This window comes from Chrysemys picta, chromosome 2 (assembly GCF_011386835.1).
Source record: "Chrysemys picta bellii isolate R12L10 chromosome 2, ASM1138683v2, whole genome shotgun sequence".
Lineage (NCBI taxonomy): Eukaryota > Metazoa > Chordata > Testudines > Emydidae > Chrysemys > Chrysemys picta.
The window spans coordinates 84,769,161-85,050,319 of NC_088792.1; the positions used below are offsets into that span (position 1 = coordinate 84,769,161).

Below are 281,159 nucleotides of genomic sequence, written 5' to 3' on the forward strand. Positions count from 1 at the left end.
AACTTGAAGAAAACTAACTTGTTTAAGTAATTCTTAACTTGTTATTTCCCTATTTTAGCTTCAGATCTTGTCCCATTTACACCGATGTTCACTATGTTAGTTGTCTGATCACTGCTAACTTTTTTTGGTAAAAATAGAAACAAAAAAGGCATTTAACACATTGTCTTTCCCTCTTCATTGAGTAATAGGCCTACGCTGCTTGGTCTTCCTCTTGCTTCTAGTGTATTTGTAAAATGTTTTCTTGTTGCCCATCAGTGAAATCCTTGCTGATCTTAAACGCAAAAAAGAAGCTTACAAGAAATGGAAGATTGGACAAATGACCAGGGAGGAGTATAAAAATATTGCTCAGGCATGCAGGAGTGAAATCAGGAAGGCCAAATCACACTTGGAGTTGCAGCTAGCAAGAGATGTTAAGAGTAACAAGAAGGGTTTCTTCAGGTATGTTAGCAACGAGAAGAAAATAAAGGGAAGTGTGGGCCCCATACTGAATGAGGGAGGCAACCTAGTGACAGAGGATGTGGAAAAAACTAATGTACTCAATGCTTTTTTTGCCTCTGTCTTCACAAACAAGGTCAGCTCCCAGACTGCTACACTGGCCAGCACAGTACTGGGAGGAGGTGACCAGCCCTCTGTGGAGAAAGAAGTGGTTCTGGACTATTTAGAAAAACTGGATGAGCACAAGTCTATGGGACCGGATGCACTGCATCTGAGGGTGCTAAAGGAGTTGGCGGATGTGATTGCAGAGCCATTGGTCATTATCTCTGAAAACTCATGGCGATCGAGGGAGGTCCCGGATGACTGGAAAAGGGCTAATGTAGTGCCCATCTTTAAAAAAGGGAAGAAGGAGGATCCAGGGAACTACAGGCCAGTCAGCCTCACCTCAATCCCTGGAAAAATCATGGAGCAGGTCCTCAAGGAATCAATTCTGAAGCACTTAGAGGAGAGGACAGTGATCAGGAACAGTCAGCATGGATTCACCAAGGGCAAGTTATGCCTGACTAACCTAATTGCCTTCTATGATGAGATAACTGGCTCTGTGGATGAGGGGAAAGCAGTGGATGTGTTATTCCTTGACTTTAGCAAAGCTTTTGATACCATCTCCCACAGTATTCTTGCCAGCAAGTTAAAGAAGTATGAGCTGGATGAATGGACTATAAGGTGGATAGAAAGGTGGCTAGATCATCGGGCTCAACGGGTAGTGATCAATGGCTCCGTGTCTAGTTGGCAGCCGGTTTCAAGCAGAGTGCCCCAAGGATTGGTCCTGGAGCCGGTTTTGTTCACTATCTTCATTAATGATCTGGAGGATGGCGTGGACTGCACTCTCAGCAAGTTTGCAGATGACACTAAACTGGGAGGAGTGGTAGATATGCTGGAGGGTAGGGATAGGATACAGAGGGACCTAGACAAATTAGAGGATTGGGCCAAAAGAAACCTGATGAGGTTCAACAAGGACAAGTGCAGAGTCCTGCACTTAGGATGGAAGAATCCCATTCACTGTTACAGACTAGGGACCGAATGGCTAGGAAGCAGTTCTGCAGAAAATGATCTAGAGGTTACAGTGGACGAGAAGCTGGATATGAGTCGACAGTGTGCCCTTGTTGCCAAGAAAGCTAACGGCATTTTGGGCTGTATAAGTAGTGGCGTTACCAGCAGATCGAGGGACGTGATCATTCCCCTCTATTCGACATTGGTGAGGCCTCATCTGGAGTACTGTGTCCAGTTTTGGGCCCCAAACTACAAGAAGGATGTGGAAAAATTGGAAAGAGTCCAGCGAAGGGCAACAAAAATGATTAGGGGGCTGGAGCACATGACTTTTGAAGAGAGGCTGAAGGAACTGGGATTGTTTAGTCTGCAGAAGAGAAGAATGAGGGGGGATTTGATAGCTGCTTTCAACTACCTGAAAGGGGGTTCCAAAGAGGATGGATCTAGACTGTTCTCAGTGGTACCAGATGACAGAACAAAGAGTAATGGTCTCAAGTTGCAGTGGGGGAGGTTTAGGTTGGATATTAGGAAAAACTTTTTCACTAGGAGAGTGGTGAAGCACTGGAATGGGTTAGCTAGGGAGGTGGTGGAATCTACCTTCCTTAGAGGTTTTTAAGGTCAGGCTTGACAAAGCCCTGGCTGGGATGATTTAGTTGGGAATTGGTCCTGCTTTGAGCAGGAGGTTGGACTAGATGACCTCCTGAGTTCCCTTCCAACCCTGATATTCTATGATCATGTCCCTAGCTAGTTTAATCTCATTTTGTGCCTTGGCCTTTCTAATTTTGTCCCTATATGCTTATCCCGCTATTGATCCTTTGTAATTTGATCTAGTTTCCACTTTTTGTATGACTCTCTTTTGAGTTTCGGGTCATTGAGGGTCTCTTGGTTAAGCCAGGAGATCTCTTGCCATACTTCCTAGCATCAAAGAAAGTGGAATGCCAAGCATTCTTTATGGCTCAGTGCTCTTTGCATTGTATAGCACTGTTATGCTGCTGCCTGACCGAAGAGAACCATTTTCTAGCTTGTACATTGGTAATGACTTTCCTCTGTTTGTTTCTTAAATAATTGCTAATCCAGGGCCCAACCTTACACCTACTGAAGTCAACTGGAGTTTTTGACAGTGACGTCAAAGGCAGCAGGATTAGGCCTATGCATTTCACGGACCAAAAAGACAGATCAGTGTTGTAAACTGCAGCCTCCTAGTGCCCTTCACTGGATCCTCACAATTGTCTAGCTTCTGTACTCCAGACCAGATATTGATCCCAAGCTACAGGTTGGCCCTTTTACTTTGCCCAGGCATTATAGCATTGGTACCTGTTTTTCAAGTGATAAAAGGGGGAAAAAGTCACACAAATACTTCTTCTGTGTAAGGAAAAACAACTTCCCTGGGTGATGAGGGCAGAAGGCTCATGGGATTGGCTATGGGATAGTGAGCCTTTTGTTTCTAGGTTTTAGTCCTAATCCAGCCCATATTGTTTAGTGTCGGAAAATCCAATGGCTGTTTGGTCTGTTTCCAGCTACAGTATAGGTCATACGCAGGTGATCTGTGGAGTAGCTGTCACTCTACAGCCAATTGTAGCCTAGGTCAGGCCTCCTAAGATGTCAGAAGGTTTTCTTGACCAATTAAAACTGAAACAAAAGTGCCTTTCAGCATTTGGTGTGGCTGCTTTGGGTCTTTTTGGGTCAGGTATTTCATTGTGAGCCCTTAACATTAAACAGGAGAGACGCACACACAGAGGACAGAACCTACCTGCAAAGTGGCTAGCAGACTGGAGCAATTGCAGCTGCAGAGAATGAGAAAATTAGCTGCTAATAAATATAAACCCTATGGGTATGTCTATACTATGAAATTAGGTCGATTTTATTGAAGTTGATCTTTAGAAAGCAATTTTATACTGTCGATTGTGTATGTTCCCACTAAGCACATTAAGTCGGCGGAGTGCGTCCTCAATACCATGGCTAGCATTGACTCACGGAGCGGTGCACTGTGGGTAGCTATCCCATAGTCCCCGCAGTCTCTGCCACCCATTGGAATTCTGGGTTAAGCTCCCAATGCCTGATGGGGCAAAAACATTGTTGCGGGTGGTTTTGGGTACATGTTGTCAGTCTCCCCTCTCTCCCTCCCTCAGTGAAAGCAACAGCAGACAATCATTTCGCACCTTTTTTCCTGGGTTACCTGTGCAGATGCCATAGCACGGCAAGCCTGGAGCCCGCTCAGCTCACCGCTGCTGTCGTGAGCATAGTAAACACTTTGCACATTATCCTGCAGTATGTGCAGAGCCTGGCTAGGAGCTGCCAGCATGAAGATGATTGTGAGGAGGACATGGACACAGATGTCCCTGAAAGCACGGGATGTGGCAATTGGGACATCATGGTGGCAGTGGGGCAGGTTGATACAGTGGAACACCGATTCTGGGTCCAGAAAACAAGCACAGACTGGTGGGACCACATAGTGTTGCAGGTATGGGCTGATTCCCAGTGGCTGCGAAACTTTCGCATGCGTAAGGCCACTTTCCTGGAACTTTGTGAGTTGCTTTCCCCTGCCCTGAAGCACAGGAATACCAAGATGAGAGCTGCCCTGACAGTTGAGAAGCAAGTGGCGATAACCCTGTGGAAGCTTGCAATGCCTGACTGCTACCGGTCAGTCAGGAATCAATTTGGAGTGGGCAAATCTACTGTGGGGGCTGCTGTGATCCAAGTAGCCAAGGCAATCACTAACCTTCTGCTAGCAAGGGTAGTGACTCTGGGAAATGTGCAGGTCATAGTGGATGGCTTTGCTGCAATGGGATTCCCTAACTGTGGTGGGGCGATAGACGGAACACATATCCCTATCGTGGCACCGGACCACTTGCCAACCAGTACATAAACCGCAAGAGGTACTTCTCAAAGGTGCTGCAAGCACTCGTGGATCACAAGGGACGTTTCACCGACATCAATGTGGGATGGCCGGGAAAGGTGCATGATGCTCACATCTTTAGGAACTCCGGGCTGTTTGAACAGCTGCAAGAAGGGACCTACTTCCCAGACCAGAAAATTACTGTTGGGGATGTTGAAATGCCAATAGTTATCCTTGGAGACCCAACCTACCCCTTGCTCCCATGGCTCATGAAGCCATACACAGGCACCCTGGACAGTAGTAAGGAGCAGTTCAACCATAGGCTGAGCAAGTGCAGAATGGTGGTAGAATGTGCCTTTGGGCATTTAAAAGCTCGCTGGCGCTGTTTGCTGACTAGGTTAGACCACAGCGCAACCAATATTCCCATTGTTATTGCTGCTTGCTGTGTGCTCCATAATATCTGTGAGAGTAAGGGGGAGATGTTTATGGCGGGGTGGGAGGTTGAGGCAAATCGCCTGGCGGTGATTTTGAGCAGCCAGACACCAGGGCGATTAGAAGAGCACAGCTAGGCATGCTGCACATCAGAGAGGCTTTGAAAACCAGTTTCGTGACTGGCCAGGCTACCTTGTGAGAATTGTGTGTGTTTCTCCTTGATGCAAACCCGCTCCCTTTGTTGATTTTAATTCCCTGTAAGCCAACCTCCCTCCCCCCTTTATTACAGCTGGCAAAGGAAATAAAGTCACTATTGTTTTGAAGCCATGCATTCCTTCTTTATTAATTTAAAAAAAAGAGATAACTGACAAGGTAGCCCGGGTGAGGTGGGGGAGGAGGGACGGACAAGGCCACAGTGCTTATTGTAGCCACACTACAAATCAAAACTGTTTGAATGACAGCCTTCTGTTGCTTGGGCCATCCTCTGGAGTGGAGTGGCTGAGTGCACGGAGCCTCCCGACCCTGCATTCTTGGGCGTCTGGGTGAGGAGGATATGGAACTTGGGAAGCAAGTTATACAGTGGATGCAGCAGCAATGTATGCTCTTGTTGCCTTTCCTGCAGCTCCACCAGATGCCTGAGCATGTCTGTTTGCTCCCCCCTTAAGCCTCAACATCGCCTCCTGTCTCTTCTCATCGCGCTCACTGTATGCTTTCCTGGCCTCTGTCACTGTATGCCTCCATGCATTCAGCTGTGCCCTATCAGTGTGGGAGGACTGCATGAGCTCAGAAAACATGTCATTGTGAGTGCGTTTTTTTCGCCTTCTAATCTGTGATAACCTCTGGGACGGAGATGATGGGGGGAGCGTAGAAACATTTGCACCTGCGTGGGGATAAAAAGGGAGAGTAGAATTTAAGAAGATACATTTCTGAGAACAAAAGGGAGACTCTTTCACAGTGAATCAAGCAATTCACAGCAGACAGCACATGTGCTTTAGGTACAAGGTCGCATTTTGCCTTTTATATTGAGCACCTGCCAATATGGTGACACATCACACATGGCTGGGCAACAGAATTCGATTTCCAGGCAGCCATGGTAAGCCAAAGGGTATGTGGGGTTGGCTTCTTCCACCTTCATAACATGTGGGAATGTTTTCAAACTGCAGCACCCTCCTTTCCCATAGCAAGCAATGCCAGTTGGGTTTGCCATTTAAAAGGAGGGGCTGCTGTTTTCAGGTGGATGTGCAGCACACCCCTCCCCCCACCCCACCGCGTGGCTATTCTCTGGGATGATCCCTTTTAGCCAAGCACAAACAGCCCAGCATGAACGGGATCCTTTTACTGTTCCCTTACAAAAATTCCCCTATTTCAACCAGCTGAATGATATCACTCTCCTGAGGCTAACACAGAAAGATATAGACCGAATGTTGCTTGAATGCGACCAAAACCCAGGACCATTCGCTGCCATGCTTTGTGCTGCAATGATTCCAGACTACTTGCTACTGGCTTAGCATGGTAAAGTGTCCTACCGTGGAGGACGAAATAAGGCAGCCCTCCCCAGAAACCTTCTGCAAAGGCTTTCAGAGTGCCTCCAGGAGAGCTTCATGGAGATGTCCCTGGAGGATTCCCGCTCCATCCCCAGACACGTTAACAGACTTTTCCAGTAGCTGTACTGGCCGCGAATGCATCCCAAGTCTTCAGGGTAAATCAAATATTAAACACTATTGCTTTTAAACCCTGTAGTGTAGTTACAAATGTGCACTCACCAGAGGTGTCTTCTTTGGCTTCAGGGTCCAGGAACCCGCCTTGGGAGGGTATTGACTCCAGGGTGATGAAAATGTCCTGGCTGCCAGGGAGAACGGATTCTCCACTTGCATGCTGCGCATTCTCCTCCTCCTCCTCCTTCTCATCCACAACATTTTCCTCTCTGTTGCGTCAGACACTCCCCTTATAGGTGTCCACGGACAGTGATGGGGTAGTGGTAGGGTCCCCCCCGTAGAATGCCATGCAGCTGATCATAGAAGTGGCATGTATGGGGCTCTGACCCGGAGCGACTGTTTGCCTCCTTTGTCTTTTGGTAGGCTTGCCTGACCTCCTTAACTTTCACATGGCACTGTTGTGTGTCCCTGTTGTAGCTTCTCTCCACCATGCCCTGTGCGATTTTGGCATATATATTAGCATTTCTTCTTTTTGATTGGCGTTCGGCCTACACAGATTCTTCTCCCCATACAGCAATCAGATCCAGTGTCTCCTGTTCGCTCCATGCTGGAGCTCATTTGCGATTCTGGGGGGACTGCATGGTCACCTGTGCTGCTGAGCTCGCCACGCTGATCAAACAGGAAATGAAATTCAAAATTTCCCGGGGCTTTTCCTGTGTACCTGGCTAGTGCATCAGAGTTGAAAGTGCTGTCCAGGGCGGTCACATTGGAGCATTCTGGGATAGCTCCCGGAGGCCAATACCGTCGAATTGCATCTGCACTACCCCAAATTCAACCCAGCAAGGTTGATTTTAGCGCTACTCCCCTCGCTGGGGAGGAGTACAGCTGTCGATCTTAAGAGCCCTTTAGGTCAAAGGAACGGGGTTGGTTGTGTAGACGCATTGCTTATAAAATCGACCTAACGCGGCTAAATTCGACCTAACCTTGTAGTGTAGACCAGGGCTTAGAGGAAGGAACAGACTATCAACAGCACACATTCAAAGTGGAGGAATGTAATCTCCCAGGCAAAGCTTTGTGGAAAAGGTGAGCTTGTTTTGGACTTGTCTCTTTAATAATGTTTCCACAGGTGCTGGCAGGAAAGGTGTAGCAGCAGGAAGGAAAGTGGTCTAGAAATAGCTCTATTTACGAAGTAGCCCACAGTAAATAAAATGTTTGAGACCCTCAGGCCTGTGAGCAAGAGTCTCAGCACAGTTCTTAGTGGACAAGTGCTCAAATTGCCCAAAACCAATGTTATGATTAGCACTGGTGGTGGTTAGTCTTGTCTCTGCTGAGCCTGACTACTTACGGGGTGATTTTTCTAAGGCAGGCTTGAGGCATCTTTGTAGGGCAGCGTGGGTGGAGCTTTCGCTGGTGCTGCTAATGCTGTTCCCTTTCTGTGCACAGATGACATCAGTCTTCAAGGCTGTCAGTCTGACACCTGCCACAGGAACAAGACTTTTTCTGTATAGACTCAAAGGCTCAACTCTCCCAATGCCTCTAGACTATATGGTACCTGTCAATGTCCCAGACAGACTTACAATGTCTTACAAGTATCACAGGGATCTGAATCGTGTGAGCCCTTGTGATTATATTGTACCTCTGATGATCACAGAGCCTTTTACAAAATTAATGTTACCCCCATCTTATGGAAACTAAGGTACAGAAAGAGAGAAAAGGATTCTAGCTAGACTGAAAATTATAACCAGGGTATGGCTTTTGATGAGAATTTTACAAGGAACCCTACAGTTTCCTTTCAATACTTTTTTTTTCTGATAACTTTTAGCTGGCTTTAAAGCATTCATAAAGAGCTAACAGGCATTGGAAATGTATTAACATTTGTATTTGTCTTAATTCCTTATGCTGATTCCTTGGTCCAAGCTATTTTGACTGCTGGCTGCATTTAGTGAAGAAATTAAATCAATCATGAAAGAAGCCACCTGTCCAAAATCCATCACAGCTCAATGATTCAATCAAGCTCTCAGGCAAAACCAGGACATACAGTCATCTCTATTCAGCTTTGAACAGGCCCAGGTCCCACACCAGCAGGAATTGTTTATTTGAAATGTAATTTGCTTCTGCACATTTGCAGATCTGCTGCTCTGTTCCACAGGATCAGAAATCAAACAATAGCTCTGCATTCTATAATTAACACTGAAAGTTATTCACTGAAATACAACATTCAGTGCAGGAAACTGGAGAGAACAACTGATTAACCCTTTCCATTGCCTTGGGTTGAGGCTAGAAATGTTGCACTCTGGCTCACGCTGCCCAAAAGCAGGAAGTAAAAAAATCTTGCCTTCATCTCCTGTATCTATGTCTTGACCTAAGAAGTGATTAGAGAAGTAGCCAGTAGGCCATAAAGAACCACACTGCTAAACAAAACCAAAATTAAATGTTTTATGAAAACCCATGTTTGTCTCCTTAACACTCTTCTGACCATTGTATGTTGCCTTGGCCTATATGTTACTACATCAGTGGCAAGAACATCCAAGACAAAGTCTAACGATGAAAAAAGCCTAGAAAATGTTCCTCTCTCTCTCTCTCTCTAAGAGGATGCTGTTATATCTCCATTCCACATATATTAAATTCCCAGAATGGCACTGAAACTGCTTTCCTCCCGAGGATAGTGTTGTTCATGACAATAATAAGCATATCTCTTAAAATCAGCAAATAGAACAGTTTGTTTGGTTTACACACAGGTGAATCCATACCATGGTGTGCATAGCTATGAAAGTGATGTGCTTGTTTTTTGTGTACTGCAGCTTTCAGCTTTGAAGGGCTCAGCTGGTCTGCAGACTGCACCCATCTTATTCTTAGAGATGCTGCAGCCTGTTACAGCAGAGAGAGGTGCATGAGCTGTGCTCTCTGATGAAGCCTTACATTTTGGTTTTGGTTTTCTCATTCTATAATAAAAGTCGCTTTAGACTGAACATTTAGGGGTGCTCTCTGTGTCTAGCAAAACACTGCACATAAGGGCTAAAAGACTTCAAAAGGGCTTCATGGCCAGATTTTTAAAGGTGCTTTTGAAAATCCACTAGGTATCTATATGCAACTTTGTACTAGGGTGACCAGATATCCTGATTTTATAGGGACAGTCCCGATTTTTGGGTCTTTTTCTTATATAGACTCCTATTACTCCCCACCCCCGTCCTGATTTTTCACATTTGCTGTCTGGTCACCCTACTTTGTACAAACAAATGGAACAAAGACAGTGCCTGCCTCACAGAGCTCACAATCTAGGTTCCTCACAAAACATCATAGGTCACAATTCAATTTTAATAATATATAGACCAATGACGTCTTATGGGATTAGCTGATTCTTTGGCCCAGACATAATGTCAGTGAGATCATTATGATCCACACTTTAATAGGTGAGCCCTTTCCAGAGACATAGTGCCAAGTCTGCTGGTCAAATACACGGTGACCAACAACAGAGGAGAAAGTGTAGTCTGAGATGAAAGATGGAATTAAGTGAAAAATAAAATGTCTGTGTAGAAAGTGTTCCAGGGCAGGATGAAACGAATAAAGCAATTGGGAGAGAGTGTGTGTGGGTGAGAAAGGACTCAGTAAATAGACCAGGATGCTGAATGTGGAGGGATAGCAAGATAATGACTGGAATAAGATGTATGAAAGGAGGTTAAAGAGTTCTGGTGATGGTAGACACCAGTGATTTCATGCCCAGCCAGGTCAGGAAATGGGCAGTGAGATCAGAGGCTATTTTGAGCTTAGTCCTAGGAAATGAGCAGGTATAGAATGCCTCTGGCTGAAAAGCAGTAAGGTGAACTAGATGAGTCCAAGATTGGTAACCAGGTATGGAGTTAATTAGCACAGTTGCTGGTGCTCTGAACCAAAACGGAAAGAACTGAATGGCTATGGAGACTAGGGGAAGGAGAGAGAGACAGTCCTTTCGGTGCAGGGCTAAGGCACAGAGCTGGGCCAGCATGAAGAAGCTTGCACTTCAAATCTGCTCTGTGGATAAACAGGATTTCTGTCTCAACAGCACAACATTGCTGTCAAAGGAGAGAGAAGTAGCAGTAGACACTCCAAACCAGACAGTGAAGAAATAGGTTAGTGGAAAATCACGGGAATCGACCATTGTCTGAGCTAAGCTAATGCTGTTGTGTTCCATTGATTGCAATCAATGGAACTCCTGATTTATACTGCTGCAAGTAAGTTCAAGCCCAAAGATAGAGGATTGGAAAATAGGGCAGCTGGCTAGATTATACAGATGTAGAATTTAAAGCAAGGGGTGGAGGGAGGAATAAATTTGAAGAAGAGTTGAACTCGTAAATGCTACCCCAATGAGAGAAGACATCTTTAAAAGAAGTATGAATGCAACAATGTTAAGGTAAATGGATGGTCTCTGTGAATGACGGTGGAAGATCTGAAGTTCCGGTACTTAGTCCAAAACTCTATCCCCAGTCTGAAGGATCTGCCTTGGTGCGGGGGAGCTCTGCAAGGGGAAAGGAATCCTTCTCTACAAATCCTGGAGCAACCAGTGAAGCCATTCTGGGGCTTCTATTCCAGCTAATGGTTGGAGCAGTTTCTGTAGCCTACCTACCTCCATTCTCAAACAGGCAAAAGTCAGAAGGATCTGGGGCAAAGGGGAAACCTCAGTTTCTAAACTGGACCCACCCATACACTACCCAGAGGGATCCTACTTAGAGCTGAAATCTGCAAAGCGCAAGAGCTCTGCAGCCTCTCAATTCTCCTTGCTTCCAAAGGAGCTGAGCTGATGGAATCCCCCCATTCCTGTGGTGAGGAAGCAAGTTTGTTCTTTCTGCATTGTCCTTCCCCTCTCTTGTACGCCGGCTCACCATGTCCTAAAGCCAACAGAAAGCTGCAGTCAGATTTTTGAGTCCAACTCTAAAACCCTGGGGAAGCTTGTAGGTTTGAGGCACCACTGGAACAGTTAGCCAGGACTACAACAAAATTCTGTCTCAACAACAGCACAGCCAAGTCATTATCTAAACAAAAATTGACACCTGAAGCAAAGAAGTGGACCACACCATCACCAACTTGCCATCTGAGTATGAGTTTCTCAATACTTGTGAGTCTCTGCTTAAAGCCCCAGCTGTTGGACTCAAAAGATGGCAGGAGAAGCCCAGCTTTCAGTTAAAAATAAAAGTAAGTTTCCAGCCCTTGTGATTGCAAGGTAAAGCTTGAAATGTGACCAAGTTCCCCCCTCATAGGCTCAGAAACCAGAAGAAAAACAAACTTAAAACCCCTCACAAAAATGTAGTTAAAAAAGCTCACAATTTTGGAGCTAAAGGAGGCTGAATCCCAATTTAGTTTTGAACTGTTGGGCTTGGCAATGCTGGGACTATCAAACAAAACATTCTCCAAAATTTAGAGATAGACACTTTATTTTAACAGGATCTGATGTTCATGGGATGTACCTTACACCCACGCAGAACTAGCCTGATGAAAGAACAGTCACTACCTTTTGATCAAATAGAGACCCAGCAAAAGGGGTCTCTATTTGACATCAGCAAAAAGCTAAGATTTTTTTGTTTTGTTTTCAAGCTGTGGCATTTGAAGCTTTTCTAATAAAACTTGTTGTGCCTCAGGCAAGAACATCAAAACCTAGCTAGAATCAATTTATTTGCACAAATGCAAATATGACATGAAATCTTCTGGATGTCCATATGGTCCATCTCATCTCTTTTTGAAGCAGGATTATGGGAGCTGTCAATTAGAGGTGTGCATAGAGCTCAGAAGATAACCCTGTACTTATTAAAATGTTCCAGTGGATGGAACTGTGGTTGAAAAATGTCATTTGGGAATCATTAACAGCCGGATAGTTGAGCGTTGGCATCTTTTTGCAAGGACAGCAAGGATTTCCTTGTTACTCAATATCCAGAAGCACTGTTGACTAACAAAAATAGACGGAGCCTACATTTCCAAAGGTTCAGATCTGGGTACCTAGATGAAAGTGGTCTCCCTAGCAAATCCCCTTGAAATCAATAGGATCTGCCGATATGGGTATTTCTGAAAACCAGTTACCTAAATATGGAATCAGGAACCTAACTTTAGACTCTGCAGCCTGAAAATGGTCCCCATTTTACCAGCCCTGGAACATTAATTCCTATTTTTTTAAATGGGATCAGTTAGCTAATGACCTCATTCTCTGAGGTAACCAAATGAGCCCCTTACTGTGGGTGTGGTGCCCCTAAGAGGGAAAGTGTGTGGTGTGATTTAATAGGTGCAGTAGGACTCAGTGACATCTTAAGAAAATTGCAGCCTAGGCTCCAGATTTCCTTTGACATTAGGACCACACTAATCAGCATTGTTGCTTCAGTGAATAAGGGACTTTGCTAGTGGGTCTGGACCAGCCCTTCAATGTTTACAATTCTGCCTTGAAGATAAGTGCCAGTAAGTAGTTACAGACAATTGTGGTCTGTCACTGGGGGATTTGAACTCGATCTAGCTTAACTCCCATGTTGTTTAGCATAGGTGACAGGCCTCCTGGTGACTTGACTTTAGTTTAACGAGAGTTGTGGGTGCACTGTGTCTTTCATTAGGCCATAAAGACCTAGACCCATGTCTAGTTCCTCCATTTGGCTTCAGTTACCCAAGTGATGATTCTCTGCAGAATACAGATTTAATCCTGATTTTGTTTTCAGAGACAGGTAGCGCTACCAGCGTAGCTACTAGCTAGCAATAAGAACTGTGTGCATGCACTAGCTGATCTGGTGTCCCCGTCTGCAGGCTACCTGTGACAGGATTCCCGGAGTGCAGCTTGGGACTGTGGGACCGCTGTAGCCCCTTAACTGTCTCCAACCTGGGCTGTCTCTCACAATGCCTTGCTAGTGACAAGCAGCAAACCCCTCCAGGTGCCATTATCACTCAGCACAACTGTATGTGGAGCCCCACACCCAGTGGATTGCATGAATGCTCCCAGAGCCACTCATGGATCACACACGGAAAGGCACCAACCAAATCCCCCCAGCTCCCAGCACTACCTCAGGAATATACCATCTTGCACTGCTCATCTTGAGCAGTGCAAATTTATGAATTGGTTCGCCACTTCGTCAATGGAAAGTGGATATACAGCAGCCTTTGCAAACCTGAGCAGATTCGCCCCACGCTTCATACGAACTCACAGGCAAAGATAAACAGTTAAACAAATTTGTTGACTACAAAAATAGATTTTAAGTGATAGGCAAAAAGTCAGAGTTAGTTACCAAAATAAAATAAAATATAAGTGCACAGTCTAACCTCTCAACCCTATTAGCCCAGGCAACATCTAGATTATGCAGTTTTTCTCACCCCACTGGATATTGCAGTTCTTAGTACACAAATTTCACCCTTGAAACCTGGGCCAGTCTCCTCTGTTGGAGTCTTCAGTCTTCTCCGTGTCCTTGTTTCTTGCAGCGTAGATGGTGGCAGGAGAAAGGCCAAGCATGTGGCCACTGTGTCTGTTTTATACCCTCAGCCCCATGCGCTTGGGGAACATTGCTGAGTCTCCAGGTAAGGTTGAGCAATTCCCCTAGGCCGTGGCTACACTCAAAACTTCAAAGCGCTGCCACGGGAGCGCTCCCGCGGCAGCGCTTTGAAGTGCGAGTGTGGTCGCGCGCCAGCGCTGGGAGAGAGCTCTCCCAGTGCTGCAGGTACTCCACCTCCACGAGGGGATTAATTTACAGCTGGGGCACTGTTTACACTGGCACTTTACAGCACTGTAACTTGCTGCTCTCAGGGGGGTGTTTTTTCACACCCCTGAGCAAGAAAGTTGCAGGGCTGTAAAGCGCCAGTGTAGCCAAGCCCCTAATGTGGCCTCATGCAAGTGAGTCATTGCATTGTAGCTCCCTTGCTGGACAATGGCTGTTGACAGGTTGTTTGACACCCCACCCGGGCATTGGTTACTTTTCTTGCTGTTGTCTCTGGGGAGCTAATATCTTGCTGATTCCCCAACTTACAGCATGTTTTAGTGACAACCATACAACACAATTCTCATAACTTCACATGCATTAATGATACACATATATGGATAGAAAAATGATTTTCAGCAGATCATAACCTTTCCCCGATACCTCACATGGCCTGCTTTATATGCAAGATCACAATTATATATAAATGAGGAATATGGGGGTCATAGGGCGCTCCCCCAAGGCATAGCAAGTCACAGTACCCATGGTCTCCAAGGGTAGGAGGCTCATTATCCACAGCTCTGATTGTTTAACAGTAGATCCAGATAGATCATCAATGTTAATAAAAAGACACATGGGAAAACAAATTTTCCTGTCCCTATAGGCTATATTTCTCCATAAGGGTGACAAAAAATGTATACTATGGCATATCTATATCCATGATTTAATATGCAGTCTGCCTAGCTATTTGAGGAGTTACATGGAGTAACACCTACCTATCTATGGATTTTTCTGGCGCCGTTATTCTGAAGTTAGTATCACAGAAACCCTGATGGTGTTTAAACCACATGCCTAACTTCAAGCACATGGAATGCCGTTAATGTCAATGGGACTATCTGTAGGCTTAAAGTTAGGCATGTGAATAAGCACTGTGCTGAATCAGGGTCAGAGTTCTTGGTGTTCCAGTTCCTGAGCTCCCACCACAGTTTTCTCTCCTAGAGTTCTTAACTATGTGGTGCTTTAAGTGGTGTCAGGTAGTGGGTGAGGACAGCATCTGGTTAAAAGAACTGGTGAAGTAGTCTATTAAGGCCCAGATCCTCAAAGGTATTTAGGCATCTAACTCTCACAAACTTCAATGGGAATTCGGTACCTGAATACCTTTGAGGATCTGGGCCTAAAATACTCTCAGAGCTTGGAAAACTTCTGCAGGCAAAACTCCTGTTAATGTTAATGCAGAAGGATTTCAGGATGAAGCCCTAAAGTAACCCATGCCACGTAGGTGCTGTCTCTGTAGACTGTGGTGCTGTCTCTGTCTATTTTGTAATAAATTAAGGGTTTAGAGACCCTAACCAAGTTTAGGGCCCTATTGTGCTAGGGACTATAGAAACAGCTTTTAACAAAACCTAACTCTGTCATGAACCACCACAAAAAAGGTCCATGACCCTGGAGCTGCTACTCTAGCTGAAAAGGTAAGGAAAGTAAAGATTTCTGTGCTAGGTGAGTCTGCTATATAAGTACTTTATATCTGTGTATGCACAGATATAGAAGCCTGGAAATATCAAACCAATCCCTGTTCCACCAAGCCAAAACAAAAAACACCTTCCACAGCATTATTGACCTACATTAGGCCCCTCTTCTCTGCTTCAAAGGGATGGTCCAATGGCCTGAAAATCCACACACGAGGGGTGTGATTTCTAAAGCATACCAACATGCTGGATGCTAACCGGCACATGTAGGGCTTGTTGGCATGCACTAAAAGTCCCTACTGCAAATAGCACTATGTTAACGAGCACTAGGGAATTTTTAGTGTGCACCAGCAGGGTCCACACTGGCCAGCTGGTGTCCAGCACATAGACATGCTTTAGAAATGATACCTCTCTAGTGTGCAGTAGTATTAGGGTTGCCAACCCTCCAGGATTGGCCTGGAATTAAAGATTAATCTTTAACTATGTCATGTGATGAAACCTCCAGGACTACATCCAAACAAACCTGGCAACCCTAAATGGTATGCTATGTAGACAAGCCCCAGCACTGTGCTTGGAGATGGACACTAGGTTGGAATACACAGCAGCAGAAAAATAAAGGTAAGCTATTTACGAGGGGAGAGATCGTTTTGTTTTTATTTTACTCATTTATTTTTGGCCCAACCTATCAGGTGCTGTTAGAATCCTCCGTTCTAATATGCAGCTTATGGACCATCTGCACTTTGAGCAAAGGCAATTAAAACTTTCTGGGACAAACACTAAACTCGCCTGCTCCACAGATGGTTCCTTTTAGTTCTACTGGATTCCTGTCAATGAAAACGTGGCAATATCTGCACAGTGACACATGGAACTTTCCATCAACCCAAATGGCAACAGGAATTTGTATGAAGAAAATGAGTGCTAGTTGGGTTAGGGCGGTGTTTTGTTTTTGTTGTTAAATACATGCCTCAAAAACAGAAGTTGGTAGGAGAGCCAAATCTCTGCAGGGTGTGTGAGAACAACAGAGCCATAAAGATCTGCTGGAAGAAGTTGCATCCATTGGAGTGACATAGGCTAAATATGTCCTTCTGACTCTCCCCAGTAAGTAAGAGATCTGATGGTCCATTTGGGAATATGACTTCGCATCAGCAAATCTTCAAGGGCAGCAAGGACAACTGACAGCTGTTTGTAATGCTTTTTGCTATAGTCACTTCTACCCCTTATTTTTGTAGGTAAGGATGTGTCGCTGATGCACTGCCTCAAATGAATGTGAATTAACAATTCTTCTGTGTGGGGTGTGATTGGATCAGTGCCTTATTCACAAAAGCAAATCCTTTCTCATCGTAGCACCTCAAAACACTATGTTGGCCTTTATTTTTAATACAATTTCAAACTTGGGCACCAACATTTGGGAGGGTGTGGGATTTTTTGTTGTTTGTTTGTTTAAAAAGGTACCTGAATAAGTGGCCTGATGGTCAAAAGTGCTGAGTTCCTGTCATTCCCATTGAAGTAAACATGGATTTAGGTATCTAACTTTTAGCCAAAATTTTTCCATGGGTGGATGCCTAAAGTTTCTATTGCTAAGATTCTGAACAGTACTATGTATGGAAACTTTATTCTCTTCTCCAGTGCATACTGCTCGAAGATGCAAGGAACTGACAATTGTGGATCCTTGTACACAGGTGACCTGCTGCATTGATCCATTAGTGCCTGTAAAGCATGTGGAGATGCTATAGAACTGCAGACTATCACCACCAGATTACAAAATTCACTCTGAAAATACCCGTGGGCAACTTTTGGTACCTCACTATTAATCGATAGCCTAATGGGCCAGTTAGACCAATTACTGCTGTCATGCTGGTGGCTCCATGGCTTGAAAGGTTTGCAGCTAGATTTAGATGCTTGCTGTCATGTGTGTAGCATGTTTTTTGTTTTTGAAACCTATTATGAAATACAAACACGAGCTCATTGGTTTCCCCCCCGCCACACTCATCCTACCCTGCAGCTTGCAGGCTAAGGAATACACTATAGCTCAGGGGTGGCCAACATGAGCCTGAGAAGGAGCCAGAATTTACCAATGTACATTGCCAAAGAGCCACTGTAATACGTCAGCAGCCCCCCCACCACTCCCAGTGCCTCCCACCCTTCCCAGCCCTGCCAATCAGCGCCTCCCTCTCCCTCCCCGCACCTCCCAATCAGCTGTTTTGTGGTGTGCAGGAGGCTCTGAGGGGGAGGAGCGAGTGCACGGCAGGTTCAGGGGAGGGGGCAGGAAGGGGTGGAGTGTGGGGCAGGGCCTGTGGCAGAGCCAGAGGTTGAGCAGTGAGCAACCCCTGGCCCACTGGAAAGTTGGCGCCTGTAGCTCCAGTCCTGGAGTCGGTGCCTATACAAGGAGCCGCATATTAACTTCTGAAGAGCCGCATGTGGCTCCGGAGCCACAGGTTGCCCACCCCTGCTCTAGCTGCTAGTCACTTCAAATAAATCTTTGCACAAAATAAACCTGCAACTGAATTGTTCTATGTCAACGACTTCATTAATCATGTGTCATAATTTTGTAGTATAAGGCAGAGCAATGAGACAAAACATTGTTCTTGTGTTGTCAGAAGTCACTTTTCTTATCATAATCTTCTGCTATCAGGTACTGAAAGCCTGAATGTTATACTGAACCTGTGTTCTTCAGCCCATTGGGTGGCCTCAATTTTTACCTTCCCAGAACTTCTCTTACAGTGGACCAAAGAGGCCACATGGGTGATAGGACTGCATTTATATTTATTTTAATACGAACTCTTATCCAAGAAGGGGGGGGGGGGAGAGGGAGGGAAAACACAGATGTCCTGTAAAGGATTCATGGAGATTTGAAAGTACATTTTTTCTAATCATTTAGATAACATGGATATGATTTCTAATTTAACCCAAAATACGGTGGTCTGCAAAAGAACCTACAGCCTACCCCCACTGAAAGAAACCTCTATTTCAGATCTTAATTCTGAGTTGTGAGATGTCAAACTAAAAATGTTAGGAAACTTAAATAATGGAAACTGGAAAAAAAACAACTTGGATTACATGCTCCAAAGCATGTTAATTGCTTTCTGGAGGACAGCAGTGGCTTTGCCTCAATGTTTATGCAAAAGGATCATTCCAAACATCTGTATGCTTTTGGCTGAAAGAATCAGCTTCTTCAAACTATTTATTTAAACTTCTCCCTCCAGCCTTCTCTTCCTCCTCTCTGTTGAATGCAGCACATCTCATTCTTTTAGCTATGTGTAAGGGGACTGTTGCCCCCTTACTAACACTCAGTGGGGGTGTTTTGGTTGGCTACCTCCCAGCACTAAAAGGGGAAGGGTCGATGGCAAATCAGGAGCCTGAGACTGACAGTCCCCAGTTACAATGGGGAGAGGCCAATGCTCCAGATCAGCCTGATTGACAGGGCGGGCAGGCTAATCAGGGAGTCGGGAGGCCAGAGGGGGTCCCGTCTGAACTGGAATGGCCTGAGTCAGAGTGGGGCCGAGCTAAGGAGAGAGCAGGGGCCCGAGCTGAGCTGCTGGAAGCAGAGCTGCAGCCCCAAAGCCAGAGCACAGCCCAGAGAGAGCAGCCCTGCCCTGGGAACAGAGCTGTAGCAACCAGAGCCAGAGGGGCCAGACAAGCAGCCAGGAAGCAGGTCAGAGCTGGGAGCAGAGTCACAGAAGCAGCCGGCAGAGCAGAGCTGTGCTGGGGGCAGAGCTGCAGCCGCAGAGCCAGAGAGGCCAGAGAAGCAGCCCAGGGAGAGCAGATCCTGTGCTGGGAGCAGAGCTGCGGCCACAGAGCTAGAGACGCAGCCCAGGGAGAGCAGATCCTGTGCTAGGAGCAGAGCTGCAGCCACAGAGCCAGAGAAGCAGCCCAGGGAGAGCAGATCCTGTGCTGGGAGCAGAGGTGCAGTCACAGAGCCAGAGACGCAGCCTGGGGAGAGCAGATCCTGTGCTGGGAGCAGAGGTGCAGTCACAGAGCCAGAGACGCAGCCCGGGGAGAGCAGATCCTGTGCTGGGAGCAGAGCTGCAGCCACAGAACCAGAGACGCAGCCCGGGGAGAGCAGATCCTGTGCTGGGAGCAGAGCTGCAGCCACAGAGCCAGGTGTGGTGAGCAAGTGGGGCCAGCCAAGGGGGAACCTGGGCAAAGGGCCCAGCACAGAAAGACACCCCCGGACAAGGGCCCTTGCAGGCCAGACCAGGAGGGGGACCTTAACCCTACGGGGGGCTGACGCTGGGAAGAAGAGTCCCACCACTCAAAGCCCGGAGGTGTGTGGCCACCACCATTGCAAGTGTCCAACCCACAGCGTCTCTGCAGCACGGCCAGGGCCTGAGAAGGAGGCCTGGGACCTACAAGAAGCAGACTGTGACCTGCCCTGACATTCCAGAGACATTGTTTGTGATGTTCCCTGCCACAGAGCGGGGTGATGTGTTTTCCTTTAACCTTTCCCATTTTTCCTTGTTCTTTTCTTTAGATTAATTGTTAATTAAACAACTTGTATTTGCTTTAAATTGTATGGAATAATCAGTGGGTCAGGGAGGTGCCCAGTGCAGAGAGAGTACCCCGGAGTGGGGACACCCTAGCCCCTGTCCTAGGTGACCACAGCAGGGTTGGGGGTCGAGCCCCCCAGGAATCCTGGGCCCAGCCTTGTTGGGGTTACAAGGACTCAGCCAGACAGGAGAGTGGAAGGGGAGCCCTCAAGGGCAGGGAGGCCTCTGGGTAAAGGAACTGGGAGCGGGGACTCCGATCCTTTCGCTAGCCCACCTCACCGGGGTAGTGCAGAAGTCAGGAAATTTCCCCACAATAGCGGGACCATTCCCCCGCTTACATATGTCTGCCAACAGAAGCTGCACATACATTGTCCAAACTACTGTGACTTAAAGGGTTATGTTGTACTATACCACTCTCCTATATGCATCTGAGTTTTGAGAACTTCAGCTAAGGAGTGAAATCAAAACTTATTAACTGATGTCTTAACTTCCTGCAAAACCTACTTTGGAGCAGATTCTGCTTTATGAGGTCATCATGTAGGGGCAAGGAATGTTAGATGTCAAGTGAAGAGTAAAATGCAATGTTTTTGCACTATACAAAGTTATTCAAGATAAGCAGACTGCAACAAGTTAAAGTGATCTCACAAAACTGGGTGAGAATGGGCAACAAAATGGCAGATGAAATTGAACATTATGTGATAAGTAATGCACACTGGAAAAAAAATAAGCCCAGCTATACATATACAGTGAGGGGTTCTAAATTAGCTTTTACCATCCAAAAACAATCTTGGCCTCATGTTCAATAGTTCTCTGAAATCTTCTGCTCAAGGTGCAGTAGCAGTCAAAAAGGTTAACACTAGGTTAGGAACAGGATTGAAAAATATCTTGTCACATATAAATCCATGGTGCACCCACACCTTGAATATTGTGTCCAGCTCTGGTTACCTCATCTCAACAAGATACCTGTATAGTGGAACTGGAAAAGGTTCACAGAAGGGAAACAACAATGATCAAGGGTCTGGAAATAGTTCCATACAAGGAGAGACTAGCATTGCTTCTTCAGGAGTTATACCGTTGCATCAACTGTACAGAGGTGACAACTGATGGGTCCAAGAAAAAGTTAATGCTGCCTGGTGCAGTGTTAACTCAGACTGGAGGTCTGACCAGCTATTCAGAGGAGAGCAGCAGTTAAACTCCCATTTCTCACCTCAATTTCACATTTGGAGCTTTGGATGGGGGTGCAGAAAGGAGAAAAGCTAGTCACAGCTGGAAGCTAAATTTGACACTTCTCTTCTGTTCACTTTAGAAGAGGGGGAAAAGGACTCTAAAGGTTAAACTAACTTTGGTCTTAAATGCAAATTAGGAATTTACTTTTCAGCTATTGTTCATAAACACAGAGCTAGATGTCCAGTTCAAACTAACTGATGAAATCAAATGTTCTTTGATTAGATAATCCCCTATTACTTCAATTTGTTTTATCTGCATAGTGAATAAAGCAACTTCTACAGCCAAATGCAGACGTCCAGTGTGCAACTGCTCTTGTGTTTTGTAGCGATGGAAAATATTTTTTTGCCACACAAACTAATTTAGAAGTGTCATGCAAGGTAGCTGTATTGATGGTTAGATTGGTGCAATTCCTGGGTACAGAGCAGAAGGCAGTATGAAGCATTTCAAATTAATTTATTTTCATTTAAGACTTAGTTAAGTTTCCTTCTGCTTTGCTAACTGCATTTAAAAAGTATCTTAAACATGGTTAGGACACAATATTAAAACCAAAAATATCCTTTATTTCACATACAAACTGACAAGATCATGCTTTGAAAAATAACTTGAAAATGTACATCTGCATTGATAAAACAACTCAGCCTAGGAATCCAACCTTCTGTCGTGTTGTCCCCAGACTCTCTTCTTTGTCTAAGATCTTCTGTAGGGAAGTGTGCAACATTTTGCCTACCCGTTTTCCTGTCTGTAATGCAAAGAAGGCAAGACAAAGCTGAGGCATCCTACTAACAGGAAGAGAATTTATGTGAAACACTTCCCCTTCTGTCAACTGTTTTTTCCCCTTAATGATTAATATACACCAGCTGTTGTAAATGGCATATTTGAACTAAGACAAATTGCATGTGGGGGACTCTTAACTTGATCAAAAGTTTTGGAAAGAACCCCTCCAAAGCAAAATTGTTCAAACCAGGGGCAAGTGCTCCAATTCATCAAAACCTCAGTAGGCCAGAATCCCTAGTATGAGCTTGCCTCTCTGTGCCAGGCAGGAGCCTCAGAGAAGCTTGATTTGGTCTGTAAATGGCCAGCAGAAAATGTCTTTTGTAGCAGGGAACTCTCCAATGGCATAAACACAGTAGAAGCAACTCCTGCACCAGCTTCCTCCCCCATGTCTCAGTATAGGGACATGCTGAAAGAGAAAACACATCGGAGGAGAGCCTGCACTGACCCTCTACTGGGAAACATCTCTTGGGTATCTTACGGCAGTGGCGTAGATCAGAACTTTCCCTGGGTCTGGCTGGCATAGGATCATGGAACCATAAGATTCCCTGAGCAGAGAGGAACCTTGCTCACTGTCCTTAAAAGGTCAATGGGCAGTTTAAGCTGTGGGTATTGAATAGAAACTATGGCCAAGTTGTCTGAAGGAAGCTGCTCCTCGATTTTATAACTAGAGACCCATAAAATGACCTACCATTTAATTGGGGGCAAGTCCAAGCTCTACATGGAGGCATGAAACCATAAAATGAAGCAGATGCTCTGATCAAGGAGCCAGGCAATTGAGAAGGATACAACTCCTCCCCCAGCCCCTCCTCATGCAGTACTGTTCTGTAGCCTCAAGAAGAGCATTTGGGACAAGCTTGGGAGAGATGGGGTGGTATATGACTATATGGATCCACTGGCCAAAACTCCCCATGTAGGGAAGGTGCAGAAGTTGTTACAATCAATGGACTGGGGTAACTTTTCAGCCCCAGGGGGTATCATGAAGTATTCTGCTCCACTCCCACACCAGATATCTAGTCCAGCTATCTCCAACACAAGACTCGTTTACCCTTGCTTGGTGCATGGGTCCTGTATTTTGCCCACTGGCATCTCAGTTATTTCTGCCTGACTCCCTTATGATAACTTTAATCCAGTAAGAGGTGTAGCTATGGCACCTTTCCAAAGCTGAACCATTATGCTGCTTTCCTAAAAGCGATGTACTGGCTGGAATGTTTGTTCACCCCCAGGCTGATAATCCTGAACATTTTCTGGGCTGGAGTCAATCCACTGGAGGATATAAAAGTGTCAAGCAAGGGTTATGAAACTGTTCCATTTCACAGACCCTGTGCTTTTGGCTTTGTTTGTTCCATCTGTTCCCCAAACAGGCTGCTGTGTTGGGAACAAGACCAGTCAGACCCCCAGCCAAAGAGAGAATTCTTTGCTTCCCCCAAAAGCCTTTTCTTGTTTATTTCAGTGAATAACATCACCGCTTAAGGAGGAGAGATTTCTTTAAAATAGGTAAGGGGCAACATAACATACTGGGCTACTGAGTTAAGTTTTAACTCTTAGGTTGTCACAGGAGTCAATACTTGTTTGTACAGTACCATTTAGGAGTGAAATGACTTTCCTCAGAGCAAACAGGAGCTCAGTGGTAGATTAACACCCAGGCTTTAAATTACATCAAGAGAAAGTGAAGTGTCATGCATGCTTAGCATGTCATTTCCACTTTAACCAGTTGTTTTCAAACCTGGCTCCAATTTCTGCATTCCTCACTACAGCTGGTCAGGAATTTGACCAAAAAAACAAAAAACAAAAAACATTGTTTTGCTGGAAAATGCCTATTTGTCAAAATAAATGTTTTGCAGGAACATACTAGTTTTGACAATAGTTTCAGGTCCAGCATGGAACTGGGAGAGAGAACCCCTAGAGTAGTTAAAAGCCTTGTGGTTAAAGCACACGCCTAGATGTGGAAAACCCAGGTTCAAGGCTCTGCTCTACTTGACTTAGAGCACAGACTTAAACCCGAGTCTCTTACATCCCAGCCGTGTGCCCTAGCCACCACGCTATTAATTCTGGAGCTGGCATCTTTGCTTTCTCATCAGTGCTTCAAAAAAGGTACATTTCATCCCAATGCAAAAGGGGAAAGATCTTTGAAATCTCAAATTTTCACAGGATGGGGAAGCCATTTCCCACCTAGCTCTATTTCTCACAAGGGCCATGTTTATGCCAAATGTGAAGGTTTTCAGAAACAAAGCCAATTCTGAATTAAAGTGCAAATGAAATACAAAGCTTGTGTACAAAACTCATTTGTATATACTTTAAGGCCAAGTCTGGGCATGAGAAATTTCACACCAAAAGGGAAGCTTCAGAGAGAGGCCTAAAGAAGGATTTAAAGTGAAATTCCCAAGTCAACTTGAACTGCTGCCAGCTACCACAGCATTTTATAAATATTTTTATAGAAAGGGAAGAGGATCACATCAGTAAAAAGGACAGATACAAAGATACACCTCTACCTCCTCGGGAGCCAAAAAAAATCTTACCGCATTATAGGTGAAACCGCGTTATATCGAACTTGCTTTAATCCGCCGGAGCGCACAGCCCCGCCCCCCCGGAGCACTGCTTTACCGCGTTATATCCGAATTCGTGTTATACCGGGGTAGAGGTGTATTACAACAAAATGTGAAAAGTAAAGTACTAGGATTGTAACGATTACTAGCTAAATAAGTTAATTACATGAAAAACAAAGTTATACAAATTAAAGATTATGTACTGTAAAGTACCAGTTCACAAGTTCCAGTTCTGTTGTGTGGTAACTGATGTATGTTAAAGAAGTTTTGTTTTGAGTTTCAAAGGGAAATTATCAGGCTTGAAACTTGTTCTTTATGAAGTAAATATAGGATCTGTAAATAATGTTAGTAACCTTAACTTAAGTTTTGCTAGTATGACACTACTATATAGAAGAAAACCCAGATTATCGCAGTGTCAGAGGGGACATCCCAAACTGTTTGCATAAATGAAATTCATTCCCATAGGAATTTCAGATTCCTTGGAAGCTGCCTGGGACCTTCCACAAGTCACTTTTTGCCCTCAAGTAAGTTTTCAGTATCCCTTTAATTATGCCCACACTGCAATTTTTCATATGCTCAAGATCCACTTTTCCATTATGTGAGCTGAAGTTGCTCGTCAGCACTTCTTACCTCCATCATCTCAAAAATACTCTCTGGATCAAGACTACCGTTCCCCAATTTCTTCATACACGTAAGGGTACCTCTGCTGGTCACAGAAAGCAGCAGGCTGGCCAAAGAGCAAGCTTCTTCCTGAAGGGTGGCATCAACTACATGCCTACAACCAATCTGCAGAACCAAGGACATATTTTACTTTTGGATTTTTTAAAATTGTTTTGTGTCCAGATAATTATGAACTTACTGGGTGATGGAATTAGAGCATTGGAGGTAACTCCACCAAACCATTAACCGGTCAGTTTATCTGTATGCTACAATCCTAAGAAATATAAATACTGTCTGATCATTGGTTTTGCTCATGTGCTAAATCACTGCAGCTGTGTCAGTCGTTAAATATAGCACCTCGATATAGGACATTGTATCTGCTGACAGTGCAACGTTATTGTGTGTGCATGCTTATAAACATATTACGTACATAGGATAAACACGCACCTTTGGCCACTTGACCTACATCCTGACTCTTAATTCATCCGCATGGAATTTAGTTTAACATTCCAAACATCTGGCAATAGTGGGAAGCTCCTTTAAAATTTTATACGTATATTTTTAAAAAAGGATCAACTTTTCACTCAAAGGCTTCTTTTTCTTCAACTGTGGAATTTTATCCACAAAAGTTACACATGCCTGAGGCTCAGGAGAGGTGAGATTCAGTCTCTGCCTCAGTGACAGCTTTTATTAATTATTATTTATGTAACACGTAGAAAACAGAATAATTTGCATGACAGCATGCAAGCTGTCTCATGACCAAGCCAAGAAGGACAGTTGATATTATGGCAATTGCTGTGTGGCTGGAAAGGTTGGAGAAATGGGCAGATAGAAAACAAAGTGATGCAACAGTGAATTAAGTGGGATATCACACACACCCCCCAATTTACTGTATAGAGAATTTAAGCAAACAGTGGTACTGAGAGGGAGAGTAGACCTAAGAGCTATGAACAAGTTCTGCTTCCGGCTCCAAGTCCCTGCTGTATGTAGGTCACTTAGCTTCTCTGTGCCTTAGTCCCTCTATTTGAAAAATGATGGCAATAATTAGGGCCCTACCAAATTCACGGCCATGAAAAATGCCTCCCAGACCATGAAATCTGGTCTCCCACCAGGAAATCTGGTCTTGTGTGCTTTTACCCTATACTATACAGAGTTCACAGGGGAGACCAGCGTTTCTCAAATTGGGAGTCCTGACCCAAAAGGGAGTTGCAAGGTTATTTTAGGGGGATCGTGGTATTGCCACCCTTACTTCTCTGCTGCCTTCAGAGCTGGGTGGCCAGAGAATGGTGGCTGTTGGCCAGGTGCCCAGTTCTGAAGGCAGCACTGCCACCACCAGCAGCACAGAAGGAAGGGTGGCAATACCAGACCAAGTCCACCCTTAATTCCACTCCGCTGCCTTCAGAGCTGGGTGGCTGGAGAGTGGTGGCTACTGATTGAGGGCCCTGCTCTGCCTTCAAAGCTGGGCTCCCGGCCAGAAGCTGCTGCTCTCCAGCTCTGAAGGCCACGCTGCAACCTACAGCAGCACAGAAGTAAGGGTAGTAGTACCACAACCCCCCCTACAATAACCTTGCGATCTCCCACAACTCCTTTTTGGGTCAGGACCGCTATAGGCACAACACTGAAATTTCAGATTTAAATAGCTGAAATCATGAAATTTATGCTTTTTAAAATCCTATGAGTGTGAAATTGACCAAAATGGACCACAAATTTGGTAGGGCCCTAGCAATAACGCTTACCTATCTTGCAGGGTGTTGGTAGGCATGAGGTTAGCTCCATCAACAAAGTTTCTGTTTCTTCAGTGGCTCACCAAATAGGTTTCCAACATTTTAAATGGCTAATGGATATTATGTTAGCATATTAGAGAAGCCAATACTAGTGTTCACTTCACTATCAGCAAGCAGCTGATGGATGGATAGTTAATTGTTTCAGTCCAAGAATACAGCAGGATTAGCTATTGCAGATTCCCACTCCATCAAGACATACAACTTGAGAGGGAGATGGAACACTCTCTCCACAAAGATTTCCTTTCCTACCTCCCAAGTCAAAAAATAAACCCAAGGATGGAAGCCAAGAACTTATTTTTAGTATGGGGGTATCTCATGGCTCTGGTCATCAAAGAAAAGATGGTTTCTCCCAACCCATAATGGCAGGTCAATTCTTGTAGCCAAAATCTATAGAAGAGTCACAAGCTAAAAGAAATAATGTACAAACTTCTACAGGCTTACTTTGCTTAATGTGATGATACAGGGTACATTCTCCACATTAAGTCGAATACAGTCATAAGGGTCATCAGAGAGCTCAATCTCTTTTGATCCTTCTTCATCCTCCAAAACACGCACTTTGGGTATCCTAATGAAACAGAAGCATATGCAAAACTTACTGGATATTACTTCACCACTCTCTAATCTGTTATGTAGGCCTGCCCCATTCCTAGAGAAAATAAAGCTGTTAAGATTTCTAAAGATAACTTTTCCATGCTTCTTTTTAAAGAAAGGGAATGCAGATGAAAGACTACTAAAAACCACCAAAACCAAACACGCCGGTTTTAGTACTGTAGGATTTTAGTCTTAATTCTAAAGAATGCTTCTGATCTCCAGTCACATCAGTTAATGTTAAAATGCGTATTTTGTTTAAACATACCACCAAGTAAGTGATCAGCTATACATGGTCAGGGCTTGGGGGAGAAACCAATGCCCACATGGCAAGCACGAGTGCTTACAAAAATCCATTTCTTCAGCATTTAGATTAATTTAAATACTAAGCTTCTTGCTGTTACACAGCTACACTATGAAGCAACTGTAAAGTGATGCAATGTTGTCACCTAGGGTCTGCAGATGGCAACTTCTCTGGTTCTGCTGCTGCTAGCTTAACTCTGTTCCTGCTTGGTTAAACTAACAAGGCTCTGATCTTGTTTCAATGCTACTATCCATAATCCTGTGGGTGACAGTGAAACTCATGCCAATTTTGTGTTGCTGCTAATGCTTGGAAAAGCTATGACTAGAAGCAGACATAAGCACTAATGTTATTCAAGGGGGAAGGAGACTAACTACTGGGGGGGAAGGCTAGAGTAGCAGAATGCTTTCCTCACCAGTTGAGAGATTCTCCCCCCCTCCCCTTCTATAGTACAGCCTCCTGCTTGCTAATAGAGGTAGATATGAAAAATAGAGCTATCAAGCAGGGTCCCAAGAGAAGCTTCAGTAGAAATCCCAGCATCCTCCATAAAAGCTGGGATGTCAGGGGCCTGGACCTCTCCCAAAGGTGCTGATTTAGCTGGTTTGGCTCTCAACCTTCAAATTTCATGTCTACCTCTGGCTAGTAGATTTAGGCCTTCAACTAGTGCCAAGAAGTTGAAGGTTAATTTTTCAGTCCCAGTGCCAGACATCTGCCAAATAGAAATTACCCCCTCACCTTCCTGATCAATTCCATTATTCCTATCCACCACAGCAATGAAAATCAAGAGGCACATGTCTGGAGAAGTATATAGGATGGGATAACCTTGTATAGGTGAATGTTTTAGGACACATTCCTCCACTTCGGAGGAGTCTAATCAAGAGAAAAATGAATTCTTCAGACATCTTCATCCAGAACAGATTTTACACTTTAATAAAGAGGGATTATATATACTTTCCCCAAATCCTTTGTTCAACAGACGAAGTAATGCCCGAGATGTTCAATTTCACATATTACTTAAAATGTGAATGTGAAGGTTAAGTCTCCATATTTTGAAATTTGTCAGATTTATAGGACATAGTTGGCCATATTATATGCACAGTATGTATAAATTCCATGGAAGTTTTACAAAAAGCTGAACATAACATTCTTATGGTAATGAATAAAAGGTCAGTTGGAAGTTTCTAAGTAATCACTTGCTTTACTTTTCCTGCCCATAATGTGAAGGCCATGTTTGGCCCTGGTGCAATTCTGATGGAGTCCATTGGTGTAAGAAGGCTGCTTCCCCTCAGGGATGATTATAGCATGAAAGCTCTTACTTTGCAGGCCAATAAAAAGAAAACAGATCTCCCATTTCTATGCACTTTCCTTGAAGATATAACACACCTCAGTGCATCTCTGAAAAATTAGCTTTGGTAACTGGATGACATCTAACAGAAATGTTGGTTTATATTAATAGTTTTACAGCACAGTGTCATGTGTGTTACAAATTAAACTCGAGAGACTTCTTTTATGCATTCTGTAACATCTTTTAAAGTAAAATATCTGGATAGATTTAATGAACATTTTTTCCTTACAGGAGCAAAGTGTTTTTTGTTTTGTTTTTTAATGCCTGGAAAGTATTTTACACCTCTACCCCAATATAACACGACCCAATATAACACAAATTCGAATATAACGCGGTAAAGCAGTGCTCCGGTGGAAGGGGTGGGGCGGCGCACTCCGGCGGATCAAAGCAAGTTCAATATAACGCGGTTGCACCTATAACGCGGTAAAATTTTTTGGCTCCTGAAGACCGCATTATATCGGGGTAGAGGTGTAGTTGCAGTTCATATTGAGTCCTAATGACAAGTGCTTCATAACAACTTAGACATCTGTAGAGAGAAGAGGCATATTCCCTGCATAATACTGACCAACCAAAACAAAAATCTTTTAAAATACGCAGAATGCAACTATTTTGTATAGTCTTACATAACTGCATCTAAAGCATTGTAGAGTTATAATACGATCAACGAGACAAGATGTTTTCTGCTGAAAATTATTAACACTTTATTTACAACTGAGAGGGCAAGACAGTTAGCTGGTTACACATAGGCTGATACAAGAGGACTGTTATAAAGGCGAAGGCTCTTGAGCCAACAGTGACAAGGTTGTTTGGAGGGATAGAATGAGAGCAGTGTGCTAGACAGGCTAGAAGAAGGTTAAAATCAAGTCCATAGAGAGCAATTTTTAACCCCTATTCTGAATTGCATAGCAAGTGGAAAGCAATGTTTAAAGATGACAATGACAGAGCCATTATTTCCTTGTACACAGAAGGCGGCAAGTAGTGATGCATCTCCATATGCTGCAGTTTCAAGAGCTAGTATTTGGAAAGTCCCTAGAGGAAGGAGTTGCAGTACTCAAGGCAAGAGGAGATGAAGTTATAGACAAGACCAAACATCTACTAAGGCAAGAGGACAGCATGAGCTGGGCAGACAGAGAAGAATATTAGTAGCATGGAAGAAGTGGGGAAGTGATTACCGCCACCTTGGTAAATAAGCAAGAAGCAGAAATAGATTTTTGCAGGATCAAGGGCATTCCTGGAAAGCATCAGATTCCCCCCCTTCCCTTGTGAAAAGCCTTCGCTCCAGAATCCAGACTAAGCAAATTGAAAATCTAATCATTTTATTTTTGTGCACTATACTTATTTGTTGAGTTCCCACAATAGTGTTAAAACCTGCAGAAGGTTCATCAGTGCAGCAACTGCAAAGCCAGCACAGCAGTACTCAGTGGCACACCAGCAATGCTCTCAGTTCAGTGCAGGAGATCTATAACTGCAGCTTGACATCTGCAAGTGGTCTCTACTGCCCCCCGCCCAATTCCATCACTACCCTGTTGTTGGATAAGGGGCAGAGTGACATCTACTGTTGAAATAATGACTATTTTCAGTTACAAGTGCCTAAAGTCACAATCTATCTAGCTTTTGCCAGTGTTAAAGTAATATGGGATATGCATCATTGTAATATGCTAAACCACAGCCCTGTGAGTGTTTGCACATTTATACAATAACCTGAGGAATCTTGTTCCAGGCCCCAGCATACAGAGGTTTGTGTTCCAAAACATAACAGTGGAAATACAGTGGGGCAAATTCAGCCATGGTGTATGTACAGCTCCACTAAAATACAGATTTCTACTACAGCGGAATATGGCCCTAAGTGCCTTTAGATACCTACTTAGTACTAGAACTGAAGGAATACTATTCAATTAGTAGTTGGTGAGTCATTTAAAGCTGTCTGAACAATGCAAACATTTAGATTAATGAATATGCCACCATATTGGGTCACCATCCTGGATTCCTTGAAGCCTAAAGAAAGTAGTCCCCATAGCTATGAAGGAAGCTATACAAGCTTGGTTTTTAAGGATAAAATTATTGCTCTACAAGGCTCAGATAGGCATTTGAGAACTAAATGCTTCAAAAACAATGGCAGCCAGAACACACTAATCTGGATTCCAGGTTTCAAGCAAGAGCTGGTCTTTTTAAAGCTGATATATACACCTTTGAAAACAGGTTTATAATGGAAACTTGGTCACAAAATTACTATGAAGGAAAAATAGTATAGCTGTAAGAGACAAGTTCAGGACAGTTCGATTTGAATTGTCTGGCATTGATAAAAATAGTTTTTAAATAGATTAACATGATTGAAGTGATATTTTTCTGGTGGGCTAGTAGTAACTGTTGTAGGAAACTTCAAAGTAGTCTGTGAAGTAGTAAATATCTGGAACTAAGAGAAGGGGAAGGAAAGAATGACTAGATTCCATAGTGGATTAGTGCCTTTCACTGCTCAAGGACAGAGCTCAAATTCTTAGGCCAGGTCTACACTAACCCCCTAATTCGAACTAAGGTACGGAACTTCAGCTACATGAATAACGTAGCTGAAGTTCGAAGTACCTTAGTTCGAACTTACCTTGGTCCACACTCGGCAGGCAGGCTCCCCCGTCGACTCCGCGGTACTCCTCTTGCCGAGCTGGAGTACCGCAGTCGACGGCGAGCACTTCCGGGTTCGACTTATCGCGTCTAGTCTGGATGCGATAAGTCGAACCCAGAAGTTCGATTGCCAGCCACCGAACTAGCGGGTAAGTGTAGCCAAGGCCTTAGTTCACAAATAAAAGCGAGTTTGGTGGTTTCTTCATGTTCCCCACAACAATAGCTCTTCCCAGTTCATACTTAAGCAAAGAATGCCAGTTGTGCTAAAGTGAAATAAGCAAGACCAGAGGTCGGCAAACTATGGCCCACGGGCCATGTCCGGCCCATGGGACCGTCCTGCCTGGCCCTTGAGCTCCCGGCTGGGGAGGCTAGACCCCGACCCTTCCCCTGATGTCTCCCCTCCCCTGCAGCCTCAGCTCGCTGTGCCGCCAGTGCTCTGGGCAGCGCGGCTGCAACCTCCTTCTGGGCAGCACGGTGGCATGGCTGGCTCCGGCCAGGTGGCGCAGCTGCCAGTCCTGGTGCTCTGAGTGGCATGGTAAGGGGGCGGGGAGTGTGTGTGTGTGTGTGTGTGGGGGGGGATTGGATAAGGGGCAGGGGGCTCCGGGGAGCAGCCAGGGGACAGGGAGCGGTTAGATAGGCGTGGGAGTCCTGGGGGGCCTGTCAGGGGACGGGGGTGCGGATAGGGGTCGGGGCAGTAAGGGGACAGGAAGCAAGGGGGTTGGATAGGGGGTGGGGTCAGGGAACAAGGAGCAGGGGGGTTGGATGGGTTGGGAGTTCTGAGGGGGACAGTCAGGGGGCAGGAAGTGGGAGGGGGCGGAGGCCAGGTTGTTTGGGGAGGCACAGCCTTCCCTACCCAGCCCTCCACACAGTTTTGGAACCCCGATGTGGCCCTCAGGCCAAAAAGTTTGCCCACCTCTGAGCAAGACTCTTGTAGGTCAAAACTGAAAAAAAGTACTGGCAGTGGCTTTGGAGAAGCTTAGACAGTGTTTGCCCACACTATTCCAAACTCAAGCCATTAGTCTCTCACTTTCGTAAGTGCGATGAAGTTATCTATTTTAAAAGGCACTGTTTTTGAAAGAACTATTAAAGCAAGCACTGCATGAATAATGTCCTCCAGTGTTAGCTTGCAATACGTTTTTCCTAATCCAATGCTGTTCTGTTTTAGTTTTTGTATTTTCTTTATATACAGTATCCTTCAAAATAGGACTTCTGTTTAAACTACATTTCAAGAAGCCCAGATATCTTGTACATAAAGCACAAACAAGGGATCTTAAAAAAAAAAAAAAAAAAAACACACCATGAAACAGCAGCTGTTACAAACTAAACTTAGAATTTAGACTAACAGCATCCAGGCAGCTTTCCCATAAAATCGTTTTGCAACGTTTTTTCACCCTTAGCAAGTTCACAAGTCTTTGGCAGCTTCCCAATGTGTGAGAATATAACTTTTAATGGATTCCACATTACAGGAACTCTTTACTCCTTTAAAAAAGCCACTGTGGAGATGATTAAAGCAGGAGACTGTTCAGTAAAATACCAACAGGAATGAAGTGTAGCAGAGTTATTGTCTCAATCTCTCTCCCCCACTACTTCTGGAGGGGTGTTAACACGTCACCTAACACATTTCAAGGGACCAATCAAGGCAACTACTTATGCTAAACAATCTGTTCCACCTTGTATTTAGCTGTGACACTCTGAATATGTTCCCCAGACCTAAAGAAGAGCTCTGTGTAAGCTTGTCTCTCTCACCAACAGAAATTGGCCCAATAAAAGATATTACCTCACCAATCTCATCTCTCAATCTCAAGAGACTTTCTTCATGTCTGAACAAACAGATTTTAACAACCTGATATACCTCTTCAGAACCATGCTTTTTTCCTTGTATGCTGCTTTCCAGCAATAGAGCTGCAATCGGATTTCACTCTTGCGTAACTCAGGAGTAACTCTACGGAAGCTAATGGAGTTTCAATACACTGCTGTAGAACACCTTCATACCTCTTGCGCCTGCAACATAAACTTTAACTTTTGGAAAGCTATTCTGGAGTCTCACTATGCAACATTTGACAACTTTTGTTCACAAGATCACTCATCACACTCTTGATGGAAAGAATTTCTGAAAAGGTTTATTGACAAACTAGAAATGTAACATTTGCCTATTGGGGAGTTTCTTCATCTGGTTATACGTAGAACCTACCTATTCAGCTGAAGTATTGGCTAATTTACTCCTGTAAGTTCAAATCTATGTTGCTAAATTTAGCTATCGCTAGCAGGCAGATCAAGAAATGGCAAGCAAAGTGCCTCTGCTCCAGACTCCCTGCCTTCCAGCATGCGCCACTCCATGTGCGGAGAAGGTAGCAAAGCACAATTGATGGTTTTGTTAACGATATCGCACTTGCGCAAAAGTTTGTGAGCTCTGGCACCTAGTGACACTTTCCTTCTCTCAGGGTACGTCTTCACTTACCGGAGGGTCCGGCGGCAGGCAATCGATGTTCTGGGATCGATTTATCGCGTCTGGTTAAGACGCGATAAATCGATCCCGGAAGTGCTCGCCGTCGACGCCGGTACTCCAGCTCGCCGAGAGGAGTACGCGGCATCGACGGGGGAGCCTCCCTGCCGCGTCTGGACCGCGGTAAGTTTGGACTAAGGTACTTCGAATTCAGCTACGTTATTAACGTAGCTGAATTTGCATACCTTAGTCCGAAGTGGGGGCTTAGTGGGGACCAGGCCTCAGTCAATAGTTCCGTGAAGAAACTATGAACCATGATTCATGTTGTTTAATGCAAAAGAAAAAACTCAATTTTTTTTAATACAGGAATTTAGAGCTGGTGACAGTCTGACAGCCCTACAGACAGAGGAAGTGATTTTCAGAGGTGCCAAGCACCTGCAGCGTCCATGGACTTCAGCCCGTCTGGAAATTAGGGCATGAAGGTCTTTATAATTATACACCGCTGCCAAAATAAGCTTTTTCTGAAGTTGGCCATGTTTAAAGGGGTGACAAGGTAACAGTTACCATGATCATTCAATCTTTCAACTCTTTGCCAATACACATCCTTGTCATGAAGGAGGACACCTGCCCAACAGAAACTGGACTGAAATCACTAATTCATTTCAGCTGGATGCAAATGATCAGTTTTGTATCTGGATGTAAGTTGACCTAGACATCCAATCCCTTAATCTTTGTTTTAATGTTTAAGCTTTAACAGTGCTCAGAAAGTATTTATCCTCCCAAGAAAATTAAGAACTGTGCCTTACCTCGTATTAAAGAGAGCTGCCTTCACTGCAATAGAGATTGCATCGAAGAGGTTGCCACCACATTCCAATAACTGAGATAAAAAACACAAAAACCATAAACTATGATAAGAACATCAAAATATTCCCTAAATAGTTGTGACACTGAAACACTAAAAAACTTTCTATATTTAATTATACTCAACATTACCTATGAAGTCACAGCCAACTATACAATATCAGTTTCTTTCCAAAATTGCACTGTAAAGTGAATGCTTTAAAATGCAATTTTAAAACCATCAAATATACACAGCACAGTGCACAGCATAGTTATTACAAAAACAGCATTCATTACCACTACAGCTACATGAAAAACTCAAACTTTCAATGAAAATTGAAGGGGGATAGTTGTTGAAAATATTTTTTTGTCAAATGTGAAATTCAGGAAGTTTCAGCCAGCTGTAGTTATGGCAATATTTAAAAATAAACTCAGAATAAGAGAGTTATGGCATTCATTCTTAATCCAGATAATTCTTCTTCTTTTAAAAACCTACCCAATGAAAGCACTTGCCCCTATCTTAACAGGAGATGCGTGAATGCACCAATCTACTCGGTTCATGTGAATATAGTGGATTAAGTTTCAAAGTGTACAATTCTGAAGTATGGTCAACGTAATCAACATAGAAAACTAAAAAGCCTACGAGGAAATGAACTCTAAATTAAGTAAGGGTTATATTTCAGACTGATTACTTGTACCAAGACAGACTGATGACTGAAAGGTCAAACTGACAAAAGGTGAAAGCAAAAGCTAAGACACAGAGGGTGACCAAATTACTGCTATGCAACAATTGCTTGATACACAGAAATTAGCCCACCATTTTCAGTAGTTATTGGATTTTACTGGATAAATGCAATAAAACCACTATCTTTATTTAAAGACAGGATGTGTCTGTACTGTAGTTAAGGTTATGTTCAGACCTCCAGTATAAACTATTATTTGTATTACAGTAGCTCCTACAGGCCAGGGTACAACAACATGCTACCATGGTACAACAACTTTTTCAAAACAATATCTTTTAGACTAACATTCCTACAAGGTGAATGTTTGTTTGTTCAATCTGTTCAGCTGTTTGAGTTGTGGGAAGAAAAAAAAAAAAGCTACCCCTTCCTCTGCAAATCACAATAAACTCAAGAGTGGTTAAATAAAATTCTAAGCCTGGCCTTAGTCCTCCTTGAGGAAAAGTCTCCAAGTCAGTAGTGACAAAAAAAAAAAAAAACCACACCTTATGGACGCTCAACAGGAAACGGCTAAGATTTTACTAGAGCCTAATGTAGCCTTCCTATGTGTATACTGTGCTGTAAGGAGGTGGAAAAACCACACACTTATTCTCTCCATCCAGTATGACAGACTGCTGGGGCAATTTGTGTGAAGATGACTATAAATGTGTCAATCATGACAAAAGCCTCCTAAAAGCCTGTCTTTAACATCAGCAACAAAAGGAAACTGTAGGTGTGAAAATATTGCAGATCCCTGGTTTATGGTGTTTCTGTACTCACTGTGCTGCTCTAGGGATAATGGAATTTTTTATATTTAAAAAAATAGAATGACCATTTCTTTTGAGACCACTATTATACAACCAGAGCATTAACCAAGAGCCCCTGGGTAGCTTCTGCTTGCAAATTTGTAGTCTAACTCCTTTTGGTTCAGTCTACTGAGCATTAACAGTGTGACTGTGCAACCAACTAAGACAAGTCTCAACTATACTGGAGATAAAAATATAGACCACTAACAAAGAAAAAGTATCTTTCTTTTTAGAGGAGTGACTTTGCATCAACACCATCTGTTAAAGAAATCTCGTCTCCCTTTTCTCCTGAAGTTGCATATACTGGTCAAACCTTACCCTCAAATAAGAGCTGAAACTCAGATACTTCTGTGGAATTGTGGCTGGTTATATGGATGGCAATAAGAAATGGAGCAAGAGTCCATCGAAATCAGATATCTTTCAGAACAAGCTATTTTAGTAACAAATATATTCTATGCACTCTATTGCATATCCAAGAATGCAGTATTTTTTTTAAACTTCTGACAGAAACTTAATGAGGTTTATTCTCCCCTCAATTTACTGTGCAAATCCCACTAACATGAAAAGGAGCTATTCTTATGCATCTAGAGGGAAATGCAGTAAAAAGTGTTCTCATTAATCTGCTCATCATTACACTTTCAAAAATAGAAAAGTCCACTTGATATTAGTGTGGACACTACAGATAATTCCACTGTAATGAGCCACTAGTATAACGTTAAAATGTAGTACAGTGAGCACTCACACAGCGAGTGTGGCAGAAATACCTATAAATACTGGTCTCTTACTGCATTGTAACATCGTTCCTCTACCTTATGGTATTCCCTCTAGTTATAATAGAAAATAGCACAAATATCTTGGTAAATTTAAATACTGAGATTTGAGAAGATCCATACATTAATGATCCATTTGTAGCAATACAAGTAGTCACTCCTGAGGGTATTCTGCACCAAAGAAAATAAAAATTCTGTGCACAATATTTTAAAATTCTGCAAATTTGGTCAATAAATAAATGTGGAGGCTCTAGCATGGCAGTGGGGAGCACAGTGCACTGGCTGCACAGAGGTGGGAGATCACCCTGCAGCCCCTACCAAGACAGACTCAGCGCTGAGGCTGCACCCGACCCTGACACAGTGCAAGCCCCAGAAACATGAGGGGGCCCTGCCCCTCCATGCAGGTACACCAGGTGTGGGCAGGCAGGCTCAGCCTGGCAGGATCCAAGTGTGAAGGGGCTTAGTGTGGGGGGGAATCCAGGTGCAGGGTGAGAGGGTTCTGTGTGGGGCAATCTGGGTGTGGGTGGCTCAGTGGGAGGAGGGGGGAAGAATCTGGATGCACAGGGACTCGTTGGGGGTTCCGTGTGCAGGGGCAATGGGACTCTGTAGGGGGGTCCAGATGCAGCTGGCTGGGGCTCAGTGGGATGGGGGGCTGGGTGAAGGGGTGGTCCAAGTGTAGGGGAGTGTGACTAGTTGGGGTGGAGGTTTGGTTGCGTGGGGCTCAGCTGGGGGGTGGGGGCGGGTCCGGAAACAGAGGGGTTGTGGTTAGGGTGTGGGAGGCTCCAGGTGCAGGAGGTGAGGCTTAGTGAGGTGGGGGGATCAGGTTGGGGGGCTTGGGGTGGGAGGCTCTGGGTACAGGGCGGGTGAGGGTATGGTGGGGAGGGGAGCCTGGATGCATAGGGGGTTGAGCAGACAGGGTAGCAGCTCCACATACAGTGACCCCTCCTACATGGCTGAGGAGTGATGAGGACAGGAAGTGTGAGGGGGTGGAGAGGAGTGATTTACTGACTTTATGCAAATATGCATATCATCTAATAATCTGTAGCTTTGTTCACGTTTACCAAATAATTTAAATTCCCCAGTGCTACTCTTCAAAAACAGCACTTCATTTTCAATTAAATTATTTTAGGTTCTGCTAAGATGGCTGCTGAGATTGTAACAAACTGCATCAGTACACATCTGATCGTTCTGTACTACTGTTAGTCACAGTAGGCACATCCCTATATAATTAGACTAATGCCTTTTTTAAAAAAAACATAATGAATTTGTATTTTCATACATAATTTATTTAGGGGTGTCTGCATTCTGAATGTTCTTGTTTATCAACACAGACCTACATTTGGCTTTGACAACTGTATTTATCACTGAGCTTTATATCTTCAAAGCACTTTACAAACATGAACTAATGCATCTGTTGGAGGAAGTTACCAGTTATTACCCATTTTACAAAATAGGGAAATACTGATTTGTTCAAGTCAGTGTCAGAGTTGGGAACAGAGCTCATGAGTTCCTGGCTCCCAGACCTGTATTCAAGTCTTGCTGTCTCTCTCTCTCTCTCTCTCTCTTTCAGAACTTTAAGCACATTGTTGTGATTTAGCTACTCATTAGGTTAACTTTAGAACGCGGACAAAATTTAGTTTCCATTCTAGAAAGAGATCAAGTATTCACTCTCCACACACCCACACCCACACTTCAATAATAAAATCTAAACCTTCTGGGGGGGGGGGGGAGGGGAAGCCCCATCACTTTTATATAAAGCTTTTGTTCTGCTCCAAGGATCCACCAGCAATAATACAGTGTCAAGAGATAGATGGTGTGGGTAGTTATGTTAGCCACCCCTCTTTCCTCTCCTCCCCTACCCCCCACAGCATTACAGTGAGGCATGGATATGCAATGATATAAACTGTGTAAATATTTTAAAAATATTACTTAATTATTTTTTTTATGCTCTGTAGTTCAGTACCTTGAAGACTCCCTGGAACTTAAATTACCTCTTCTTTGCTTCACTTACCAAAACATCAACATAGAGAACCCAGCAGTGCTCTCTGGGATTAATACAAAGGGATTTCACGTCTATGGTGCTCTCATTGCTAAATATTCTGTAGAGCGTATTTACTATCTCTGTGGCAAGCTCTTCTCCTCCCCGGCCTTCAAATTCAGGAGTGGCATTTGCTGAACTGGATGGGGGTAAAAGAAAATAGATACTTTTCATTTCTAAAGCAGCCTTTATCCAAGGAACTCTCAGCTTTTCATAAACAGTAAGCCCATAACATCACCACAAAGGAGGTATTATTCCCACTTTACAAGGGTAGAAAAGAAGCACAGAAAAGTGAAACAAATTACTTGAGGTAACACACAAAATTAGCATCAGAGCTGGCAAAAGAGTACAGAAGTCCAGTATCTGTTTTAGTCACCAGACCACACTGTACAGTTCCTTGACATTCTGCAGAAATGTTTAAGACTAATATTTAATTATCTCTGCACCTTCATGATAAAAAAAGAAAATTACAGTAAGTTCCAAATGGTTAACAATACAGCCTGTTAAAGATGAATGGGACAAAAGACAACAGTGAGAAGAGGGGTGAAAAAAAGACAAACAAGAGACTTTTTAGACTGGCATGACTGCATGACCTGAATTATTAATGTCTTTACTGGATACTCTGTTATGGGGTTGCTTGCAAACAGCGTCTCATTATCTAAGCAAGCGCAGTTTATGTATGGTGAGTACCAACTAAAGAGTATCTATTTTTAAAAAAAGATCAGAGAATAGCACGAGCCTTCACTTTCCTAATTCCAAAACAAAGGTCAGTTTATGGGCATCCATGCAAGAAGATCCCTAGCTGCCTTGGGCCTTACACACAGCTAAAAACAAAAAGGTTTTAGCTAACAAAGGCAGCATGCCTATAAAAAAAAATCCCCACACCAACAAACATTCTGAAACTTGTTCTGATTCTACTCTAGTATATATAGAAGGCAAAAACATGGGCGTGCTGTAATAACTGGGCCTATAAATTTATCCTAATTGTGAACTCAATTGTGGGAAAGTTTACAAAATGTTTCAATCACATAATGATAAACGTTGATGGGAAAAGGTGCAAAAGGGAGGCAGACTGAATTAGCCTAAATAAGGCAGCCTAGAACTGTGTTAAGATCATGCCTGGTAAACAAGAGAAGCATGGGGCCAGAAGTTATAGAATCATAGGACTAGAAGGGACCTCGAGAGGTCATCAAGTCCAGTCCCGCACTGATGGCAGGACTAAGTATGATCTAGACCATTCCTGACAGGTGTTTGGAGATTAAGAACAGGTTAGGAAACGATGGAGATTCCACAACTCCCATGGCAATTTATTCCAGTGCTTAACTACCCTGACAGTTAAGAAGTTTTTCCCAATGTCCAAGCTAAACGTCCCTTTCTTCAATTTAAGACCAGTGCGTCTTGTCCTAGCCTCAGAGGTTAAGGAGAAAAAATTTTCACCCTCCTCCTTGTAACAACAGTTTTCAAGTACATAAAAGGTTATGTCACCTCTCAGTCTTTTCTCAGACTAAACAAACCCATTGTTTTCAATCTTTCCTCATAGGTCATGTTCTCTAGACCTTTAATCATTTTTGTTGCTCTTCTCTGGACTGTCTCCAATTTGTCCACATTTTTCCTGAAATGTGGCACCCAGAACTGGACACAATACTCCAGTTGAGCCCTAATCAGTGAAGAGTAAAGCAGAAGTATTACTTCTCATGTCTTGCTTACAACACTCCTGGTAATACATCCCAGAATGTTTGCTTTTTTTGCAACAGTGCTACACTATTGACTCATATTTAGCTTGTGATCCACTATGACCCCCCAGATCCCTTTCCGCAGTACTCCCTCCTAGGCAGTCATTTCCCATTTTGTATGTGTGCAACTGATTGTTCCTTCCTAAGTGAAGTACTTTGCATTTGTCCTTATTGAATTTCATCCTATTTACTTCAGATAATTTCTCCAGTCTGTCCAGACAATTTTGAATTTTAATCCTATTGTCCAGAGCACTTGTAACCCCCTCCCAACTTGGTATCATGCACAAACTTTATAATTCTACTCTCTATGTAAATCTCTAATTCATTGATGAAGATATTGAACAGAACTGAAGCCAGAACTGATCCCTATGGGAACACACTTGATATGCTCTTCCAGCTTGACTGTGAACCACTGATGACAACTCTCTGGGAATGGTTTTCCAACCAGTTATGCACCCACCTTATAATATCTCTATCTAGCTTGTATTTCCCTAGTTCATTTATGAGAAGGTTGCGTGAGACAATATCAAGATCTTTACTAAAGTCAAGATATATCACATCTACCACTTCCTCCCTATCCACTAGTCTTGTTCCCCTGTCAAAGAAAGATATTAGGTTGGTTTGACTCTATTTGTTCTTGACAAATCCATGCTGACTGTTACTTTTTATTAACACCTTACTATCTTCTAGGTCAGGGGAGGGCAAACTACGGCCTGCGGGATTGCCAGCCCCATGGCGCAGTGGGGCTAAAGCAGGCTCCTTGCCTGCCCTGGTCCCACGCCGCTCCCAGAAGCGGCCGGCGCCACGTTCCTATGGCCTCTGGGGGCTGAGGGCTCTGTGCACTGCCCTCGCCTGCAGGCATCGCCCCCCGCAGCTCCTATTGGCCAGGAATGGGGAACCGCGGCCAATGGGAGCTTCGGGGGTGGTACCCACAGGTAAGGGCAGCATGCAGCAGAGACACCTGCCCCACCCCACCCCCAGGAGCCATTGCCAGACATGCTGGCCACTTCCGGGAGTGGCGCGGGGCCAAGGCAGGCAGGGAGGGAGCCTGCCTTAGCCCCGCTGCCATCCCGGAGCAGCTCGAGGTAAGCGGCGCCAAGCAGGAGCCCACACCCTCAACCCCTCCTGCACCCCGCACCCCAACCCCTTGCCTGAGCCCTCTCCCGCACCCCAACCCCTTGCCCTGAGCGCCTTCCTGCACACTGCACCCCCTCTCACACCCCACCCCCCTGCCCCAGCCCTACATTCATGGCCCTGCATACCATTTCTCCACCAGACATGGCCCTCAGGCCAAAAAGTTTGCCTACCCCTGTTCTACGTGTTTGCAAAGACATTGCTTAATTATTTGCTCCATTATCTTTTTGGGTACTGAAGTTAAGAAATCTGGTCTATAATAAAGTCAATGAACTAAAGTTGCTGTGTCGAAAATTAGGCCTAATTGCTGGACAATATAATGAGAGAACGGGCTATTCTGCCAATCATCCCCTTTGGGGTCCTCAGAAAGAGACTTTGGGGATGGGGGAGAAGCTGCTATCGCAATGCTGGCTGATTAAAAGAATGGGAATGAGCAAGCTTCCCCATCATGGCTGCCATTCCCAGTCTCCTGGGATCCCAAAATCTGACATGACACCATTTTCCCTTCATCATAATGAAGAGAGACGTCTTGAGGGACCCAGATGATATTGCTACCTCCACCATCATTGGTTACATCTTGAATACCACCTGGGATGTAAGACTTTGTCACAGACACACTTGTCCATCATGTGTCCTCCTCTTTCTCTACCTTATTTCTTCTTTTTCCTCTCTCTCTTCCTTTGCCTTCTGTTTAGTAAGAGTCTGGCTTAACCGGCTAAGACTGTGTATTTTGCAACATTACTCTGAGCCTGTGACCAGAAAAAGGTAGTTAAAAGCAATGCATCGAACAGTGCAACGTTGTACAACTTTGCCAGATCTCAAGAGTGATGGATAAGACTGTGCTGGGCCTGTGTTTTTCCAGCAGTGAGTTTGCAAGTACATGTCAACATGAGAGACAGAAGCTGCATTTTCTATCTTTGCTGTTCTCTTCTCTCCACTATTATGTGTGTGTGTGTGTGTGTGTCTTGTTTTGTCTTCTAGGAAATAGGATCAGACTTCAACAAGAACAGCTCCAGCCAATGTCAACTAACTTCTCTTTTTCCACCTAAAAGACAATTACGCTGTGGAATTCCTTTTAAAAATCTCTCTCCAGAGTGAGAGAAAGAGAGAGAGAGAGAGAGAGAAAGGAAATAAGGGATGCTGTTAAAAACGAAAGCCTTACTTAATACTTTAAATTTCAAATGCTTTAACTGTTTTTGCTTCCCCCCCTCACCCCCATCCTTAATAAAAGGCAGGATGTTATTTCCAGATGTATAAATGCCACATTGTAATAAGATTACACAATTAATGATGAGCCAAAATTATAATCCCACGCAGAAGAACTATAATCAAATTTAAAAAGAGCCTTATCACCAGAATTATTAAATTACATAACAATGAAGAGCTCAATTCAGCAAATGTATCTCCCATTTAAGTCAGTGAAACCATTCATCTCTGAACATGACTGCAAAATTGAACCCCGTTAAAATTTTGCAGGTCTTATAGTACATCAGATATAAAAGCTATTTTTTGAAAACTTTGGTTTTTACTTGCATTAACTAGAAGTCAAAATGCTGAATTTTTTACTTGGACAACTGTAAGAAATGATAGACTTGGAATATGTCTACACTATAGCCACTACAACAATACAGCTGTGCTGCTGTAACGCTATAGCATACACACTCCCCTACACTGGCAGAAAAATCCCTTCTGTCAAGGTAGCTAATCCACCTTGCAAGAGGCAGTAGCTAGGTCGACAGAAAAATTCTTCATTAACCTAGCTGCACCTACCCTGGGGGTTCGGTCAACCTAACCACAATGCTCATGGCAAGAAATTGTTCACAGCCTTGAGCAACATATTTAGGTAGTTTTTAAAGTGTAAACCAGGCCTTAGAGTATTTGATCTGGATAACTGTCACTGAATTTTATCATAACCTTAATCATCTTATTAATTGCAAGGGACTAAGTCTTGATCTACACCTAGCCACATCACTTCCAAATACATGGTAAATACTGCCACCCTAAGGCCACTGGCTATCACAATAGTGTAGTAGCAGAGATGTTTACATTCACTCATTTGAAATACTTTGCCCACTGTACAAATCTCAGAAGTAGAGTTCAGAAAAACGTATTTGTGGAAGACACATAGATCTAGCAGGGGACAAAGGGAGTGTGCCATTCTTATTCCCGAATAATACTTAAAATAAAATCTCCAAAGTTAAGAAACAGCTCTCAGCCACATTCTATGAGAATCAAGACTTTCTAGAGCAGGGGTCTCAAACTCAAATGACCAAGAGGGCCACATGAGGACTAGTGCATTGGCCCGAGGGCCGCATCACTGACACCCCCCCACACTGACCCCGGCCCCGCCCCCACTCCACCCGCCCCGCCTCTTCTCCACCTCCTCCCCTGAACGCGTGGCTACCTGCTCCTCCCTCCTGGAAAGTGCCAATCGCCACCAACAGCAATGCACCTCACTCAAAGGACAAAACACGCACTTAGTTAGATTTACTTCTGTTAAAGCCCCCCCACTGCACTGGGCTGCACCACCACTCCACCCCTGCTCTGCCTCTTCCAGGGGCGGCAGGTTTGTAGAAATTTTGGTGGTGCCCAGAACCTGCCCCCCCCCCCCAACTCCACCCCCACCTGCCTAAGGCTCTGGGATGGAGTTTGGGGATAGGAGGGGGTTCAGGGGTGAGGGCTGTGGATGAGGGGTGTGGGGCATTGGAGAGGCTCAGAACTAGGGCAGCAGGGGAAGGGCAGCCTGCCCTGGACACAGTGGAGGGGGGCAGCAGGACCCTGCGGCAGCAGGTGATGCCGGAAGCCGGCAGAGCGGAGTGGAGTCAGCATGAGCTGCAGGCTCCGGGGCAGTGAAGGGGCAGCAAGTGAGCCCGGGGGTGGCAGGCGGGCCGGGGGAGAGACCCGGCCCCAAACATTGGGGAGCAGGGAGCTTAGCTGCCACATAAAATAAGTCGGGGGGGGTAGGGGCGGGGACCTTGGTGGGCCGCGTGTTTGAGACCCCCGTTCTAGAGAATCCAGTGTAAGGAAGCCTCCATCACAGACTAGGTCATGTCAGCACCCCTGAGGTTATCAGTCCAGCTGTTTCCTCTTGAATAGTTTAGTTTATTTTATCTCTGACTGACTTCTATCCACCTCCATGTTTTAGGCCTCAGGTAGTTAATAAAAACATTAAGTTTTCATTATATGATTAACTAGGAACATAGGAAGCCTCTAAGGACAATTTGCATACAGAGATATATTAATGAGTACATCATTTATTTGCACTGTACAATTTAGTCTTAAATTAAAAGCAAACTGGGTTTATAAATTTTGGTGGAGTTTAACAGCTAATTACATGGACATCAAAATAAACCTACATTCCCAATGCATTAAGGTTGAGATTTTAGTTGTGTGGAAGTCAAGAAATTCAGAGCTGGGGTTCCCACTGCAACCTCAAATCTGCTTCACTGAACTTTTGTATTACAATGGAGCCTCATTAAATGATCTCACTAGATTATGTACTTTCTGTAGTAAGAAGTACAGTTTTACAAAATAAAGTACCTTAAGTAAATGGTCTAGATAGGCACCTGCTTTCAGCTTCTCTCCTCACATCCACAGGCTGGTAGAATTGGTTAGAACATCTTGCCCTCCTTTAAGGAGGCATTCTCATTATTTCCATCAGCAGTGAGCCCCAGATCTCCTCATAACTCGAAAGTGCAGACAGCCCCCAGAAGTGCTCTCAGCACATTTAGAACTTTGATGAGCAAAACTGACTGAAACTGCCAGACGTGGCATTTGTCTCTGCCAGACTGATGTAGTGAATCCCTCCAAATGAAAGCACTTCTATTCACAAAGATTTTTCTTAAAAAAAAAAAAAAAAACCCAAAACCTAAATGTGACTTCCACAGGTTAAAAACCGTCATCTAGTTATCTATCCCACCCCTCCTCTCCCCTTCCTTCCTCCTGCTATGACTAGTTCCATGACATCAGGGGTTCTCAACATTTTTAAAAATACATCCCTCCAACCTCTTCTCTCCCACCCCTTTTCTTGGAGTGCCCACCCTTTACAAAATGGGAATTTCCAATGTAATTTAGATGGAACTGGGGCCATTAATATAATGATTCCAATAAATGGGATTCTGCTTTCAGTAAATCAGTCCTCTGATCCTGTTATCTAACTGTGCATAGGCCAGGAACCTTTTAAAAACACATACATTGATATCCACAACGTTTTATGGCCAGTATGTCTCAGTTTCAGCATCAAAGCGTGCTAGTGGGGATAATGACTGCACAAGCCTGATTGCAATGCCATTCACTGAAATTTGGCTCAGCCACCCCACCATCATGATGGAGGAGTGGCCAGGCCAAATTTGAACGAGTGACATTGCAGCTCAGGTGACAAAGCGCACCATACCCTCTAGAAAGTTTGACATGTCCCTCAGGTTGAGAACTGCAGTTTATCTACCAAGCTTCATAGACTTTATAAAGAGAAAAAATAAGTTCTCTTCATCTTCATACAAATCACAGCACACGATTCAAGCATTGAGATGTCCCAACTGATTGACTTGGGAACACGAGTGCTACGAGAACTTTAGCCACCACTCCTTGTGTTTCATTTATCATGAGTTATCTGTATAGTATACGAGATATGAAAATAACGTTTAAGAGCTTTACTGATGGCTGAACAACAAATGATGATGATATTGCATGAGGACTCAACAGAACAGTCCACCAGCTATAGGATGTTCTACCTAAGAAACACCTGAAATGGATGTGGTCCCTACATTTCCGTGCATGTACTAGAGAAATAGGTCCACCAGGAGCTAAGGTGAGTCTTCCCTTCAACCTGGAGGAGCAAATGGCCAGACCTGAGGACAAAGGTATAACTCTCACCTCCCTCGTTGTTAATTTCATTCTAAACCTAATATCCAGCAGGTACTCTGAAAGCGTCATTGCATACAGATTCAACTGTCATACGGGCTTTTTTTGGTTACTATTTTATACCACAAAAAATGACAGATTATTATAGTCACAAAACTAACAAGTCAATATTTTACAAAGTTATAAACAAGAAAAACATCACTTTTTTTAAATGCAGCTATTCTGCTGATGCAGCAGCATTCCAGTGTGTAACAGAGATCTAGGACTCCCACTCCCACCATTGCAGGATGCACAGGCAACTCCATTGCTTTTGGGGAAAACAGAACAAGTTCCAACATCATCAGTGCACCCAAATTGTCCATTCCAAGGAGTGGCACTGTGCATAGTTTCAAGAGGAATAAATGTTCCTCTCCCAGTTCAGGAGAAGATAGAAACAGAATAAGGGGATAGAAAAAAAGGGTGGTGGTGGTGGAAGGAAATGGTATTTTCTGAGCGGAAAATGATCATCACATATGTCTGGATGGCTAAATCAGCTCTAGCAAACTAGTAGATTTTAAAATCTACAAGAAGCCAAGAAAGAATATCAGATAGTAAGCATTATAAGGACGGCACAATCAGCACTGAGGAAAAAAAATCTTAATTTGAAAAAATAAAAACCAAAGCACCATATAAGAGACTTCTACAATAACAGAGACCCAGTTGTAAAATTATGCACAATTAGCACCATCTAGTGGCAGCCTGAAAAAGTGTCATACATTACAACTACACATAAAAGAGTGCTGGTATCACCACATTTGGATATACCACACTTTACAGAAAAAAAGGCTTCTGCCAAAAGCTCCGAATTTTATTTTAAAAATCTTTCTGGCACCTAGACATGTATGTCCTCTGATGACTTGGGCATTTTGGAACTCACTATTCAGGTTTCCAGAGCCAGGCTCTTACCCTCATATTGTTACCTTGAGGGAAAACCACTTTACATACAGGAGGTCAACTAGGACTGTCAGTTCAGTACATGCGTTCAGTAAATGCGTCTGATGAAGTGGGCATTCACCCATGGAAAGTTATGCTTCAATATGTCTGTTAGTCTATAAGGTGCCACAGGACTCTGTCGCTTTTTACAGATCTAGACTAACACGGCTATCCCTCTGATACAGTTCAGGGAGAGGTTCTCCAATCATCCTGGCCCTCACATCTGCCTCTCTCTCTTTGGCAATTATAAAATAGAATCTAAAACTAAACTAATTTAGGAAACATTTGAGGATTTGTAATACTAGCCGTAGATGAAAACAATGCTACAATGAATTTCTGTGGTCCTTTAGGGCACTCGTTACCGGGCATCTCTCCAAACTAACTGATGAACAGCACCGGACATTTGTTAACACACACACACAAAACACTCTCACGGGCAGTTGGTTTCATTCAACTTTACTGAGTGAAAAAGCTCCCTGCCAGACACTCCTTTACCAGCAACTGCAGGGGGAAAATGAACTCATATGTTGATGTTCCCCTCCAAAAACAGGGCTCTGATCCTAACTTAGATCTTGCAAGTTGGCGAGCCAAAGGCTCTGTGTCATGCGAGATATGTGAACATTATGTGAATGTAGTACTCCCGCAGTGGTCAAGGTTTTGCGTGTGGTGCAATAAATTAAGTTTTTCTTTTTTTAAAACAGAAAAATATGGAATCGCATGAGACTCATGTGATGGAGAGAAGGCGTAAGTGACCAAATCCTGGTGAGGATCATCGGGGCCAAGAACTGAGCAAAATTCAAAGAGGGATTGGCCATTTATATGGATAGCAAAATCCAGAGTTTTAATAGTAAATACTCAAAAACATAATTTGGAAGTGATAAAACCTAATTCTTCAGGGCAAAACCCAATATTGAATTATTAAAGGTAAGAAAGACTTCCCTAGGTCAGAGGTGGGCAGAAATTACCCATATCTGCCTACTGAAAAGTTTTGTGCTCCTCCTCTGAAGCAGCTGGGTGCTGGCCACTACCAGAGAAAAGATATGGGACTAGATATATCTTTGTATCTCACCCAGTCTGTTAGTTTCTATATTCTTATGAGGAGAGTGGAATGGAGTAGAATGGAGATTGAAAATAATTGGAATTCCCCAGCCCAGGCAATTCTTGCACTTCCTCTGTGTACTAAAATCTAAACTATAGACCACCAGCAAGGAGCCCTATACTTTGGGGAGAACAGTGGTGCTTCCAGTTTGGAGTTAAGAAGTTTATCAAATGTTTACAAATCTATCAAGGCAACCCACTAACACTTCTTTTATTTATACTACAAACAGATTACCAAGCAGTTAACTCAAGCAGCATCAGTACTTCTATTATCAATGCGGTCTTGGGATGCATTAGGTGAGGTATTTCCAGTAGAGATAAGGAGGTGTTAGTACTGTTATACAAGGCACTGGTGAGACCTCATCTGGAATACTGTGTGCAGTTCTGGTCTCCGATGCTTAAGACGGATGAATTCAAACTGGAACAGCTACGGAGAAGGGCTACTAGGATGATCCGAGGAATGGAAAACTTGTCTTATGAAAGGAGACTCAAAGAGCTCGGCTTGTTTAGCCTAACCAAAAGAAGGTTGAGGGGAGATACGATTGCTCTCTATAAATATATCAGAGGGATAAATACCACGGAGGGAGAGGAATTATTTAAGCTCGGTACCAATGTGGACATAAGAACAAATAGATATAAACTGGCCATCAGGAAGTTTAAACTTGAAATTAGATGAAGGTTTCTAACCATCAGAAGAGTGAAGTTCTGGAACAGCCTTCAAGGGGAGCAAAAGACACATCTGGCTTCAAGACTAAGCTTGATAAGTTTATGGAGGGGATGGTATGATGGGATAGCCTAATTTTGGCAATTAATTAATCTTTGACTATTAGCGGTAAGTATGCCCAATGGCCTCTGATGGGATGTTAGATGGGGTGGGATCTGAGTTACTACAGAGAATTCTTTCCTGGGTGTCTGTCTAGTGATTCTTGCCCACATGCTCAGGGTTTAGCTGATCGCCATATTTGGGGTCGGGAAGGAATTTTCCACCAGGGCAGATTGGCAGAGGCCCTGGAGGCTTTTCGCCTTCCTCTGCAGCATGGGGCATGGGTCACTTGCTGGAGGATTCTCTGAGCCTTGAAATTTTTAAGCCATGATTTGAGGACTTCAATGGATCAGACACAAGTTAGGGGTTTGTTGCGGGAGTGGGTGGGTGAGATTCTGCCGCCTGCGTTGTGCAGGAGATCAGACTAGACAATCATATTGGTCCCTTCTGACCTTAAAGTCTATGACTATCAAACCTCTAAAGCAGGGGTTCTCAGGACAAATTACATCTCTACCCAGATATAACGCTGTCCTCAGGAGCCAAAAAATCTTACTGCATTATAGGTGAAAGCGCATTATATCGATCTTGCTTTGATCCGCCAGAGCGCACAGCCCCGCCCCCCCCGGAGCACTGCTTTACCGCGTTATATCCGAATTCATGTTATATTGGGGTAGAGGTGTATTTGGTGGCCTCAGAGTGCAGCCACCAACTCTTGCTCGTGGCTACTCACACTTTTTCCTAAAATACTTAATTAGCTTTAGGAAAAATAAATATGCACATCGAAAGCGCTGTAATTTATTTATTACTAGCTACTAAGTCTATGAAAAGTGATATTAACATACATACAAGTATCACTTTTCACAGCAGACTTACTCAGCCCCGCAAGTCTGGGGACAAATTAAGCCCTGGATGGAGGATCAGGGGAGGCAGTGGGAGGGCTGGAACCTGAAGCCCCATAGGGGATGGAATCCAAAGACACATGGCTGGAATCTGCCTCCCCAGTACCCCCAGGCTGAAGCCCAAAGCTGGAGCCCCACCACTTCTGGAGAGGTGTAGCACTCACCAGCTGCCTACTCCTTCAGCATTGTGCCCCAAGTGTCTCCAGAGGGGGTTAGGGCCCAACCCCTGCTGGAAGCCCCAGAAACCAACACCAAGGCAGTGCACCCAGGAGCACCAGGAAGGGGAAGGGGCCGCTGCTTCCCCCAGTCCCCCAATCACAGCCCAGGAGGCCACAAAAACAACGAGGAGTCCGGTGGCACCTTAAAGACTAACACATTTATTTGGGCATAAACTTACGTGGGAAAAAAAACCATTTGTATCTGTTCCGTAATTGAAGTAGAGCTTAGAAAGTCCACCTAACATGCCCCGTGCTCCCACCTACAGCATGTGTAACCCTTAATTACACTAGGTGGTGACTGTGACAACTCTTAAAGCAACTCGCAAGCTGGGGCTCCTGGACTGTCTCGAGCTCCTTCCATAATCCTGCTCACTGGAAAGCTGTCAACAGTAATGCCTTATTTACGGTCAAGAAAGTCAGAAACATGCTTAAACATGAACCTGATTTCTAGCTCATGGAGGAAATAGTGCTTTACTGAAAAATGCCATTCTGAATGTTATTTTCTAGGCAGTTAACTGTAGTATCTCGAAGTCACAGGGTTATTGTGTTCAAATAAAAAAAAAGGACAACTTCTAATTACCATACACTTGTGTGATACATTGGGGGGGATGAGTGGGGAGTAACTCCCTTTGATGGACACCCAGTCAGTCAGTTAGCTGTAAAATCCCTCTTGGTCTATTCTCTGTTTGCTTTACCTGTAAAGGGTTAACAAGCCCACAGGTAAAAGAGAAGGAGTGGGCATCAGACCAAAAGAGCCAATGAACTTTTTAAAACTGGGAAAGAAACTTCCGTTTGTCTTTTGCTCTCTGGGCTGAAGAGACGGGGCAGCAGGAAATGCTGTATAAAGTTTGAACCAGATACGAAAATCATCAGATCATATCTAGAACTACTTTTAACAACCCAAAAGGTGTAAGTAGATCAGAATGTTTAGCTAAACACGATCAGGTTTATTTCTGTTTATTTTTTAAGGCTTGTAGATCTCCTCTGTGCTAACCCCAGATGCTTTTGTTTGCTTGTAACCTTTAAGATGAACCCCCAAGAAAGCTATTTTGGGTGCTTAATTTTTGGAACTGCTCTTTTTAAAATCTAGCAAAAGCCTAGGTTCCAAATGTATTTGTTCCTTTTTGTTTTTAATAAAATTTACCTTTTTTAAAAACAGGATTGGATTATTGATGTCCTAAGAGATTTGTGCATGTTGTTTGATTAGCTGGTAGCCACAGCTAATTTCCTTTGTTTCTTTCTCAGATGTGTCTGTGTGAGAAAGGGCTTGAGGTTACCCCAGAGGGAGGAATTGCAAGTGCTCCTTCCCGGGTTAAAAGGGTTTTTTTGCATTTGGGTGGTAGCAGTGTTTACCAAGCCACGGTCAAAGAGAAGCTATAACCTTGGGAGTGTAATTCAAGCCTGGAGTGGCAAATATTAATTTTTAAAATCCTTGCGGGCCCCCCTCTTCCTACACTCGAAGTGACAACTTGAAATCTAGGCAATTCAATAAAAGAAAAAATAGTTTCAGGTAGCATACCTATCTCTGAGTACCTACCATTTTTTTTAAATGGATATTCTCTCTCTCTCTCTCATTTTCTTTTTGTCCAAGTCCCAGAAAGAACAGGGGGAAATAAACTCTATACAAAGTTCTGTCAAATGCACAAAGAGTAAACAAACTGAATTTTTTTCCCCTTTTATCTTTTCCAATTATAATAATCTTGTAATTTCTAGAACCAAGCAAAACAGCGATTCTGAAGGAGTAGCAGAGCATTTTCCCAATTTTACCATCCACTAACGCAACAAAATAGCTTATTTCTATTATGTAGACCACTACAGCAGGCCAACGGAATTAAGGAATATACTTTAGATCAATAGCTTTTCTAAACGCATTATTTACTCAAAGTATTGGGCTTTTGATACTCTTCCTTATTGTACCTACCAGTCAACAAAGAATTCAAGGTAGCCTTCATTTGGATTCTCCAACTTCGGTGTTCCCATTTCAGCTTTGACTCCTACCAGGATGTCCGTATGTCCCTGTTAAAATACCAGCGTCACTCAACCAGAAAAATATTCCACGCCATAGCTTGTACAATTTATCCACATAGGGGTCAAGCTGTTATTAATGTTTATCTTTATGTTATCTACACAAACTATTCTGCCAAATAGCATTTCGAGCATGAACCAGTATTTTATTTTAATAAATCAAAGCTTTCGAAGATACAATGTTAAGTTTGAGCACGTTTCCTCAAATAAACTCTATGTATGTACAAAATTTCTCTATGCTAATAGGACATTCTAAATTCTAAATTCATAAATTCAGTCCTGGAATAAATACATATGCAAAACTATTCTAATACCCTGAGCGTAGCCACTGTCTGTACATACAACACCCACTAAAGCAGCAGTTTTAATTTGTTGTGATATGAATACTGTGAAGAATTATTTCTCTATTTATTAGTCATACTACTGACTTTACTTTCACAGGTTTAAATGGTGAATTATTTCAGCTTCCTCTGGCCTCAATGTACTTTGCCAATAGATCTCGCTCACAGCAAGGGCTTGTCTACACTTACAGCACTGCCGAGGCGAAGCTAAAGACATTACCTACATCAACAGGAGAGTTTCTCCTGTCGGTGTAGGTACTCCACCTCTCTAAGAGGCGGTAGCTATGTCGACAGGAGAAGCCCTCCCGTTGACAAAGTGCTCTCTACACTGGGACTTAGGTCGGTATGATGCGTTGCTCAGTGGTGTGGATTTTCAACAGCCCTGAGAGATGAAGTTATACTGACATAAGGTTGTAGAGTAGACCAGGACTAAGTAACCATTCTTTATGGACCGTGACACAGTTTCAGGCTCACTCCACCTGTATTCCCCCGCAATACACAGTCCCTTGAGGGCACCCACTTAAAAGTTTTTGGCTCCCAGCCAACATCTCTCATGAGCAGAGAACTATGTTGCACTCTCTCCTGACCAGAGTTTTAAGGCTGCACAGCTCCCCAAATTACACTATACTATCCCCAACAAGGCAGATGGCCTAACCAGGCCAGTGCCTGGCTTTCTTTCCAAAGGCTATGACCAGTATATTGCCAGCACACAGCTCCTTCTAAGCAAGCATATTTATTCTTAAGGTAAAAACATTACAAAGAAAACACTTCAAAAACAATGAGTCCCGATATGCATGCTAAAAGCTAAGCAGAGGTTACCTATTAGTCTTATGGGGCCCTTGTAGGGCAAGTCCTTCCAACCCTACTGCAAGGCATGCTTCCCCCAACTCCCCACCCTTCAGGACAGAAGGTCCTGTCCATTTGCTGGATCAGAAATAAGGCCTCAAGTCAGGCTCTTTGTCCAAAAGTCCCTTCTTTGTCTGCTGGTCTCTGGAGAGTCCAGTTTGAACCAGTATACGTGAGTGTCCCCCAGCACATTGTATTTCTCTCAGGGCTTACAACCTGGCTGATTTCCCTTAATCACCCCTTTGGTTTTTAGTTGCTGGAGGAGCAGTGGTAGCCCACCCCCATGAAGCAGAACACAATTATACATAAACCATTAATGAATCCCAAAGACACTGCACAGGGTTGCAATATCTGTCACAGATTGTTAGGAGGTGGTGAAAGGGAACAAACAGGAGCTTCAGTTTGTGCCACATATCATTAAAGTCAAGTTTCTGTTAATACTGTGGTGTATATTTCAGATAGTAATTTTACATTAAGAATATTCACTTTGTGTGTGTATTTTTACATTTGTATTAAAAAGCAAAAATAAATAAATAAATAAAAACTTAATACAAATAGTCAAGTGATAAAGTCTGGACTTTACCTACAGCCTCAAAGTCATGAGCTTCCACTAGCAATATACAAAAACTCCTTGTATCTGTACTTACAAGCTTCACTCTTGCAGATCCACTTGTGTTTGATACTACATCTGTTTCCACTTCAATACATCTATAGTCTTCACAGCCACGGCCATCTACCCGAAGATCCTCCTAAGCATAGCCACCACAGTTTTATTAAGTGATATAACTGATCCATATTATATTAATAAATCAAATACAAACTTAAAATAATCCCAGATAAAACATGCAAGTTAACAAAGCTAAATGGAGAAAAACAGATGGTCTTGTAGTTAAAGTGCTGGAGTATGACTTGAAAGATCTAGGTTTAATTCCCAGTTCAGTCACCGACTTCCTGCATGAACTGTAAAACGGAGAGAGAAGGTAATACTATACAATACAAACTAAGCGTAGAACGTGAGTATTTCAGTCTTCATCCTGCAACATGCTCCATGTGGGCAGACGTCTTTCAGCTTCAGTGCAGCTCCTTATGCACAGATGGAAACCTATGTCCACAGTTCATTCAGGATCAGGGCCTTAAATGGTAAGCTCTTTGAGGCAAGAGCTGTGTGTTTGTGTAGCACCTAGCATAACGGGGCTCTGATCTTGGTTGGGGCCTCCAGAGAATACATACATAAATTGATGAAGAAGAAAGAATTGGGTAGTTTGAATTGCCAGCCAAAGTTACTGATGCCTTTAAGCAAAATAATAATAAACTGTCCATATACCTTCTCTTCACCTAAGAGGTTTGTTAGTATAGGTCTACCGGTAAACCCTCCTAGTGTAGACATATTTTATACCAGCAAAAAAGTTATTTTGCGGATATACCTTCTTCCCGGAGATAAATAAGCTATAAGTCAAAAAGCCTTTTTTGCTGATATAAACTGTACCTACTCAGGCATTTTACCAGAATAAATATGTTGGCCAAAAACAAACAAACAAACAAAAAACACCCCACACAACTATGGGGGCAAAACTTTTAAGTGCAGACCAGGCCTAAGATAGCAATTCCAGTAAGAAAAAAAAGTTGGTATAAAATGAAAACATCCTGTAGCAGAAAGGATATATCTAGGATCTTTCTTGGCTTTGTGCTATCTGAGGTGTTTAGTGTAGACAGGAGATCAAATCTTAGTATTTGTTACATAGATATAAATCCCAAAGAACTCCACTGAAGTCGATGGAGCTGTATTCGCAAAAAACCCAAGATCAGAAACTTCCCTCACATGGAGCTGTTAAGTCTGTTTATTTAAGGCTGCTGTGTCTAAGCCAGTCAGAGGACAGGTATCTAGTTATGAACAATGGCAAAATAAAGAGAACATAATAACTGGCTCTCCTGCACCATTGGTTCTATCAAGTGCAAGCTACACACAGCGCAGGTTGCAAATCTTTCCTTGGCCAAAAGTGCACAGGTGAACAATGATGAAGAAATCCTGGAGGAGATAAACATTTTAGCCTTTAGAGGTTATTTCCGCCTGAAAACAACCGACTGTATTTCAATTTAAACAGCTGGCAATAGCCCCACCCCGTCGGCAGCAGCGACCCGGGACACGAAGCACTCAGCCGCGCCGTGCTCCGCATTACAGGCTCTGCAGGCCCCCGGCTACAAGCTGGAGTGGGAGAGGAGGGGAACGGCAGAGGCTGACCGCGCGGAGAGGCCGGATTGCTGCTGCAGCACCGCCCATTCCCCCTGCCCCGGAGCGTCTGCTCCCCTCGCTAACACCACCTGACCGCCCCCCCCGGCCGGGAACCCTGTCCGCTCCCAACTCACACACACACGCCGGGCCCCGCCCCGCCGCCCGTTACCTGGATACCGTGCACGATGTAGACCTTCTCCGCCTCGCTCAGCACCACGGACGCCATGCTGCGCGCCGGGTTCCAAACACTACTCCGGCCGCCGCCCGGTGATGCCGTCACCAAAACGCGACGAAGCTAACTCTCGCGACATTTCCTTTCCCTCCTCCATCCGCACATACTTACGTCATCCGCGTTGTGAGGTTCGACGGGCGCGCGAGCACCGCCTCCCCTGCCCCCCGCCCTGTGTGGGTGACTCTGAGTCACCGGCTGGTTGGTGCGCGTGTTACGGAGAGAGCGGCTGGGCAGCTCCCAGCTGTGACAGCCCGGGGAGGGAGGGGCTGGGAATAGGGTGACCAGATGTCCTGATTTTATAGGGACAGTCCTGTTTTTTGGGTCTTTTTCTTATATAGGCTCCTATTACCCCCCCACCTCCGTCCCGATTTTTCACACTTGCTGTCTGGTCACCCTAGCTGGGAAGAAATGTTCCCACGTGGGAATAGAGGTACAGACAGGAGCCCCGGATCCCTTGAGTGAACGCGCTACGTGTGTGCATGTGAGTCCTTGCCTGTGAGCCTGCAGGAGTGCTGCGCTGTGCGTGTCTTGGGCATCGTTTGCATGCATTGGGCCTGGATGTGCATTGTGCATCCTGCGGGCAAGGTGTCACCTCAAAGGCACTTCTCTGTGGAGTTCCAAATCCGTTCTGTGTTATAAAGACATGGAAATAGATGAAAACTCTCAAGAAAGGACTGAAATGTTAACTGACAAAACACTGAGTGGTGGACTGAGTTCTGTGGTATGTCTGTCCTTATTTTTTCCCATGGTTACACAGTGTCACGCAGTAAATTGCAAATCTTCAACAGACAGTGCATATAAAAACTATGTTAAATTGCACAGTCAGGCTGTCAAAAGTTAGGAAATGTCAGAGCTAAGGTTATCTGTGCAACTAGGGTTGCCAGCCCTCCAGGATTGTTCTAGAGTCTCCAGGAATTAAAGATTAATCTTTAATTAAAGATTATGTCATGTGATGAAACTTCCAGGAAAACAACCAAAATTGGCAACCCTATGTGCAATGTTAATTTGCCCTCTCTTGTGTGTCTGCATTATGACAGTCTTTAATTACACAACATACTATTTTCCCCAAAGGATGGAAAGTCCTCAATGAGTGTTTTAATATTTTTTTTCCTTATAATTCAGTGTGTGGCCCCATGCCTTATTTAATGCATGCCAGTCAATTTTATGTCCCTGCTCCAAAACAAGGGGGTACCTGAGCTGAGCTTCTCAAATAACAGGTTGCCAGAATTTTTTAAGATGGGCAAAGCAACATATATTTCTTTAACTTTGTTTCTCTGGCATGTAAAATTCTGCCCAAACAGTTAAAGTTTGACAAAGTTACAAGCAACTGAAAACAGGGTCAAATAATAGAAAGTGTCTGGCAGCCTTAATAATGGGCTGTGCTACCTGCCCAAACAATAAGGAGTGAGTCAATGAAAGTGATTATATTTCCAGCTATATTCTGTCATGTTTTACTAGAGCACTTTGGACACTCACAAGCCACTTGGCCTGGCCTAAGCTGTAAACACAAAAGTGCTGAGCACCTGCAACTCTCGTTGCATTCTCACCTATATATGTAGTGACTAGTGTGTACCTATATACACACTCATCTCCAGTATGTGAATACACAAGGTGGATGTAGCACACATCTTTATGTGCATGTTATGAAAAATGTGTGTGTAACATATAGACCAGGTGAGGTAATATCTTTTATTGGACCAACTTCTGTTGGTGAAAGAGAGAAGCTTTTGAGCTTACATACACATATGCTATTCTTTTTGTTATTGTTTTCCAGTATCACTGAAAGACCCCAAATCTGGGATCAGATCCCCACTGTGATCTGCACCAAAGAAACATCATAGGCCCTGTCCCAAACATTTTGCAGTTTAAATAAACAAAACAGAAGAAGATGGAAGAGGTTGTAACATATAAGCAGAACAATCCAGGTATTGGGTGGGAAATGTCAGGTTATATATATACCATAAATGTAATGTGTGCACATATAGACGCGTATGCATCCTGCACCAGTGAGGTCAGTGGCACCAGCAGCAAGCCCTGTGTGTGTGAATACAGCAGATGCTTAGCGAGTGAACAGAAACAGTTGTACGAAGGCAATGCATTGCAGTTCATTGCGTGCCAGGGCTTCCCTCAATAGCGGGACCACAGTACGTGCTTTGCTCAGTCAGTGTGGGAGGGACCAGGTCCCGAGGAGGAGATGACGCTGTGCCGAGGAAGTGAAGGGAGGGGGCGTGACACTTCTCCGCGCTGCTCACTTCCTGGTCTCTCTCCCTCCCAGTAGGACTAGGGGCAGCTCGGGTAGCCACTGACGCCTCCTGCTGCAGTAGCAGCCCCGGGGCGTCGCGCGCTTGGCGTCCCGGGCTCGCGAGGCGAATGGAACGTTGCGTTGGGCGACGGAACGTTGACCCGGGTGGCGGCGAGGTGCTGAGCTCGCGCTCGCTGAGCGGGGGTGGCGGCGGCAGCGGGCGGGCTGGACCAGCAGCAGCTGCGGGGACCGGCGGCGACGGCTTCTTATGCGGGTAGGTTGCTCCCCGCGGCTCGCGGTGGGTAGCCGGGCAGCGGGCGGACCTGCAGCGGCCGCACACACCTAGCCAGGGGCCGGCAGCAGCCGCACCCCCTCTGCAGGGAGATGCGGGCGGGCGAGCGACAGGCGGGTCAGGAAGCTCGAGGTGGAGCTTGGTATTGTCTCGTGCAAGGGTGAGCAGTGTGCTCCTGCAAGGTGAAGCCGCTGTCCCCAAGGGCAGGTGTGGCTCGTGCCGTGCAACGCCTGAGCTCCAGTGGGATCCCTGTCCGCTTGGCTTGGGAGATGTAGCTGCAAGGGGGTGGGGGGGCTGAAGAAGTGAGTCAATGCACAGGCTGCTGGGGAGAGACAAATCTTGGGGAGCATATGGCTAAGAAGGATGCAAAACAAACAAGGTCTCCCCCAAGTGCTCCATGCACATCGAGGGTCCCTTCTACCCATAATGATAGTCTTTTTGGCGTATGTTTAGGGCATATAAAGAACTCCCACAGGCGGCCAGGAGCCTATTTTCACACTCTTTGGGGTCCTCAAACGTCTACTGAAGTCCTTGGAAATGGGAAGTTGGGGTGTGTTCAAACAGCGCAGGATCAGGCCCCAACATATCATTTACTAGAGCTGTTTCTGCCAAGGGAACATGCATTTGGGTTCTGCACCAGTCTAATATTTTCACATTGGCACTGTTTAAAAGGTAAATCCCATGCAGCAGTCCTGGAAGATCTCTTTTTAAATAGACTTTTAACTATTTTTTAAAAGTTTATTTTACTTCATTTAGGCCTTCAGCATCCCAGCACTGTTTGTGTTACTGAACAATGCTGTTCAAAACATTATATAAACGCATCCTTTAATGAGGTGCCATTGGATTTAAATTCTGCAGCCTCGACAGTTGGACAGTGTCCTGGCAACCTAGAATTGAATTAAAATAAAGAAGTTTGAATGCTGGTGAGGTCTTTAACAAGTATTTGAACAGTTAAAAGTGCACTCATCTGAAAAGTGCTTGGTACATCATTTGATGTTTAATTGGAGCTTATAACAGCATACTACTGTATAAAAGCTATGATCTCTAGTTTTATGTATAAGCCATTCTAAAACTATGATGCTATAAGACACTGGCTCTCAACCTTTCCAGACTACTGTACCCCTTTTAGAGTGACTAGATGTCCCGATTTTATAGGGACAGTCCCAATTTTTTTTTTCTTATATAGGCTCCTATTACCTACCACCCCCATCCCGATTTTTCACATTTGCTGTCTGTTCACCCTAACCCCTTTCAGGAGTCTGATTTGTCTTGCATACCCTAAGTTTCACCTCACTTAAAAACTACTTGCTGACAAAATCAGATATAAAAATACAAAAGTGTCATAGCAGGCTATTACTGAAAAATTGCTTAATTTCTCATGTTTACAGTATAATTATAAAATAAATTAATTGGAATATAAATATTGTACTTATATTTCAGTGTAATGTATATAGATTAGTATAAATAAGCTATTGTATGAAATTTTAGTTTGTACTCACTTCACTAATGCTTTTTATGTAGCCTGTTGTAAAACTAGGTAAATATTTAGGTGAGTTGATGTACCCTTTGGAAGACCTCTGTGTAGCCCCAGGAGTATTTGTACCCCTGGTTGAGAGCCACTGCTATAAGGGGTCTGATAAATTAAAAAGGATAACAGATTTTTTTGTATGTTAATTAAAAGTAATTCCTATTTATTTATTTTTAATACTTTTAAATATTTCTAGCGCTCTTTCAACATAATGATAGAATAATTTTTCCATAAATATATAAATTCAGTATTTATTGTTCACTAGAACTCTTCAGTGTTTGAGAAAACCTAGGAATAGCAATCACAAATACTCATCTTTCACCTGCAGTTGCTTTGAATCTGTTCCCAGAGTGCAGATCAGAATTCTGTTAGATTTTTCTTGGCTCCCAATCCAAATAAGAGCAAGTATCTTTTCAGACACACAAATGAGACTACTGCGCTGGACTTTCAAGGTGATGAAGATGCAAATAAGCCTGGGAGTGAGAGGCTTTCACTCAAATTATGATGGCATATTGTTCCATTATGAGGGTAACATAGAAAGTGTGTTGATATTTTACAGCAAATGACTGCCGTCTACAACAGGGATGGGAGGGCCTGAGGGCCACATCAGGGTTGCGCAACTGTATGGAGGGCCGGGTAGGGAAGGCTGTGCTTCCCCAAACAGCCTGGCCCCCGCCCCCTCCCACTTCCCGCCCCTTGGCTGCCCCCCTCAGAATCTCCAACCCCCCTGTCCCCTGACTGTCCCAACCCCTATCCATATCCCCACCCCCTGACAGCCCCCTGGTACTCCCACCCCCTATCCAACCGCCCTCTGCTCCTCGTCACCTGACCACCCCCTCCCAGGATCCTCCGCCCCAACTGTCCCCTGGGATCCCACCCTCTTATCCAACCCCCCTGTTCCCTGTCCCCTGACTGCCATCTCGACCCCTATCCACACCCCCACCCTCTGACAGCCCCCCCGGGACTCCCACTCCCAACCCTCTCTGTTCCCCATCCCCTGACCGTCACCGTCCCCCAGAACCTCCGCCACATCCAACCGCCCTCTCCTCCCTGACTGCCCCCCAGGACCTCTGCTCCCTTACCCAATCCTCCCACCCCCCGCCCCCTTAGCAGCAGCAGGAGCTCACAGCCGTGACACTCAGCCAGAGCCAGTTGCGCTCCCCACGCTGCCCAGCGGGAGCAGTGGGCCAGAGTGCGGCCCACAGGGCAGTGTGGCTGTGGGGAAGGGGACTAGGCTCCCTGGCCGGGAGCTCAGGGGCCAGGGAGGACAGTCCCGCGGGCCGTAGTTTGCCCACGTCTGGTCTACAACAAGACAATCGGATCTTGAGGCAGTTTCAGTGAAAGTTATGTTTTTCAGTGTTTAATTAAAGCAACCAAAAAGGCTTATTTAAAATAAGATGATGACTGTCAAGGTTGAAACTTTTATGTATAAGTGAAGCTACATGTTTGTTTCTGTCATTGCCTTTAAAAGTGCATTAAAGAGCCAGTCATACAAACACTAGTGCTGTTTGACTGTAGAATGTACTACCATGAGTAGTTCTTATTTCATCTATGGGACTGATCTAATAAGAAGCATTGCATTTGGACAAAACGTTCACAGAAATGTAGAGACAAGGACCCCAGAAGTTTGATGCAATTGCAGACCTTTTTTGTCATAAAATAAACTTGATTTTTCTAAATAAATCAAAGGTTTTCAGCATATTAATTCTTACTAGAAATATTTTGCATCATTTTTCATAATAAAGGTTCTATTTCAATTCTTAGTTTTTATTTAAATGCTGCAGTTATAGATAAACTACACCTACCTATTTAAAAACTTGCTCAATAAGATAAGTCCCTCACAGAGAAGTTTTCATGACAATATCCGTTTTATTAATCCAGCTGTAGGAATAGGGTTTAAGAGGGCAAATGCTTTTCACCAGGCATAATAGTGCAGTGAATACAGAATTATTATGCTGCTCTCTCTTGGGTAGGAAGTTGTCAATTTCTCCCCTTTCCTATGGACTGTTCTCTTTACTCTGATTAGGTTAAGAGAAGAAACTGTGACTACAAATCTTAATAGGTTTCTGTACGAGAGATGTGGGAATTTGTCTTGTGATGACATTCTTGTTCCCTTGTTTGCATTTTTAATGACTAGTTTTTCTTATCTTAGGGCAGGTCTACACTTAAAACGTTGCATTGGTGTAGCTGTGCCGCTGTAGCGCTTAAGTGAAAACAGTCCTATGCCAATCAGCGTAGTTAATTCACCTCTCCGAGGGGCAATAGCTATGTCGATGGGAGAAGCTCTCCCGTTGACGTAGCACTGCCAACACAGGAGGTTAAGATCGGTATAACTACATGCTCATTGGGTTATACGACATAGTTATACCGACATAGGTCTGTAGTGTACACTTGGCCTTAGTGTAACAAGAATCTTAGTATAATATATCAGAATGCTACTTTCCTGCCCTTAATTGTGAAAGAGGTATAGTAATACTAGATCACATCTTACTTGAAAAATTTGCTCTACAAGCTGACCAGGTAAAGTAGTCCAGATGTGACTAACAGTATCTAGTGGATCCTCTTTGTTCTATGCTCTAGATCAGGCTAATCTCAAATTTAAGGTCATTTTAGAGAAGATTAGAAATTAAAACTATCCTAATTGTAGTTGAATATACTCCAGGGTGCATGAACTCAAGGAACAGAAGGTTGCTTGTAGTCTCATTGATATGGCAGTGCAGTAAGTTTTATCAGCGACCCTTTATATATCATCCACTAGGTCAGTGGTTCTCAACTAGGGGTATGCAGAGGTCTTCCAGGGGGTACTCAACTCATCTAGATATTTGCCTAGTTTACAACATGCTACATAAAAAGCACTAGCGAAGTCAGTACAAACTAAAATTTCATACCGACAATGACTTGTTTATACTGTTCTATATACTATACACTGAAATGTAAGTACAATATTTATATTCCAGTTGGTTTATTGTATAATTATATAGTAGAAATGAGAATAAGCAATTTTTCAGTACTACTGTGCTGTGTCACTTTTGTATTTTTGTCTGATTTTGTAAGTAAGTAGTTTTTAAGTGAGGTGAAAGTTGGGGCTACACAAGACAGATTGGACTCCTGAAAGGGGTGCAGTTGTCTGGAAAGGTTGAGAACCACTGCAGTAGATAACTAGTCAGAATACTTGCTACCACAGGCTTTGGGATAGCCGAAGTCTCTAGAAAATCCTTAGCATATAGCTGTTTTGAGGAGTAGACTAGAGACACAAAAGATTGTTTTCAGAGTAGCAGCCGTGTTAGTCTGTATCCGCAAAAAGAACAGGAGTACTTGTGGCACCTTAGAGACTAACAAATTTATTAGAGCATAAGCTTTCGTGGACTACAGCCCACTTCTTCAGATGCATACAGTGTTAATGCTCCATTCAGATGAATGGAGGAGTGCTGAATGGGGTGCTGTGGGGCACTTGTCAGTATTTTCATCAGTGACTGGGATGATGATGATATGCCGAGTATGATAGTCAGTCTTGCAGATAGTGCTAAGCTGAGGGGATGAGGTTTAAATGCAGTACAGTCTTCAGAAATAAAACAAATGGGCTGAAATCAGTACACTGAGATTCTGTAAAGGTAAGATAAAGAAGTGCACATAAAGAAGGGATATTCAAATGCGCAAATATAGAATGAAGAAATAATGGGAAGGTAGTAGTACAGTGCCAGAGAGAGGAAGATCAAGGTGTTATAATGTGTGATAAATCAAGAGAGCTAGCAATGTGACGCTTTTGCAAAAAAACCCCACCCCGGCTGTGATAGTCCTGTTGCTAAAGCGCAATATAACATGCAGAGTAACTACCCTGGTGTACTCCATATTGGTTAAACCTCAATTGGAGTACTGTGTTCACATTTGGGCACTATACTTTAAAGGATGATGTTCAGAGGATAGCAACAAAAATTATTAAGCTATACAAATATGTAAAGGAACATTAAAATTAGCACAGGGATTAATTATTTTGGGGAGTTAGTTTCAGCAAACAAATACTAGGCTTAAACTGCAGTAAAGAAATTCTAGGTTAGAGATGATGTTTTAAAATTAATTTGGGGGTTAATCTGTAGAATTTACCTTACAACTTCAAGGATATCAGATTTTTCTATGTTTTCTAGTGGGAAAGTAGAGTCTCACAGTCCAACTTGATATAATGAAACAGGCCCCCCTGCTGTGAAATAATAATTTTCACAGCAGCTTCATTCTTTGAATAGAAATGAAATAGTGAAAGGGTATTTCTAAAAACTGTTTAGAGATTATTTTTTTTAAATGTGCATGATGTATCTATTTTAGGTACTTATATGGCTCCCATGACTTTAGTATATGAGTGTCTTTAATATCTTTATCCTCACAACATCCCTGTGAGGTAAATTTTATTTCCGTTTTACAGACGGGGAAATTGAGGCTTGGAGACACTAAGTGACTTTTCCAACGTCACACAGGAAGTTTGTGGCAGACTAGGGAATTGAGCCCAGGTCTTCCAAGTCCCAGGTTAGAGCCCTAACTGCTGTATCATTTTCTCTCTGTTCCAGTCTTTTAACGCAGAATGCCCTTTCTGCCTTAACACACCTTGTCTTGGACACTATTGCAAATTATAGTTGTAAGTTCCAGCTTCTTATTTACGATCAACACTAAACATTTACTACTGTGGTTCTCTGGGTAACACGCTCCTTACAGCAGTATGTTTCCCAAAATGGAGACTGAAAACCTTATTCATCATATAAGCAGGCTTTTTCATGATGACTGTATCTTTGGCGGCTGCGGCAGAGTGGAGGGATATTGTGACTTACACTGGTGTGAGGTCTGGAATTTGCTAGTTTAAGACCTGGGCCAGCATCAAAATAGCAAAGCTGGTCTAAAAGACCAGTGATATTTATCCTGTCCAACATCTTGTAAAGCTTTATAGTTAGTAGCAGAAAGCATGATGTCTCCATTCACTGTTTTGGTCATCAGCTCCTTTGTGTTTATATTTCCAGGATTTCTACCTCTCTCTTTATGCAGCTTGAGTAGCTGATGTTTCTTTAGCCCTTTCTAAGCCCACAAGATCTTAAGAAACAAGAAAACTTCTGCCCTCCTTGTTCCGGTGGCAGTTAAAATGCGATGTGTGTAGGATTTCTTTTTCTTAAATGCTACTGAACATTCTGAAACTGCCGTAGATCTGTCCAGGTGCTTAATCAAATGCCTATTGTGGTCAATGAGCTTTGGATCAGGCCCTTAGGTTTTGTTTTTTTTTATGTCCAGTCTCCTGCTACTAGACATGGTTTACCCTGATCCAATGCATCCTTACATTAGAGAGGTAGCCCAGCACTGACTTCACCTTTCTTTGTTAGCTTCTTCCTGAACAAAGCAAGGTGGAAATGCCCTTAACAGATGGTGATGTGGTTAGTGCTTTAAACAATGCCAAATGCCATACATTGATTCTTTCTGCAAAATAACTTCTAATGCAAGGTAAACTCATGCAGAAATTATATAGATTTCAAACAAAAACTGTTACCATCTGCTCTGAGAAATAGTGTACCACAAACAAAGCTCTTTGTTACTTAGGACAGAAAATATTCATATCTCTATGTTTGAGAAACCATGGGCCTCATTCTCCTTTCACTTACACTGATGTAACTCCATTGTCTAGTGGAGTTACTGCTTATTTACACTGTGTAAATGAGAGGAGAATCGGGCTCTGTGTCTCTTAAACAACCGTATCTCCTCGTTGCCTTTTAGATACAGCCCTGTCTGCTGCTGTCAGAACAGAGTCTCCAGACCTGATTTTCAGCCTCACAGACAAACCAGGCCTGCCTTTGAAGCTGGCTGATTTCTACCTCCCCCTACTCCTCAGGGAAAAGTTCACTTTACATATTCATATCCTTGCTCAACTGCTTCCTTCAGAAATATACAACTCCAATTAAACCTCCACCCAAAACCAGATGCTTCAAATCAAAGAAATAAAACTCTGGCCTCTGATGTATTGGCTAAGAAGAGTTGATTTTTCATAAAGCTGTTAGCTATAGCTCCATATAAACTACAAAAATACCCACATGAACACAGTTTTGTGAACCATGGGTATGACCCAGTGATGTTATATTGACTCCAAGAGCTGTTGCAGCTGTAAGAAGAATATCATGTGACTCATGATAAAATCATGGGAGTTTGCAGCACGGTTGTTTGAACCTTGATAGGTACCGAAGCTAAATTAGTGTTCCTTAACGTGGTTATAATGTTTTTCTGCCCAGAAAAATTGTTTTTATGACAGACTTTTAAAGAAAACCTCAAACTGTTGTCCTACCATTGGTGCAGCTCTGCTAGTGCTAGCAATGATGGGAATGCTAGTGTAGCCAGAACAACTTTTTCTAGGGTGACCAGACAGCAAATGTGAAAAATTGGGCCAGGGGATGGGGGGTAATAGGAGCCTATATAAGAAAAAGACCCAAAAATCGGAACTGTCACTATAAAATCGGGACATCTGGTCACCCTAACTTTTTCCCATGTGTCATCTGATCTTGCTTCCAGCAAGTTGAAATCAAAGTGTTAAAAATACCTATGTCCAGTCTGTACTACTGCTTCCATGTTGCTGGCACTAGAGAAGCACCTAGGGGCTAGACCAAATGTGGCTGAACTGCTAAAAATTCTCAGTGTAAACTAGGGCAATGAGTTCCCCTCCTGTTGATCAACTAGAACACTTTAGTCTTAACAGAAGCAAACAGAAAACATTAAAGTTTTCTGTCTCTTTATAATTATCCCACAGATCCCTTGGTAGAATTCATTTGGGCAAATTTTGGCAGGCACATCTGAGATACGGAGAAGATTTATGTTGCATAAAACTGGTGCAGCAAGATCACCCTTTCACAGTTACAGGTACGCAAATAAACCTCCTTACCAGTTTCTATCACAGTAGAGACCCTTATTTGAAAAGATTCATTTAGTTTTCATAGGTATAATCACTGAAGCTTTCAGTTGAAATGGTAAATTAAGATTCCTAAATAGTTGTTGTTTCCAGTATATTTAAAAACATATATTTTTGCTCTTTTATGACATTTTTATTGAGACTGTCTAAGTTATTTAAAGCCGTATACTTCCTGTCTAGAACACCCTTAGCTGCTGGGGATGTGAGATAAATGATAATGCATTTAATCCCTTTGGTTACTGAAAAAGTATTACTTCAGTACCACATCTGGCAGTTCTTTAAATAGTGTCAATGAATTGGTATAGCTTCTATGAAACTCGCACAACCACAGTGTCTCTTAAATATTTTTAATTAAAAAAAACTGAAGTGAAAGGAAATGATACAATTATACCTGAGATCATGTTTATATTTTTAAGTATAACCTAGATTTGCAAATCTTTCAAGAAGTCAGATTCTTTTTCTGTCTCTGTCTCTCTCTGGGTTATGTTATGCATGAGGTCAGATTAGGTGACCATAAATTCCAAGGCAAGATGGGAACGTTCTGATTCTCTAATTTCAGAAAGTGTATATGTACTTCAGAAAGTTAAATGTTGGCAGATTTCAAGTAGTGACAGTGGTAATATTATCTAGCAATTAAGGCCCTGACCTTGAAGAATTTACTCACGTGCTTAACGTTATTACCATGAGTAGTCCCACTGAAATCAATGGGATTAGTACTTGGTAGTAAAATTAAGCATGGACCTATTTTGCAGAATCAGGGTCTAAGGGAGTTCACAGCTATTCATAGGATCAGACCAAGTCAATGAGGACCCTTTCAGTTAAAATGCACATCCTGTGTAATGCAGGTTGATATTGGGATCCAGCCTTGAGTTTTCAGATCAGCAGATGCATTAATTTCTCACCTAGACAATAAATGAAGTTTCTTTGACAACATGATTTGTTAAGTCCTAAATATTTCTGTATTTCTGACTACTTTTTCTTTAACACCCATCTCGAGTATCTGAGATGCTGGACAGGTTTTAACAATTAAACTGAAAACTAGGCACAACATACATTCTGTCTCTAGAAACTCAGCAATTTGACTTTTGATAAACACACAGTCCCTCTCTCCTCTGTATGAGGATGGAAAAATGCACTCTTCCATTAATTTTTTTTTTCAGTACCTTCCAAATAGACGAGTAATCCTAATATTTAGAAGTAGATGCAGAAAGTTAACCACTTGTAGAGGACTATTAAATGCAAGGTGGAAGGGACTGTTAAAATCTCTTTGCTGAAAGGTGAATTTTTATATTGAAGGATGGCAATGGCTCTTTAGGAGCACTTATGGTTTGTGTACATATGTATTTTGGCATCATGTAAAAATTTTTTGACTTGTCTCTGGATTTAAAAACACACCTGACATGTTAGACTTTGAAAAGCGGCTACTGTACACATGCAATAACTTTTTGAAAATATTAAGTCATTAAACCAAATTGATTGCTCTCTTGCCAAGATTGTCTTATCTCAATTTTTATCTAATATTAAAAAAAAACTTGAGTCAATAAAACTATTCTCTTATTTTTTTAAAAAATCACTGACGTTAAAATCTTAAAATTAGAGCTGTCAAGCAATTAAAAAAATTAATCACAATTAATCGCACTGTTAACCAGTAATAGAATACCATTTATTTAAATATTTATGGATGTTTTCTACATTTTCAAATATATTGATTTCAATTACAATACAGAACATAAAGTGTACAGTGCTCACTTTATATTTATTTTTGATTACAACTATTTGCACTGTAAAAAAACACACACAAAAGAAATAGTATTTTTCAGTTCATCTAATACAAGTACACCTCTACCCCGATATAGCGCTGTCCTTGGGAGCCAAAAAATCTTACCACGTTATAGGTGAAACCGCGTTATAACGAACTTGCTTTGATCCGCCAGAACGCGCAGCCCCGCTCCCCCAGAGCGCTGCTTTACTGCGTTATATCCGAATTCGTGTTATATCGGGTCGTATTGTATTGGGGTAGAGGTGTACTGTAGTGTAATCTCTTTATCATGAAAGTTGAATTTACAAATGTAGGATTATGTACAAAAACTGCATTAAAAAATAAAACAATGTAAAATTTTAGAGTCTGCAAGTGCACCCAGTTCTACTTCTTGTTCAGCCAATTGCTCAGACAAACAAGTTTGTTTACATATGCAGGAGATAATGCTGCCTGCTTCTTGTTTACAATGTCACCTGAAAGTGAGAACAGGCATTCTCATGGCACTATTGTAGCCGACGTCACAAGATATTTAAGTGCTAGATGTGCTAAAGATTCATATATCCCTTCATGCTTCAACCACCTTTCCAGGGGACGTGTGTCCAAGCTGATGACTGGTTCTGCTCGATAACAATTCACAGCAGTGCAGACCGATACATGTTCATTTTCATTATCTGAGTCAGATGCCACCAGCAGAAGGTTGATTTTCTTTTTTGGTGGTGCGGGTTCTGCAGTTTCTGCATCGGAGTGTTGCTCTTTTAAGACTTTTGAAAGCATGCTCCACACCTCATACCTCTCAGATTTTGGAAGGCACTTCAGATTCTTAAGCTTTGAGTCCAGTCCTGTGGCTATCTTTAGAAATCTCACATTGGTACCTTCTTTGCGTTTTGTGAAATCTGCAGTGTGTGGGTTTTTAAAATGAACATGTGCGGGGTCATCATCCGAGACGGCTATAACATGAAATATATGGCAGAATGTGGGTAAAACAGAGCAGGGGACATACAATTTTCCCCTGAGGAGTTCAGTCAAAAATTTAATTAATGCATTATTTTTTTAACGAGCGTCATCAGCATGAAAGCATGTCCTCTGGAGTGGTGGCCGAAGCATGAAGGGGCATATGAATGTTTAGCATATCTAGCACATAAATACCTTACAAATCCAGCTACAAAAATGCCATGCAAAAATGCCTGTTCTCACTTTCTGGTGACATTGAAATAAGAAGTGGGCAGCATTATCTCCTGTAAATGTAAACAAACTTGTTTGTCTTAGCAGTTGGCTAAACAACAAGTACGACTGGGTGAACTTGTAGGCTCTGAAGTTTTACATTGTTTTGGTTTTGAGTACAGTTATGGAACAAAAAAATCCACATTTGTAAATTGCACTGTCCCACAAAGAGATTGCACTACAGTACTTGTATGAGGTGAATTGAAAGATCCTATTTCTATTGTTTATCATTTTTACAGTGCAAATATTTGTAATAAAAAAGAATATACACTGATTTAAATTACAACACAGAATACAATGTATATGAAAATGTAGAAGAGCATCCAAAATATTTAATACATTTCAATTGGTGTTCTATTGTTTAACAGTGCAATTAAAACTGTGATTAATCGTAATTAATTTTTTTTTAACTGCGATTAATCGACAACCCTACTTAAAATATATATTTCCAGACTAAGATACAGTTTCCCATTAAAAGTCAGTAATATAGATCCTTTTTAAAAGGGCGATAAAATCCTAGAATTAGTGGTTTATAATGGAAGCCAGATAAACGTGCTGTAGTTCAGAATCTACCAGATACCTTAGCAGTTGTTTTGATATTGTTTTATCTGCACTAGAATACACGTTCTTTATGGGGAAAAAAGGACTCCATTCTATTGAGGAATTTATTCCTACTCAAGGGTTTGTTAGTGACAGTCATCCTCACCAGATGGTCAATGTTGTTAATATACACCAAATATAGCAATCATGTATACAACGGACCTCGCTAAATTTTGGCAAAAGTGACCGATTTCAACAAAGTGTGAGAAAAATCATTTTCTTCTGAATGTTAGAAATCTCCCAATGTAGCTTTCTGTAGGAAGATTTTTCCAGTTTGATATTGAAGAAGAAGGTATAAATACAGAAAAGAAAAGATTCGGAAATTGTAACAAATGGTCTAGGGAAAAAATTGCCTACCACATAGGATGTATTTTGTGTTGCTATGGCTGAATGTGTTTTGCTTGTTAATACGATGTGTTCAGTTACACATAATTTATAGGGCAACGTATATGATCATCAGTCTTTTGGATGAGATGTGAAACTGGGGAGCTGTTCTCTTGTGGTAATTAAAAATCTCATGCATTTTTATGTAAGTGTTGGTAAAGCTGTTAACATTGGAACATGGTCAGATTTCAGTTTGAGTAAAAAAGTTATACAGAGTTAAATTCCCCTGCTGTTTCAGTTGGATATGATCCTCACTTCCTATTTTATTATTATTAATCATGTTCATTATGGTAGTGCATAAAGACCAACTGCATTGGGCCCCATTGTGCTAGGTACTGTACAGACACAGAGTACTGTAGTAGACAGCCCCTGCTCTGAAGAGCTTACAATCTAAACAGACAAGACAAGCACCGCGTGAAGGAAATGGGTGTTAACATGAAAGCAAAGTGAACAATGTGATGGTAGCTAACATCTTTTGGGGAAATGTTTAAATTTTTTTTTGGTGGGTTTAGTTAGGAGGGAATAACATAAATGGAAAGGAAAAAGGGGAGAGGGGACATCAAGGGGGTGAAGGGGATAAGAGGGGCAGGTGGTGGAGTAAAGCTTAAGGTGAAGAGACAGTGAAGGAGAGGGCTGGAGCAAACAGCCAATCAGCACAGGGGAGAGAAAGTCCAGTCAGAACTACTATACAAAGTTCTCTGAATGCCCAAACATTTGGCTGCTGCTCCAGCTGGAGTCTCTGGCTGCTTTTTCTCTGCAGGTTTTCCCCAAGACCAGGTGTGGCGGGGAGGCACCACCTGGGCAGTAGTTTCCTCAGAGTGTGGCGGAATCTCACAGTTGTGCATCTGAGGGGATGCCAAGGGGAGGAGCAGCCCTGGCTGGGCCCATTTAACCCACTTCTCTCCCAGTGCTGCAGTCCCTGCTTCTGCAGCTGCTCCTACCAGCTCCTACCTAACTGCTGTGCTGTGTTTTGTTAAATAGTTGAAGCGTTTCTCCCCAGCAGTGGATGCATTGCAGTGGTGGGTTAAGGGATTCCTATGTATAATTTATAAGTCTTCTGATAAAGTTTGAAAAGTCTTGGGCTCCTTCTGGACAAGAAGTTCTCTATAAACGTTAGATTATCTCTAAAACGCAGTTTTATATTTATTGACTTTCTTTTTGGTTTTCAGCTCCCTTTCTGCAGCCTGGAATCTTCTACATGCTTCTCATACCGTTATGCAGAAGGAGCTTTCTGAGTTTCATTTGTAAAGCAGAAGACGACTATTTTTGATTCTTTTTCACATTCAAGTATGGACATTATAATCTATGATGATTACTCCAATCCACCGCTTCAGAGATATTGAGAGGAAACCTGAATACCTCCAGCCAGACAAGTGTGTTCCACCTCCTAGCCATAGTTCCTTGGGAACAATGTGGTTTATTCGAGATGGCTGTGGTATTGCATGTGCTGTTGTTACCTGGATGCTTGTCTTCTATGCAGACTTTGTAGTCCTTCTTGTTATGTTAGTTCCATCAAGAGACTATATTTATAGTGTGATCAATGGGATATTGTTCAACATGTTGGCTTTCCTGGCTTTGGCTTCACATTTTCGAGCTATGCTATCAGATCCAGTAAGTATACTGTTATGTTTTTCTTGCCTGCCAGATATAGGGTAACTTGGGCCCTTGGTGAATAGCAGGTTTAAATAACTTGTCTGTGTCATCGTGATCAGTAAGCTTGGTGTTGTGGTATGCTAATATATCATTCTGTTGTGTCAGATTAACTCACCAAATGTAAAGGACCGAATCTCAGATTCTCTTGAGCCTGGTATGAACAGCTTCCTAGTAGTGTGAAAAGGGAAAGAGAGAGAGAGACTACCACCCTTTTACTCACCAGTACTAGATATAATGTTTGTGGCTTGTCATGACCTGACAAGCCGGAAAGCTAGAAAAACTTGTTTCAATTGTCTATCTTATCAGATGTCACTACAGTGGAATGGGGTAGGGAAAAAATTACGATGACTTCTGTAATAAAAATGTTATGATTCTTTTTCACATTAATGATTTAGCTGAAATTATTGGATTATACCTAATAATTTGTTTGTCTGTTTTAGCATTAAATCCCCCTAATAATATCAGCCCATATCTCTGTGGCTTCAAAAATGTATCAGACTCTTCGTAACTGGAAGGCTAAACATTCTAAGGTTAGATTTGAAACACAAGATGGATAGTGCAGTATCCAGGGACTTTGCCCTGGTCAGAAACGCAGTTCTACCCTCCTTTCTCCTTGCATCTCTGAACTGTTGGGAAGGGGATTTTTATCAGAGTGCTATCCCTAAATCTTCTTTGATGGCCCTGTCTTTCATATCTGTCTAGTAGATTAAATTTAAAATTATTGTTCTTCTAGCTGACGGAAAGGAGAGTAAGTTTTGTCTCTTCTGCCTTCAGAGTCTAGTAGCTGGTGTTGGGAATGTTGAAAGGGTCTCTGCCTCTCTGATCCCTCCCCCAAGCTCCATTTTGTGGATAAAACCCCCCACCATGAAAACTCGAATGGCTGTATTTATTGCTTAGCTTGCATCTTATTTAGGAGCATCAGCAGGGAACTGACCTGTCACTGTTGCTTACTGTAAAGTTGAGTCTTGGTCACTTCATAATGCTGTTGCTTGGCAAAACTATGAGTGGGAGTGGAGGTGCTCAAGGTTTCTGTCGTCAGACTCAGGAATACAGCACTGCAGCAATTTACATACAGTTCATATTTTGAAGGATTTCTTTTTTTATTGTAAATTATTTGAAAGACAGTAGTGTCCCTAAGAACCAACAGGCAATGGGGTCCAATTGTGCTAGGCACTGTATAGACATAGAGTAAGAGACAGTTCTTGCCACAGAGAGTTTCCAATCTAAATAGAACAGGCAGACAAAGGGTAGGAGAAAAGGACATAATGCAGAAGTAGAGTGATAAGTAAATGTCATGTTAGTTCCACATTTATTTATATATGGTGGCTGGCAGAGGGGCTAATGGGTGTTGAGGTTTTTTTTGTCAATTCTTTGGTTGGGTTTTGTTATGAGCGCATCAGCTAAACAGAAAGACAAAAGAATGGGGGCATAGAAGGGATATGATGAGGACAGGATAGGTGCAGCAAGGCAGAGGTGAGGAAACTGTGAGGCAGGGGGGCTAGAGCAAAGAGCCAGTCACTACAGGGAAGAGCATGTCCAGTGTCAAAAATGTAGTTGAAAGCATTGTTGCTATAAAAACTCTTCCACCAAAAGTCAATTGTAATGTTACTTTCCTAACACAAGATTTATTTGAATGTAGGCTCCTGTTTATATATGTACCTCCACACTAGCAGTCATTCATGTGGTATTTTCAGGCTTTTTTTAATTAACATTTTTGCAGTGAAATTGTTAATATTAAGGTTAGAGATCTTTAGTTTCTTGTCTTTTGAGAGTTAAGGTTCCTTCAGCAACATTAACTCAGCAATATTAAAGATGCATATTTAAGGGGAGAATTCAAAAACTGCACCATCATAGTGAATGCAAGAATGTTACCTAGTCTTATTTTTTTTTCTGGGCCTTTTTTTTTAAAGTGGTATTTGTATACTTAACATCTCTCTAAAAGTTCTCATTTAAAAAACCCTAAACAAATTGGACGTTTATGAACACATGCAAAATATGTTTGTCTGCAACATTTAATGTAAGCAAAAACATTTCAGTTGTGTAACTTTTATGAGGACACATGCATATGTCCAGTTTGCTGTGACACAAGGTCAGATCATACGTCCAAGTAAACAGATAAGGATTACACCCTGCTTATTATTTATGTACTCTACTATGGCCTTACAATAGTGTCCTTTCTGTATCTTTCTCTTGGTCAGTCAAATTCTGAAATATTGTGGTTGATGTTAGGGAAACTTGCACCTCTCTTCCCTTCCAAGAACTTGAACTGGGTCTCTTGATGTTATTGGCGAACACTGTGGGTACTGAAATCTTTGTTTTCATTTCCAGGGTGCTGTGCCCAAAGGTAATGCCACAAAAGAATTCATTGAGAGCTTACAGCTGAAGCCAGGACAGGTTGTTTATAAGTGTCCAAAATGCTGTAGCATCAAACCAGACAGAGCACATCACTGCAGGTACAGTCACTTGTATGTTGTGATTTAATGATGTGATGCTGTGGTTCAGGATTAAAAGAAAGCACTTATGTGGTGGACCAGTGTACTGTTGTAGGATATAAAAAGCAACAAAGAGTCCTGTGGCACCTTAAAGACTAACAGATGTATTGGAGCATAAGCTTTTGTGGGTGAATACCCACTTCGTCAGACACATGTTGTAGGATGGGATTTCCAAGGGGGCTTAAAGGATTTATCCACCTAACTCCCATTGAACCCTAATGTGAGTTGGGTGCCTAACTCTCTTAAACTCCTCTGAAAATCTCAGTGCTCAACGAAGACCATAAAATGTAGCGTGTCCCAGAATGCTTTGATATTGTGCCTTGTGACATTATGATGCTTTCTGATTGTGAGGCACTTTGCTTGGGGTCAGCTCCTTGACCCTACTGGCAACACAAGCACTCCCCTCCAGGTCTTGTGCTCTTTTTACAGGTTAGCAATAGGGACACACCAATCCCTGAGTCCTGCGAGAATACCCTTTAGTGTCCAGCCCCTGTTTCATTGGACACTCACAGAATTACTAGGCCTGCTGTTCCCAAAGGAACAGCACACCACAGCTTACTAATTCTTACTAATACTTAGGACATAGTTCCACTTCATACACAGCCAGAGTCAGGGGTGGGCCACGAGGGCGACTGTCCAGAGTGCCGTGGTGGGAAGGGGAAGAGGGGTGCTGTGAGGCAGTGCAGAGGTGTGTGCTGGCAGGGGAACGTTGCAGACTCGCAGAGGTGACGCATGGGGGGGTGCCCAGATTTCTCCCAGCAGCGGAATGTGGGGCGGGGGTGTGAGCGGTGATGCACAGATACTACTCGTCCCCTCCTCCCAACATTCCTCCGCGCCCCCTTAGGAGGCTATGATTAGGGGAGTGAGGAGCAATGCCAGGACTCCCTGCATCCAGGTCACTTTCCCCACCTGGACTGTGCTGTGAGGCGAGCATCAGAAGCTGATACTTGGGCTGTGTAAGGGGAGGGCAGGAGAGTAAGTTCATAGAGGAGTTAGGTAAGTTCATGGAGGATAGGTCCATCAGTGGCTATTAGCTAAGATGGTCATGGATGCAACCCTATGCTCTGGGTGTCCCTAAAACTCTGGTGGCCAGAAGCTGGGACTGATGGTGGAATGGGTCCCTCGATAAATTGCCTTGTTCTGTTAACTTCTTCTGAAGCATCTAGCAACATCAGATTTTAAGCTGTCATAGGATAAGAGGAAAGCTCCTCTCATGGATCGGTAACTGGTTAAAAGATAGGAAACAAAGGATAGGAATAAACGGTCAGTTCTCAGAATGGAAAGAGGTAAATAGTGGTGCCTCCCCAGGGGTCTGTACTGGGACCAGTCGTATTCAACATATTCATAAATGATCTGGATAAAGGGGTAAACAGAGAGGTGGCAAAATTTGCAGATGATACAAAACTACTCAAGGTAGTTAAGTCCCAGGCAGACTGCGAAGAGCTACAAAAGGATCTCTCAAAACTGGGTGATTTGGCAACAAAATGGCAGATGAAATTCAGTGGTGTTAAATGCAAAATAATGCACATTGGAAAACATAATCCCAACTATACATATAAAAGGATGGGGTCTAAATTAGCTGTTACCACTCAAGCAAGAGATCTTGGAGTCATTTTGGATGGTTCTCTGAAAACATCCACTCAATGTGCAGCGACAGTCAAAAAAGCTAACAGAATGTTGGGATCATTAAGAAGGGATAGATAATAAGACAGAAAATATCATGTTGCCTCTGTATAAATCCATGGTATGCCCACATCTTGAAAACTGCATGCAGATGTGATCGCCCCATCTCAAAAAAGGTAGATTGGAATTGGAAAAGGTTCAGAAAAGGGCAACAAAAATTATTAGGGGTATGGAACGGCTTCCATATGAGGAAAGATTAATAAGACTGGGTCTTTTCAGCTTGGAAAAGAGACAACTAAGGGGGCATATGATAGAGGTCTATAAAATCATGACTGGTGTGGAGAAAGTAAATAAGGAAGTGTTATTTACTCCTTCTCATAACACAAGAACTAGGGGTCGCCAAATGAAATTAATAGGCAGCAGGTTTAAAACAAACAAAAGGAAGTATTTCTTCACACACGCACAGTCAACCTGTGGAAATCATTGCCAGGGGATTTTGTGAGGGCAAGAGGATCCCTCTAACCCTTATGTACCCCCATCTGGTACAAATTGATCTCTGGGTCACAGTCACATTTGAACCAGAATTATTCACCAGTGGTTAAAAGCGATTGAAAATGACATGTGAGTCATGCACATTACTTTCTTTGTCATTGTTTATTTGTGGACCAAATTTCTTCAAGCATGTCAGTCACTTGTCCATGACAAGTGTGAAATTTTAAAAGGCATAAGAATATCTTAATTATTTTCAAATCACTTTTTCACAGTTATGAAATATATTATTATTTAAAAGAAAGTATTTTTTCTGGGAGAGTGGTGTATAAATACAGGGAAGGCTGTTGCACACAGCTCAACGTGAGCACATTAAAGTTATAGTTGCAGTTATAAGCAGCAAGACTGCAGAAGGTTGATATAGCTCTGATTGTATTAAATCTTACTTTGCTAGTCTGTCACTGGGTCCTCTGTTGTCTAGATAATCAGTGATATACAGCATGGGTAAGTGGGAATGAAACAGGAAGAGAAATGGGTAAAAAAGTGAACTGAGAAAAGTCCATAAAAAGTGGCATGTCTCAAAATACTAGTGTCTTCATTCACAGACCTGATGGCATTTGTGACTTTGGCTTTAATTAGCCCTTTTTATTACTACTAAATTAATTTAAAACTTGCTTTAAATACAGGTAATTTAATTACAGATTTACAATCATTTCCATATTTTGATTTACAAAGGACAAACCAAAATTATGGAACCTAAATTATACCTGTGGTGGAGAGTTGGGGCTTCCCCCCCCCACACACACACACACTTTGTTTCAGTAAGTAGTTAAAGGATCTGTATGAGCTTCATCATTCCCCTTCCCCCCCAGTGTATTCCTAGAGGATTTCCATGAAAGGACTGCAGTTACTTTCACTCTGGGGGGTTATGCTGCCTTGTGCCGCCATCTGTCTCTTTAGATTTGGGGGAGCTATAGCTACCACCACCAACAACCCTTTTCTGCTAACTAGGGATGTAAAATGTTAACCAGGGGTTAACGGTTAAGGTGGGTTAACCGGTTAGACTAATGCTTACTGATTAACCGGTTAACATTTTACATCGCTAGTTCTCAGACCATCTCCAATGCCCATTGAAGTCCATGGGAATCTTTTAAAATAAATATTTCCCTGTTGTTCTGTGTGTGGGTGTCTCACAGCAGGATCATACGCATGCACAGCAGAGGGTGTTGGTTGCCATGTGCTTGAGAGTTCCTGCTGTTCACATGCTTGTATGAGGCAGTTGCACCCAACTAACTGCTCCTTCTCGTCATGAGCTTCTGGCCCTGCTCCTGGGAAGGAAGGAGGGTGATCCCTACTAATCTTTTGGCCCTGTCTTTGCCATCTAGCCTGAAGCGTCTGAGGGTGGAGGGTCTTTGCTGCTTTACCCTAGTCTCAGCTCTTGGAAGTTACTTCAGCCCCAGCTCTCACCCTGTCCCCCCATTGGCTCCTGCAGGTGATGTCATAGCTCCAGCCCCTTGCTGCCTCCCATCCCTACGCCTTAGGACTCCTGTGTGGGCTACTGTCTCTCTCCCATCTTGGCCTGGCTGCTCCACGTCATCCCTCCGGAGGGGACTCCTTCCCTCGCCTCTCAACCCAGTGTCTCATGGCTTCCCCCCGAGTGCTGCAGAGAGTAGGTGGTAGATACCTGCTTCCCAGCTAGTCATCTTGTCTATCTCCAAGATCTTGTGGAGCAGCCTGGGGAAAGGGCACCCGTTCCTCCTGTGGTATGCCCTCTGGCTCATAAATGGATCCAAGGGGTAATGAAGAGGACGACTTGCTCCCTCACTATGCCTCCCGATACTCCCTAGCTGTGTGAATGAGTGCAGGGAAAGAAAGAGGCTTCCTTTACTCTCCTTGTGCTCTCTTGCACCCACATGGGAGTTCATTGATGAAGGTACTGCTGGGCATGCCCTGCTCCCTACCTCTTTCTGATAGTGCTCTCTTGCCCTCTGTAGAGGTTTGGGGAGTAAAAAATAGTCTTCCTTGGGCCTATAGCCAGCGGTCCAGGGAAGAGGAGAGCCTCTCTAGCCCTGGACTTATACACAGAACAGGCTCTACTGCTGTGTTACTCTTGCAGAGATGGGAAGAATGTGCATGTGAGCTACCAGCAGAATAGTGCATGAGACAGGACATGAAACTGACAAACAATAAGACAGTAAAACTGATTATACCCAAAGGTGCACATGCACACATCTAATAAACAGACAAAATTAGTTTTTCCGTCAATCTTAGTCACCATAGGTGGTGGGTGTCATCAAAAGGACAATTTTAAAGCAACTAATTTTATTTTTAAGTTAGGGTGCCCTTTTAAATACACATATTTTTAAATCACAATAACTTTAAGCTACTTCCTGCAATACAAAGCTTCTTGTGTTAGTGATGACTAATCTGGGGGCAAATATTGACCTGAGTAACTTTGTCTGCTGGAGGAGAAAAAATCTTAGGGCCCAATCTTGCAAAGCCTGCTGGTCCTGAGCCTGCACAGTCTGACATCCAAGATCAAGATTTTAGTTGCTTATTTGCACCTTGAGAATTTTATTTCTTGCCTTTGTGGACTGCTTCCTTCCAAGATCTTATAAATAAAGTAATAAATACTTGACTATTTCAAAATAGGGATGTTAATATTTATTAACTTTTTTGTTGTTTTATTGTCCGTGCATTCTTGTAATTAGTTTTTTTAAGCGTTTGAGTTTTTTCTTTAAGGTCAAAACAGTTTAACTTTATCATAAGAAAAATATAATAAGCAGAACACTCCATTTCTCTGTTTAAATCCTGTGAGGGTGGTTGTGAAACCACATATTCCTGACTTTCAAATTCGCTTTTCATACTTTTTTGTGCATTTTAGCACCAGGAGACTGGTTTTCTTCACTGCTGTATCATAAGATAGAAGAGCAAAAAGGCTTTTATTATGTTAGTTGGAGATTTAAAATGCCAGTGAAGCAGCAGTGACTAGTAAACTAAGAGAAACTAACATTACAATGAATTAATCCTCTTTGATTGTTTGACTCCTAAGCACAGTATGCATTTGCAGCTTTTATTTTTTAGAATTTGTAATTAGAATTGTTACTTTAGAATTGTTCTGCCCACTTTTGCTGAGTGCTTAAAATCTAATTCTTTAATTGTGGTGATGTTGTCTCAGTGACTCCCACTGGTAAATTAATCCAGTGCCTGATTGACTTCATTGTCAGGTATTTTTCTGAAAAAATAATTAGAATTTTCCATTTTTTTAAATAAAGCTCCTGTCAGAGTAAATTTAATAAATAGGAACAATTTCAGTAATTTGTTACAAAGGTTATTCTGAGAAGTTTATCCATTGCTGTCTCCTATGATTTTATTTTTTATTCTACTACTTTGAAACTCTCACAGAGCCCGGAGGTCAAACCCAGACTAGATTAAATCAATTTCATTTCACTTGCTTAAGTTTAATGTTCAATCTCTGTATATTAGTGGAACCATTAATCATAATGTTACTTTGTTGTGATTTGCCATTTACTTTTGGCACGACTGCAATTAGGGACAATAGGATGGTTGACAATTTTGAACAGAAGTAGCCAAATTTGTGTGTGTTTTGTGTTTTTTCCAGGTGCCCAATATTTTCTTTGTACTCTTGCTGTATTTTCTGAAAACCACACACTATAAAGATTTTTGTTCTTTATTTCAGTGTTTGCAAGAGGTGTATTCGGAAAATGGATCATCACTGTCCATGGGTTAATAACTGTGTAGGAGAGAATAACCAGAAGTACTTTGTACTGTTTACAGTAAGTTGTTTTATTGAGTAAATTTTTCTGTCTAACCAGCGACAATGAAATTCCATGACTGTTAAACGGCTGTGAAGATATATATTTTAAGTAGAACCACAAATGGGAAATATATTACAAATTAGCAAAATTAAATAATTAAGGAGCAAATGTAATAAAAGAACAGGAATAAGTCATCACCAAAGGTACTTTGCCATTTATTTTGTCAATTGTGTAGCATTAGTTGGTATAATACATAGCATAACAGTAAATATACCTCACAAAATACTCCACAGTAATAATAGTGAAGTCTCAATCAGCTTTTTGGGGTAGGGGCTGATTTTTTGTTCTGTATTAATATTTTATTTATAGAGTACTTTGCACAATGGAGTTCAGGTCCATGACTAGGGTTCCAAGATGCTACAGTAATACAAATAATAATAAGATTGTGCCTCATTATTGCATCTGCTGTTACCTCTTTGCTGCCAGGGTGGAGAGAAACCTCATATTTTTGGCAGGGATTACAAGGGTTCTACTTGTAAGTAGCCAATGTTGGCACTCAAAAATCAGGCAGAAATGCTTCTGATTTTCTTACTGTGTACTGTATCTACTGTATATAGAGCAAAAGTATGGGAGTGCAAACTTAATTACCATGTAAACAGTGAAATCTGGGCTCCATTGAAGTCAATGACAAAAATCCCAGGATTTCACCCAAAAAATTAATGTCAAGAGAATATTACAGCTTGCACAATTGACTTTTAGTGTTGTTCCATTTTATCAGTAATCTTTTATGGTAAATCTCTAGGTAGAAGATGGTCTGTTATGATATTAGGAAATAGGTGCAAGTCTTCAGTCAGACTTGAAGTAAGAATTGAAAATAAATGTATGAACCCTTTAATTTGCTTTTCACTGTATGGTGTATTCTGCTATTGCCAGAGGCACAGCTAGTCAACTTTCTTTTTGAGGCACAATACCTAATTTAGTTGGGAAAACAGGAAAATATTTACACCAGGTACTTTTCCACCGGACTAGTCTCTCCTCCGTCTGATTAAACCTGTACTAGCTTTAGAGGGAGGAATGGGAAACATAAATATATCTCTCCTTTCAATATCCAGATTGGAATACAATTCCTAGCTGGTTCATCCCGAATGTGGGATGTTGGATTTCAGTTTCAGCTAAATTTGACAAGTCTCTCTTTCAAAATGGACTATATTAAACACCTAATCTGTCTGAGGAAAAGATGAAACAAGTTTTTCTATTAATCTTTTTAAGGGCTCAGGAGGAGAAAGGATGGTAGCATATAAAAGCATCAAAAGAAAAATATTTTTCCATTGTCTTTCACTTGCACCTCATTTGGAAGATATTATGTTCCCATATTTGTTAGTATTTGTTTCATTCTATATCACTACAATGAAAACCTTCCTACGTATATATGTGTATGTTGCAAGTGGTGGGGGTAGAAATGCCTATAGGTAACAATTTAAAATTTTCCATGCTAAGTGTCTGCCTCATGTTTAAATTTATTTATTTATTTATTTATTTATTTTTAAATTTCAGTGAAAATGGTTTAGCTATTTTTCAGAATGAGATCAAGGAAAAACACATTTTGCCAATAGTAAAAATAAAACCAAAAACTTACAACTGTTACACTGAAAAGCCCTAGCACCTCCATGCTTTGGAACAGCGACTTGAAATTTGACAGTATTGTCCTGGTATCAGGGATGTGCCGTTTGCTATCTCCCTGAAAATCCACCCAAATTTGGCCAAGCTATGAGCCTCTAAAAATCTCATTGTGCACATTATCAGTAAAAACTAGATTGTGCAGTAGAGACTACAAATAGTATATGAAAGGAAACATGGCCTTGTGGGTAGATAGCTGAACTGGAATTCAGGAAACCTGGGTTCTGTTCCCAGCTCTGCTCTTGTCCTGCTGGATGACCTTGGGCAAGTCACTGCATCTCTCTGCCTCAGTTTCCCTATCTGTGAAATAGGAATGATGATACTGACCTCCTTTGTATTACCATCCTTTCATTGATTAAAAGTGCTATATAAGGCTAGGTGTTATTATCATATAACAAGATTGTATCAGAATGCATACACACAAGGGGGCCAAATTAAGGCTGTCTACCTTAGTTTTGGCATTTCCTAATTTTTGAGTGCTCGACTTTGCAACCGTAACATTTTAAATGTAGTTTATTTGGACATATGTGTATAAGCAGCTTTTACAGCTATGCTTAAAAATATTTTAAATACATTGTGTTTCAGATGTATATAGCACTAATTTCCATGCATGCCCTAATCATGGTGGGATTTCACTTCCTGTATTGCTTTGAAGAAGACTGGACAAGTGAGTATTGACGAAGTATTCCTTTCAAATACCAAATTAACCTGTAGAGAAAGCATTGTGATATAGTTTAGAGGAAGGGCAGCTTTTTTTACTGCTAGTTGTCAGAGAATGCTGTTAATATTATGAGCTACTTTTTATTTTTGTGACCATTCCTGGAATTTTAAAATTCCACCTATCCTGTTAGGAATTTTCTGTCATGAAGGGTTAAGTCCTACTTAAACACACACCATACATAACCTGGAGAACAGGTAGACTCTTAAGGCTCCATGTCAGTACATAGTAAAAGATTAGTGTTTACATGAATTTGTCACTGATAATTCCTGCATGCTAAAGTGAGACGGGGAGAATGCATGTGCTCTTTTTAAATCAGGTAATGGAAACCATCCCTGCAAAACTGTTGAGAAAACTGATCAGCTCAGATGCAAAAATGTGTTCAAACAACTTCCCCTACCCTCCAAAAACAAAAAACACCTCATGCTGGAAAAGTCAATGAGTAGAATTTTACAAAGCTGCTTTAAACCATCAGGTTTAATCCACAGTACTTAGGTAGATTGATTTATTTTTAAAAAGAGCCAGGGCTTGAGAAATCCACTTGCCAATACCAAGTAGAAAAGTTTATCTTGGGGGGTGGGGGAGTGTGTGTGTGTGTGGGTGGGTGTGTTTTGCAGGATTTAAGCTTTCACTTCAAAATAATTACAATTTTAGTCATTAGAACTGTGAAGAAAATCTTACAAATGGGAACTAATGCATTGCAAGCCTGCAGTTCATAACTTTGCCAGGCAGGCACAGAGTTAAACTGATAAAATCTGGAGCTGCCCAGTGTGGGCAGAAGGAGGCTGTGAAAGTGGTAAAATAAAGGAGGGTTCCTTTCCCTCTCCAAAATAATCAGGCTCTAGAGAGCTCATAATGAGCGTGCTCCTTCTCTTCTTCAGGTATGGAATCCCTGAGCAGGATTCAGGGATCGGACCCTGGTAGAAAGCAGCTGGGAGGTGCACCTGAGCTTCTGTTGTTATTGCTGGTCCTGGACCCTATTGATGGGGTCCTCATCTTTTGTATTGGCCTCTGGGTATTATTGGATTTCACAGAACTTTGAGAATATATTAGAATGAATTCATAAGCTAGTAATTACATTTTGTTTGTTGTATCATTTTTCTTTTTTCCCCCTTACTTTCCTAGACTCATAGAAATGCAGGGCTGGATGAGACCTCAGGAGGTTATCAGGTCCAGCCCCCTGCACTGAGGAAGGACCACATAAATCTAGACCATCCCTGACAGGTGTTTGTCCAACCTGTTACAGAGCTTAATTACACTTATAATTAGAAGGTTTTTCCTAATATCTAATCTAAATCTCCTTTGCTGAAGATTAAACCCATTTCTTCTTGTTCTACCTTCAGTGGACATGGAGAACAATTGATCACATTCCTCTTTATAGTGGCCCTCGCATTTGAAGATTATCTGGTCTCCTCTTTGTCTTCTTTTCTCAAGACTAATAGATCAGGTTTTCTAAACCTTTTACCAATTTTGTTGCTTTTCTCTTGATTCTCTCCAGTTTATCAATATCTTTCCTACACTGTAATGCCCAGAATTGGATGCACTACTCCACCTGAGGGCTCACCAGTGCCAAGAAGAGCAGGACAATGCTATTAGTCTTTTTTGCAACTGTATCACATTATTGACTCATTCAGTTTGTGATCTACTGTCACACTCAGAGCCTTTTCAGCAGTGCTACCTCCTAGCCAGTTATTCCCCATTTTGTAATTGAGCATTTGATTTTTCCTCTTTAAGTTCTTTGCACTTATCTTTATTATATTTCATCTTGTTCAATTCAGAGCAATTCTCCAATTTGTGACGGTTGTTTTGAATTCTAATCCAGTCGTACAAAGTACTTGCAACCCCTCCCAGCGTGGTATCTTCTGCAAATGTTCTAAGCGTACATTCCTCCGTTATCAAAATACTGAATAATACCAGATCTGGGACTGACCCTGCGGGACCCCACTAGATATGTCTTCCCAGTTTGATATCAAAGCATTGATAACTATTCTTTGAGTACGGTGTCTCACCCATATTTATAGTAATTTAATCTAGACTGCATTTCCCTAGTTTGCTTATGAGAATGTCATGTGGGACTATGTCAAAGACGTACTAAAATCAGGATATCATGTCTATAACTTCCCCTCATCCATTAGGCTAGTAACCTGTCAAAGAAGGAAATTAGGTTAGTTTGGCATGACTTGTTCTTGACAAATCCATGCTGGCTATTCCTTATAACCGTGTTATCCTCCAGGTGTTCACAAATTGATTGTTTAATAATTTGTACCAGTATCTTTCCAGGTATCAAAGTTAGGATGACTGGTCTATAATTCCCCCCCTGGTCCTCATTGTTCCTGTTTTAAAGATAGGTGCTATGTTTGCCCTTCGCAGTTGTTTGGGACCTCCCCAACCTCCATGAGTTCTCAAAGATAATTCCAATAGTTCCAAGATTGCTTCAGCTAGTTCCTTAAGTATGCTAGGATTAATTTCACCAGGCCCTGCTGACTTGAATACAACCAACTTATCTAAATCTTCTTTAACCGTTTCTTTCCCTACTCGGCTTGCATTCCTTCCCGTTGTTGTTAGTATTACTTGTGTTCAGTATCTGCTCATCATTACCCCTTTTAGTGGAGACTGAAGCAAAATAGGCATTAAACTCCTCTGCCTTCTTGGTGTCATCAGTTATTAGCTCTCCTTCCCTACTAAATAGAGGACCTATATTTCCCTTCATTTTTTTTCTCTTGCTCCTAATGTATTTAAAGAACCTCCTCTTCTTTGCCTTTTATGTCCCTCACTACGGACTTATGCCTTAGACTTTCTGATTTTGTCCCTACATTCTTATGCTGTTCTTTTGTACTTCTCATTAGCAATTGGTTCATGTTTCCTCTTTTTGTAGGATTCCTTTTTGATTTTCAGGTCATTAAACAACTCCTGATGGAGCCATATTGGCCTCTTACTATTCTTCCTGTCTTTCCTTTGGATCAGGATAGTTTGCAGTTGCACCTTTAATAATGTCTCCTTGAGAAACTTCCAGCTCTCCTGAACCACTTTTTCCCCTTAGATTTTTTTTCCCCATGGGACCTTATATACCACTTCTCTGAGTTTGTTAAAGTCTGCTTTTTTGAAGTCCATTTTCCTTATTTTGCTCCTCTGACTCCTTCCTTTCCTTAGAATTATAAAACTTATCATTTCATGATCACTTTCACCCAAATTGCCTTCCACCTTCAGATTCGTTACCAATTCCTTCCTGTTAGTCAGAATTAATCTAAAATGGTTGTCCTCCCCCTGCCCCCCCCAACCCCCCTGGTTACTTCCTCCGCTATCTGAAACAAAAAGTTGTCCCCAGTACACTCCAAGAACTTTATAGGAAATTTTGTGTTTTGCTGTATTACTTTTCCAACAGGTGTCTGGGTAGTTAAAGTCCCCCATTACTACAAGGTCTTGTGTTTTGGATATTTCTGTTGTTTGTTCAGGAAATGCCTCATCGATATTTGTCTACCTGATTTGGAGGTCTATTAGACCCCTACTGTGACATCACTCCTACTTTTTTACCCCTTTTTTCTTTACCCAGAGACTTTCTGCCCCGCACCTCCTTGTGAACCTCAGAACAGGTTTATATATTCTTGATGTATAATGCAACACCACCTCCCTGTTTCTCTTGCCGGTTCTTCCTGAACAAGCTATATCCCTCTATACCAATATTCCAGTCATAAGACTTTCACAGCTACCCTTTTAAACCCTGCTTAACCTTGCAGGGACATTGCAGTATAGATAAACCTTATGGGGGAAAGGGGATGGGTTTGAGAGAACCAAGAATATATAACCCTTCTCAGTCTTCAAAAGTCAGTTATGAAAGGAACATGCTGTGCTTTTTATAATGGACAATTGGTGCTACAGAAGTAATCTTCTCTGGTTTCCTCTGTGTCCTCACCCATTAACTTGAGGTGCCTTTTCCTAATTGACTTCATCATAGAGAAAATTAGTAAAAACTCTACAGATAGAATGTGCAAGTGGTAGGGTCCAGGTGAGAGCACTGGAGGGGGGCTTAGTTGGAAAAGAAAATTGCCTGCCATACATATCACAGCACAAGTTTCTTTTTCTTCAAATTAACAGTACTAATTATCTCAGTATCCCACTTCCTTGGGAATCACATACCTTTTCTGTAGGCCTCTGATTATGGCGGTCATGTCAGTTTCTTATTTTGATAGAACTTTGTTTGAGGAACTGTTGAGAACTTGAGATAATCTGATACGTAATATCAATGGCAGAATTTACTGCTTAGTAACACGTTTGTAGTTTTACATGTGGGCTTTGTTCCCTAGTCCCTTATTTTTGAGTATTCATTGTTTTGTCATATGTTTTCACAGAATGCAGCTCCTTCTCTCCACCAACTACAGTGATCCTTCTTATCCTCTTGTGTTTTGAGGCTCTCTTGTTTCTCATCTTCACATCTGTAATGTTTGGGACCCAAGTACACTCCATCTGCACTGATGAAACGGTGAGTTCTCCGTGGTCTTGCGTTCCCCTGCTCACAGTTGTAAGATCTGTGAAATGTCATGTGGTTCTGCTTCACTGCCCTAGCATGCATGGAGCCTTTGAGGCTGATATAAAGCAGACTAAGCCTGCACAGTGGCTGAGGTCACTCCTGAATGGCTAGCATAAGAAGTTGGGTAGTGTGGGGATGTTGCAACTACCGCAACAGTGAGTGATATTTTTATCTTAACAAGCATAAGTAACTGGGATTACTCTGCAGAGAGTTTCACCCCAGTGGAATGGGGAATCTTAGACAACAGACTCCCTGTGGAGTGTTTGCTGCTAAGGAATCATTAAAGATTCCAGTGGGTAGTACCTAATGTTACTATTTACAGCTTCAAGTGTTGAAAAGCAAAGATGAGACCAGTGAGATGGAAAAAAGAATTTTGTTTTGTAAATTTCCAGTTTAAGCTTTTCTATAATTTACTTAATCGGGAGCTCTCTGCAGCTACACAGAAATTCAGCACCCTTGCTGTGCTCCACAGCCATGAAAGCTATCCAGGATGCTAAGGCAACAATGTGGAGCTTACACAGAAACACTGGAGTCCCTTGTTCAGCACTGCATCCTGACCTCTTCTTCAAAGGTGAAGTCCCTAACTGGTAATAGTACTTTTACCCCCGGGAGAATATCATCAGACTTCACCAATCATGCTCAGGGTATCTGTCATAGCTTAACAGAAGTCTAAGCCCTTCCCTGATTGGATAGGCTGGGGGAAGTGACAACCTTAAAGGGGCCACTGCTGAGTGTCTTAGTGCAGGGGTTTCCGAACTTTTTTCCCCTGAGGCCCACCTGGGCAGCTGCAGTGGGCACTGTGGCCCTCTGTTAACACGTATCTGTCAGAGAGAGGGGCACCACGGGGTCCCTCGCCTCAGCAGGGACCAGGGCCAGCAAGAGGCCAAAGGGGCCACTGCCAGCCCCTGCCAACGCCTTCTGCCTCAGCAGCCTGCTGAGTGCCTTGAGCTCATCACCTGGCAGCCCTGCCCCGTCACCCACCCAACACCCTGTCGTGCCTCACAGGCACTCCCTGCCGGGAACGAGGGAAGGGCTCAGGGGCCGCCTGTGTCGGGCAAAGGCAAGAGCTCAGGTTGGGCCCAGCCATTAACTGATGGTCCCGATCACAGCATTGTCCAAGTGGGAACAGAGCAGCACTGCTGAGCCCCAGTCCTGGGGGCAGAGGGGAGGGCGAAGGCCTGATTCTCCAGGGGGCCCGACAGTGACGGAGCCATCCAACTGCCCGGGGAGCCAGTCGCCTCTCAGAGCTGGCCCCTTCTCCTCACCCATCGCCTGGCGGCTCTGCTTCGCCCTCTGCCACCCGCCAGCGGCACTGGGCTCTTCCAGCCCTGGGCAGGGGCCATCACCAGCCACCACTCCACCAACATATACGGTTTGCAGGGCAATGCCCTCCCAAGCTCCGCCCATGGCAGACTGCCCGGGACTGTCGATGGGCTGCAGCCCACAGTATGGGAACCCCTGTGTTTAGTGGGCAAGTCTAAGGAGAGTTTAAACAAATTTAGAATCTGGCATTCAGGACCATGCAAGAACAGTCTGCTTCTCTCAGTTCTTCATTCCCCAGCTAGCTTCATGACACTTGCATTCAGGTCTACTTTGTTCCAGGGAAAGTTGCAGATATTTTCTGCTGAGTAGGGTCCAGGAGAGTGTATTGCTGAACAACTAGCTCCTACCAAGATTAAAATTTATCAGCTTATATAAATTAATGGTGGTGTCTGTGAAGTCATTACTGAATTTTCAACAAATACAGGCCAAAATTTTCAAACTTGGGTACCTAAAGCTAGGCACTTAAATAAGTGCCCGGATTTTCATACATGCTGGGCATCTTTAGAAATAGTCACATATATCATTTTTGTACATATGGATATAGGTTCCTGAATATAGAATCCTGAGTTTTTAAAGGTAGGGGCAGGGCTTTTATTCTTTTACAACTTTCTTCTATGCCACCCGTGTTACACATCATTGTCAATTTGTTAGCATCAAGGTTGCGTCTATCTGGCATGTGATTCTTATGTTGAGGAACACTTAGAAATGAAATGCTATTAAATGTGGTCTTTTTTTACTTCTTTTACCTTGCATCTTGTTGGGGTGGAGCAGGTTTCCTCCAATACAGACTCGAGCTCTGAGAATCTCCTCTCCTCACCCCACCCTTTCATATATACCCCACAGTGGTGATTCTCCTCTGCTAGAAAAGGACTAGATCAGTTTCTGACAGAACCTGAAATTTTGCTCCTTGTGTTACCTATGGAGATGGCATCACCTCTTTGGAGCTGCCCACACTCCTGCTTGCACGTAACTGGGAGTTCAAGACACACACTTGTTCTACAGTGCACTGAGCTGCAGTGCAGGGGATGCATGTATTGACAATACACGGGAAGAAGATGATTTTGCGAAAAGGCCCTAAATTAAAGACTGGAACGGTCTGCCCATTACAGATAGCCAGAATCAAGGATTGTCATTCTCTACTGAAAGCAAAACCAAACAATGCATTTATAGCAACAAGAGCTATATATTTAAGACCTAATTTATTTTATGGATTGCAAATATAATAAGGATTTTTTTACATGATTAAGAACTGTTTCAACTGATTGCTTGAAAGCCTATTTTTGCTCTCCCTCTAATCTTTACTAAACCAATATCCATTTTTTCTCTCCGTTCAGTATACTTATTTAACTCTTTCGCCCTGCTGTCTGCCCGTGCATGTTATGGCAGCAGTTTTAAGAGGCACTGGGTACGTTCAGCCATGCTGAACATAGGCCATTTCCTGAACTTGCATGATGAATCTGGGAACATTATAGGGATTATCTTGCTTTTTTTTTTTGTCTGCAAACATATAAATGGGTTCATATAAAACTTTCCCTTATCCAACTTAGGCATATGTAATGCTTTCATCCAATAAAAGTACATGTTGTATTTCTGTTTTAAAATTGACATATGTGACAATTGTAGGGTATTTTTTTAAAGGTTTGAGCATATTATTAAATGTGATTTTTAAAAATGGCAATAATTTTGTTTTCTAAGGAATATTTCCTATCCTTTTTTAAAGGAAAGGCTCTCAATAGGTAAATTTGTATTTTCTTACTCCATCCATGTGATTAGGGGTAATTGAGAGATCCTTTTCCTGAAAGCAGAACCACAGCAATTAAGTGCTTGACTGAAAGTGTAATATTTCTGTTTTCAGGGAATAGAACAATTGAAAAAGGAAGAGAGAAGATGGGCTAAAAAAACAAAATGGATGAACATGAAAGCAGTATTTGGCCATCCGTTCTCTATAGCATGGCTTAGCCCATTTGCTACTCCAGACCAAGGAAAGGCAGACCCATACCAGTATGTGGTCTGAAGAATTTCCACTAAAATAAAACCACATTTCAGCACTACTGTTATATAATTTTTATATGAATGTTTAAAACAAAACGTAAAACAGAAACTCTTTTTATGTCTATTAAAGGCTGTTCGTTGCAGAGAAAAAAAAAAAAAAAAAGCCCTGTATTCTGCAATTTTAGATAATACTATGTCTCTGGTGGCTGAAGTGTCTTCTTTTTTTCTGTTTGTTTTGTTTTGTTTAACTTGTTAACTTTACTGGCCTTTGTTTCTATCTGCTTCCTGTATGGCATAATTAATGTGAAGGAGACCCTCTTTCTCTGTTGTGCCTGTCTCTGCTAACCGAGTAGACTGTAATGCTGTCTCTAGACTGTGAGGGTATCTGTGTAAGTGCCAACAGTGCCATCTTCCTACACAGATATCTTTGGACTTCCTAATGGTGTGTACAGCTCTGACTGGGCAGTGAGTTTCTTTCATAAAAGAGGACGTTAGCTGAGAAATAGACACTTTGCTTACTGAACATTGAAAGGTGGAAGATGAGGGTGTGATGCTGTGCAAGAGCCAATTAATAATGTGGTCACATGCAGTTAAAGTATTTAAAACAAATGTTGCCAATACCACCTTTTTTGTTTCCAGAGACAAAACTGATTCCATCTTTCTGGCATTCTTTTGTCCGCTCCCTCCCTTGTAAGTAGGAAACGTTTCCCCTCTAGGGAAAATATGGCAACTTTGGTGGAACACTCTCTTAATTAAATGCCTTACACTTAGAGGAAAAAAGAAATTTCATTTTAAAACTCTTAGGATCATCTTGTTTGTGTATGTCTGTCTTTGATAAATAAGCTGTTAAAGTGATGCCTACTCAACAGTGTGAACGTGACAACTTGCCATAAAAGCGTAGCACTGATGGTTTGTGTAGGTCTACCTGAACAATTAATTTTCTGTTCTTAGGACCCTCCATCTTTATAACTTTGTAAATCTCTTATGTTTATACATATAAATATTTTAAATTGGGAAATGTCAGTGTTAAGGAGTATGCATGCCTACTGTCATGATTGTGTGGATAGTAAACTATGTGCAGTAAATGGTTGACTGAGGGAGGGACAGAGGGCATTCCATCAAAAACAAATTCAGGTAAAACTAAATCTTATGTGACTGAAACTAATTTTTTTTTGTATCTAGGCAGGAATTTTATTATATTCTGAATCATTTTGAAAAGGGGCCGTTAGCATAGTGCCAGTGGGACCCATCAATCAATCATAAACAAAGGAAAAATGTAAATAAGCTGTAGCCATGGATTCCGATGTAACCTTTTCATTTTTTAAAAACACTTTTATTTTGGAAAATGACCTATTAGGCTGAATCGAAGCCATGGGGGAGGGAAATACGGGGAGGAAAAGGCTAGTGGATCTGTCTCACTTTGAAAGTAATGTGAATGCTGCATCTTTTCAATTCTGTCAATGCTTCCATATGGAAAACAAATGCAATAAAACTTTTTCAAAAACTGTTTCTGCTCCTTTCTTACTCTAAATGTTTGCACAATTTGTAGTGCCTCTTTAAATTTTCATCTTCAGCCAAGCTGGGAGAAGCATGAAGGTTAAGTAACTTTGGTGCTCAGTTTTAAAGTTTAAAAATTAGTTAATCAGTAATGCACTGTTAGCTATTTAACTACTTTTAGGTGGTTAAATTGCTATCATTGACTGCATCCAGAGGGTAAACAGTCCCCATATTTTCCTCTTGCATGCTGAGGCGTAAATCCACAATAGTGTTCATATCATCTCAATTTGTTGCTATAGGAATGCACACAGGCTTATATGATCTCATTGTATGCTTCAATAGGAGACATTGGTGGAAGAAAGATGCCTTTAGCATGCACACAGTTCTTAAAAAAAGTCCTCTCTTTCTGCTCCTGCAACTGTCCCTTATTTTTCTTCTAGATCGATCTCTACTGGGAAAGCCATTGTCATGTGTGTGTCTGAAACCCCCAGAATATGTTTACTTCTTTAATTCTAATTTGTGGTATGACAGGGGATTTGATTAGTGCTGCTGTCTAGTTAAAAATCATGGGCCAGATCCTCAGAGGGTATAAATTGGCTTAGCCCGTGGGAGCGTGGAGGTTTGTTGATTTACACCTGCTGAGACTCTGGCCCTGTAACATTTTAAAAACACAATCCAGTATATTAATCCAGATTATGAAAACTGAAAATGAAAACACGTATTTTTGCTAAATTGGTTTACCTTTTACCATTTCTCTGACTGGCAAGTTCCAGTTCGAATTCATTTCTGCCTTTCTCATGCATTATAGAAATTATATTTACATGCCACCGCGTTGTTTACATGAGTAGCTAAAATGCCAGAACATTTCATTGGACTTAAATTTGGTAAACTTTTCTTATCCCAAATCCAAATGTTGTCAGACAATGGTTATTTTGAGGATAACGGTTGTAATTACATATAATTTAAATATTACATTGTATATTTTCTAATATAGTACACTTTTCTTTTAACTGAAATTTCAAAACACCTTTTAGAAATACCCATGGTTTTCTCTATTTCCAGAACTGTATATATATCTGACAGTGACCAATGGTCTGTCATTTTACTGGAAACCACTGCTTTAGACCATCCTGACAGCAGCACAGGTGACACCACATTAGACCAGGACACAGAGTTTTAATAGTCCAGTGATCTCCATGTCTTGAATACACATGTTAAATGGATTGCTGTGCACTGCACAATATGATTATCTGATTAACTGCACTCTAATTAGCACAACCTCTTGTTGACCTTGTGTACTGTATGACAGCCTAAATTACTAGATAATGCATGTATCAGAGGGGTAGCCGTGTTAGTCTGAATCTGTAAAAAGCAACAGAGGGTCCTGTGGCACCTTTGAGACTAACAGAAGTATTGGGAGCATAAGCTTTCGTGGGTAAGAACCTCACTTCTTCAGATGCAATAATGCATGGGATCTAAAATTTAAAAAAAAAAATGCTACCGAAAAGTTATAGGGCTGTTACTCCAGTTCACCATAGAAACTGTGAAAAAGGAATTAACACAATGGTGAATCAGGCCTATAGGCTCTTCTGTTTGGGAATCAGTTTAAGCAGTAGAAAAAGAGCTTGGTTTCCCATCTCTTCCCTTCCTCTTACACACACTTGCACTAGTTCTTAAAAATAAATGCCATAAACAGCAGTGAGGATAGTAAGGGTTTGGTTCTAACTCTGCAGATAGCTTCCGGGTTTGTTAGCAAACTACAGAGAACCTAAACTTGCTTCTGTGCTTTAAGCTGAAAAGTGCTTCAAGCTCACCACCCCAATAGCGCAATTGCAGGACTCCGAAGCACACTTGCTTAGTTTCTCACGGGGACATGAACAATAGTTTTAAATTGGGCTAGAAAGGCATTGCTTTTCTGTGTGAATATTGCCTGTCTCCAGTACAGCTTGACAGAAGAACAGAAGCTGAGCACCATACTCACCAAGCAGCAATAATAGTAATGATGCCTACGTCTGCAAGGGCTTCCTATTGGAATGTATAATATGTTGTCAAAGCTACACATTTCCTCATCCCTTCTGCAAGCTGTTTAGGCCACAGGCATTCTCAAAAGTCTTTTTTAAAATTCTGGCTTATGGACTTGTGTCAACAAATGGAAAACTTCTCTAAATAAACTCTGAAAAAGGTTCGAGTTTAATGCACAGAATTGCATGGTGGTCTTCCTCTCCTGCCTGCCTATACCAAATCTCTATTTTGAAACTACAACTGCCACTAGCTGAAAACCTATACAGTAACTCCTCACTTAACGTTGTAGTTATGTTCCTAAAAAATCCGACTTTAAGTGAAACAACGTTAAGAGAATCCAATTTCCCCATAAGAATGAATGTAAATGGGGGGGTTAGGTTCCAGGGAATTTTTTTTTTTTTGCCATACAGTACAGTACTATAATTGGGAGGTACCCCCGCCTTACCCCACACAGGCACAGCCCACTGGCACTGGAGACAATGAGGCAAGCAAGGAGGCTGAAGGTGCTGTAGGCTAGGAGAAGCACGTTGTGCAGCAGCAGGGGCAGCTTCCCCTACTCTACAAGCACCAAGGGCGGGGAGCTCAACCCTCAGCCTGCCCACACCACCCCTTCCCCCAAGCCCCCACCCTTAACTCACCTCTTCTCCCCCTCCTCCTCCCCCTTTACTCCACATGCCACATCCTCACTCCTCCCCCCTCCCTCCCCTGCCTCCTGCCCATGGCAATCAGCTGGCTTGCAGCGTTCAGGAGGCAGGAGCGAGGACTCGGCGCGCAGGCTCCCCCTCCCGAACGCCGCAAGCCAGCGGATTGCCGCAGGCAGGAGGGAGGTGCGCCGTGTCCTCGCTCCTTCCCCATCACTCCTGCCAGCGGCAATCCGCTGGCTTGCGACATTCAGGGGGCCGGAGAAACGAGGATGCGGTGCACCTCCTCCCTCCATCCCCTGCCTCCTGCTGGTGGCAATCAGCTGGTTTGCGGCATTTGGGAGGCAGGGGAGGGAGTGGGCGCCTGTGTGCCGAGTCCTCGCTCCTCCCCCCCGAACGCTGCAAGCCAGCTGATTGCCACAGGCAGGAGGAGGGGGCAGGCGCTGATCCACGGGGTCTGTCGGTGGGCGGGAGGCACTGTTGCGGGGGGGGGGGTGTAGGGGAGCTAATAGGAGGGCTGCCAGCTGTGGACAAAGCAGGCATCCAAATGACGTTATAGCGAAGCATTGCACAACTTTCAATGGAGCATATTCTGTAATTGAGCAGGGACGTAAGATCAAAACATTAAGCAAGAGGACGTTAAATGGGGAGTTACTGTATCACATTATTTATCAGGCCTACTACTTGTAAAGTGGTGGTTACACTCTGATGATATCAAAGTAAAGCCTGAGATGATTTTTCGGCCAAGTTCTCCTGAAAGAATCTATGGATAATTAGAGAACCAGTAGAATTATAACATCACAATAATGAGAAGAAAGTATTCTTAGTCAGACTCTGTTCCTATTTAGCTTTAGCAGAGTTCTGAGAGAAGATCTTTAATAAAGACCCAATATCTTTAATTAAGGATGGGGGAAGTTCTTACTCTAGATTTATTATTTGTTTCAGTAAATCTAGGCTGCCCATTTATGGACCAGAGCCCTGTTGTGATAGGCACTAAACAAACACACAACAAAAGGACAGTTTGTGGCCCAAAGAACTCACAATTTAAGGCTATGTCTACACTAGAGAGCTTACAGCGGTACAGCAGTACTGCTGCAGCTGTGCCACTGTAAAGTCTCCTGTGTAGCCGCTCCGTGCCGACGGAAGAGTGCTCAAACAATTAAGAATCTTTTACTGCAAGAATGGCATAGAAAATTGTTCTCCTCTGCAGATTTGTGTGTACATGCGCCAAACTTGGAAACTGAATTCAATCAGTAAAATATAAAACAAAACTTTTTGCCCTGCCTTAAATGGAGATTGCAACACTGTCAGTAGTATGGCTATAGATATTATGTATGCATATGCATGCGCCCCCCCCTATAGTAATGGTTGCTGATCATTGCCAGTAATAAATTATAAAAATATCTTCTTTTTTCGTCTACAGGGTATCGAGCGCCTTAAGAATCAGACGCCTACTTGGGAAAAAGTCAGAAGCTGGGAAGGGATGAAACTGGCTTTTGGTGGCGATTTCTCCCTGAGCTGGTTCAATCCTTTTTCAGGCCTGAGTTGCAAAAAGGCTCCACCCTCTGGGGTGGCAGCAGTTCCTCCACCTGAAATAGTGACTGAAGAGGCTCTTGAGCAATTCTTGGAACAAGCGGCTGCTGTCCAAGTGTTAAATGAATAAGCAAAATCCTCTCCAAAATGTCAACAAGCTCTCCGTTTTAATTAAATGTTTGCAGCCCAGATTTAGCTTTAAGGGGCCATGGTGCAGAAAACATCTGGACATATTTGTCCAGAAGTCAGGTGCAGTCCTAGTAGAAGTAATGCAAATCTCTATTGAATGCCCAACCAATGATGAAAGGTATAAGCTCTATTTCTACCATTGGAAAGGTTTTATTAAGCAAAGAGCAACTGCCCAGCTTTGCACAGTTCCCAATTGTTTGTTCAAGGAGTGACTCCTTTTTTGGCTCAACAGGCACGGATGCTGCCTTTGACTCATGAGGTTCCCAGTTCAGGTTTCAGCTGTCTTAAAGTTCAGGGCAGATACAACAGATGGGCAAATTCATCCTGGTGTAACTCTACTGACATCACTGGAATTGTGCTGGGGATAAATTTAGCCCCGTGTAACTCCAGCTACTGCCTGAGATTCTTCTATTTGAGGGCCTGATCCAATGCCCATTCAAGTCAATGGGGGCCATTCCACTGACTTCTATGGGCTTTGAATCAGGCCCTAAGTCTGCAACGGTGGCAGACACAATAGGTGAATCTGGTATATCGCTAATGTTTGGTAAATACAACAGATGAATATGTGAATCTTGGTAGCACAGTAAATCTGCCAGATCAAGTCTTCATCAGTGTGTCATGAAATTGTACTCTACTGTTAATAGCAGGATTGCTTTTAAGAAGGAAACCTGCTTAGTTACAATAGCTTCCATTAAAGAGTGTATCAGACATGCTGTAATATTGCCTTAAATGTCAATATCTTAAATATTCAGCTGTCAATTCTTGGTAGAAGTTGACTTTTTAAAGGTGACCACTATGGAATACTTTAGATACTTACACATTTGTAGTTAGTAAATGGTTACATGACAATACATGCTAGATATAAAAGTTTTATTACCAAGAGTTGAAATGGTTAAACAGCTCATGAGTGGCAAAGTCATAAATGAGTTGTATGAGCCATCCTAAAAGGAGGCCAATAAAATCTTTTATATCAAACTACATTGTCCTACACAGATTCTATATTGCAAATGAATATGAATGAAGAAAAGTTTATTTTAGGAATATTTTAGACTTTTTTTTTTTAAATGGTCTTTTTCTGTCATCTTTTCCTTGTAAAAACAGATACTTTAGTTACTGTCAATCTAATTCTATAGAACCTGGGGAAGCCATATTTTGGCCCTGCCACTGGCCTGTCAGGTGACCTTGAGCAAGTTGCTTCCCCTCTCAGTGCCTCAGTTTTTTTCTCTCTAAAACAGGAATAATGAAACATATCTCCTCTCTGAAGTGCATAGAAATCTATGGATGAAAGGCATTATGATATAAGAGGTAGGTGATATTTGTATTTATTAAAGAGATACCAGATGGAACCTGTACCAACCAACCTGATTTGAAAAATGTTCAGAATTTAAAATAAAACAAAACCCCACGGCCTTAGTGTGTTATGACTTGACACACTAAGGAGTACTGAAAAGAGACTGTCTTTGTTCCAGTCCTCTGCTGTGGGTGAGGGTCACAATAAGTTAATCCCCTTATTATCTGATGTGGGTTAGTATGCCCGGACTCTGGCAGCTGCTACAAGCAGTTTGTTGAAAAACAGGAAAACTTTTTGAGCAAATATTTCAGAAAAGTTGCCCCCCCCCCTTTTTTTTTTTAATTGAGAAAATCTGAAACTTTTCTAGGTGCTCTAGTCAACAGGAATTAAGAATCAGGTTTGTTCCTCAATCTACAGCTTAGTTTAAAAGAAAATCTGCTCTTCTGTATACTAAGCTGTTTTGTCATCAGAAACAAACAGAATGTCTCTTCTGTAAACTGATCAGAATATAGTTGTATCTGACTATAGTAAAGTGAGCAACTGTCACTCTTCTGCACCCAAAGTGCACTTGTATCTAGCAGTGCTTCAAAGCAAGAGAGCAAATAGGGACACTTAAGAAGCTACATGGGGAGTTAGCATGGGGGTGGGGAAGGGAATATTTAAGGAGGGAAAATAGGACTGGACCTTTTAACTCGTGTATTGTAGTTCTGGCTTGGTGTTTGGCCTTTCTGTCTTAGGCCATGTCCACACTTACAAGCTTACAGCGGCACAGCTGTACTGATACAGCTGTGCTGCTGTACGAGTGCTTGTGTAGCCGCTCTATGCTGATGGAAGAGAGCTCTCCTGTCAACATAATAAAACCAGTTCCATGAGCAGCGATAGCTATGTCAATGGGAGAGTGTCTCCCGCTGACATAGTGCTGTTCATACCAGCACTTATGCTGGCAACATTTATGTCACTTGGGGGTGTTTTTTTCACATTCTTGAGTGACAAAAGTTTTGCCGACATAAGTGCTAGTGTAGACATGGCCTTAGTTGCCCTAGCTGTAAAAAGGCGATGGCAACACTGGGTTATCTGAGGACTAATTAATGTTTGCAATGTAAATTACTTTGAAATGTTAAATCAGGGCTAATGAGGATTATTAGAATGGGAAATAGTATCTGTTTTGCTTGGGGAAAAATAGGAACAACTGGCACATGTGTGTTACGTATTTGCTGAAATAAAATGATTGCAGGGACTGTACATTAATTATTTGTTAAAATACATTTTTTTGGATAAGCCTCTGACTGTGCTGATACAAGCCATTCAGCTTTTTGAAGTCAGAGTGGTCATCATATAAAAACAGGCGTTAGTATGAGATTTCAGCTACTGTTTCTGACCTGCCTGAGAATACCAGGGGAAAGTAAAACATCCATTGACTTCAATGGTGCTAGGACTTCACCTTCTGAGACAGACTTATTTTTTCTTGGGTTTCGAAGGTGCTGCGGCTTCTTGGACATGAGCACAATCACAGCTTCTTTGGGAGTGGTGACCGTTTGAAGGGGATATATTTCTTCCCGCCCCCCTTTTTTTTTTTTAAACCTGTTCCTGCTCAATATGAATACAGGACTCTTGTATTTTACTAGGGCTGTCAAGCAATTAAAAAAATTAATCGCTATTAATTGCACAATTTAAAAAATTAATCACGATTAATCACACTGTTAATAATATAATACCATTTATTTAAATATTTTTGATGTTTTCTACATTTTCAAATATTTATTTCAATTACAGCACAGAATACAAAGTGTACAGTGTTCACTTTATATTTATTTTTATTACAAATATTTGCACTGTAAAAAATAAAAGAAATAGTATTTTTCAATTCACCTAATACAAGTACTGTAGTGCAATCTCTTTATCATGAAAGTTGAACTTACAAATGTAGAATTATGTACAAAAAAACCCAGCATTCAAAAATAAAACAGTGTAAAACTTTAGAACTTACAAGTCCAATCAGTCCTACTTCTTCTTCAGCCAATCGCTCAGACAAACAACTTTCTTTACATTTCATAGAATCATAGGGTTGGAAGGGACCTCAGGAGGTCATCTTGTCCAACCCCCTGCTCAAAGCAGGACCAATCCCCAGACAGATTTTTGTGCCAGATCCCTAAATGGCCCCCTCAAGGATTGAACTCACAACCCTGAGTTTAGCAGGCCAATGCTCAAGCCACTGAGCTATCACTCCCCGCCCCCAAACAATAGTAGAGCCAGGAATAGAACCAAGGTTTCCAAACTCCGGGTACAGTGCTTTAGCCACTAGACCATGCTGCATCAAGCAAAGGAGATAATGCTGCCAGCTTGTTATTTACAACGTCACCTGAAAGTGAGAACAGGTGTTCGCATGGCACTGTTTTAGCCAGTGTCGCAAGGCATTTGTGTGCCAGATGCGCTGAAGATTCATAAGTCCCTTCATGCTTCAACCACAATTCCAGGGGACATGTGTCCATGCTGATGATGGGTTCTGCTCGATAACAATCCAAAGCAGTGCGGACCACTGACACATGTTCATTTTCATTATCTGAGTCAGATACCACCAGCAAAAGGTTGATTTTCTTTTTTTGGTGGTTCGGGTTCTGCAGTTTCCCATCGGAGTGTTGCTCTTTTAAGACTTTTGAAAGCATGCTCCGCCACATCTCATCCCTCTCAGATCTTGGAAGGCACTTCAGATTCTTAAACCTTGATCCAGTGCTGTAGCTATCTTTAGAAATCTCACATCAGTACCCTCTTTGTGTTTTGTCAAATCTGCAGTGAAAGTGTTCTTCTTCGAGTGCTTGTTCATGTCGATTCCCATCAGGTGTGTGTGCGCGCACATGCACGATGGCTGGAAGATTCTTCCCCTAGCAGCATCCGTCGGGTCGGCCTGGGCGCCTCCTGGAGTTGCACCCTCATGGCGCCTAATATATAGCCCTGCCGACCCACCACCCCTTCAGTTCCTTCTTACAGCCAGTGACGGTGGCTGGAACTTCCCTTGGCTCTTGCTCAGCAAGTTTTCTATTCCGTGTATATAGTTAGTTAGTTCCTAGTAGTACTCCAGTTAATAGTTTGGTATAGTATAGTAGTTGGGGTATTTCCCCCACACACACACTCTGGCCCCGGCACCGTGGTATGCCACGGTTCCCGGGCTTTAAGAACGGCATGGCTTGTGCCAAGCGCATGCCAAAGAGTGACCCGCACTCGTCGTGTCTTTGGTGCCTGGGGGAAACCCATCAGAAAGATCATTGTAAGATCTGCCACAAGTTCCACCCAAGAACACTTAAAGAAAGGGAACAGCGGCTGAAGGTGTTCCTCATGGAGGCAGCCTTACGCATCCATTCCGACCCGGTCTCGAGAGATCTGACATCTACGGTGGCGTCCTCGACGCGGAGTGCCCTGGGGCTGAGGAAGGACTCCTCCAGGGACACTCGGCACCGCCATGGCTCCTCACAGGGCCCATCTGATAGTGGGCACCGCTCCCACTCGCCGGTGCCTCAAAAGAAGAAAAAGCCAGACGACTCAGTCTTATCCTGGACCTGAGCAACCTCAACAAGTTTATGAGGAAACTCAGGTTCCACATGGTCTCCCTGACCTCCATTATCCCTTCACTGGATCCAGCAAACTGGTATGCCGCCCTCAACTTGAAGGTCACGTATTTTCACATAGCAATCGCGCACAATCACAGAAAGTTCCTCAGGTTTGTGGTCAATGGTTCCCATTACCAATTTACTGTCCTCCCTTTTGGCCTTTCAGCAGCACCTCGAGTCTTCACCAAGTGCATGGCAGTCGTCGCCGCATTTCTGCAGAGACATCAGGTACAGGTGTTCCCATACCTCGACGACTGGCTGATCCAGGGCTCAGGTGGAAGCTCAGGTGGCATTCATCAGAGCCACCTTAGAGAATCTGGGCGTACTACTGAACGAGGCGAAATCGACTCTGTCCCCAGTCCAGAGGTTAGAGTTTATAGGGGCGGTTCTGGACTCAACCCAAGCCAGAGCATTCCTCCTGCAGGCTAAATTCCAGGCCCTCAACGCCATGATCCAGGTACTCAGGCAGTTCCCCACCACCACCGCGAGAAATTATCTCAAACTTCTCGGCCACATGGCGACTTGTACGTACGTGGTTTGGCATGCCAGACTCAGGCTTTGGCTGCTTCACTCATGGCTTGCATCAGTGTACAGACCTGCCAGGGACAGCTTGGACAGGATCGTGACCCTGTCTCGCCCTATCCTCAACTCGCTCCTGTGGTGGACGGACACTCAGCAGGTGTGCTCAGGAGTGCCCTTCGCTGCCCCACAGTCATCCCTGACGCTAGTGACAGATGAGTCAGACTTGGGGTGGGGAGTTCATCTGGGGGACCACAAGACGCAGGGCCTCTGGTCACAGACAGATCTCCCTCTTCATATCAATGTCAGGGAACTCAGGGCGGTACGCCTAGCGTGTCAGTCATTCCGCCCATATCTAGCAGGTCGCTGTGTATCAATCGTGACGGACAATACGACTGCGATGTTCTATATCAACAAACGGGGGTGCACGCTCCTCTCCTCTGTGCCAGGAAGCCCTCAAGTTATGGGACTTTTGTATAGAGCACTCAGTCGATCTACAGGCATCGTACCTTCCAGGGGTCCAGAATGAGCTGGCGGACTGCCTCAGCAGGTCTTTTCACAGCCACGAGTGGTCCTTTGCCCGGACGTCGCACCTCGCTCTTCCAGAGGTGGGGTTGTCCCCTGATCAACCTCTTCACCACACGATGCAACAGGAAGTGTCAGCACTTCTGCTCCTTCCAGAATCACAGTCTGGGCTCCACAGCGGACGTGTTCCTCCTCCATTGGGGGGGACCGCTTCTATATGCCTTTCCACCCATACCGCTCGTCTACAAGGCCGTGCTCAAGATCCACAGAGACCAGGCTCGGGTCATTCTCATAGCACCAGCCTGGCCCCGCCAGCATTGGTACACATCTCTCCTAGACATGTCAGTGGGAGCCCCAATTATCCTGCTGCTCTTCCGGGACCTTCTCACGCAGGATCACGGGCAGCTCCAGCACCCGAACCGGCAGTCACTGCATCTCACAGCCTGGAGGCTCCATGGCTGACTACATTCGAGCTTTCTTGTTCAGAACAAGTCAGACAGGTTCTCTTGGGCAGTAGGAAACCCTCCACTAGGGCCACATATCCGGCCAAGTGGAAGAGATTTTCAATCTGGTCAGCTCAGCGCGACTTTCCCCTGGTGCTAGCCTCAGTGCCCCAGATTTTGGATTATCTCTTCCACCTAAAGCAGGAAAGTCTCTCCCTGTCTTCTATAAAAGAGTACACCTGGCTGACATCTCGGCTTTCCATCCAGGGGTACAGGGCCGCTCGGTTTTCGCTAACCCCCTGGTCAGTCGCTTCCTGAAGGGCCTCGACAGGTTGTACCTGCACGTCTGCCAACCGGTTCCTGCTTGGGACCTTAACTTGGTCCTCTCTAGGCTCATGGGGCATCCCTTTGAGCCTCTAGCAACATACTCCCTGCTCTACCTCTCCTACAAGGTCGCGTTCCTGGTGGCAATAACTTCAGCCCAGAGGGTGTCTGAGCTCAGGGCTCTAATGTCCGAGCTGCCCTACACCGTGTTTTTTAAGGACAAGATTCAACTCAGGCCCCATCCGGCCTTCCTCCCGAAGGTGGTATCGCAGTTCCACATCAACCAGGACATTTTCCTCATGGTTTTCTACCCCAAGCCTCATGCGAGTAGCAGGGAGCAGAGGCTCCACACTCTCGACGTCCGCAGTGCGCTGGCCTTTTACATCGAAAGGATGAAACCGTTCAGGAAGTCGGTACAGCTCTTTGTCGCAATAGCGGACAGGATGAAGGGCCAGCCAGTTTCGACACAGCACATTTCATCATGAATTGTGGCCTGCATTACCGAGTGCTACAATCTAGCAGGAATCCCAGCGCCCCCGATAACGGTGCACTCTACAAAGGTGCAAACTTCATTAACAGCTTTCCTGGCTCAAGTCCCCACCCAGGAAATCTGCAGGGCAGCAACGTGGTCATCGATACACACTTTCGCCGCACACTATGCAATTACTAGGCAGGCCAGAGATGATGCGGCCTTTGGTAGAGCAGTACTCCAGTCAGTGGACAGCTCCCACCTCACCTCCTAATTTTGCTTGGGAGTCACCTGATTGGAATCGACATGAACAAGCACTCAAAGAAGAAAAAATGGTTACTCACCTTCTCATAACTGTTGTTCTTCGAGATGTGTTCAAGTCCACTTCAATACCCACCCTCCTACACCTCTGTCGGAGTAGCCGGCAAGAAGGCACTGAAGGGGTGGCGGGTCGGGCTATATATTAGGCGCCATAAAGGCGCAACTCCAGGGGTGCCCAGGCCCAGGTCGACCCGACGGATGCTGCTAAGGGAAAAATCTTCCAGCCATCACGCACACACCTGATTGGAATGGACATGAACAACACATCTCGAAGAACAACAGTTACGAGAAGGTGAGTAACTGTTTTTTCTTAAAACAAACAACATATGCTGGGTCATCATCCAAGACTGCTATTACATGAAATATATGGCAGAATGCAGGTAAAATCAAGCAGGAGACATACAGTTCTTCCCCAAGGAGTTTAGTCACAAATTTAATTAACGCATTTTTTTTTAATGAACATCATCAGCATGGAAGCATTTCCTCTGGAATGGTGGCTGAAGCATGAAGCATACGAATGTTTAGCATATCTGGCACATAAATATCTTGCAATACCAGCTACAAAAGTGCCATGCGAACGTCTGTTCTCACTTTCAGGTGACATTGTAAATAAGAAGTGGGCAGCATTACCTCCCAGTAAATGTAAACAAACTTGTTTGTCTTAGTCATTGGCTGAACAAAAAGTAGGACTGCGTGGGCTTGTAGGCGTTTTACATTGTTTTGTTTTTGAGTGCAGTTATGTAACAACAAAAAAATCTACATTTGTAAGTTGCACTTTCACGATAAAGAGATTGCACTACAGTACTTGTATGCAGTTAATTGAAAAATACTATTTCTTTTGTTTATCATTTTTACAGTGCAAATATTTGTAATAAAAATAATATAAAGTGAGCAGTGTACACTTTGTATTCTGTGTTGTAAGTGAAATCAATATATTTGAAAATGTAGAAAAACATCCAAAAATTCAATTGGAATTCTGTTGTTTAACAGTGCGATTAAAACTGCAATTAATTTTTTTAATCGCATTAAGTTTTTGAGTTAATCGCGTGAGTTAACTGCAATTAATCGACAGCCCTAATTTTTACTTCTGTTTCCTCCTCCCCTTATTATTTTTATGTGGTTGTGTCTGTTTCTGGGCCTACCTGAAACTAAGAAGCAAAACAAAGAGGTGCACGAAAGCAAATACAGTAACTCCTCTCTTAAAATCATCCCGGTTAACGTTGTTTCGTTGTTATGTTGCTGATCAATTAGGGAGCATGCTCATTTAAAGTTGCGCAATGCTCCCTTATAATGTTGTTTGGCAGCCGCCTGCATTGTCCACTGCTGGCAGGAAGAGCAGCCTGTTGGAGCTAGCTGGTGGGGGCTTGGAACCAGGATGGACCGGTAGCACCCTATCAGCTCACTGCTCCCCTAAGTTGCCTATGCAGCAGCCGCCCAGCAGGCTACCAATTGCCAGCAGTTCAGCTGTCCCTCCCCCCACTGCCGTGTGCTGCTCCTGCCCTCTGCCTTTGAGCTGCTCCCGGGAGCCTCCTGCTTGCTGTGCAGGGGAGGGAGGTAGTGGGGGGCTAATGTCAGGGTGTCTCCCTCCCCCGTCCTCCTGTCCCCCACTTACCCCTTCTCCATATAGAACAGAGTGGGGACATGACAGGGCTCAGGACAGAGAGAGCTTGCTGGCCGCAGCTGCTGTCTCAACTTCCTGATCTTTTTAAAGGCAATGTACTTAGAGTGGGGTCAGCGTACGTAAAGGGGCAATGCACATCTCTCTCTCTCTCTCTCCAACACACAGGGTGTGTGTCTCTCTCTGCCGTGCTGTCTCCCCTCCCTCCATTCGTGCTGCCTTGTAGAGTGTGAGGCTACATTAACAACAATGTGTTAACCTTTGAGGGCTCAGCCGAATGCTAGTTCATCATTTAGCAGTAAGGCATTCCCTTGAAAATATCCCACCCTCTAACTTCACCACCTCAACCAAGCTTCACAATCATCATTGCAGTGTACACTATTAAATTGTTTGTTAAAAACTTATACTGTGTGTGTGTATATATATATATATATATATAATATAGTTTTTTGTCTGGTGAAAAATATTTCCCTGGAACCTAACCCGCCTTATTTACATTAATTCTTATGGGGAAATTGGATTCACTGATATCGTTTCGCTTAAAGTCACATTTTTAGGAACATAACTACAACGTTAAGCGAGGAGTTACTGTAACCCAAATGGAAGGTGATGTAAGTGTTTTCAAAGCCAGCTGAGATTCTGTTGAAGAAGACAGCTAGTGATAGAATATCTTCACGGAATCAGTCTCCTACAATGAATAGGAAAGTCTTGTTTTGTCTCAGCCTGTACTTTCATTATTATCTGGCAATCTAGGACAATTTTTTGTTGTTGTTTTTACCAAATTGTCCAGACACACACACGGTTAACCAAAAAAACCACAGGCTCTTATCATTGTAACCCTTTTTTTCCTTCCCGTTCCAATGTGTATTACCATCCCTTGTCAAGTTGTGTCTTAACTTGGTGTCTGATCCTTCAAACCCTACTGAGCATATTGACTGCTACTGAGAGTAGTCCCCTTATAATCAACAGGTCTACTCTCCACAAGAAAGTACTATGTCCAGTGGTAAGCATGTGCAGGATCTGTCCCTTACATTGTCTTTGGAGTAGGGTTATTGTCTTTTTTCTGAAAAGCCCTACTATATGTTTACAGTGTTATAAAAATACTGTAAAAAGCAACAGAGGGTCCTGTGGCACCTTTAAGACTAACAGAAGTATTGGAGCATAAGCTTTCGTGGGTGAATGAAGTGGGCATTCACCCACGAAAGCTTATGCTCCAGTACTTCTGTTAGTCTTAAAGGTGCCACAGGACCCTCTGTTGCTTTTTTACAGATTCAGACTAACACGGCTACCCCTCTGATACATAAAAATACTGATTAGCCTATGGTAGTGATCTATTCCACCAACAATGTGTTTTTAAATAAATGAGTTATACAGCTTTCTGGGTACATGATACAGTGAAAAATGTTAGATCTTTCAGCACAAATGTTTACTATATCAGGGATAGGGATAAGACAGCTGGGTAAAGTACTCCTATATTTTATATACATCTGTGGGTCTTGTTAAGCAGCTGTTCTATGCAGTTAAGGAATTTAGGCATTTAAAAATGTTCTGTTTTGCTATTTGTAACTCGATTTTGTGCTTTCAATAGATGTTATACTTATTAAAGAATTAAATATTTCCATCCACCTCAGATTTGTGTTTTCAAATATTCTAAACCATTCAGATGCTGCCTAGATAACCTACCCGCTCTCTGTATCTGGGGAGGCTCCTCCTAGGCAATAGTTTGGATTGCAGAAGTAGGAAGTGATCTTTCATCTAGAGCTCTCAGTTCACAATACAGAACTGGTTTGCAAAAAAAAAAAAAAATTCTTTTCAAAATTGACAATTTTTTCCATGAAAACTACTCAGCATTTTTCACCCATTTCTATACACAAGTTAGATTTGGTGTATCATTCCTTCAGCAAAGCTGAACAGACAAACAGAGATGCCAACCTTGCTCTGAGACTTCTAGGGACAGGGGCGTGTGCGGGAATTTAAATTTTACCGCTTTTCAGCGGGCACATTAAACACACACATTTTATACACATTACACCCTGTCAACACATGCACATACATCATATGCCAATAAACAAACAGCAGTATATTCACCATTTCAATGAACTGTACCTTTAATGCACCTGGAATACAGGTTCCTTAACCTTATGGGGAGAACATATGCAAACCAAGTAGGCACATGTGCATCCATAACCTCATGTTATGGGGTTACATGTATGACCTCACTGAGTTTGCGCACTACATGTTAGGAGAAAAAAACATAGTAGAAAATGGGGGGGAGGGGGGAAAGAGAGCTCCTCCAGACATAGGGCCCAGGTGCGGAGCCCAGAACTCCTCCCACCCTGGGGCTGCAGCGGGGAGAGTGAGCTTGGCACCAGGGCCCAGTGGAGAATGCAGAAATTCTCCATCCCTGGGGTCCCAGGTAGGGGCGCAGAACTCCTCAGCCCCAGGGCTGCGGTGGGCAGAGCTCTCTCGCTCTCCCTGCCACAGCCCCGGGCAGGAGGAGTTCTGCATCCACTGCCGATTATTGGTGGGGCCGTGCCCCTGCTTGCCTTCCCCTTGCGCACACCCCCGTCTAGGGATGTTTATGAAGAAAATTAGGGAGGTTGCATGGCCCTTTCTCAACCCATTTCCCCTCCTGCTGGAGAAACGGGGACCTCTTGCTCCTCCCCTCCCCAACTATGGCCAAGGGGGGACCTACCCCCTCCTTACTGCACCCCTGATCCCTCTCACCCTCAAACAGGGACACTGGGATGAGCAGCCCTGGGAAAGCTGCCCTTCTATGCCACTGAGTGCCCTTAATTACCATGGGTTTCAGAGTAGCAGCCGTGTTAGTCTGTATCCGCAAAAAGAACAGGAGTACTTGTGGCACCTTAGAGACTACCAAATTTATTTCAGCATAAGCTTTCGTGGGCTACAGCCCACTTCTTCTTATGCATCCCAAGAAGTGGGCTGTAGCCCACAAAACCTTATGCTCAAATAAATTTGTTAGTCTCCAAGGTGCCACAAGTACTCCTTTTTTTAATTACCATGGCCGGGCCTGGGCCCTCCTTCCCGGGATGATCCATCTCTTCTCCCTCCTCTATTTCGTTCCCGCTCTTCGCCACCGCCGCTCCTCCTGCCCCTCCAGCTTCTTCTCCTCCTCCTCTGCAGTCTGTGCAGTGTGAGCTGAGCCAGAGGCAAACTGGTGAGTGTCAGCAGGGGTTGGGGCACTTGGTACCTACAGCGTGTTAACAAAGTCCAGCAGGGTCCACCTGGGGCAGTTAGAGCGCAACACACAGCCTGTGATTTGGGTGGTGAATCCAGCGGTGCCCCAACTCATTCAAGATTGCCATAGCTTGCCTCCTATCAGAGCCTCTCTGTGCATGTACCAGAGTGGCAGTGGAGAAAGCGGCCTCCTGTGGCACTATTTGCTGTTGTACCCAAGGGGTGACAATTGACACACATTTTCTTTATATATATTTTATGTATATAAAATGTGTGTGCCCTTGCAAAATTAATAGATCTGAGACTCAATTAGTAATTTCGTAACTACATGTAGAAACTGGGAGAATTATGGGACATTAGGGAGGGCTGGCATCTCTGTTACAGAATCTTCTCATGGAGGTTCCCCCAAACTATGGCTCCAACTCATTCTGGGGGTGGCAAGGTTTACCTACCTGTGCTCCTCAGCTGAATGAGTTGTGGTTCCACTGCAGAACTCAGCAGATCCTCTGGAGTCTGCAGGAGGTGAGGACCAGCTGGGTGAAGACCTTCTGCACCCATACGCATTCCAGCAGCTCCTGTCCTCCACTTCTTGGCAGTCCAGCCTCATTGGAGCTGCTCTACCAGAGCCACATCTGACTGTAGCTCTCCTTGGATCCCCCTTTAAAGGAAGTGTTCTGCAGTGCCCTCACAGAGCTGATGGGGGAACAATGCCCCTTCTCCCCTTTCAGCCTCAGAACAGAGAGCGGATAGCTGAGCTCCATTTCAAGGAAGAGCTGTTACATCTGCACACAGAGGGGAATTTCTGTTTTGAGAGCTGGGGAAATGAGCTGGGGCTACGTTTTTGTTTTAAGACCTCCATAGAATTGACTGTGGTTATTCTGGCCAGTAAACCTACCACCTCAGGTTGTGATCCTCTCATTTCGCAAGCTAAACAGAACAGGACCTTGACAGTAGCTCTCCAGGAAAAATTCAGTGCTGCAGGTAAGTAGGTAGGTGGTGCTCAATGCTCACCTTGTGCTGTTGAAGTTGTCACTTTTTGCATTAGCTGTTAAACCAATATCGTAATGACTTGTGGTCAGTAAAGACTTCCTTGTGCTTTTCATAAGGATATAATCTTACCTTCAGTGTCCTGGGATGGCCCAGGGAAGTAGATGGGTTAGATGAGCTGAATTGGTCTTTCCTATGTCTAATGTTGATGCATGGCTGAAAGGTCTCCATGTATATAAAAAGAAAAAAATGATAGCAACATGCAAACAAGCCACACACAAAAAAGCATTAGGGTGTATTAAACGTGGCCTATGAGTGAGTACTATTAGGCCATTACCACTGCCTTCCACTTCCAGGCATAACTTGATGCACTGGGAAACAATTCTGGAATATGTGTGATGGTCCTTATTTACAACAGCAACACTCTGTGTTCAACAGTGCCAATGGAAGCTCACAAAGGAAGCATGACCAAGACTGATCATTGGCCATCAGGCCACAGCAGCCACTGAACACAGATTTGTCACATTAGCAGAGTCTTCATAAAGCAAACTAGACTGGAAGTGGTCCAGAACCAGATTGTCTCATTATGAATCAAGTTGAAAAGCCACCAATACTTTTTCCTATAACCTTCCCTAGAAAGGTCCAGTCTAGAATTAGCGAGCAGTGTCAGACAAGGTAGGTTTCGTGAGCACATGGACTGCTCTTCTCAAGTGAGGTATTTATTTTCCTCATCAGTAGGGCTCTGTGACTTCTGCGGGGGCCAGTGTAGCTGACCCCAGAGCCGCCCTAGCAGCTGGCTCTGGGGCCAGCCACATCCACCGCTGCTGGAGTGGCTCTGCAGCTAGCCGCATCAGCTGCTGCTCGGGCAGTCCCTGGGACTAGCTGCCAGGAGCTGTCTGAGCAGCGGCCAGTGCGGCTGGCCCTGAGGACTGCCTGAGCAGCATCCCCGGGCCACTGGTGCAGCCCCCAGCAGCTGGTGCCATGGCTGGGCTCCCCCACAGCAGCCCCCCTGGATGTCCCCCCAGCAGTGGCCCCTGGATGCCCCCCCAGCAGCAACCCCCTTAAGATTTAGTCAGGGATATTTTTAGTAAAAGTCATGGACCGGTGCCAGCCCCTGAATTTTTGTGTATTGCCCATGACCTTTTACTAAAAATACCCTGACTAAAGCATAGCCTTACCATCAGTATGAGCAAGGACTGAAGACACATCTTTCAACAGCTGGGTCCCCCCAGAGTGCTATCCTACTTGATAAAAACTGGTTGGAACTGTCTCAGATCAAACACAGGTACGGACACTGCATCAGCAATAGGTGTCAAGCCCCGATGCCTCTGATATGATTAATCGTAGCCCCAAGTGTGGGGAAGTATGGCAGCAGCATACGCTTTCCCGCCCAGAGGAGCTCTTGCTAGAGAAGGGAAAAGCTCCCCCGTGCCTGGGAAGGCAGACAGGCAGGGACAGCAGCCTCCCACCCGAGCAGGGCTTTAGCGCGTGGGCCCCACAGGCAGCCCCGCGGGCGCTGAGCATTACAGGGGAGGGTGCAGGTGAAGCACAGGGCTCGGGGGGCGGGGGCTCTATGCGGCCAGATCCTCCCGCTAGCCCCGGCCTGGGGACGCATCAGCGCGGCGCTTCCGCCAGCACCGACCCCCGAGGGGAGCGAGCCGCCGGGGCGAGCCGTCACGTGAGCTCGCCAGAGATCCGGAAGAGCAGCCGGCGGCATCACCACGTGGCTTCGGCTCCTCCAGGCTGCGGGGCCGGCGGGCTCGGCTTGCTGCGATGCTGGCCGGCTGGGGCGCCGCGCACTCGGCCGTGGCCGGCCTGCTGGGGGCGCTGGCCGCCTGCTCCGCTAAACTGGCTCTGGGCGCCGATTACCTGCGGGACGCGTGTGCAGCTGCGGCCGGAGGGGAGGCGGCGGAGGCCGCCGGCGCCTGTGTCTGGGTAAGAGCCGGGCAGCTGCTCCTTGCCTTGGCCGGCCACTGAGCGCCGCTTCCCCCATCGGGGGCGGCGCGGGGAGGCAGAGAAACCAGCGCCTGTGTGATCTGCCCTGGAAGAGACGCACGGTCCGTGCCCGCGCCGGCCCCGGCCCCCTAGCCCGTCTCACCCCCAGGGCCCCAGCACAGCTGTAGTTGGCCCGCAGTCAGAGCCACTCGCCCTTCCTTGTGCCTCTGGGGAGCTCAGGCAAAGTTCCGATAAGACCTTTGGGTATTGCTTTGTCAGGAACTGATTAATATCCAAAGATCCTGGCTGGGCAGACCCCCCGGGAGTACGTACACTAAGGTGACCACATTTCTAAATACCTGTCCCCTCTCCTGTGTATGTGCTTAGGGGGAACGTTTTTTTCCATTATAAAGACAGGCCATATTTTGGATGAAGCTGTGAGCCAAAGAAGGACATTGCAAGGCCCTGTAGTGTGCGCCCTGTGTCCTGTATTGCTGCCCCTAGCAGTTCTATTGTGCATCCGTCTTCCCTGGTGAAAACGAAACTGACAAGAATTTAAGTCTTAAGACACACATCTCAGTGGCTGCTGTCCAGGGAGAGCAGGTAGTGGAGATCCAGGTCAAGACTTGGTGTTGACTGATGTGAAATAATCGTGTGCATTTTTAAAATGGCTATTTTAAAGAATTGGAAAAGAACAAACTGTTCCTGCATTAAGTCATCCTTCCACAGGTGTCAGTGGGAGACTGGACAGAGTATATATTGCATACTGTGTGATGCGCAGGGGAAGGCTTGGAAGAAATGATGGCTTAGCGTTACTTAGAGCATGTAACATACTTTCCAGAGGTGTATAAGGCATTTCACCAGGTGATGATTCTTAGTTCTTGTCACAGAGCCGCTGCATAGTACGTGTCCTGTTTTGTGAGAGCAGACAGTTAACAAAAAAGCACTGCCGTGGCTCCTCATTACCTCCTATGGCTGATTTGACACAACAGCTTACTAGCTCTGTACTGCATTGCATTAGTATTTATTATACTGTATCATAGTAGATTCATAGATTCCAAGACCAGAAGGGACACTGTGATCATCTAGTCTGACCTCCTGTATAACACAGGCCATAGAATTACCCCCAAAATAATTCCTAGAGCAGGTCTTTTAGAAAAACATCTGAGCTTGCTTTAAAAGTTACCAATTTACCCTGGTTAAATTATTCCAATGGTTAATTGTCCTCACTGTCAAAATGGTAGACCTCTCTACTAAAGCTTTGTATTACATTCAAATAGTTATAAGTTCACGCGGTTCCTTAATGTATCCACTCTGAAACCACTGGCTGTGGAGTTGTTCCTTCAGCTGTTATGGCTTTTCTTCTCATGGTTCATACCTTTGTGACAGAAAATAAATTGCTTATTTGATTCTTTGCAGCAAATATCTCCAATGGCTGGTGATGAGCCACTAGATAGGGAGGGCTCTGAGTTACAACAGAGAGTTCTTTCCCACGTGTCTGGCTGGTGAGTCTTGCCCACGTGCTCAGGATCTAACTGATTGCCATATTTGGGGTCAAGAAGGAATTTTCCCCTGGGTCTGATTGGCAGAGACCCGGAGCGGGTGGGGGGTTGGGGGTTCACCTTCCTTTGAAGCATGGGTCACTGGCAGCAGGGCCGGCACCAGCGAAGGAAGCAGGTGCCTGGAGCAGTCAATAGAAAGGGGCAGCACTCTGTCTGTTATTGGGGCGGCACGTTCGGGTCTCCAGCAGCAATTCGGTGGTGGGTCCTTCAGTCCCTCGCTTCCTGTTTGGTGGCAATTCAGCGGCGGGTCCTTCGGTGGCAGCTCAATCGGGCTTTTCTTTTCTTTCCTTTTTTTTTTTTTTTTTTTTCTTCGCCGTTTGGGGCAGCAAAAAAGCTGGAGCCGGCCCTGACTGGAAGGTCTAAATGGTGGATCCTCTGTAACTTGAAGTCTTGAAATCATGATTTGAGGACTTGAGTAACTCAGCCAGAGGTTAGGGGTCTATTACAGGAGTGGGTGGGTGAGGTTCTGTGGCCTGCGATGTGCAGGAGGTCAGACTAGATGATCGTGGTGGTCCCTTCTGACCTTAAAGTCTATGTAGCATCCTTGCACCATTTCCTCAGTAATGCAAGGTTTTCCTCTTAGATTAATGCCAAAATCATTCCTTAGCATGCTGTACTGTAACTCAGGAATTCATAGCGCAATATCGTTGTAGTTAACATGAGACTGACAAATGCACAGCAGTAACTGTGAATATAAAGCCAATAAATAGGATCAAAAGTTTCTGGTGCCATTTTGATAAAACTGCACAAGGGAAGATGCTAGCATGATATGGGAAATGGCTGCAGTCCAACCCAGAATGCCCTTATTTGTAGCCTTTTTCCATAATTCTTCATGTAATTGGTGGATATTATTGCACTTTAAAATAAACAGGAAATATTTGTTCTTGTTCCTTTCTCTTGCTAACAGCTTTCTCTTGTCCTTCCAGTTGTTTTTCTCCTTCCTTTTCCTTTCGTTAAAAGAAAAACTAGATGCAGTTATTGATTTCCATCATGCCTCACCTCAGATGCTGTGTTCAACTTTGTTCAGTGATCTTGGGAAGATCTTTGCTGCTTTGCATTTTGATTGTTTCTTTTTTAGTTACACACTTCTGTGTTTTTAAACATTGTGGTATCATTTCCTGTTTGGATTTGCATACACATACAGTAAAAGATTATTTCTGTTTTAAATCAAGAGGTGAGGCTGCAGGTGTACGCAATATGAAAAACCACATGGGGAGAATTGTTTAGTCATGTAGTAAATATTATTGACATATCCAAAATTGTACTTGTTGGATTACAAATGCCAAGAGACCACAATTATTTTGCATCACGTAAATAATAAATAATGAGCAACTATGTATTATGAGGTTAGTGAGGATTTTAAAGCACACATCGAAAAATATATCAGAGAGTCTAGACACTTGCACAGGATAGAACAATTTGAGGTCCAAAGGAAAAACCACAAAAAAATGGACTGGACATATCAGGCCCTAACTCAGGAAATGGGAAATTCACCCTTTCTAATTATTAGAGCTGGTTAATTTTCTTTTTTTTCCATATCCTCTCCCACCCTTTTTTATTTTAAAAAATATTCAAAATATGCCCCAAAAAATCTGTTAGTCTTTAAGGTGCCACGGGACTCCTTGTTAGTCTGTACCCACAAAACCAACACGGCTACCCCCCAATACAAAAAATGTTGATCCTCTCCATAATGACGGGGGGGAAATTAAAAATGTTGACTAGCTTTGCTAATTATTTGAAGCAGGACTGACCAACATGTCTGTTTTGTGCAGTGGATGCTAAACGCTAGTGCAGGGGCGGTCAACCTGTGGCTCTGGAGCCACATGTGGCTCTTCAGAAGTTAATATGCGGCTCCTTGTATAGGCACTGACTCCGGGGCTGGAGCTACAGGCGCCAACTTTCCAGTGTGCCGGGGGGTGCTCACTGCTCAACCTCTGGCTCTGCCACAGGCCCTGCCCCCACTCCACCCCTTCCTGCCCTGTCCCCTGAGCCTGCTGTGCCCTTGCTCCTCCCCCTCCCTCCCAGAGCCTCCTGCATGCAATGAAACAGCTGATCAGGAGGTGTGGGGAGGGAGGGGGAGGCGCAGATTCGCAGGGCTGCCGGTGGGCGGGAGGCGCTGGGAGTGGGAAGGGGTTGGGGGTGGAGCTGATGGGGGAGCTGCTGACATATTACTTTGGCAATGTACGTTGGTAAATTCTGGCTCCTTCTCAGGCTCAGGTTGGCCACCCCGCGCTACTGTACTGTTCAGCTGCTAGGTGCCACTCTGTAAAATACCTTATTTAAGCTAACCTGAGCCATACCTGGCAGAGCATTAAAGGCTCTTATGATGAACACATCCGGTGTGTATAAGCAAGCTCTGTAGCCAGTCCATATCTGGTACAGAAGTACAAGACAGTTTTTTCTTTTTTAAAAGCAAGTAGTTTCTCCCAATTGCCTGTTTCTAACTCCATCTTGAATAAGAATTCTGAACCCAATTCATCTTTTTAACTGTAACAATAACAAGTGGACCCATGAACTGTCTTGCTAGTGACTGGAATTGAGCAGTAGCACAGTTCTTAGCCTCAGGGCATAAGCGCCAACTCTGTGGGTGCTCCAGCCCCGGAGCACCCATGGGGAAAAATTAGTGGGTGCTCTGCACCCACCGGCAGCCAACCTCCCCCCCACCCCACTTCACTTCCTCCTCCCCCTGAGCGCGCCGTGTCTCCGCTCCTCCGCCTACCTCCCAGCAGCGGGGAAAGGTTCCAGCAGCTGGCTGAAGCCTTTCCCCACTGTCTCCTCCTTCTAGAGTTTTTGCCTGCGTACAGAGTCTGTCACTGCAGTGTGGACAGGCTCCGGCAGCGGTGAGGCCAGGAGACACTATACTGCTAAAAATAGCAGTGTAGACAGGGGAAGGCACTGCTTGGGCAAGTAGAGAGCCATATACATATTCACAGGGTTCAGGCGTGTCTTTACTCTACCCACCTAAGTAGTTCCTCGCCGTCTATGCTGCCATTTATACCCGTGCCGGAGGGCGTGCAGTGTACGGACTCTACATAGCACCATACGGAGTGTGCATTGTAGATGTACCCTTAGAATCAGTTTTAGTTCTGCATTCTCACCCCAAGAGCGTCTGTACCACAGCCATAGGCATGGGCGGCGGGTGGAGCCCCGCTCTGGGGAGCCTACACCCCAGCTCCGCCCCTTCCGCCTACACCCTCCCTATGGCTGGAGCTACAAGACCCCCTGCACTCCTTCCCTCCCCCTCAGCTAGAGGAGCCTCAGGCCAGCTGCAGCCCAGAGTGCCCCCGGTGCCTGGAGGAGCCCTGGCCAGAGCCTTGAGCCTCCCCCCATACACACCCAGAGGAGCTCCAGCCGGGCTGGCCAAAGCCCCAAGCCGAGCCTCCCCGGGGCTGGCTGCAGCTATGCCGTGCCGCCCCTCCGCAGACCCAACCCACCCAGTGCCCAGGGGAAAAGTGTCTGTAGAAGACGCTTTTTGATATGCCCCATGCAGGTTCTGGGGCCGCTGAGGTGGTATGTACGTCCGCCGCCGCCCCAGAACCTGCATGGGGCATAATAAAGCAAAAACTTTGCTGCCAAACCCCACAACCAGGGGCCCTCACCAGAGGCAGAGCCTCCCCTGGCCTATTATACTTATTGCACATGGCCATAGGCAAGTGGTCTGGTTCTTGCTGACTTCAGTGGGCTGTGTGACAAGAAAAATCTACAGGAACTGAGGATGAATGTTAAATGTCAACCATTACTTACAGTACCTGGAAAGTTGTACCTAATGCTAAACATAGATTAGTGCTTTTAAGGGGTTGTGGTTTGAATTTCATCTGAGGCAAGAGATTATAAATAGCCCCCCTACCCCATTTTCATTGTATTTTACCTCTGTTGGGACAGGAGAGAGATCATTTGAATTTACACTTTAAATATTCCAGGAAGTTCAGCTCTTAAAAACTTTCTATCCAGTAACTCTTGATTCATTAGGCTGAATATTCAAAACAGTTCTTAGAAACAAGATAAGATCGCTCAATTCTTAGAAACAAGGGAATGCCTCCAGAGCATAGTTCATTTGATTTCATTGGGCTGCCTGTGGGAATAACTCTCTACGGCATTGAGCCCCATGTTAGACAAAGGTTAGCAAGGGAAACTGGACAAGAAGGGCAAGCATGGGAGGCAAGTGTGGCTGGAAAAGGTAGATGATTTAAGACCAAAAAGGGACCATTATGATCACCTAGCCTGGTAATGAGAAGTACTTTTGTTACAGGCACATCTTGTTGGGCCCTTTTTAAATATAAAAATAATATGTTGAATTTAGTTAAAATGTAGAGGTTGGGTTTTTATTTCTAAATTCCCACATCCCCCCACCCAACAGTAACACTATACAGAAATGTAACACCGCCCTGAGAAAGCTGAGACTGTCCGATACAAAGGGGCAGAGGGCCAGGCTATGAAGAAGGGGCTAGCAAAAAGGGAAGCAAATTCGGCACCGTCAGGCCAACCCCAGCACTCACTGACCCAGGACCCAGCAGGAGAAACCCCAAGAGGCAGGTGGTGTCTGAGCACAATCCGCCCTTGTGACAAGGTTCACCAAAGAAGTGGTGAGTATGGAGTGGGAGGGCTCACCCCGTTAAGGACTTTAAGGGAGGGAATTTCAAAAGTGCTCAGCCTTAGCCTAACTCAGTTTCCGTTGAAGTCAAGGAAGCTTTACCACTAACTTCAGTGGGAACAGAGTTAGGCCAATGCTGAGTCTTTTCAAAATCTCACCCTAATTCCTACAGTCAGTCCACTGGAGGACAGTGTACACAACGGAGCAGAGGTGTAAACTGGCTCACTGGGGTTGAGTAGACGTGACCAATGTGCAGTTCCATTCCCAACAAGCTGCATGCAAAGACCTGCTGTAAAGTCAAATCAGGGCCCTAATAAGAAAAACTTATAGAATTAAGCCAATCTCTGAATTTACAATGTGGGCCATTGTCTTTAATCCTGACCACCAGGTATTGTGTGTGTCACAAAATCCAATTGCCTCCCTACGCTGGCAGTAAACAGTTTGTCCCTACCATGAACAAAGGCCTCCTTTGCTATGAAGGCACCTGAGGGTGAGGCAGAGCGCAGTTAATCCCCATGGAGAAGGCAACACCTTCAGGTGTGTTTGTTTAAAGGATCATGCACTGATATCAATTGAAGATTGAGTTCTTTTAGGTATTTAGTTGGATCTAGCATAAGGTATATACCATGAAGGCTTGGCCATTAATCTAACGCACAGAGAAAAAAATTGGTTTTTCCTGCCCTCAGGCACTCATGAGATGCTTGCAGGGCTTTTTTGCCGTTGCAGTTTCCTCCCTTACCTCTCCATATCCTTATTTCAAGGACATAACATAGAGCAGATCAGGGCATGAAACCCGGGTATATTAATGGAAGATTTGCAAATAATACAAGGTTCTTAAACAAAACAAAACTGCAGCCTTTTTCCAGACCGAGGCCCTGATCCTACAACAAGCTCTACACAGATAGAAGGGCCTGTCCACCCAGAGCTCATGGCAGGATCACACCCTGGGTTCTATTTCTAATCAGACCTGCAGGTTCATTTTGTCTTAGCAACTTGCTAGTGTTGGAAGGTGCTTGAATTCAGCAGCCGCCGGATTGCACTTGGCTGTTTGCCTTGCAGCGCAGAGCTCTCTCTGCAGCGGGTCTGCTCTCCCTGGAGTGTGCAGAACCATTTACAATAGAACTTAGTTCTCTCAAATGCCTCTCAGCAGAAACATGATTTGCCTCTGCTCTAACGTCTCCCTGCAAACGCTGTGTCAGAATAGCTAGCAGGAGGGTTGTAGGGAGCATTGGTTTCTATCTGATTTTCATATCATGCTTTGGACAGATTCTGGATCAAATTTAGCCTTTTCTTAAACGAGCACAACTCCAGGGTTCAATGCGCTCTCTTATGCCAGGACTGAATTTGGCCCATTGTGTGCCACAGGAAATAAGTGGTTTAGATGCATTGAAGCCTGACTCAGAGGGCTTTCTAGATTGTTTTGTTTTCCTTAGCAGTATAGGACCATTTCATGTATGTTTTCCATACAGTTTGTAGTCTGAAATAACCAGAGGGGCTTGATTTTATTGCATAATCTATCAGTGAGTCATTCTCCATCTGTGATTGTTACATCCACATTCTAGTTGCTTCCTTCTATGGTGGTGTTGGTTGTCCTCTGCGATTTAGTATGTCAGTTTAGTATGTTCTTTTACTTATTTGTTTAGTTTGAGACACACAATTTATATGCGGCTCATTTCCCTTTTCTATTTTAATGTAACATAAAGTGGGGAGTTATTGTAGTGGTCATGAAAAGTGTTGATTGACAGCCACAAAAGTAGAAGTCCTTGTGCAGTACAGTACTACAGGTAGCAGCAGTGTAAGCTCCCCTGCAACCACGCCTCCTCAGTATTGTTCTGCAGGATCCACTGCTAACAAGGCAAAAGTTCACTCTGCGGCACCATTCAATCCTTTTGGCCATTCTGCTGAGGATTCGGGTTATGGGGGAGATTTGGTGGAGCGGCCTTCTGTTCTCTAGGAATTGTGGAAGACCGGCTCATTTCAGATTGGTAACTGAGCAAATGGCCAGAAGGTAATAACTTATACTCACTATAGGCCTGAACTGAAATGATATCCCGAACAGCTGCTGAATACTGCTGATTCCCATGAACAATCCCCTATCTAGTCTCCTTAGAGCTCTCTCTTTCTTCTTTATCACTTGCTCGTTCTTTGCTGCTGATGCACATCTCCATATGCCAATATCCCACTGCCTCTACTCCAGTGATACCCCCCACACCCACATACAGCAGCAGCAGCAACTGGCAGATGGGCACAGGCACTCGGTTTCCTTTCTTCTCCTCACAGCCCAGAACAGTCAACCTGGGGACTGAGATTTTGCAGAACTTTGGCCTCTGGCTCCTCTTTGGTAGCCTAAAGCTCAAAGGCTGAGAGCAGATCTCTCAGATAATACATTTCTAAGGATGTTCCAGCAAGGATGGATCCATTTCTTAGGGAATTTTCTTCCATGAAGCAGTCTCCAGTTCCCCCCATCCCAGGAACTAGAGTCTGACCACAAGATAAAGAACATGTGGAGCTTGGATGCAGTTGGAGGGTAGGAGATTTTAATTCTCCAGGAATCTAGGCCAAGGAAATTGAGAAACTGACATTCTCTGAAGCCCCAAGTCTGCTCAGAAGCTCAACATCTACAGGGTTATGTGCTCCATCAAATGATTCTTAAGCTAATAGGAGTGGATGGCACTTGGTATCTTGTAGGATCAAGCACTTACTGAGGGATTCTCCTTCATTCAGTGGTAGGTGGTAAAGAGAAGGGCAACCGTTCTGTTTTCCCACGTGTGTCTTTTTTCCACTCTCCAGATTTCCGTTCTTTAATGGTGAGGGAAAAAACAGGGCATCGGATCCTCTAATGTATCATCCGTTTAAAATGTCAGAACAGTCTTCGTAATTTGCCTCCTTTTTATACGGTATATTAGTAAATATAGAAACACAAGAGTTGAGATTTCACAAAATAACGTTTGTAATTCAGGTCCAGGCCATTTCACAGCTTGTGACATTTTATTTTGCCTAACGTATTTGCAAAATAATTGGGAGAGTCAACTGTCAGTGAAAAAAATCTGTATTTCCACCATCCCCCTTCTGCAGTTACACGTGGTGCTCCGAGTAGGATGTGTTGGTCTGGTGTTTGCATGCAATGCTGTCATGTGGACCTTCTTTGCAAAAGCCCTCCACTACTCCTCTTCCTCAGCGACCGCCACGGTGACAACAACAGCCTCCAACTTCATCTCTTCGGTGAGTAGAACTGATGTCATAGATTTGAAGGCCAGAAGGGACCTCTGTGACGCTGGAATTGCCAGACTGGATCAGACCCCCGGGGGTCCATCTAGCCTAGTATTCTGTCTAACTGTGGCCAGCACCAGATACTCCAGAGGAAAATGTAAGAACTCCAGATTAGGCAGATGTGGGATAATCAAACCAATGATCATTTAGTCTGATCTCCTACATGACACAGGCCGTAGAATTTCTCCTAGTAATTGCTGTAGGGAAATTATTCTTCCCTACTACATAAGCGAATGCTATCTTGCTCAATGGCTTGTGGTTGGTTTAGTGTTTATCATAATTTTCTGATAGGTTGCGACAGACTGGCCTTGTCCTTGTGCATGCTTAAGAACTGGAGAGGAGAGGCACTGTCAGGGTTTCACTTTTACTTTGCATCACTCTTTAGCAAGCCCCAAGCCAAAACCATCATGCCTTTAGGAATATGGGGTGTTTTACACTTGCCCCTGCTTACCTGTAACTCTTCAACTGACATATTAATCTCTTTTTCCCCTACTTTAGATAACTCTTGTCCAGTTTTTAGCACTATGGGCTTGATCCAAAGTCCAGTGGTCTTTCTGTTGACTTCAGTGAACTTTAGATCAGTCCCCTTGTTTCCAGAAAGATATTGACCATAGAAGATATTCAGAGATGACCAGCAAAAAAGATCAGGGTCTGCAGCACTGATTTGCAAGGAAGGTTTAAAACCACTCATTTGGCCAAGAGATGACTTAAATACTAGAGGTGACATTCTGGGCCCACTGAACTCAGTGGGAATTTTGCCAAGGATAGAGAGGAATTTAGGGAGTATAAGTAAGAGTAATGGGATAAAATTAAGAAAGAGAAAATTAAAGTCAAATATGAAGAAGACATTCCCATCTTAATCTGCAGAATAGTGTTTCAGGGTAGTCCCATCATTTTGGACATTTAAGAGAAGGCTTGGAAGGATTCGATTTTTATCAGTAAATGTCAGTAAACCTGAATTTCGCCATACAAACACAAACCACTGAAATATATTTCCATCAAGGATCATTCAAATTTACAGCTAGGCAAAGTAAGAAGAATGCTGCTTGAGAACATATTGGAGTTTGATGTAAAGATATTTATTTTGTATATTTTGACATGTGATGTTGACAGTTGTGTGTTTTAATGATTATAAAGCTTTAGCTGTTTTAATGATAATAGATGTTGAGATTCAATAATTGTCTGACACTCCATAATTTCCCACAGCTGTGAATATGTAAATTGGGGGGGAAATGCTTAAGTCAACATTATCTGTCAAAATTATAAAAAAAAAACCAAAAATCAGCATCTGCCAAGTCTCTTTTACTGGGCTGGACAAAGCACCAGGGACCAATCCTGTGTTGGCTGTAAAATGGATTGGGTGACCTAGTAGGTCTTTTCCAACTTTAACTCCGGTGAATCTAAGCAGCAGCAGATGTTTCTGTTGGCGATGGTTGCAGTAGTTTTGTTAGGCAGGCTTTATACTAAGAATCACGGGTCAGATCATCTAGTGGTGTAATTCAGCGTAGCTCCACTGACTTCAATGGAGCTAGGCCATTGTACACACCAGCTGAGGATCTGCCCCAGGTTTTGTACTGGAGAAGATTTCTTTGCAACTCTGCCTTGTGAATGTATTTCTCTTTCCTTCCCTCAGGCCTTCCTGGGCAAGCTGCTCTTTGGAGAGACTCGTGCACTCTTGTGGTGGGTAGGAATCAGCGTGACACTTGGTGGACTCCTGCTGCTGCACACAGCTTCACCTCACACAGAACAGCAGCATTCTGAGAAGAAGGACAAATAGAAACTAAACCCACTGGGTTAGTTTCTGTCAACAATCTAATGACAAAATCAGCCTTCAGGCCTTTCTGCTGTAGGTGGATGATGCTCCTGCAGACTTGCTCCTTGGATGATTCTCCCCCGTATGTTGCTGTCATGGTTACAGGGTGAACTGTGCTTTGAATCTTTTTTTTTTTTTTTACTCCCTCCCCTTAAGTGACAGGCCTGACTTCCTGCTCCTCACTCCGGGCGGAACAATGCAGTCCAACCAGTCTGGCTGTGGGTGTCAGACTCCTTGTTTCTCAACCACGTGAACTGAGGCCCAGCTGAGTTAGGAATCCGTAAGCCTTTTCGCTCTGGGGACCTGCGACCAGCAAAGTGGTTAAAAGTGACTCAGAACAGTTTCTTCAAAATAATGCATTATATATTCATTCCCACAGAGCAAAGGGTACAGACATTAAAGGGCTACATGCAGATTTCCCTTAGCCTAAGCCTTAATCTTTCCTCGCCAGCTTTCATGTGTCTCAGCCAGCCCTGTTGTCTGTGTCTACATTGGGAGAAGCTGACTGCCCCTGCTTCAATTGCTGTGTCTCTGTGTCCCCTTGCCAGCCTGTCAGCTCTCACTGACACTCCCAGGGCAGCCTCTTGCCACTCCTGTAGCCCTCGCCCTTTTCTGGGCCTAGGGTCCTCTAATGTTTAGTATCCTCCTTTTGATCCTAGGCTTAGCCTTAGGAAGAGCAATCCACTCTAGCCTTCCTGGAGTCTAGCAGGGGTTATTCCCCCAATAAACAGCTTCTCCATTGCTTCCTCAGAACCCTCATCTATGTTATTGTGTTACCTTTCCTGCTTGGGTCCTCTAACAACCCTTTTGCTCTAACTCCATGGTAAGTGACCCATCATAAACACACACAGCCATGCACCATATTTATAGAAAATAGTACAGCTATTTCCTGGTTGCATTGTCTGTTTAGGACCTCAGGGCTGGATTAACGTGAACTAAAGCATTTGTACTGTACCATGAAGTAGAACAACACTGAAACTGTTTCATTTCTGTACGCTGTGAGGCACCTAGCACTATGTTCTTGGTAACTAATATGTGCCACAGTGTTGGCAGGTGAATATTCAAGGAGTCAGGTGGGAACTCTTGTCTCTCCAAGCCAATGGTACAATTCTTGGAGCAATTCCTGTTTTACATTTCACCAGGTGAAGGTATGATACTGTGTATCGAATCATAGGCCCGAACTCTGCTCCTGTTTATTCCTATGTGAATACTTTGACGTCACTAGGGTTGCGTGGATGTACTTGAAAGCAAGATTTGGCTAAGAGTCTGTAGAGGTGGAAGAGACCTGTTAATTCATCTGCTGTAGTCTGTTCACTGACCAGGGTGGGATTGTTCCCCTGTCTAGTTCTAAATGTCCCAAACAATGTGTCTTCCACCGCTTCCTTTAGAGGCTCATCACAGGATACCTCACTGCTAAGAAGTTTTTTCTATATCTTTAGCCTAAATATTACTTGCATCCTACGAGCCCCAGTCATATCTTGTCCTATTCAACACACTAAAAAAAAACTCCTGCCCCTCCTGAGTGTTTACATTCTTCACGTATTTATAGCCCGTTATTGTGTCTCCTCCATTTTGTCAATGCTTAACCAAGTTACATGCATTTAAATCTTTCTTTGTAAACCAATCCCACTAGACTCCACATCAGTTTTGTTGTTGAACTTCCTCAAATGTGTATCTGTACTCAGTGCTGTATCTGTCTCATAAGGTGCCCTGATCTGAGTACGATATTCCAGGCTTAGTGACATCAGAGCTTTATGGGCCATGACTGTTTTCCCTTTCCTCTGGCAATAGAGCGGTTTTGGGTTTTGGAAAGAATGTTAAATGGTAACAGTGGTGTCCAGGTCCATTTTCTATGGGTCGATAACAAATTTACTTTGCCACTGGAGTGGATTGCGTACAGGTCAGAAACAAAAACAAAAAAATGGAAAACAAAGGGATGAAATGAGGAAACTTGGACTCCTTAGTATTTCAGTAAATATTTATAGGTTTGTAAGAGTCTATGCTCCCTGTAAGGGCAGGCCATAATCGTTCAGAAAGGAAGGAGTCAATGGAAAGTCAGGAGTCACTGGAGTCAGGGGAAAGACTTTGCTTACAGGATATTAAATTGCCAAAGGGCAGATGCAGTATCATAGTCTCTGGACCAAAATTTTGTACTCAGTTATACCAGTGTAAATCTAAAGTAACTTCACTGACCTCCATAGTTAGTTTGGATTCATGCCCGTATTGCTGAGTATAGACTTTGGTCCTCTAGGTTTCTGAATGTGTATAGGTTCAGTACATCACATACTGCAGAAAGTGTAACTTTATAAGGTAGTGTGACAGACCCAGACCAGTGGGGTACAGGAGTCTGGTAGAGGGCAAATATACTGGTCACTGGATGAGTAGTTTTCTGTTCCCTGAGTGACCAGAGCAGGGGCTGCACTAGAGTAATCAGGAACCTGCTGGAACCAGTTAAGGCAGGCAGGCTAATTAGGACACTTGGAGCCAATTAAGAAGAAGCTTCTAGAATCAATTAAGGCAGGCTAATCAGGGCACCTGGGTTTTAAAAAGGAGCTCACTTCAGTTGTGGTGGGAGTGTGAGGAACTGGGAGCAAGAGGCACAAGGAGCTGAGAGTGAGAGGGTGTGCAGCTGGAGGACTGAGGAGCACAAGCATTATCAGACACCAGGAGGAAGGTCTTGTGGTGAGAATAAGGAAGGTGTTTGGAGGAGGCCATGGGGAAGTAGCCCAGGGAGTTGTAGCTGTCATGCATTATAGACAGCTGCAGTCCACAGGGGCCTAGGCTGGAACCCAGAGTAGAGGGCGGGCCTGGGTTCTCCCCAAACCTCCCAATTGACCTGGACTGTGGGTTCTCCCAGAGGGGAAGGTCTCTGGGCTGTTCCCCAACTCACATGGTGAATCTCTGAGGCAAGAAAATCCGCCAATAAGCGCAGGACCCACCAAGATAGAGGAGGAACTTTGTCACAGTAGGTAGATTCTTTCTTCACCACATCTTTTATGAAGGCAATTTTTAACAACAATCCTAATTCAGAGAAACAAAGGTACATAAGGATTTGCAACTCTGTGCTGGATATTTCACCATTTTGTTCTGAGATCACCAGTATCATCTTATAACTATGGGAACTGAGGCCTTTAGCCATAATTTTAGCATTCTGCATGTTCATAAGAGATGGGAGGCACCACTTTGGCCAAACATTAGGGTTACCAAGTTTATCAGTCTTCTAGATCTGCAAGTGATCATACTGACTCTAAACATATATTCTGCTGGTCTTGAGAGGCCCGTCTGTAACTAACGTTTAAAATGAGTTTGGTAGCTGTCCGCAAATTCAGAGAGCCAGTTCTCATCTAGGGCCCATCTGAGTCACCTGCATTATCAGAACCCAGGCCAGTGAGTATCCGTGGCTTGTCACCACTGGCAAATCTGCTCCGTATCTGCCAGACGTCTAAAGGTAACCTGCAAAGGATGGGTGCGGGTGGAAGTTACGCTTGCACCATTTTTCTCTTCTTGCTGGTGTATAAAATAGGCCTGATTTGTTTTTTGTTTTTTTGTTTTTAAATGGTTTTTGGGTGTGTGTGGTTTTTTTCAGTGGTTTTTTTCACATTGCAAATTCAAGTCTTTTGTGTAATCTGAAGACTCTCTTGATAACTGCAGAGGTAGCAGGATTCTGACGCACAGAGACCTAGACTGGCTGAGAGGGCAAATGATTCTTGTTTGCTTACACTGGTTAAAACCTATTGAATAGACTAGGTCCAACCTATTTAATTCAGACATGCGGACAACGTAGGAATTTCCGGGCTGGATCAGACCAATGCTGGCTCTAAAAAGGGCCAGCACCAGCTGCTTCAGAAGAAGTTGTAAGAACTGAGCAGTAGGCAGATGTAAAGAATGGGAAGATGGGAAAAGCTGCTCGTGAAAGTTTCGGCACTTCTGCCCTTTCAGCTGAAGGCTGAAAAAAGCTGCCTCTCCACATTTCTGAGCCAAACAAGAAATTCTCCAGCTAGAACCGGGAAGGCAAGACTTGGCATTCCTCATATTTCTAAGAAAATCACAATTGTGGAAAAAGCTTGTTTAAAGAAAACAAATTCTCTTGGGCCGTCATACATCATGAAGAAGTAAAATAAGAACACACCCAATTTATATCCCTTTGTGTGCCACCTTTACAGTCTTATGCATTCTCAGTCAGCTGTACGCTGTAGCCTCCTTATTAAGAAGTTCAGGAGAAGAACCAGAGTGTTAAAATTAGGGAGGTGTTTATCTTTACAAAGCCTTAACCATCAGGTTGCCAGAGCTGGCACCCTCTGTCCTATGGCATTCATGTGGCTGGCAGCCATCCCTTCATCTCAGGAGAACTATTCAGCATTGTTCTTTGGTTCCTTTAGCACCAAGTGTTCGTTTTGAATAAGAAACAGAAAGTTTCTTACATCCAGACAAAGAAATCGAAAGCCAAGTCTGACACTCTGGGCCAGATCCTCACGGAGCCACACTGATTTACACCGGTTGAGAATCTTAGCCTGCTCTCCTTAACTCACAACTGCCCTGCAGAAAGGAGAGGAATTATTGTTCACATTACAGTTTACGTTAAAATGATCCTTTTGTTTGTCAACTCACTGGTTGACAGAATTAGAAAACAAAAAGGAGAAATAACTGGACTATTATCAAGATGGAAGGAGGTTTAATATAACACTTACCCTTTTTAACCAGTGGTGCAGGTAAGCCGGTACGGTCAGGTACACCGTACCATTAAGACATTTATTGCCGATACGCTGTACCGGAAAGACACATTTTCAAGAATGAATTGTAGAGCCTTGCGCAGATACAAATTTATAGCCAGGGATGTGGATATCCGCAGATAGAAATCTGTATCTGCTGAACTGCAGGGCTCTCCCAGGAACCACAGCGGTCAAAGGAGCAGAACGTGGAGCCGCCGCTCCCAGGAGCCAGCACCCCACAGCAGCAGCTCTTCCAGCACGGCTGTACTGCCCAAGCCCTTCCACACAACTGCGTCTCCTAGCTGGAGTCTGTACAGCCCCGCTGGAAGACAGGGCTGGGGGCGATACAGGCACACTGGAGGAGCTGGCGGCATGGGGCGCTGGCTCCTGAAAACGGCGGCCCCACATTCTGCTCCTTTCGCCACTGCAGTTCCCGGGAGAGCTCTGCACTTCAGCAGATACTGATTTCTATCTGCGGATATCCGCATCCACAGGTATAAATTTGTATCCACGCGGGGCTCTAGTCATGGAATGTTTTGTGAGCAGGGTTGGGGGGGTCGGTACCATACCGTTAAGAGTTAAACTCTACTCGCATCACTGCCTTTAACATATTTATTAGTGCCTGGGAAAGAGAGTGAATGGTGATGTGCTAAAATTTGGGAATGATGCTGAATTTTTGAGGTTATTCAAGGCTAAAAGCAGGTATTAGGAGCTTCAGAAGGACCAAACAAAACTAAACAGCTGGGCAATGTGATGAGAAATGACATTCCATGGAGGTAAGTGCAAACTCAGGAGAAACACACGGTGTTCCTTCACGTTGTGATGGGTTCTAAATTAATTGTGACCACTCTGAAAAAAAGATTTGAGTCATTGTTTGTACAGAGCCTAGCACAATGGGGTCCTGGTCCAGGACGAGGGCTCCTAGGCATTATGATAATACAAAACATAAATGGTGATGATAATTGTGGGTAGGTCATCAACGCATCTACATAACTTCAGAACAAGCAAACAAAGGCCTGGTCTAAATTTAAAAGTTTTACCAATATAACTAGGATGGGATTTGTTTTAACAATAGTTATACCAGTAAAAGCCTGTGTGGACATAGATATACCAGTATAAAGGTGCCTTATACTGCTATAATTCTTCTCCTTCCCATGTGGGAATAGCTGTACCTGTATAAAGGACCTTTATACCAAGATAGCAGGATCTATACTGCTTGGGGTTGTACTGCTTTAACTAGACAGAGAGTTTTTAAAAGCGCAACTTTCTAGTGTGGACTAGCCCAAATTGTTCAGATGTTTTCTGCAAGACCTGAGGGTTGCAAAGCTTAGGCCCTTTATCTGTTGCTGTTTCACAGCTGACCCACAGCCACTGGGCTGCTCACCATTTGAGTCTAGCCTCCCTGGACTTGACTAGCCATAGTGTTGCTGTGAAGTGCAGCTGCTGGGAAGCAGGGAGGGGAGAGAGAGGTGGTACAGTATTTGAGAACACAACAGAACACTAATCTACCATGCTACTAATGCTTGGCATTTATAGAGTGCTTTCCCTTTGCTTTGCTGTGGTAGTCTATTATTTCGCTAAGAATTGAATCAATAATACAGTAATCAATTACTTTAGGATCCTGTAAAGGAATCTGTTCTGGTTTCCAAGTACATTTAATAATCCTGATTTTTTTTTTTTTTTTTTGTTTATTCTCAATGCACAATGATTAAAGAAGAGTGGTTGCTGAATAGTAATAATAGGTCAGACTTGACTCAGAAGCACTGAAAATATTGTATCATTTATACCAGGCATCAGAAGTCTTCCGGAATCTGCTTCTGAGTGATGAGTTGTTATTGGTATTGATATTGCATTAGCGCACAGAGGCCCCACTCTGGGATCAGTGAAGATGTCCTGGCCCCAATGAGCTTATGATTTAAGTACACCTCTACCCCGATATAACATAAATTCGGATATAATGCGGTAAAGCAGTGCTCCGGGCGGGTGGGGCTGTGCGCTCTGGCGGATCAAAGCAAGTTCAATATAACGCGTTTCACCTATAGCACGATAAGATTTTTTGGCTCCTGAGAACAGCGTGATATCTGGGTAGTGGTGTACTGTATGTGACACGGCACAGAAGGAAGTAACAAATGGGAAGGAGGACAAGGTAACAGTGAAACTATCATGATTGGTATGGTAAGCAGCAGTCACAGCGTGCCCACTGTCTAAACATTGTCACATTTTTCATTATAAATACTGCAAATCCATTAGTGCAATGTCTAGATTATTTTCATTAAAAGCAAACAAAGAATCATAGAATCATAGATTATAGGACTGGGAGGGACCTCGAGAGGTCATCGAGTCCAGTCCCCTGCCCGCATGGCAGGACCAAATACTGTCTAGACCATCCCTGATAGACATTTATCTAACCTACTCTTAAATATCTCCAGAGACGGAGATTCCACAACCTCCCTAGGCAATTTGCTGACTACTGAATCAGCCCCTATATTTCAACGTAGTACCCTGTTTTGTAGCTTCTGATGGCTAGTGGCCATGTGTTTCTCAATCTAGGAGCTAGGTTGGTTGAGTGACTTTTTTTTTTTTCTTTTTCACTACACTCCTACATCCAGAACTTGAGACCATCGATAGCTTTCCACTCTGAGTTACTGGGCCAGATTCTGATCTGTTACACCAACAGGACCCTGGGTGGATTTTTTCCAGATTTTCCACGTTACTGAAATCACAGTTTGCTGTACTGCCAGTAAGTGCAAAGACTAACGCCCCGAGACCCTGAGCCTGCAGAGATGTACGAATGTGTGTAATTTTACACTCATGAACAGTCCAGTCAAATTCAGCGGGACTATTCACCTACATAAAATCACACACGTGCTAGTTTCTAGGATCAGGGTCGAAGGGCCTGAACCTGCAATATCATGGGCACCTAAGTAACTTTATGCCGTGCTATGGGACTGCTCTCCTATCCAGAGATGCCCAGGCATGCACATTGTGCAGGATCAGCTTCTTGTTTGCTTCTAACTGTTAGTTTGAGTTTCAGTGCGAGTTGGCCGAGATGCAGTTTTGCTTAAACTCACCTATATCTTCTTTTCCTGTATTAACTTTGTTTAATCCAGATACCAAAGAACCCTAGCAAACATGAAAGACAATTGTTTTTACTGTAGAAAAAAAGAATGGAGGCCTGAAAAGGAAATATATTTTTCTAAAACACTAATTTGGAAATTCCTGCTTCTCATGCATGCGCACACATCTCTAGTCATTTGCTGAAGGTGGAGAGGTATTTGATCAACTATTTTCCTGGTCCTCCGCTGTTATGGTTTTTGCACATGGATAAGCCATTTTACCCCTGAATCAATACATGGTCTACTGATTTATTTAACTCTTATCAACTCCTTTTACAATTGTAAGAACATTATTGTTTGCTTTAGGTGTTGTCTGTGTTTTGAAAGAAATTTGTTGCTGCAAACTCTGAGGAGTTTTATGAAATGCAGAAATACATAATGTAAATATGTACATAGTGTAATATACTTTTCAATGTACCATATTATATCCAAATGCTTTATTCTGGTGCAGCAATAGTTGGGCCATAGTTAAGATTGACGCTGGCATTCCCCTGGAAGCATAATTTTTACTACCACACCTGAAAAGAAATTGATCTTCCTGAAATTTTGCATGTCACATTTCATTCCCGAGTAAAGCTCTTTTGGAAAGTTTGGTAGCAACCAGGAAAGAAGGTTTAAAGTTATGGCATATTGGAAATGTACTTGTCATTTACTTGTTTCAAATATATATATATATATATATATTTGCCTCATGAGATCTATGAGATGGCTTGGCCTGTAAATTCATTCATCTGTATTCATTGTAGGGCTTCTGTTTCAGTCCTTGTGCTGGCAAAATGCTGCCAGCACAAGGGCGGCAGAATTGGGGCCTGTATTTGGGACCTCTTATTTGTGTACCTAGAGATACAAATTAGGTGCTAAACTTCAGGTATCTTAGTTTGAAATTTTGTATCTACATTTTACATACATTTCATAGAATCATAGACATGTAGGGCTGGAGGGGACCTCAGGAGGCCATATCAGTCCCCTGTGCTGAGGCAGGACCAAGTCAACCTAGACCATCCCTGACTGGTATTGGTCTAACCTGTTCCTAAAAACCTCCCATTACATCTTGAATGAATAAAAAGTTATCACCAAGGGTCCAATCCTGACCCTGCTGGCCATTGGTATTTTTGGCACTGACTTCAAAAGGAGCAGGTTCTGTAGACATCACTGGGAGGCATTGACTACAGTGGGCCTGGGATTAGATCCATAGTGATGCATCTAATGAATAAAAATGTACATAGAAATGCAGATACATTTTTTTCAAACGTAGGTGCCTGAAGTTAGGCACCTAAATTCCTCTCGCTAGGTACATAAATAAATGGCTTCATTTGGGGCCTGATTCAGCACAGAATTTAAGCCCCTTCCTAAGACCCATTGAAGTCAATAGGAGTTAATTACATGATGAAAGTTAAGCAGGTACTTAAAAGTTTTTGCTGTATTTGGAGCCGTTTAGCTTCCAGTGGAGTCCAAATAATGGGCAGCCAGTTGGTACTTTGTGCAGTTAAATTACGCCACTATTAGGCTGAAAAAGGCTTCATTCCCATGCAGTCCTCTGATGGAAGAATGCGGTTTGTTACTGGTGGCCTTGTGGAGTGATACCAGTGGGCAAGGGAGGTCAGCGTTGCTTTGTGTGGCTGCAGAGCTTCTTTCCCAACAAAAAGACAAAAAACTGAAAAGGAAAATCCTTCCCCATTCATATAGAGAAAATCAGAGGGGTTTATTCTGTGACAGACTCAGCGTTCTCCAGATTTGGAATCTGTCCCACTAGCTTGAGAAGGGTTTACCAGCTATAACTAGCTTTACTCTAATAGGTGAAATTGACAATGTGTTTGCATAAGCTCTTGGATTTTAATTACTTTTTATATTTAAACTGAAGAAAAAAAGGCTCTTAAGAAGCGAAACCCAGACATTTTGGAACCATTGCAGGCTTGGCAAACCTACATGAAACACTGACATCTGGTTGCCCTTTGTGCTCAAGTTGGCTTGTAAGATCAAAGGAGACTTTGCCCGCCATACGCATGGAATGTGTCAGGATAATTTCTGATGCACTTCTGTCACAGCCCGTATTTAAAATATGCAAGTCAGAGTGTTTGTGAACCAGCGTATATTCATCTGAGATATAATATTCACAAGAGCATTCAGATTGTATTATTTGTTTAGAATTATTATTATTATTATTACTATTTTATCATGAATACGTCTTTACAGAAACAGAATCGTACTTAAATGGAGAAGAAACAAAACAGAATCTCAGATAAGATCCAGCTTGAAAACTATGAGCCAGCTCCTAAGGTGATGGTAAATCAGTGTAGCTCCAGCAGTTTCAATGGAGATGCACTGACTTATCCCAGCTAAGGATCTGGCCCTACAACAGCATGTCTGTCAGTCTATATGTCTCATTTTATTCTGTGAGATAATATTTTAGGCAAGCAGTTGATAATGAAAATGTTTTAAAATAAATACACGTTTTACTATCCTATTGGTCCTATCTGTATTTGGGTCTCTTTAGTACAGCTGCACAAACCGTTTGCAGCAAACTATTGATATACCAAATTTAATATCTTTTACTGTGCACAAATTATCTTCAGACAGAATTTGATTTTTATACATTTGTTCAGTTACTAACTTTAAGCATGGGAGTAGGCCCACAGAAGCCAATGAAAGACTATTCGAGCTTAAAGTTAGGCATGGGCTTAAGTACCTTGTTGAATCAGGGTCTCAATGGATGGCTTATGTGACTATATTTAAGTTTATGTATTGCTCACTCTTTGGCAAGTTACAACTTCTCTGCCTAAGTTTCTCTGTAAAATTGGAGCAATGTTTACCTCACAGGGGTGTTGGGAGGATTAGTTTACATTTCAAAAGTGTTTGAAACATGACAACTGTGTATAGATACAAAAGCTTAAATTCTCAGCAGGGACTGGTGCTTTTGGGAGCCTCCATATTTAGGTGCTCAGCTCAAGACAACTTTTAAAGGGCCTGATTTTCGGAAAGTTGTGAGTACCCCACCCTAAAAGTCAGGCCCCTTTAAGGTGACTCAAATCAGGCACCCCAAAAATGGAGGCACCCAAATCATTAGTCACTTCTGAAAAATGTAGCATTATATTATACACAGGTGCTGACTTCCTCAGTTCCTGGGAGTGCTCAACCCCTGCCCACCCCAGGCCTCATCCCCACTCCACCCCTTCCCTCAAGCCCTTGTCCCGCTTCTTCCCACCCTCTTTCCCTGCCTCTTCCTTCACGAAGCTGATCACAATGGGGGGGAGGCGCTGGGGGCAAGGGGGGAGGAGCTGATTGACAGGGCCACCAGTGGGCGGGAGGTGCTGGTGGGGAGGAAGAGGATCCGTGGGCTGCCAGCGGGTGCTGAGCAACCACTATTTTTTTTTCTGTGGGTGCTCCAGCCCCAGAGCACCATGGAGTCAGCGCCTGTGGTAGGCCTAACTGTTTATACAATAAAAGACAAAAACCTATAAGTAAATATGTGACAGAGCCTTTTGTTGTTTGCAAATTATATATAATATAATGCTAATTGTTTTTATAGCATGTAGTTTTCTAACAGGAAATGAGTCTTTGTTGCCATACCCTGGGAGTTTTCTTTCTCTTGGAGGCTAAAACTATGATGAGGCGTGAACTCTCAAATAAGGGAAATAAGTGCTGGTTGGTGATACTGATTTCTCTGGTTTTGTTTTATTTTATCCTTGCAGACAGAAGAATAACATGAATTATAGCTCTGCCCAGTATACAACTTCAAGTTCTGGTGACTCACTGTGCAGTGATTTAATCAATAGATATTCTAAAGGTCTCTCACTCTAGAGATAAAACTACTACAAAAGTACTTCCTCAGTATCATACAGTTAAACTAATTTATTGGAAGTCACACCTCTGTGTGTTTAACCTTTGGGGGCTGGGATCATACAAGGATACACGTTCAAACACAGCCATTTCAGATGCACTTGTAAGCAGGTAGTTGTGTGTACAAAGGGCGCACTAACGTCCAAATCCGCACCCCAGTGCCCGACCTGAGGAGCCACGCTGGCCATTGGACAGATGTGGAGGGGGATGGTGCGGGTGGCTCCACCACTGCTTTGCAGAGATTATTCCAGCACAGACCCTTACACCGTGAGCCAGTGGGGGAGTAAGAGAGAGGGATGCTCTGCCCTTGCCCACCCATGTTCACCCCTCCCCCCCTTGGAAATCCTGCACACTGCTGCACAGGGCAGGGAGCTCAAGTACAGCAGAGCTCCATGCTGGGCTTCCCATGCGTGGTTCCCCATATTCATGCTGACTCCCACCCAACAGGTGCTCCCCTGGCCACAGATGAGGATGCTGGATTTTCCTTCCACTGTTGAAGTTAATGGCAAAACTCTCATTAACTTCCAAGGCAGCCAGATCTGCCCCTGTGGAAAATGCTGTGACTTTCAGGGTTAACGTTCTTTGGCTGTGCTTTAAAGGCAGCTCTGGAAGTGTGGTGCTGTTGGCATGGATACATCCACATCACTCATAGTCCATACTTGTGTTGCCCTTGTTGATGGGGGGGGGGGGGAAAAAAGTCTGTGGCACTATTATTGTCATTGATTGCAGCTGTCACGTCACCAGTCAGATCTGTTGTGATTTATATGTTGTTGGTATTTAGGGTTTTTTATGTGCAGTGTAAGTTGTATTAATTCTTTCAGATCAACTCCCTCTTTCCAAACACCACCCCTTGGCACTGTACATGCTGACATTTCAAAGCCAGCTCCTGATAAAAAGGGGCTGGTTCCTTCTATGTGGTCAGAGGACGGTGGCAGAAGTGACGATAGGCTTTGCCAGTACTTCAGGACACAAGACCAGACAGGATCATGAGTCAGACAGCTGGTGAGTTTTAAAACTTTGTAAGATGTAAGACCAGTGTATGCACAGGAGTTGCTTTTTGGCAAGCTCCTCCACTAAGAACCCGATCTGAAGCCCATTGAAGTAAATAGCACTCTTTCCATTGGCTTCAGCTCCAGAAACTATTTGTAAACTATCTAGTCATTGTGTGTGTTGCCAGCAACACATCTTCATTACAGAGGGAAGGGAGCATAAGCTGATGAAGTGCTGAGAAGAGTCTGAGCTTGCTATATAGAATCATAGACTAGAAGGGACCTCGAGAGGTCATCTAGTCCAGTCCCCTGCTCAAGGCAGGACTAAGTATTATCTAGACCATCCCTCACAGGTGTTTGTCCAACCTTAAAAATCTCCAGTGATGGAGATTCCACAACCTCCCTAGGCAATTTATTCCAGTGCTTAACCACCTGACAGGCAATTTTTCCTAATGTCCAACCTAAGCCGCCCTTGCTGCAATTTAAGCCCATTGCTTCTTGTCCTATCCTCAAAGGTTAAAAACAACAATTTTTCTCCCTCCTCCTTGTAACAACCTTTTATGTACTTGAAAACTGTTAGCATGTCCCCTCTCAGTCTTCTCTTCTCCAGACTAAACAAACCCTTTTTTTTTTTTTCAATCTTCCCTCATAGGTCATGTTTTCTAGACCTTTAATCATTTTTATTGCTCTTCTCTGGACTTTCTCCAATTTGTCCACATCTTTCCTGAAATGTGGCACCCAGAACTGGACATAATACTCCAGTTGAGGGCTAATCAGTATGGAGTAGAGCAGAAGAATTATTTCTTGTGTCTTCTTACAACGTTCTTGCTAATACAGCCCAGAATGGTTTTTTTTTTTTTTTTTTTTTGCAACAGCATACACTGTTGACTCATATTTAGATTGTGATCCGCTATGACCCCCAGATCCCTTTCCACAGCACTCCTTCCTAGGCAGTCATTTCCCATTTTGTATGTGTGCAACTGATTGTTCCTTCCTAAGTGGAGTACTTTGCATTTGTCCTTATTGAATTTCATCCTATTTACTTCAGACCATTTCTCCAGTTTGTCCAGATCATTTTGATGTTTAATCCTATCCTCCAAAGCACTTGCAACCCCTCCCAGCTTGGTATCATCCACAAACTTTTTAAGTGTACTGTACTCTCTATGCCATTATCTAAATCATTGATGAAGATATTGAACAGAACCGGACCCAGAACCGATCCCTGTGGGACCCCACTCATTATGCCCTTCTAGCATGACTGTGAACCACTGATAACAACTACTCTCTGGGGATGATTTTCCAACCAGTTATGCACCCACCTTATAGTAGCTCCATCTAGGTTGTATTTCCCTAGTTTGTTTATGAGAAGGTCATGCGAGACAGTATCAAAAGCCTTACTAAAGTCAAGATATACCACATCTACTTCTTCCCCCCCATCTACAAGGCTTGTTACCCTGTCAAAGAAAGCTATCCAGTTGCTTTGACACGATTTGTTTTTGACAAATCCATGCTGACTGTTATTTATCACATTATCTTCTAGGTATTTGCAAATTGATTGCTTAATTATTTGCTCCATTATCTTTCCAGGTACAGAAGTTAAGCTAAAGTTAAGATAAATACACTTCTTCTCCACTCCTTTTCCTGTTTACACAGGATCGGAGGGGACCAGGATTCTTTGCCAGTCTTTCTGGTCTGTGGCCCGGGTTCATAGGTCTTGGAATTTCAGCCCTTTTCTCTTCAGGCTTTTCTTGAGAGAATCTTTCCATCATATCCCCTCAGTCTTCCATGCCGTTCTTTCTGTCCTCTTCCTCCCGTGCTTTCTGTGCTGGTTGGTCTTCTCCCATTCGTATTATGTGTCCAAACATGTACTCTCAAGCCTACCATTGAGAGTCCCAAGTTCATCTTCCCCCTAATTTCTTCCATGCGCACTCTGTCAACCAGCTGCTTGCCTGCCATCCTCGGTGTATTATTTTCTATTACTCTCTATGTATCTTCTCTTCTTCCATCTCTGTAGGATTGACCATTTCCAAACCATAGAGCAGGCAGGGACAAATACACCCAGCATGCACTTTTCCTTTTGCTTTGTTACTGAATTGCTGGTCCCACAGCACTCCTGCCATTTTTCACTGCTGCCCATGCCCAGTGGGTTCTTTTTTTTCAGTTCTTCAGAACTCCCTCTAATGGCCCTAAGTGTACTTCCCAAGTATACACATTCTTTCTTCTGCTTCAGCTTCTCTCCTGAAACTTCAACGAACAGATAGAAATGCAGGTGGGTGCATATGTTTTATATCTAGCTCCCCTTTTCCTTGTTGATAAGTCCAGTGCAATGAAGAATAGCTCGTCACTGGACTGTTTACAGTACAATGGCCCTTTGTGCCGCTTGTTATGTAAGAAACTGGGCTGCCTTACAAAATACAGATCCTGAGGTAAATCACCTAACAGAGTTGAGATGTGTTTATCCAACCTGTTCTTAAAAACCTCCAAGGACGGAAATTCCACAATCTCCCTTGGTAACCAGTTCTGGTGCGTATAGTTAGAAAGTGTTTCCTAATATCTAGCCTCAATATTCCTTGCTGCAAACTAAGCCGGTTACTTCTTGTTCTGCCCTCAGTGGACATGGAGAACAATTGATCACGGTCCTGTTTATAACAACCATTTTCATATGTGAAAACTTATCATGTCTCCCCTGCGCCTTCTCTTCTTTAGACCATACCCACCCCACCCCACTCCACCATATATATCTGAGCCGTCTCCTTGCTTATGGTGTTGTACTATCTTACCCAAACAAGGTAGTGCACTGCTAGGCTGAGACACTAATTTGGGGGAACCTCCACAAGGGAAATCTCACGGAGATTTTCAACCAAAAAACCCTTTCTGTGTCTTTTGCCACATGAAGGGACAATCGCACCCAGTGTTTGGAACTGTTTGCAGCTGCCTTGAACAAAATAATGAAAAGCTAAGAAAACAAATGTATATTTCTATCTATTTAACTAACTACGCAGATGCGCACACACAGGATGGAACCATGTCAAGGCTTTAGCATGCAAACAATATATCTATATACTCTCTCTCCTTTTTCTCTTTACCGTTTTTCTCCATACATGTTATATTAAAAAACTATCTTACTAGAACATTGGAAAGTCAAGCACTCAGAAGTTAGCAAATGCCAAAACTAAGGATGCAAAAAAGATTTGATTTTCCAAAAGAATTCAGCATACAGCAGACACTTAGCATGGGAACTTTCAACCTGGATGGTTTAAAGTTGGGAAAATTATAAGCAACCATAAACAAGTGTCAGAATGGGAAGTGTTGAAAAACCTTAACTGTAAGTTGTGTAACCAGCTCTGCTTATAATTATTATTAATTATGTATTATTATGCCTATTATTAAAACATTTATCAGGCAAAAATACACAGAGATAAATCTAGCTCTCAAGTATGCTATGTATGCACAAATGAGTCAATTCAGTTAATCAAAAAATACATAAGTAGGAAAACACAGACTTAAAAGATTATTATAATGATGAAGTTAAAAAACCTCTGGTAACTGCAAACTAATAATATCCCAATGAACTTCAGGAAATATGATGTAAAACTATCCTATAAATAATTCACTATGTTCTATAAATAATTTTTGATTGTGACTTCTATTTAATCCACCTTTGTGACCAAATTATCAAAATTAAGTATTTTGCTTGAAAAATAAATAGGTAATTTTGAGAGCAATTTTCTCATGTCAAATGTGTAAGTACACATGCACACATAATGACATACAAGTAGCCATTTGCACATGCAATTAATCCTTTTGCACATGCAAATGAGTGTTTGTGCACCTGTTTGCTTGTCCATTTGAAATCTAGACAACTAAAAAAATACCAAAATAAAAGTCATTTCAGCCATTAAACTTGCACGTGAGATTCTGCCAGGTTTTTTCTCATTTTACAGGTATATTTTCCTATATTTAGAAATGTTTTTCTCTCCCTTGTTGCTGTTTGAAAGAGACAAACTACAGAGGACTCTGCATAGCTAATTAAGGCTGTATCTTCACTGCAGTTAACTCTAGTTATCTACACTCAAGTTAGTTAGCCTAGCTTGGGTGAGAGCAGCCACATTGCAAAATCTCAGTTGCGCTGCACAGAGTGATTGTGTTAGCAGCTGATGAGTTGTACTGACTCAAGCTGCAGCCTCTTCCCCCAGACAGGCCAGCCAACTCACATTGAAAGTACCACCACGCTCAAATTAAGGGATATTGTGTATGGACAGTACTGGAGTTAGACACCACATGAGTTATAACTCGATTTAACTTTGCTGTGAAGCTCGTACTTTGCAGGGGAAATAGTGAAACTGATTCTACACAGAGCTGCAAAAACACAAAGTAAACAAAATGGGAAAATAGGCACAAATATTTTTCTCTAAGCCTCTGATATAGTCATGGTAGGTCTAACTTGTCACACTAAGGAGCTTGAGAGTGCATGCTGGGGTCCATTTAAGCTGTCAAATAATGTTTGGGAAATTATCAAATGTTTCCTAATGCAGCTGTTGGTCTGATCCAGATGAGTCAAGCCCTAACTGTGTTAGCATCTAATGTAGTACAGCTAATACAACAGGTACTGGCTGCGCACTGCATTTATTTCTTAGATATTGTGACTGTTTCTTGCTTCCCATGGTGCAGTTAATGTAGCTACAGCTGTCCAGCCATCCTATAGGATCTTTTCTCTTTGAAATACCCCCCTGGCCTTTGACTCTGTTCTTTTTCTGCTGTCATGAGGCCCTTTTAAATTCCTGGATCTTCTACACATGCTTGTCACAGCCACAAGTTATGTCTGCCGTAGTCATAAGCAACCAAGATTTACACAGTACTTATAAATGAGCCTGGAAGCTTAGAGTGTAAATAAAAACAGCATTAGGGGCACTTAAATAGAAAGTTACCTAAGCTTTAGCCTGGCACTCCTTGGCTTGTGCTGTCACACCTTTGCAATCAAACACCAAGAAACCAAGGTAGGAGTGCCCCAAGAATAGTCATTTTAAATATGACTGTGTTAGCTTTGTTCTGCCATTGCCAGACCACTGCGATTTTTTATTTATTTATTTTGCCTCGGGTAGCATAGTGGATTTGACTTAATACCATAGCTCTGAGCCTCTGCTGCAGCTAAGGGGCACTCATGCTGCTCAAAGGGTGGAGTACAAAGGTGCTCCTTTCCCCCTACCTGGGCACTGGAATAAATTAAGAGCAGCCTGAAAGCTGCTCTAAGTTACATTGGCTGCCAAAGGCCCCGGAAAGCTGTTATGAAAGCAGGAGACTGCTGGGGTGCAAGGATGGCCTGCCCAAACTCCCTGCACTCACTGCAGAGTAGGAGGTGGTGTAGGGGCCACTATGATGAAAGTGGCTTCCAGGCTGCTTTGCTGTGGGTGAGTGTCACAAAGCAGTCTCAGTGGAGGGAAGAATTGGGGCCCCTGTGTCGTTTCAGTAATAGAGCAATAACCATCAGGAGGAGTTTTTTAGAATGTGGCATCTGTATGGTTGATTGTTTTACTAGACATAAACCAAAATAATGCTACGAGGGTGAAATCCTGGCTCCATTAAAGTCGAGAGCAAAACTCCCCTTGACTTTAGGGATATCACCCCTAAAGTTTAAACACTGCCCCCCACTCTAGTCTGACAATACATTTAGCTGAGTAACGTTTCGTCGCTCTAATGCTCCTTTTGTTTCTTGATTGGTCAGGGTGTTCCTGGGTGAAATGTTTTTCAATTGATCATGAGCACAGATTCCCAAATGAGATTTACTAGTGGTAATACTGTAGTTTACAAGGCCCCGGTCCTGCATGGTGCTGAGTGCCTTCTGCAGTGTCTTGTGGGATGCTATTTCCCATTGCTCTGAGCTCCCAATGACATCAGCACAGTCTAATTCATTAGGAACTAAGGATACGCTGCACCTGGCAGGACTGGACCCTAAAACTCTAAATCTTAGCGGTCCAAATATGGCTTCAAAGAGACACCTGCTATTACTATTAATTATTAGTTGGTAAGCACAAATGATGTGCTCAGGTCTGTACAAGATACAGACACAGAGACAATCCTTGCTCTAAGGAGAATACCCTTAGAAGTAAAACCCAAAGAGGACAGATCCTTGAAGCTGCGCTGTGCTAGTTAAATGCCAGTGCAGACCTTTTAGAACTTTCTGAACAGGCCTGGACATGAGGACTTTCCTCATACATAAACTGAAGTGATTACAGTATTCGCCGCCTGCAATAAAACCATACTGATGGTCCACTGAGGAGATCCCTGCCGAAGAGCTTCAGAAATCTATTTTAAAGGGCTAATAATGAAGCGTCTATGCCTAAAATGTAATCAGTCTTATTTTGGTTGTGATATTTCACTATGGTACTTATTGGAGAGCAACAGGAAGAACAAACTTCCCCAGGAGTCTCAAAGATGAGCTTGATGCTGGTACGGTTTATTTTAACACAGACGACGATGATTAGTATTGCTGTAGCACATACAGGTGCTGCTCAAAGAACAAAACCCCATTGTACTAAGTGCTGTGTAGACATGCAGTGAAAAGATAATCCACACCCCAAAGAATTCATAGTCTAGGTTATGAGCTGGCACAACAGATGAATGAGACAAATTGATGTGGGGTGAGGGAGCGAATGAGGTATCAATGAAGCATTAGGAACACAGGAATTGCCAGACTGGGTACGATTCAAGATCCATCTAGTCCATAGTATCTGAGAGTGTCCAATACCAGCTGGTGCAGAGGAAGGTATAAGAACTCCACAGTAGGCAGGTGTGGAGTAAGCTGCTCCCCCCACAGGTCTCTCACTGCTGTCTAATAGCTAGAGATTGGCTGAAGCCCTGAAGCATGAGGTTTAATATCCCATCCAAAATTTGTTGTCAGGATGCAGTTGTCATGCAATAAGCAGGAGACGCAGCTCAGCACCTGCCTAGCTCATGTCAGCTGGTAGCACAGAAGACTAAACTCTAGAGCAGTAAAGTTGAGTTTCCAAACCATGGCAACGTCCCCGTAAGTGACAAGGATGTAATCCAAGCTTTTGTTGACCAAGAAAATGGTTACACAAGGCACATTGTATAGAGCTGACAGTGCTCACCTCCCCCGAGAAGTAGGGTGTGCATGAGCAGCCGTGGCAAAAGTTGGCAATCCCCTTGCTCTGCTCTGTTCTGTTTTCAGTTATCACAAAAAATCCTGAACAACTAATTGTTTGTTGTATTTAGAAGGGGCAGGAGGGAAGCGCATTGCAGAAACCCAGTATCCAAATGTTTTGGAGAGCAATGCAGATAAACTACTCTCTTCTATATAGGTTCTTATGTCATGCTCATCACCACTATATCTGAACACCCTCTGGTAGCACATTAAACAATGTAGCTAACATCTGTCTCGTGTTTGTTTTATCACCCTCACCCCAGGAGGGGAAGTGTGTACCAGGGAGTGGTTTTGTTTATTTGTTTGTTAATATCTATACACATGCATGTTGTTCTATGTGTAAATGAAAGAAGGTAAAGTCAAAGAAATGTGTCTTGCACTCGGAGTGCACGGTGGTGAGGTTTGGGATGGTCTTTAGTTCATATAAAAACAACAAGGAGTCCGGTGGCACTTTAAAGACTAACAGATTTATCTGGACATAAGCTTTCATGGGTAAAAAAATCTCACTTCTTCAGATACTCCATGCATCTGAAGAAGTGGGTTTTTTACCCATGAAAGCTTATGCTCAAATAAATATTAGACTCCTTGTTGTTTTTGTGGATACAGACTAACATGGCTACCTCAAACTTTAGTTCCTATAGGAGTTCATTCCACAGTCCTGGGCCAGCCCTTGAGAAAGTTCTGTCCCCCACAGATGAACTTTACCCTCATTGTAGAGTTCCGTTGTGCCAGAGGAGCAACTGGCACAAACAACACAATTGCCAACTAAACTGAACACATCCGGCATCAGACTAGAATTTAGCTATCTGTTGTTCCAACCATCCCGTACCCCTCGCCACAGGGTATGAACGCTTAGCTCCTACAGGTGCAAAAATGAAGACCTCTACAAGCAGAGCTGAAGGAGTAGCACAAGCTTAATTTGTGTGGTAGTGGCTGGTGTTTTTGGAAATGAAGGTTCTGGGTACTACTCCTGATGCTGCATGTTGGCTGTTTAGATGCCAGTTATGTCATCCCTGTGCTGCAGTCCCTTTACACCGGCTGCTCTGAGAAATGCCCTTGAGATAAGGGAAGCCCCCCATGTGGCATAGCATCAGCACAGATTGTTCAATGCCAGCTACGATAGCAGGTCCCCAAACAGGGAACATGTTGGGGGCTATTCCTGAGGGAATGGAGACATGAGTGGAGTGCTTCTGAGCTCTGGCAGTTCCCACCTGCCTCGATGACTCCTTGGGGCCTTTGGCAGCCAGGCCCAAGGGAGAGCAGTCCTACATTGGCACCCAGATTGGGTAAGGAAAAAGTGGCATAAAGTCACCTTTGCCCTCCCGTTTTGGGCCCTCTGCCTAGTGCTGGTTGGGTATAGAAATGAATGGGGCCCTTTGTGTCTATGGCTTGGTTATACTTTACTGCCAGTGACATCTGAACTTAAGAAAACTGAAGGAATTTTAAGAATCTAATTTATTTGTATTTTGTACATTTCGTTCAGTTTGGGCACTGGGTAATCAGAGCCTTTTCTGTTTCACTGTTATTTCTAGTCACTTTCACCCTCCCCCTTGCACGATGTTATTGACTAGTTAACACTGAGGCGGGGGGAGTTTGGCGGCAGGATGATTGTTTGGGGTCCTAACATGAGTCGGTCCTAAATCTCTTTAAAGGCTGTTTGCACTTAGTCATCAAACACACGTAGATGGGCTTGGGAGTTGGGTCCCACTCCACTAAGAATAGAAACTGCACTCAGTTGTTTTCGTTATTTAACAAAATAAACAGTAAAAGCAACTGGAATTTCCCACCCACTGGAGTGTTTTAACATCAAACCGTTTTTCTTTCTCCCTCCTTGCTCACTGTTTCCAGCCAGCAGCCTGAAGACCCTTGGAGTTGATTTGCTCCAAAAGCAAAATGCCCATCTTCATCACACTGAGGAATATCGTGAGAACACCAGTCTGATTGTGAGGCGAGGGCAGGTGTTTCAGTTAAAGCTGACCTTTGACCGGGAGCTGAAAGACAATGACGAAGTGGTGGTGCAGCTCAGTGTCGGTAAGAACACAACCCTTTAGCTTGCAGTGGTATGTCTAGCACTGCAGGAGTTGCCATACTGGGGTACACTAGCCCGACCAGACATGTATGGTATCCAGTCTCAACACTAGCCAATGCTGCTACAGAAAAGGGTGAAGGTTTGGATGCACCAGGCCAATTTTATACTACACCATCATAGTGGAGACTTAATTTCTTCCAGACCGTGGCTGGTAGCTAGATTATAGATCAAAGCATGAGAACAGGAAATAGAACCTTGTAGTCCTGACTACCATACATCTGGTCTAACCATTAGAACTTGTCATTTTATCACATGCTGATTCACACCTCCTCTGTATTTTGTATTGATCTATTTCCAGGTGAGAAACCAATGGAATCCAACGAGACCCTTTTGTCGATGAACCTGAGGTCTGGGCAGGACTCCCGGTGCTGGTGTGCCAACATCTCTAACACCAGTGGGAAGGAGGTAAACAGATCACTTGTACACATAATTCATTCAAGTGGCAAATGAAAGGACCACTCAGTGCTGCAATGGCAGAGTGGGTGCTCTGGGTATGCCAGGGCCTGAGGGCGCTGTGGAAGCAGGGACTACACTCAGCTTTGGGGAGAGCGAGAACACCTGTGTCACTCCCTAAGGCCCCCTTTGAGGCAGATGGATGCAAGGTGGAACAGAGTCAGCAGGCTTCAAGGGAAGCTGTGCCCTTTTCTGTGCCTGGGAAAGAGTTACTGCAATATGGGAAGGGGAGTTAATTGGGAGACATGGGAGAGTACTCAGAGCTCTGAGATTGGCTTCTGCTGCCTGCTCGCTAGCTTTATAGGAGAAACACCGTCCCGTTTAATTCATCGCTCTATCACTATATTTCTGACAGCTGCCTCGTCCTCATCCCCTCCATTTCTCCCTTCAGCACGCGCCACAGGCTTGACTAGATTCGTTGCTGTAAGATCGGAGAGTGTTACTTGTACCACATTTGTTCACATTGAAGAGGGGGCAATGTGATGGATAATCGCCTGCCTTGTGCTTTGCTTAGTGCCTGGTAGCTGTGACCAGTCCGGCAGATGCAGCTGTTGGAAAATACTTTCTGAGTGTGAAAACTGGGCCTCACATTTATAACCCTGGAAACAAAGTTGTCTACGTGTTGTTCAACCCTTGGTGTGAAGGTAATAGAAATGGCCTCGTGACATGGTTACAATGACTGCTATAGGAGATGATGAGACTTTCCTCTTTATTCTCAGTTTCTTGCTCCTCTTCTCTTTAAAACACTGACGCCTAATTCTGCAAGCCATGGAACGTCAGCCAATAATATTTAGCACTGATACTGGGCCGGACTGTGACTGTGAATCCCTTACTCCCATTGGTGCTCCATTATTCACACTAATGGTCCCATTTAAGCCAATGGCACCGTTTCTCTGAGTAGCGGCTCATCAATGGGGAAAAAGGGGTTCACCCTCCAGTTCATTGTGAACAAGTAGGTGTGAAAAATAAAGACGTTTTCTACCATTTCATAGAGAACATGGTTATTTTTCCAGGGATGGAAGAAAGTTCAGGACTTAAATCTGAACGCTCTTTAATCATTCTTCTGGAACCAGTGCTACTAACTCTAAGCTTCACTAGCTTTGTTTCAAGAACAAAAAAGACTTGTTCAGCCTTTGAAAAGATTTCTACGAAGTGCATGAAAATCAAGTAACATGTTCATGTGTTTTCTTCAGCTGACACAGTTTTCATGCCTAATGATACTGAAAGATTGGAGTATGTTCTCAGCGACACAGGCTACATCTATGTTGGATCAATACAAAATATAGTTGGAAGACCCTGGAATTTTGGACAGGTAAAAGACAGTAATAATATGGGCATGATCACGTGTGCTCACTCTCTCGCTCGCGCACTCTCTCTCTCTCTCTCTCTCAACATAAGCAGGTGCTATTCCAACAAATGTGACCTTTCATTGAGACCCCAGTTCAAGGAGCTAAGTAAGCACACACATATCTCAGAGGTCATGAGTACTCTTATTCTCTGACTTCGGTGAGACTATTAATGTAACTAAAGACTACTCACATGAGTAAGGATTGCTGGATAAGGTCCTATATATTAATGCATGGAGACTGGTCTATGCTTGCCACGCCCCCCCTGCCCCCCCTCCCCCCCCCGACGAGGTCCTTCCATTTCAGCTTAAGACAGAGGTATGACAGTTCTGGGGCCCTGTTCTGTAGATAACCGGTGAACTTCAGTCTCCATGGAAGTCAATCCAGTACCATTCATGAACACTAAATTCATCTGACATAATAAGGTTTGGAGGTTAATCTGAGTCATATCAATTAGTTGCTGTAAGAAAACTCAAATAGACTTGTCAGAATCAGGCAGTTTGCATTTGGAGCAGCAAGTAAACGGGCCTTTTTTTCCCTCTCCAAAACAGTTTGAGGAAGATGTCTTGGACTCCTGTATGTATCTCCTGGACAAAAGTAAACTCAAGCAAAAAGTTAGAAAAGATCCTGTGATTGTGTCCAGAGCCATGTCTGCCTTGGTGAGTCTCTCTGAGAAGTGACTTGCCATCGACTCATTTCTTTTTGTTTTGCTGTTACAAATCAGTTTGTCCCAACCCCTCTTCCTCCTGTTTGTCTGTCTCAATCTCTTCTGTGCCCCTGGCATTTAGAAAACCATTACAGGCCTAATTTGAAATGGATTTTGCTTATAACTCACATGGAGGAGGGTCTGAAGAAACTGGTAGAGGGAAAAGGTAGCTGCAATGTAGCATCCCCACATTATCTAGCCAGTCCTTTCTGATGCATGGCTGCTATGCTGAAGTTGTACTCTCTGCAGGGCAAGAATCAGAAGAACAGCTATTGTACATGGTATGTTCCCCATTCAGTGCACTAGAAGAATTTATGATGCAAAATGCATGCTGAGTTACAGCTCCTCTGAGCAGCAGTTACATCTCCCCTCTGGATGTCTGAGCCTTACAGGAAGAACATGGGCAGCTGGCTGAGGGAAGCCAGCTAATGATAGCAAGACAGCCTTGTTAACTGTCATAGTTACAGTGGCAGTGGGTGCCCTGCGCCCAGAGGAAGTGCAGGCACAGACGAGATCTCCGTGACAAGTCTGAGTTCCACTGGGTCTCTTGCCTGACTTTGTTTTCTCTCTTCTCTGTGTCTGAGGTTAATTCCAATGATGACTCAGGAGTCCTTTTTGGGAACTGGTCAGGAACCTATACTGGCGGAACCTCCCCCGTGGCCTGGACAGGAAGTGCTCCAATTTTGCAGAAATACTACAAAACAAAAAAACCCATCTGCTTTGGTCAGTGCTGGGTTTTCTCTGGAGTTCTTACTACAGGTAAAATACGGTACCATCCATCTTTCCCAATACACCAAACACTGGGGAGAGATTCCGCCACACAGTGCAGCTGGTGGTGGGGAACTTTCCAAATAGCTTTTCCCAGTGAGGTTTCGTTCATGTATATTTCAGCCATGCGCTGCCTGGGGATTCCAGCCAGAAGTGTGACTAACTTCGCCTCGGCTCACGATACTGAGGAAAATCTGAAAGTTGACATCTACCTGAATGAAAAAGGCGAAAAACTGGATGACATGACATCAGACTCTGTCTGGTAACTCTAAAGAACGCTAGATAATTCCTGTACTCCTGAAGCTTTCCTGTAGAACTTTCATTTGTATTTCTAAGCCCCAGGAGGTTTTTCTTTTAGAACTTCTCTATTATTTTGGGTTTGCAGCTGAACAATAAGAGGTAGCTTGAATATTTTCTATAGGCATTTCCCTGTTCGACCTGCATCTGAGAGGAATAGACAGTTTGGGCTCTAGCAGGGTTTGTGTTCTAGCCTTAGCTGCAGCTGTAGTTAAGGATTCCCAAGTTGTTCCATTCTAAGCTCTTGGTTTGACCTGCTCATATCTTTCTGTCCTATCCGGCTGAAATTTTGCATGCCTGGTCTCTTTCTGAAGTTGAATTTTCCTGCAAACCACATGGAAAAGTGTTTCAGCCATCTTTGTGGGTGAAGAAAATGAAAAAATGCCTTTTTTTTTCCATTATGAAAAAAAACCTTACGTATTACTTAGTTCTAGTGTCTCATAGACTCATAGATTTTAAGGTCAGAAGGGACCATTATGATCATCTAGTCTGACCTCCTGCACAACACAGGCCACAGAATCTCACCCATGCACTCCTGTAACAAACCCCTAACCTATATCTGAGTTATTGAAGTCCTCAAATCGTGGTTTAAAGACCTCAAGGTGCAGATACTCCTCCAGCAAGTGACCCATGCCCCACACTGCAGAGGAAGGCGAAAACCCCCCAGGGCTTCTGCCAATCTGCCCTGGAGGAAAATTCCTTCCCGACCCCAAATATGGCGATCACTTAAACCCTGAGCATGTGGGCAAGACTCACCAGCCAGCACCCAGGAAAGAATTCTCTGTAGTAACTCGGATCCCACCCCATCTAACATCCCATCACAGACCATTGGGCATATTTACCTGCTAATAATCAAAGATCAATTAATTGCCAAAATTAGGCTATCCCATCATACCATCCCCTCCATAAACTTATCAAGCTTAGTCTTGAAGCTAGATATGTCTTTTGCCCCCACTACATGGTTGGTGCTTGAGATGTGTCATGGAAACAACCCTTGGACCAGAGAAGTGTTTCCAAGTGACCTGATGCAATTTGGTGTTGACTTGGCCACATGAGCCTTTGAAAATCATACTTTGCCCGTGAGCAGTAAGGGCCTAATCCAATGCTCTTTTAACTCAACGGAAGACTTTTATGGCCTACAGTGGACATTGGATCAGGTGGTACATTTTTAAAAATAACATTAAGGGTCTTTTTAGCAACGATCACATAAAGGGCCAGACTGTGGCCCCCTTGTTCAGGCTGAGTAGCACGTGTCTCCCCAACTAGTCTCATTGCCACCCAGGCGCGCCGCCAGCTTTTCTGCCACCCTAGTCAGTGGAAGGTCCCGCTGCTGAAATACCGCCGCAGTCGCCACCCTCCAAATTGTAGTGCCCTAGGCGACCGCCTAGGTTGCCTAATGGGTTGCGCCAGCCCTGTTGCCACCCGTGGTAAAGCTGCAGTGTAGACTACCAGTCAGTGTGAGTAAGGAGATCACAATCTGACCCAATCAGACAATTAAAGACAGAAAGAGGTAAGACTGCTGCAGTGGTTTACAGCTCTCTTCTCACAACGTGCAAAGGACGTAATGCATGGAAAATACAGATTTCCTCCCCCCATTCTTTAAAAAAGTATTTCTGCTGTAAAAATGAGTCAGGGTACAAAACTGAGCCCACTTCTTCCTCTGGGGGATCAATATGATCACTCAGCTCTTTGGCTGAACGTGCATGTTAAATTGCAGGGTGCAAATAATTTTGTTTTTAATTTTGCAACCTACTTGCATGTAGGAATTTTCACGTGTGGAATGATGTGTGGATGAAAAGGCCAGACTTGCCCCAGGGTTTTGACGGTTGGCAGGCAGTTGATGCCACCCCCCAGGAGATAAGTCAAGGTAAGATTTACAAACAAAGAGACTCTATTGTGATCTGGGAGGCGGGAGGGATATTCTACAAGGAAAATTTTTCAGCAAAGCACTTAAACACTTTAAGCACTTGACTAATCCAATTCATGTCAAACCTGAGTGAAGTGAGTTGCCCAAGTTCACACAGGGGTAGAGCTGAGAATAGAAGTTAGATCTCCTGGTTCCCAGCCCTATGCTCTGACCTCTTAAATGAAAGTCCTTTGGCCTCACTGCTGGTGCCGTGGATATAAATGTTATGGCATTTTTGCAAGCAGAAAATCAAACATTTCATGGCACTAGGAAATGAAAATGGTTTAAGGGATTGGAGCATGGGCTCCTGATCTGGGTTCTGTTCTCATCTCTGCCTGGATTTACTGGGGACCTTGGGCAAGTCATTTTGCCTCTCTGGGCCTCAGTTTATCCAATACTGAACAGAAGATGATAGTTACCTGCCTAAAAGAGTGTTGTGAAGACTAATTGATTAATGTTAGCAAAGCATTTTGATGTCCTCCGATTACAAGAACTACAGAAAGGCAAAGCACTCTTTTTATTTTACAGTAAATTCTGTTAACACACTTTTTTCAACCTGTACCTTTTTGGGTCAGTTTCCAACATCCATCAGTATACATCTCTAGATCCTATAGATAAAGCAGGTTTCAAAGGGTTGGCCTGTGCATTAGCCCCTGTTACCGATGCTATTTAATATGCTGTCCCTTGCCATTTCGGGTTTGGGAACAGAGTAGTCAGCAACTGTATAATTGTAGCAGGAGTCAGAAGAGCTGAAATAAAGAAGGCCTAGAAATATCATTGCAAACTGAAAGATGCTGAACTCCAGCACATGCAGATAGATGCAAAGGGCCTGATCCTGCAGTGCTGCGTGGTGCTGAGCCCTGTCAACTCTCGTTATAGTCAGTGGGAATTGAGGGCGCTCAGGAAGCGCCGTGATATTGGGCTTCGGAAATCTTTTGCTGCTTTGTAAAACCTGCTTAGAAATTGCATGTCTGCAGCTGGTTTCATAGGGGAGAATGTGGTAGGATTCCTAGCAGCATCAGCTCGGCTGGGGATGGCAACCAGGGCTACCAACAGTGAACATACAAAGAATAGGATTATTTATCAGATCTCTCCTACTCCAGAGTAAGGAGGAGGCTGGAGGGAGATGGCATCTAACGAAGCACTAGGGGACTGCAGAGGGAGGGAAGGGAACAGAGTGTCATGAATAATAGGAAGTTTAAACTGGGACAAGGCCCTTAGTGCACTGAACCTGAATGGTTCTTATGGGGAATTGTTCCCAGTGTCTTGAGGAAAAAAAAAAGTTCCTTACAAAATCAACAATCAGATTTCAAATAACAATAAAACATTTATATGGTGCTTTTCATCAGTAGATTTCAACTGATTTACAAAGGAAGTCAGTATCATTATCCTTGTTTTACATATGGGGAAACTGAGGCACAGAGCTGTGCTTTGTCCAAGGTCACCCAGCAGGTCAGTGGCAAAGCTGGGAATAGAATTCAGGACTCCTGAGTCTCAGTCCAGTAGCCCATACTTCAGGGGCTTTATCTGACCCACAATCCCTTTTCCATCCCCACTCTGCATTGCGAATGGGCTGAAAGGAAGAGAAATCCCACTCCTTTAAACAGCTGAGGGAAGGGTGTCACTTTTTTGAACCTATGGAGGGAAACCCCATGTGGTTAGGGCTTCATAGGCTTCAGGAAGGTGGACAGAGATTGCATCGTCATGGAACAGTTTCTCTACCTGGTGTTCTTGCAAACTCCATGGCAGTTAATCATAACATTCTCACACTGCTTTCTTTTGGGGAATGGGTTATGGTAGAGGAGGAGGCAGGTGCTGTGCTGCTAGCCAGGAGGCCCAGGGAGTAGCATCAAGGTTCCAATACCTTCTGAGCCATGGGATTTCTGCAAAGGCTTCACAACAGGAGGACCATGATTTCCTCTCCCCAACCGGACAGTGAGTCAGAAACCACAAATTGCAGCTTCTCAGGTTTCCCATGTAATGTTGCCCTTTCTGTAGGGTTTCCCTGGGAAGGTATTACTGGCCCTGGTTCTATACATCTGTAAATGACAGGAAGTATTGTCAAATAGGGTAGTATTATCCTATATTACAGATGGGGAACTGGGGTACAGAGGGTTAAAGTGCCTTACCCAAGATCACACAGCAGGTCAATGGCACAATTGGGAGTTGAACCCAGGGTTCCAGAGTCCAACTCCCTGAGTCACAAGACTGTCTCTTTCTCATTCTGTGTTTCTTCAAGAGAGTAAAATATATAGAAGTTCTTACAGGCCACTCTGAGCTTTGCACCTTTGATACAAGTCACATTTCATCGTGTAAAAAATCTGCTACTTAAAGGAGCGAAAACGTTTTGGGCTCGGAACTAGTGTGGAGGAGTATTTATTGCCAGGTTCCGTTACCATGGGGGTGGGCCACTGCTGTGGGAGGTCAGGGATATTATGTGTATGTGGTGATTGAGGAAAATGGAGCCTCACTTAATACATGTGAAAAGCAAGTAACATTCAACATACTCTTTAGGTGTTTACCAGTGCGGCCCTTGTCCACTAAAAGCCATCAGAAGTGGAGAAGTCTATTTGCTGTACGACTCCAAGTTTGTGTTTGCTGAAGTGAATGCCGACAGGGTCTTCTGGCAAGTGAAGAACGTGAATGGCAAACAGAAACTTGTCAAACTGCGTGAGGAGACCAAGGCCATTGGGAAGAGCATCAGCACCAAAGCTGTTGGGAAGAACACAAGGGAAGACATTACGACACAGTACAAATTCCCAGAAGGTGACCGGTTGAGATCTTTCCAGCATCCTGTAGAAGATAAGATGAGACTGCTGGTCATGTGATTTTCTGCAGATACCAGAGTAGTCACATGCTTTATCAGTGTGGAAATCCGATCGGCTGCTTTAGTAATGCACATTTAAAGTGTACTACTCAGCAAAATACATTCAGAAACAGCGAGGGAATCAGGAAAATTCGCATATGAGTATCTTTGTGTCCGCAGTGACACCTGCTGGCTGTTTTCTAGTAAGAGGTTGTAGCAAGCATGCTATTAACAAGAGAAGTAGGCCCAATAGATTCAGCAGTTCTGCTTGATCCAAAACTGCTCCATTTCTTATCTTCTTCTATCAACAAATTATATCATATTTCAAGAAACCGCTCCTTCCCCCACCCCCCTTACCACATACCCAAAACTTGCTATGTTAAGCAATGTGACTATTAAAACATCTCATTTGAGGAACAGCCAAATTGGGAAATCAGAGGAACATTGCAGAAAGGCATTTAAGTTAGACTCTGCATTTGATCCTCTTCTCACCAGTCTTCCAATATAGATATTTTAGATAAGTTTACTTCTCCTCAGCTCTTGCAGTCTTAGGTCTTTGTGCTAGCCCATTCTTGTGAACAGAAGCCTGGGATCTCTGAACCTGCTTCACGCTCCATTCTGTATGTACAAAGTTCTATGGAACACTTTTAGTGTAGATTTTGGTCACCACGTATATTCATATTGACTCGCAGTCATCCTCCTTCACCCCTGAGTTGTGTAAACCTGGTGGCCTAAGTTTTCAAAAAAGAGTAGTGTGGTTTGGGTGCCCAACTGGAGAGACTGATTTTCAGGAAGTGCTGAGCACCTGTCTTCTAAAGATCAGGGTCCCCTGAAGTGTCTCAAATTGACAACCCACAAAATTACTGGTCACTTCTGAAAATCTGGCCTGGTGTGTTCACCTACTGTTTAGATCCTATGGTAGAGTAAAATCCGGAGAGATATGTAGACTAGTTTAAACATGCAGTGCTCAGTGCTGGGAAGCATGTCTTGCTATGCTGTCTATATTTTAGCAGAAGGATAAACAGGAAAAATTGGACCAGATTGAGGAAATTACAGTGCATATTATTTATTATGACTTTAGCTTTGCTTTTCCTTTTCCTGGTATTCAGGCTCTCCAGAGGAAAGGAAAGCCGTGGAAAAGGCTTGCTCCTATCTGAACTCTTCAAATTTGGCAGTTTGTGAGAGCACAACTCCTCTTCCACCCCTCCGGGCTGGGATCCAACTGGATGTAGAGGGCGAAAAAGTTTTATGGCTGGGCAATCCCATTAATCTGAACATCATTGTACAAAACAGTTCTGCTGGTGCATGGACGATCAATCTCGTTGCCTCTTGTCAACTGCAGTCCTACACCGGGAAAGTAGAGGCCAATCTTGGATCCATCAAACAGACTGTCCAGACCGAAGGCAAACCTGGTGGGTCCAGGAATCTGTCCTATCCCATGTGTCTTCTCTTATGATACTGCAATGTGTCTTCAACAGAGCTAGTGTGGAATGACTGTGAATCAACACAGGTGTATGACCTGTGGTCTGACGATGCTTATGGCATAGCAAAGAGGGATTTGTGCAGGGGAGTCTATATAATTATAATGCACTTAGGCACTTTACAATCCATCCTATCAAACTACTTCTGAATCAAGGAAACACACTATAACTAATAAGTGCTGAGCGCTGCTGCCAAGAGTTACATATGGGACAGAATCTTCCCTTGTCAATCAGATATTGTTCACTTGAACTTTTCTCCCAGAGGGTCTTCATGTCCCTGGTTCTCACACATATAGGCCCCATCATTACTGTGCGGAGGCCTGGGTGGGACTTTCTTTGGAGTTCCATTCCTCAATCCTAACCGTGGCTTGTTTAGTAACTGCAGCCACACCCTTTTCTGTGAGTTTCAGCCCAGGTCCTCTGCAGATAATTCACCTTCTGCCCATATTGGAACTAGGGATGTAAAAGTTTAACCAGTTAATGGATAAGCATCAGTCTTATCTGTTTCAGTTAAACTCCGCTGCTGCCTGAGCCCAGGACTCCGTTGCTGCCCCGAGGGTGGCAGCCAGGAGAAACCCTGGGCGCGGGGGTGGGCAGTGGAGTCCCCGGGCATTGGGGCCAGCGGTGAGGGCCGGCAGCTGGGAAACCCCGCAGCAGGGGCTGGCAGTGGAGCCCCATGTAAAACGTGGGGATCCTGCAGCACTCCCCACACCCATAGTTCCCCAGTTACATGGTTATTTTTTTAACCATTATTTACATCCCTAGTTGGAACCACATTAAACCAGAAGCAAAACAGTCCCCATTATTGGTCCATAATTAAAGCTGTGCAGCACATCAAGTCTATGTAGAATAGATATCACGAAACATTTTCATGAAGACCAACTGACTTTCTGCTTCAACCTTCTGTTGTGTACAGAATATGCTGCATTAACATCTTTTTTCCCCCTGTTGTTGGTCCAGTTATTCAGCTCCCTCTGAATATAGCAGCTGATGCTTATATGAAGACTATAACATCTGTTGAGGATGAACTTCTCATCACGGTCAACATTATTGCTGAGATTCAGGAAACTAATGAAAAGCTCACTGATGAGCTAACACTAACGTTCCAATATCCCCCTCTCAAGATGGAGGTAAGAATTTAAATGACGGATGAAGCTGTGCATAGATACCCTGGTGATGGGTGTTCTACAAATGCCTATGCGTGGATGGCTAGGTAAAGAAGTGAGCTAGAATTGTGACTAGAAAGGCTAGTGAGAACTGAGCGTCTGGATATTTTCCAAAATAAGGACATGGAGCCCTGCTTCCAGATAAATGGAGGTGCCCCAAACTACCTCAACCTAACATCGCAGCCAAGATTTTCAAAAATTGGAACCTGAAACTGTGCTCCTCCATCTATATTTAGATTTTCAAATGTGCTGAGCACTCAACGCTCCTATGATGGGAGAGCTGCTGGGAGCTCAGCTGTTTTGAAAACCAGGCCTCTTGTTATAGGGCTAAATACCAGAGTGAGGAGCCTGACTTTCAGCTCCTCTTGTTACAAAGGTGGCTGCAGTGTTTGACTGGGCACTGCTGTGGCATTTTAAAGATGTCATAAAGATGGACTTTAAATCCCTTGGCACAGTCCCTCACAAAATCCTGGCTGAAAGATGAGTTCCAGTTGGTATAACTCTGTGTACGTTCATGTCCATTGAAAACTGCCTCAGAGGCTACTGACAAACAGATATGTACCCAGGTAGGCCAGTGGGTGCTGTAGGGATCAGTGCTAGGCAAGATTTCATTCAGCATTTCTATTAATGATCCAAATAACATATTCATTCAATGTTATTGTAGACTAAAGGCCAAATCCTTCTCTGGCTTGTGCTACAAAGGCGAGCCTGGATTCTGGGAGACACGTCTCTCTCTGTAGTTAATGCTGCTGGCCAGGGTGGTATTACACGGGTGGGCCTGAGGATAGTGAGGAAAGAGAATGTTTTAATGCACCTGTGAAAAGAAACAGCTACGTGCGCTGACTGCAGCTTACATCCTCACTGGCCTGTGGACTCCTAAAATACACAAGTCAGCACTGTAGATGGACATCCTCCTCCCTTGGCAATCTCACATCTTAGGGAGAGATCCTAGATCCTACCCTGTGCTTGCATGAAAGTAAGGGGCTATATCAGCCCTCTTTCTCCCCTCGTCCATCAGTGCAGCACCAGACAAGTACAGCAAAAAAAAAAAAAAAAAGAGAGAAGATGATGATGTTAGAAATAATACACTTTGATAGAGAGATGTTTGAAGCAGGGACAGGAAATACAATAGGTATTTACATCCCGATAAAATGCAAACTGATAGAACCGGGGAATAGTTATCCAAAATATAGCGATCTGATAAAGGGTAAATAGTCCCAGAGCCCTAATATTTCACCCGATCTACATGAAGGAAGGGATTTTTTTAAACAGGATTTTGATGCTATTCAATGGAATTAACCCTGCAGGGCAGAAAATGCAATCCAGGATAGACTGAATTTCAAGGCCCCAGAACTTAATTGGAAAGCAGTAATGGGGGAAAAAACCTATTTCAGGATTATATAGGACCACAAATTAGATGGAAGTTTGAAATGCAAAAAAAAAAAAAAAAAAAAAAGGGGGGGTGGGGGGCAGCCAGTGTTTTGGTTCTCTAGGGCATATAAAGTAACACCAAATATAGGCTAGAATCACAGAGGCTTCACCTCAGACAAAAAGGAGGTGATAGTCTCACTCTGCCCAGGACTGGTGAGACCACACCAAGAATGCTATGATTATTTCTATGTAGAGATGAGCCAAGAGTCCACAGGCCTTCAAAATCTGGACCTGGGACTGCAGCCTAGACAAACCCTCCAGCCCAGGGCTGTTTAGACTCTGAGTTCTGGTTTGGCCATTATCAAGATGGAGGGTAATCATAAAATTAAAATCTAGCTTCAGGGTATGTCTATACTTGAAACACTACAGTGGCGCAGCTGTGCCATGCTAAGTCTTCAGCGTAGACACGACCTATAGATAATCCCCTTTCCCGAGAGGCAATAGCCTCTTCCATCGACCTAGCACTGTCTACACTAGGGGTTAGGGCAGTATAGCTATGTCTCATAGGGATATGGATTTTTCACAGCCCTGAGAGAGGTAGCTATACCAATTTAAGTCCCTAGGGTAGACCAGGCCTCAGATTCCAAAGTCTGGGGGTGTTCAAACTGGGAGGTTTGGTTTGGGCCCATTTCTATCTCTGGGCTCCTTGTTCCCAAAAAAGATGTTAACAAATTGGAGAGAATTCAGAGGCCAAATAAATAGAATAACCGGAGAGAATGAGCTCAGAGGAAAAATTAAAAGACCAGACTATTTTGTCTGAATGACAGGTAGGATGGTCATGAGAATCAGCTACCTGTATATAAACACTGAGGAGTGGGAGGAGCACATGCGGCAATAATGAAGGGGCATGGAATGAAACTGAGCAAATTAAATGTTGGGTTGAATATTAAAGTCTTTCCTGTCAATGAAATCTATTAGATGGTAGACTCCCAAGGAAAGTGGTGAAAACTACATTGTTTGAGTCATTTAAAATTGGAGCGTACAAAGCCCTGGAGAATCTATGCGGAAAACAACTCTGTCTTGGCAGGGAAATGGACCAGATGACTAACATCTCTGGTTTCAGTTAACTCTCTGACCTCAACTGTTTGTCTTTTTGACTAAGGCATGACTTTCTCATGGTCAGTCTCTCTTTTAATGCAATCTGCCATAAACACCTTCTATTCTGCTTTTTAATAAGAGGATGCACCTAATCTGTGCCTCTGTAATCCTTCTTTATTTTGCAGATGCCAGAAACTGCAAAGATTAATGAAGATTTTACCTGTTCCTTTATCTTCAAAAATACCTTGTCTATTCCCTTGGAAAAATGCAAATTGCATGTAGAAGGACTGGGCATTTTTAAAATGGAAACGATTGATCAAGGGTGAGATTACACTTAAGATAATTGTGGTACTTTGCATTAGATTAATGTACAACTTCTGCTGTCTGTAGAAATTTGTACACTTTTTAAAAACAATTAGGTACATCCAATAATATGTCTCATTGCCTTTATAAAGTCTATTGTCCCTAGTCAGACCTGATGCAAGCAGGTGCAATGCCACACAGTATATGTCTCTGTGTAGCAGCCCATCTAACCTTGGTTTATTCAACATATACAGCTAAAGAATTGACTTTCTTTGCCTTTTCCTTTCAATGACTTTAGCCTTATAAGAGGTTGGGATGGTCTACCAAGGAAAGTGAAGGAAGCCCCACCCCTGGAGACAGTGAAAAGAAACCTAGGGCTAAATACACAGGACATTTAGGCGTTGGCATGCCGGACTTTAAGGCAGCCTGTTGCCTGATGGAGTCCACAGCCCCGAGTTAGGCACCCAGGCTCCCAGCATACAATGCATGAGGAGAGTTAGGTGCCTAAGAAGGGGATTCACAGAAGCCAGCACACTGAGTGGAGAGCTACCTAAGTGAGCAAGTAGGAAACGCTGAGGCTAAGTCCCACCCCTCTCAGAGTGCTCAGCGCTTAAGTCCAGGCCGGAGGGCACATCCTCTCCTGGAGTTAGGTGCCTACGCCAGGTCAGCTGCTTAGGTAGCCTGTGGCCTTGCAGCCAAAACCCAGAATACCCAAAATCAAAACCCATTATAGCTGATAGCCTAGTGGTCAGGGCACTCACCTAAGACGTGGGAAACCTAAGTTCAAGTCCCTGCTCCAAATCAGGCAGAGTGGGAATTTGAAAACAGGCCTCCCACATCCCAGGTAAGTGCTCTAATCACAGGGAAGGTGATATGCCGCAGTCTGCAAAATTCCCAATCTGTTCGCTCCAGCAGTCCATTGTGACGATTTAGACATGCTCTAGGAACACCTAATGGATCAGTCACTGAAGGCAAGATAGGTGGGGAAATGCCTATTCTGAGAATCCTGCTGGGACCTAGGTGTGAAGGAGGGTGCTGAGCAGGTTGGGGCACCAGGAGTTAGGCAGTTTTGTGCATGCGTACCTGCAGAAATTTAGGCACTAGTGTTAGGTAGAGCTCAGCGGTGCGGTGCCTAAATGTTGTCCTTTGGTGCCTAACAGCCAACTTAGGTGCCTAAGTCCCTTTGTGGATCTAGTCCCTAACCACCAATTGGCTCATTAATTCATTCCCCACCCACAACCCCTATTAGAATTTTTGTTTTACTTTACATTCAGGCTGCAGGAAATATTAGCTCTATGTTGACTACGAAAGCTATATTTCATTCGCAAAGAAACCGTTGGAAAGGAATGAATACATATAGCATTGTGTTAGTAACTGTCTTTTTTTCCCCCCCTTCTTCTTAGGGACATAATGCCTGGTAGGATCATTAAATCCCAAATAATATGTGCTCCAAAAAAAACAGGAGAGAAAAAAATTGTAGCCAAACTGACCTCTAACCAAGTCAAAGGAATATCTGGGGAAAAGACGATTACCATCACCGCCTAGGGGAATTACTGAATATCTTAACAGGGTATCAGTCTTGGTCTTGCTGAATATGTACTTGAGATGGATGTCACTGGCACTTCCTGCCTCCTTGATTAGTGGATTATAGGCTATAATAGGAGATAAGGTAATGTAAGTGGCTTAAGGGCACAGTTGCTTTGATTCTAGTTAATGGGGATTTAATAAAGATTGTTAATCTACTCTCACATGTATTAATTTGTCTGTTTATGATGATTAAGGACTTGTTTTGAGAAAGTGGGAATGGTTAGACTGTGGCTCACGCTGGGGTTAGCTTTTCCTTTTGTAACAATCACAAGCTTTGTGTAATGATAATGCCATCAGTATCTGCACACTGTTTTGCCTTTTTAAACTCCCACGTTGGGTGAAGTAATGATTTATCTGTCCATTACTGTCATGCCCATTTTGGTGTTCCATGTATGCCTCAATTCATAGGATGGATTGTGCTGTATCATATGTTACCGGACTGACAGTATCATGCATTGTCATGGTTGATATGCAGGTATTATGCATTACTGTGCTCATTGTAGCATACTGTGAGGTTTCACTACACATAACATGGCTTTTCTTAAAGGAACAACCTAAAACTGGATCCCAAGCAGAGGTCTTCTGAACAGTCCCCCTTTTATTATCTGTTGGGTAAATTCTTTGTAATTTGCACTTGCCTCTTTCATGACAATAAACCTTGTTATTGTTGGGTTCTGTAACTCTGTTATTGCTTCTTATTCTAGTGTGCTGTAGCCAATGAGCGTATATGAAAAGGCTTGGATTTTTGTGGCGCACTCTGGTTAAGGCATTCTCCCCCCCGGGTGTGTAATTAGGCTCTAATTGATTTAGGCTCAAACCCACAATGCTCTCGGTGCAGGTGAATCCAGAAGTCTGCCTCTGTGGTGGTCCTGGCAGGACTGGAGCCTTACACGTGAGCTAACTGCCCATCTTGTAGAAGAAAGTGGATGGTCATTGTCCATAAGATGAGGGTGACCATATGTCCCGTTTTAGCTGGGACAGTCCCTTTTTTAAGCCCTGTCCTGACTTTTTTGGCAGAAGTGGGCATTTGTCCCGTTTGCGCTTGCCGACTTGATCAGTTGACAAGAGCAAATGCCCACTTTTGTCAGGAAAGTGGGGTGCAAGGTGGAGGAATGTGCAGGGGGGGCGAGGGGTGATGCCAGCTCCGTGCCGAGGGGAGAGGCAGGGCTCCAGCAAGCAACAACTGCTTCACGGAGCGGGGGTGGCAGGGCTCAGGTGAGCAGCAACCCCAGCCTTGCACGGAGGGCAGGCAGGGCTCAGGCCAGCCTCACGGAGGAGCGGGGGCAAGGGGTGGCCTCAGGCTGGCATCATACGGTGTCCTGTTTTCCTTTTGGGAAATATGGTCACCCTATGTAAGATGCTTTTATAGGGGGCTGGTAGAAAAATACCAGTTATTCTTCATGGGGAATTGGGGGAGAGGGGGGAAATGTATTTGTTAAAAGCTCCCATGAACATTTACAGTGTCTTTTTTTGTTTTTTTTTTAATAAAAAAAATGAAACTAAAATAATTTTACTTTTGAAAATCCTTTTAATGGAAAACCAGAAACGGAAATGTTTTCAGTAAGAGAGCGGCAAGTGTTGTCAAAAATGGCTATTTTCCATGAAAAGTTTTGTTTGACAAAAAGCCATTTTTCATCTCAATTACTTTGACAAAAATTTCAACCAGCTCTATTGCTATATTTGAAGGAATTGGCAACTGCCATATCATTACAAAATACTGCTGTAAATAGGGTGACCATATTTCCTTATGCTAAATACGGGACACCTAGAAAAAATTACAGGTATTCAAATGAGTTCAATGGCAATCAATCAGAACCATGCAGTACAAACATTCAAATTAGTCAACTTGGTGTTGAGCCCCCTTTAAAGAAAAATACTGTATAGTTCGATTCTTTTTATTTACCTTCTTTCTTTAAGGCTTTAGGGTTCACACAGGGAGGGGTGACACAAACACCCCCAACCCCACAATCACATGGGAAGAGGTGACACACACACACACTCCTGTACACCTGTGAATGATCGACATGTCCCTTGCTCTCGGCCCTCCATGCCTGACTGGGCCCCCAGGATAGACCCGCCTCTCCTGGTACCTGGTGCCTTGTCTTCCCAAGGCAACACATCGGTGGAGGGCAGGCGTGGTCACATGCCCCACTCCCCAGCTTTCTGTCAGGGTTCATACCAGAATGTGGCCAACAGCAGCCTTTCAGCACTGTATATGAGGGAAGGGACGGGAGCTGCTTCCAGCTGCAGGGGATGAGGAGGCAGGGAAGGGATGACCTGGCCTGTGTCTTTGCAGAGCTCATCTCTCCCCTGGCTCCCTGGTGGCTGGACGCAGTTTGTCCCTTCCTGCCTGCACGGTGTCGAAAGGCAGCTGCCGCCTCCAGGCTGCTGCTGACCATCAACATAACCCAGACGCCTCCAGTCCCTGGGCTACGGAGCGTGCAGGAAGGGGTTAAGCCTAAGGATGCATTGTGCACCAGGGCTCAGGGAACCTGACTGCAGGACTATCAGCAAACCCAGACAGAGGGGGCTCAGCAGGGGAGGGTGACTAGGGGACAGAGCAGTCCCGTGCTCCCTGGGGGCAGAACCCAGGGCTGGGGGGTGGGGGTGGGGGAAGGGCAGGGTGAAGAGGGTGCTAAGCCCCTGCCTGGGGGCTGCTGTGGAGCCTGCAGGGTCAGGGCACGAACAAGCTGGAGCTTGCTTCCCCCTCACCACCACTCCAGAGCATAGGTGAGGGGTGGAGAGGCTTCCCCATACCAGCGCGCTCTGCAGAGCTCTGGCACACGCAGGGCTCGGTGCCTCCTGGCCACTGTGGCCGGTAACCCGGCCCAGAGGGTCTTGGGCTTTCCCAGGGTCCTGGCCCAGCCAGAGGCAGTGGGGGAAGGAAGGAGCCTGCTGGACCAGGGGTGGGGCTGGTTCTCTGCACAGCACTGAGAGCAGGGCGCGCCCTGCAGAGCGGGGGATAGGGACGAAGGGGCAAAGCAGGGAGAGGACAGTGAGGGGGGAGCATGTAAAGGGCTGCTGGGTGGGCAGCAGAGGCAACACATAACCAGCCACCGCCAGGTGCCTGCCCGCACTCATCAGCCACCACAGTGCACAGCCAGTACTGACTGGAAATGGGATGGGGCCCTTCTGGTCACACCAGCACAAAGAGTGTGTGTGGTATCATAAAGTGGACAACTGGACTCCCTTTGACCCTGTTCCACTGCATGGTAAATTGAACTTACTGGCACAAGCTGGATCAACCCTGAGGCTATTGTATGTAGCCATTAGCATTCTGCCGGGCTGAGGTTTGTAGCTTACCTTGGAATCAGGGCCGGCTCCAGGCACCAGCTCAGCAAGCAGATGCTTGGGGCGGCTAAGGGGAAAGGGCGGCACATCGAGCTCTTCTGCGGCAATTCAGCGGCGGGTCCCTAGGTCTTTTCGGAGGGAAGGACCTGCCGCTGAAGAAGAAAGCGCTGAGGTGGAGCTGCCGCCGAAGTGCCGCCAATCAGCTGATCACGATCGTGGCTTTTTTTTTTTTTTTTTTTCCGCCGCTTGGGGCCGCAAAATCCCTGGAGCTGGCCCTGCTTGGAATGTAGTACAGACTCTGCCACTGTGCTTCCAGGATTTCCTGTAATCTGATGGTGTGACTAATACTCTGTCAGAGAAAATACATCCGAGTTGCACGGTAGGTTCTTTTGATCAAGCTTAGAAAAGCTACTAAAAATGTTGAGAGCTCTGGTGTGTTCAGTAGAGGAAATGGCAAAAGCTCAGCTTGAAGCATCCTTCTAGAACTCAGGCTAAAGCTGCTCCTGTGTGCTTGAAACATTCTGATGTCAGAATACACCTGTGGGGGTCATTAATGTGACAATTTATACACTCCTGTGGTTATGCAGGGCAGTTGCAGCTGTCCCTCTGTCCATCTGGGAGGGAGGCCACGCCCCCTTGCTACAAGGTCTCTGGAGGGGCACAGTTCAGGGGGAATTAGCACTGGGGCTCTGCCACTTGGTGGGGTAGAGTAATCAATAACCTCAGAGCCCAGGGCCTCAGGCAGTGCAGGGCACCAAACAGTTAGAGGATTCTGGCCTGTAGTCAGGACAGAGCAGTGAAGTCTATAAACTCAAGCCCACAGGCAAGGCAGGCAGCAGTCTATATGCCCAGACCGCCCCACCCCCCCAGACAAAGCAGAGCACCATTCAGGGGTACTGGCTCTGGCAGACTGCTGACAAACACAGGCCTGTTGGCCTAGAGTGGGGAGCCTGCCACACCCGGGTGCGGTAGCAGGGGGTAGGAGGACACAGGCCCACCTGACTCGACCAGGTCCCAGCCCAGGGCCCTAATAGGGCAGAGTGCTCTGCCACTGGGTCAGCGGGAATCCACCCACAACATGCTGGCTGGCTGTCAGTCAACACCACAGCCAAACTATATTTGGCTTCCTGGGGCTACTTCCTACACTTCCATTCAAGGGGGGTACTGATGAAGCCAGAATGTCTGCCGGTCATGACAGGCACATCAATGACAGGTTGTGAGGGTAAACCCACTCCAAAAATTCTGCGTAGGTCACTGCCACGGGGAAAGCGCATGGCGAGCTAAATACCCAGTAATCCAATCAGTTAGCTGCACAACTATAACCCTAGCTGACCATATAAACCCTCCTCAGAAAAACTGATAGGGATGAGTAGAAGAAACAAGAATTTGCTATTGGTAGGAAAGCAGCAGGACTTTATTGGATGTGGATCATAAAAATTATACCTCCAGTCACACTTTTTTGGCTATTTAGGAGGAAGAGAAATCCCAATGGACCCATTATTTTGTGCAGATTCCAACTTCCTTCTATGAATTCCATTATAAAACAGATTTAAAGGGCTAGATCCACAAAGGGGAATTAGGCTCAACATTACAGCACCTAACCTTAGGTGTCCTGCCATTCAGTAAAATCCTCAGTCCTGGGCTAGGCAGCCAGGCTCCCTGTACAATGTATGTGGAGAGTTATTCATCTAGGAATGGGATACACAAAAAGGCAGCACTGAGCAGGGAGCTGCCTGAAATGGGAAATGCCAAGGAGAAGGATGTGGGATAAGATCTGCACCTCAAGAGATTTAGGCCCAGATTTTTAAGATATTTAGGTGCCTAGTGGAATTGTCAAACACATCTAGGGCAGTGGGCCCCAAACTTTTTACCTCACGCCCTCCTCCCCCCCCATTGCTGTCCACGCCCCTCAGGAGCGGGGCCACGGTCAGGGATGGGGCTGCAGCTGGGAGCGGGGCTCTGGTTGGAGCTGGGGCCACAGCTGGGCCAGGACCCAGGGACAAAGGCTGTCTGCGGCCAGCAGCCGGAACCACAGCCAGGCTGCAGAGCTATGGCCAGGCTGGGAACCAGGGGCTGAGGGCCGGAAGTGGAGCTGCAGCCAGGGGCGGGGCTGGAGCAGGGCTGCTCTCCCCCCACCCTGTGAGGGCTGGCCTCACCAAACATTCCTCTAGTCCCCCCTGGGGGGCACCCCAAAGTTTGGGGACCACTGATTTAGGGTGAAATCAATGGGTATTAGATGCTTAGGTGCTTTGAAAATCCCACCTAAATATCTTTAAAAATCTGGGCTTTAGGCATTTATTTCCACTAGGGAGTCACAGCCATGAATCTTCTCCTGGAGTTAGGTACCTAAGCCAAGTCAGCCATTTCTCACAACAAACAACACAAAACACAACATGATGGTCATGCTCTCCTATATTCATTTCACCAGAAAGCAAGAATAACTCTCTAGCCCAGTGGTTAGGGCACTCACCTGGCATATGGGATGGCGAGGTCCATGTCCCAACTCAGGCGGAGTCAGGATTGAACTTGGGTTCCCACATCCTGGCAGCATGCACTAAGCACTGGAGTATAGGGTTTAAGGTTGTATTTTGTATGGGCCTGACCCAATAGACCTACTCTAAGGTTGGGCTGTGCCGGTGAGATAGGTGGGGGCATGTCTAATTTGTGAATCCTGCTGGAGTTTGGGCAAGGATAGGCATCAGCACTGAGGCATGCACACAGCAGCCTACCATCAGAAATGTAGGCACCATGGGGACTTTAGACACCTACAAGTTTAGGTAGCAGCTGAGTCGGGGTTCTGATGTTCTCTGCTTTATACTTAGGCACCTAAGTCCTTTTGTGGATCTATCCCAAAGTTTGCACGAGTCTAAAAGTTAGAGCATACAGTATAGAAAAATCATAAAATCATTTATATACAAAAATCTTTATTTAAAAAGTTACACAATTCCAGAAGAACATTACTACTATATATTATAAACATATGCCATAAAAAGGGTACAAATTGTATTACCATAGCTGCCATACTTGTTCCCTAACAGTATTACAAATTCTGCAATACATCAGATAGGCTATCAAAGTGGGTCTGACCTACCTCTACACCTCACTGCTATCAAGGGGGAGAGTTATTGCAGAAAAGGAAGCCTTCATTTTCCACAACGAATGAAAGGAGCAAGAGTTGAAGTCATCTCTAAAATTACTTCATCTCTGGAAAGAAGTGAATTTCCTGATTTAGTTTAAATAGGGCAAGTCAACACCCTCAGTTTTCTGGAGGCCCATCATTAAAGGTTTGATTGCCCTTTTCTCTCTCCTCTTCCTGAAAAACTTCAAATAGAAACTACTCTGGAGTATTACGTTACTTTCCATACATAAAATTAATATCTGAATTAAAATATTTAATTCATAGCTAAACTGAGGAAAAATCACTCATTTAGGCCCTAGTTAATTACAGTAGAACCTCACTAAACTTCATATACCCTATAGTTCACACAAAATGGTCTCTCCCTTCTTCTCAGCAAATATTTAATAGTGAAGTGCTGTAGTAAGGAATTGCATTACAGAGACTTCATTACTTATACAAAACATTACGAAATATTTAGTGACACTATCAAATAGCTAAAACTCAATTAACATTTGTCCAATTAATATTGTGATGCATTATCAATACTCCCCCCCCAATTTTGAATATTCCAGTCATTTGCAACGCATCTCCAACTCTTTAGGGCAACTAATGAGGTTTTACTGTATTCTTACAAGATGTTCCATACATTTAAAACTCTTGACACGGGATGGACTTCTGTTTGATAGAATTTTCAGTTATGCAGTGCTTAAACAAGTTAGCCAATGAGGTTATTCTCAACAATACTAGTGCAGAATGGTTTCTTGTCACTACAGAAGTCCCTGTTTGAAGCTTATTCAGTGGAAAAAAAAGTTTGTTTTGAGAGCACTTGAATTCCAGAAAGAGTGGAACAAGGGAAAGGAAGCAAATATTATGCCACAAGATTCCAAATATTCATAGTACTATTTACAAATCAATTCATTATTAAACTGACATTCTTGCTTTATTGAAAAAACCTTAATATAAAACATGTATTTTTGAGTAATAAAGAAACATGAATCAGTTCACAACTTGACAAGTGAATTTCATCATTCCAGTATCAACATTTAGACATCCATAAAAACAACAGGCAGAAGTTGTTTAGATACTAGTTGAATTTGTACCAATTACCTTTCTACAAATTGAGGTAATGTGAAAAACCCCTAGCATTAAAAAAAAGCATTGACCTAAATTAAAGTACAAAAGGAAACAAGAAATAGAGAATATTCCAATGAAAAACTAGTCACTTTTCCTGTACAAGCACAAAGTTGAAAGGAAAATCCTGCAGCACCTATGTATAAAGCTGTAGAACAACTTCAACAAGTGGGGGGTTAGAAAATCTGCCAGATGAACTGAAGCAAACTGTTTCACTAAAAACCACCACCTGGCACATTACACGGACTGAAATAATTAATTATCCTGAGTACATCTGATGAAGGGTTCTAGTTAATAGTGATGAAGGACAAGCTTTACTTTTAGAACTCTCTCTTTAAAGTCTATCAACATTTTAAAATGACCACTTTTGCAAGTTTATTTGTTGTTGTGGCTGATCAAGATTCTTGACATGATTCAGATTTTTTAATTTCCTTCAAAAAGATATTTTCAACACGCAGTTTTTCAACCTCCTGTAAAGAGAGAGAAATATGGTACTCAGAATTAGAAAAAAGTCTGTCTTCAAGAGATTATACTTATTCTAACTTGTAAAAAGAAAAGTCACCTAAATCTGATGACATTAACAACTAATTTTTGCAAGCTGTACTACTTCTTTAGTGTTTTATAACTACAGGAGTAATTAAGCAAACTGGACAATACTGACATTGATGATGAAACTGACTAACTATGAATCAAACATTGTTGCATGGAATTGCAGGATGCCAGGAATAGTTAAACAGAGGAATGAGAATTCTAGTCTCCTGATCAAGCTTTTGCTTTCTGTTCTACCTCAGATCATCTATTTAATCTGTATTCTAATCTCTGGGACACATACCTCAGTAAGTTTGGCATAATCTTTCTTCAGTTTCACAAGATACTGAATCTTCTGGTTTAGGTTTTGGTGACCTACTAACTTCCCGTTCTCCACAGCGAGAAACTCTACTTGCTTCCTTAGCAAGTCCATCTCCTGTAATTAAATAATAAATTAAATACAAATGTGTGTCTATTTTTGAGGTATTCAGATTTTAAGAAAGCTGTTCCTTTTGAAATTGGCAATACTGCTACAGTAGAACCTCAGAGTTACGAACACCTCAGGAATGGAGGTTGTTTGTAACTCTGAACAAAACATTATGATTGTCCTTTCGAAAGTTTACAACTGAACATTGACTTAATACAGCTTTGAAACTTTAGTATGCAGAAGAAAAATGCTGCTTTTCCTTTTTTTTTTTTCAGTAGTTTACGTTTAACACAGTAGTGTACTGTATTTACTTTTTTTTTTTGGTCTGCTGCTGTCTGTGTACATCCGGTTCCAAACGAGGCATGTGGTTGACTGGTCAGTTCATAACTCTGGTGTTCATAACTCTGAGGTTCTACTGTATTTAAGTCTGTTGTAGCATATAACATACCTGTGGGTCCATCCACCAATTGATACCTACTTGTTACTCACTCTCATTGGCTACTAGACTAGATTTCTCTAGTGGACAAGTACAGTTGGCTGATCTGTATTTCAGATCGCATCTCTGCATAGAACTTCCCTTGGCTTTGGTTTCTACACTACGAAATATAGTTGAAATAAAAATAATCTATAAAATAAAAAGCTACATTTTGGGAGGCAGTCCTTGATTCCTTTATTGTTTGCTGGTTAATTCACCATATTGACTATTTATCATGGGTTTGTCTCCCAGTCAATGAGGTTCTACTGGATACAATTAGTGAAAGGAAGTCACACATTGTTTATAACCTTTTTAATTTTGTCTCTCTCTTCACAGGTTTCTTCCAGTTTTGATCTCATTTCTTCTTTTTCCTGGAATGTTTTTGACTCCAAAGCTCTTGTTCGTTCTATTTCCATGGTCATTTCAAGATAGCCACTCTCTGTGCTCTTAAGCGCATTTTTGGTCTCTGCTAATCTGCAGATATAGAAGTATTATAAAACACATCAAATTAACCACGTTAATGCATTCACATCACTCCTCTATATCCCATCACATTCTTTTATTAAAAGGTCCTTTTGGCATACGTGCCCTGGTTAATAGGTTAATAGGTACTGTTTAACATTGGTACATAACCACCATCTTCAATTGCCCGATCTTCTAAGGGTATGTCTACACTGCAATTAAAAAGCTGTGGCTGGCCTGTTCCAGCTGACTCGGGCTCGTGGGGCTTGCGCTAAGAGTCTGTTTAATTGTGGTGTAGGCATTCAGACTTGGGCTGGAGTGCACACTCTAGGACTCTGCAAGGTAGGAAGACCCCAGAGCTCGGACTGCAGCTTGAGCCTGAACATCTACACTACCCTTAGCCTGAGACCTCGGAGCCTAAGTCAGCTTCACGGGCCAGCTGTGGTGTCTATTTGCAGTGTAGACATACTCTAGCTAGTGTCCTTCACTTGGGATTCAATGCTGGGAAAGTACTCCATTTCAAGCTTAAATTTCCAACTCTCTCAACTAAGCTAATGAAACTGGAAATGGAATCCTAGCCTACAAGAATTTCCTAGAGTGCACGTCACCCACAAAAATTCAGCACTCAGAAGGTGAACTCAGATTCTTTTATATGAAGATTATATTACTACTATATTTGATTGCATACTGGTGAACATCTCTTCACATATAGAATTTTGGCTCACAATTCATTCAGCCTGATGCTTTAAACATTCTTTTTCTCGATCACAAGACCAGAAGCAGTGCTCAGGAAACATTTTGCTCTGCCAAAACGTTTCTAGCCCTGGCAGGTTGTGAAGTGTAAGATCTTAAAATGTATGTGTTACCAGTATTTCCACTGTTAATGAATATACACTTGTGAACCTATTAATGTTTTACATAAACGTAATACAGTTTCACTTCCATTTTTCCTCCCCAGAAGCCTGAGAGACTGAGTACCAGCACTGGTGCAAAAAGCAGGCCCTGTTCCCACATTCAAGAGGAGCAACAAAAGGCCTAAAGATGAGAAGAGACACCAATAGACAATATCTTTTCTGTCTTTTGTCTGATATTTTCTCCACTTAAAAGATAACTTGCAAAGGTGGAAAAAAACAGGCCTCATGCCTTATTGCTTCTTTATGATGCAATAAAAACAGCCTGAAAGGTTTGTTGGAAAAGGTGATTCCTCCCATCCCACCTTGCTTTTTACATTAGTAATTCAGGTCTTTTCTACTCTAGAAAACTCTTTGGTGACCAGAGCACTAGCAAAATATGACACTACAAGAGAATAAAAGCTGAGCATTGGAGAGGAGACAAGAATTTTTGTCTGACTGGTTAAAACAAGTATTTAAATCTAGTGCTTAATGAACATGGGGGACACGAGGTGTCTTTATTAAGGATTCAGCATTTTGCCTCTTCAATTTAGGTGCAAGTGCTCACAGTACACACCCTGAGACACTTCCCACCCAAGAAATCCTCTAGCTAAGCCAGGGGATTCCAGATTTGACATTCTCTATATTTCCAAGGTTAAAAACATCAATTAGGGGGAAAAAAATAGACATTCACGTCATCTTTATATATAAACAGCAAAAAAAAAAAAAAAAAAACCCAAACCCATTTAAAAAAAAATTCTTTGCCAGTCACCTTTAATTCTTTTGGCCCACTGACACTCTTCTTGAATGTAAAAAAGGAACTGCTGATGACAGCAGGCTGCATGGGGTTTTGCTGGAAGAAGAAACCATGGAAGTGATACAAATATTGATTTTAATATTTAAACTCTAAGCAGCACCAAACTATTGTGGTCATGGGCACATCAGAAATAAAACCAAGTTAAATAGACAAACTAGAAGTTCTATATAATGTTCAACAGCAAATACTGACAAAAACGGGAGGTGATGCATGGTTTAAAATCAGCTTCTTCTGTTTAGAATTTTGCTTCCCTCCTATTCCTGCCATTTGAAATCTGATATCACCGGAGAAGCCAATAGTCTCAAATTCTTAAATTGGAAATTAATGGTTTACACAATCTGCAAGATTTTTGATGATGAACAGCAGAGATTCCATGTTTTGTGTGGGGTGGGGGTGGAGAGAGAAGTTTATGGTAATCAGAATGCTGATGTGAATGTAATGTGCAATATCTAATGTGACGTCAAGGCTAGAAACAAATGCTACACACATTACTGGAAAGCTTAATTTTCCCTCTCTCTAAAGGTGTATTCATTTCTAGCACTGAAGACATAAGATATGAACATTAAATGAAGCAATCCTCTTGGTTCCTTACACCAGCAGTGTTACTTTGACACTGATTCAATTGTTGGAACCTATCTTTCTTTCTTTGTTTACATGACCTCTGCCCTATTAAAGCAGATTTTGAAGAATATTTAGGCAAACTCGAAAACAGTTATCCATCATGGCTTGACTACTGTCCACCCAATATGCAGCGTATATGGGTTTCTAGCAGCAGGGACTAAATATGGCTCCCCCCATATTTATATGGCATAGGGCAATCTAATGGCACTCAAATAGTAAATTGTTTCTTTTCATCATTCAAGCTGACCGAAGGGCAAAAATTAAGTAATTAGTACAATAAATAAATGGTGAAAAGTTAGATTTTTAAAATTCTTCAGTTTTAAATCTAATGTATTGTTTTAATTCAAGCAATAATCTAAAATAAAATATTAATTTTAACATGAGTGTCCCTAATAAGCGACAAGCTTTTTCAAAAAATAAATCTAAGACCCATATTGCAACCACTTTCTCATATGCACAGTCCCATTAAGATCAGTGGGGCTACTCACATACATTTTATGCTTCTTCATAGGACTGGCCCTCTTTTCTGAATCAAATTGACTTTGAAAAGTCTTACAAATGAACAGAAAAACTACAGTTACTTACCCTGTCATAACTGTAGTTCTTTGAGATGTTGGAGTTAGTGTGGATGCCACTGTAGGTATGCAAGTGCCCATGTAGGTGAGATCAGATTCTTTTTCATAGTTGCAAAGTATCAGAGGGATAGGCATGTTAGTCTGGATCTGTAAAAAGCAACAGAGAGTCCTATGGCACCTTTAAGACTAACAGATATATTGGAGCATAAGCTTTCGTGGGTGAATACTCCCTTTCGTCACCCATGATAGCTTGTGCTCCAATATATCTGTTAGTCTTAAAGGTGCCACAGGACTCTCTGTTGCTTTTTCATAGTTGTTTCAGTTGGGTCTAGGTGATGGCATAAAGAGCAGAGTGGCCTTGACTCTCCCTCATTTCCCTCACAATTTGAAACCTATGTTAGCTGAGGACCTTGAAAGTGGGAATGGAGGGTGGGTTGTGGGATCCACACGGATTACAACATCCTGGAAAAATCTGTTACTATAGGGTAAGCAATTGTACTTTCTTCTCCAAGAATATGGCAGTGTGGATGCCATTGTAGGTGATTGGCAAGCAGTATCATCTTCAGGATGTTGAGAATGAGGAATGCCAGCTGCATCAAAACAAAGATCAGTGTATAGCTCTCTTCAACAAGGCATGGGATCTAGTAGCCAAATCCAGTGCACAATGCTTTACAAATGTAAACAGATTGCGCCACATAAGCAGCCTAGCAGATTTTGGATGTCAGCATGTTTAGAATAGGCCGAGGAATTTGCCTGAGTTCTGGTAGAGGAGGCCTTGATGGACAGAGAGGGCAGTTTATTTGCCAACAGGTAATACAGGTGATGGTGACTGAGTTATCCATCTAGTCATTGATATGAAATGGCCAGGTCTTTAGAATAGCCAGTTATTGCTACAAACAGGCATGTGGACAGTTGACAAGATTTAGTCGGGTCAATGTAGTAACTAAAGGGCATGAGATATGTCTGAAGTGTTCAGTTTCTTCTCCCTGGGTGTGACTTAGGGAAGAACAGCGATTGCTTTATTTATGTGAAAATCAGACACCACACTGAGATTAGCTTTGCATGAGGTCTCAGAACTCCTTTGTCCTTGTGGAATGAGGTTATGGAGGTTCTGCCATGAGCACCTGAAGCTCACTCATTCTCCTAGCTGAGATGATGTCCATCAGACTATTTTAAGGGTCAGATGGTGTGAGGGCTCAAAGGGCAGCCCCATCAGCTTTAGGAGGCCCTGAGGTTTCATGCTGGGCTGAGTCTATTACTGATGGGTAAGCATGCATACCTTAAGAAATTTCAAAACCTTCAATAGGAAAAGATTGAAAGTGACTATATTAGAAGCTGATAAACTGATATTGCCACCACATGATCAAATTGAAGGATAGTCTGGAATGTTTTCAATGCAGTAAATAATCCAGAATTTTAGGTGCCGAGGCCTGCTTTGACACTAGGCCATGTTGGATCATACATATAGAAAACCTCTTCCACTTGAAGGAGTAAGTCTTCCTTGTGGACTGTTTCATGCTAGGATCTCCTGAATATGTGAAGAGCAGTCGTTTTCCAAGGTACTCAGCTAATCAGCTGTAGAGTCACCACATCTGGATGAAATATTTGTCCCTTCTTCAGTGACAAGTGTGGACCGCCTGGACGCCTGATTGGAAGCTGTGCTGACATGCAGGAATTTCATCAGCCAGAACTGCCTCCACCTGTAGAGAGCTATGAGTATGAGTTCGGCTCGATCTCGTCCGGCTTTGGCAATCACCCCGGGGATTAGTGGGATTGGAGAGCCATAGAGTAGCCCGTGGTTCTTTGGGCAGGGAAGGAATCTGTAGCGTTTCCCAGACCTGTCCTGTTGGATTTCCTGGTTGCTCCTCTGATTCTGATGAGAGGGCCCTTGCTATAGTTATGCTGAGGGGGACCAGGATATTCTCCTCATGAAGATATGTGATGGGCCACAACTGCAAAACTGGTGGGATGGTGGATCCCACTATGACCAGAAGGGTCACAGTGGCAGATTGTGGGTGGCCTATCCTCTGCCAGTCTTATAGGGGTCCACAGGACTAGGTGTTCTTAGGGTATATCCTAGGGTTTTGTTACAGTCTCTCTGGTGGAGTCAGGAAACGAGAGGCCTGGAAAGAGGGAGAACTCCTCCTCTGGGAACAACAGTGCCATCTGACACAGTTGCAGTGAAGATGGTGCTGGACGAAAGGTGAGGGTGGATCCTCAAAAGCACACCTAGGCAGGAATGGATCATCCGCTCGTGCCAGATCAGTGCCAGAAGGGGCTCAGGACGAGGCAGAAGTCTCTCCACTCTCTTCCCCTAGATCTGAGGCTATCTTCATGGATTGCTCCAAGAGATGCTATTTGAGCTTCACATCCCTGGATTTCCATGTGTGGGAGGAGATGCAGCAGCAGACGGAGCACATTTTAGAGAGGGGAGCTTCCCTGAGGAAGAAAACACCTCCTATACCCATATATATATATACACATATATATACATATATATACATATATATATACATATATACACACATATATATATACACACATATATATATACACACATATATATATACACACATATATATATACACATATATATATATACACATATATATATATACACACACACACACACACACACACACGGGCATCAGGCCATTGCACAGAGGGCTGAGTGGCCACCATTTTAAATGACTGTGCAACTGCACCCTGGTGCACAGGGTGGGATGGGGTATGTGTGTTTCCCTTATCTCTTCCATTTTTTTGTTTTGTTTTTTTTGGAACATCCAACTAAAAGGAAGAACTTAAAAAGATGAGTATCTTTTCACAGGTAAGTTTGGTGTTTAGACAAAAGCCTGAGTGGATTGGACACAGTTGGGATTTCACCTTACTGCCACAGGTGGGTAAGGAACTGAGGGAGTTTCGAGCCACTCTGCCCTTTATGCCCCTGCATGGGAACCACAAGGAAACACAGGGTACATGCATGGTCCCAACCGATGTGGCTGGCTATGCAAGAGATTGAGCTCACATGCATGATGTGTGGCATACCCTACTGTGGAAGCCACACTGACACATACTCAAAGAATCTCATGCAGTTTCAGCATATTTCAGAGCACTTTACCTAGACAGGAGCTTTGTATCAAATGTAGAAAACTGCTACTGCCACCTATTGATGAAAAATGCTAAGAACTGAATGTTTATTTTAAAAGGTAAACAGGATTTCTGATTTTAAGCTTTTTTTGTTCATATCTTCAATGTTAGTTGGAAAATAATGCCTTTTTTTAGATGTAAGTAAATTATTTTCAGTATTTAAAGCAGTTTATGATCCAGTTTTCAGGGTGATGAAAAATATTTAACTTACTCTGATCTAATTTTCAGTATTTCTTCCATCGCTTTATTCTGAAAAAGGTTCAAAATACGAAGCGTTACACATCAGTAAAATTTAGAAGTTATAACAGCATTTATATACAATTGATTATTTAACAGCAAGCTTCTTAGTCTTTTCTGACCCAGAAATAATCCTGTAACACTACTGTGGCTAATATTACCAACATTCACAGCTGACTATTAAGAGGTATGGTGTCCTTGTTATGTAAACATAATCCCTCCACTGGATGACCCACAACCAGCCAGTGCAGCTGTAAGACTGGGTTGCAGTGTCTGGGAAGTGTGTAGCCAGGGCTCTTTCAGCACATGCCATGAGCAGCCTCCACTGTAACTTAATATTGCTTTCTTTGGGCAGAAACCTCAGGAGAGGAAAGTGGTACAAGCTGCAACTCTGGCCTTGTCTCCACTACGGGGCAAGTCGACCTAAGTTATGCTACTCCAGCTACATCTTTTGTTCTGTTTCATATCAATGCAAAATTTATAATTCTCGTGAATTCTGAGGGATACTGGGCCTGATTCAAATCTACCATTGCTTTTACACTGGTTTAACTTGATTGAATTCAACAACAGTAATGATTAGGGCCCTACCAAATTCACGGCCATGAAAAATGTGTCATGGACCATGAAATCTGGTCTCTCCCTGTGAAATCTGGTCTTGTGTGTGATTTTACCCTATACTGTACAGATTTCAGGGGGGAGACCAGCGTTTCTCAACTTGGGGGTCCTGACCCAAAAGGGAGCTGCAGGGGGGTCATGGTATTGCCACCCTTACTTTTGCACTGCCTTCAGAGCTGGGTGGTCAGAGCGACGGCTGTTGACCAGGTGCCAAGCTCTAACGGCAGCACCCCTCCAGCAGCAGCATAGAAGTAAGGGTGGCAATACCTTATCATGCCACCCTTACTTCTGCGCTGCTGCCATCAGAGTTGTGTGGCTGGAGAGTGGCAGCTGCTGACTGAGGGCACAGCTCTGCAGAGAGCAGCACAGAAGTAAGGATGGCAATACTATGCCATCCTTACTTCTGCGCTGCTGGTGGTGGTGGCGGCTCTGCCTTCAGAGCTGGGCTTCCAGCCAGCAGCCACCGCTCTCTAGCTCTGAAAGCAGTGACTGCCAGCAGCAGTGCAGAAATAAGGGTAGCAGTACTGCAACCCCTCCTCTTCCCCCACAATAACCTTGCAAACCCCACCTATCACAGCTCCTTTTTGGTTCAGGATCTCTACAATTACAACACCGTGAAATTTCAGATTTAAATGCCTGAGTTGACCGGAGAGCACTCTGCAGTTGATTTAACGGAACTTCACTAGACCCGCTAAATCAGCTCCTGCTGCATAGATTGCAGCAGCGTTGATCCCCGGTAAGTGTAGACATGGCCTCTATGTCCTGATGAAGATTAATCAAGCTCAGTGGGTCTCATTCTCCTGTCTTATTCTGCTGTAAATCATCATTACTGTTGTTGAATTCAATCGAGTTAAAGCAACGTAAAAGCAATGATAGATTAAAATCAGGCCCAGTATCCTTTAGAATTCACGAGAATTATAAATTTTGCATTGATATGAAATAGAACAAAACATGAACAGCAACACTTACAACCAGCAAAACAACTGAACATCATATAAAAAGATATAATACCTTTGCTAGTCTCTCTTCAGCAATTTCCTTGTCTCTCTCTTTTAGGTGCTGAATGTCAGAGTGCTTGTGACCACTGTAGAAGTCCAAGAATGAGAATTCATCTTTCTTATGTGCAAAGGGAACTATTTATAACACAAGAGCTGCACCAGAAAAAACTAGTAATACTTGTAATTTTCTTAATGCTTGCTCAGAGTCTGATTACCATATATCACAAAATATAGTTCTGGAAGCAGTTTAAACTTTTATATTCTTAAGAGTTTTAGTTACCAAAAATACATTCTCTCCAAAAGAAAGATTTTTGCTATGTGCAGAGAAATCAGCATTTTAATTAAAAAAAAGTTTCATTTGGTGTTGGTTTACGAACAGAAGTGTCTAATACAGTATTTTTGTGCCATGAACATTTGTCAGTTATAGAATTTAAATTAGCAAAACTTTGTAATATTCTAATTTTCAAGGCTTTCTAATGGAAAGGCAGATTCAGGTCCTACCTTATATCCAGTTGTAAGGTGCCACACCTTTGTGTCTGACTTGTCCTTTATTACATTAAGTTTTTTCCTTAAGTGATTTATAATTAGTAGTGACAAAACCTCATATTACACTGATTTATGCTTCAAAAACAACTTCATATTTAACACTTTGTAAAACCTCTAGGGAATTCATCAAACAGAAAAACACCAGAACAAATGAAGATTTGGGAAAAAACAAACAAAAAAGTCCAAAACTAAGAGCTTAGCCTGCAAATTCAGACAAAGATCATATTTTTTCATCTAAGGGTATGAACCATCAATCATCTTTCCATTTTGCACAAAGCATAGAAACAGTTATGTTTCTTACTGTCAAAAGATGAGGTGTGGAATCCTGACTCCATTTAAGTCAATGGCAAAACTCCAATTGATGTCACCGGGACAGCATTTCATTTTGTCTATTTTTCTTAATATGGATAGTGTTTATATTCTATTACTTTTCCCAATTAAAAGCTGCACGAACAGATAGTTAGGAGTTATAAACCTGTTTCTTTTATAACTTAATTGTTGTACTGTAATCATTTAGAATTTCAAAGGCAATACTATTTACTGGCCATTAAAGCATTTCCATAAAAATAGGTTTAATTGAGTCGTCTTAGTTTAACTAGTTCTGATACAGTATGTGTAATACCATACTTGCAGTAAAGACAAAGAATTACAATTTAGTTTACATAATCACTTAAGGGTTAGGACAGCTTTTACCGGTTCTTCCTTTCTCTCTGATACTCTTCAAGCTGGCTCTGTAGGTTCCTATTATTCTCTGTTAATATCTGCATTTCCAGGCGCAGGTTTTCCAGTTCACATAACTGTCCCTAAACCAAGCAAGAAAAACACGTTATTTTAACACTACACCACAATTCTTGTTTTCGTTTCCAAGTAAACAATTTCCAGTAAAGTACAGAAGAAGGAACAAATATTCTGAAATTGTTCAATGGAAGACATAAGAAATTCTCTGTCAAGATCCTATCATGAGCATAATTTGGGGATAAGGCGTTGCCCCCTCACCCCAAACAGCAAGCCTCAGGCAGGCTCAGAATTGCCCCCCCACCCTCCACTCCACACGCAGCCCCGTTGGCCTGACTGTAACTACCCTCCCCCTCAAATACAGAAGTCAAACTAAACCTATGGATCCCATACCAATAAAGCGTGAACAAAACTTGCTTTGCAGAAAGCCAACGTTGCTAGTATATCAGCAACAGAGATTGCAACAAAGTGATACAAGAGACTATCTTTTTTTCAATCAGCTGATTGCTCTGCTTCTTTAGAATGCTACCAGCCCAGGAAAGGAGAAGATCAAGAGCAGGCTTCCTGCATGGCAGTGCAGAGTGCCAAACACCAACCCCTTAGGATAGTCTATACATTTCATATTAACTTTAACCTTAAAAACTACCTTTTCTGTTTACTTCACATTACCTTTAGCCTTAGGATTTCATCATTTTTAGCTGTTCTTTCTTCACTTAATTCAGATACAAGATGTTCCAGAGTAATTGCAGAAGCTCTCCGATCTGCTATTTCCTGCTCCTGAGTTTCCAGGAATTTTGCCAGATTTACACCAAAATTAGGGGGAGTTTTTGGACTCTGACAAGTAAAAACAGTCATACTGAGAAGGAGGAGTCTTCCCTATACTGCATAAGTATACATTAAAAGATTTTACTTGTTAATGCTGTGTAACTAGAAGACAAACATCAATAATGCTGTTTACCTTACAAAACAGAAATAGGATTTCATAGACTATACAACTCTTTTCAATATACCATCACTATTTCTGTACCCAGTCTAAAGATGTTTTCCTTCCCACACCCGAACACACACACACACACACACACACACTGCTTTGCTTCTTCAGTGAAGTAAACTACAGTACATAATTAAAATGAAATACTATACCTGTGGCAGCGCTATTGCAGCAGAGTCCACAAAACAGTCTAATTGTTGCATTTTTAGTTCATAGTCACTTTTCCGCTTTTCCAGTTCTTCTGTTTTTTTGTCCAGCTATTATAAAGCCCAATCAATTAAAATTCAGTTTGCGCTTAAAGTTCACAGAATGTTGAAAGAATTAAAGCAAAAACTAGTAGCTTTTAAGTATGCAAGTTTACTCTATATATTCTGAGTACTTAAATATATTAGACTTCACACTATGTTTTCTCGTATCAACAGTTCTTCCACATTTACTGTACCTATGGTCTTGTTCCCTTGTTGATCTCCAAGCAAACACTATTTAAAAACATTTAAACAAGGTACTATGTTAGCAGCTAATCTGCTTCTTTTTGGCTAGCATTCAGCCTCACTCTACTTGGGGTACGTACACAACACAATGAAAATCAAGCTGCTGTATGTAGTTACATGGTCAGTGAAAGGATCTGGCAGGGGAAGGCAGCAGGGAAACACTCTGGCAGTGGGGAACTTCCAGAGCCTTTCCCTACTGCCTCCTCTTGCCAGAGTCTTTCCCTGTGGTGGAGAAAGGCTCCAGCAGGACATTACAGTGTAGATGAGGGAAGCACTGTTTGGGAGAATGGAAACTTGTACAAGGTACATAGAGAGTGCTCATGTATCTCTTTACTCACCTAAGCAGTGCCTCACTATCTACATTACTACTAATACTCGTGTTAGGGGAGTGTGCAGTGTATGTACTCTACACACTGGTGTAAGGAGCATGCAGGACAGATGTACCCTAAGGTAGATGGATATTTGTGCTCCAAAATATATTAGGGGTGACTTCAAATCACCTTCTTACTTTGTATCATTTAGACAGCTCATCAGTTACCCCCATGATACTATCCACAAACAAACAATCACATATGACAAGGAGGAAAAAGAAAACCCCATTTTGTATTGCTCGGACTTCAGGTTGCTTTGTCTTTATTTCCACTCTCATGTTAGCAAGGTTGTAAAGCTTATCCAGACCTTTGTTCAAAATCCTTTAAATTATCACTGTCTAATGCAGTGAGAAATAGATTGTTAACAAAAAGCAACCAATTAGGGAACTGTGGGTAGATGGCAATGTATGATGTAAGTCTCTCAAAAAAATGAATAGTTGACTCTTTAGGAGGAACTTCCTAAATTTTACCTGTTCCTTAAGTTCCTGAATTAAAGCTTCTTTCTTTACTAAGTCTTCTTGTGCACACTGAAGCAATACTGCATGTTTTTTAGAAGCCTCTGTTAACATGCTTAGCTGCTCAGTGGTATGGTTCAGGTCTTCATACAGGAGCTCTATCTGTTTTATTTAAATGGACAAACAAATGTAGGAAGAGTGAAATAAATAGAAATAAAATACCTGCTTTGGAGTAAAGTGGTGTACAGTAATGGTTTATTAATTACAAGGGTCCCTTTCCCTCTACCTTTTTTTTTTTGTTTAAATAAGGTCAGAACTAAAGTAAATATTCACCTCACAAAGACATGGTAATATAGACCCCAAATTAGTTAAGGTCTAAAGTGAAGTCTGCAATCTTATACTATTCCCTAGATCGCTCGCATAGTGGAGATCTATTTGCAGGAGAAGGGAGGTTTGAGAGGTGAACAGTTTGTTCTGGTACATGCAGGAATGGCGCTAAGATGCAGAATAGAGGTACTATGTATACTCTTGGGGGAATTCTGCACCACTGTGTGTGCGCATAATTCATGTCCCCCGCCGATTTCTTTGCTTCCCTGCAGAAAAATGGCTGACAGGGAAGCAAAGGGAACTTGCAAGAGCAGTCACGCACCACTCCCTAGTTGCACAGGTACATCATTTCAAGCACCCAGAGCAGCCGGTGGAGAAGTAAATCACTGCAAGGCTGGGGACACCCCAACCAATGGCTCCTACCCTGACCCAGGATCAGCTGCTAGTCCCAGCTGAGCTGGAGGCAGGAGAAGACGGAACTTCCTCTTCCCGTGCAAGGAGTGGCTGGGGCTGTGTCAGACCCACCCCCAGAAACTTCCCCCGAGCTGCAGGAAGCTCAGCATCCTCTTCTACTTCCTGCCCCATCACTCCTCAGCTGCGGGAGGAGGGGTCACAGTACAGGGAGCTGCTCCCCATCCACCCAACCCCCGTGCATCAGGGCCTCCCAGACCCAGACATCTCCAAGTGAGGTTAAAATCCATGTAAATACTTTAAACAAAAAATCAAATATGTCCAACTCATCTGTAGCAGAAACAATCACAATATGGTACTGATGTTAGCACTCTTACATTAACTTTATCAGCTGCCTGTTTTCTCTCCAAGGCTTCTCTCAGCTCCTCAATCTGCCTTTCCTGATCCTCTATGATTGCTTTGTTTTTGTCTTTTGCAGCCAGGGCAGAATTATACTTCCACTAAGAAAACAGCAAAGTTAAGTTTTAGGACTATGACAATGCAAGCAAGATATCAAAGAAAATTGCTAAAAGCATCTCAGCTGCTGGATCTTGGGGTCTTGAGATGACAGAACTATAAAATACTGTTTAGAGAATTGTCTGAGATAACAATACTAAAGGTCCAGTGAATAGAAGTATTACTGCTTGCTAAATCCCACAAACTAAGGTTTTGCATCAGAACTAAAACTGAGATTATAAATTCAATGTCATCTGACTATTTTAAGATCATATCTATAAGTGATAGTCATGCCTTGTTCCTTTCCTAGAACTGTTAATATCCTGTGTGACCATGGGTCAGTCAAAGGCTCTACCTCTAGCATTTGTAAAACAGGTATAATGCTAACCTACCTCATAAGGATGTTGTGAATAAATGTGTTTGGAAAGTACTTTGAGATCTTCCATGAAGATTGCAATGAAACAGAAAACTATTTCCTATAGGATAAGTGTGTATGCTGGGTGTACCTGATGTAATATGCACACAGAAAAATTATAGTTCATATTCTGAAGTTGTATGTTCATTTCTATGCTGAGTCCTTTTGGGTTCACAGTACATGTCAAATACTGCATGTGTTGCTGTATCAGTTTGCAATAAAACAAAGTATAAAAGACTGCAAGACCTCTGTTTAAAAAAAAAAGCACACTGTAAAGCAGAAGACAAAAGTCTCACAGCTTCAGTGAGAAAGCACAATTTAGTAAGTAAGGGCCCACCTCCTGCAAGTACTTATGCAAGCAAATAACTTTATTATAAGAATCTTATTGAGTCACGTGTGCTTGCAAGACTGGAACCTAGGAGTTGTCTCATAACTACAGTTTCTTTCCTACAAATGAACTCAATGACTTCAGCTTCATTTACTGATCTCTCAAACCACCAATTTCTCAACAAAATTAAACATGAATGTGTCAGCTGATTGAAGCTCACAGGAACTGAGTAGGGTCCAGTAAGAGAAATGTCTGTCTACTCACCATGTGGAAAAGGTTCAGTTTCCAAGACCACACTAGGCATAAACTGCTCAGAAGAATACAACAAAAGTTGAAAGAAACTCACCCTACAGCAAATTACGCTGTTTCACATTTATGATAAAATATGTAATTGAAAATGTTCAGCCTGGCATTCCATTCCATTTTTGTGATACCCAACATTGCCCCACATCTTTTCAAAAACGGAACATACATTTACGTCCTCCAGCTCTCTTGTCAGTCCATCAATGGATTCTGTCTTGTGACTAATAGATGTCCTAAGCTCCTGGATCTGGCTCATCAAGTCAGATACAACCTCCTGCAAAAGAAGAAAAATGTTGAACCCCAATTTCACTGAACTTTGTCACTATTTAAATAATTTTTGCTTAGCCCATATTTCACTTTGAACCAAGAAAATATTTGGAATGTTTTTTTTTAAATTACTTTGATTAGAGTGTGAAGGAACAGTACAATTTTTGATGTTAAAAAGCACCTTTCTTTACCCTAAGGTTTCATACAAGAGTTAAATAGCTTATTTACTATTCCAAGGTTAAAAGGAAAAAGACTATTTTGTAGTAAAACTGTTTAGTTCCACTCTGATCCTCTTCTGGTAGAAGGTTATGAATGTTGCTGTAAGAAGCAGATGGAAACTTAATGGAGTGAGTCATCTTCAAGAAACCATTACTGGACTCTGGATTTAGTGTGGCAGTTCCCTCCAAACCCACGCAATCTCCCTAAGTTTTTCCTTTGTTATGAAAGCAGAGAAAGTTAGGAATTGATTGACCATCCATGACAATGAGTTCCCATATAATTTCTTAAATGTATGTTATACTCAATGATAAAAGTTATTCACCAAAGGAGCTTTCAGAAAACTGATGTAGCTACCTTAAATGAAACGTGGATTGATTTTACTGACAAGAATTACAGTGAGATGCTTACTGTGTCATTCCTATGGTTTATAATTTCAATTCCTCAGCAGATGAGCCTGACTGGAAACTCCCTGTCAATCAACAGGTGATACGTTCATGACCTTGTGTTAGCTGTTTTGTCCAGCAGACAGCACAACTCCCTTTTGTCTTCCCTCTCCAGCTGTCCCCTTATATCGCCACCCTGTTTTCTCTGGCACTGTGCCAGCCTTCTTGGAGACCCTGTGCCAGATGTATGAGAGCTTTTTTCACCTATTATCACAGTTAGGAAGGGCTTGGCTTCCAGCTCTGCTGCAAAGAAGTCAATTTCTTTCAGAACTTGTGAACCAACAATAAAAAGTAGCTACCTTGTCAGCAGTGTTAGTCTTCTGCAGAGAAGCAATAACCTCTTCGGCAGCAGCCAGATTCTGTTCTAATTTCTGCAACTTTGCTTCCTGGAAGAAACTTTATTTTAGTTATGGAAAAAGCCCTCAATTACCTCTTATGTACATTTAGTATAAACGTAACACTAGGAATAACGCAAGAGAGACAGCTGTACTGCTTAATATGCTGGAGGGGCTAAAAGGTATCATAGTAGTTAAAAAGCAACTGTGATTCCTGAGACTTGAAAGCACTGAATTTGTTTTGCTATTAAACTTTAAACAGTTAGTTTAATAAAAGTTCTATTGCCATTAATATACAGGGAATCCAAGAAAACCCAATTGTCAAAATGTGCTTCTATACCTGCTGCTCACATCGTGTCACCATTTCAGAGGACTGTTTTTCCAGCTGTACATTTTCAAGTACTTTCAAGAGTTCTCTAGAAGAGAAGGAATATTCTTCTTGTAAGAGACTTAATCAAAACATAAGAAAAGACAGCTTGAACAAGGAACTGACTATGTAGGTTGGCCTTGGGTCCCATTTAGTTCTAAAGGTTCTTTCACTACCAGCTGATTAAAGCTATTAAAAAAAAATAATGGTTCAGCTTGCAGCCATACATTGCAGCTGATGCTAGACCTTTCACATACAAAAGAACATTTTTATAATGAAACTGTTCATTAAAAATAATTAAAAAGAAGTAGTGCTGTCTTTAGTGGGTAAAGACACTGACTAAAAATTCATCAAGTAATCATCGCTATACTGCCTGGGGACAAAAATCTCTAACAAGCTTTTCTGAATGGGTGTTTTCAGGTGAACTGAAGGTGTTATTGTTGCCTCATCTGTTTCTTATTGTTTTCTCTTTTTAGAAAGAGAACGGATATCTTAGATACTAAAACATTTTTCTCTTTATATCAAGAGATAGATAATGGCAGTTACAAAATACATGAAGAGATACACCATGCATAGTGATTTCAGAGATTTAAAGAACTCACCAGTCTTTGGGCCAAATTCATTCCTGGCAGTTAACTCAGAGGTGAATATTTTCCACAACAATGCATTTAGAAGATTTGCATTTTTATTTTTGGAAAAAGAAATGTATTTCATAGCAAGAACTACGAAAAAAATGAAGCTTAGCATAGAATGAAACCATTGACTTCAATTAGAAATCAAACCCACAACACCACTCACTTTGAATTATTTTCTTTGTCTTCTTGTAATTGCATTGTTAGTTTTTGATTACGTCCTTTTTCTGTTTCCAAAAGTTCTAAAAGATTCTAAAACACATAATATAATTTTTTATAACATTCTGTTTGAAGTGTATTGATAAAAATATTTTAAACTCTTCTGTTAAGAGGCATTTGGATATTGGTACCAACATATATATAATAATAATATATTTATAAAAAAATAATTTAAAACCAAAAGATTAGAAAGGAGGAAGAAAAAATAAAACAACACTCAAAATGCTACATAAAGCATACACAAAACAGAAACAAAGAGTTCTTGAACCTTGTCCTGAATAATTCTAAAGGTAAACTCTAGTGCATGCTGACAAGTCAGCAATTCTAGTGCCAACCACCTCAGTTGTCATTTGAGAGATAGCAGACCTATGGTTAGATAAGTCTTAAATAATTTAGGATCCTAAGGGGCACAAATTAACACAATTTTCAATTTAGGTTTTAATTTTTTTCAGTTGTAATACTATACAGTGTTATTTTTGAAAAGGAATGTATAGTTTCCAGTCTGTCAGTTATTTCTTTAAATGCCAAAAGAGAGACCTTGAAACAAGTATGCTGATCAGGTAGCCAGCATACAACACAGAAAGGAGGCAAAAGCATTTACAAAAGCCCTTGAGCAGCCTTGTTGCTGTGTTCTGCAATCACTGAAGTCTGTGAAAGGTTTTCAAAGAAAGCAGCAACTAAATGGCAGGACAGTGATCTAACACCAAGAAATAATAAATCACTATGACAAGACCATTATTGCCAATGTATAAAAGCACCAACTTTCAAATATTTCAGAGATGCCACTTTTAGCCAGAATTGAAATCTAAACCCTCCAGGGTATTCCTCCCAATATTCATCTCAAAAGCAATGCCCAATTTCTTTATCAACTAGCCCATCTTAATCAAGACCTGTCAAATGATAATGATTTCTTTGGTAGACAACAGAAATTTAGCATAATGTGATTTGATGTCTTCTTATAACCAATGGTTTTCAAGAGTTGTCTGGAAAATTAAATAAACTTCTGGAAGTAACACCTTCAGATAGGACCACTATCAAAATAGTGAATTTTTTTGGCGCAACATTGGTAATGTCATTTTAATGAGACGAGTTACATAATTTGATTAAATGAGAGGTGCGATTATACTGTGTAACAGGTTTGGCTTTCTTACATGAATCTCGGTTTTCAGTGCTTCACTTTCTTGTTTGTTGTCTTCAAGCTGTTGCTTCAGCTGATCAGTTTCAAACTTCATTACTTCCTGTAAATTGTCATAGTCATCCTGCAGACTTGTTTTTCCTTCAAGAATCTTTTCATGTTCTAGCCTTCATTAAAAAATTTTTTTGACATTATTAGAAAACAAGAATTTGTACTGGACAATAAAAATAATTATATTTTAAAAGCTATAAATAATCTACAGAGTGTTTTATAAAAAATGGATGTCATGTCAAGACTTACAGGCTTTGGTTATGTTATTTTTATCACAACTCCCAAAATATTAAGTGACACCTCAAGTGTTTTAAGCAGGGCTTTGGAGTGGAGCCCGGAGCTGGAGTGCGGACCAGTAGGTTTTTGCCTGGAGCTGGAGCAGAGCAATTCAAAAATTTGATTGCTCCAAATCCCTGGTTTTTAGCGGCATTGGTGGAAATGGTGGGAGAGAGGCTGTGATGTTTTGGACGTACAGCTATTGCTGCTTTCCTCTAAAAAGAGCAAAGATTTACACCCTTAAGGGGAGGGATAGCTCAGTGGTTCGAGCATTGGCCTGCTAAACCTAGGGTTGTGAGTTCAATCCTTGAGGGGGCCACTTAGTGATCTGGGGCAAAAATCAGTACTTGGTCCTGCTAGTGAAGGCAGGGGGCTGGACTCGATGACCTTTTAAGGTCCCTTCCAGTTCTAGGAGATAGGTTTTAAGTGATACTTCAGTCACCATCAGTCATTGTTTATCTGCTGATGGTAGTGATTAACATATTAACACATGTTTATTCAGTTACATTCTCTCTTACCCATGTATAGATTATTTGTCTCACAAGAGCTTTCTGCATATTATATAGCTTGATTTGTTTTCTTTTAAACTGTTAGCTTGAGGAATATTTAGGTCACTTAATACTTATTAAGGTTAAAAGTAAAGAATTAGAGGGGCTGTGCACCTGCTGACAAAGGTTACGAAACATAAAACGAATACGGAGCTGGTAAATTGGTATTTACTAGAGCACCTCTAAAAGGGTCAGTTTCTTAATATTTAATTAGGCACAATAGTGAAACCATGTCATCAGTTTTGATGCATGGTTCTCCGTCTTCAATATATTGCTTAGAAGATGTCACATGCCACATAAGATGTAATCCCAATAGGATGCAATAATGCAGTCAAGACCACTTGTCATCTTGGTTAATGGAAAAGATTTCCCATGCACTGAAATTGTGTTACTTTAGTGCAAATGTGCCTGTTTAATATCACTTGCTATTGAATGATAAATAAAATCTTACCAGTTTCCTGCTCCTAATAGCACTTAATGTCAATTATAGCATGTAGTACAGAAAGATTTTCAATCCTGAATTGCCAACCTTTGAACAAACTGATTTTAAATGTATGTTTTCATTTTAGTTATATGGATTCTTCGATGCACACAACAATGTGAAGCAGTGACATCATAGGCAAACTAGAGTGAGGCTTTTAATTTTAGCATTAAAGAATTGAAAAAAAAAACAGGCTTCCTCAGCAAATTCACTCTACTTAAGGGAGGTCAGAATACTGACTGGAAAAATCACATGTACAGTAGAACCTCAAAGATACGAACACCAGAGTTATGGACTGACCGGTCAATGGGACACCATGTGAAACTGGAAGTAACCAATCAGGCAGCAGCAGAGACAAATAAATAAATAAAAGAAAAAGGAAAAAAAAGCAATACTGTACTGTGCCTGTATTGCATCTTAAAGGTAGGCACATTTGGGCTGCCTGTCCCTCCCCCTCCCCCACGAGGGGCAGCCACTTACAGCAAGATGCTGGGGCTGCCAGACACACACACACACACACACACACACACACACACACACACGACAAGCTTGCAGACTCAGGCCAGCACTCAGTAGGGAGCTCAGCAGCTGCTGAAGCCTGGCCTGGAGTGTCAGCTGCTGAGCCTGAATTGCACTTTGTTCAGAGTTACGAACATTTGAGAGTTACAGACTGGAAGTAACCAATCAGGCAGCAGCAGAGACAAATAAATAAATAAAAGAAATTTATTCCCATTCCCAAGGTGTCCGTAATTCTGAGATTCTACTGCAATGGAAAAATGCTATGGGCACAAATGTTGAAATTAAGGAGGCTTCCCTGTAGTCTCTGTTAATTTCACCACCTTTTTTCCCTATCTTCTAAATATACAGGAAATAGTTGAGCCTGTAAAAGCAGTGTGTGTATGTACCAAAAAATACAGTGGTTAACTTGAGCTCTGCTTTATAGGAATGATTATTTACAATGAAAGTTAGCACATATTAGCATAGAATTAAGAATCTGGATGCACTCTCATGTGGAAGGCTTAGAAACTTCCACTAAGAAGGAACTGACCACATACCTAACATTATCCAGTTGGAGTTGTACATCCATATGTCTCATAGAGAGTTGACTCATTTCCTTCTCTTGATTTTCTCTGAAGGTGTTATACTCCATCTTTACAACAGACAGCTCCTTGTCTGCAGACTGCAGGACAATGCGTAAGTCATGGACTTCACTTTTTAATACTGTCAAAAACATGCAGAAACGTATGAAGTTTTGTTAATTTATAAAAATGCTCACTTGCAGATGCAATATCAGGGATGTTGAAAAATCTTATGTGAAAATTAAACAAAACTACATACAACTCTCAGTAAAAATGGCCATTTCCTCAAAAAACTGTGGGGAAAAAAACTTAAGGAGAAAAAAAAAAAGAGGTAAAGAAGGGTCAGTGAAGTACTGATTTGTAGAAAAAGTGTATACAGAATCAAAAGGATGCTAGGAGGGGGGCATGTAATTGTTAGTCAGAATTGTAAACTAAATGCATGTTAACCCAATTTAATTTTATAGGCAGTGTAATCTTCAGAGTAGATTTAGAACTTGCTTATTGTTTAAGTGTTCTCACATTTTACTGTATTTTGTATTTTAAAAAGTCATCTTAAGTAGGTTCACCTGTTTACCACACTTGTGAGTTTTAAATATTCTAAGCTAATCATGTATGAGAAGTATGGAAAAAGAAAAGTCCAACAGCTTCTATATTAGTTGTTTCAGGAAAATGAGTTCAAACATTACTATATTTCTAGGTTTCAGAGTAGCAGCCGTGTTAGTCTGTATCCGCAAAAAGAACAGGAGTACTTGTGGCACCTTAGAGACTAACAAATTTATTAGAGCATAAGTTTTCGTGGACTACAGCCCACTTCTATATGCATCCGAAGAAGTGGGCTGTAGTCCACGAAAGCTTATGCTCTAATAAATTTGTTAGTCTCTAAGGTGCCACAAGTACTCCTGTTCTTTTTACTATATTTCTAGTTCTCTAACCAATCTAACTGGAAATGTTAAAAATATATAGGTATGCTAGGTCTATGCTCTCAGAATATAATGCAGGCATTCTAGTAGATAGACACCAGTGGGAGTTAAGACAAGTGAAGACATTTTTTAAAAACTTAATATGATAGAAGGGAACAAATAAGGAGGAAGGTTAAAACTTGCTCCTGAATCTGGGACTGTAGTTTGGTAGAATGATCGTGCGCCCTTTTCCTTTTTATTATTTTAAATTATTTTAACCTTTTAAAACAATATTCCATATTCACTTAGGATGAATCGTCTCCTTCCATTGTCTATAACTGGAGATCCTGTGATATAGAGGAGGTCAGAGTAGATGATCTGGCGGCCTTTTCTGGCCTTAAACTCTATGACCAACTATGCAGGTTGATCAAGAGTGGACAGAAAAAATTACTCATAGGACAGAATATTTATATATATATATATATATATATATATATATATATCATTACACAACCAAAGCAGTTATTCAGTATTTGTCATAGTAGCTTCAAAACATTAAACCTCTTGAGAAATTCACAGCATTTCAGTGCTACACAGACTTACTATCAGTCTTGCTTTGAGTGTCTTGAAGTTGTGTTTTGAGAAATGTTATCTGTCCAAGAAGCTCCTGCTGTTCTTTATTCCAGTCACTTCTTTCTGATGAGAATAGCTTTAGAAGAGAAATAAAATTTAAAAATGGAAGGGGAGTATAAGAGCATATAAATCATAGTTGAAATAACAGAAATATTTTTATGTGTTGTGTATTTTCCAGCTCTATGTAAAATGCATTTCTCTGTATGCTGAGAAAGTTATTTTGGATATTTATAATCAAACCAATCACGAGTCCTGAACATTCAAGTGTGTTATGGTTGTGAATAGCTTAGTAAACTGGAAGCCCATAGAGCAAGAAGAACTATTGAGGTAATTGAGGAAGCAAACTGAGATAAAAAAGGACCTATCAGCCTCACTTTAAGTACCCTTCACCTGACAATTTTGAACTTCATATCTGCTCCCAAGCTGAAGTAATGGAAGCATGGGGGAAGAATGATGCTCTTCTCTGTCAATCCCATCTTCCCTTTGCCACACTCATCTTTTCTACTCTTCCACTACAACTCCCACTATACCACAAAGAGAGCAAGTTATCTACTTTATGGCATTACCCTAAAATCTATTCCTTAATTTTACTGTGAGATCACCATTTATAAGCTCTGCCTATCAACAAAAGTGAATTGTATAACTCAGTGGAATAATTCCTCACACCTAAATTGCGTATTTTGTCTTCAGTGAACTTTACAATCTTCTCGAACCCTTAATGAAATAGATAACCACTTTCGGGAGGTAAGGGGGCTGAAGAGATTAAGTGACTTAACTCAGTCACAGATGGGGGTGCTGTATCGTATGTGTTACACAGTGCATTGTGCATATATTGCAGAAAAATATTCCACACAACTGTTTTAGTTTTGGTTAGCTAGGCTGGGTAGATCCACAAATAGAAAAAAGAAAGAAAGCGGACCTGTAAACTTTATATATAGTAATGATACTTTTGTTTGTTCACAGCTAGAACTAGGTGTATTTTTAGCACTGCAAAGTTTTAGGGAAAATATTTTTTAAGCCAACTGGTAATTTACCACACATCATGAAATTGGGCAAAAAACACCACCAGTAGATATCTTGGGTGCCTCGCCATTTATACTTTTCCTCTATGATCAAGCAGCTTTAAATATTTCAAAATATTTAGAAAGCATCGATGCTGGCTGTTGTCTAGCTGGTCTTTCTGCTCAGTTCTGGTGTTATAATTTGAGCAGTTTTGCCTCTTAAAATTCTAAGTAATTCACTAAAGATGGGCCAGAAAATAGTTGAGAAATGTGATTGATATTCACATCTTTTGTATATACTCTCTCACGAAAAACTGATTTATACAGCTACCTCACCTCCTGCATTTGTGCAGAATGATGCTCCAGTTTATCAATATGTTGCTGAAGTTTGATATTCTTACTTTCTTCCTCATCCAGCTTGATTTGAAGAGTGCTCAGTTGTTCCTGTACCATGGCAGACATGCATAATTAGAAAGCTTCTCTTTCAGTTATTTTCATATGGCATATGGTCAGACCTTCTGTGTACACCAAATACAAAAATCTTGACTATTTTAAGTCTTTATGGCTTGAAGCAAGGACATTCAGAAAGATAACTATTGGTTTATCAGTACCACAGATCTCTGGGAAATCCCTCAAAGCAAAATACAAACATGGGACCCAATCCTGCAAACATGCACATTCTTAACTTTAAGTATGTGTGTGTATAAGTTTAAATGGAGGGACCTGATCCATCAAATTGCTCTTCAGAATAGACAAAAATGGATTAGCGATTTCTGGGAATATCTGTGAGATATATGAAACGTTTGAGGGCAGCTCAGCAAGGAGTTCTGTTATATACAAGTTTTCGTATTAATGAAAATAGAGCCACATTATCAAGATTATCTCAGAAACTTTGCTTTGCTCTTCTATGGCAAAAGCATCTCTTTTCAGGAAATTTAAAAGAAGGATAAAAGGACTGAGGTTTTACACAGTTTTAAACAGGTTCTCAAATAATGCAGTCTCTTCTACCTTTGAACTAATCCACAGTTTTGAATGATGGTGGCCCCTCTTCCTGAGTATCCCTGTGATTGAACAGTTTGGTTTGAGTATTCAGGTTTAAATGCCCTGGAGCGTGCCATTTCTGCTAAACTAAGACTTCTCACGAAATATAAATGAATAATATGTAGATAGAGAAAATGCCTAACAAGTTTGAATTAAAATACCCAACTCTCTTAGTGGAGTTTACACTGGAAATGCTAAAGGTGCGTCAGTACAGCATAGCATGCTACTAGGCATTACAATAATTTACTAAAATATTTATTAAACATTTACTTTGGTTTTATAAGTGAATTGTTAGATTAAAACCAAAGTTATTTTTGGTGAAAAGATGATATTACTCAATGGACTATCAAAACATGCTTTTGTAAAAAAAACAAAAACAAAAAAAACCCCAATTACATATGCACTTCCACTCTTATTCTGAAGATTTACCTGCACCATTCTGAGCTCCTCAGCAATGGCCTCATAAGCTTGTTCATTCATCTCCGGAGGAACTGGCTCATTGAAAATATTATCCACCACCTCCCCAGAACTATGAATATCCATGGAATCACAGACAAAGATTTCAGGGCTTATTCGTGGCACCAGACGAGACCTTAGTTGGTAAGCCTTTGTTGGAGTAGTCATGCTCTGTTGCAGAAATTATGAAGGAAGCATTAGTTTAAATATAAAATAGCCACAGATTATAGTTAAGGCTAAGATTTTGTCACAGATATTTAAGGTAAAAATCATGGACAGGTCACAGGCTTCCATGAATTTTTCTTTATTGCCCATGACCTGTCCCTGACTTTAACTAAAAATATCCATGACAAAATGGGGAGCCGCTGGGCAGCTGTGGGGGCCGACTGGGAGCTTTGGGACCCCCCACCACCAGGGCCGGCTCCAGGGTTTTGGCCGCCCCAAGCAGCCAAAAAAAAAGCCGCGATTGCGATCTGCGGCAGCAATTCGACGGAAGGTCCTTCACTCTGAGCGGGAGTGAGGGACCGTCCGTTGAATTGCCGCCGAATAGCTGGACCTGCTGCCCCTCTCCGGAGTGGCCGCCCCAAGCACCTGCTTGCCAAGCTGGTGCCTGGAGCCGGCCCTGCCCACCACCATGGGGGCTTGGAGCTCCAGGGTCCTCCTCCACCCCATGACTTGGAGCTGTGGGGTCCCCTTCCGCCTGTGGCAGAGAGGAGCTGCGGGGTCCCCCCCGCCACTAGGGAGATCTGGGGGCCTCAAGTGGCAGGGGTACCTCACAGCTCCTGGCCACTGCAGGTGGCGGTGGGACCCTGCAGCTTCCAGCCGCCTGAAGTCATGGAGGTTTTTGGAAGTCACGGAATCCATTACTTCCGTGACAAAATCGTAGCCTTAATTATAGTGCAACATATTTCATAATTCTATAAACAAAATACAGGATAAAGTAAAACGGTCAAAGCTGGTCAATTATATTCCACACAACTGCATGTTTTTTCTGATTTGCAATTCAGTTACAAGCAGTAGTGCATCAGGAAGTATTTCAGAACAAAAGGTAGAAATGAAGATACCACTTTAATCATATAGTGAGCTTATATACTGAAAAACTTGTCAGGCAAAGTATGTTACACTCTAATTTTTACTAAAGAAATCTTTTGTTTCATCCAACTCAGATGTAACTATATACTGCTGTATTTACAACCTCTCATTAACAGATTCCTGTACCTTAATAGTTTCTCTGTGCATTTTATTCAGTTGAGAGACTTCATGACGTTTGTGTGCCTTGGTTGCCTCCAAAATATTTTCAAGATGCTGGTTTGCTTTCTGAAGGGACTGAAGTTCTGACTCAATTTCCAGATGCCTTTTCCTGTTTAGACACAAGAATTAGATAATGTTTTCACCCTTCAGCTCAGAGAGAGCCTACTACAAAGCCCAAAAGTCATCATGCACTCTATCATCATTAGTCTGACAGTAAGGTGCTGTGTAACTATCATACTGAAAAACAATTCCAGACACTTTCATCCAAGCCATCAAAATATTTCAATTTTGAGACTATGCTATTTATAGGATCAGTGGACCCCATTAAAAGAGCTAATAAAAGCGGCTTTGTGATCACATAATTAACAAAATACATGCACAGTTAAACACAGCCTTAAAATGGAAAAATCACTTCCTCCTTTACCCAGCAACACCTGAGTTCAGAGCTTTTTGTTTCCTCTAAAGAGCAGATCACATCACCCATACCAAAACTTCAATCAGAAACCTGAACTGAAGCTTGACAAGATTAATAAAAACCTCTAAACATTCTTTTCAAGTATTGGTAAAATAACATTCTTAAGTATTTATTTTAACAAGTCAAAGTAATTTATTAAAGGTAAGTAGAAATTTGGGAAGATCTTTCACTGTGTAATATTTAGTAGTTTTGTGTTGCAGTAGTGAGATAGCGGACATCATTCACATCAAGAGTCTCGTGCAAGCATGGATTATTTGTGTAACTGTTTAGTGTTATCACCATCCACTTCCCATTCTGATCTCAGAGTCAATAACAAAACTTCATAAGTATCAATGGGAGCAGGATCTCAGTTTATTGCTGCTCAGGACAGAGTGGAAACTGGTGTCCAATGTATTTGCTAAACCATTAAGTTTGTAGGTAAAACTATTTAAGCTTTAATATATGGGTTTTTTAAATGTAAGTTCCTTCATGGCGCCTCTCCCCTGCCCATATTCTCCACCTAGCACATTGGAGGGAGGGATGCTCGGGGCTTCTGCCCTGCAGCGGGGTGGTGGGGCTAGGGACTTCTGCCCAAGGGGGAGGGTGGTCTAGGGGCTTCAGCCCTGCGGGAGGCATCTGCCCGGATTCAGGGCAAAATCATGAAAAAGTAAAACACAATGGGTTCAGCTCTCCATTTGTAGCCAAGTGGACTTCTACTATACAGATCATGATTTAGGGAGACTGCATACCATAAAGATCTGCTCTGCAGGGACTCCCTACATCCTAATGTGAAGAAGCAGGAGCAGGGTAAGTGGATCTCCAGCTATACAAGACTAATGTGATGTTTGTAAACTGCTGCTCAATGGACTGTGATGATATGGGGAGGATTATGTTTTCCCTTTCTCCCCTCACTCTGGCTCTCTCTAGAAGACAAATTTACTTGGGCTGTATTCTGGGTCCAGGATTTGACCATTAAAGAATATTAATCCATGTCTATTCTAGCAAAATATATTTTGCAGAAGATTATTAGTTTAAAACATTTCTACATTGTTTCCTCTCACTTGGTTAGCTCTTTAAATTCTTCATATTCTTGTTTTGAACTTTCCAGTTCACTCTGAGTATGCAGCAGGCGTGCTTTCAACCTTTCAAAAGACACCAACGAATTGCTTTCTGTTGATGTAGTGGTGGAATACAATTGATGACCTAAGAAACAAACAAAGATATTCTCTGATATCATCCTGAACAATTCAAAATCATAATAAGCTCTATCAACAAAATAAGAATAATTTTTTGAACAGTCCAGCAACTCAGACTAAGCCAACTGGACACTAACAATAGTCCACATGAACATAAGCACTATGTAATTATTTTTTTTATTTGTATTTCTGTAACACCTAGTCAGGAAGCACAATCCCACTGTGTTAGGTGCTGTGCAAACAGAGAAGAGAAAGACAGTTCCTGCTCCAAAGAGCTTACAACCTAAACATAAAAAAGAGACAACAGATGGATACACTCAGACTAATGGGGAAGAACAGGGAAACAGTTAGACAACATTGGCCAGTATGATAGACAATGGTTGCAGCACACCAGTGGTTTAACCATTCTCAAATTTTTTTGCATCACAAAAAAGGATGAAATAGAAAATGAATACGTATTGCCAACTACTACACAGTATTATCACATGCCCTGAAGAAGGCCCCTTTTAAAGAATGTTTTAAACACTACCATGTGGTAGATTAAATTGATGAAAAGTTTAAAAATTAAAATACAAGTTTTTCAAAAATGTTTCACATTGAGATGTGTGCATTTTGTATTATGTTTAGACAAACAGATTGCTTATGCAACCAACATCTTAAGTTTTTCATTTTAAAAATATGTTAAAATATGAATTTAATAAAGAAGAATGTTAAACCATCAAATTCCACCAGAAGCACTGCCACTTAAAATATTTTAAGTGCTAAAGAAAATACTTAGAGTTTCTCAAAAATACACTAATTATTACATTTTAAAATGAGTATTAGCTTATGAAAGGAATATGTCATAGTGTATTTTTACCTCCATTATTTTTCTCTGTGGCTGAAGCCTCCAAGAAAGCTTTTTCTAGTTCTGCAATGGTCTGAACATCAAGTTCTTGAGCCCTTTTCACTGACTGTAAGGAACGAAGTCGTTTGTTCTCCTCTCTGAGGCTGTGATTCTCCATGGCATACTTAGCAATTCGTGGATGTTGTTCCATCTATGCATATGTGACATGCGGATATTTGTTAAAGTGTTGCAAAAAAGCAAAGTAGTTTACAAAAAAGGCTATTTCACGGAGGAGTCAGTATATAGGGCTGCCAGTCTGTCACCTTTCAAAAGCATTAAATTGTAGAGGAAAAGAAAAAGAGGGCTTCCCTAAACCATGGAGGACTTTTCAGATTTCTTAAAGAGCTGACAAACTGGTTTTATTACTTCACTGGAATTTACTCTCAAAATGTGTATACATGAGTAAGTAATGATTGAAGAATTACCGTATATACTTGTTCATTAGCCCGTTCATTTATAAGCCGACCCCACAAGATGGAGAAGTAAAAATAGCAAAAACTTTATGACCTTTTCATAAGCCGATCCTATATTTCAAGGGCTGGAAAACTTTGGCTCCCAGCCAGTCAGGGTAAGCCGCTGGCGGGTCGGGACGTTTTGTTTACCTGGAGTGTTCACAGGCATGGAGACCCTCAGCTCCCAAGGGCCGCGATTTGCCGTTCCCAGACAATGGGAACGCGGGAAGTGACGCACCACTTCCTGCAGCTCCCATTGGCTGGGACCGGCGAACTGCGGCCACTGGGAGCTGAGGGGCTCCATTCCTGCAGACACTCCAGGTAAACAAAACGACAATGTATTAGATATTCAATTCAATGATTCCATAGAGTTTAAAAACATCAAATTTTGGTGTAGACCCGTTTATAAGCCGACCCCCACTCTTTGATATGTCACTTTTTTACCAAAAATATTCGGCTTATAAACGATTATATACGGTAATCAGTAAATTTCATTTTTAAACGTTCTGTAGTATTGCAGTAATCCTGATCATTACATATGAGCTTCTTCCTCTAGAAACATTAAGATTACAATTTAGCCTAGAATATGTAGGCTCAACTACAGAATTATTAAAGTAGTCTGTCTTTCTGTCCTATTTTTAACACAGGGCTGAGTTTCCTAACTCCAGCTATAAGAGTTTTCCTTAACATAAGGAAGTCTATCAGTGATTTAAACCAAATAGCATTAAGTACAGTAATTTCATAGTTTAGAGAACTAGGTAGATTGTGCTCATGATACCTTTGAACTAAATACCAACAGTGATTAAAGGTCAATTGTTTCGTTATCTTTAAACAGTAAAAAAGCTCTCTCTTTTTGTGTTGTTCATTAGCTTCATCAGATTGTTTTGGAATGGAACAATAAGTAAAAATATTTACCTGTTCTCTCAGTGTCCGCAATTCCTCTCTCAGTTCATTGATGAGATCATCCTGCTCTTTGGGCACTAAACTGCCACGAGCCTCTTTGTGTAATCTCTCCAGGCGAACTATATGGTCCTCCCGGAATTTAACTATCATTTTATTGGACTGAATGAATTTTTCCTTTTTGCCACAAAGATCTTCTAGTTGAGCAACTTTTTCTAACAAAGTCTTAAAACAATAAATACTGATTTAGTAGTTGGGGGGGAAAAAGGACAATGGCAATCTCCAAATAGATGTATTCATCACAAACTTAAACAAGTTATACCATACTACCTATAATAATATTTTATGTACAAAATTAAAACATTTTATTATCACATTCATATTTTTGTAAGTGAAACTGACCTTGTGACTTTAAAAAAAAATCAACTCACTATGGGGCACAATCTGATTAATAATCAAAAGTTTCCTATGTTTTTTCTTTATGAAACTTGGACATTACCTTAAAAATTCAAAATTCTACTAGTTTATAATCTCTCCTTCCAGTAACTACACTTTGCTGTCTTTGTAAACATATTTTTTTATTTAACAAAGCAGGACAATCTCAACTATAGTGGAGCTTCAGTAGGTTTACTCATCCTTAGCTTTAATCAAAAAATAAGCAGGATATGCTAGAGACAACGCAGTGAATTCTTACCTTCTTTTCACTTTCAGATTTCTCCAAGAACAGCATTGCCTCAAGAAAGCAGTTCATGTAATTTGTATTTTCCTGACCTTGTCCAAGAGCAGCTTAATAGAAAGTTAAAGAATGAAACACCATATTTATTAAAATACAAATTATTTAAATTGTCTTTCATGTTTAACAACCATATTTATAGTGTTTCCAACACTTCATTTTTCCCAGAATAATATATTGAACATATGTATGGGCATATTTACATTACAGTTCTAGAACACCCTCTAATGATACTATTAGGGTCTGTCAATTTATGATACACAAAACTTTACTCACTCAATTAAAGTTGGCATACAAAGTTGTACCTAACGAGTAAAGGGGTTTTGAATTTAGCTTTTTTTTTAAAATTCATGTGTTCAGCTAAGGAAGTATGGAAAATATAGCATTAGTTTCAGATTTTTTTTAGCATTTTATAACATGAATTTGACATTAATATTACATTCTGTGCATAGTACACTTTATTATTATAGATATTTATGGGATACTAATCACCATAATATCTAAAGGGCAAAATAACTATCCCATTATGATTAAAGCTGAGTGAATAATTGATTTTTCAGTTTGGGGGCAGAACCAAATAAGGTGAAAATATTCCGGTTTGACTCAAACAATTTTTTAAACAATCTTTTCTTCAAATAAAAAAAAAAAAACAAAGATTTTGTTTCAAATTAACCAGAATGTTTCAAGGTAATTCAAAATGATTTTTTTCCCCAGTTTTTCAATTAGTTTCAAGTTAAGGCAAAACATTTTGATCAATTTGAAACAATCTTTTTTGCGTTTCTCATTTCATTTTGGCCATTTCAGGTGTTTTCATCCTTGTGTGTGTTGTTTTTTTAAATTGGACAAATTTAAAATCAAAATGCCATTTCAAACTGAAAACATGTCAACATGAAAAACTTGAAGCAAATGGCTTTTTTCAACTGAAGCTATTTGTCAAATTTGACTAATAGTTTCAGACCCACCCAAAAAATCAATTCATCAAAAAAATTTCTAGTTAATATATATATTTTCGAATGCCATTGTGTTTTACAAACTGATAATGATACTCCATATCTTTATTTCTACAGCTGAAAATGTGTGCCAAGAATCTTAATTGTTCAGACTACGTCTACTGTGTCAGTTTTCAGACAAGATTTTTCTTTTTTTAAAACGTATATGATGATATTTTAAATCTGTTAAAAATTATCCTTTAGTTTTTCCAGATTCCAAGCTATTGTAATGGATGTAATATGAAATTGTTGAGATTTCTGCCTATATCTAGACATGATAGCATGAGTGACTGATTTAATATCGCAGGTTAACCATTATCACATATTATTTTTATGATTTAAACTCTAATCCTGTGCGTAGCAGCAGATGTGTGATTTTTTTTTCTTGCAAAAAACTGAGCAAGGATGTTTTATATTAGCCAAGTCTTTTAACTGCAGTAACTCCTGGTGCTGGATTGAAATCCCTTGTGTCTTGGGAAGATCAGGCCACAATTGGTATAGGAACACAATAAGAGAATTACAAGCCCAAGATTGCTACCATAGTAATAAAATACTTTGGGGCAGCATATTTCAGCCAGGGAACTACGCTTAGTGGAAAGCTGTATCAGGATCTGTGCAGCAGATACAACAGTTCAGTGAAAAGCTACAAGTTTGAAGAGTAATAAAAATCCCATTAACTTTATTCTCTACTGTATTGTATATAAGACTCGCTTTTTATTTTCATTCCCACAAAATATTTTTTCCTAGAATTACATTCAGAAATGAACAAAACTGGAGTAAAAGGAAGCCAGAATCAACAGGTTTGTGCAATAAACTTGTCTAATGAGAAAAAACAGAACCCCTCCACATTGACCATCATAAATAAACGTTTTGGTTTATCTTAAGGGCTTGATTTCTAGCACTTTTATGAACTAAATGTCTAGAATTTTCTTCCAGCTTCAACAGCAAAAGTCAAACTATAATAGAAGTTTTGCCTAACGCACACAGTATGGTAAGAGTAAAACGAAAACAAAATGATCATTAGGTTAACACAGGTTCCTGCAAAATTAGACACATTTGCTATTATAGTTGTGTAAAATAGTATGTTGTGCCTACGCAAAATGCAATCCTTAAGGCATACAAACTATGTGATGCTATTTGTTCACCAAGTCAATATTAGAACAGTTTAAAATCTCCTTTTTGCTCTAGAATGCAGGAGCTTTCTATTCTTTTGTTTCTCCTACCTCTTGAAATAGAAATATCCTGAGTAGACTGCCCTAAAGTAAGTTGAGCAAGCTGCTCTTTCAATTTCTTCACTTCAGCTTGGAGCTGGCTCACATTCCCTTGGGTGTCTTCGTTTATCACAGCCTTTTGTAGGAATTTTGAAAGAAAATATTAAAAGCAATGAATAAAATATTTAAGATTACATTTTTTATATGAAGTAACATCAGAAACAATCTATTCTCAAGGTAATTAGAATCAAATATTGGAAAGTAGTAGATGATTAGCTGTACGGGCAGTTAATCATTTTAAAAGAGAAGAGTCTTTGGAAACAGGACAGAGCTCAATTTCTTTTTCGAATATCTTCAACTTCAATAGTTTCTTAATATCTGAAAATCATGGACACTTGAAAATTTAGTCTACAGTTTGCTGAATTAGAATTTAATCCTGAAAATTTTAGGCTGAACAAAGGCAAACAGCATATAACAGACTACATAGCTGCAAAATCAGAAGCCAAAATACCTTCAAACTCACTCAAGATGCAGAAAGAACTTAAAAGTTACCATACATTTAAACAGGTAATGGAATGTTGCTTAGATCCAAAATTTAGGTAGGAAAAACAGAGTATTACAAAGCTTTAAAATAATCATGAAAGCATTTAATTAAAGCTTTGTTTGAATTTACACATTTCCATGGAATGCTGCAGATTCAAAGAACAAATAACACATGAAAAACAAATGAGTGTAAATAGTATGTTTCCATTGTCCATGCTGAATAAAGTATAGAGGATAAACTGCAGAAATAGTGAAAAGTTAATTCAATTTTTTTTTAAATAGTTTTAGTTATTCTAAACCAGGGGTGGGCAAACTTTTTGGGCCGAGGGCCACATCTGGGTGGGGAAATTGTATGCAGAGCCGGGGCAGGGGGTTAGGGTGCGGGAGGGGGTGTGGTGTGCAGGAAGGGGCTCAGGGCCAGGGATTGGGGCAGAGGAGGGGTGCAGGGTATATGAGGGGGCTCCAGGAAGGGGGTTGGGGTGCAGGAGGGGTTCAGGGTGTACAAGGGGGATCAGGGCAGGGAGTTGGGGTGCAGGAGGGGTGTGGGGTGCGGCAGGGGGTTGGGGTGCATGGGGGCAGGGGGCAGCAGGGGGCTTAGGGCAGGGAGTTGGGGGCAGGAGGGGTTCGAGCTCCGGCCCGGCACCGCTTACCTAAAGCAGCTCCGGGGCAGGCTCCCTGCCTGCCTGTCCTGTCCCCAGTGCCGCCAGGAAGTGCTTGCCACGCCTCCAGGTACCTCCCCAGAAGCTGCCATTGGCCGCGGTTTCCCCATTCCCGGCCAATGGGAGCTGCGGGGGGCAGTGCTTGGATGGAAGGGCAACGCATGCGGAGCCCTCTGCCCCCCACCTGGGGGCCGCTTCTGAGAGCGGTGCTGGGCCCGCGGCGCCACGGGGGCAATCCCGCAGGCTGGATTCAAAGTCCTGAGGGGCCGGACTTGCCCACCCCTGTTCTAAACCCAAGCAAGCAAATTTGTTTTTTCAATATGATTTTCATTTGAGTTAACCATAGAAAACAAAAATGTTTCTTAAAATGAATTGGTTCACATATAAATGACAAAATATTGTATTTGTTTAAGTCATGATAGTAAAGATATTAAATAATTTTTTACCTTGTTTTTAATCAACTTTGCTCGTTGAGCAAAATTAAGGGTGGACAGAGTTTCACCAAAACATCTAGATCCAGGATGAACATTTGCAATTATGCATGTTTTTGCATTACCTCCAAGAGAATCCTGTTTGAAAAATATGAAAATATGCTTAGGTTGAAGGGTTTTGGTTTTTGCTAGAAATTAATACTTCTTTCACAAGTTGTCTGGTATGTAATTTTAGACTAGAATGGGTTTACTTGTAAAATCTCTACATTCCTTTGTGAAGCTTTATTTCAAAGCTGGTTATGAAAGGAGGACATAACCTTAAATATAAATAAGAGTTTAGTTTCAAGAACCTTAATCTTGTTATATTGTGAAGGGATTTGTAATTAAATGAGGATCATTTCAGAAATTTAGAACTGGGCAGTGTGCTATCATTGGCAAAAGGAGACTCAGGAAATCTGTAATGAGATATCAAATTTTTCACTTTAGAACTCTGGTCAATAGCAATTGAAAGTTATTACCACCTTGAAGGCCAGCCATTTGGCTACCTATGTGAAATATGTTGATTACCTGGCTCCATTTTCTACTGGATAAGCATCATTATCACAAAAAATATCACTCACATAGACACTTGATAGTCTTAGCAGACAGGCTGGAAACTGACTGATCAAAGAGACAACTAACTTCTTATGCTCTAATAAATTTGTTAGTCTCTAAGGTGCCACAAGTACTCCTGTTCTTCTTTTTGCGGATACAGACTAACACGGCTGTTACTCTGTAACTTCTCACTGTTAGATATAGATCTTTAGAAACATCAGTATTATTTGTTGAGTGCCAGCGGTGCACTTATATCTGTACAGAATAGAATAGCTAAGGTATCACCTAAGGCACTTACAATCTAAGACCCCAGTCCTGCAAGAAGACTCACAAACTTCAATGGTGTTCTGTTTGGGGGTAAGGATCTGTTGTTGTGGATCTCTTTATAAGAGTGGGGTACAAGAAAACAATGGACACAGACAGAATTTCAACTTTTTATACTTATATGAATGAGAGAGAGATAGAAATTCTTAAAACAGAGGATTAAGACCAACCGATTGCATGGAAAAAGTGTTTGGAGAAGGAATGGGTAGAATGCTGTCATAGTGGAATAGGGAACAAATGCCTTTGACATCACTAATACTACCATGGATTGTAACCAAACTTGGTATTTGAGGTCAAAGAATGATGCATTCTGGTTAGTGATGGTATTCAACAGAGAACACTGGAATTCACTCAATCCTCATAATTGCTTTGCAGTTTCTCTTTAAAAGAGCCCTTCATACAATGAGAATACTCATCTTCTAATCTTCAGGAAGTTTATCTGTCGCTAATACCAGCTACATCCTGCTAACGTTTGGTGTGGCTAGTTAGAGGACAGATAAAACCTTTAAGGTTAGAAGCATTTCAAGTCAGTGACTATTACACTTCTGCAATATATAGGCTGGGGAATAGAACTTATCCTCCACTCTCATTAAAATAGATTAGCGCACGCGCGCACACACACACACACAGAATATAAGCACAGGTAACTGAAGACATTCATTGTAACAACCGAGTTTATCTTTCTGTTGTCTAGATATTATCAATATATTTTTCAAAGTTTCTCTTTTTCCTTTGAGCAGAGGAACAAACTGAGAAGTCTGTGTTTTTCAGATCCTTACAATTCATCCTAAGACCTTACTATAGGCAAAAGGATAATTTTGAAATCATGTAGAAATTGATTTTCCAGGAAGTGTTAACAACAGTGAAAGCAAGCAGCCCAATTTTACAGAACTGAGCTCAGTTTTTCTCTTTTCAGTATAAAAATCAATGTATTTTTCTTTTTAAAACTATTAAATGAAAACTGATTATGTGTTACCCGTAGCAGAAAAGTGAGCTTTGAGTCCCTGTAGCAAATGTGTCTTTGTTTTCCATTAGCCACATCAACAAGCGCTGTGATCACTTGGCCCAGGCAGCTTAATGACCGGTTTATGTTACCTGCCTCCTAAAACATACAAGAGAGTGAAAGTGAGAAGACAACTGTCCTGATTAAAACAAGGTGGTTTTTTTTAAAATCTTTAACTGAAGAGAAAAAGAAAGTAACCACAGATATGTAGCACCAACCTTTAACCTGACTCCTTCAGTATGGGTATCTTTTTGTCTCTCAGACCCTGCCAAATCCACCAAGTTCAGCTGGGAGGATCGGATGTTAACAACCTCACCATTCTTCTCCATTGAATCTACAGTAATAGTGAAGACCGCATGCGATCTTGAGGATTCTCTATTCATTGAGGTAGATGCTACACGGCGATTTCTCCAGCCCATAGTTAACACCTTAGCAGCAAGAAGAGACACCAAATAGCACCATCTAGCATATTTCAAAGTGATCCCAACACTCAGATACAATGGGTTTGACAGAGAGTAAACATATTCCAGTATGAGACCTTTCAAAAAACCATTACAACTACTGACTTTTAGCACCAGAATATCTTCATATAAAAATGTAATACAGTTGGAAATCCTAATGAATATCACAATGTTTATTATTTGAACATTAGCGTACAGGTTTAGAAATAGTCACTTTCCTTCACTCTTGTCAACCCAATTCCATGTTTTACAATTTCTTTAGTCTAAAAATTGCTATGCTACATTTTGACTGCCAACTCACTGATATGACTTTCCAAGTCTTTGCAATATAAAATGTCCTTTTGTTTTCCAAAGTTCTATTTCCCCTCTTTATGTTTTTATACAAATATGTTAACATTGTACAAATAAAACCTTTTAAAACCACAGACAAGCCATGTGCTCTGATTATTAGAAGAGTAAGGATTACTCAACATCTGGATGTACAGTGTGAAAGATATCTGGAACAACAGTGTAGTGGGACAAAGAAACCTGCTACTATACCACTGAGGTCCACTGCAAACATCAGTAGATGATTAACATCAGTGCATTTTTATACTCCCCAAATCCTACAACTTTCATAATCTCTAACATTCACCAAGGACTGATGTGGAACATGCATGCTTTGGAGAAAAGTTAGAATAAACAAAATATCTCTCTGTTTATAGATGTTCGATTTCTACAAAATATTTTTCAAAAGATATCAGCATTTTATTTTTAGGCACGTTAATTTTTGCTAGAGCTAATATTGTACAATGTTGCTGATAGAGCAATGTCCAGATATCAAACAGAATGAAACAGACTACCTGATATGCTTCAGCAGCGGAGGTTAACACCTGCTCCACAGCACCGACGACAAAGACTCCCTTCTTGATATGTTCCCTGAGAAAGAGTCCAGCTGAAGCAGAATCCAGCAAGTCAAATATCTGTTCATTGTAGATTTCAATAAACGAGCACTTACAGAGAAAACTCTTACCAGTACCAGCCTGTAAAACATGAAAACTTCTACTATAGACATACAGTTTTTATGACAGCTGGTCTCTAACACAGTATGGCAGTGGTTTGTTTCATTTCCTTCATAAAGGTATAAAGTTATTATTGATATATATTGTACCTTAATACCATTTATGGTGCCCAAAGGAAAACATTTTTACTTAGAAAGATAGCTACTTTCAGTATAGAAATTTAAATCTTTCTATTGGCACTTGTAGCTATCAATATACAAAGGATACTATAATAAATGTAAACTGGTAAAGTTGATGCAAGGCAGCTATAACACAAGAAACTTGAGCACTAATCAAAATTTAATTTATTCAGCTACTTCATAAGACAGACATTCCTGTGACCTCAGTAATACAAAAGTTTTACCTTTTCTTTTTCACGTTCGATTAGAAAAAAGAGATATTCAAAGCTCCGAGGAATAACTCCTCTCAGGTTATGTGTGAAATTATCAGAGTCAGATGGCCCTAAAGAGATTTAATTAAAAACAACATTTCGTAGGTTTAATTAAGAAATACTATTCAACAACAGCAGTTGGTTGGCACTCTCATATACCATTATACAAAACTGCAACTACCAGTCTTTTAACCAATCATTCACAGCAAAACAAAGAAAGAAAGAAAGAAAGAAAGAAAGAAAGAAAGAAAGAAAGAAAGAAAGAAATCAAGCTATTTCTCGAATAATCAGTTGATTTTGCTTTGTCAACTGACATTTAAAAAGATCTAAATTAAATTAGTGCCTGTGAAAGGCTGAGAGATTTACAGCTCTGGATACTAAAGTCTATTTATTCACAGAATAGGTGCACACACAGACCAAGAAGTAGCAGTGCAAACTTCCCACCAATGTGCCTGCCTCAACCGTGGTCTGCAGGGACCATTTCAAGGATTGAGAGTAATTCAATTGCCTTGTTCATCCAATTCTTAGCAAGTCCCTGAGCCAGGCACTCCTTTCAGTTTGGTGTTTTGGCAACTGTCCCTCTTTAAAAGTAAAAAGGGAGACTGACTAACTGTTGTATTTAAAATTACCAGTGCTATGAACAGCACAAGAATAATGTAAACTCCTTTTATATACAGATGGACCTTTAATTCCAGACTAGGAAGGCAGTCTTTTTGAAAACGTCTATATCTATCTCTCTATCTATATTTAACATAGAAAAGAGGTACCTACCAGACTATTTTTTCCAAAAATTGAGGGGTTGGGAACCAAAAAGGGGAAACTAAAAAGATGTTTTTAGAATTTTGTAAAGCCACTTGACTACAAACATTTGATTTCATTGGGCTATTTACTTCAGCTGGAAAATAGGGAATGGACTTTTTCACCTCAAAGAAAAGAGGGCAAGATGGTACCCATCCCCATTCTCTGGGAATGCTGTGAGAAAGACAGAAACTGCACTAAGAGTGCTTTGCAATCCCAAAAGCAGTAAGATTAAAAAATTACCTGCAGACGAAGGTAAAACCAAATCACAATTTACAGAGCATAAAAAAAGTTTTAAAACTAAACCATATCTCAAAACTAGTATTGAGAAAAAATCTTTATATCAATGAGTCTTTTATACACTTACCCATCATAGTAAAAGTTTTCCCTGACCCAGTTTGGCCACTAAAGAAGAAGAAGAGAACAAAAAAATCCCAAATAAGCAAAATTTATTCTAGCAGTGACATCCCTCATTGATCTGCATCTTTCATGCAAATTGGCAGTTTGACATGGACAAATCATTTCTCATAAGCTGAAGATGTAAAAACACACTGTAAACTTGAAGTCTACCATTGTTGTAAGTAGTGTTGTTGTAGCCATGTTGGTCCCAGAGTATTAGAGAAGAAGCTTTGTGTAAGCTTGAAAGCTTCTCTTTCTCACCAACAGAAGTTGGTCCAATAAAAGATATTACCTTAACCGCCCTAATACCCTGAGACAAACACAACTATAACCACACTGCATCAGATAGCCTCAGAAATACTGATTTACAAATTAAGTAGTCTTCGACAAGTAAATTGCAAAAAGTTTCACCATGTCACGCTTTGGGATGACGTATCAAGTGAGAAGGCAGCTTTTTTTTTTAAGCAAATACACCAGAGCATGAAGTTATACCCTGATACTTAAATCAGTTGGTATTCATTGATTCAATTAATTTTTTACAACTCTCATGTTTAATATGAAATAAATGTAAATGTCTTACTATGCAAAGATGGTTCCATTGTAACCATTCATACAAGATTCAACAATGTTTTTGGCTACACTTGAAAACACTGCCTCCTGATGAGAAAAAGGACAAGGAAGCTGGCATTAAGGTTTCATAAACATAAAAGACTTTCTACAAGACTTTCTTCCCCAGTATTTTCCACAATATAAGAAATCTATTATAAAACAATAATGTTACATACAGAACTTTGTGTATTTATATATTAAATGATGCATAGCCAGGCTAGATGCATCAAATGACTACCTGGCTTTTTTTTTTTTCCCTTCCTCACAACAAAGCAAATGCACCAACAATAGGCCACACAACCCTTTACTAACGCTGACTGCAAAACAGGTAAGTAAACTTTGTTATGGTACTGAATCAATTGCTCAGTGTTATGGAATTGAATAAATTGCCTAACTACTACTCCCATCTATTGTCATGTATTATTCTGTTAGGCCTAGAGCAGTGGGCTTCAGTGGTAATTTGCTTATACAGAATGTTTCTCTAGCAGCATCATATATTATAGGACCATAATATCCCATCTATCATTAAGCACAATTTCCCAGCAATTTCATTGTACAAATGCAAAGAGCAATTCTTATGAAAACTTTAAAAAGAGAAATTCTTAAAGCAGTGGAGAGGAAAATGAATTTGCCTTGATAGCGTAACTATAACTGAGCATTGCCAGCCTGGTTACTGTAAAAACCAGGGAGAGATATTGATAAAGATATTGTATAGTTATTGCAACCATTTTTTCGTATTTTAGTAAGCTTGTCATTTTAAAGCCATTACCTGGGTTGTGTCCATATTTGCAACATGATCAAAAGTGAAGATCTTGGGCTCAGGCTTTGAATGTAGACGAAGAGTGTTTGATGAAAGAACTGATAAGCACAAGCCTTGATCCCCATCAGCTAATGCAGCTCCCTCTGAAGGGGGACGTACTCTCACATAGACCTTGATGGCATCACCTTCAGTACTAATGAAGGAATATTTATATATAAGGTTGTCTGAAAACATGTCTGTCAGCTACTTGAGAAAATATATGAAATTAGTGAAGTCAGACTGAGTGGAGAAACTCATGCAGAGGTTTACCCTGAAGTTGTACTAAACTAGATAACCTCTACAAGAGATTAGGAAGAGACCTACTGCAGGGGGCTTATTATCCCATATCTGTTTAATGCAAAGTTTCCTGCACCTTCCTCTGAAGCATTCGGCGGTGGCCACTGTAGGAAACAGGATACTTGGCTAAATGAGCCATGAGCCTGATCCAGTAAGCCAATTCCTATGTTTCTAATCACTATTATACATTTAACTGGTATGTCCTTCAATAAATTAGTCCAAATACAGTTTTGCATATGATCATTTCATGATATTAAAAGGGATCCCCTGAAAGCTTAACATACTGCAATACAAAATACACATTAGGGTAGAAGACTCCTGTTCTTGGGTCAGCAGAGATGACAGCCTCAAACTTGGGTATGTTAACAGCTTCACTTCTGAATGCTTTTCTAGGGCTTGGCTACACTTGCAGATGTTGAGCTGGGAGTTAAACCAGCCTTCGGAGACCGCAGCAGGGAAAACGCTGCTGTGTGTTTACACGGTCAGCTGCAAGCGCACTGGCATGGCCACATTAGCAGTTCTAGCAATGCCACAAAGAGCAGTGCATTGTGGTAGCTATCCCAGTGTGCAAGTGGCTGCAGCGTGCTTTTCAAATGCAGGGGTGTGGAGTGTGACAGGGAGTGTGTTGTGTGTATTTGGGGGGAGTGTGTGTGTTTTGGGGGGCAGAGAGTATGTCAGCATGCTGTCTTGTAAGTTCAGACAGCAGCAGATCCTCCTCCCCCCGCCTCTCTCTCTCTCACACACTCACAACAGCAGCATTCCACAGTAATGGTTTGCTTTGTCCCCGAGCAGATAAGCATGCCGGCTGTCAGAAACGGAGCTTTGAAAGGGGATATCCGCATGCCTGCAGCCGAGTTCAAAACAATGACAAGAGTGGCCACTTGACTTCAGGGGATTATGGGACATTTCTGGAGGCCAATCACAGCACAGTAATGCAACATGTCGTCCACACTGACAGCTGGGCGTTTCAGCCGGGGCGCAGCAAGCTTTATGCTTCTTGTGGAGGTGGATTATGAGGAACGCTCCAGCTGCAGAGTCCAGGCGCTCTAAGTGCCTTGCTAATGTGGACACCTCAGGAGTTAGGTGCTCTAACTTGCAAGTGTAGCCGAGCCCCTAGAAACTGATTATAGACTAGCACTGCAGTGTTAGAACTGAACTTGCGTAAAGGAAAAAAATGTGGTTGGAATAACTAAATTTGAAAGTGGGAGGGATAATTGCACTATCAACTGATGGGATGAATGGAAACAATAAACATATCATATACATGTCAGATTTTCCCCACACAGCCCTTTAATGTTAGTATATGAGAAATTAATACAAAAATTAGCAGTCTTTTACCTTGGTGTATTTGATAGAGGCAGCGTGGAATCACGTGAATCTCCTGTATTTTTTTTTTTAAAAGAAGGAAAAACATACATCAAACTGTTAAGGAAAACAATTTATGACTGTCATTAAAAAAGTATTGCAAGTGATATCGAGGGAGTTAAAATTGGAAAAATAAAAATAAAAATGTTTAAATGACTTTGAGGTTATGCACAATAGAGACCTGCAAAAAAAAAAAAAAAAAAAAAATCAGCTAACGTTTTCCTTTGATGGATATTCGGTTTAGTGGTTTTTGCACAGATAAAGTAGGCCCTGATGTTGCAGTGCAAACACCTGTGTTTAACTTTCTGCATGTGAATAAACCTATTGAATTCAGTGGGACAGCTCAAATGCATAAAATTAAGCAGATGCATGTTTGCAGGTATGGACCATAGATTTATATATCTTTAAAGCACTATATATAGGTGTAGCAATATGCACACATTTAGTTTTGACACCTATTAGCAATGTGAAATTTCAAATAACATAGCAAAAGCTAAACTGATTTATTTTTACTTGAACATTTAAAAAAATATACTTAAAATCAGTTCTATAAAGTATCCAACTCCTCCCCAGTGTGTCCGCATCTTTTGACATATTTCTTCTAAATTCCATTCACATGGAGATGTGTTGCTTCTAGCAGGAGACAGCTATGAGATTTAATTATTCAAGAGCAAGTCTAATCTATAATCATTTACCTACTGTGTGAAATAACCAGTCAAACTCCCTATAATAAATACCATTAAGGCCCCCTAAGCCAGCACAGATTTCATTGCAGGATCAAAGCCTCAGTCTGCACTTCAATGGCAGAAGTTATTGACATCAGGGCACAGAGGGGCTAGACTTAAAATGAGCATGTCTGATACATCAATATGATTCTGCCACTAAGAGAAAAATAGTCCCAAATGTACTAGTGCTACAGTATATCATCTCTGATCCACTCAATGACATTGAAGCAGTCTGTTACAAGATTATTAATTTATGAAGCAGCATTTGCTATTTTCAAATGAATATGCAACATAGCCAAAAAAATGCAGCTCAAATAGCACAAGACAATTAACAACATTTTTAAAAACCTATAAAATTAATAGCATTTCATCACCTAGAGATCTATAGGAGCTACAGTGTCAGTAAGTAATCAATATCTCAATTCATCTAACAGCTTGCATTTTCCATTTTAAAGGGATGGTATCAACTTGAATTTCATATTTGTAGGAAAAAATTGCATCTTCTATGATTACAAGCAGCAGTTCCAATTAAAAGTTTTAATAATTGTTCTCGGTTTATCAATTTGTTTAATTTGTCTATTTGCACCAGGCCAGACCACTGCAACGGTGTGAAACACCACAGAAGATCACCGTGTATCTGCATGGAAGCAAAGATGCAGCCAGTGCAATCAGCTGCAGGATTACAGTCATATCTATTTGGGTGACATTTCTTAGATGCATAGACTAGAATGGACCATTGTGATCAGCTAGTCTGACCTTTTGAATAGCACAGGCCGTAGCACAGAACTTCCCCCAAAAAGCAACAGAGTCCTGTGGCACCTTATAGACTAACAGATGTATTGGAGCATAAGCTTTCGTGGGTGAATACCCACTTTGTCAGACTTATATAATGGAAATTTCCAGAGGCAGGTATAAATATGCAGGCAAGAATCACTCTGGAGATAACGAGGTTAGTTCAATCGGGGAGGGTGAGGCCCTCTTCTAGCAGTTGAGGTGTGAACACCAAAGGAGGAGAAACTGCTTTTGTAGTTGGCTAACCATTCACAGTCTTTGTTTAATCCTGAGCTGATGGTGTCAAATTTGCAAATGAACTGAAGCTCAGCAGTTTCTCTTTGAAGTCTGGCCCTGAAGTTTTTTTGCTGTAGGATGGCTACCTTAAAATCTGCTATTGTGTGGCCAGGAAGGTTGAAGTGTTCTCTTACAGGTTTTTGTATATTGCCATTCCTAATATCTGACTTGTGTCCATTTATCCTTTGCGAACGCCAGGCTCGGGACGGAGTGGGGGGCGCTCAGTCTCCCCCACAGGCCGGGGGGAGCAGGTGTAGGGCAGCTCCCAGTGGACGGAGGGATACGGCCATGCTCGCCCAGGGCTCATCCGACTTGTGTCCATTTACCCCTCTGAAACTTCCCCCAACTAATTTCAAGCGCATATCTTTTAGGAAAACATTCAGTCTTGATTGTACTGTTTACGCTGACCATTGCCCTTCCACCTAGTTGCAACAAATTAAAAAGTCGCTCTCCTATAAGTGGCTACAGTTAGCCCCCTCCCTGCTCAGAGTTGTGTCTGTCTCCTTGTCCTTTGCCCCACCTCCCGAGATACTCCAGCCTCCTCCCCCTGTCATGCTTGCCCCATCTGCCCGAACCTGGGCAGAAAAATCATTGTTCCATGGAGGTGGGCCTGTAGTTGAGAGACAATCAAAATCGAGGAGTCCAGACTGTGGTCTGGATGCACCTTTCCTGAGCAGGGCAGTTGTCTAGGATAACAGGCTGCCCTCAGGCATGTTTAGACTTTTGTTCAGCACCAGCTAGAGCAGGGGTCAGCAACCTTTCAGAAGTAGTGTGCCTATCTTCATTTATTCACTCTAATTTAAGGTTTCGCGTGCCAGTAATACATTTTAATGTTTTTAGACGGTCTTTCTATAAGTCGATAATATATAACTAAATTATTGTTGTACATAAAGTAAATAAGGTTTTTAAAATGTTTCAGAAGCGTCATTTAAAATTAAATTAAAATGCAGAGCCCTCCGGACCGGTGGCCAGGACCCGGGCAGTGTGAGTGCCTCCTTCGGCACGCGTGCCATAGGTTGCCTACCCGAGCTAGAGGCTGGCACACTTCATTGCTTCATTCGTTCACCTGCACATCTACCAATGTGATATATGCCATCATGTGCCAGCAATGCCCCTCTGCCATGTACATTGGCCAAACCGGACAGTCTCTACGCAAAAGAATTAATGGACACAAATCTGACATCAGGAATCAAAATACTCAAAAACCACTGGGAGAACACTTTAACCTGTCTGGTCATTCAGTGACAGACCTGCGGGTGGCTATATTACAACAGAAAAACTTCAAAAACAGACTCCAACGAGAGACTGCTGAGCTAGAATTGATATGCAAACTAGACACAATCAACTCCGGTTTGAATAAGGACTGGGAATGGCTGAGCCATTACAAACATTGATTCTATCTCCCCTTGTAAGTATGCTCACACTTCTTATCAAACTGTCTGTACTGGGCTATCTTGATTATCACTTCTTCTTTTTTTCTCTTAATTAATTGGCCTCTCAGAGTTGGTAAGACAACTCCCACCTGTTTATGCTCTCTGTGTGTGTGTATATATATCTCCTCAATATATGTTCCATTCTATATGCATCCGAAGAAGTGGGCTGTAGTCCACGAAAGCTTATGCTCTAATAAATGTGTTAGTCTCTAAGGTGCCACAAGTACTCCTGTTCTTCTTTTTGCGGATACAGACTAACACGGCTGCTACTCTGAAACCTTTCATTGCTTCTGTAAGCCAACCTGATTGGGTTCCTTGAATCCCTCCATTCTCCCCCACAAGCTCTCAGTGCTATTCCTCTCTATTTCTAACCTCTTGCACCCCCCCCCCCCCCAATCAGGGGCTCTGCGTCCTCTTATTCACCCCTTGCACCATGCCAGGGGCTCTGTATAGGTCCTGCAGGTCCCTCTCCTCCCATATCGTTGTCCTCCCGTCTCTCCCTTTCCCCCTATTCCAGGGGCTACCCCTGAATCACGTGCCACTGGGCCTCACTCTTCCCCAGGCCAGGTGCACGGGGTGTCCCCCATTCTTCCTCCCTATGCCTGGGCCTCCGTGTGCCTCCCCATTTCCCCACCGCCTGTTCTTAGTTCCTGGCTGTCTGCCTAGGAAACAGGCCCCTCAGGCTGCCCACATTGCAAACGCCATCGAGACCCCGGGCAGAGGGGGAAGCCGTTCAGCTGACTGCAGGGGCCTCACTCAGCTGAGCCAAAAATGGAGCTCGGGATTGGATGGGGCACCTCCCCCCGCCCCAGAGACAACCTCGGCTGATAGTGGCAAAGGAAACGTCCCCCGGCAGCGCTGCTGGCACAGGGCGGGGGACTCGTGCTTGGCACAACTCACCAGGGGAACGGCTGGTAAAACTGTTAGGGGCGATGGGGGGAGGGGCACCGACGCTCTGAAAACCCCTTAGGCAGCAAGACTGGGGCGCGGGGCGTTAGGACCCATGGCCAAGCGCTGGCGCCAGCTCAGATCTCTCTCCCTCCCTCCCCCCCCCCCCCGCGACAGGGAACTGCCAGCGGCGGTTTCTAAGCAGCCTTTTATGACACAAACGGAACAAACAGACCAGCCGTCGCCCGGGCAGCCACCAGCGAGCCGCCGCGGCACCTCGCAGTGACCCCTTCCTCCCCCCTCACCTTTGGTCCCAGGAGCCATTGTCCGCGCAGCCCCCGGCGCCCTTGCTCGCCTCCAAACCCCGCAGCCCCCGGCGCGTCCCCCTCCCCCAGCGCTTGGAACTCTCGGCGGCTCGAAATGGCGGCCTGTTTGAATTTGGCGCTAACTGCCCGGCGGGGAGGGGGGAGCGTCTCCCGCTGTGAAGTCACCCCGGGAGCGGCCATTGGTGTGTGCATATGTCTGTACGACCAGCCCCTGTCACGTGACCCGGGAAAGCGGGGCCGCTGCTACCGTCCGTTCCTGGCCCGGGCGGAAGTGCGTCGTTGCTCTCGCCGCCGCTGCTACCTGTGCCTCTGGCAGCCATGAGCAAAAAGACGCAGGTCTCGTACGTGCCGCCGGCCGAGCCCGCCTTCCTGAGCCGCCTCAAGAGGGAGGTTGGGTATCGGGAGGGGCCCACGGTGGAGACCAAGGTAATAAGCTGCCCCTCGGGGGGCCCGGTCACAGCCCGCCCCGCTGCCGAGACCCGGGGATGGGCTCCCTGGAGACCAGGTGAGCCCCGGGCGAGCATGGCCGCCTCCCCCCGTCCGCTGGGAGCTACCCTAGCCCCCCCCACCCCACCCCGACCTGTGTGGGAGACTGAGCGTCCCCGCCCCGAGCCTGCCGTTCGCAAGGCCAGAGTCCCGCTGCCCCATGTGTGACCATAGCCGCCCCCGGCCTGGGCAGAGGTGGCGGGAGCAGCCGCACCAGCCTCCTGCCCCAGCAGGGAGAAGTGTCTCCCTCTCCCCAGCCCCCGTGGACACTTGTCCTGAAGGGCCTGACGCGTGGCCTGCTGCCAGCCCTGCGCTGCCGTAGGACAAGATCCCGGAACGTTAGATCCAAGGGAGCTCGCCTCAGACCTAGGAGGCGCTGGGAAACCAACTGAGGTCGAGGTTTATTTCCGAGCCAAGGGCTGTCATCAGGGCTCTCCTTTGCCCTCTTGCATCAACAGCCAGCTGCGCTAGCAAGTGAATAAAGTTATTTAAAAAAAATCAACAGAAACCGGTAACCTTCAAGCCCTAAGATGTGTAATAGGGGAGTTTTTAAAGTGTAGTCCACGAAAGCTTATGCTCTAATAAATTTGTTAGTCTCTAAGGTGCCACAAGTACTCCTGTTCTTCTTTTTGCGGATACAGACTAACATGGCTGCTACTCTGAAACTTTAAAACAGTTAACGCTTCTGTTAGGCAATTCCTAAGATCACTTTTCTTAATCATTTCCCCCATTTTTCATTTGTTTACATTGTACATTACCACTATTCCCCTTACAGAGTCAGTTACTCCTATTTATTTGTGTGGGTTGCTCACACAGGAGCAGAGATGAGCAAATGCCTTTTAAAATGGGAAACTGCCTAGAAAATCACAAGTGGGCAAGAGGGACACAGGCAGATGTAGATTTGGACTCTAAATACATTCTATGGGTGGCATACCAGAGATCACTTATCCACTGATGTTTTAAAAACTCCTGCCCCCCAATCTGAGTCTATGCTGGTTATGTACTATGTATATATCTTATGAACCTTGTAACTGATACTTGTACATCTGGGGTCAGGCTTGGGTTATGAGGGATTACAATACCTTCCTTCTTAACTTGTGTAAATTTGATTTTAAACATTAACTTGAATAAGATTTTTAAATCTGAAATTATTTTTAACTCACTTTGTTTCAAGTAAATGCTGTCAATTAATACTGTTATTTTTAAAAGTGTGTGCATAATTTAAAGCAGCCTTACAAACTGCCCTGAAGCTTATAACACAAACTCTCTCTACTTCTTAAAACAAAAATGGTCCTCTCCCTCTATTTTTCTATCCTGTTTAAGGGGAAAAGAATCTAGCCCCAAATGAGCTGCTTCTCTCTCTCTCCTGTACTGTGTTGTCCAGAAACTATTCTGTTTAAAGTGAGGACTTGAGTAATTTGTACTTATAGTGGTACTGTCATCTTTAAAGGTAGACAAGTGAAAAACTGAGTTAATTGCATCTAAGGGCCTGATCAGGCACTAGCTTGTAAGTATCACACCAATGCTCTAATTAACTGAGTAAATATTATTTAGCATTTTTATTATCATAGCACCTAGAAATCTTAGTCATGGACCTATTGTCCTAGGCCACTGTAAAAACATAGAATAAAATGACTGTCTATAGAGCATCTCATATATTGTACTCGACTCCAGATTTTTGGGAAAAGACCAGAACAGTAATAAAAAAAAACACACATAACAAGGTTGTCATCACTAACACCTAGACTCAAGGATAGTAACCAAGACAGTACTTGCACTCTCATCTCTGTTTGCCTCTTTATACAATATATTCAATTTCCTGTTACCTTTGTGGGCTAAAAGATTGCAGCTCAGACTCTTCAGCTTCTGATTGCTCATGGCCTTTAGTAGTAGCACCTGGCTCCTAGGTGCATGTGTTTGGGCCCAAATGAACCTTGAGGGAAGAGAAGAAAGGAAGTAACCTGGCCAAACTGAGTCAGCCTCCTAAAGTACTTGACTGCCTAATTGTAAAGTTATTTTAGATACTATACCTGACCTGAAATCTCTGCTGACGTTCTTTAAACACACCGGGATACTGTGTATGCCTAAAGTGCTGTCAAATGCATAAAGAGTCTGATCCTGCTCACATTAAAGTTAATGAAAAAACTCCAGTTTACTTCAGTAGCACAGGATAAGACCTAAAGTAAACAAACTAGGAAGATATTTCTTCATACTGAATGATTAGAGAAAAATAGTAATCTAAGATGTTACTTTTAACAGCAAGAAAAATAATTTTATATAAAAAGAGTTGATAGTTTTCTCCTTCAGCTTCTAAGCAATATTTTAAAATCCAGTTGTGAAGAACTGAGACTATTCTTAATGTGGTCTTTGAATGCTGAGTGGGGAGTTTGGCTGGGATGGTCTGCATTGGGGGATGGGAGACTGGCCTTTAGGGAAGATACCTGAGCATGTAACATGAGAACCCAGGAAGGGGGTTGGAGGCGAGGTGACACCTCTGCCCAGGAAACTGGACAAAGGCTGGGGGAGGAGCTGGGGGGAGGCTGGGTGAGAGACTCTGGAGGGAGTTGGAGTTTCAGGAGCTGTCTGGTAATGGAGGGGAGCCCGGATGGGGGTCTGACCCCCCAACGGGGCTGTGGTGCCCTTGGTACCCCAAGATGGACCTAACTGAGGAGGTCCTGTTGTCTGTGCCTGCAAGACCTGTCTTGGATTGTGTTCCTGTCATCTAAATAAACCTTCTGCTTTACTGGCTGGCTGAGAGTCATGGTGAATCGCAGGAAGCCGGGGGTGCAGGGCCTTGTGTCCCCCCACACTCCATGACAACTGGTGGCAGAGGTGGGATCTACTACACCCTGTGGATGGCGCTTCCTGCAGTAAGTGACTGGGGAGCAGTAAAACGAAGGGGGATTGACGGGGACCAGGCATTCTGAAGAGTCGTCAAGAGACTGTTTCAGGGGGCAATTAACCCCTGGGAGTGTGTGACGAGAGAAGGACTTTTGCAGTAACAGGGTCCTCCAGGGGATTGCAGCGAGTGGTCCCAGGGGCGGAGAAGTCTGCAGCTCGACTCTGGCAGAGAGGTGGTGACCTGAAGAAGGACTGGCACGCTAGGGGTCTCCCTGGAACGGTGGAAAGCTGAGAGCACAGGCCGGTGGAAAGCTGAGAGCACAGGCCGGCGAGTGGCCAGCAGGAAGATGTATGTTAAACGCCTTAAGAGCAACCTGGTGGAGCTGTGCAGGCAGAGGGGGCTGCGCATTGGGAGGTCCACCAAAGAACAGCTAATTGCCCAGCTGGAGGAGAAGGATCGCTTGGATGAACCGAGCCCTGTCCCTGAGGGAAGCCGCCCGGCGGATGCAGAGTGGGCCCCGGGGCCTGACATGGCTGGGAGGGGTCAGACTACTGCCGAAGATATCCGGAGATCCTGCCTACCTATGCCTAGGGGAGGGGTTGGGGGAAGCCCAGTGAATACCGAAGGCACCCTGAACCCGGCGGCCAGCAGGGGATCATCTCGGCGGAGCTCCCCGTCCCTGGAGTGGAGGCAGCTGGAATATGAATGGGAGATGAGACGGGAAGAGTTTGAGTTAAGGAAGCAAGAACTGAAGCAGCAGCGGGAGGAGAAGGAGAAACAGCATCAGCATGGGCTGGAGCTGGCCAGGCTGAGGAGCAGTGGGGCCCCAGCTGCGGTGAGTGAGGGGGGACCCAAGACTGCAAAGAGCTTTGATAAGTGCTTCCTGGCCCAGCGTAAGGAGGGGGAGGACATGGATACCTTCCTGACGGCCTTTGAGAATGCCTGCAAGCTGCACCGGGTTGACCCCACAGACAGGCTCCAGTTTCTCATACCCTTACAGGACTCCACAGCCATGGAGGTGACAGCCGAATGAAAGGGGCGGAGACAGGGAACTACAAACTGTTCAAAAAGGCCCTGCTCCGCGAGTTTGGGCTGACTCCTGAGATGTACCGGAAAAGATTCCAGAGTCAGCGTAAAACCTGTGAGGTCACATACCTACAGCTGGCCAACCGGACGCAGGGGTATGCCCGCCAGTGGACAGCTGGGGCCCAAACTAAAGAAGACCTGCTTGACCTATTTGTACTGGAGCACCTGTATGAGCAGTGCCCATCCGACCTGAGGCGATGGTTAATGGACCAAAAACCAGAGAACCCACAGCACGCAGGCCAGCTGGCCGACGAGTTTGTGGACAGTCGGGCAGAGGATGACAGGGAGGAGTCCCAAAGGAACAGGCCCGCCACGATGCAAGAAGAGAATGACCCTGGGACCTCCCAAAGGGAAAACATGGAGAACCCCCTGCCAAGGGGAACACCCAGCGTCAGGACCAACCGACTGGCTCGAGGGGACCACGGGACATGGGCTGCTATTACTGTGGCCAGAGAGACCACATACGGACTCAGTGCCCCAAGCTCAGGGACAGACTGAGCAGACCGAACCCACAGAGGGTCAGCTTGGTAGAGACCCAGCCGGACGAGGGGAAGACTGCCCAGGCAAGGGGGGCTGACAGCTTCCCAACTGTTCAGGAGGGAGGAGTGCCCCAGGCCAGCTCCTCTGGGGGGCTGGATGCTCCGGACACCAGGTTCTCCATTTACAGGGTGGACGCGGGGCGGTCACTGCGGAGCGAGTGCCTTGTTCCCCTGGAGGTGGATGGGAGGAAGGTCAATGGATACTGGGACACGGGTGCTGAGGTGACGCTGGCCCGGCCCGAGGTGGAAGCTCCAGATCAGGTGATGCTCAACACCTATCTAACCCTGAAGGGGGTGGGTGGGACCCCATTCAAGGTGCCTGTGGCGAGGGTACACCTGAAGTGGGGGGCCAAGGAGGGCCCCCAAAGAAGTGGGGGTGCACAACCATTTGCCCACTGAGGTGTTAATGGGGGGGGACCTGGAGGACTGGCCAAGCAACTCCCAGGGTGCCCTGGTCGTGACCCGTAGCCAGAGCCGGCGAGGGGCACTGCACCCTGACAACGGGGAGGGTGCCTTGCCCGAGGCGCAGGACCCTAACCTGGTAGGGAGGGAACGCCCAGGGACACGGCTCAGGGAGGCTGTGGCTTCAGACCCAGCCAGCAGAAGGGTGCAGGTGCCCATCCCTGTCCCAGCTGCTGAGTTCCAGGCTGAGTTGCAGAAAGATCCCTCCTTGCGGAAGATAAGGGACCTGGCCAACCTCAGTGTGGTACAGACCATGGGGAGAGGTTGCCGGAAAAGGTTCCTGTGGGAGAAGGGGTTCCTGTACTGAGAATGGGCTCCCCCAGGGAAAATGGAGTCGGGGGGGGGATCAGGAGGCAGTTGTTGGTACCCCAGAAGTATCGCCGCCAGCTGCTGTGCCGGGCCCATGACATCCCCCTCTCAGGGCACCAGGGAACCTGGCGTACCCAGCAAAGGCTGCTACGGAACTTTTAGTGGCCTGGGGTCTTTATTACTGTTCGACAGTACTGCCAATCCTGTGACCCCGTCAGAGTATGAGGAAGGCCCGGGACAAGGGGGAAATGGCTTTAGGACCCTTGCCCATCATAGAGGAGCCTTTCTAGAAGGTAGCCAAGGTCAAAAGGGGGGCTCTGAACCAAGAGAGCCCAAATCACAGACCTCCAGACTGGAACGCTGGGAGAAGACCCCACCCCAGTTTGAACCCCAGGGGTATTGAGGTGGGAAAAGGGCACGGGCTGCATAAGTCTTCCCACATGCGAACTACGAGTGTCATCGAGCACACACGACCTAAGGGGGGGGGTGAAACTGGAAGGACCTGGTGTAATTCTCACCAAGGAATGGGAGGGATGCGGGGGCATCCATGGGAATGTGGGTAGGTTTGAACTTCCCCAGGTCACTGGCTGAAGTTACCCTGCTCAGTTCGGTCTTGAAGGGGGGAGAGATGTGAAGAACTGGGACTGTTCTTAATGTGGTCTTTGAATGCTGAGTGGGGTGTTTGGCTGGGATGGTCTGCATTGGGGGATAGGAGACTGGCCTTTAGGGAAGATACCTGAGCATGTAACATGAGAACCCAGGAAGGGGGTTGGAGGCGAGGTGACACCTCTGCCCGGGAAACTGGACAAAGGCTGGGGGAGGAGCTGGGGGGAGGCTGGGTGAGAGACGCTGGAGGGAGTTGGAGTTTCAGGAGCTGTCTGGTAATGGAGGGGAGCCTGGACGGGGCTCTGACCCACCCCCCAACGGGGCTGTGGTGCTCCAAGATGGACCTAACTGAGGAGGTCCTGTTGTCTGTGTCTGCAAGACCTGTCTTGGACTGTGTTCCTGTCATCTAAATAAACCTTCTGCTTTACTGGCTGGCTGAGAGTCATGGTGAATCGCAGGAAGCCGGGGGTGCAGGGCCTTGTGTTCCCCCCCCCTACTCCGTGACACCAGTATTGTCATTTTTGTTTATTTATTTATATATATATGTAGATATATATATATATATATGTAGATATATATATATATATATATATATATATATATATATATATATATATATATATCTAAAAAGCTACTACACTACCTGCTTTATTGTAGTCTACTTTTGCAGAATTTGCCAGCAGAGGGAGCATGTTAACCAAAAAGAGCTGTTTCTGGAGCTTTGCTGTTGTAAATACCGATATTACTGATTATTCTAAACAAGCAAGCAACCAAAGGGGGGAGATAAACTCTGATCAACATGGCTAACTGAAAATGTTAATATTTGCTCAATAGAAAATGGAGAGCATTGTTATGGAAAGGCATCTCTTTAGGTCTTAAGAGGGTATTAAAAATAATGGAAAAGGGCAAAATGTTACAATAATTTTTTTTTTTTTAAATCATACCTTAACATAAATTCTTCTGTGATGATGTGCTACGTGATTGAAAGGCAAGTAATGTGGTTCTGAGCTTGATGTCATGCTGATTAGTGTGTCTCCGTTTCTCTTGGATGATTTTACTATAACTTCGGGCTATTTGGGCAGTGCTTGTTGAGAGAGGTTGACACTGATGGCCAAATCTCTCTCCTAACTGACCTTACCACAAGAGTTGAGTTGATATGATGATCAAAGTTGCTTTTATTTCTGTCTCTCATCTAGAGAGAGCAGCTCCCAGCTCCTGAGGAAGATTGTGAGAGTGGCAGTGACAAAGAGGATGAACAACCCCAAGTGGTAGTACTGAAAAAAGGGGACCTGACCCCAGAAGAAGTGATGAAAATTAAACAGGAGATCAAAGATGCTTCAAAATCAGGCAAGTACTAAGACATAATGAATTTTAGAATATTAATCTTTTGTTTTATATAGCCCAAAATGAAAAGACAGTAAGCAAATAAAGGAACATGCTTGCAGATGTAGGATTAATTTTCTTCAGTTTCTTATTACCTCTGATTCACAATTCCTCATTTAAATAATTTGCCCCAGTGATTCCCAGGCTAAGCTCTGTAGTTCACATAGCACTTGCCTGATCTCCAGAGACCTGACTAGTTACACGATCCTGGCTCTGTGGTTCCAGCTGTGAAATAGCAATAAGCTAAAAATACCATGGTTTTGTGAAAGTCATTTTTGGTTCCCACTCCCCTTCCCTTAATGAATAACCAGCTCAGTGGTGTTTGGTTTAACATTTTGTTTTCAATTTCTGTGCCATTCTGACATATTTAAATGAACATAGAAGAAACTTAAAAATATATGATCCTCAGAACATTAGGGTCTAATTTAAAGCTGTGAATGAAAACTTAACTATCCTACAATGCTAAAAAAGAAGTGATAAGCATATCACTTGTTATGCCTGTTAAACTTACTAGAAACAATAAGAAAGTTGCAGAACTCTCTAGAAGCCTAGAAGGGAAGAGGTCTCAATAGAGATCTAGGTGATAGAAAAGAAGGATATAGCTAGTGTGTGGAATCAACTGTCATTGGTGCAGATTTGAACTGCTAGTGGGATTTGGGTTGTTAGAATCTGGAGGCTTCTGGAGGTAGGCAGGACATCTGTTTGCATGGTTCTCTATAGAACTGGGTAGTTCATCATCTTTTTCAACTTCCACAATGTTGAATTCACCTGGTGGTAGTTTCTCATTCTAACACCAGGAAATGTGAAAGCTGATCAGTACTACATATTGGTTATTTAATGTATAGTGACTAACAAATATCTGAATGAATTATCCATTCAACAGGTTTAAAATTGAAAGAAGAGGTAGCGAACAAGCAATTGAATAGATTGAAGTAAATAAAATAAAATTCTTCTTCTTTAGTAAAATTTAAACCTTGACAAGAGTTATCTATCAAGATAGAAAAGATTTGTTTTCCTCCCAAAGTACAGAAAATCATTTTCTTCAGACTGCTTTAAGTTCAAATGTTCCGTTTTTAAAATAAACCAAAAGGCAGATTTGAATTTAATAAGAAAATTGTAATCTTTGACCCAAACATTATTTTGAATGTAGCTCAAATGAGCAATTTAAAAGAAATTAATTTCACCCTAAATATACTCCTCCAGACAGATCTTAACGTGTATGCACAGTACAAGATGGTGCAAGTGATAAAATAGTGGAAAATTAAAGGAGGAACTAAAGGAATCCAGTGACTCAAATGGAAGCTTGTTGGTTAAACATGAGAAATGATTCAGTAATGGCAACAAACAAGTACAGGAAAATATGTTCTTACTTAATGCTGCTTTTGATTCCGTCTGTAAAGACAACCATAGAAAATTGTATCCAAGTTGTTGAAAAGGCCATTCAGGAATACAAAGAAGAAAATGACAATAGGGAGGTCTCTAATTTATTGGACAATGTAAGTAAAATATGAAATGAAATAATGTAATGGGTGCAGTTATCTTAGAAGGTTGGTTGTATGGATGTTCAGAATAATATTCAAACATTGTCAACTCTGAACACATTTCTAAAACACACTGTGAAAGTTCAGAAGTTCCTTCACAATGATAGCTGCTTTGTTTGTGTGTTTGTGTGTTTTGTTTAAAGTGATGCCCCAGCTTCACAGATGATGATGGAACTCTCAGAGTTTGTGGCTCTACTAAGTAAATTGAAACTAGAAGAGAGCATGAAAAGGACTTTGTCACACATAGCATGCACTTACTCAACAAGCGACTATTTCAAGAAGTTCTAAACTTATAAAAGGAATTGAAGGAGGTTTTGGAGGCTTTGACTGTTTATCAGATGATGACGTTGTCTGAGTAGAAATCTCTTAACAACCAAGAACAAGAACTGCACGGGGGGGGGGGGGGGGGGGAATGATCCAGAGAAGCTAGGAATTTTTGCCTCTTTTTCCAGTATGTTTTCCTTCCTCCCAAAACAGAAAAGCTGAAATGTAGCTGCTGGAATGAAATTTTGAGTTCCTTCTTTCTTTTCTACCATTTAAAATAGAAGATACAGTTTTTGTAGTAAAAATTTGTGCTTGTGAAGGAGGTTGTGTCATAGTTAATTGCAGCAAATTTGTGGGAAATTATAGAAGTAAAATTACAGAAGAGAAGACAATTGAATCCAGAATTCTGCCAGTTTTTAAAAGATTTTTCATTCCTGTCCAGCCAGTAAAGCAATGAAAGTTTTTTATTAGTAGTGCTTCAGGATTGTATTGGTCTGATCTGCATAACAGGCTAAGTACTTAACTTGGGAAAACATTATTTGCTTCTTATCACTATTAAAAATAAAATACAAAAAAGTGGTGGGCCTTATCAGTTAGTAGACTGGAGGTGGGGGAGAAATCTATTCACAGAATTGCAAACTTTTAATTTCTGAGACTATGAATAATAAGCATAAACCTGTTTACACAAAGATATTTATTACTCAAGTATAATGTGCTCTGTGTTTCATTTTGTAAAGGTTTCAAGGGTTCTTCAGAGAAGTGGATTTTTTTTTCCAGCATGTCAAAAACCTCAACCACTCTGAAAAATACATTCAATGGTTTTTCAGATATTACTTTTCCATGTAAACAATTGATATAGCAGCCACAGGAATCTCAGTTAATCACTGTGGAGGGGAGGTGGTCTGCATAATCATATATGGAAAGGGAGCTGGTCCACACTATGAAAAAAATCTGAACTGATCTACTCTAATGGGTAGAATAATAATCTGTGTGGAATAAAAGTAATATCTTTCATAAATAGGGTCAGTGAGATGATATGCAAATGCACCTGTACAGTTTTGCCACTGTAGCTTAGTCCTGAGCTTTTGCACCTCTGCATTTATCTTCAGTCCTAAGCCTTTTGAGCAATGGCTATCAGTTGTGGCAAATTGTGTAGGTTTTTGTGATATGGCCAATAGTAGCAACTTGGGCTTTAGAACCACTGTTGCAAGGGGACACGTACTAGTTACAATCAGGGGCTCTGAGACGCTTCACTGTGATGACTGCTGTTCTCTTGCCTAGACATTGCATTGTCTTAGGCTTCTGATGCTTTGCTTGACTGCCAATGAAGTTAATATCCATGGGTTCATCTCCTGCCTTTGTTCTGTTGACTTGTGTTAACAGTGGGAGCAAACAACATAAGTGCCAGCATTTGCATCTGTGCTAGGAGATTTCTGCTGTGAAAGTTTCTACTGCCATGTAGATGGCTGTGGTATGATGGTACTGCAGCTCTCTTTAATCATCTTTACCCTGCCTACCTAATTTCCAGTTATAAGGATTCAAACTCAGGTCTCTGTTAACCATTGGTAGGTACAGCTGGCTAGCTCCACTCTTTATTAGAGGTTTTGAATATTGTGTTTGTGTTTTTTGCCAGTTACTTTCCATGTTTTAAAATAGCAAAGTATCATGAAAAGATTGTTGTAGAGTAATTTCTTATTTCTTACATTTTATTTTTGAAGTTGTCAACCTGTGAGTTGACAGTGGAATGAATGTAATTCTAATAGTGTATATCACACAGACAGTTCATTAACTTGTATTTATATGAAGCCTGAATGGAGACGGAGGAAGAAAATGCCAGAATTAACATTCCATTTTACCATATCAGGATGAGAACAAAGGCAAACAGGTTCCAAGCAACCTGTGCCCAACAACCATATGTGGATGGAGGCTGATTTACACTAAGGGTATTGTTGAAAGTATTCAAAAGTACCTAAAATATCCAGGTTTGACGTTCTGCCTTCTCATTTAATATGACTACAGTGATTCTTCATTCCAAAGGTCCCTGCCCACAGACATCAGAGTGGGATATTATTCTGGGATTTTCTAAACCTCATTTACATTCCTCCCTATACAGCTTTGTTCACTAACCAGTTTGACATGACTGTACCTTTTTTATTTCAAGCCACAGTCTGCCCTGTGACTGGCTTTTTCTGAAACTGATGAACTATACTCTTGCATTAATCTGGAAAAAATAGCTGATTTAATGTTTCAGCTTCACTTAGCCTCCTTCCGAGGCAGAGCGAAATTTAGTAATGCTCTTACATTGGCTTTTTGGAAATACAGTCATGGTGAGCACTTTAGCTCTGATTAACCTTTATACGTAATCTTCTCTACTGAAATCATTTTATCCGTGGAGGACTTGCTAGAGGTTTTTTAAAAGTTGCTATTTATTTACTAACAATCTTTTTGCTTAAATTTTCTTTCATGCAGCATTCTGAAAATAATGATTGTAGGGTCAATGGTAATAAAAATAGTTTCATGAAAAATAAGATTGCAGAAAAGTAAAAATGGTAATTGATACAAGATATCTTGTCCCTACATTCATTACAATCGCTAGAACAGGGGTTGGCAACCTTTCAGAAATGATGTGCCGAGTTTTCATTTAATCACTCTAATTTAAGGTTTCGCGTGCCAGTAATACATTTTAATGTTTTTAGAAGGTCTCTTTCTATAAGTCTATAATTTAGAACTAAACCATTGTTGTATGTAAAGTAAATAAGGTTTTAAAAATGTTTAAGAAGCTTCATTTAAAATGCAGAGCCTCCCGGACCGGTGGCCAGGACCCGGGCAGTGAGAGTGCCACTGAAAATCGGCTTGCATGCCACCTTTGGCACACATGCCATAGGTTGCTTACCCCTGTGCTAGAATTTATTTTTCTGGTGCTTTTCTAGTTCATCTGGTCTCTGAGACATTCTGATATATGCAGAGGACCAAAACTTAGAAGCAGGTGTCCTTACTATTTGAAGTCTCTTAATATTATTCCAGGCTTGTTCATTTTGCTTGGTGGGGGATACTGCCTGATCTCTTGCACTTCTAGAGGTCAAGCTGCTGGTTAGCTGGTCTGTAGCCTTAGTAAGTGGCCTTGATTTTAGCTGTTTCTAAAACCTTGTATTAAACGTCAATTTTGACTTCCAAAAGTACATCAAAAGTTTGCAGTAACATTTCACTGCATTTAGATTACCTCCTTAAATGAATGGGGCTGATTATGTGAGGAACATCAAGTATTACATAGTTTAAAATAGTGGTTTGGAGAGTTTCTGTAATAAATGGTTAGTGAGGCAGGTACGGAGATGGAGGGAGAAAGCTGAAGAGTACTTTTGGGCTAAGTGAGAATATTTTAATCAGTTATAAAACAATTGTATCCAAACCTCCAGAGTCATGCAACCGTTGAGAAATTCATCGGGCTGCTACAAAACCTCTTTAGTCATTCTCATTAAAGGGACACTTACAACTTGAAGTCCAATCACATTTATAAGAGTTTTATGCATTACATGTGACCTTGAGCCCATGTGAGTTTTTTGTGGCATTTGTGTATTCTGTAACCAGATGTGCCCATTACTTTGGGGTATGCTCATTTATTCGGGTTACTCCTCTGGGGAAAGGGGTTCTTTAACCCTGTCAATGTTCTGCTTGTGTCACTTGTATTTTCATATGGAGCTTTACTTCTCCCTTCTGCAAGTCCCCTCCCAATGGAGCTATCCTGCAGAACCTAGGGTCCCTAGGGCTGGGTTACACCCGCCCTAGAACCGGATGAACACCCACACGTACATTAAGAGAGCAAGTCTGAGCAGACCGGGTCAATCAGCACTGTCAAGCTGACCCCTTGTATGTCTCTGGACTCACTGGGCTGGAGGAAGCAGCACTTTCAAGCTGTTACCCTTATGTGTCCCAAATTCAGCACATCCCTATCCGCACTCTCCCAACACAATTATACTGGCAGTAACCTACTCGATGAGCAAACCCTACGGTATTTTGGGTGCTGCAGGGATCTTTAGCTTAGGTAAAAGAAGCGTTGCTGTAGGGTGAATGGGGGAAGCTAAAAACACACACGAGTAAAGTTCAGCCAGAGAGAGAGAAGCAACCAACTTAACCATAGAAGTTATTTATTGAATAATAGTGATAACTACACAAGGAGGACTAAACCAACATAACATACATGATTAAAGGCTAATACCTAAGATAGACAGGAAAACACAGCGAGAAAGAGAGAGAAGTCGGTCTCACCGCTCCCTGAAGCTTGAACTGGTCGGGGTTCCCAGATGACGGTGGTAGCTGAAGGTCCTGAGGGCAAGAGGCAGGCAGAGTCCCCAGCACGATCAGTGAGGAGATGATGGAGTTCCAGTGGAACTGATGCCTAGGCCTTGGCTACACTGGCGCTGTACAGCGCTGCAACTTGTTGCGCTCAGGGGTGTGAAAACGCCCTGCCCGCCCCCCCGAGCGCAGTGAGTGCAGCGCTGTAAAGCACCAGTGTAATCAGCGCCTGCAGCGCTGCACGCTCGCTCGCAGCGCTGCAAGCTATTCCCCTCGGAGAGGTGGAGTACTTACAGCGCTGCAAGAGAGCTCTCTCGCAGCGCTGGCGGCACAACTACACTCGCGCTTCGCAGCGCTCCTGCGGCCGTGCTGTGAATCGCCAAGTGTAGCCAAGGCCCTAGTTTGGATCTAAGCATCAGAACCCTGACTAGAGGGTGAGTAGGGATTTTTGTAGAGAAAATACAATGATTCAAGGGAGAACACTAGATTTGTTTATAGGTAAACTGATGACTCAAGGATTTTCTTTAGACTAGACAATAGGAGCTGATCACTCTTGGCTATGGGTGGTGTTTTCTTCCAGGGAACTCACAATGCAACTAGGCTGCTTTAGTATTTGGATATCAATTAAGGATTCATTACTAGAATTGGTCTGATAATTGCTGAGCTGGGTGTGTGCAGACATAGGTTCATTAGCATCTGGAGCAGAGATTCCCAGGATGCAGTGCTTCCCTGCTTTTTCTGGTCCCAGAATTCAGTGTGGTTCTCTGTTCTCCATTCTGTATGTAAATTGAGATGTTTTCCTGTCCCATCTTTCATGCAGATGAGGCTAGGGGAGTTGTCTCTGCTCTCCATTCTGTATGCTAATGGAGATGTCTTAATCTTGTCACCTTTGTCAGGAGGGGTCTAGGTGTGTCTCCCAATGCCCTTCATTGCTCTCTGCAAGTTTTCTTCTTCTGATGGGTTTTGGTTTAAGCAGAGGCTGGGGCGGGGAGGTGGGGGTGTCTTTCATGAGTCCGGCTGGATACTGCACCCTGGTTTCCCAAGAACACCGAGGTCTCTGGTATCACTTCTGTTGCTGTGTGACTGACCCATGTAAATAGAAATTGACTGACTTTACAGGAAAACTGGTGAAACTGACTACATAAGTTGCTGTCAAAGAAAAAGTAAGCAAACTAGAGAAAAATGCTGCTTTCCACTCTGGCCACGGTCTTTCAGTTATAGTTATCTTGTAAGGTGTGACTTGTAACAAAAAGGTAATCCACATTTTTTAGAAGATGACTTTTTTTAAAGTTAGAATTTTAGATCACTTTTGAATGCAGCCCTCTTAAACTTTCAAAATATGGATTTGGGATTCAGGCAAAAGAAACTATGGCTAAGGTCATACAGTGCTTTAAAAAGAGCCTGTTAATGCAGTTTAGTCCTTGTTTTCAGCAATAACATTATATTTTGCATTCTTACATTTGCTTGTCTGCTCACTTTTCTGCTGTCTTCAACTCTTTCAGTACATTGTCAGAAATCCCCCTTTCCCTGATTTGTAGTCCTGGTGTTGGCTTTTATCAGGTTTTGGTTTAAGAACTTCCAACGCTGAGGTTGATTCTTTAAGTTTTTCACTGACCCTTTCCAGGACACATTTTTATCAATTTCTGGAGGTCATCAATACACCTATAAAAGGGAAGAAAGACTAATCAGTTCAATGTAATCTGAGAAAGGATGAGATGAAGTTTATTACTAGCTGAAAGAAGGCACTCTTGGCAGACGTTAACAAATCAACACTGCTTTCCTTAAACATTTTAGATAAATTTGATTTAGGATCTCACTTTCCTGTTCTCACTCTTTCCACAGATTGCTTAGGTAAGACCGTATTTCCTCACCTGATTCATTCTCTCTGTCTAACATTACTGACATATTTTAAGTGAGAATATAGGGCTGCCTGAAATTGGTCTGTTTGTTGTTTGTTGTTTTTTTCCTGCTGGAAGGAGTGTCCTTGAACATCTAATAAAAACTTGATAATGTCTTTCCAGGCAGAAATCTAAAATCTATCCAGCTACTTCTGAATACTCCATAAACAGTGTTCAGTCCTTGAAAGCCAACGCTAAGGAAATTACAGTGTTGCTGTTGCCCTGATCCTTTGCCCTTTCTCTAGCATACCCTTCCTTATAAAGACCTCAAACCAGGTTACAAAGACCTCTGACTAGTTTCTCCACTTTATACATGGGGAAACAAACAGGTGAATTGGCTTGTCCCAGGTCACACCAGGTCAACAGAAAGAAGAGCTAGTAATAGATCTTGGAACTTCTGACCCACCATTCTTCTGTACTAGACTACATTCCTTTGCTATGTTTCTTCTTCTAGAATTTCCCCATTGGGAACTAGTCAGACTGAAACGGTCATATGTGGTTTATGCTGACTCCTTGAATGATGTTATTAAGTAGACAAGGTGGGTGAGGTAATATCTTTCATTGGTGAGAGACACAAGCTTTCGAGTGAGATACTATTCAACTACTTTAAAAAAAATGCTAATGCAGTTGTCCCTCCACAACCCTATCCTTATTATGTACGTTCACTCCATTCCTTCGTGTTCAGTCTCTGGGTTAGGCTATGTACTAAAACTTATTCTGCCAACTTATGCACACAGAATACAGTGAAGAAATGTAGTGACCAGAAAAACTCTCACGGCATTTTAGTCCCAGACTTGATTTGGTTAAACTGTTGTTTATATTATGAACGACAAATTATTGATTGTCTTAAAAAAAAAAAAGCTGTCGCTCCACAGAAATGCAGTAATCACTGTGTTTGTAGGATTGAGCAAAGCAAATTTTGTGTTGCTCCTTTCCTTTTCAGCAGCAATTTATTAGTGAATCCTATTCCCAAAGCTGTATTGACATATATTGATGCTGGTATGCGTAGAGGCTTTGATCCTACAAAAACTTATATACTTGGTAATTGGGTGTACTCACATGTATAAAGTTAATCAGGTATGTAAGTGTGGTGGGGTTTTTGTCACATGCCACAGAAATAGAAGATCTTGTTAAACCAAAGCCGTGTTTCCAAATAGACTAAAGCTCAATGTTTGTCAAATACGGAAGAATACTCAATAAAGGGAATTATTTAACTATTAAACCTCTGAGAGCAAAATCTAAAAAAATAGACAGATAGATGGGGTGTCGGAAATGTTTTTAAGTCTCTTGTATCCACATTTGAATGTGATGATATTTTGGTAGTCAAGGATGGGGTATATTTTTGGTGAAAACCTAACAAATCTTTACCATCCATCCCAGAGCCAAAGAGTGAACGCTTCTTAAGTTTATTTTTGTGTATTAAATACAAGACAAATTAATAAACAATAGGATGCATGAACAACAAATTCATCTTGTGTATAATTCACAATAGGCCTGCTAATAAAAATGCTTATATTACTATAAAAATTATCTTATTCACATTTACTTTTGATAGTAGGTTACTGGAGGGCTTTTCTTTAGCCATAATTTTTATTAATGGGAACCACCATTACATTTTACAGTGCACAAGTTTACTCTTCTTCCAAAACCAAGAAGCTGCTGAGTTGATTGATTTTGTGAACAGTATTATGCCTGTAGTACCTGCTCCAGTATAAGTCATTGGCAGGATTGGAACTCCTAGTCCTTTAAAGGTTATGTTTGCTCCTGGAGAAGATTTGTTAAGGTGAGAGAGTTTTGGGGTTTTTTTAGGTGATATTTCCTCTATTACTCGTATATTACTAAAACAGCGGTGTTGTCTGGCCTGCTCTGTGGATGCATATCTGAGATCTTTGGATCCTAAAACTATTAATATAATATAAACAATGTAACAGTTTTTACAGTCTGAGCATGCACTTTAAACAATCTTGGTCAATTTCAAATAAGATTTCACAAGGCTTTCTGAAACACTGAAAAGTTACAATGCACCTCCTCTCTATAATAAACCTCATGATAATAGTGGTAAAAGGGCACAGAGTACATTATTAAATGGGGATCAATAAACCATAACCTTGTCAAACACTGCTGTTATGTCATCAGGAAGTTTCTATTGCACAATTGATTTTTAAAACAAATTATTGTACTTAAGAAAAATGTGCACAGCAGAATCTCTGATTCATGAATGTCCCTTTGTCTATAAATCGTTTCAGTTGTAAGCCACTGTAGCATGAGGCTTTGCTTCTAATTCATAACAGTGGTTTTACATTTACCAAAACAAGATGGTACATTCATGCAGCAGTTGTTCTCCCCCACCTTGGTAATCCCAGAATATCTCTCATTTCAAATTCTTATCTTCGTTAGCAGAGGTAGATGAGCAGAATTCATTAATCCTCACACGTTTTCAGGATCCAGTGTGATGACTATGCAGATACACTGTATGTAGATGTATAAAGTAAAGAGACCTTACGAAGTTGTTTGCAAAAGAAGTAATGTCAAGGTTTGGGGGGTTTAATCTCAAAGCAGCAATTGGACATAGTTTATGGAAGTATATGCACATCATCTACCCTTTGCCACTAAGATAAATTTACCATATGTAGCCCTTCAGAGAGCTTGGTGAGACATTACTGAGAGTGTATTATCACCATCAAAGGGTGAAATGAAAGCCGAGAAGTTAAAGGCACAATTGCTCTCTACTTTTGCAGGTGGATGGAGCTACAAATAGGTTGTTCACAAGAGATTTCTAGCTCTGCAGCATGCTCCCTCTTCTCCTTATAACTCCGACAGCATCCACAGAAGCCATGCTACCGTGGGAGAAGAAATGGGTCAAACAGATACGTGGATGCACTCCACAGAGCAACCATGTGTGTGCATCAAGGAAATTACTCCATGATGACTTTATAGTAAACAGGAAATGGGACACTTTATTTTGGTGAATTTTTTTTATTTCAGAGGTCTTCTCATGCTGATTTTAGCTGAGGAAAAGTGAAGTTCAGCATGTATGATAATATAAAAGGAAATCTTGATTTTGCTATCTTTTGTTATAGATGAAGAACCAGAGCCTGATGATGGAAAAATTGTGTTCAAGAAGCCAAGTAAGCGTTCATCAGAAGAGAAATTTTCGGGCCTGACTGCAAGTTCCAGTAAGAAGAAAAAAGAATCAAAGAAAACTAAGAGGGACTCAACACCCCCTCAGAATGCAGCTAAACAAATTAAAAATAGCAGCCTTCTCTCATTTGATGATGAAGAAAATGATGATTAGGAGTTGTGCATGGTGTTTTTTTTTGCATACTTTCCCTTACAAGCATTAGAGCAAAAATGAGGTGCATCTTTTAGGTGGAGACTTAGGGCTTGCTTCTCCTTTTACTCTGGGGTAAATCCACTGATGTCAGAGGAAGACCATATAAAACTAGTGTGAGGTGAGAGTCAAGCCCTAATTTTTCAGTTTAGATGGTACTGCATGCACAGTATTTTGGACTGTATTTTTAAAAGAGAACTTAAATGTGTGTGCAAAATAAAACCCAACAAATGGCTGTTTAAGATCCCATATATTAGCAATATACTTGTGTACATGTAAAACTTATTAATACATTTGCAAACAAAATATTTTAAAATCATTTTCCCCATTTACATTTTTTTTTCTGTTTACTAAGTGGCCAAAGACCTGAGTTCATAGTTGTATATTTTTGTCCTGTTAGAGTTGACCTCCCTAACAGTCAAAACAGTATAAAAACTTGGAGACTAAAATCTTTGACCTTTACTCAGGTACAACTTGAAATCTCCCCCCTCCCCAGGGTGTATGGGCTGAATAACTGGGTCTGTGTCTTGTCATCTTTATGTGTATGACTCAGCACCTAGTAAAGCCATGGGAATTTTGATTGCTGTCCTCAGTGGATGCAGATGAAGCCTGTAAGCACTGACTTCAGTGGAATTGCTCTGAATAAGGGTTACAGGATTGGATCCTTAGTGATTGCATCAGATCTTGCACAGGAAAGAAATCTCTGAACTGTGAACTTGGAGATTATGTAGGGAAAGCCATTTAGTCCATTTTGGATACCATGGTGATGGGCTATGCATAAAAAACTGGATAGAAAGTATTTTTTTTTGTAATTGTTTATGTATTCATGATTATTTGGGATCTCAGACAGCTTGTAAAATATTTCATTTCACTTTTAAGCTATAGAAAACTGTTTGTTTAGAGTAGAAACATTGTAAGCAGGAACTGTTGTGGAAAGCTGCAGATTTTATAGTATGAGATATAAAATAAGTCATGAAGTTGTGTAGCTGGGACAATATCTAATTTGTGAACTCTTCTACTGTCGCGTACAGCAGATGAAAGTGACCATTCTTAAATGGCTTACACAGAAAGGACTTGCTGAGATTCAAGATAACATTGAGAGCTGATGTGGTTTCCAACAACAACAAAATCCTCTTGAAAATACTATGTCCTTTGAAACTGTTTGGACGTATTGTATGTTCTGTAATTATATGTAACCAGGAGCTGATAGTAGACTGCTGCAGAATTATAGGATAAAAGACCAGGAACCCATTTCCTTGGTTATGTGACAGAACATGTGAAATGAATGGGAATGCAGAGCTTCATTAAGGAGCTGATCTAAAGTTGCTGTGTGAGACAGCTATTTTTAGTTTAACTCTGTTAATATTGGTATTAAAACATTGAATGTGTGATAAATAATTTTATCTTTTGTGCATGTTTTATAAGTGGTCAAAAATATATTTATATTATTTCAGTAGGTGACACAGTTATCTAATCCATCTGATTTGAAGCACTCTAAATCAGTGAATATGCCCATAATGAAAATTTATGCTGTCATACAACACCTGCAGTGATCCCAGTACCAATGTCTCAAAACAATATTTTCTAATATATGTAATTTAAATGGGAATGTCACTAGTGCATTTATGGATTTGGTTTGAATTTTTCTAAATATGTTTTCTGCCCATATTTAGAACATATATCAAAGAAAATCACAGCAAATAGTTGGTAAGTTGTGTTGCAACTAGTGAATTATGTGCACTAAAAATTCATTTGAGTCCAGTTTTTTGGAAAACGTAATATGATAATGAAAAATCTTGTTTAAAATATCTACAGCATGTTGCCATGAACATTTCAACATATATTTCTTGGACTGAAAAAATAAATACTCTAACTCAGTGGCTCTCAATCTGTCTAGACTACTGTACCCCTTTTAGGAGTCTGATTTGTCCTGTGTACTCCCACGTTTCACCTCACTTAAAAACTATTTGCTTACAAAATCAGATATAGAAATACAAGTGTCACAGCACACTAGTACTGAAAAATTGCTTACGTTCCCATTTTTACAATATAATTATAAAATGCAAGCAGACCTTGGACTTACAACACATTTGGTTCCTAAAAATTGTGTTGCAAGTCGAAACATCATAACTTGGAACCGCAGTATGCTCCATTGCAGGACCGAGCGTCATAAGTCGAAACCAATCGTCGTAGTTCGAATCAGGGTATCCATTCAGAAATGTCATAAGTGCCGTTCATCGTAAGTTGAACATCATAATGTCGAGAACTGCCTGTAAAGCAATTGGAATATAAATATTGTACTTACATTTCAGTGTTTAGTATATAGAGCAGTATAAATGTCATTGTATGAAATTTTAGTTCATACTGACTTTGCTAGTGCATTTTATGTAGCCTGTTGTAAAACCAGGAAATATCTAGATGAGTTGATTTACCCCCTGGAAGACTTCTCTGTATCCTCAGGGGTACATGTATCCCTGGTTGAGAACCACTGCTCTAACTCACTAAAACCCATTTGAAAGAATGAGTTAATCTGTGAGTACAGCAGTGCATACTTAAACTTTTCTGGACCTATTTGTCAGTTTAAAAATACTCTTTACATCTTTCCCATACAGCCTGAACACTCTTCACATTAGCTGCAAGGCAGTTCCAGGGACATGGTTATCAGGAGATAAATGCTTGCCAAGGGATCAGAGAGAATTTGGATTTACCTAAAAATTAAAAAGAGCCACAGATTCTGCATATTCAAAATAAGACTGATAAGTTGTTTGAGCACAGTGAATAAATACACTTAAATAGAGCTGCTTATTGTGTAGTGAAAGAAATTTATAAGATTGAGAGAAGAATTATTTCAAAGTATTAAGTGTAGTATTTTTGAGTCATCAAACCCTACTCATTTGGTACAGTAATAGATGCACAGGCCACTAAAATGCAATTAAATTGAAGTGGGCTTGCCAGTTTAGTGGGAAAATAACAGTGAAAGTACATGCTGGTCTTGAGGCAATATATCAGGGAAAGGAAATGTAAATATAGAATCCCAACTTCTTTCCTTTACTCTAAGTTCTATAGAATTCCAAGCAGGAGAACTTTGCATTATTTGTATTGCACCTACCGCTAACCATATAACTAATTGGATATATTTCATTGGAAAGTGAATGATATACACACAAAAATTTAGCTAATTAGACATGGGAATTCACTACACTTAATGTGACACACCAGGAGAATTAGACACACTATTAGCTCAAAATGACACCTGCATGGGAACTGGGACTCAATCCCTGGCTCTCTCACTGGCCTGCTTGGTGACTTTGTGCAAGTATGATGTGGTTTACTCTCCCCACCAGCCCTGAAAGAGATGAATTAGGCCAAGTGGGCCCAAGCTGCAAAGGGGGGAGATTTAGGTCATGTGGAGGTTGGCAGGGAGGAAGTTTGCAATCTCTTTTCCTCAGGTAAGGGAAAAGGAAGTGCAGAGAAGAACTGAGAAAAGGGATAGGAACCCATGAGGTTTACCTAATAGGCCTAAGAGACAGGGGTCTGATTAGGAAAGCTGTTGGGGGGGAAAGCTTAAAGAAGCACAGGAAGAAGTAGTCGAAGGAAGAGAGCAGTAGGGTTGAAGTCTTAATCTTAATTGCTCACTATAGAGCCCTGGACTGGAACCCAGAGTAGAGAGTGGGCCTGAGTTCCCGTACCATCCGCTGGAGCTGTGAATGGAAAGACTGCCTGAGTCACTGTGGGAGTGACACAATCAGGGCAGCGGGCATGCGGACTGCTTGTGCTGAGGGACTTTGCAAGACTCCCCTGGAAGGGGAAATCACAGTGTGACTTGGGAAGGCACAAAGCAGACCTACTGTGACTCCATGAGCGGGAGAAGAGCTGCAACGATGGAAGAGAAGAAAGGGAGTGCTGAACCGGGCAGAGCTGATCACCAGAAAGGGGTGCCATCCAGAGGTCAGTAGAGTGCACTGTGACAGGGAGTCACTTCATCTTTCTCTGGGGGAATATGGTATCTATCTCCTTTGTAGGGTGGATTGAGATCTATGGATGAAAAGTGCTATAGAATAGCTAGGTTTTATATTATTTGAGGATATTATTGGGCAGACACTTAAGACAGGTTGCCTAATATGGAAATCTCTTGCACAGGTTTCACTTTCTGATGTTTAAATAAAGGCTCCAGGAACTTTTCTTGCTTCATCTGAGACAATGAAACATTCATTGGTGACCATGCTAGTAGTTCTTCTACTTATTTAAGCAGTAAGTTGATACTAGCCCAGCAGACAAGAGCAGCACTACTACGATAGATGCCTAGGTTTGAGAGTTACCTTGGGCTTCAGTGTGTTTCTCTGTCAGGTTGCAGAACTGGAACTGTCTCACCTTTCTTGAGCAATTCCTAGCAGTTGATTTCAGAGCAGCCCTGGTGCTAGCCTTGAAGGAAGCTGATTGCTCTGTCTGCAGAAGGAATAGCACCTTTGTCTAAAAGAGAGACAATGGAAAAAATAGAAGTAAAACGGTGAGAATCCTCAGTATGCTGACTGGTCAAGCCTTATTAAAAGCAAATACGTGTGCCAAAGCAAATAAGAAAATGGTAACAGTGTGGGGACATTTCCCAAAAGAATCCGTTCCTGATTGTATATTTAAGTTGTCTCGAGGTTAATTTTATCTCCAAGTAAGACCAAATAAATCAGCGAGGACGTGTAAATGATTTTCACTGGACTAACCAGAAGTTAGAACAAGAATCCTATTCTTACTGTGTCTATATCATAGAATAATAGAATATTAGGGTTTAAAGAGACCTCAAGAGGTCATCTAGTCCAACCCTCAGCTCAAAGCAGGACCAATCTCCAACTAAATCATCCCAGCCAGGGCTTTGTCAAGCTGGGTCTTAAAAACCTCTAAGGATGGAGATTCCACCACCTCCCTAGGTAACCCGTTCCAGTGCTACACTTTCTAAAGGAAACACCTTATGCTGTAAAAGGTGGAGAGAAGAGTGTGCTTTGAGCATGCCAGGAGCACCAGAAGCCTGTATTTAACTGTGCTTTAAATATTCGTGATAAGCTTCAATACTTGTTTTTTGTTTTCATTTACAGTGCTTTAATGTATAATCCTGTTAAGAAGATGCAGATTTATAATGAAGCAGGACTGTCATTGTTTCAGTTGACAATACAATACAGAAAAGGGAAATGGTGATGCTTCATATGGTTACAGAGGTCTGATTTCATTTTCAAGGACACCTGGCATGCTTGAAAATGAGTCATGGTGTAGCACAAGAGGTATGATATACAGTCTCAGCAAGTATTCTCCAATGAAGCCAGTTAATACAGTAACTTGAACCTTGATCATGCTATCCTGTTTCTCTTTCCCCTGCCAAAAACCATGCATGAAGTGGATGCTCTGTGCACTGATCACACAAAAGGGGTGGAATATCAGCTGCCTCTGCAGCACCATGCTGCTATCTCCAACCCCATATTGAGGTGATATTCATTTTTAAGAAGAGATTTTCCCCCTTTAAGAGAGTTCTAGGTGCTGTGAATAGCAGGTTGTCATAACTATAAAGGGACATACAGGCCAAAGTGGATGCTATCCAAAAGTGGCCGGTTCCAAAGTCTAAGAAACAGGTCCAATCCTTCTTAGGCTTGGCTGGATATTATAGGCGATTTGTACCCCACTACAGCCAAATCGCCGCCCCGCTGACAGACCTAACCAGAAAGAAACAGCCAAATGCAGTTCAGTGGACTAATGAGTGTCAAAAGGCCTTTAACCAGCTTAAGGCAACACTCATGTCTGACCCTGTGCTAAGGGCCCCAGACTTTGACAAACCGTTCCAAGTAACCACAGATGCGTCCGAGCGAGGCGTGGGAGCAGTTTTAATGCAGGAAGGACCGGATCAAGAATTCCATCCTGTCGTATTTCTCAGGAAGAAACTGTCTGAGAGGGAAAGCCATTGGTCAATCAGCGAAAAGGAATGCTATGCCATTGTGTACGCGCTGGAAAAGCTACGCCCATATGTTTGGGGACGGCGTTTCCAACTACAAACAGACCATGCTGCGCTACAGTGGCTTCATACCGCCAAGGGAAATAACAAAAAACTTCTTCGGTGGAGTTTAGCTCTCCAAGATTTTGATTTTGAAATACAATACATTTCGGGAGCTTCTAACAAAGTGGCTGATGCACTCTCCCGGGAAAGTTTCCCAGAGTTAACTGGTTAACAATTGTTTTTGGAATGAAACTTATTGTTAGTTTTTATATAATCAGTAGTATGTCTAAAGGTACATGTGTCTTATTAACTCTGTTTTCTCCTAAAACTCCAGGAAGAAATCACAGCCAGTGTGGAACCGAACACCCAACACTATCTGTGATTTGGGGGGCGTGTCATAACTATAAAGGGAAGGGTAATAGCTGTCCTGTGTACAGTACTATAAATCCCTCCTGGCCAGAGACTCCAAAATCCTTTTCCCTGTAAAGGGTTAAGAAGCTCAGGTAACCTGGCTGGCATCTGACCTAAAGGACCAATAAGGGGACAAGATACTTTCAAATCTTGGGGGGGGAAGGCTTTTGTTTGTGTTCTTTGTTTGGGAGTGTGTTCGTTCTCCGGGAATGAGAGGGACCAGACATCAATCCAGGTTCTCCACATCTTTCTAAACAAGCCTCTCCTATTTCAAACTTGTAAGTAAATAGCCAGGCAAGGCGTGTTAGTTTTCCTTTGTTTTTCTCAACTTGTAAATGTACCTTTTACTAGAGTGTTTATCTTTGTTTGCTGTACTTTGAACCTGAGACTAGAGGGGAGTCCTCTGAGCTCTTTAAGTTTGATTACCCTGTAAGGTTAATTTCCATACTGATTTTGCAGAGATGATTTTTACCTTTTTCTTTAATTAAAAACCTTCTTTTTAAGAACCTGATTGATTTTTCCTTGTTTTAGATCCAAAGGGGTTTTGGATCTTGATTCACCAGGAGTTGGTGGGAGGAAGGAGGGGAATGGTTAATTTCTCCTTGTTTTAAGATCCAAGGGGTTTTGGATTTGTTTTCACCAGGGATTTGGTGAGGGTTTTTCAAGGCTTCCCAGGGAGGGAATCCATTGATGGTGGCAGCCGAACCAGAACTAAGCTGGTAGTTAAGCTTAGAAGTTTTTCACGCAGGCCCCTACATTTGTACCCTAAAGTTCAAAGTGGGGATCTCAGTCCTGACACAGGTGTACCCACTGGAATTAGTATAGAGGAATAAGATCTCTGTGTGAATGGCAGTGTGCTGCAGTGATCTCTCAGGATCTCAAGGATAAATTAATTCTTGGGTTCAGGCTCCTGGTGGCAACCTGACTCCACCCACTTTGCCCCATGGAACAATTTGGTGAAAACTCCATGAGATTGAATTTGTGGAGTTTTCCTCCCACTTAATCCCCTCCTGTAGGTTTTCCATGAAGGGACCATTCAGTTCCCATTTACTGCAGTCATGTCTTTCTGTCAGTTTATCAGGACAGCTTGTCATCTGAACTAGAGTGACAGCTAGCAATAGCATTAAGCACTGGTCAACTTCCATGTGGAGAAAGAGCATGTACTGTAAAGTGGTTCTGTTGCCACTCTAATGTTGATGGTGAAAGATTCCATCCCCCTTGGCACCCACATCATTCCTTATTACAGAGATTCTCAAACAGGGCTCTGAGCCCTCAGGGCGTCACAAGGTGGTTACATGGGGGTCATGAGCTGTCAGCACTGTGGGGCTGACAGCCCTGAGCCCCCATTAAATTAAATTACCCACCCACTTTTAATTTATAAGGGGGGTCATGCTCAGGGGCTTCCTGTGTGAAAGGGGTCACCAATACAAAAAATATGAAAACCACCGCCTTGGTGTAATGCCAGTTTACTAGGGCTATTTGTAGTAGGGAGAATTTAGGCCACAATCTTATATTCTGTAATACACATGAGTTAGTATAGGAGGTTGTTGTAGAAACTCCACTGGGTAACAGTGATCACTGCACAATTTTAATTTTGATATCATGAAAGCGAGTTACTTCCTTAGACACAACACCGTAACAATGAACTTTGAAAGGGCTATGAGGATTACAATTAGCAGACTGAAGGGCACAGTAAAATACTTAAAAAACATATGATCTGCCTGGAAGCTATTTAAGAACATCATATTATAGATGCAGATGGTTTGCATACCTCTGAGCAAAAGCATGTAAAGGAGGGAGAGTGAAAGTGGTATGGTTACAGAGAGAAGGATGGAGTACTTGTGGTAGCTTAGAGACTAACAAATTTATTTGAGCATAAGCTTTCGTGGGCTACAGCCCACTTCTTCGGATGCATAGAATGGAACACACAGAAGATATTTATACATACAGAGAATGTGAAAAGGTGGAAGGATGAGTATAGTAAGACTAAATATGTATTCCTAAACAATAGTGAAAACCATCCCTGAACATCACAAATCGAATGGAACATAGATAGTCTTGGTAATGTACAGAACAGGAAAGAGACAATCTGAACAAAAGATGAGAGCCAAGATTTTCAAAAGTGACTAATCACCTTGGGCCAGATTATTATTTATATTACTGTAGTGCCTAGGAGACCTAGTCATGGTTACGGCTATGATTATGTCACGGAAGTCACAGAAGCCGTGGCTTCCAGAGACCTCCATGACATTTTCTGCTTCAGCCCTGGGGCCACAGGGCTGGAGCTGTCAGCCAACGGGGGCCCCCAGAGCTCTTGGCTGTGGCAGGCTCCCAACAGCTGCCAGCCCTGGAGCTCTGAGTCATGGCGGGGGGGCCCGGAGCTCTGAGCTGCCATTGGTGGGGGGGCACTGGGGAGCTGCCAGCCAGAGCTCTGAGCCAGTGCTGCCGCAAGGGGACCCTGCAGCTCTCAGCCACTGTGGGTGGCAAGGGGACTCTGGAGCTGCAGCAGCGATGGGTGCTGGACCCCCCACTCTCCATTTTGTCACAGTTGTTTTTAGTAAAAGTCACAGACAGGTCACGGGCTTCCATGAATTTTTGTTTCTTGCCCGTGACCTGTCCGTGACTTTTAAAATAACTGTGACATAATCTTAGCCTTAGTCGTGGTTGTGGTAGGTGTTTTTGCAAACACAGAACAAAAAGATGATTCCTATCTTAAAGGGGCATGATTTTCAGAAAAGGCCAAGCCCCTGCCATCTAAAAATCATGCCACTTTGGATGAGTCTTCATTAGAAAACAAGTGTTTTCTTAACTCAACCTAACATGAGGGTAAAAATCTTAATGAAGACAAGGCAATTTGAAGTTTTCACACAAGTTAACAGGTTGAGTTAAAGGCTCTGGGGAAGCCTAGGGTTTACCTTGACCTGCTAACATATGTTAAAACTACAAACTGCCTTGTCTTCATTAAGATTTTACCAAGATGTTAGTTAAGAACATGCCTTTTTTCTTCATGAGGGCAAGGCCTTTTAAGACGTAAAAATCACCAGTAATTTTTGAAAATCTTAGCCAAAGGATATAGATACACCTCTACCCCGATATAACGTGACCCGCTATAACACATATTCTGATATAACGTGGTAAAGCAGTGCTCCGGGGGGCGGGGGGGGGGGGCAGGGCTGCGCAAGATCAAAGCAAGTTCGATATATCGCGCTTTCACCTATAACACGGTAAGATTTTTTGGCTCCCGAGGACAGCGTTATATCGAGGTAGAGGTGTATAACAATAAATACATTTTTAAAAAATCTACAAATATATTAAAAGGAAGAAGGGCAAATGTGGGACAAGCTTCGGCCTGGAACAATGTTGGCACAAAACAGATGCTTGCTATGTGATGAAAGTGAAACAGGGATTTACAAAACTTTTTGTATTGATGTAGAAATAGGTCTTGAACAAACATTTTGTAGTGATTAAAAAAAAACTGAATATTTTGATTGATTAAATGAAAACTGGGACATTTCATCATGTGTCCCCAAAGAAGTTCTTGGGACAGCATGACATTGTCTCCAAAACAGGAACTGTCCTGGTAAAACTAGGACATGCTCTCTTCAGGCTTAAATAGAGAAGAAACGGGAGAAGGGATGGAACCGCTGTTTTGGAAATATATATTTGATCTGCACCGTTAAGATGGGACTGGAGCATAAGAATCATACTGTTTTATTTTGGCCAGTAAAACTAGCAAAAATATCATTTAGCTGCCAGTCTCTCCCTTTTTCCTCTGACATGCCATCTATCTATAGAGAATAAATTAAACATCATTCTAATCAGCTCCAGTTTTGTAATTTAGGGGCTACAAATAATTTATGGAGTACTGGATGGAATTTAAATCAGTTTTCTGATTGTGGTAAATTATTGCAGACAGACTAAATTTGTACGGAAAACCAACAGACTTCAAGCTATTTAGATTCTAGTGGACAACAACCAGATCAAACATTCAAGGCAGGCATTTTCAAAGGCACCTACGGTAGTCAGGTGTTCAATGCCGGTGGAATGTTGATGGAAGTTGGGCATCCAACTTCATTAGGCTCCTTGAAAATTCCAGCCTTAAATGTTTTTTTTTTAATGATGCCAAATGGTTTTAAGTAATTTGTAAAAATCAAAATTAGAAAAAGGACAAATTAAGAGCAATAATTTAATTTAATTGGGTTTTGCTTAGCCTCTACTTAAAAAGATACTAACTTGTAAAGTCTAGTTCAAGTGACTCCCGGGCCCAGAGCAGTGACTACATACTGGATTGGGTGGTACTTATCAGATTTCCCTCTGCAACATCAGCCTTGGCTGCTGGTTAGGACCCATTAGTATGTATCTTGATCTTTATATCAGTCAGAGGCTGTATTTGTGAGATTTACCCTGCTTCCAGAACAAAGGATCAGTCTTATAGTACAATATAGTGATTGAGGCCCTTTAATTTTTAGTGAGATCACTTTTACTTCAACGTGATACAGTTCTGAACTAAAAGTCACATGATTAATAAACTTCTGCATATTTTCAATACTAATATAGAGGAAAATTAATTCATAGGTAGAAGGTCAACAGAGGATCTATGAAGCATTTATGTCCCACTTCACACTGTTTTGTACTTAAGTGGGACTTGTGCCAGCCTGCACAGGTGAGTGAATTTCATCCATGGAAAGACAATATTTTGGAGTTTTTTCATTGTATCAAACCGAAGAGAGTTTATTAACATCTCCAAGCCACAAGCTGATTTTGTTTGTTTCATTGTTCAGGCATGTTTTCGCCATCCAAAATAAATTGTGTCAGATCATTGAAGGCTTGGACTTCATATACTACAAGTGAATGGGAATAACTTTATTGAACACATTTACTCTGGCGTGACATCCAGGGCCAGCTCCAGGCACCAGCCCACCAAGCATGTGCTTGGGGCGGCGCCTGGAGGGGGGCGGCGCGGCGGGGCCCCGGCCGGGCTCGCCGCCCTCCCCCCTGGCGCTCTGGCCGCCGGGGGCTCTCCCCTCTCCCCCCCGGCGCTTTGGCCGCCGGGGAGAGCGGAGAGCCCCGGCTAGGCTCTCCGCCCTCCTCCTGGCGCTCTGGCTGCCGGGGGCTCTCCGCCCTGCTCCCGGCGCTCTGGCCGCCGGGGAGAGCGGAGAGCCCAGGCTGGGCTCTCCGCCCGCCCCCCGCGGCGCTCCGGACGGTCGGGGATTGCGGGCCCACGGCCGGGTGCCCTCCCCTGCTGCGCTGCTGCGCTGGGGGGAGGGGGTGCGGCGGGTGACTTTTTTGCCTAGGGCGGCAAAAAAGCCAGAGCCGGCCCTGGTGACATTGGGCCAAATTCTCTGTTGCTGTGACTCTATTGGTCTCAGTGAAATTACAGCAGCAGAGAAACTATGATACGGAGCAGACGTAACTAAAACAAATTCCCCAAATCCTTCCCCCCACATAGGTAAAACCTGGTAAGGATTCTTTGGGTGTAGCCTTTACCTTGGTTGTTCCCAACTCCTGATCAGGAAGACAGATGTGGTCTTTTACCATTACATTTAAAAGGCAAAGTATGCTATAACAGTGTCTGGAATCTGACTTGAACTGACAACATCCAAGAAATTCAAAGCTTAATGTTGGCACCCCATCCTTAAATAACCTAACTTGACTACCATTTAATAGGAATTGCAGCATACATTGTAAGAATTATAAAACAACCACCAATTGTTCTCAGACAGTGTACTTAGGGGTGATACAACTAGGTCACTTGTGTCCAGATCCTGATCTCAGTTACACTGATGAAAATATAGAGTAACAGTACTGAAATTACTGCAGCTTTACACCAGTGTCCCTGAGATCAGAATCTTACCCAGGCTGAGAGTAGTCCCTGTGAATTTGCTTGCTCTTATCTCTTCAAATCAAAGATATAATAAGCATCATTTTTTGGCATTTAACATTCTAGGTGGGGTTAGTCTCATTTACTAACCCATCATAGTTTGACCACATGCTATGCTTCCACTCACTTATTTCATTGTGTCCTTTCCCAGTTCAATTTATCATTAGTCCAGTGCTCTGTTTCACCATGTGGCTGTGTGAAATCACTAATATCACATTTTATGCATTCAGTACATTTCCCCCTCTTCCTCAGACAGTTTGTATTCCTCCTGCTGCTTTTCTGTTGCTTGTTCTTTTATTCCTGTTGATAACTTTCATTTCGTCTCCTTTTTGCATCTTTCCCTTCAAGCTGTGCTTATGTTACAAACTGCAGTTCAGCAGTTTAGCAATTGGACTCTGTCCAAATATTGCCAAATGCCACATATTTTAATATCAGGCAGAGCAGCTTGAATTCTCTTCATCATCGTGTCTTTTACAACTCTTCGGCATGTTTTCAGTGCCAATGCAAATTGGGGGAAAAGTTAGATAAATAAAAAGAAGGAACCCGGGGAAAGGAAGCTAAAATACTTGGCGGTGGGGGGGGGGGGGGGGGGGTTTGGAACACTTTCCCCCTGATTTTAAGCTTGTATTGCATGACCCAGATGCTCAGCTAGTGTAAATCAGTGGAGCTACACCAGCTTACACAAGATGAGGCTCTAGCAACATGGCTTTAGTGACCGGTGGTGCTTCTGTGTTCAGCTTCTGTTTATGCAGTGACAATCACCAGGCTGTGGTGTTCATATATCATGAGTCAGGCCTTTTCAAATCAGGAGATGGTCTTAAAAACTTGAGATTTTTACAGTAATTCACTTTGGAGTTTTATTTAATTTTAAGCCTTTAGTGTTCATGTTTTCAAGATTTTGGCCACAACCCTCAGGGCTAGAAATTTACTTTTTTATTTTTTGATTACAACTGTAATTCTCACATAATCATACGGCTTCAGGAGCTGGAGTTTTAAGAAAAACACCACATATCACAAAAGTTGGCCACACTGTCATTTGTTATCCTGTCATCAAGTTGTCTTATCTGGTATGGACTGAGAGGGTTGCCATTACTTTCTTACAGATACCATAATAGTCAGCAAGCCCTACTGCCTCCCTTTCCCCTGTGCTTCATTGGTCACCCTTGACTCTTGCATACAGATTGGCCACATTCATTGATCTTCCTGGCTTTTGAGCATGCCTGCCATTGACTTCAGTAGGCTTTAGAGCAGACTGGTAAAGTGTATAGCCAAGAGCAGTTTTCTATGGCTGTTTCACTTTAGGCTTACAGTAGGTGTAAGTGCTTTAGTAATAAAACTTCCAGGAGATGAGTGGAGGACAAACCTGGCAGAGTTTTGTCCAGATCACCGCTACCTTCCCCCCAAGATCACATCATCATCTTTGTAGTGCATTCCCTATGTGCATTCTTCATGCTTAACTGTCTGTGCTTCAGTGTACTCGGGATGAAATTCATCCCTGTGCAGTGAGCCTGCACAAAGTCCATGCACCCCTTAAGTCACAGGTAAGGTACATAGGCCTTGTCCTGGCCTTCTGCACAGGGAAGAATTTCACCCAGGGTGATTTTATGAATGCTTCCTTTTTAAGTGTCTTGCACTAATTTCACTTTTCCTCTCTTGGGTGCACAGCACATCAGGTGGGATTATTTGGCTACAAAGAGGAGTTGAGGTTCTTTGCGCTTTTGTTACCACTGCCATTGAGAGGAAGGATGGTCTTGTTGTTCAGACCCCAGACTACGCTCTGGAAACTCTAGGATTCAATTCCTAGTTCTGCTGCAGACTCTCTCTGTGACGTTGAGCAAGCCCCTTAGTTGCTCCTTGTCCCCATTTTACAGTTCATCTATGTGTTTGTCCAGCACCTGTCACAGAGAAGCCCTGATCTGGGTTAGGGCCTAGTATTGGAGTATACAAACCATGCACTGATAAGCAAGGGGTTAAGCAGCTGCTCTGGGACCAGACAGCTCCCCTCTGCTACATCTGCAAAGTGCGTATGGCTTGGAGGAGGAGCCCAAAAAGTAAGCAGCCCAGGGCAGCAGCCAGTGGAGGTGAACTGATCTACACCCTGAGCTCCTGAGAAGGAGCTATGCAGGAGCACCCGCTGCCTGACACCTGGCTGTAGCGACACTGCCAAACTCAAAGGGATGGGACTTGTGAGTCTAAGAAGGTCTGAGCCTTTGTTTGATTCCCAGTACTTTACCAGTTGGGAAAGAGTGATCCAGGGAGGTAGCAGTGTAGCACTTTGGTGATACAGGACTTATCTGCTTACGCTGTGCCCTAGATCAGAACACAGTGGAGAGGGTGGGCCCAGGTTCCCCTACCAACCTCTAGGGAGATTCTGAAGACAGAAGCTGACCCCTGATTTGGGGAGTTTAGGGAAGAGAAGGCCTTGCGGAGAGAAGGTCAAGATCCTGAGACCTCAACCCAGGAGGTGAAGGAGCCCCCAAGCCCCCTGGCCTAACCCAGAATGCTGGACTTTTTATATACTCTGAAAAGGGCAGACATAATCCACGTGACCTGGCTGAGGGCTGAGTCACAGAATGGGCAGACCGCTGCAGAAAGAAGAGAACCTGCCATGCCATGCCCAACCACTGGATGATGCCTGCCACAAGTGATCCCTGTAGAGGCCTCTGGGCTGGTACTGTAATACAAATAATAATTTATAAATTCATAAAAGATTTTTAAAAGGACTTTTAATCATTTTAGTCACCTAACAGCAATCACTGAAACAGTTGCCGTTATTGCTGAGAAGTAAGTATAGAAAATGTTTTCGGACACAATTGAATCCTATAAACATTTAATTCCTTTATCAATAATTCTAATAAACAGGTTTCTGTGTACACTCACTGTCTCTTTTTTCTTCTTCCCCCTCCTTCTATTTTATACCACATTCATTTCTCTCCTGGACAGCTGTGGATTTTTTCGTATACAAATTAATTTTGGTATTGACTGGCATGAATGCTCTGCGGAGGGGAATAGCATTGCTATTCATACCTCAAACTAATCAATATAACTATAGAGGAATAAATATTTTTTTAACTGAGCAAGCATCCGGTCTAGTTTTATTTCATTTTTCCTAAAACACTTTGGGCCACATACCATCCCCAGTGACTGTAAATCTGTGTAGCTCCATCACAATCCATTATGCTAATTTACCCCAGATGATAATCTGATCCATCTTGGTTTATTTATTTATTTTAAATGGTAGTTTATTTATCCATGAAAACTTACCTACTATCTGTCCTCCACTAGTTTTCAGTGAGATGCTGCTGGCTCCTGCTGCTGACTGGCAGCTCCAGTCCCATTGATGGTCCCTGAGCAATGATTCTGTTTTCTCTTCTCCTCCTTTGTTGCAATGGCCCATAGTGGTAGTAGCTAGTCTGGCTCTTCCTCCTTGCTCCAATTGCTTCTATCCATTTCCAGGCTCTTCTTTGCTAATGATAAAGAGCATCAATAGGATTTTTGGCTGGCAGCGTTCTGAAGGGATAAAAGTAGAGATGGGTCTCAAGGAGGGAGCTGAAGGATAGAATGGTGGCTTTATGAATTCATACAAAGGGAGCACTGCATAGGAGGGGTGACATAGAAGAAGATGCAAACACACTTGTGGGAGAAGTTTTAAGCTTAGAAAAGAGATGGCTGAAGGGTGATACGATAGCTGTCTATAAAATCATGAGTGGTGTGGAGAAAGTGAATAGGGAAGTGTTATTTACCCCTTCACATAACACAAGAACCAGGGGTCACCTGATGAAATTAATAGGCAGCAGATTTAACACAAACATAAGTACTTCTTTACACCACACACAGTCAATCTGTGGATCTCATTGCCAAGGGATGGTGTGAAGGCCAAAGTACAACTGGGTTCAAATTAGAACTAGATAAGTTTATGGAGGATAGGTCTGTTGATGGATATTAGCCAAGATGGCCAAGGATGCAACCCCATGCTCTGGGTGTCCCTAAACCTCTGATTGGCAGAAGCTGGCACTGGATGATGGGATGGATCATTCAATAATTGTCTTGTGCTGTTCTGTTCTGTTAATTCCCTCTAAACTACCTGGCACTGGCCACTGTTGGAAGACAGGATACTAGACTAGATGCACCATTGGTCTGACCCAGTCTAGCCATTCTTACGTTCTTAAGTGGACAAGCAGGTGGATGATTGATTATAGACTGCAGGGAGCAAATCAGTAAGATAAAAGAACGGAGGGGGTGAGTTGTAAAAGGCCTTGAAGGTGAGTTAAGAAGCTTGAAGTTAATTTGATGTAATGATTCGGTGTGATGACATGGATAGAAGCATGGACAGGGAAGATGATTTTGGTGGCTGCATTTGGATGGGCCGCAGGGAGAAGGCAACGTGGGTGTCAGGGTGGCCAGAGAGCAGGAGTTTGCAGTAGTTGTCAACTTGGGAGACGGTGAGGGCCAAGAAGAGAGTTTTAGCTGGGGGGACAGGATCTCTTGCCTTGTTTATATAAAATCTTGATTGGGGAGAGAGGAGGAAAAAAATCTACATTTTTCCTAGAGATGTGACCAAGCTGTAACATTTGTGTGAAGATTAGGATCCATACTTAGCTGAAGTTCAGAGGTGGGTCAGGTATTGGGTGTTGGTTTGCCCCTCTCAGTACAGAGATAGGATTGGGCTACAAAGTTTGAATCCAGATTTAGATATGAACCATCCCAAGATTCAGGTGTTTTGTTGCACGTCCAGCTGTAACTTCCCCCCACTAGAAGTGAGGTAGGAGAAGCCCTGCCCCATCCCAATCCTAGCTAAATGACTCTTTGGGAGCTCACTGAACCATAGCAGCGGTGACAATAGTCATTTACCTCTTGCACCAACATCGCCATCTGAGAAGAAATAAATCACTGTTTGGAAGTGGCTCGCACGTAATGATTTTGCTAGGTAGTTCCCGCCACCAATCAGTGGTAAGATAATAGTAGCGTAAGTTACATATCAGGTACACATTGTTCAGATAATTCATGGGACTGGAGGTAAGCGGTAATGTGTGAATTGTATCAATCTGGCATTCAGCTGGTGCAAAATAAGTGTTAGTAACACACAAAAGGTAGAGGAAGTGTGTGGGGGGAAGCAACTGGAGGGTGAGAGATAAAGCAGAGGAGGCTACTCCTCCTTAGGGTGACCAGATGTCCCAATTTTATAGGGAGAGTCCCAATTTTTGGTTTTTTTTCTTATATAGGCTCTTATTACCCCCTACCCCCGTCCCGATTTTTCACATTTGCTGTCTGGTCACCCTACCCCTCCTCTGCTTTCCCCTCTTGCCCTGCCACATAAGCTACACTTATTTTGCAAACACACTAAAGTCAAAGCCAATTACTTCACAACTACCACTTACATCACTGGAGAATTTTGCTCAGAGACTTCTGGGATATTTGCAACCAGTTACACCAAGGTCCAAATTCTGCCTTAATTTACACCTGAAATCAATGGGATGCCAGGGCAGAATTTTGTCGTGCTTCAGCTGGTTGTTTCTTTAGTAAGATTTATTAATCAAAGCTTAGACTGGGGGAGAAGACTTGCAGGTCCCCACTGGTCAAATAGTATCTTTTTTAGGTGACGCAGGACTAGTGCTCTACATGAGCTATTGATACTATAGTTAGAACAACACCACAATGACACTGGCTTTCCACATCTGTGCCTGAAATCTGCTGGAGAAAGGGATCATTCAACAATTCCACAAGAGTGGGTCTGTCACATCTTTAGGATGAGTCCTAAGCTCTGATAGAATTGGCAGCCATGTGTGTGTGTTGGATCATCAGAGCCCTTATCTGGGAGTTGGAAGGTATCTGCCAGTAGAACTGGTGTGATTCAGCTACGCAGAGGGGGCAGCATTTGGGGAGTGCCAGGCAGGGGGAAAATACATCTTGGACAGCCTGGAAACAAGCTCATTGGGTGCACCATAGGTAGCTTTATAAAGGAGATGTTTGCAAGAGCCCTGGGAGCTGTGGGGGCAGGGCAGGATGACCTGCTGTTGCTCAGATCCTCATATGCTGTGGGGGCGTGTTAGGCTGCACAGTAGCTTTCATAGAGCAACTTGACAGCTGTTCCATGGCGTTGGGAGAGGATTCCTTCAATTCTTTTCCCTTAAAGGTCTCACGAGCACCTGCCTGAGATACTTGGGCTAAATGCTGAGGATTGGGATTTGCTTATTGTCAATAGCTCAGCACCTGCCATATCTAAAAACAAAACAATCTGCATTAACTAAAAAATTAACAAGTGCAAATCATCTTGTAAGTTTTTAGCATTTCCCTTCTACCAGAAAAGGGGCAAAATTTGTGTGTGTGTGTATGTGTGTGTTTTAAGCAACACTCTCTGCTGTGTCTTAGCAGCTCTAGACATTGTCTGACTTGCTTTATGACTACATTAGGATTTCAACTAAGCACCAGAATGTAGCTTGCCTTTATGTAGGTAAACATGATTCTGTTATTGAGTAAAGAGAGAATTACAGTTTAATCCCACTTGCCTTGCTACCACTCCCCTAAAAAGAAAAAAAACCCACCTCCAAATGGACATTATTTCTCATTTAAATAAATTCTGGTCATTTTAATCTGGCTCTGATTGTCCATGTTTCATCACCAAATATTTTGTTATTTTCCCTTCACTCCCCCATCTTGATTCTGAATGTGTCTTACTCAGTATCATAAACCGATGAGCACCGTCAAAAAGGGAGCAAATAAGATTTTATTCATTCTTACCTCCTGACAATAACTTGAAATTGTGAGCATGCCTCTCACTCAGTCAAGACCCAAATGTGGGATGAAATGTGTGCCAGTGGCCCAAAGTGAGGGATTAAAAATTACTGATGCAGGACACTTAAAAGGCTGTGGGATTCCAACCTTAACACAAACCACTCTTTTTATACTGTCAGCCCCATGATTCTTTATTTCCAGTGTCAATCATTTTCAACAATCAAAGTGAGGGGACACAACAGAGCGCACTTTGGGATAAAAGCAGAAGATGACCCTTGAAACGAGGGACATTTGAAAGATATCATTCTGAAACAAATGGACACTTCTTTACTGATTGCATTGTTAGCTGATGCCTTTGCTTCCTCCCCTCCTGCAATGAGGCTCAGAAACTGCAGGTGGCAGCAGCACACCATCCAGGACAGAGCTTCCACATCCCATCTTTTCTATTCTGCAGGAATACAGCACTGCAGAGCTCAAAAAGTTCTCCTCTGCAGCAGGGGAAATCTACCTAGGCTATATTTGTTTTTAAATGGATTATATCTGGGTTTCCTTTATTAAAGCTTTTAATATCTGGCATTCAAAGAATATAATCACTCTGGACTATCAGTGCTGGTACTGGCTTGTATTAAATTTTCCGTTGTCTTCCCAGTGAAATACCTTTTTCTCTTGCTTGCTTTCTTTTCCTGACCTTTTATCTCAGCAGGGGGTCTGACTAGAAAGAGGGTTCTGGAAACGCTGTGTGTTTTTCATTAGGTTTTTCAGCATAAGTGTTGCATGGCACATTTCCCTCCACCCCCATATCTACAGTAACACCTGCTGCTTAGGTTTTATTTAATTTGAGATGAACGAGAAACAAAGTACTGCCAGAACCGAGATAAAAAAATGTCAGCTTTCTGTAGGGTTTTTTATTAGTATTATTATTTTCTGTTCAGATTCAGCAAAATGGAATTCCTTGTAGCACCGAGGAGGCCTGCTGTGCACTCTTTTTCTGTAAGATTGTTCTTAAACACTGACATATGTTATAGCAAGGTACATGCTATCCAGGGGGTAATACTACCTGCTCCTCTGCTGTAATGAGCCACAGAAGAATTGTACGGTAAACTCAGGGCGTGTTAGATGTTCTAGCAATGGGTTAGGGGGGAGTTGCCGACACAGGCTCATGCACTGCCCTATGTCACTGAACAGTCAACAAGGCAGTATTAGAGCAACCTATTCGATTCTCACCCTGACATACACATCTGATGGCTTCTGAGTTAATTGAGGGATGATGGGGGAATAAGGATACAAAAAAAGACAAACAGTGCTCAGTAAGACAGCCTTAAAATACTGTAGAGCAGGGGTCGGCAACCTTTCAGGAGTGGTGTGCTGAGTCTTCATTTATTCACTCTAATTTAAGGTTTCGCGTGCCAGTAATACATTTTAACGTTTTTAGAAGGTCTCTTTCTATAAGTCTATAATATATAACAAACCTATTGTTGTATGTAAAGTAAATAAGGTTTATAAAATGTTTAAGAAGCTTCATTTTAAATTAAATTAAAATGCAGAGCCCCTGGACCGGTGGCCAGGACCCGGGCAGTGCGAGCGCCACTGAAAATCAGCTCGTGTGCCGCCTTCGGCACTGGTGCCATAGGTTGCCTACCCCTGCTGTAGAGAGAACGCAGACTCAGGTGATGGCCAGGACAAAAATGGCTTCCTTTATCAAGCCCTAATAAAGGTTACCTACCGGATCCTAGCTCTGGGCTGGATCATGCCAACCCTTACACACATTGGTGAGCACTTATTCATGCTAGAAGTTTCTATTGACTTTACTGAGACTACCTGCGTAAGTGCTCACAACTGTAATAACAGCCCTATATGTTTGCTGCTGTCTAAAACTTCCCATCATGAATGACTAAATCAGGCAAATTCCCTTTGATTAGACAGGTTATATTTTGAGGTATCTGACCGATCAGTCATGATTATTTATGACTTATTTAGCAGCACAGATGTGCCTAGCACTTTATTAAGCAAAACAAACCCGAGTTAAATATTTAAACCATCAGCTGAAGTGCTATTTGTAATGCAAAAGGGAAAGCTCTAATAAAACGTGATGTACATATATCATAAAGAGCAGTAGAGTTCAAATCAATGTATTGATATTTGTAAAATTATAAAATTAAATTTCTAACCACTATATGTTTGAAAAGGGATATTTGGTCACCCCACATAATGTGATTACACCAAGCCTGTATGAATATAAGACATATGAGAAAGACAAGACTTAAACATCATGGGCTGAAGTGATTGGAATTATATCAGGGATGAATTTTATCATATATCTTTGAATCTGAACTCTTGTTTATATACAATAGGCAGTGTATCCTACCGGAGAGAGCACTGGACTGGGAATCAGGAGACCTGGATTCTATTCTTGACATTGGGCAAGTCACTCCCACACTCTGAGCCACGTAAAGTGGCGTGAATGATACTTACTTCCTTTGTAAAATGCTTTGCGAGCTGAAGATGAAAGGTGCCATATCAGAGCTAGGTACTATTACTATTTTTATTACATTTCCCATTTTCAGAAAAGTGTTTGTAGTTTTCTGTTCTGAAGGAAACATAATTTAGCTCCTGGTATACAGCAACGCTCATGTTATGCAGTTAAGCCAGGTTACACTCAGCCTCTATGTGGGTGCATGAAAGGAGCAAAGGTATCCCCACCACCACCACATCAGAACCAGACGCAACTGCTGTCCATAAACTCTCCTGAGTGCAGTGACTGCTCCTAGGGCTGGTTTAAAAAAAAAAAAAAATCAGAAGAAAAACACTGTAAAATAATTGTGATTTCCCCCATTCCCCATTTTTTTTATCCTCAAAATGTGAAATTGAAGGAAAATGTTAAGATTTTCCAAATTAGTTCTACTGCTGATCACAAATATGGGAAGCAATATTCATGACAAAAATTCATAATTTTTTGGTCAAAATATTGAATTGAAAAAAATTTCAACCAATTCTGCATTGCTAATAGTTCTAGTCACCCCAAAACAAGGGAAGGAAGAGCAAGGATCATACTCCAAGGGAAATTAATGTTGCACTCCCTACGAAGGTAACAGTGGCTGTGTTCACCAGGATCTGCAGGAAGCTTTGCAGCTGCTTGAGGCCTGATGCCCCCGGGAGCTCCCACTGGCACATGTTCCTTGTACAGGGTTGTGACTTCTTGCCATAAATGAGACCTAAATATACAAAGCATTCCAGATATGTACAAGCCATTGGCATCATCCCACTACCTTGAACTTAATGGGACTTCTGTTCTGTTTGACAGAACAAGGAGCAATGGTCTCAAGTTGCAGTGGGGGAGGTCCAGGTTGGATATCAGGAAAAACTATTTCACTAGGAGGGTGGTGAAACACTGGAATGCGTTACCTAGGGAGGTGGTGGAGTCTCCTTCCTTGGAGGTTTTTAAGGCCCGGCTTGACAAAGCCCTGGCTGGGATGATTTAGCTGGGAATTGGTCCTGCTTTGAGCAGGAGGTTGGACTAGATGACCTCTTGAGGTCCCTTCCAACTCTGATATTCTATGATTCTGTGATTCTATGATTCATTGACTCAGGCCTGGTCTACACTACGAGTTTAGGTCGAATTTAGCAGTGTTAATTCAAATTAAGCCTGGACACGTTCACACGACGAAGCCCTTTTTTTTAACTTAAAGGGCCCTTTAAACCGGTTTCTTTACTCCACCTCCGACGAGGGGATTAGCGCTAAAATAGGCCTTTGTGGGTCGGAATTGGGGTAGTGTGGACGGAATTCGATGTTATTGGCCTCCGGGAGCTATCCCACAGTGCTTCATTGTGACCACTCTGGACAGCACTCTCAACTCAGATGCACTGACCAGGTAGACAGGAAAAGCCCCGCGAACTTTTGAATTTCATTTCCTGTTTGCCCAGTGAGGAGAGCACAGGTGACCATGCAGAGCTCATCAGCACAGGTAACCATGATGGAGGCCCAGGATTGCAAAAGAGCTCCATCATGGACCAAACGGGAGGTACGGGATCTGCTTGCCATATGGGGAGATGAATCAGTGCTAGCTGAACTCCGTAGCAGTAAACGAAATGGCAAAATATTAGAAAAGGTCTCAAAGGCCATGAAGGACAGAGGCCATAACAGGGACGCACAGCAGTGCCGCGTGAAAATTAAGGAGCTAAGGCAAGCCTACCACAAAGCCAGAGAGGCAAACGGAAGGTCCGGGGCAGAGCCGCAAAAATGCCGCTTCTACACGGAGCTGCATGTGATCCTAGGGGGTGCAGCCACCACTACCCCAACTGTGTGCTATGATTCCGTCAATGGAGAAACACGCAACAGGGAAGCGGGTTCGGGGTACGAGGAAGATGAGGATGAAGATAATGTAGATAGCTCACAGCAGCAAGGAAGTGGAGAAACCGGTTTCCCCAACAGCCAGGATATGTTTATCACCCTGGACCTGGAACCAGTAACCCCCGAACTCACCCAAGGTGTGCTCCCAGACCCTGAGGGCACACAGGGGACCTCTGGTGAGTGTACCTTTGTAAATATTACACATGGTTTAAAAGCAAGCGTGTTTAATGATTAATGATTAATTTGCCCTGGCAATCGCGGCCAGTACAGCTACTGGAAAAGTCTGTTAACGTGTATGGGGATGGAACGGAAATCCTCCAGGGACATCTCCAGAAAGCTCTCCTTCAGGTACTCCCAAAGCCTTTGCAAAAGGTTTCTGGGGAGGGCTGCCTTATCCCGTCCGCCATGGTAGGACACTTTACCACGCCAGGCCAGTAGCACGTAGTCTGGAATCATTGCATAACAAAGCATGGCAGCATATGGTCCTGGTGTTTGCTGGCATGCAGACAACATCCATTCCTTATCTCTCTTTGTTATCCTCAAGAGAGTGATATCCTTCACGGTCATCTGGTTGAAATGGGGTGATTTTATTAAGGGGACATTCAGAGGTGCCCGTTCCTGCTCGGCTGAACAGAAATGTTCCCTGCTGTTAGCCACGCGGTAGGGGGGAGGGGTGAAGTGATCATCCCAGAGAATTGGGTGTGTGTGTGTGTGGGCGGGGGGTAGTTGGGTTTGTGCTGCATGTTAACCCGGAAACCGCAGCCCCTCCTTTTACATTGCAAACCCATTTTAAATGGCCAACCTAAGGGGTGCTTGGTATGGGAAATGAGGGCGCTACTGTTTGAAACCATTCCCACATGTTAAGAAGGTTAAAAAAGCCAAAAGACTGTGGCTTACCATGGCTGCCTGCAAGCTGAAATCTGTTGCATGGTACTGCGTGAGTGATTTCTCACACCAAACCGGCAGGCCCCCAATATAAGAGGAATAATGCAACCTTGTAACAAAAGCACATGTGCTGTGTAATGTGAACAGCAAAATTTAATGTGAAAGAGTGTACCCATTGTTCTCTAAAATGTGTCTTTTTTAACCACCTCTCCCTTCTCCTCCACCAGCTGCAAATGTTTCTCCTTCACAGACAGGGCCAGCTCTGGCTTTTTTGCCGCCCTAGGCAAAAAAGCCACCCACCGCCCCCCGCCCCCCAGCGCGGCAGGGGAGGGCGCCGAGCCCAGGCGCGGGCCCGCAATCCCCGACCGGCCGGAGCGCCGGGGGGAGGGTGACGAGCCTGCCGCGGCTCCGCTCTCCCTGGCTGCCAGAGCGCCGGGAGGAGGGCGGAGAGCCCAGCTGGGGCTCTCCGCTCTCCCCGGTGCCCAGAGCACCGGAGGGAGGGCGGAGAGCCCCCAGCGGCCAGAACGCTGGGAGGAGGGCGATCAGAGCGACAGGAGCAGGGTGGAGAGCCCGGCTGGGGCTCTCCGCTCTCCCCGGCGGCCAGAGCGCCGGGGGGAGGGCGGAGAGCCCCCGGCGGCCAGAGCGCTGGGGGGAGGGCGGCGAGCCCGCCGTGGCTCTCCACTCTCCCCGACCGGCCGGAGCGCCAGGGGGAGGGCGGCGAGCCCGCCGTGGCTCTCCACTCTCCCCGACCAGCCGGAGCGCCCCGCCGCGCCGCCCCCCTCCAGGCGCTGCCCCAAGCACATGATTGGTGGGCTGGTGCCTGGAGCCGGCCCTGTTCACAGAGGCTAGTGAAGATTAGAAGGAGAAAACGGCGGACTCGGAATGATATGTTCTCGGAGCTCCAGATGTCCTCCCATGCTGACAGAGCACAGCAGAATGCGTGGAGGCAGTCAATGTCAGACTACAGAAAAGCACAATATGAACGAGAGGAGAGGTGGCGGGCTGAATCGCGGGATGAACAGAGCAAGTGGCGGGCTGAAGATGATAGGTGGCATCAGCTTGCAGACAGAAGGCAAGAGTCAATGCTCCGGCTGCTGGAGCATCAAACTGATATGCTCCAGCGTATGGTTGAGCTGCAGGAAAGGCAACAGGAGCAGAGACCGCCGCTACAGCCCCTGTGTAACCAACAGCCCTCCTCCCCAAGTTCCATAGCCTCCTCACCCAGACGCCCAAGAACATGGTGTGGGGGCCTCCGGCCACCCAGTCACTCCACCCCAGATGATTGCCCGAGCATCAGAAGGCTGGCCTTCAATAAGAGTTAAAGTTTTAAACTGCAGTGTGTCCTTTTCCTTCCCTCCTCCCTCACCCATCCCGGGCTACCTTGGCAATTATCCCCCTAGTTGTGTGATGAATTAATAAAGAATGCATGAATGTGAAGTAACAATGACTTTATTGCCTCTGCAAATGGTGCTCGAAGGGGAGAGGGGTGGGTGGGGTGGTTGGTTTACAGGGAAGTAGAGTGAACCGGGTGGGGGGCGGGGGCGGAGGGTTCATCAAGGAGAAACACACAGAAGTTTCACACCATAGCCTGGCCAGTCACAAAACTCATTTTCAAAGCTTCTCTGATGTGCACCGCGCCCTGCTGTGCTCTTCTAACCGCCCTGGTGTCTGGCTGCGCGTAATCAGCGGCCAGGTGATTTGCCTCAACCTCCCACCCCACCATAAATATCTCCCCCTTACTCTCACAGATATTGTGGAGCGCACAGCAAGCAGCAATAACAATGGGGATATTCTTTTTGCTGAGGTCTGAGCGAGTCAGTAAGCTGCGCCAGCACGCTTTTAAACATCCAAATGCACATTCCACCACCATTCGGCACTTGCTCAGCCTGTAGTTGAACAGGTCCTGACTACTGTCCAGGCTGCCTATGTACGGCTTCATGAGCCATGGCATTAAGGGGTAGGCTGGGTCCCCAAGGATCACGATAGGCATTTCAACATCCCCAACGGTTATTTTCTGGTCCGGGAAGAAAGTCCCTTCCTCCAGCTTTCGAAACAGATCAGAGTGCCTGAAGACACGAGCATCATGTACCTTTCCCAGCCATCCCACGTTGATGTTGGTGAAACGTCCCTTGTGATCCACCAGGGCTTGCAGCAGCATTGAAAAGTACCCCTTGCGGTTTATGTACTCGGTGGCTTGGTGCTCCGGTGACAAGATAGGGATATGGGTTCCGTCTATCGCCCCACCACAGTTAGGGAATCCCATTGCAGCAAAGCCATCCACTATGGCCTGCACGTTTCCCAGAGTCACTACCCTTGATATCACCAGGTCTTTGATTGCCCTGGCAACTTGGATCACAGCAGCCCCCACAGTCGATTTGCCCACTCCAAATTGATTCCCGAATGACCGGTAGCTGTCTGGCGTTGCAAGCTTCCACAGGGCTATCGCCACTCGCTTCTCAACTCTGAGGGCTGCTCTCATCCTGGTATTCTGGCGTGTCAGGGCAGGGGAAAGCAAGTCACAAAGTTCCATGAAAGTGCCCTTACGCATGCGAAAGTTTCGCAGCCCCTGGGAATCATCCCACACCTGCAACACGATGCGGTCCCACCAGTCTGTGCTTGTTTCCTGGGCCCAGAATCGGCGTTCCACGGCATGAACCTGCCCCAGTAACACCATAATTTGCACATTGCTGGGGCCCGTACCTTGTGTGAGGGCTGTGTCCATGTCAATTTCCTCATCACTCTCGTCGCTGCGCTGCAATCGCCTCATCGGCTGGTCCTGGTTTTGCTTTGGCATGTCCTGGCTCTGCATATACTCCAGGACAATGTGCGTGGTGTTCATAGTGCTCATAATTGCCGCGGTGATCTGAGCAGGCTCCATGATCCCAGTGCTATGGCGTCTGGTCTGAAAAAAGGCGCGAAACTATTGTCTGACGGAGGGAGGGAGGGAGGGAAGGGCGAGTGCCGACATGGCGTACAGGTACAGGGAATTAAAATCAACAAAGGTGGCTGTGCATCAGGGAGAAACACAAACAACTGTCACACAGACTGGCCCCCCCAAAGATTGAACTCAAAACCCTGGGTTTAGCAGGCCGTTGATTTCACGGAGGGAGGGGGAAGCAAATGAATACAGAACAAATCTATTTTTTACATCTTAACCTGGCAGCCGACGGTGCAACATGACTGATAGCCCTCGGCATCTTCTGGGTGCCTAGCAGAAAATACTGGGCGCTTGGCAGAAAATAATGTACTATGACTGATAGCCGCCATCATCATTGGGAAGGCAGCAGAATATGACTGGGGGACATACGGAGTTTCAGCCATCATCTGATCGAACTGCAGTATGACGACGATGGATACCAGTCGTAATACACCATCTACTGCCAAAAGGCAAGGGGCTGCTGCTGTGTAGCAATGCAGCCCCACGTCTGCCAGCCCCACGTCTGCCAGCACCCAGATCGCCGATGAAGGCTACCAGTCATACTGCACCGTCTACTGCCAAAAGGCAATTAGCTGCTGCTGTGTAGCAATGCAGTACCATGTCTGCCGGCACCCAGATGACATGTGGTGACGGTGAGCTGAGCTGAGCGGGCTCCATGCTTGGCATGGTATGTTGTCTGCACAGGTAACCCAGGTAAAAAGGCGTGAATCGATTGTCGGCCGTTGCTCTGACGGAGGGGGAGGGGCCTGACGACATGTACCCAGAACCCCCCGTGACACTGTTTTGCATCATTCAGGCATTGGGATCTCAACCCAGAATTCCAATAGGCAGCGGAGACTGCGGGAACTGTGGGATAGCTACCTATAGTGCAACGCTCTGGAAGTTGACGCTAGCTTCGGTACTGTGGACGCGGTCCGCTGACTTAATGCACTTAGAGCATTTTATGTGGGGACACACACAATCGGCTGTATACAACCCATTTCTATAAAACCGGCTTCTATAAATTCGACCTAATTTTGTAGTGTAGACATACCCTTAGAGGGAGCAGGACTTGGGGCTTATAATTGTTGTCATGCATGCACATACAACTCTGCTGTGTGTGTCAAATGCCTGGTGACACAGTGTAATTGGTTTCTGTGAAGATTGCATTGAGGTGCTCCAATTCTAGCCAAAACCAGGACAAGACAAGGGCAGAGTGCTAGCCTTAACTTTTATTTCTTCTCTACTCTCATTGGATTGTGCTGCAGCAATAATGCTACTTCCATGAACTGTGAGTTTTTGATGTGCTCATTTTTTCTTTCTTTTTCTATTGTGTTTTTTTAATGGAAACAAGAGACAAACAAGTGGCATGACAGCCACTGTAGCAACTCTTTAAGGCCCCAATTCAGCCAAGTACTTAAGCACGTCTTTAAGTACTTGCCTGAATTAGAGCCTAAATCTGTTATAGATCATAAAATGCCTTTCTATACTATGGTTTGTGAACTCTATTCAGAGACTTTCTTAGAATGTGGCTTATTAACCTAAATAAAACCAACAGACCGACACGTGGTGCCATTCTGGTTTGTTAAGCAACTACGTAGGCCAACATTTTTCAACTTGAGACCTTAAAGTTAGGCATCTAAATTCATAATTAGGTGCCTAAACATCCATGTTTAGCACCTAAATCTTGTTAGATTGTCGTTTTTTAACGCTAAACTTCTTAGAGCAGAGACCATTCCTGTGTCTGTATGCCAGTTAGCATAAATGGCCTAAGGTGCTCTCAGATTATAAATATTTAGTGCTATTAACAAATAAATATGTAGTCTGATTTTCAGTAGTGCTGGGGACCCTTAGTTCCTATTGACGTCAGGTGAGACTATTTATCAGGAGTACGCATCCCCTGAGCAAGGGTCTGAAGGATCAGAGACTTTATTGTTGGTTAGAAGTTCCCAGAATAAAGAGACACAAGGTGGGTGAGGTAATCTCTTTTATTGGACCAACTTCTCCTGGTGAGAGAGACAAGCTTTCAAGCTTACACAGAGCTGTTCTTCAGGTCTGGGAAAGATACTCCGAGTGTCACAGCTAAATATAAGATGGAACAGATTGTTTAGCATCAAGCAGTTAACACATTTCAAGGGACCACTACTATAGTTTAATTACAGGATATAAATGTGGTAATATTAGTGTTGATATCCAAGGGGATTCAGTGTCTTTCAAATGAAATGTTTTGACAATGATCTTGGTACCCACCTCTAGTGGTCATCAAATTGAAACTCAAGCTCTCGTAGTACTTAAAAAAAAAAAAGAAAGAAAAAGGGAGAGAGAGGATAAATTCAGTCCTCTGGACCGTATTCTCCCCCCCCACCCCCGACAGTCATGCAAAAATGTTTACAGGATTAGGCCCACCATTAAAACATAAGTTTAAATTTCAGACACAAGCATCTCCTACTACATGCATAGGCTTCAATATTGTATTGCCCAGTCACCATCAAGCTCACTTGATCCAAGTGCTCCTATATAGAAAGTTATATTTTGCAAGAGCTAAGAAAAAAACTAGTGATGTGTCACATCCAAGCCTGTGCACAATTATTGCTGTTCACATGGCCACCCTATTTGCCTAGCCACTCCCTGTTTACAAACCATCTATTTGTAAAGGCTTGAGAGACCTTGGCCATGAAAGGTGCTATGGAAATGTAGAATTCTCATCTTGTTCATTCCAATGGAACTCCGTATTTTCGGAAGAATGTACCAAAAGCATTCAGCAGGTGTGGCTAGGAGCCAGCATTTCCGCAGATCCTCATCCACACCATTTGTCACAATCCAGGTATTCAACAGGGATTTTAAATCAGCGCTCTCTTCCCCACCCCTTCTTTTTCTGCCCAGGATAGGTCTGCCTATGGCTATAAATATTTGTATTGGGCAAATATTTCAGTGGATTTATAACACCTAAATTGATAGTTTCTATGTAATTAATTTAGGTGTCTGTTCAGCTGCTGATTCATGTGCACAAGTTCAATTAGCATTAATGGGAGTTATGCATGCTTGTCGAGGGCAGAATAGACCCTGTAATAATGTAACATGGAATGTTATATAATTACTGCTGTAATTACATCATGCACACATATCACTTCTACTTTGCCTCACTAACAGCTCTTCAAATGCAGCTGCTAACCACCAATTACACTATACTACAATGCAGAGGTGACCATAAGCATTATCATTTGTTCTTTGTCTCGGTGCCCATCCACTGAGGATATACATAAGTAAATTAGTAACCAGCAGTCAGCAATTTGTAAAGCTAGAAGTCTCTTATTCTAGGTGATATTGTGAGTCAGAGACAATCACAAAAAGCAAACCTCAGCAGAACTGGATATCATCCCTCCTTCAGTATTTTGTTAGTTTTATTTTATTAAAATCCAAGGAAGCAGATTACCAACACCTTTAGCCTCCTGATCAAAAGTGATTTGAACATGCATAAAGGGCATTTTTCAAGGAAATATTAAAAATAGCTACATTGGGAAGATTGTGTATGTATATGTCTCTGTGTGTGTGTATATACACCGCTACCTCGATATAAGGTGACCCGATATAACATGAATTTGGATATAACGCGGTAAAGCAGCGCTCCGGGGGGGCGGGACTGTGTACTCCGGTGGATCAAAGCAAGTTCAATATAACGCAGTTTCACCTATAACGCGTTAAGATATTTTGGCTCCCGAGGACAGCGTTATATCGAGGTAGAGGTGTATGTCATTGTGCTATACTCCCTTTAGAAGGAAAAGTTATACCTTGTGCACAGTTGTGAATTACTGTAATCTGAAGAAACTGAGAAAGATGAATCCTTTCTAAATATATAAAAATACGGACTGGGCGTGATGTACATATAAAATTTCTAGCCACCATGAACGATTGTTTCTTGGAGCAGCTAGTCCTGGAACCCACAAGGGAAGACACAATTCACAAGTCCAAAGTGGAGCACACGATCTGGTCCAAGAACCACTCGGTAATAGTGATACAACAGTGACTGTAATGTAGCTAAATTTAAACATCCTTGTATGGGGGATAATACCAAAAAACCCACCTCGGTCATATTTAACTTTGAAAAGGAGAAATACTGTACATAAAAACGAGGATGCTTGTTAGAAATTAAAAGGAGCTGTGTGGTGGGGGTGTTCACCCCACACTTGCCCTGAAGATGTTAATGTAGGCTAAGAAGGGAGCCAATTGACCAGACAGGCCACAGCTGAGGGGAATCAGGTGGCTTAAGTGATCCCTTGACCAAATGAGGAACCTGAGGAAGAACAAGCTCGGTTTATAAAAGCAGGAAGCTGATAGCAGAGAAGAGGTTGCAGGGAAGTGGTCTGCAGTTACTCCCTGGGAGAAGAGAGTTGGGGTTGGCAAACCCAGAGAGGGGTGGAGATCCACAAAGGTAAGAAAGGTTCAGGGGAAAACCAGGATGGTCTGGGATAGTACAGACCTTGGATGCTAAAGAGAGGGTCCCTGCGCTGGAACCCAGAGTAGAGGGTGGGCCCAGATTCCCCTAACCACTGGGGAAGTGGCACAGACCAGGCAGAGGAGAGCGGACTGCAAAATCTAATAGTAAAAAAAATTTTAAGTACATCACAAGCAGGAAGTCTGCCAAACAGGCAGTGGGGCCCCCAGCTGAGCAAGGTGTTAAAGGAGCACTCAAGGGAGACAACAAGGCCATTCAACAGAGAAGCTAAATGAAGAGGATGTGGGGGGAGATACATCAGAGCTATCCTTTTTGGGCAACAAATTTTAGTCCCGTCCCAAACTGATGTCCAACAGATTGATGAATTAAATAGAAATAAGCCACCAGGACAAGGTGGTATTCACCCAAGAGTTCTGGAGGAATGCAAATATGAAACTGCAGAACTGCTAACAGTGATATGTAACATATCACTGACACAAGCCTCTGTATCAGATGACTGGAATGTAGCTAATGTAATACCAATTTTTTTAATGGCTCCAGAGGAGATCCTGGCAGTTACAGGCCAGTGAGCCTAATTTCAATACTGGGCAAGTTGGTAGAAACTATAGTAAAGAACAGAATTATCAGACACTTAGATAAACACGGTTTGTTCATGAAGTGTCAACACAGCTTTTGTAAAAGGAAGTCTTGCCCCACCAATCTATTAGAATTATTTGAGGGTGTCAATAAGCACATGGATAAGGGTGATCCAGTCAATATAGTATACTTGGATTTGATAAGGTCGATCACCAAAGGCTGTCAAAGAAACTAACAATGGATAAGAGGGAAGATCCTCTCATGGATCAGTCACTGGTTAAAAGATAAGAAACAAGAGGGTAGGAATAAATGGTCAGTTATCACAATGAAGAGAGGTAAACAGTGGGGTCCTCCAAGGATCTATACTGGGACCTCTTCTGTTCAACATAGTCATTAATGATCTGGAAAAGGGAGTGAACAGTGAAGTGGCAGCATTTGCAGATGGTACAAAATAACTCAAAATACTTAAGTCCAAACCTGACTGCAAAGAGTTACAGGCAGTGGCATTGGAACAATTTTTATAGTGGGAGTGCTGAGAGCCATTGAACCAAACTGTAAACCCTGCATATGATGGAATCCACTGCAAGCCAGGAGGTGCTGCTGCACCCCCCAGCACCGCTTAGTTCCAGCACCCCTGGTTACAGGGGGAACTCATAGAGTGGTGTGACTGGGCAACAAAATAGCAAAAGAAATTCAACAGTAATAAGTGCAAAGTAATGCCCATTGGAAAAAATAATCCCAACTACCTATCTATATCTATAGTAATGGATTCTGAATTAGCTGTTAATGTGCAGCAGTGGTCAAAAAGACTAACAGTATATTAGGAAAGGGTTAGAAAATATCATACCACTGTATAAATCCATGGTGTGACCCACACCTTGAATACTGTCAAGTTTTGGTTGCCTCATCTCGAAAAGGATACAGTGGAATGGAAAAGGTTCAGAAAAGGGCAACAAAACATTAGGGTTGCTCAGCATAGAAAAGAGACGACCAAGGCGGGGGGGCGGGGGGGGGGAACATGATAGAGGTCTGTAAAATCAGGAGTGGTATGGAAAATGTGCATACAGAAGTGTTATTTACCCTCTTCCACACTACAAAAACCAAGGGTCACCTGATGAAATTAATAGACATCAAGTTTAATACAAACAAGAGGAAGTACTTTTTCACACAATTAGCCTGTGAAACTAGTTGCCATGGGAGATTGTGAATGGCCAAGAGTATAACTGGGTTCAAAAAAGAACTAGATAAGTCCATGGAGGATAGCTCCATCAATGGCCATTGGCCAAGATGGTCAGGGATGCAACCCCATGTTTTGGTGAAGGGATCTAAACTTCTGACTGCCAGAAGCCGGAAGGGGAAGATGGGTGGATCACTCCAACAGACCTGTCCTGTACACTCCCCCTGAACCTGTGATACTGGCCACTATCAGAGAAAGGACACTGGACTAGATGGACTATTGGTCTGAGCCAGTATGGAAATTCTTATGTTCTTAGGTAAAAAGCAATTTCCTGCTGGTGCATGCTTAGTACAGCTGCCACTGGCTTGGTCAGAAGCAAGCCTCCTTTAAATTAATCTGGTAGAGTTGATACCCTTGGTTTGCCGTGTTCCCATTTCAAATTATAGTCTTGATAAAGTGTGGACGTGTATGAATGTTCCATGCATGTGTACTATTGGCCTCTACTAGATGAAGTGTCAGATCTACTTAAGCATGTTTGTCTTTGTTTCCCTCTAATGGCAGGCAGAGGATAAACCCAGATATTTCTATAGCTGTGCCAACTAACGTAATATCAACTTTGTTCAGGGGCAGATCACCCCTCATGTTGAATGGTGACATAGTGATATTATGCAAGGAATAAAAAACTTTATCTACCGAAACTTAAGAAAACGTTGAAAAATAGCCAAGGCCCCAAATCTGACACACTTTTAAAGCTGTCAGAATTTTGTAGGGAATGCCCTCCAGGTTTGAAATATTGACCAAACAATTGACCAATAACAAAACCCACAAATCTATTGCAAAGAAAATTTATTTTAATACTTCTGCTTGTATAGATCCCATACAAAAATGTTTTGCAATGCTGAGCGCTCGTTCCAGGCTCTGTAGTGACATCTACCTAAGCAACTATTACTAGAACTGTCTTAATGCGAACAAGGAAGAAACAAATAGATTCATGTTAATTTCAAGCTCCATTAAAAACAACAACAACAACAAAATCAATGTTTGCCAAATGGGAAAAAAAAATCAATAGAGAGAGAAATTTTATTTTCAAGCTTTTAAATGAGATATTGAAAGCAATAGAGAGTTTAAAAAGTAAAACTATTGGAGAGTTCTTGACAGTGTCCTTTTAAGCTGTACTGCAAATAGGAGTAGGAAGGGGATCAATGAAGTTTTGGATGCTGTAAGAACAATCATTAATAGCAATATTGTACTGTTTAGGCACATGGAGGCACACAGAAGTGAAGTGATTTGCACAAGGTCACAGGCAGAGCCAGGACTGGACTCAGTCTCCTGACTTCCAGTCCAGTACACTGGACCAGAAGCAGTGACTGAGACAAGGCACTGGAATGCTGATGGTTACAACTATCAGGTGAAATGCACCTTTCAGGGGGATCTTCTGGATGAAGGATGATCTTGTGGTTGAGGCACTAGACTGGCATTCATAAAATCCAACTTCAATTCCTGGCCCTGCCCCAGGCTTCCTATGTGACCTTTTCCATCTGTGAAATGGGAATAATACTTCCTTGTCTCGCAACACTGTTGTGAGGATAAATCCATGAATGTGTGTGGGACTATTTAAGAACATAAAGAGAGAAAGACATTTGGAAATCAAAATAAATCAGGTTAAATTAGTCTTTGGTTCCCAACACATTACACTAGAACTTCAGAGTTACGAACATCAGAGTTACAAACTGGCTGGTCAACCACACACCTCATTTGGAACCCGAAGTATGCAGTCAGGCAGCAGAGACAAAAACAAACAAACACGCAAATACTGTACAGTACTGTGTTAAATGTAAACTACTAAAAAAATAAAGGGAAAGTTTAAAAAAAAAGATTTGCAAGGTAAGGAAACTGTTTCTGTGCTTGTTTCATTTAAATTAAGATGGTTAAAAGTAGCATTTTTCTTCTGCATAGTAAAGTTTCAAAGCTGTATTAAGTCAATGTTCAGTTGTAAACTTTTGAAAGAACAACCGTAACGTTTTGTTCAGCATTACAAACATTTCAGAGTTACGAACAGCCTCCATTCCCGAGGTGTTCATAACTCTGAGGTTCTGCTGTACATGGAGTCTGTTACATCCCAGAAGCAGACTAGACTCCTTTCCTTTTAAGAGAAGCTGTGCAGAGGATGTATAGTCTCTTAAGACTATGGCAGGAATATTTCCCCACACTATGATAGTGATTGGATGTTTTTGCCCTCAATTGTATCTTCTCTAGATTGCCATAGTAATCAATTTCTGGAAAATGACAATTTAAAGAGAGAGAGACAGAATGAAAGAGAGAGACCATCCTTTTAAACTCTGCCCCTTGACCAAGTGTGTTCCCAGTAGACAAATATGAGTCCCTGTTTGATAGAGTTTAACTAAGTGAGCCAAAGTGGCAAGCACCCTATGTAAAGGAAAGAGACCTAGAGCTCTTGACAAAATAGAATTGTAGAGCAAGGTAAGATCTACACAAAGAACTATGGGCAGGTTATTCCATAACAACTACAACTTCTTACATCTTCCTCAGAAGCATTTGCTACTGGCCATTGAAAGACAAAATCCTGGACTAGACAGACCATTGGTTTGACAATCCATGTGCTTCTAATTAAAAAAGAGAGAAGGTAGAGGGTCACGTATGTCCCTGGCCAGGTATGTGCATTATGAAAGATGTGTGGTCTAAAATAATAATGCCTGTCTAAATAAAGGATATAGTATGTCTCTCTGCCTGGACCCATAGTGCCACTTGTCTGCTGGGCACCTGCAAAAAAGAACCCCGGAGGAGGAGAACAAGAAGATGAAAGGCAAAAGCTCTGTACACACGTGCTTAGATAGGTCCTACATTGCAGAGTTTGAGGGCAACTCCCCCAGGCATGAACTGATCAGTTCTATCCAGTAAGGAAACTGTGAAAACGGGAACAAAATAATCAGCTGTACAATGCAGACAGGCAAGGCAAAACCTCATGATGATGACAAATGATTGCAATCCCTTTAAAACACTATAAAAGATATAGGCAAATAAAAGTAGAATGGAACAATCCTGCAAAAGAAGGGACTGATGACAATTCAAGTATTTGGCAATATGCAGATTTGTTTTGTCAAGGCATCAGTTGACTGCAATCCAATCATTTAGGAGCTGCATCCTCTGTTAAAAACAGCATGTGAAACCCCCACCTCACTACCATTACATTATTTGGCCTATATTCTAAATGGTGTTTACTTTAAATCTTTTTGATTCAGTTGCTGCACCTTGGCATCTTGTCAACTGGCAAATATAAGTAAAAAAGTGAAGGGAACACAGTTAAGTTGATATCCTAAATGTACACCAATCCCACATGCGGTGGCAACAACGAAAAGAATAACAAATATACTGCATGAAAATCCTCTTAAGTTCCTTTTTTTCAATTCCAGCTCTACATACAACAGGAAAAAGTCTTAAAAATAATCCCCCTAATATTCCAGAACTAACAGCATAGGTATGGTCCTCTTATGGTTCTCTCCATATCTCCAGACAATCACAGCTGCTGCTAGTAAATTAATGGCTGGGAGAGAAGGGGGAAGGAGAGAAGAGGAAAGGAAAAGATGCATAGGTGGCCTTGTCTACACCAAAGCCAAATATTTTTATTGGAGCTTTTTTCCATTCAGCAACTGGCAGCTCTATACACAGTAATTTAAAAAATGGCTTAAGAACATAAGAATGGCCATACTGGGTCAGACCAAAGGTCCATCTAGCCCAGTATCCATTCTTCTGACTACTCCTGGAGGAATTTTGCGCCACTGCATGTGCGCAGAATTCATGACCCCTGCAGATTTCTTTGCTTCCCTGCAGAAAAATGACTTTCTGACATGGAAGCAAAGGGAAGTTGCCAGAGTAGTCACGCACCACTCCCTAGTTGCACAGGTACATCATTTCAAGCACCCAGAGCAGCCGGTGGAGAGTTAAATCACCGCAGGGCTGGGGAAACCCCAGCCAGTGGCTCCTACCCTGAGCCAGGATCAGCTGCTAGTCCCAGCTGAGCTGGAGGCAGGAGAGGACGGAACTTCCTCTTCCCGTGCAAGGAGTGGCTGGGGCTGTGTCAGACCCACCCCCAGAAACCTCCCCCGAGCTGCAGGAAGCTCAGCATCCTCTTCTACTTCCTGCCCCATCACTCCTCAGCAGCGTGGGCAGGGGTCACTGTGCAGGGAGCTGCTCCCCCATCTGCCCAACCCCCATGCATCTGGACCTCCCATCCCAGACACCCCCGCCAAGCCTCACCTTGTACACCCAGAACTCCCTTAGCCCTCCATACCCAAACCCCACCCCACTGAACCTCAACTCCTGCATCTGGAGCCCCCTTGCACCCAGGCCTCCAGACCCCCACCCCTGCACCCAGACCACCCCTACTGAGCTCCCTGCACTCCAGCCCCCACCCTAATGAGCCCCACCCTCCTGCACCCCCTGAGCACCAACATCCAGACCCCCACTCCACCAAGCCCCACTCTCCCAGCACCCAGACTCCTCTACTGAGCCCCAACCACCTTCACTTGGAAGCCCCTGCAGAGTTCCATTGCCCCTGCACCTGGAACCCCCCCAATGAGTAGAAGGGGGAAACAGGAAGGCATGGGGACAGAGGGGCATGCAGAGCATGGGGAAGTGAGGAATGCAGGGGACACATTCCCTTGCATGAGGGAAGGGGTGGAGATTGCAGCAAGTCTCTAAAATAGGAGACAGGAGCCGGAAGGTGGCACACAAGGAACTTGCGTGGGAGAATGAAGGGATGCCAGGAGCCCCTGGTGTGTGCAATGAGCTTGGCCTACAGAAGCTACAAAATATGCAACCCTCTAGTGTACTCACTGCTTATAGGTGTTTTTTCTCCTGCAATAGTGGTTCATCTAGCAAGTTTTCAGCAGGTCTCAGAAGTCATTACAAGAATGTTGGCTTCTTGGATTATCCATCTGTAATACCGTTTCCACTGGAGTCTCACAGTCTAGAAACTTCTTCCAGCTTGTAACTCATCTTTCTTTTTCCATTTTTACTCTGGCTATATTCTTTGCTTTGTTAAACTTGGGTCTTGAAGCATCTCATTGCTGCATAGATCTTGGCAATTTGGATTTCTCTCTCTGGTCTTACATGATCCAACTTCGAAACTAGCTGACTCCTGGGGGCCAGACATCTAGATGGTGTAAATCAGTTTATACCAGCTGAGAATCTGCTTTGGCTTGTCTCCCTCTGTATGGGTTTTACTTTTTGGTGTAAGGCAGAAATACCCGGTTCTTTCCACTCTACTCTCCTTAGAGGTGCAGCTGTGTGCTAATTACCTCTCCAGTCCTCTAGGGGGAACTATAAAGGGGTATAGAATGCTCCTACACTCCAGGAACCAAGTTCTGCCCTCACCACATAGAAAGAGAAATGCAGGGGCCCTTTTCTCTTCTCTTTTACATCAGTTTTACATTCCTTTAATTCCACTGACCCCAGTGTAGTCACTCCTAATTCACCATGGTGTAAGTGAAATTAGAATTAGGCCCATTAGCTTTAATGGAATTATTCTGGATTTACATCATCATTAACAGGCTCAGAGTTTGGTTTTTCACAATGATTTTTAAAGGCCTCTCTAGGCTCCAGACAGGGCATCCGCCATACACACCCTTCCCCTAGACCTACACCGCTGCTACATTAATTTTTTTTTATTAGGGGGGAAAGCAAAATAAACCCACCACCTCTGCTGCTTTGGAAAATAGGAGTAGCTTCCAAACTAGGCTTTTAAAATTATTATTATTTAGTTATTAATTCAATGTTGAAAGTTGCATAGTCATGGCTGAATCAACATTCAAACCTTTGACTGCACCAATGTACAGGGAAGGTTTTGGAGCTATTATTACACTGATTAATTACATTTCATGGGTGTATTGGAAACACTTGGCTTAGTCCTATGCCTCAATACATATCCAAGGTGTGCCATTAATCTGCCTGACTGTACAGTCTGTCCTATCTTATTGCTTAATTAAGACTCTTCAGTAACTTACTTGTTATTAATACCTATTTATATGGAGCTAAAGATTCATCTATTTGGGGATGAGTTATTGAACTGCATTATATGAAGTAAATCAATAAAATATTACTGGAAATGGAAATTACTCTCTCCCTTGATCTTCAAACCTTTCATAAAGGTACAAAGAAAAGACATTTAAGTGAGGCACAGAAGCTAAGTCTCTGCTTCTCAGGGATGCCAACTTAATCACCTTTCCTGTGTTCCTTGGTTGCTGTAATAAAGCTATGACATGCTGGAGGGCTGATAAGAAGCTGAACTGCCTGGCCCGAGTCAGCTGACCTGGGGCAGGTTTCCAATACCTGGTTGTACTACAGCAGTGGCTCTCAAACTTCTTTACTGGTGACCCCTTTCATATAGTATGACTCGCTTTATAAATTAAAAACACTTTTTTATATATTTAACACCATTATAAATGCTGGAGGCAAAGCGGGGTTTGGGGTGGAGATGGACAGCTCGCGACCCCCACTGTAATAACCTCACAACACCCTGAGGGATCCCGACCCCCAATTTGAGAACCCCTGTACTACAGGTCTCAGTATCCGCTGTCTGCTGTGTTTACTGCAAAACCAGCAACTTCAAACCAGAGAGATAAGGTGGGTGAGGTAATCTCTTTTATTGGATCAACTTCTGTGGTGATAGAGACAAGCTTCTGAGCCACACAGAGCTCTTCTTCAGATCTGGAAAGCGTATTCAGTTAAATACAAGATGGAACAGATTGTTTAGCATATGGGACCACTTCACCTTGAAGCTCAAAAGTGTGTCTCTCATCAACAGAAGTTGATCCAATAAAAGATATTACCTCATCCACCTTGTCTCTCAATATCCTGTGACCGACACCGCTACAACTGCACTGCAATCTCAAACTAGTCTGTTACAGGAGTGCTATGTATCTGTATATATGGAAATAGTTGGTTAATAGAAGATGCCAGTAGATGGTGCTCTGTAGCAGGGCCAGCTTTATGGGTGGGCAAGATGGGCGACCACCCAGGTGCTGTGATCAGGGAGGTGCTGTCCTTAGGAGTCAAGGAGCAGGATGGGCCTGGGGTGCAAGGCCACCGAAGGGAGCTTGGGGAAGGGGGAGAAGGTAGCAGGCCCAGGGACAATGAGGGGGTGGGAGGGAGTGTGGGAAGGCAGCAGGGGCCAGGGGCACCAAAATACAAGTTCGTCCAGGGAGTCGTTTTCCCTAAGGCCAGCCCTGCTCAGCAGCATAATTCCGGGGTTTTGTAAAGCCAATGACACTTCTTGTTGGACACTGCAAACAACTTCCTCTGAGCAGTTCTTTCCATCAGCTCTTAATACACTTTTTCTTAAAATAGTTTGTTCTCCAGTGCCCTGTTCAGCTGATCCTAGTGACTTTCACAGTCTGACTAGGGATGTTTGTTTGGGAAGTGAAGCTGACACAAAGTGCTGTCTAATGCACCAACAAAACAAACTGGGAAAAAAGCCACTTTGTCTTTAATGTTGTTCAGTTATAGCAATCTTAAGGGTTATTTGTATAATAGTAAATAGATTTTAAGTTGATGTTCCCAAATCATTGATTGCTTATCTGATCCATTGGAAGTTTGGGACAATTCTTAGCACAAATTACTGATTTAGCATCCATTACTACAATGAGTTCCAGAGGTGTAGGTGCCAATCTGCAAGGATTCATTGCAAGGATGGGGCCTGAGGCATTGTCAGTAAGATACCTCTTTCCTGAGATGCTAACTCTAAAGACTTCTGATTGAAACAGTACTCCCTGGAGACATGTCTGAGGCCTGTCATGTGACAAGGGTATTAGGACAATGTCCCAGATCATGTGACTGGGTCACGAAATAAGTTTCAGGTTTTGCTAGTACTCCTGTTCTATAGGCAACTTGTACACCTGTTGTTTATCTGCATTTGTGTACTGTGGACAGCATGTGTGACTTACTATTTCACTATGTGACGTTGCACTCTATATGATTTTATAAAAATATGCTAATGAGTGTGAATATATGTACCTGGAATATGCTTCATGAAAAAGGTCTCTTGTAAGGCATCATTACAAAACTTATAATCTATTGAATGTGGTCATCCTACTTGTATAAATGTATCACTCTTGTATCAGAAACTAGAAATATGAAATATAACTCTGAGGGCCTATTGTAATTATGCAAAGTGTGGGCCATTAATGGTGGTTTGGAATCTTGATGGCTCCCATTAACCAGGACAATTGACTGTAGATGGCTCTGTTTTACTTGTAAGTCTTCCTGTATGTGTATGTGCTGGCAAGTGGGTAATGAAGTCTTAAAGTGACATGTGATCATGTCACCTGAACTGGAATCCATCTTTAACCTGGTGCTTTTCCATTGAGAAGGAGGGGTGGGAACCCAGAGGGACAAAGGATTCCCGCCTTATGAAAAAGATATATAAGTGGGTGGAACAGAACAAATGGGGCAGCCATCATGAGAAATCCCCTAGCTACCACCTGAGTTGGAACAAGAGCTGTACCAGGGGAAAGGATTGTGCCCACACTAGGATGGCTTTCAGTCTGTGAATGAAACGTATTGAAACATCTCTGAGGGTGAGATTTTATCTGTAATCAGTTTTATTACTGTAAAAAGAACAGGAGTACTTGTGGCACCTTAGAGACTAACAAATTTATTAGAGCATAAGCTTTTGTGGGCTACTGCCCACATGTTCGGATGCATATAGAGGTCCGAAGAAGTGGGCAGTAGCCCACGAAAGCTTATGCTCTAATACATTTGTTAGTCTCTAAGGTGCCACAGGTACTCCTGTTCTTTTTGCGGATACAGACTAACACGGCTGCTACTCTGAAACCTTTTATTACTGTATTAGGCTTAGATTTGTGTTTTATTTTATTTTATTTTACTTGGTAATTCACTTTGTTCTGTCTGTTACTACTTGGAACCACTTAAATCCTACTTTCTGTATTTAATAAAATCACTTTTTACTTATTAATTAACCTAGAGTATATATTAATACCTGGGGGGGGCAACAGCTGTGCATATCTCTCTATCAGTGTTATAGAGGGCAAACAATTTATGAGTTTATAAGATTTATAAGATTTATACAGGGTAAAATGGATTTATTTGGGGTTTAGACCTCATTGGGAGTTGGGTATCTGAATATTAAAGACAGGAACACTTCCATAAGTTGCTTTCAGTTAAGTCTGCAGCTTTGGGGCACGTGGTTCAGACCCTGGGTCTGTGTTGAAGCAGATTGCTGTGTCCGGCTCAACAAGACAGGGTGCTGGAGTCCCAGGCTGGCAGGGAAAGCAAGGGCAGAAGTAGTCTTTGCACATCAGTTGGCAGTCCCAAGGTGGTTTCAAGTTCATGTGAATGGAATCCATCTTCAAATAGACCATATTACACTGATTTCCAGCCTGCTTTTTTTCTTCCCCCGTATTGTACCATAGAGCATACTGAACCACTCCCTGCTACCATGAGACCTGGCACAGTGACATATCCTATAAGCTATTGTGGGTGGCTGTTAAAGAAACTCCAAAGTTCAGGCTACTGTAAAAAAAACCTAAGACCTTAGTTTTTTCCCCATTGGTTCAGAGTGCAAATAAATTAAAGATACTCCCTCTCAGAAAGTGAGTCAAATGGCTAGTTTTGCTGAGGCACCTGAAGCACATTGGCTAGACTCAGCTGATCCGGAAACCAGAAGAAGTACCATGTGACTTCTACAATGATTTGACTTCCACCAGTTAGAAACACACACATTTAAAGCTGACTGAAAATTTCCATAGACGGCCCAATAGTGCAAAAGTTTATGAGTCCAACATCAATGCAAATATCACTGATACAAAAATATTTGCTTGAGGAGATACCACTAGAAAATTTAGAGATTTTTTAATTTCACATCTAAGTTTTGGGGTGTTCAGATCAGTGGTTTTGGTCCAGGTTCACTTTGGGGAAAGAGACCAGCAAGGAGGAGAAAGAGAAGAGGTAACTGTAAATCATCTAGACACTTTTTGTTTTATTATTAGCTAAGTTTGATATTCCTCAGCTGCCCTTTTCCTAACCTTTCCCTCCCCTATCTCCATCCTTCATTTCACTGAGATTATTCTGTATGCTTGAACTGTTCCTCTACAAAAGCAAAGTACAAAATCTTGAGACATTTGCCCCTGGAAAAGAAATGTGCTTTAAGTAATATACAGGAGGAACAACCCCAGGAGGGGTTGGGGCCAAAAGGTTGTCACAGGAACTTGTAACCGAATAGAACACCTTTAATACTGATGGAAATTTTACCAGCCCTGCCATGGCCAATCCTTCTCACCTCTTCAATCATATTGGAACATTCTAGCAGCCTTGGCACTTCAGTGAAACTTTATTTAGCCACTTCTCTAGCTTCTTTTTCTCCCAAAAAGATTGGCATACACACCAGATGCTTTAACCCCCAAAGGGGTAGAGGATAGCAGCACCAATTGACTTGCCCTGGGGCTTGCCAAACTTACTCACTTGCCAGTATACCAGGGTTATTGTCTCCTTGTAAGCGCAGGGAAGGCTGGTAAACAGCCTGCCTGAACACCGTCAGGAGCTATAGCGTCATCATCTGCTCTGTCCCAGCAACTGCTGGAAACATCTTGATTTTAAGCTCTTATTCCCCCCTTGACAAGATTGACAGGGCCAGCCTTGCACACAGCAGCTCTTTACCCCCTTCATCATGGGTGCAGGATTTATACAGCCTGTCACAACACAGCAAGTGTTTCTAGCCATGGCAGTTTGAAAATATCAAGGCTGTAGACTCGTGACATTGTGATGGATAGAAAAGCTATTTTAGAGAGCGCTTAGAGGTTTCTAAAATGTATTGGTTATAATTTCCTCTCCCTCTTAGGCCTCTGCTAAGGCAACTTAGCTTTACAGGTGGAGGGATTAATAAAATACCTTTTAATAATGTTTCTTAATTAGTTTTTTTTCCCTGCAGATTCTGTGCTGTAAACAAAACAAGACAATGTGGCATAGTGTAAAAGTTTGATTGTCATTCACTTGGGATCACTTGTATAACTCACTTGTGGCTTTGTTAGTCATGAATAAAGGCGGCATCTGAAACTTATGTCAATAACAGCTTTATGCCACACCAACCCATTATGTATCTACTACCTATATCCTTAGATATACATACAAGGCTAGGTCCTCAGCTGGTATAAATTGGCAAAGCTCTACTGAGGCCAACTGAGCCAGAGCCATGCTGATTTCCAACAACTGAAGATCTGACTCGTACTTGATATTATCAATTATTATATTTATTATTTGTTGAGTGTCAACAGTGCACTTTGTGTTGTGCAGATCAAGGTGCTTTCCCTATTATCTAATCAGATTTGGAGTGCCTCCAGATATGTGCTGGAAATGGGTCATGGGAGATCCTTGCTTAAAACTCACGACTATAGAGAAGGGTGAGTGGTTTCCTTGCCCCCAGTGGATTTTACATCCTATCTGGATACAGCATGATAAGCTATCTCTAGCAGGTATCCCTGGGGTTCTGAGGAGTGTATTTGCCAATGGAATGAACTAGCTTGCATCACATTGGTATTTTAAAAAAATCCTGGGTAAAGATGCACACAGAGCTCTTTACAGGGTCTTTACTTACTCACATTTCAAGCTACACACTTTGAACATTGTGCTGTACTGTCACTATACTAATAAGACCTTTTTTTCCCTAAAAAAATATAAAC

The 281,159-nt window shown here is 42.8% G+C and overlaps 6 protein-coding genes across 9 annotated transcripts; 4 read left to right on the forward strand and 2 right to left on the reverse strand.

Moving 5' to 3' along the window:
* Positions 1–21,752: 21,752 nt before the first annotated feature.
* EXOSC7 (exosome component 7) lies at positions 21,753–56,906 on the reverse strand. The gene is made up of 8 exons (XM_005278603.5): positions 56,729–56,906; positions 54,977–55,078; positions 53,039–53,133; positions 39,414–39,579; positions 35,074–35,144; positions 27,416–27,539; positions 25,161–25,316; positions 21,753–21,952 (listed from the first exon to the last, which is right to left on the reverse strand). The coding sequence occupies exons 1-8, from the start codon at positions 56,783–56,785 to the stop codon at positions 21,848–21,850; spliced, it is 876 nt and encodes a 291-aa protein (XP_005278660.1). The 5' UTR covers positions 56,786–56,906; the 3' UTR covers positions 21,753–21,847.
* Positions 56,907–58,987: 2,081 nt separating this feature from the next.
* On the forward strand, positions 58,988–97,946 carry ZDHHC3 (zinc finger DHHC-type palmitoyltransferase 3). 4 transcript variants are annotated; one of them, XM_065587115.1, is made up of 9 exons: positions 59,065–59,307; positions 65,268–65,368; positions 67,617–67,726; positions 72,909–73,350; positions 75,721–75,845; positions 81,697–81,793; positions 84,038–84,119; positions 88,517–88,647; positions 91,874–93,514. In XM_065587115.1, the coding sequence occupies exons 4-9, from the start codon at positions 73,045–73,047 to the stop codon at positions 92,030–92,032; spliced, it is 900 nt and encodes a 299-aa protein (XP_065443187.1). In that variant the 5' UTR covers positions 59,065–59,307; positions 65,268–65,368; positions 67,617–67,726; positions 72,909–73,044; the 3' UTR covers positions 92,033–93,514. The 4 variants fall into 4 exon arrangements, with proteins under 4 accessions (XP_042696988.2, XP_008169358.1, XP_065443187.1 ...); XM_065587116.1 differs by lacking the exon at positions 67,617–67,726 and having other exon boundaries at positions 59,068–59,307; XM_042841054.2 differs by lacking the exons at positions 65,268–65,368; positions 67,617–67,726; positions 91,874–93,514 and adding an exon at positions 97,594–97,946 and having other exon boundaries at positions 58,988–59,307.
* A 14,854-nt stretch (positions 97,947–112,800) lies between these two features.
* TMEM42 (transmembrane protein 42) lies at positions 112,801–124,787 on the forward strand. Its single transcript, XM_024109798.2, has 3 exons — positions 112,801–113,127; positions 122,356–122,502; positions 124,184–124,787. Exons 1-3 carry the CDS (start codon positions 112,966–112,968, stop codon positions 124,325–124,327), a joined length of 453 nt encoding a protein of 150 aa, XP_023965566.1. The 5' UTR covers positions 112,801–112,965; the 3' UTR covers positions 124,328–124,787.
* On the forward strand, positions 124,310–162,233 carry TGM4 (transglutaminase 4). Its single transcript, XM_008171118.4, has 15 exons — positions 124,310–124,400; positions 136,847–137,027; positions 146,025–146,207; positions 146,564–146,670; positions 147,233–147,362; positions 147,912–148,030; positions 148,616–148,723; positions 149,355–149,529; positions 149,662–149,800; positions 151,599–151,702; positions 154,256–154,507; positions 155,657–155,959; positions 156,989–157,158; positions 159,849–159,985; positions 161,370–162,233. Exons 2-15 carry the CDS (start codon positions 137,012–137,014, stop codon positions 161,509–161,511), a joined length of 2,085 nt encoding a protein of 694 aa, XP_008169340.1. The 5' UTR covers positions 124,310–124,400; positions 136,847–137,011; the 3' UTR covers positions 161,512–162,233.
* Positions 162,234–167,748: 5,515 nt separating this feature from the next.
* KIF15 (kinesin family member 15) lies at positions 167,749–217,195 on the reverse strand. Its single transcript, XM_008171104.4, has 35 exons — positions 217,040–217,195; positions 212,594–212,636; positions 210,929–211,112; positions 210,131–210,207; positions 209,519–209,556; positions 208,327–208,424; positions 207,765–207,944; positions 206,680–206,889; positions 206,435–206,560; positions 204,556–204,678; positions 202,920–203,043; positions 200,669–200,760; positions 199,990–200,199; positions 198,596–198,773; positions 197,602–197,743; positions 196,054–196,195; positions 194,809–195,006; positions 193,675–193,782; positions 192,308–192,413; positions 190,782–190,947; positions 188,387–188,537; positions 187,183–187,268; positions 186,358–186,433; positions 185,982–186,068; positions 184,923–185,027; positions 183,590–183,712; positions 182,490–182,636; positions 181,310–181,414; positions 180,836–181,000; positions 180,125–180,234; positions 178,899–178,971; positions 177,247–177,284; positions 170,832–170,997; positions 169,926–170,057; positions 167,749–169,563 (listed from the first exon to the last, which is right to left on the reverse strand). Exons 1-35 carry the CDS (start codon positions 217,056–217,058, stop codon positions 169,489–169,491), a joined length of 4,203 nt encoding a protein of 1,400 aa, XP_008169326.3. The 5' UTR covers positions 217,059–217,195; the 3' UTR covers positions 167,749–169,488.
* Positions 217,196–217,223: 28 nt separating this feature from the next.
* On the forward strand, positions 217,224–237,492 carry KIAA1143 (KIAA1143 ortholog). Its single transcript, XM_005278596.4, has 3 exons — positions 217,224–217,486; positions 224,587–224,737; positions 235,847–237,492. The coding sequence occupies exons 1-3, from the start codon at positions 217,379–217,381 to the stop codon at positions 236,059–236,061; spliced, it is 474 nt and encodes a 157-aa protein (XP_005278653.1). The 5' UTR covers positions 217,224–217,378; the 3' UTR covers positions 236,062–237,492.
* The last annotated feature ends 43,667 nt before the right edge of the window (positions 237,493–281,159 follow it).

Bases quoted from the DNA above. Each gene is read 5' to 3' on its own strand.
- EXOSC7 (XM_005278603.5), bottom strand. From the start codon at position 56,785: ATGGCGTCCGTGGTGCTGAGCGAGGCGGAGAAGGTCTACATCGTGCAC. The intron at 27,540-35,073 runs GTAAGGCACAGT...CTGTTTCATTAG, and splicing joins GCAGCTCTCTTTAATACGAG to GATACCCAAAGTGCGTGTTT. The intron at 25,317-27,415 runs GTAAGCCTGTAG...TTGGTTCTGCAG, and splicing joins GTATCATCACATTAAGCAAA to ATTGGTTGTAGGCATGTAGT.
- ZDHHC3 (XM_042841054.2), top strand. From the start codon at position 73,045: ATGATGATTACTCCAATCCACCGCTTCAGAGATATTGAGAGGAAACCT. The intron at 75,846-81,696 runs GTACAGTCACTT...TCTTTATTTCAG, and splicing joins GACAGAGCACATCACTGCAG to TGTTTGCAAGAGGTGTATTC. The intron at 88,648-97,593 runs GTGAGTTCTCCG...TTTCGTCTACAG, and splicing joins CCATCTGCACTGATGAAACG to GGTATCGAGCGCCTTAAGAA.
- TMEM42 (XM_024109798.2), top strand. From the start codon at position 112,966: ATGCTGGCCGGCTGGGGCGCCGCGCACTCGGCCGTGGCCGGCCTGCTG. The intron at 113,128-122,355 runs GTAAGAGCCGGG...CCCCTTCTGCAG, and splicing joins CCGCCGGCGCCTGTGTCTGG to TTACACGTGGTGCTCCGAGT. The intron at 122,503-124,183 runs GTGAGTAGAACT...TCCTTCCCTCAG, and splicing joins CCTCCAACTTCATCTCTTCG to GCCTTCCTGGGCAAGCTGCT.
- TGM4 (XM_008171118.4), top strand. The intron at 148,724-149,354 runs GTGAGTCTCTCT...TCTGTGTCTGAG, and splicing joins CCAGAGCCATGTCTGCCTTG to GTTAATTCCAATGATGACTC. The intron at 149,530-149,661 runs GTAAAATACGGT...TGTATATTTCAG, and splicing joins CTCTGGAGTTCTTACTACAG to CCATGCGCTGCCTGGGGATT.
- KIF15 (XM_008171104.4), bottom strand. The intron at 206,890-207,764 runs GTAGTCTGTTTC...CTTGCTGCTAAG, and splicing joins CCGCTGCTGAAGCATATCAG to GTGTTAACTATGGGCTGGAG. The intron at 204,679-206,434 runs GTAACACATAAT...TTTTTCAAACAG, and splicing joins AGCTCACTTTTCTGCTACGG to GATTCTCTTGGAGGTAATGC.
- KIAA1143 (XM_005278596.4), top strand. From the start codon at position 217,379: ATGAGCAAAAAGACGCAGGTCTCGTACGTGCCGCCGGCCGAGCCCGCC. The intron at 217,487-224,586 runs GTAATAAGCTGC...TCTCTCATCTAG, and splicing joins GGCCCACGGTGGAGACCAAG to AGAGAGCAGCTCCCAGCTCC. The intron at 224,738-235,846 runs GCAAGTACTAAG...CTTTTGTTATAG, and splicing joins CAAAGATGCTTCAAAATCAG to ATGAAGAACCAGAGCCTGAT.